The sequence below is a fragment of the Watersipora subatra genome, chromosome 4 (genome assembly GCF_963576615.1).
Source record: "Watersipora subatra chromosome 4, tzWatSuba1.1, whole genome shotgun sequence".
NCBI classification, from domain to species: domain Eukaryota; kingdom Metazoa; phylum Bryozoa; class Gymnolaemata; order Cheilostomatida; family Watersiporidae; genus Watersipora; species Watersipora subatra.
This window is the reverse complement of record NC_088711.1, coordinates 9,447,232-9,719,707: the sequence shown is the minus strand read 5'-3', so window position 1 is coordinate 9,719,707 and position 272,476 is coordinate 9,447,232. Positions and strand designations below refer to the sequence as shown.

At 35.7% G+C, this 272,476-nt stretch overlaps 14 protein-coding genes and 3 non-coding genes across 22 annotated transcripts; 11 read left to right on the top strand and 6 right to left on the bottom strand.

Moving 5' to 3' along the window:
* The first annotated feature begins 4,718 nt into the window (after nt 1-4,718).
* Nucleotides 4,719-10,123, top strand: LOC137392887 (uncharacterized). The gene is made up of 9 exons (XM_068079240.1): nt 4,719-4,786; nt 5,442-5,638; nt 5,824-6,021; nt 6,110-6,295; nt 6,457-6,625; nt 7,252-7,493; nt 8,026-8,167; nt 8,639-8,717; nt 9,877-10,123. Exons 2-9 carry the CDS (start codon nt 5,457-5,459, stop codon nt 10,098-10,100), a joined length of 1,422 nt encoding a protein of 473 aa, XP_067935341.1. The 5' UTR covers nt 4,719-4,786; nt 5,442-5,456; the 3' UTR covers nt 10,101-10,123.
* A 203-nt stretch (nt 10,124-10,326) lies between these two features.
* Nucleotides 10,327-23,260, bottom strand: LOC137392888 (uncharacterized). Its single transcript, XM_068079241.1, has 9 exons — nt 23,118-23,260; nt 21,104-21,187; nt 20,514-20,602; nt 19,187-19,300; nt 18,189-18,395; nt 15,841-15,896; nt 12,824-12,960; nt 12,088-12,215; nt 10,327-10,670 (listed from the first exon to the last, which is right to left on the bottom strand). The coding sequence occupies exons 1-9, from the start codon at nt 23,182-23,184 to the stop codon at nt 10,506-10,508; spliced, it is 1,047 nt and encodes a 348-aa protein (XP_067935342.1). The 5' UTR covers nt 23,185-23,260; the 3' UTR covers nt 10,327-10,505.
* A 9,402-nt stretch (nt 23,261-32,662) lies between these two features.
* LOC137393651 (uncharacterized) lies at nt 32,663-52,057 on the bottom strand. The gene is made up of 4 exons (XM_068080289.1): nt 51,932-52,057; nt 48,017-48,124; nt 47,189-47,248; nt 32,663-32,987 (listed from the first exon to the last, which is right to left on the bottom strand). The coding sequence occupies exons 1-4, from the start codon at nt 51,962-51,964 to the stop codon at nt 32,865-32,867; spliced, it is 324 nt and encodes a 107-aa protein (XP_067936390.1). The 5' UTR covers nt 51,965-52,057; the 3' UTR covers nt 32,663-32,864.
* A 12,168-nt stretch (nt 52,058-64,225) lies between these two features.
* LOC137393362 (GTP:AMP phosphotransferase AK3, mitochondrial-like) lies at nt 64,226-72,081 on the top strand. The gene is made up of 5 exons (XM_068079877.1): nt 64,226-64,487; nt 66,364-66,607; nt 67,505-67,648; nt 68,603-68,703; nt 71,547-72,081. Exons 2-5 carry the CDS (start codon nt 66,367-66,369, stop codon nt 71,742-71,744), a joined length of 684 nt encoding a protein of 227 aa, XP_067935978.1. The 5' UTR covers nt 64,226-64,487; nt 66,364-66,366; the 3' UTR covers nt 71,745-72,081.
* A 3,695-nt stretch (nt 72,082-75,776) lies between these two features.
* Nucleotides 75,777-79,463, top strand: LOC137393192 (membrane protein BRI3-like). Its single transcript, XM_068079638.1, has 3 exons — nt 75,777-75,934; nt 77,951-78,138; nt 79,085-79,463. The coding sequence occupies exons 1-3, from the start codon at nt 75,892-75,894 to the stop codon at nt 79,214-79,216; spliced, it is 363 nt and encodes a 120-aa protein (XP_067935739.1). The 5' UTR covers nt 75,777-75,891; the 3' UTR covers nt 79,217-79,463.
* Nucleotides 79,464-87,806: 8,343 nt separating this feature from the next.
* LOC137392973 (homeobox protein Hox-D4-like) lies at nt 87,807-95,713 on the top strand. Its single transcript, XM_068079348.1, has 4 exons — nt 87,807-88,149; nt 89,038-89,153; nt 93,404-93,523; nt 94,854-95,713. The coding sequence occupies exons 1-4, from the start codon at nt 87,989-87,991 to the stop codon at nt 95,150-95,152; spliced, it is 696 nt and encodes a 231-aa protein (XP_067935449.1). The 5' UTR covers nt 87,807-87,988; the 3' UTR covers nt 95,153-95,713.
* A 7,025-nt stretch (nt 95,714-102,738) lies between these two features.
* LOC137393075 (putative sodium-coupled neutral amino acid transporter 10) lies at nt 102,739-120,748 on the bottom strand. Of its 3 annotated transcripts, XM_068079474.1 has the most exons (19): nt 120,620-120,748; nt 119,468-119,613; nt 119,238-119,355; nt 119,088-119,133; nt 118,634-118,727; nt 118,360-118,500; nt 117,928-118,049; nt 117,124-117,226; nt 115,484-115,666; nt 114,166-114,231; nt 113,230-113,353; nt 112,492-112,610; nt 110,943-111,084; nt 109,851-109,922; nt 107,852-108,003; nt 106,401-106,598; nt 106,160-106,282; nt 103,651-104,905; nt 102,739-103,460 (listed from the first exon to the last, which is right to left on the bottom strand). In XM_068079474.1, exons 2-19 carry the CDS (start codon nt 119,555-119,557, stop codon nt 103,180-103,182), a joined length of 3,429 nt encoding a protein of 1,142 aa, XP_067935575.1. In that variant the 5' UTR covers nt 119,558-119,613; nt 120,620-120,748; the 3' UTR covers nt 102,739-103,179. The 3 variants fall into 3 exon arrangements, with proteins under 3 accessions (XP_067935575.1, XP_067935576.1, XP_067935577.1); XM_068079475.1 differs by lacking the exon at nt 114,166-114,231; XM_068079476.1 differs by lacking the exon at nt 119,468-119,613 and having other exon boundaries at nt 120,620-120,745.
* A 167-nt stretch (nt 120,749-120,915) lies between these two features.
* Nucleotides 120,916-120,988, top strand: Trnaa-agc (transfer RNA alanine (anticodon AGC)). The gene has a single exon. It is a non-coding gene; the product is annotated as a tRNA-Ala (tRNA).
* Nucleotides 120,989-144,916: 23,928 nt separating this feature from the next.
* Nucleotides 144,917-151,340, bottom strand: LOC137393737 (methyltransferase-like protein 27). Its single transcript, XM_068080418.1, has 5 exons — nt 151,041-151,340; nt 150,403-150,505; nt 149,461-149,596; nt 147,658-147,750; nt 144,917-145,589 (listed from the first exon to the last, which is right to left on the bottom strand). Exons 1-5 carry the CDS (start codon nt 151,220-151,222, stop codon nt 145,390-145,392), a joined length of 714 nt encoding a protein of 237 aa, XP_067936519.1. The 5' UTR covers nt 151,223-151,340; the 3' UTR covers nt 144,917-145,389.
* Nucleotides 151,341-155,551: 4,211 nt separating this feature from the next.
* On the top strand, nt 155,552-210,098 carry LOC137394967 (dedicator of cytokinesis protein 1-like). The gene is made up of 45 exons (XM_068081744.1): nt 155,552-155,716; nt 156,977-157,066; nt 159,318-159,414; nt 160,094-160,190; nt 165,149-165,241; nt 165,460-165,515; nt 167,531-167,791; nt 168,611-168,692; nt 168,798-169,021; nt 169,114-169,202; nt 170,086-170,211; nt 170,351-170,472; nt 170,761-170,835; nt 172,756-172,927; nt 174,310-174,407; nt 176,115-176,304; nt 176,630-176,817; nt 178,000-178,100; nt 179,073-179,207; nt 179,363-179,471; nt 179,940-180,123; nt 181,763-181,989; nt 185,047-185,253; nt 185,378-185,538; nt 185,673-185,731; nt 186,529-186,600; nt 186,926-187,032; nt 187,828-187,913; nt 188,476-188,632; nt 188,713-188,844; nt 191,062-191,181; nt 192,376-192,465; nt 195,897-196,143; nt 198,914-199,065; nt 199,641-199,727; nt 199,982-200,155; nt 201,530-201,694; nt 202,422-202,553; nt 202,972-203,063; nt 203,525-203,646; nt 204,319-204,443; nt 204,838-204,867; nt 205,813-206,155; nt 208,562-208,878; nt 209,501-210,098. Exons 1-45 carry the CDS (start codon nt 155,680-155,682, stop codon nt 209,609-209,611), a joined length of 6,141 nt encoding a protein of 2,046 aa, XP_067937845.1. The 5' UTR covers nt 155,552-155,679; the 3' UTR covers nt 209,612-210,098.
* Nucleotides 188,331-188,403, top strand: Trnak-cuu (transfer RNA lysine (anticodon CUU)). Its single transcript has one exon. It is a non-coding gene; the product is annotated as a tRNA-Lys (tRNA).
* On the bottom strand, nt 194,360-194,431 carry Trnag-ucc (transfer RNA glycine (anticodon UCC)). The gene has a single exon. It is a non-coding gene; the product is annotated as a tRNA-Gly (tRNA).
* Nucleotides 210,099-211,869: 1,771 nt separating the features above from the next.
* On the top strand, nt 211,870-215,563 carry LOC137393241 (charged multivesicular body protein 3-like). Its single transcript, XM_068079698.1, has 6 exons — nt 211,870-212,026; nt 212,338-212,398; nt 212,511-212,690; nt 213,134-213,255; nt 214,345-214,462; nt 214,733-215,563. Exons 1-6 carry the CDS (start codon nt 211,982-211,984, stop codon nt 214,864-214,866), a joined length of 660 nt encoding a protein of 219 aa, XP_067935799.1. The 5' UTR covers nt 211,870-211,981; the 3' UTR covers nt 214,867-215,563.
* Nucleotides 215,564-216,075: 512 nt separating this feature from the next.
* LOC137394747 (ADP-ribosylation factor-like protein 1) lies at nt 216,076-220,857 on the top strand. The gene is made up of 6 exons (XM_068081510.1): nt 216,076-216,140; nt 216,565-216,702; nt 217,953-218,034; nt 218,210-218,321; nt 219,189-219,367; nt 220,506-220,857. Exons 1-6 carry the CDS (start codon nt 216,137-216,139, stop codon nt 220,531-220,533), a joined length of 543 nt encoding a protein of 180 aa, XP_067937611.1. The 5' UTR covers nt 216,076-216,136; the 3' UTR covers nt 220,534-220,857.
* Nucleotides 220,858-220,994: 137 nt separating this feature from the next.
* On the bottom strand, nt 220,995-246,115 carry LOC137394746 (sorting nexin-8-like). Of its 2 annotated transcripts, XM_068081508.1 has the most exons (13): nt 246,094-246,115; nt 242,585-242,712; nt 242,223-242,355; nt 240,377-240,570; nt 235,880-235,994; nt 234,633-234,763; nt 233,975-234,055; nt 228,181-228,341; nt 226,967-227,168; nt 225,762-225,872; nt 223,092-223,127; nt 222,164-222,313; nt 220,995-221,535 (listed from the first exon to the last, which is right to left on the bottom strand). In XM_068081508.1, the coding sequence occupies exons 1-13, from the start codon at nt 246,113-246,115 to the stop codon at nt 221,413-221,415; spliced, it is 1,587 nt and encodes a 528-aa protein (XP_067937609.1). In that variant the 3' UTR covers nt 220,995-221,412. The 2 variants fall into 2 exon arrangements, with proteins under 2 accessions (XP_067937609.1, XP_067937610.1); XM_068081509.1 differs by lacking the exons at nt 242,585-242,712; nt 246,094-246,115 and adding an exon at nt 245,912-246,001.
* Nucleotides 246,116-247,922: 1,807 nt separating this feature from the next.
* Nucleotides 247,923-261,471, top strand: LOC137392751 (IQ domain-containing protein E-like). Of its 3 annotated transcripts, none has more exons than XM_068079074.1 (15): nt 247,923-248,102; nt 249,520-249,666; nt 249,814-250,001; nt 251,147-251,268; nt 251,747-251,881; nt 252,599-252,756; nt 254,032-254,178; nt 254,800-254,953; nt 255,032-255,121; nt 256,576-256,801; nt 257,746-257,853; nt 259,756-259,919; nt 260,249-260,377; nt 260,468-260,532; nt 260,956-261,471. In XM_068079074.1, the coding sequence occupies exons 1-15, from the start codon at nt 247,928-247,930 to the stop codon at nt 261,153-261,155; spliced, it is 2,208 nt and encodes a 735-aa protein (XP_067935175.1). In that variant the 5' UTR covers nt 247,923-247,927; the 3' UTR covers nt 261,156-261,471. The 3 variants fall into 3 exon arrangements, with proteins under 3 accessions (XP_067935175.1, XP_067935174.1, XP_067935176.1); XM_068079073.1 differs by having other exon boundaries at nt 252,593-252,756; XM_068079075.1 differs by lacking the exon at nt 257,746-257,853 and having other exon boundaries at nt 252,593-252,756.
* An 887-nt stretch (nt 261,472-262,358) lies between these two features.
* Nucleotides 262,359-272,037, top strand: LOC137392752 (sialin-like). Its single transcript, XM_068079076.1, has 9 exons — nt 262,359-262,518; nt 262,702-262,905; nt 263,104-263,263; nt 265,190-265,302; nt 265,527-265,673; nt 267,340-267,547; nt 270,141-270,288; nt 270,510-270,624; nt 271,541-272,037. The coding sequence occupies exons 2-9, from the start codon at nt 262,714-262,716 to the stop codon at nt 271,694-271,696; spliced, it is 1,239 nt and encodes a 412-aa protein (XP_067935177.1). The 5' UTR covers nt 262,359-262,518; nt 262,702-262,713; the 3' UTR covers nt 271,697-272,037.
* Nucleotides 272,038-272,476: the final 439 nt, after the last annotated feature.

The following is a 272,476-nucleotide window of genomic DNA, read 5'->3' as shown; positions in this document are numbered from 1 at the left end:
GTTTAACACAGGGTAACATATTACACGCCGTGCAAATAGAAAGCTGTGGAAGACTTGAGATCTACAACTGTAGCACCTAGCTACTGCATCATACAAACAAGCGGAATCTGTTCAAATCAAAGAAAAAATAAAATCTGAAAACTGACCAAAAGATTGAAGCGACAGAATAATTTTCATTTTCTTTTTACTTTATGGAGAATTTATAACATGTTTATATGTTATAATTTTATAAGTTCAATTGAGCCAACTCTTGGTAAAAACCCAGCTCTCTCAAAAATATTAGGTGAGCCAATTCACTTAGATTATAATTATTTGTTTTTATCTGATCTGTTTGTCACTTTGTTCCATTGTGTGGTGATATTGTGTTTAGGAATATTTAGCACACACAGTTTAGTGTACAATCTAAAAATATTTTAGCACGAACTTGTTAATAAAGTTTGTTTCTGAAAGTATTAAGAATTTGACAATTTAATGTTTTGTAATGATTGGTAAGAGAACAGTTCTAAAATGAGCTATCCAGCTGTATCAAATGTGATGGTTTCTTTGTTGTCTCATAGGAATGTAGACCAACAAAATTCCATATCTTCGGTGTTATGTGTGTATAACATATTAGTTAAGGCCCATAAAACTAGACCCACAAGAGATACAAAAAATAAATAATTACAATATCTGTAACAAAAAGCTAAGTTTGAGGTTTTAAAAGTTTTAAAAGTTAGTAGCCTCAAATGCTTTAAGCTTATCAAACGAATGTTCCTGGTTAAGCTGCACGCCTGCACGAACACTCTAATGATTTAAGGTTATGTTATGTTTCTGCACAGAAGCAATTAAATAGAGTATTAAATTAGAGAAATGGTTTATTGCACACTCCAGAGACAACTGATTTAATAACAGAGAACCCAAGTATTTATATGTTTGGTCATAGAAAAGCTTTGTAAAAAGCTACAAGCATTATTAATAGCTATAATGAGACAATAATATTAGCTTGTATAAAGCTTTAGCTAATAAGTATAATGTTTGTTTGCAAAGTACCAATAATACTTGGCACTTGCATGACACCTCCTCACTAAGCTAAAGGTTCTTTCTGGTTCTCTTAGACCTTCGGGGTTTGTCTCTGCTATACTCCTCTCCATCAGGTAGACGAGGGTTGCGTGGTCTTCTTCTAGACGGAGGTTGCTCTGTTACAGTTGTAGGGGCTGGTAGTTGCAGTTTTGTCTCCTCTGTTATATCAGGTTTATCTCCAGGGTCTTGATCTTCTTCTGTTGCGTATCTTGGTCTGAGTTGTTCAACATGTCTTCTCCAAGTAGGTCCCTTTGGTACCACTTTGACATTGAGACTACGAGTTCCATATATCTTAGTAACAATGGCTGGAACCCATCTAGGTTGTCTGTTGCGTCTAGGTCCATGATACAAGGCATAGCATGGTGCTCCAAGATTGTAGCTGTGTATCTTGCTAACTGTCTTTTCTGCAGATCGGTTGACTTCTCTGGATTGATGAAACTGTGCTATGTGTGCGGGTGATGGCAATAGGGTGTCAATCTTGCATCTCATCTGTCTTCCATTCAGCAGCTGACTGGGAGAGTATCCTGTAGGAAGTGGTGTCCTTCTATAGTGCATCAGGAACTGTTGTGCGTTGAAGTGTGCTAAGACACTATCAGTTGATAGCATATCTTTCAGTTTGTTGAAGCTCTTTTCTTGTTCAGTGCCCCACTTCCAGGTCTCTCCTTTGCGTGTCAGTTTATGCAATGGTCCTGTGAGTTGTGACAGATTGGGTATGAACTTGCTGTAGAATTGTGTAGCTCCTAAGAAAGATCTTAGCTGAGTTAAGTCTGTTGGGACTGGCATCTGTTGTACTGCATCTGCCTTCTTTCCTTTAGTGATTCCCTTTGCAGTGAGTTTGTGTCCCAGATACTCTACTGTGGGTTGAGCAAAACAGCACTTGTCTTTTCTACATCTGAGCCCTCTTTCTTCTAATCTTTGAAGAAGTCGACGTAAGTTTTGTAGATGGCTCTCTGCATTGGCTCCACTCACTAGTATATCATCTAGGTATACTGCTACTCCTGGGAGGTCTTGTGTCAGTTGCTCCATGATTTCTTGAAAATACCCTGGTGCTGAGCTTATGCCAAAGGGCAACCTCTTCTGTAGTAGTACTCCTCGGTGTGTTGATAGTGCTAGTCGTCGTTGACTTTCTGGTGCCAACAATATTTGGTTGTAGGCATCTGCTAAATCAATCTTTGTGTAGCAATAGCCTCCACCTAGTTTTCTGATTAGATCTTCTGGTAGTGGGATAGGTTTCCTATGTGTTTCTAGCTGATTATTGATAGTTTTGGAGTAGTCTCCACATACTCTGATCTTCCCTGCAGCTTGACCTGTTGTAGATTTGCGTACAGGTACAACTGGTGTTCCATACTGGTTGAATTGAGTTGGTTCCCATATGCCTTTAGCTACACCTGCTTCGTATGCTTGGTTGAGCTCTTCTGTCAAGGCAATAGGAACTGGTCTGGGTCGGCAGAAGACTGGCTTTGTTGAAGGTTTGAAGTTTATCTCTAGTTCAAAGTTCTTGAGACATCCTAGCTCGTCTTTGAATATTTCTGGAAATTCTTTGCACATCTCCTTACACTTGATTTGTAACCTCCCATCTGGCTGGTTCTCTGTGATTGTTGATACAAGGTTCTGTTGTAGCTTGTCATCAATAGAGATGCCTAGTTGCTGTATAGCAGTTCTTCCTAGTAGGTTGAGATCTTGTACAGCACTAATCACAAATGGTAGTCTGACTTCTTTCTGTGCATCCAATTGGGCAGTTAGCTCACATCTGCCAAGCGTCTCTATGAGATGTCCTGAGGCTGATTTGTAGTTAACTGTAGTAGGTTTTAGGTTTGGCTTTCCTAGTTTCTCCCATATTGATTTACAGATGAAGTTGTCACATGCTCCAGTGTCCAGTTCAAGTGTGAAGTTGTCTCCCTCCAGTTTGATGTTTTCAGCAAGTTTCACCGTCTTGGTTGATGTGCATTCTATCATCTTTACTGGTTTTTCTGCTGCAGATGATTTCTTTTTCTTGCATGCTCTTTCTATGTGACCTTGTTTAGAACAAAAGTTGCGCAGGTGGCTGCTTTGAATCTGCAGTCATCCGCTGTATGGTTAGTTCGGTCACATCTGTAGCATAGCTTTCCTTCCTTCTGCTTGTCAGGTGTAGAGTTGTTTTTCTGGATTGGTTTGTATCTTGATTTCTGTTGAGCAACCTTGTTGACTTTAGACGAGTTTCCATAAACTGTCTCTTTGGCAACTTTAGCTGCTTCTTCTGCTTCCTGTGCTACCTGTATAGCTTTGTTGAAGTTGAGTTCATTGTCCTTGACCTTGAAGAGAGATTTGAGAACTGCTTCATTGTTTACAGAGCAGATAAATCTTGTTCTGAGAGCCTCATCTAATGGATCTGTAATGTCTATGAAGGCACATGTAGTTGCATCTTGACGAATTCTGGCAGCTAACTCTTGAATAGTTTCTCCAGGTTTCCTCTGCATGTCACTCCAATACTTGTAACGCTCTCTAACAATGAAGCGCTTAGGGTCATACTGGTCTTTGAGAAATTCCAGTATTTCATCCATGTTGAGGTCGTTGATCTGCTTGGGTGTTGAAAGCTGAGCTGCCATATTACTAAGCTGCTTGTAGAGTGTAGGCTGTTGGTTGGTGAGAAAAGTGCCAGCAATCTTGTCTTGATGAATAGAATTTGCTGCAATGAAGGTGTTGAATCTGTCTATGTAATCTGTTAGTAGCTCTGCTGTTGGGTCAAAACCTGGGAAGGCTGGAACAGCGGTTGCAGCTGTTTCTTGTTTCCGTTGTAGGTTTTGTAGTAGTAGCTCCATCAGTTTCTTATTCTCCTCCATTTTTTCATCTTGCTGACGTCTGTATTCCTCTTGTTGCTGCTTGAACTCCTCATGCTGTTGCTGTCTATGCTCTTCTTGCTGACGTCTGTATTCCTCTTGCTGCTGTTTGAACTCCTCATGCTGCTGTTGTCTATGCTCTTCTTGCTGACGTCTGTATTCCTCTTGCTGCTGTCTCTGGTCCTCCTGCTGCTTCTGCATTAGCTTGATCAGGTCTGCTACTTCTGCCATTGTAGTGGTGCAATTTTGCAATGCAAATCTGAACAAAACTCTTTGTAACTGTTCAAAAGAGAAATCCTTGTTGCCAATTAGCTTCTGTTATGTTTCTGCACAGAAGCAATTAAATAGAGTATTAAATTAGAGAAATGTGGTTTATTGCACACTCCAGAGACAACTGATTTGATAACAGAGAACCCAAGTATTTATATGTTTGGTCATAGAAAAGCTTTGTAAAAAGCTACAAGCATTATTAATAGCTATAATGAGACAATAATATTAGCTTGTATAAAGCTTTAGCTAATAAGTATAATGTTTGTTTGCAAAGTACCAATAATACTTGGCACTTGCATGACAGGTTAATAAAAGAGTGGTCTACAATTCCATTGTGCGTTCTCACAATATTTGAACAAATAAATCTGCATGGATAGATGCACGCACTAACTGGTGTATAGACAGCTGGTCCGCATATCGCATATCGATGTTCAAATGGATATTGGGTGTTGGAGTTGTCTATTGCGGAATTATCGTAAGTGGTTACGAAGGACCAATTACAACATCTGATACGTAAAAGATTTTAATGCAAAATTATGAACTGGAATCGCTACTTGCCGCAAGTTTTTTTTTAAATTTACATAATTGTGGCAGTTGTTCTTATAATGTTATGTTACTTTATGTTACGTTATGTTGTTGATGTACGTTTTAGCACCATTATCTTTTTGTATAATGATTACTAACAATATTTTTTGTACGAATTACTTTTGAAACTAAGTAATAAGACTTCTTAATGTGGCTTTGCATGACAACCCATTTACTTTATACTTACTAATAGTTAGCATACATAAATTGAGTGTCACATTGTCAACGGATGTACTCTTAACTTAAACTTGTTTGGCTCATTACGCTGTTAAGCTATAATTTTTTGTGTGACGATATGCTATGAGCAGTTACAGAGATGATGATCAGGATTATGGCAAATTTGGGTAAAAATTTGAAACATTGTGTTTTAATGCTATATAGAGATTTAGCTGTTTTATTGTTTCTTTTTCTATTTTTAAGTTTGTAGCATGCTTGAAATATTTAGCTTCATATTGACAAACAACGAAAAAGCGTTTTTTCTTCATTTTAAATTAGCTCAAATGCTCGTCGTTAGTTATTTTATGATTGCTAGCAACTATGAGATTTTTTGTAGATGCTGCTAGATTATTTTGTTGCTGCCACTTAGTTACTAAGAATAAAATTTGGCAAACATATTTTGAGTAATGTTAGATTTGCACATAACTTATTAGATAGCTTTACTGTTAGATTTATCGGTAAAGGTTTTTATTGATAACTTCTTCGTTTGTACAGTTTTAGGAGCATAAGATGGATGATAAACTACGTAAAGAAAAAGAACTATTTGTTAGTAATCTTAATGGAACAACTTGGCAAGAGATTGATTGCCTACAGCTCATGCAACCTCTATGTGTCATCCTTCTGTCATCATTTATGAGCTTTATGTGTCAAGGTGTTAAATTTCCAGCTCCACATTTGTGTATCACCACATTGTAAGTAGCTTTCATTTATATGGAGCGCACTAAATTAAAGAGTTTTGCTTATTGAATAAATGTCAAAAGCGTAGATTATTTGAGCAATTTGATCTAAAGCTTTTACTCTCATCTTTGAACTGACTATCTGAATTAATTGCTTTCTGCTGCTGGTTATATTTGAAGTTATGTCTGTATATTTTTAGGAGATATGCTACAGACTTTGCCCTGTCAGTTCTTCCTTTACTGGCTGCTCTAACGGTTTTTGTGGAATACGCTGCAGTGTTTGCTCAGGTTCTCATTGTCTGTGTGATCTTACTGCTAGCAGTGACTTGCAACAACTATAGAAAAGTGTCATGGAAGGACTTATGGAATCGCCAGATGAATTGTGACTATATTAGTTGGTAAAGACTGTATTTCTTCTCTAAGATTTGAGTTACTGACTTCTATCACTGTTAACTCTTAACTGTTATTGAACTGGTTCTATTGCAGGTACCGAGCATATGTCAATCTGTTGACAGCCATCTGTATTTTGGCAGTCGATTTTAAAGTGTATCCAAGGCGACTAGCTAAAACGGAGACCTTTGGCACAGGTCTGATGGACATATTTGTTGGTGCTTTTATAATGTGTAATTCATTAGTATGCAAAGAGGCGAGAGATCCATCTCTGGAGTTCAGGTAGTCATATTTTATTGGTTCTTGCCTTTTTTTCTTCACACTCATACATTCAGTTACATTTACTGACAGTTCAATTCTTTTCTACAATATGGTAGTATTGATTATTGTATCAATATACATGTTGTCCATGTCTCAACTTGCTAATGAATTTGTCTCTGCAGCTGCGCACGAGAGAAGCTGTCTAGCGTAAAGAAAGTGCTTACATCTAGTTTACCTCTGACTATCTTGGGAGTGGCCAGACTAACGGTAACTAAGTCTTCCAACTACCAAGGTCATGTGTCAGAATACGGTGTCCACTGGAACTTCTTCATGACCTTAGCAGCAACTAGGGTAAGCAATGATCTCTATTCACTGACTGTGAATGGAGCAGTACCCTCATTAGTCGATTGTAAATGAAGCAATACACTTATCAAATGACTCTAGATATCACAGTGTTTCAAACATGTTATACGGTATTTTGCCTGAGTTTAAAATATGCATCAAATGTATTTAGTTAAAAGTGTGTCTCATTTGTATACTATTAAAGCAATGAGTAAAAATAAGTAAAATGAGTTCCTGTTGCATATTTCATTGTCATTTAGTTAGCTATTTTAGTATATTCCGGAAATTGTGTGTGTGTTTCTGTTGTCTTATTTTATGCAACTGTTTAAAACTAATCTTTAATGAAATTTTATGAATTCAAAAGAGAGATCAATAAAAATTTAATAATATATCATTAGCCATGACTGTGGAATGCTAGTCTAAAAATAAAAACGGTAAAAAAGTTGTTTTGCTGGTGGAGAGGCGATTAACTTTTCAAATACAATAAACCTTGTGAGATTATTGCACGCTGACTAAAAATGTACCTTCAAGAACTGCCACATTCTATATTGTATGTCATCTATGGGAAGCTTATGTTGTGACGTTAGTTATGAATAGTAGCTCGTAATTAGAGAACTGGTGCAACGCTGTTGCAGATTATATGCACACTCCTCCTCACGCTGCTGAAGCCTTCTAAAGCACTTTTCCTTGGGCTATCCTTTGCAGCCACCTACCAGTACCTACTGTCTGCTGGTCTGCAACGCTACATTTTGAGAGATGGCGGAAGGAATGAAAGCTTTGTCTCTGCTAACAGAGAAGGAATATTCTCCCTATTTGGATACATGTCTCTGTACTTCATCGGCGTCACCATTGGCCAAGTTATCTTTCAGCAAAAAAGGTTAGTTTTGTTTATTCACAATTATTGCATAATTGGTAAAAAGTAAAAAATAGATAATGTTTAATATTAAATACTTTTCATGTCTAATTCAAAACAAAAAACAATTTCAAATACATGTACATGCATTTTCTCTGTTTTGGAGTTGTTGCCTCTTGTGCTTTCTCTATACTTCTTCTATACTCTTGTGCTTCTCTGTACTTAGCTTAGATTTATGATCAGTTGCATATTGCAATGAAGTCGAACACATTTTAACTGCAAATTGACTATAATCCAAGTTCATCTCTGTTTTTGCTTGGTTTGTGCAGTCCTGGTGAATGGAGATCAATATGAAAAGCATACAAGAAGTTTTTACAAATGACCATAAGATCATATGCTTTTCAGTTGTCTCTATATGGGCCATTTGTTAGCAGATTTATTAAATCATTGCATTAAGTCTCTACACTCTGAACCTACTCGTTTATGTAGTCGATTTATTCAAAAGTTTTGCTGAGCAATTATAGCTCTCTTTACTAACCTAGGGCTCACGTTTTAGGTCTAGTGTCAGTGCTCATGTGAGGCTGGGTGTGGTACTGCTCGTCATCAGTGTCGGCTCTCTATTGGCTCAAATGGCAGCTGAGAGTTATGGAATGCACACTTCTAGGAGAGTTGCTAACCTGCCATTTATTCTGTGGACGGTGGGTAGTGTGTAGCAGTGGGTCCTTCATATAAGACTTCAGGCCAGTAAGGCTGGCTGCTGAATATCCCAATTGACAGTTGTCTGTCAATTTATTGCTAAAGTAGGACTTGAAGGCACGCTTAATATTTTAATTATTATTCTTTACTTTCCAAACATCATTTCTATTGCCAAAATGCCAAAAAACACAGTGACCAGCAAAATGTGTTGTTACGCAGAGAATTTACACTTGTGAAAAATCAAAGACAACTTTGGCTCATTTAATTAAATAATAATGCTTTTCTGTATCTGATAGAGCTTCTATTTGATATTTTAGAGTCACTGTTCTGGTTAGTGTTTATCGCTGGTGTGTCTCCTTCAAACAAACTAGTATCAGCTCCATAGTTGTCTCATTGCAAGTGGGGTGTTATCGGGTTTATGAAGTTATGCGTGTCAAGGGTCTGCTTTTGAATAATTATTAGGGCTTTTGTAGGTACACCACAGCTTACTAGTTGTTGCAGCCATGCTTGCTGTTGCAGCTGTTAGTCGCTCACTGGAACTGATGTTTACAGGTTCGTGAACTATTTTATATTTAATTAATTTTACCATCGTTGAGTTTCACCACTCTGTTCTATATACTAGCTATGCATTGTCAGTGTTGGAATGATTGTTTCATTCTGACCTGAAAACAGTTATTGGCAGGAGATGCTGTCAGCAATCGCTGCTGTCACTAAAACTGTTTATTTGCTTGTACGTTGGAGAATGATGTGTCAGTGAAACGGCATGGAAATGTTCTGACAATTTGTAGCTGCAGATTGGTGGTAGATGCTATCTAATTTTTTTAGCATGTGCTCAGCCATAGGTTTGCTAGTTGGCATAAAAGATAATTTCAAGGAAAATTGAAATGTTGCTTCTCAGGTTATAAAATGCCAGAAATTTTGATAGATCAATGGTATACCTTACATACATTTGTGACTATTTATATGACATTCTAGTTATCTGATTGGCTAGTAAAGGCTGGTACACACTATATCGCCGTATGTCGGTGTTAATCCCACAATACTTCGGTAAACGTCTGTAATAACAATGTTAACATTATCACTAACCCATTCGCGGACATCAGCAAAATGTTCCGTAGGCATAGCATTCTCATTACACAATGCAGTTGTGGAAATGCTGACATGCTAGTCCCTCAGCAACTGTCATGAAGGAAAATATGTATCGAACATAAAACTCACTCCTAAAAGCCACTCACTATTGCCGAAGTGGTACACGCTGCGCAGGTTGTTGTGGATCCTTGGCGAACTACACGGTAAAGTTTGAAAGTTTCAAATGTACCCAAAGTATCTGCGTTGTCTCAATGATGCATTCAGTTTACAGACCACGTAATGGACAAAAGATCACTGATAGGGCAACGCCGACAAATGGTGACATAGTGTGAACCAGCCTCTAGGGAGACTTTGCGGACATCTCTCAATGTTTGGGGTCTTCAAATATTCTTGCTGAGAGTTTAACCTGCTTCTTTTAAGATCTGTTGTGCTTGTCAGTTCCAACAGAAAGCTACCAAAAACTCTGCCAGCACCAGTACGCTCATCTAACATCCCATCACACCATTTATCATTATTTATAATCATTTGGCAGTCTAGAGTGCACTTGGTATAAATCCACTTGCTGAAGATTATCTGTCTGGTTTCCAAACAGTGATTTGTAAGTTATGACTTTACGTTGCAGTTAACATATCATCACACAAAAGTGAAATCCTCGAGTCCATCAACTATAATGGACTCCTCTATTTCCTCTTAGCCAACCTGCTGACGGGAGGAGTCAACCTGCTGATCAACACCCTTCAATGCAGCAATGCTCAAGCCTTACTGGTGCTGGCTACTTACCTCCTTGCACTCAATACAGTTATTTACATCTTTTACCTGTTCAGAATCAAAACTAAATTCTGGTAGCATTCCAAGCTTTTTTAATTCAATGAATAATTTATATTAAAGAGTGAGAGGGCAGAATAATGCTTATATGTAGCTATATTAGGATTGTTACTGTGAGATGAGGGCAGTGTGGAGGCATTCTTATAAAACCAGTAACCTGGAATTACAGTATCTGTAATTCTTATATGACAGTTACCTTATAGCCTGTCTGGTACCTTAGTTACTGGTAGCTACTGAAATACTAAGATAGATCTCAACATAAAATATTATTTTTACAAATCTTCACAATATTGACAAGAATATTCAAGGTGCAACAGTAAGTACATGTAGGTTCTGTACAGCTTTATGTACAGTAAATACCATCACGTATAGCAGCATGACTGTCTATTGTACATAATAAAACCTCACATTTTATGACATACACTATTACTGATTCATCTCTTCAAGGACATATCTTAGTTTAGCAACCGCCATCTCTATGTCCTCTGTTGAGTTGTTGATGTGACAGACAAGCCTAACCACTGTCTCGCTAAACGCCAGCGTTTGAACAATTGCTGAGAAACCCAACATTTTTTTCTCTTCATCTGTGACCTGTAAATATTACACTTGTGTTATTTCTTAGTATTTCTGAGTAATTTTCAGTAACAGATGTTGTCAGCTATCACTAAAACTGTTGACATGGAGAGTAATATACCGGTGTGTCATTCAAGCAACATGGAAATGTTCTGCCAATCTTTTTAACTAGGTCAAATAGCAATTACTGCAGTAACAACAAACTTATTGCAAAAAAAGCTATGTAAGGTGCACACAAACAATTTGAAGTTAAAAAAATTGTTTATATTGATCCTAACCTATTAAAACTTGCTTGTATTAATTCCAGCCAATCAAAATGTACTTGTATTAATGCCAGCCAATCAAAATGTACTTGCTTGTAATGGCTTACCAACGTCAAACACTGCTTGGCTTCTCGAACAGAAAATAAAAATATGACAAGCAGTTTACTCAAAATGCTTCTTTGTCGCTGTTGTAAATTATAATTGTCATTTAATTGGCTATCTTGGTGCATTTCTGAAATTCTATGGTTGTTTTTACTGTCATAAATTATTTTATCTGAATACTCATGCAGCTATTTACAACTAGTCTCTTACAACTACAACGAATGATATTTTACAAATTCAAGAAGGTGATAAAAACTTGCATACCAAATTACATTAAATCTCGCTCAATTATAATTTAAAAGCTGAAAACCATTTCATGTTATTATTACTATTTCCGATGATCAGAGAATCAAATTTTTTTATCTTGATAGGCCTTCTTGACTGCACCTCATTTTGAAATGATCAGCTGGTTTACATAGTAATCTTGGGATTGCTATCAATTTATTGGGTTACATAACCTTTAGCTAATGACATCAACAATTGTTAATAGCCAATCTGACCAAAACCAAATCTGACCAAAATCAAATCTGACCAAAACCAAATTTGACCAAAACCAAATCTGACCAAAATCAAATCTGACCAAAATCAAATCTGACCAAAACCAAATCTGACCAAACCAAATCTGACCAAACCAAATTGCAAAACAACAGTAAGTACTAGTAAAACTTAGACATACAGACATACAAGTCTATGAAGCGCTTAGCAGCTAACTTAGCATAACTTTAGAAAATGTTCTGGTATTCAAATTTATCGCTTGTAAATGTCATTTAATAAAATTAATTATGCATTTAAAATATCCACATGTAAGTTGCACATAAATCTTTTAAAGTTTTCTTTTTTTTCAAGTTTGACTTTCTATATTACTGGTGATTATTAAAGGCTAGCTTTTCTAATGAGTCTAGCTGCTTCAAATAGTTATAGCTTAGTATCTAGAAAATTAATAAAATACTTAAATACAATGCTATTTAGTAGAATACATATATAGGAGACACAAAATTTGAAATAATGCTAAGCTGGCTTATTCAGCAAAAAGGAGGTGAAACTTCACATATAGCCCTACACTTGAATACCTGGTTTAGTCTTTCGACCATTTGTGCTGCATTCACAACATCCTTCTTAAGGAGTTTAAAATAAGCAATGTTGGTGTGAACTGTGTCCATGTTAACTTCTGCCATGTGTCCTCCATGTTCTTTTATGGCTGCCAGAGCAAGTAGAAAGAGTCAATTACATTTTTGTACTTGACAATTATGAGGACAGATGTAAATGGCATAATATGACACTAAGAACCATTGAGTAAAAACCTCTAGCTGTGCACCTCTGTCAACAAAGTATCAGACATGTTTGTTAGTTCTTTGTCAATAGAATAAAATATATTATATATGTATTGTATATATATATACCGTGTATATATGTATCGTATATATACATATACGGTATATCATATGTACATGTACATTGTTATATCGTGTGTTTGTGTGTGTATATATGTAGCGAATACTAATAGAGCATATGTATTATAGGTATATATAGTATATATATGTAAATACTGTATATACATATATATTCTTATATAATCATGCACTTACATGTATAACTATATAATCACATTATATAATTATACATATTGCATAACATATATTATATATATTATTATGTATGAAAGTTTTTCATATAATATTATGCTTGTCACATAATAGATGAAATTTTTTTCAAATAAGAATTGTTTTTATTTTGTAACCCGAAAAGGTCTTAGTGGTGCCTCTTATACAACACACTAATAGTAGCAGCAAGTAGATGTGCAGAGACCTTTGGCAAGCTGCTTGGCACGCTGATGGTCATCTTCAAGTCGAACCACATTGTTGTCAAGTGCATACAAAGCTGCCGCTGCCAGTACTCCTACTTGCCTCATCCCTCCACCCAGTGCTTTCCGAACTTTGCGTGCACTACAAAATGTTTTTACAAATCTAGTTACCTCCCGCAAGTAAAGTGACGTAGTCGTTCACTGTAATGTACTAGTAGACATGCTGTAATCTGCAGGTCATAAATATAAAACTCTTATAACTAAATAAGATCCACACAATAGTGTAAAAAATACCAGCTACCGGATCATAACTTATCACAACTTAATAAAGCAGTACAAATAGTGAAATGCGTCGTAACCAATAACATTCTCAACAGAAATCAAAACTCAAAAGAATTTTTTCAAGTAACTAATACGCCACCGCGGTTGAACTATTACTGGCAGCATTGGTATCCTCATGTTGTGAAAACAGGTTTTAAGTATCCTCAGTTTATTAGATTTTTGCAAATGTTTTGAAATTAATAATTTGTTTTAAATAATTATATATAACAGTAGTTTGACTAGAAGCAGTTTATTAATTGGCCTACTGTATACATATTGTATTATTCGTACTCTGGGAAAGATATAAAGATATGTAATAAGTATATGCAGTAATACCTCTTGCAATTGTTGATCTTTTAGCCTCTGCTGCATCAATGGCATGTAAATACACTATATTGCATCATTGTATCAGCATAAGTTTATCCGAATGTTTATAGCTACTGTCGTGTGCAAAAATATTTCATTTTCTACCATAGATTGCGAGAGATTGCATGGGACAAGTTCAAAACTCAACCTCGTGGTCATTTGTACATTTTTTGACAATCTATGCTCTATGACATGGCACATTGTCATCCTGGAAGAGTCATTCATTAGCAAGCTTCTCTCTAGCACATGGCAGCATGACATTTGACATAACATCAATATATTTGTTAGCGTTCATCATTCCTGTGATCTGACCCCAGCTGCAGACGTGCACCACCGCACCATCACGCGATGCTTCATGGTAGGCAGAATACACTGAGGGCTGGATTCTTGAAAATCGTTCCCTAACATAATTGTTTTCAGCATGATTTTGCAGTATAGATGTCAACTCAAAATGTTGCTATGAATGTCGCAAAAAAGAACTCTACCCTTACTGTTCCGAATTCCAGGAACAATAAACATTGACCCATGCTAATCGCTTCTTTTGCCGTTGAACTGGCAGCAGTGTTTTCATTGTGTCTGCACCGTTTCCGGCCATTTTCAATTAATCTTTTCCTTCTGAAAATGATCCTTCTTCAATTGACTCTCTGTTGCCGATAGAAATTGGTGCTGGTTTTCCTTCTCTCGGCGGGGTGCGGTTATCCTTAGTTGAGATTATTGCAAAGACAATAATCTCAACTAAGGAGATTGTAAAGGCACCCTCTGCCTTTACAATCTTTCGTTGAACTGGTATGCTTCCATCTGTTGATTGTACCAAAAGCGCTGCATATCCTTTACGCTTGTTAATAGTGTTTTAAACATCAAGCTCGCTAATAACACTATGCAGTGCTCATATGAAGCCCCAAATGGCTGGCATTATGATGCTTTCTATGCTTACAACCAGCTTTAGCTGAGCTTTCCACACTGATGGCACTTTGAACAACTCAATATAATTGTAAAGTATTACACGGTGTATGGTTAGGGGACTAACTAACATGTCACACACAGTGATTACCTCCTCAATAAAGAAAACAAACTAACATTTTTGCTTTCAGCAAACTTTAGTTGAGCTATGTGCCTGTCAGCATAAAAACTAATCGGTGTGACAAAAAGAGAGCAGGAGAGAAAGAGAGAAAGCAGCTTGAGGTTGTATACCCTTTCTGTTACTACCTTGGCTCTTTCTGCACATCAAATCCAAATCTGCTGTTCTCAAGCCAGGCTTATCAGACTGCCAGACTATAACTGCTCTCAAAAAGGTAACGGATATAAAACAATTTAGCAGTCAATAATTTGCAACTTTGAAAGACCAATATGCTGCTACAGAACGGTAATCCAGCTATAACAAGGCTTGGAAACATTACAAGATTGAGTCAACAATGGCTAATATCCTAACTCAATACATTATATCTGACAGGCTGATAAGCACACAAAACAAAAAATATGAAATATGAGTATGCTGGCAGTCCAGTTCGGCATGAGAGATTATAGCTCAGCGTGTACTAACTATGTGCACAATTAATCCGAAATGTAAGAGGGCTGTCAATTGACGCTAGTGTTAATGCGTTGGTCTGGGAGTTCAATGTAGTCAGATTGAATTCCATATGATGCAATCTTCGTTTCCAGCAGTCAGCCGTGGCTTCAGGCAGATGAATGGACACGGTTCTTATTATAGTAAAGATTGCAAGTTGACTAAGCAGTGTGTTTTTGTGAGACAAATTGATTAAGTTTACCATCTAAAATATTACAACAAATCACTCAGTGCGTGGAAAGAGACGGTGTTATTTTTAATATACTAAGAAAATAACTTCAACATGAATATCAAACAGAGTCAACCAGTAAATGCAAGACTGCATAGAGGTGTGAGAAATCACTCAAGATCAAGTATGATGCTCGCTTAACTTCCTGCAAGAACAGCCTGTGCATTGTTTTTAAGAGCAATGTTGTACAAACAATGGCTCTATAATCTGGGCTGAACATGTCTGAGTCCAGTGGCAAGGAAACCTCGATGACTGGAGACATGACCAGTTGCAGAAAGCTATTTAAGGTTGGATGTCCTTCCTGTCACCACCAGAGCCTTTTTGTGAGAATTGAACTTCGTTATTTATAGGTCGGGCATTTTAGACCACTATGTTAAGACTGCTCTCATAGAGATATGCCAAAAATTAGAGACAGTAACATGGAGCAATAATTTAGTTGGTTGTTACAAGTTGAACCAACATGTCATGTTAAAGAACAAAGTAACCATGCACCTGCAACAAGTGCCAACATAACTTTCTTATAATGTGATCTTTGTACTTACGCACGGCAGAAGTCAGCGGTTCCTGCTATGATTGAGCCAACTGGTGCTCCGAGTCCCTAGAAGTAACACATTACTGCGAGAATACAATATTTATGGGAGAATCATATTTAGTTTATTTAATATTTACTTCAAAGAGTGAATTTCATATCAAGCTAATTTCTAATACTGCAGTAGTAATTGCAACAGGTTTGTTTTAATTGAAGGCAGAGTCAAGAGAGGCAGAGATTCTCTTATAGATTTTAAGCAGACAACTAGATTCAGCCAAATATGATTGTACTACGAGCTGTACTAGCTCTGCTTGTTCATAGATACTTTGTACCTAACTAGTTATAAAATTCACTTTCAAACATAAAAGTTTATTAATGGCAGCAACAGTGAACTTTTCCATTATTGCTGCTTCTAAATTTTCTGTACTTATTTCACAGCAGATTTCAAATATTTCAAATTATTTCAACAGATTTCAACAGTGGTTTGCCATTACCTTCTATTTGGTGCTTTTATTGAAACACCCTCTAGCGAGCTTGGCTCACAGAGAAGCTCCTTCGCACTTTGACAGGTTTTGTTTTTAGTCCTGCAGGGTTGCTAGCCACCCTCCTCACCCACGCTGGAGCACGAGTGGGTGAGGAGGGTTGCTAGCCACCCTCCTCACCCACGCTGGAGCACGAGTGGGTGAGGAGAATTGCTAGCCACCCTCCCCACCCACGCTGGAGCACGAGTGGGTGAGAAGGGTTGCTGGCCACCCTCCTCACCCACGCTGGAGCACGAGTGGGTGAGCAAGTTTAGCCACTGACGGCTCGACTTGGCACAGAAGCAATTGTGGTCGGATGCCCTTTTTAGCACCAACAATGGTGTTTATGTGACTCAAAACACTGACCTTTGACCTTAACCCAGCACCTTAACGTCTGAACAATGGCTACTTTGACAAAATACAGATAAAAATAAGGCCCAACTAGTAAACAAGTTGTTTTGCTGAAACCGTAGCCTCTGTGTTGAACAAAGAAGAGAACATATACAGTAGTTCTGCTGTTCACAAACAATGAAGAGTTAGCTGTTGTTGTGTCCTATGATGATTTACGTTTTATGTAAATGTATATACGGTATACATTACTTTATTGTCAATAGTTGCATTTCAAACGAATTTGTTTTCCAAGTTGCACCATATCAGAATCATAAAACAACAAAAAAGAGGGCAACACTTAAGCCATTAAAATCAAACAAGTGGTTTGACACATAGCGTTTAAAATACCTTTCTCTGCTAAGAGAACGGATATTAGGTAGCCGATCGTTAAAGCAGATGTATAGTACACTCTTGTGACCTGTTAATTGTTGCTTATATGGGATGGACTAAAACTTCAAGCTAAATTTATCAACTATTAGAAACAAAGCATGAACCAGTTGCTGTCAGCCGCTCACTTTATGACACACTCTATGACTCACTCTACGACTCACTCTACGACTCACTTTACGACTCACTCTGTGACTCACTCTGTGACTCACTCTGTGGCTCATTCTGCGACTCACTCTGCGACTCACTCTGTGACTCACTCTATGACTCATTCTATGACTCATTCTATGACTCACTCTATGACTCACTCTATGACTCACACTATGAATCACTCTATGACTCACTCTATGACTCACTCTATGATTCACTCTATGACTCACTGTATGACTCACTCTATGACTCACTCTATGACTCACTCTATGAATCACTCTATGACCCACTCTATGACCTGTTTAACTAGAGTTTAGGAAAAAATGAAATGAGTCCATAATGTATCCATTTATAAACTATAAAAATTGATTATTTCTAGACATGCGCTTCCGAAAAAAGATGAATCCTTGTCTGATATGTTTATATTTTACAAATAAATGCTGTGGCAAATTTGGTTCTCAAGCAAACATCAAAAGAGAGAAAATAAATACCATCTCATTACTTACTTGAACAGCTCTCTCCACTATTCTGCCTTCGGCTGTCTTCAGAGCAGATCATTCTAGCATTCATATAAAGAAGAGGAATTACCCAATGTACATCAACACATTGGGTAATTCCTCGGCCCGATGTTGGGTAGATATTTGAATTGAATATGCAAAACCTTGTAGCTGCATGTATGACATATGCAACAATAATATTTTTCTGGCAAATATGCATTAAGGGTTTTGTCGTAAATAATAGCCCATCTACAAGTTCAGATTAAAGTGTATTGATTGCACTTTGATTTCTAGAATATTAAATAAACCTAATAAACCTAAATAAACCAATTTGTCTAAAAACCTTGCCAAAGTTTTAACATTAACCAGCAGAAACACAACTAAATCTGCTGAATGTAGAGAAATTATGGACTTACCTTTGAGAAGCACATGTTGACACTATCAGTATAGCCAGTGTATGCTTTAGCTGCCACACCTTGGGCTATACAAGCGTTTAGTATTCTTGCTCCATCTAAATGCACAACTAGTCCATGCTCATCTGCCAGTTGGCGTACCTCTTGAAAATGGGACAGCGGTATCACCAGGCCTCCACATCTGTTGTGACTGTTCTCCATACAGATGAGCTGAAATACAGTGATAAAAATCTGTAGACCACCTGCAGATTTATTTTAAGGTATCAAAATTTTACATCAAACTTAAATAACAACGCTTATAATCCTCCTGTGTTTTTTTGGGGCATATTTGAGACATTCTCAGGTCAATGCACATATTGTCTACAACCTTATGATGTTGATCCATGCTTAAGACGGGGTGTAGCTAAAATTTCAGTGTAAATTGAAACATTCTGAATACACTATTCTGCACTCATATTATATCTAGTATTATCATGTCCATGGTAATAGTCTTTCTTCATTTTGATGCATTACCAATAAAAAAAATCTGCCTTGTGCTTTGGATCATAATGATTAGGAAAAATTAAAAACCAGTCAGGTGAGGGAGCGAGAATTGGCAGACACAACCAAAATGGTGTGTGTCCTAAATTGAGTGACGAACTGATGCCAACCATAAGTTCCAAAGCTCCACTACTGGACAACTCAACAAGCTTGACAAAGCGCATTCATCTCCTGCGTGCTGGACACTAGTTCACCATTGTTTGCGTCACTTATTTCATGAGCAATGCTAAGACAGAACTACGCTTAATACTATTTCAGGTAATTTCATGTAGCTCGTTCGTAACATTGATATAGCGCAAGTCAAGATAACTTGAGGATTGCCTGTACTGCAGACCAAAAATGTAATTATGATTGTAAGCTTGGTTTATCTACATAACCCCTTCTATGGTCACATGATATGTCCTTACAACTCCAAAGTTTGACAAGAGAATGTCACACATACACCCCAGTAAATCACTCACTTTAGTTCGTGGCATGTGGTCATCATCTGGATTTCGTATATTTTCTCTTACTTCTGTAATATCAATAGTTCCATCTCCTCTGTTTGTGAGCGTGTTTGTGTGGATTCCTGCTATCTAAAATATGAACTGCGTTTAGACAGCAGCAAGTGCTTATTGTTAGTTATAACTACCTATAGCTAGCCGTAATCAATTAACTATAACTACCTATAATTAGCTGTAGCATGTTAGCTATGAACACCTATAGCTAACTGCAATCAGTTAGCTATAACTACATATAGCAAGCAGTTATAGCAGCTTGCTATAACTGCCTATAGCTAGCTGTAACTGCCTATAGCTAGTTGTAACCAGTTAGCTTTAATCAGATGCAACTAGTAGTAATAGTTACTAATTACAATGCAATGTAATTTAACAGCTGCAAATCTTAATTTCTCTAGAGTTAAATGCAGGAGTTTTAATGCTATAAGTTTACAATTTGTTCTCAATTTATAGTGTGTGTATGATGAACGAATTTGACTAGTGATTTATACTATTCTACAAAAACACAGTATCAAAGCTCAGTTGAAAATACATAAAAAGCTGCTGACTACCATAACAATACACATAGATAGACACATAGAGGTAACATACAGATACCGTTTGTTCTATTACTGTTTAGAACATGGATTCTATTTAGCGATAACAAACTAAAGAAAAATAAGGTTTTACTAACAGACGTATTAGGATATTCTCAGTGGCAACTGCAATCAACTCATTGCTGGTTACTCTACAGTATTTGCTGCTTTGATTTATGCTTCATGGACAATTTGAAGAAACTGTTAAAACAAGCATTGATAATTAAGGATTGTCTACACTTACATTAAATATATATAACTCCTAAAGAGTATGTGGAACTGCCACCAAACAAAGTTACCTAAATATGTTGCAAAGGCTCTTACTCTAAACAAGCTCTTACATGGAGGCATCATAGGTACTTATACATATATTTTATGACAGCTGGTATGTGTATCATCGCTTTTCATTGCTAAATAGGCACTGTAAAGTTTTACACAGCTATTAAGAGAATTTTTATTTGAATTAAATATGTCCCACCAATAGGAAATGAAAAACAATTACTGCTATGCTAGGCTTAGTAAGAGTTTGCCCTTGCTATTTGTTAAACCAGCACTGTTCTTACCAATACGCCCAAGCCCTCGTGTGTGTATGTTTGCCTGATCCAAACATGAAGAAGTAAGACATATCTACCCTTAGCTTGGACTAATAACAATCATACATGGCTACGTACTGTGCACAAATACACACAAATACACATTATGTAATGTTAGCATACCTGAGCTAGGCCACCAACTTCATACAAAAACATATGATTTGATTTGCCCATGATAGCCTCTTGTCCTCTTTCTGTACAATGTGTCATTGCTACAAATAGTTCATAAAACAGTTAAATCAGTTTTAATACAGGTATAATAGTATATCGTAATGCATAATGCATGTAAGTCAATCAGAAAAAGACTGTATATGAAAAAATACTGCAGGCTTCCTTTGTGCTGTATAGAGTTTTGAAAATTTCATGGTTAGTAAAATTTCACTCTAATTTGACTTCGTCTGAGTCAAGACAATTTCTACCTAATTGATTTCCATAGATACATGCTCTAGCTACTGGCACATTTACAGTAAACGTATGTAACCTACTAAAGTATGTTTATATGGCTTGGTGCAGTCAAGTCCGCCCACTGCAAAAAATCAAACTCCTTCTACAAGAGAACATGTACACACACAATTCGTGGTCATATTGTAGATTGGACTACAGTAAAATGATGCAGCTTTACAATATTATGCTATTTCTAATTCCTAGTAACAATATATTTGCCATGTCCTTTTAGCAGATGTCAGATATTAGCTGTCACGAGTTATTCTAACCGCTGACAAGATTTCCCATAGTTCCTGTGGCTATAAATAGTGCATCTTCCTTGTTAAACAGCTCAGCACATCTCCTTTGAAGCTCTGCAATAATTATAACAACAGAAATTATAACAAATTTTTTAAAAGTTAGGAGTTGTCTGCTTATGTTTAGAAAGCTGTACTACTCTGACAGCTTAGCTTAATCATTCCACTGTAATTGGAGTTCCTAGTTGAAAGTTTAGGAAAGATCAGGGGTTTTGATATATTCATCACCTCTTTGAGACACATATTAGATGACAGATCAAACTGGCAATAATGTATGTCTCAACGAGCGCGAAAATATTATTTTCCCATTATTATTGTTTAGTAAATGTTCTAGAATTTATTAAATGTTTAATTAATTATAGAAAATAATGTAGAATAAATATAAAATTTAATATATGGTGCAATGCTCAAGTTAATTAAACATACAATGCCATTTGATCATCTATTTATATGTATAAATCTCAGTGTTGATGTGTTGTCTGTGATTCTGTGATTCGGTCTGTCCAGCTATAGCTATTAAAATCTTGGAATGAAAATCTCGTTTTGTGCTAGATTTGAACTCATGAAGATTGCACCTGCAAGTTTCTAAACATGCATTTAACCACAAGACTACACAGTTATTACGATGCCATCGCTCTTACCATATACCGTATACCCTTTTCCCGATTGCACATGTTAAATGACATATTAATTGATACATTGCATCCACTGGTTACGATGCCTCTGTTATACAATATTTTTTGCCTAACTCTATGAAACATGATGCTTTTTCGTTTTCGCCATACTAGGGCAAATTTGTTTTCTGCCATACAATATCAACAAAAAATTCTCTCAAAATTAAAATCTGGCGATTGTTTTACTGATTATGACGAACTAACAAAAATGTTTATATGGTATTCGTTGAAATACCTCCCACAACTCCAGAAAGAGATAACGTTGCTCCCAATCTCAGCTCAGTGTTATTTGTTATGGTAAAAACAGATTAGCAAACAGATAAGTGATAAAATTTTAGTTCAAAATTTGAAGTTTAATTAAGTAAAAACTAAAACTTTTACTAAAACTTCCTTCAAGTATGTGTTTAGTAAGCTAAATTAATTTAAGTTCAATTCAGTGTTTATGTTACACGTCTGTCTCGAAGGTAAGAACTTCCCAATGGTACGTATTACATGTAGTACATTGTAATGTTACATTTTCTTGCAGACTATAACCACTAAATACACTAAAGTTATTGTAAGTAACTGTAGTTACTAAGATCAACATATTGTTTTGTTATTCAATATTAATGATGATGATTTTGATGATTTTACCAAGAGGTGTTTGCATTAGATAATTACTATGAGTTTCTATACCACTCTATACGTCTATATGATATTTTCACCTTATGATGCCAACACTGAAACAAAATAAAATCATATAATTGTAAACCAAATAATGTTTCATAGTAATCGTAGCAGACTATATTTAGCCATTACTTACTAACAGTTTAACATTTACATTTAAACACTTTTACAGTGTTATTTTTCCTCCTAACTTATTTCAACAAAACATTTCCTTTATGATATGAAATTTAAAAGTTACAGTTCTTTGAAAAAGTTTGAAAACCTTTAGTTGTTTTATTTTTTCGTTCAATTCATTTGAATTGCACAAAATACACTTTTTTATGATATGAAGTTTAAAAGTTAGAATGGTAAATGTTGTATACATGTACAGAAGATCTTTGGCAAAGTCTTTGGACAGAAAATAAATTTTTTGTTCAAAGACTTTTTTTTACTCGGGCAATGCCGGGCATTCAGTTAGTCATTGACATATACCCTTACATGTGATAGGTTCTCATACATGTATCCTTAGGTGTGATAGGTTCTCATATAAGCATCCTTAAGTGTGATAGGTTCTCATACATGTATCCTTACGTGTGATAGGTTGTCATATATGCATCCTTACGTGTGATAGGTACTGATCATCACTACTAGCCGTATGTTTGGCTTACCAAGAACTGTTGGATCTTCAAACATCACATCATCTCCTACTTCAACACCAAGCATAGCCTCAAACATTCCTGGCGAAGGCTTTGTTACCGTATCACTTCTTAAATCGACAGTTTTTGTATCTGTGGAATAACTTGCGATGGTCGGCGACCTGGAGATAAGTATAATGACCAACAATAAAGTTTGTGATATGAAAAGGTTGAAGGATACAATGGCATGCTATGCTTTATTGAACAGATAATTACAAACTTCAGCCATTGTAACATCAATAGCTTGTACCACAAGTTGAATTTGACGGTTAAGCTCTGTGGGATACAGACGTAAATGTGTGATTCGGTCAAACATTTTCATTTGTATCACACATCTGCTATGTTTGCCGCACTACCAACATGACCTTGAGGTTATTGTTGCCTTATTGTTGCCATTGACTGCACACTTTGAGTAAAATTATTTTTAAGTTATTATAATCGTTCCTTCTGGATTGAAGACTGATAAAAAAAACTAGAACACTTTCAAAATTTGTTTTAGCGTTACGCTACCTGATATGGATAGTTATGATCAGCATCTAAATGCCCTTAATACTGGTGAGCTACTGGTGTTATCAGATATCTGTGTTTTAAAATACGTACTCAAATCACATCTCCAATCTGTCTGACCATCCATTACATTCCTACTTCCCCAGGAAAACTACTACACCTTATACCAGACACCAACAGCTTGTCAATCCACATTATAGAGCAGCATTACACAAAAAGAGATTTTTCTTCCAGTCTGCATATTTTTATTTCACTATTTTTTATTATTTTTGTTTCATGGTATAATTCACTTTGAATGACCTTGACCTGTGATAACAAAATTCATATGTATGCAGTTAGTGATCTAGTGTTGGTAAATGGTGGCCAACCTTCAACTAGCATTACAAACAAAGACATTCCTTGCTGCAAATTTTGTGGTCTAATTTAGGTTTGGAGAATTATTTTTAAAACTTGCAAAACTGACATAATTTTGACACCGAGAGTGATGCTAGAAGTGGAATATGAAAACAAAGCAGTACTCAAATAAAAACACATCTATAAAAGGACAGAATGCCAAATGCAGAATGACAGAACTGCCCCGTACAGGCGACTCAGATGAAGCCACTGACTAGCGACTACTGAGGGTAGCACAGCTAAACACAGACAGCTAGTCATCTGACCCCCGGCAGGCTGAAAGCTAAAAGTCTCTCCTCAAACTTTCTTAATACGTAAAACTATGCTGAAGACCGCATTAAACTTTGTACTGGTAGCACCATTGTACACCATTTTAAGAAATTTTAAAATAATATTGATTTTGTATCATAATAGCTGTGTCGGAAACTTTCAAATGAAGAAAATGTTGTTAATTAGCGGACCATATATGGGTGAGGCATTCAGTGCTGGGAATGATTTAATATTTACATTGCAAAGCATATTTGGTACACAGGCTAAATGAACCAATGCGTCAACACACTTTTGTTGTCTGATTTCACGCATCGGCATAACACAAGTTCAAGTGAATAAATATTTAACATCAACAAAAGGATAAGAAGAAGAAAAATGGCTGTTCACAAAATGTATAAACTGTTATACTAACCATTTACAGTGGACGAAATGAGGTTGGGGCATAAAATGAGAATTTTAGCTGATAATATAGAGTTGCTCTTTGCTAGTACATGCAATATATCTTACTTAAATATACTAGCTGACATATATTCATACGTGAATATGACATATATAATTTATGAGCTATATTTAGTGACAATAGTTATGCAATCTGCGACAGACTCAGCTCAGGAGTCCAAACTAAAACATGCGAGAGTTTGAAGAAAGACTTTTAGTGAAGATGAGTCACTATAATATAGAGGAGTAACTTGCTCAGAGGCCCTGTGGTGTTTCTGGTGTAGAGATTCGACGCACAACGTAATCGGTGCTGCCTGGGAAGATCTGTGCTGAACCGCTGCCAGGCATCTTTTTGCTATCTGCACTAGTGCCATAAGGAAAACCTTTCCTTAGTCTTTGAATTTCTGGGAAGACGATTCCCTCTTCACCGTAAAATATATTGACAAGCACAAACAAGTTGGCAAGTGTGCTGCTTCAATGAAACCACAAATGAAGTTATCGCTAAATGCTTTATGAATCAAAATATTGCAATATCTTTTACAACTTTGTGATAACAGTAGACTTCCACCAGAATTAGTTTAAACTTGTAATACCCCGAAGGTCACTAATCCCATCAGGACTGCAGCATAGCAAAGCATTTTGATGGAGAAACATTGCATACTACAATATCACGTTTAAGGAGACTCGTTTGCTGTAAAAAGTGATACTACAAAATCGAAATTCTAAAAAGATTGATCTGAGTCTCATGTTAGCTGCATTTCTGATTGAGACTGCGCAAGCAGCGCTGTTGATGCACCTTCAATGACGTCAGCACACTTAGATGCACCAACAGTACTAACTCAAGCACCTGCACACCCGTGACTCATCAAAGCCTTTAATCAAACGCTTCTCTTGCTGCAGGGATATATGCAGAAGAATGTGATTTATACAAAACACTTCATAATGTCTTTGCATATCTTCTCCGCAGGCATGTACACTTATATACACATAACCATGAACACATATATATGTACACATGTACACATAATTGCTATAAAGTCACAGAAATGTTGGCTTACCTCTCAGGTTTACTTCTCTACACACATGCACAGCCTGCCACTAGTAATGCTCCAGCAGTAGCGATTGGTCAATCACATGGTCTAAACTTGAAACAAACATCCAGGTATGAACAAAGGATTTCTTTTCAGTCCGCTAGCTTAGATGAGTGCAGTGAAGGCACACAAAGCCGCAGTTCAATGGCTGTCAACAATTAATCATAAAATCAAATGCTGTATTTGCATATATGTCAAGCATTTGAATGGGTTTGAGCTTGTATAAAAACTTTCTTGAAAATAGAAATATTATATTTTAACTAGCCAGCAAGTAGCTGTTGTGGAATTAATTTTTTATAGATTGTAAATATGTATAAGAGATAGATAAGATACGATGGTTGCAACTATAAACTAATCGAAAAACTTTTGCTTTTTCCTCAAAGTTTTATAATTAAAATAAAATTTCATTTTTTGCAAAAGTGATTTATAAAGAGCTAAAGAAAGATGGCATGCTAGTTAGGTGTCAGAGTATGCTGCGGTAAACTGATCACAGTCAGTACTGTGTAAAGCCATGATTAGACAACCCCAAAATACTGCTGTTCAGAGCACGACCACAGCTGATACTTTGGTGGAGGCATCAGCTGAATACGCATGGATAACAATGATGTAACTACACATCACTGATATGTGTAAACCATAACTGCCATGTACAACTTTTATAGTTTTTTCTAGGTAAACCAGACACGTTGATTCCGATTTTGTACTCAAAATAAAGATTGATGCACTAACTTTCAGAATAATGAAGGCTTTTTTTAAAGCGTTTCAATATCCGTCTCGCAAACAACGCGATCAGCAGAACAACCTCCGCCCATAGATATGTGACGTAGCCTAGCTATTTAGGAACGGAAGTTGGGAATGTTTAGTTCGATTTAGAATAATAAAGATAAGTGTCTTAAAACCCATTATTATCTAAAATCAGCCTGTAAAATAATCTCAGTCTTTTTTGAAAGGTAGATAAACTATGTAAAAATGCTCATAGCTTGTTACAGGATGTTTATTAGGCAGAACGTCGAGAAAAATAAGTTAAAACATGCGTGATTTTATCACAAGCTATCGTTGTTATCGCGCTTTTTTGAGCTCCTTTTTAAATATGCAATGTTAAATAGCTTATCTACCTTTCAGAAAGGACTGAGATTATTTTGAAGGCTGAATTTAGATAATAATGGGTTTTAAGACACTCATCTCTATCATTCTAAATCAGAATAAACACTCCCAATTTCCGTTCCTAAAAAGCTAGCATACATCACATATTTATGGGCAGAGCTTGTTGTGCCGATCGTGTTGTTCTCGAGACGGATTTTGAAACGCTGTAAAAAAGCCTTCATTACTCTGAAAGTTAATGAGCCAATCTTTATTTTGAGTACATAATTGGAATCAGCGTGTCTGATTTACCTAAAAAAAACGATAAAAGTTGTATGCTGAAGTTATGGTTTAAGTTCTCAAGTTCAAGATATCCACGTTGTGATGATTTTGTTTGTACCAAAAGATGTGCTCAACAATTGTATTGCTAATTATTTTAATCTATTGTCAAAAAAGATCAGATGTGTATTTATACTTAGTAGTTTCAAGTTTTCCTTGTATAAAATTTTGTTTTAGCGTTTATGACATCACATGGCAATAAACTTTTTTATTATTCGATTTTTTATACATTATACATTAATACAAACTCGACAATTTTCACGAAAATTCCATGCAGTTAGTCGAGTCAACTAAGACTGTACTACGGTTTTGACTTCGCGCCAACCTACCATGTCACTTGGTGTTAGCTGTCGTCTGCCAGAAGCTAAGATGAATGTTTCTAAACTTCTTATACTAAGCCGATACAAATGCTAGTCTTGTTATTCAACGAGGTTATTTTGATCATCTCCTTCTATTTTTACTATTAGTAGTAGTGGGCTTCTCTTTTCTAGTAAATTTTTAACACGCTTCTAAAAGTAATTAGCTAATAGAAATCGAGGATGCTGGAGTGCGAGTGCGTCAAGCAAACAATAACATGTTGTAACCACTACTGACCTCATTAGAAGTATGTCTCAAACGTGTATCGCTGCAAAACATTGCCTGGCTGACCATTTCTTCACAACAGCCAGCCTTCCTTTCGGCTTATTTTACAAAGTTAAGTTAGAGTCCGATAGCTATGGGATGATTGGAAACTGTTCAAACAGAACTTATCTGGCAGAAGCTCGAGAGAATGTTGAGTTGATTGCTAAAGGAGGTGCAGGTTAATAATCGCAGTCCAATTGGTAAATAAATATACATATGGTTCTCTCTTTGTTAGTATGTGTTCCATATATTTGCTTGAAGCTGTATGACAATATAAAAATGACCCATATTCTTTGTATAAAAATAATTGACAATAAGATATAAGTTGGACGTTAATAGTAATAGACTGGTAGTTGTAATCTCTTTGCTGGAATGGCCTCTGAAAGACTCAAAATCTTCAGATATTTGACTCAATTCTCTAAACAGTCCTGAAGCAGTCCTTAAACTGAGCTAATGATACTGTGAAATGAATAACTAGTACACAGCGTAGTAAAAACAATGGACAATCTGTGGTAAAAGAGAAAGCTGGCGATAATGCGGCAAGGGCGCGGCGCTGAATATTCTAATTACACTCATCTGGAAACCTTTGGCTAGCTTCCAACCATTCCCATCGCTGACCTTTCCTTGCCAAGTGATATTTTTTTCTGATGATGATGTAATAGTACAGCTAAATATTGGCACCAGTCCAAGCCTCCAGCGGATTATTAAACCAGTAAGGCACGATTGGTAATGAGAAGGGTTTGATGCAAGCAGTACTGTCAGTGATGATACGTTATGTTGGCACGCTTATGTAAGCAGATGCGTTTAGCATTCAGTTTGTTTGTTGGAGCTCAGATCGCGCTGTACGGACTCAATGAATTCTTTTCGCTCTCTCATTCGTTGAGCCACCCGGAATAGAACTGCGCTAGCGATCTGTAATTCCAGCTCCATCTGTAGGAACTCTGTTTTGATTCCAGCATATTTGACGGCTAGCGATTCCTGCACTTCTACGCAGTAGTCTATTGATGTCTTCATTCCTTTACTAAAGTTTAGCGATCTGCGTTTCTTTGACGGCCTCCTCAAACTTTGAGGAATTCGGGCTCCCATTTTGGTTATTCAAGCCTGAAAATGAGTGGAACTTTAACTAGTATAACCATCAACAGTTGTGTCGAAGAGTGATAAACAATTTGGCCTTTTGTACTAATGAGCCATACAGTATTCTATTAAATTGACTAATGGCTATGCATCAACATGTCTCATCTAAACTTGGCACTGACTTCATGCATACATTATGACTAAAACATAGGAATTCCAGGACATATAGCTGACAATACTTGGCAGGTTGCCATAAGTCATGATCCACTCACAGATAGTCATACACTTTCATGATTTTAAACAGTTTTTGATGACATCATCATTAAAAAGTATTACTCAATTTTGTTTGCATTTAATCTACTGCTACACAATCTCCCTTGAACAGCCCTAATTCTTAAAATCACATGGAGTCATCTTCACAATTTTTTCTACCTCCGTTAGAAAATAGAAAGCCAGCATGCCCATTCATTAAACTATAAAATACTTATTACAAAATAAAATTTAATAATCAAGCATTAAAGAAAGAAAAAAACACGCTTAATAGCACTGATGCAATAAAATTATTAGCTAATGATCGTTATGAACGAACTTGAAACTGGATCAATCAAAATAGACCAATCAAAATAGGCCAATCAAAATAGAACAATCAACATAGACCGATCAAAATAATCCAGTCAAAATAGTCCAATCAAGATAGGCCTATTAAAATTGATTATTAAAAATTCTGAATCAATATGATGCATGGTGGTCTGTATTTTTTCGACCTAAAACAATTTTTTTTATAAAATTCAAATCAAACAGGCGACGTGCAGACAGGCTTTAGGCATTGGCCTCAAATCATTGTCTTTGTGCAGCTATTACACATTTAGGCAGGTAAGAGAGTTTTTATAATTACCTGCTGTCTGTGAGAGTTCTAGAGTGTCAATGTGAATGTCTAATGATGTCAAAGTCAGCAAGGTAGTCACAAAGAGGCGATATCGATATCGCTGTCTTTTAAATACATGTGATAGATCCTCTGTGGTCAGCAGCTTGTTGTTATGTAGAGGAACAGCTCTCTACACAGTTGTTATATAATTAGTATTTTCGTCAGCATGGAGGCAGCGATCAGCTGACTCTGAATCTTTCAACTTGGGAATTTTGCCAACTATTTACCTGATTAAAAACAACTGGCTGAGAGTGTATATATTCTGACATCAGCGCGTTACACAAGATAGCTGTGCCTCTCAATACAGATCAGCTGCACGTGTACAAGTAGAATTAATGCCTAGAGCCGGGATGGCTAACTAATATTGGCAATGTTCTACCATAAAAATGTTTGAAAGTCTAAAGACATACTACCGACATGTCAATGATTTACGAACGAATCCAGTAAAACACTTTTAGCATGCATTGAATAGGTTTGTTATAGAACAAGCGTTCAGTGATCACAATTTGAAATCTTTAAAATCTTTACCATAATACCTAAGAGCCAAACCCGTCCATCCGTCTGTTTGAAACCACGGCTAGATTTTCGAAAAAACAATAGCATCATACAGGATTTGAACTCGCGACTTTCAGCTCAGCAGCCCAACAATTTTACACCCGAGCTGATTGTCTGCCTTCCAGTAGTTCAGAATAGTTGTGCGCATACTTACTCTCTGTACCTTATCCACAGACCTGATGAACTCTCACGGCAGACGAGACTGCCAGGGTAGACTTACTAGCATTTATAAAAATCTACCTGACTCACTTATCATGCGCCATTGTGCACCCCAAAATAAAAACCATGACAATTATCTTATAATTGTGATTCTGATTCCCAAATGGATTCCGAATGCCCCGCATATGGGAAATTTGAAAAAACTCTAGATTGTGTTCGAATTTGTGTATTTTTATAAACAAGCTCCCTTTTTTTACCTAAAACTACCTGACAGTTTTGAATGAACAATAATAAAAAATGTACCAGTGCAATAAACTTTGGGAATGATAGACCAAAACTCGAGCTAAAAAATAAGAAGGAATTAAGATAACATGTTTTAAAAATACAACATAAGCATTTGACTCAATTGATCTACAAAAATTTGAACATATTGGCAATTATTTATATCGGGATATTAATATTTATATTAATAATATATTCATATTGGGAATTTATTAAGATTCACCTATCAAGGTCTATTTCAAGACCTGAACAAAAAGTTTTGCAAATAGTCATTTACGAGGGAGTGCAGTAGATTTATAAAACATCTCTTGTAGAACTCGTGACCATCCGATGACAGGAATGAGTAGCTTGAGTAAAAAAGACATCGTAGAGGCTCATTATACTTCTAGGCTTTCAATCATACGTGATAAGCACAGTCACTGTCCTATGGGGAAAAAACTCACAAATGAACCCTTTAACATTACTTTAGTGTTTACCATGCATATTACAAGCAGTCAGCCTAGCCAACAAAACTCTAAACAGATGAAAATTTCAAACCATGTTATATCCAACGTGGTTGTAACCACTATGAACAGTTTCTTTAATTCGTTGCTCACTAGCCTTAGTGGGCCCAAATTATCATATGCTCCACATACAAAGGAAATCTGACAAGATTCTTGAGGTCTTCAACTTGCTGACCACTTTCTGTACAAGTTACTTTCCTGTTGAAGTTCTGGATGATACATAAGTATGTTCACTTTATATGTCAACAAAATGGGTCAAGTTGACACCGTTACAGCCACAACATACTAAACTAGACCAGTTTCCATTTCTAGTGACCAAGGAAGCGTTTTATTGCTTTTAAGCTCACAATCAGTTTAACCTGAAATTATTTGAGCTTTTTGATCTAATTAGTTCATGATTAAAATGCACAGGAACAAACTTACACAAATTTGAGCAGCTTCAAGTACATTCCTGAAGTTGAGAGGTTTGCCAGACATTCGACCATCTTGTACCTCGAAGGTGATTGTTTGACAAAATTTATTGATTGGTACACATGGTCATTCTTAAAATCATATATAAGCCTGTATGAACCACCATTTGTGCTATGACGCACACAATACTGTGGCATGAGCTAGCCTTATAAATGGAAACAGGGTAGGTAAGTTTGCTCCGCTACTCCATTTAATTAGGCTAACCATTTTTGTAACATTTTCAAGTACTCCAGTATTTTAAATTTGATGTTTCTGTGCAAGGCATATGGTCAACACCGCTAGGGAAAAGTGTCTGCGATAGTTAATGGTATTATTGTCACAGAACCAGGGTGAATTTCGCTGCAGCAATTGCCATCGTTCAAAACTGCTCTTTAGCGCGAGGCACCAAACCAGATGCAGGCGTTCATTCTTGCTCTAAGCCAAATCCAATCATGAACACAATGAATAGATATAAACTGCTGCAATAACTGAGACAACTCCATGTATTCTGTAGATATGAGCAAGAATGTTCTAACAAACAAGTTACAAATGTTCCAGTGATTTCTATTTTACCAGCCGACTGCTGTTCATCGTCATAGTAAGCAATACTTCATATCCTTATGTCCTTGGTTCATGTTAGTCAAGGTAAAGAGGTTGCGACTACTGCCCACAATGTCAGAAGATTAGCACAAACTGAAGACGCTATGACAAATCACAAATCTTTGTTGCGGCAAAAAAAGCTACAAGTGTGGAACTTTTACGTGTCCTATGGTGTTTTCCAAATGTTGGCCAAGTTATTTTTGTAACAAATAAGATACTCCCAAAACTGGATCAACGGACAGAGATCATCTATTTTATTATCATCACAACTCTTACCTTGATAGCAACGATACCAAAAGAAAAGATACAGAATCAACTGCTGAAAATATAAATAAAAAGCTATAGAAGAAAAGCCTAATTAGCTCAGTAAAGTACAGAGATTGTACTACAATAGAAAACAGTGGATGACATTGAGCTATGCTGCCACCTAGTGTTACATGCTCATGAGCTTTTCCAGTTCTTTCTCATTGGCACCAACTACCTCTCCAACTTTCTCACCATCTCTGTAAGCGATAAATGTTGGCATCGCAGATACCTTTGCATCGGCAGCAACATCCTACAAAAAGAGCAGATATATAGTACAGCGCCACATCAACAACTGGCTAGCCAATCATTTATCAGTACATGACAAAAGAGGAGAGCTTTGTAAGAGATGCCAATATATCATAATGCTGTTAGCATTATTCCCATAATTGAACAATGTGGGTAGACAACTCTTCATCACTGTTGTTAAAAAGGATTCTGTTAGCGCATGAAGCACCCTAAAAGTCAAGTTGACTATTCAATATTGCTCACTGTGTAAGCTCATGTAACCTAATGACCTCTAGCATCTGCAGCTGATGAAAGCAGACTTAGAGAAAAATCCCGACTAAACTAACACCAACATTTTCAAACAACTACTATTTGACCGAAACTACAGAATCTTGTGCAAAAAGCATTCCTAATGAAGAAACAGCAATAATGGAAATTAGGAACAAAACGGCTTTCACCAATATTTAAACTGGCTAATAAATGCTGCTTTCCCAACATGCAACATTATGCCTGCTTTTTCCTGTTCAATTGTGTTTCCATTATATTTTAGTAAATAAATATTGTGAATAAAATATTATCCAAGCAAACTGAAGCCCAGTTGTGCTTGGACTGAAGCTGTTAGACCTCAACCATTTCCTCTTCAGCAGTTTCACCTCTAAACCGATGCTCTTCAATGTAAAAATAAAGTTGAAAATTGAGAATGTCACATTGGATGGCCAGAGTCTTGCTGTTTCACCCGCTTTGCTTATCTCCTTTGACTGCTAGTACAAAGGAATCTAACGAGGAATGACGAAATAGATGATTTTATAGGTTTATGAGTGAATTTAAAAGTTCATGAGACGCGTGCAAACATTTATACATAGCAAATAAATGGTAAATCAAACCTTGAACTATTTTGAAAACGGTCCTAATAACCAGCATGGAACTGAACTAAAGTTTTATAGCCAAGGTGAGGACCTGGTTACCATTGTGTGTCAGGTGACTAAATATTTTAGTTAAAGTAAAAGAAGATTAACCTGTATTTATCACTTTTCATAGCAGACAGCATGCTATAATAATACCTGCAAGTGCAAGTCTAGCCACAGCTGCTTATCTAATCTATAAATAAACATAAAATTCAACATGTCTTTGGTATGTTAGCCTGCTGAATTTGCTGCCTAATATTGCTGCCTTATGACTGACCAGATATAAAGAAGAAGCCTTACAGCAATTAGTGGCTGTATTCAGCAGTATTTAGTTTTCGGAGGGTTGTTTCCCCACACAGTACAATCTAAAATAAGTTGCCCTTATCCATGAGAACATGACTCCTATAGAATGTACCAGAATTTAACGGATGGGCGAAGTGTAATGAACGCTAGCTGAATCTAGTTACCACAAGCAGTAAGAGTTATAAGCCATACAAAGGACTTTTAAATGAACTCTCTGGGATAGGGAGAGCATTCTTGATGAAATTCAGAAAGTAGTAAACCAAGGAGTAAGAAAAATGTTAGAAAACAGATTCTTTTTGCTAACTCAAACTTGGCTGTTAAGTGAATGCATGAAGAAATATATGCATGATGACAGCGGACAGTGACAAAGCGTTGTAAACTTGCATGGAACTTGCGTGTTGCATGGAACATCCGCAGACACTAATCAGCATCACTTTGGCTGAGCCAATAATTAGGAGGCGCTTGCGCCATGCTGAGTCACTATTAGAACTATTAAATTTTAAATAGCCTCATGAATGACCAAGCCATTGTTGCTGTAAATGATTGGTAATGCAGGCGATATGAATAAGGTGAAGGAGACAAACAGCGAAATAACTGGCATTACAGAGCTTCAGCACCTTCGCATAGCACACTAGAAGGTGAAAAACAAGCGAAATTCCTTTCTTTTCCTTTTATGTACTATCAAGATAAAAAAGGAACGTACACTCCGCAGACTGAATTGACAAGAGTTGAACACTGTTCGGCTTTTTTCAAGCGAGCCACAGACCAAACCTTCTCAAAAAAAAAACTGAATGGGTGGAAATTGGCCCAGGCTTGCAGGCAAGCATCGTGGGAGATAAGGGAACTATGCTTAACATTGCGTTTCCTTTTAGGATACGCAAATAATGGTGTAGGTCAGCCAGTCAGTTAGGCTGCTAGGCAGCAGCGTGGTCATGGAGGATCAGAGTTGAACCGAGTGTTAATAGGATTCCTTTCATAGGTTTGACATTGGCTCATGAGCACCGGCACAAATGTGCTCCCTATGATTGTTAAACGAGAAGAAATAGTGGAGTTATTGTAGTCTGAATAATGGAGGCTTTTAAGTGATCATATGTGCAGCTGGTCAGTTATGTTTAGCTGGTTGGTTTACGTTGTCAAAATAAAGCTAAATCAAATATTTGTTCCGAGTCTATATGGCTATACAAAGTTTATCTGCATCAATATCTATTACTACCCGCATGTACAGCTGTGGTCTATAACAAATTTCTTTCATAACATTTACAGCACAAATTTTACATTTTAATCTGCCCTATTAACTATTTTGTGTATCAACCAATTTTATTCTCAATTTTATATACGACACTCCGGTACGCTGAGTTTTCAAAAGAAGTATCAAGTACAGTGCACCCTCAAGATACGATTACCCCGATATGCGATTTTTTCACCTTAAGAAGTGGAACATGATGATTTTTTCACCTCACCATACGAATCTTTTTCACCATACAAATTCAACAAAATTTTCGCCCGGGTTCAAATTTGGCAGTCGGTGTGCTTATTACGTACGCCAAAATAAAAAAGACACCAAAATGCTGTTAGCCGAAAATATTTTCACAACACCCGAAAGAGACACGATGACCAATTTCTTTGAGTTTAGCAATTTTTGTGCGTAAAACGGTAATATTTTCCCTTCAAAACAGTAGAAAAGTTGGAGTTGCGATCTTTTCAAACGGAAGACGAGTGGTCAGACAACTTCTCTTAACCTGCTAACAAAAATCTACTTCGTTACGAGAACAGTATCATTTGGGCTTTCATGTCGAATTAGGTGGAGGTGGAAAAAAGTTTAGTTTTAACAGGTCCACTAAAAGTTATAGTGAAAGCGAAGGCAGAAACTGTTATGTGATAAAACTTTAGTGATAAAAAGTTAAAATTCAGTAAAATACATGTAGTTCAAAATACATACTAAATCTTAGCTTCAAGTGTGTGTGTGTTTAGTAAGCTAAACTTATTTGAGGCGAACTCAAAATTTATGTTATATGAACGGCTGTCTCGAAAGTAAGAACTCACTCCAGTACATTATAATGTTACATTTTATTGCAGACCATAGCCACTAAATGCACTAAATACAATAAAGTTACTGTTGGTAACTATAATTACTAAGGTTAACATACTATTTTGTTGCCAATTTTTAATATGTATAGGCAGTATAGCACTTACATAAAATTTTCATGATTTTTACCAGGGGATGTTTTGCATTATATAATTACTATGGTTTCTATACCCCTACATACGATTTTTTCACTAAACGATGACAACCCTGGTATGGATCAAAACCGCATCATGAGGGTGCACTGTACTCCTAATATATTGAGATTCATCACCATTTACCGCTAGCATTAAAGCTCTCGAATTCACACAAACACTCCATCCATATGCTTCTATCATTAGCCGCCTTTTAACTCTATCACAACCGCGTTAAATTTGTTATTCTGACCAAATTAATTCGAACAGACTTTCGAAAAATTGATATACCGCTAGTATTTAAGCAATATTTCGAGAATCAGAACAGATATTGTTTTACTGTAAAATGCATTTTATTCAGACCAAAATTCTCTGCAAGTACAAAATTATTTAGAGAATCCCACTTTCACAAAATTTCTGACGCTGATTGATCTAGCTAATATGTGGGCTTTGTAATCGAAAGAAAAGTGAAACCCTATTGATAAGCTGATACATCGTGTTTCGTAATACCATAAGCCGATACATCGGCTTATGGTCTGTACGTCTATTACCGCGAAAGCTGATACATCGGCTTACAGTGGCGAAAGAGCATCAAAGAAATGAGCATCATGAGCACAAAGAAAAAATTGACGTTGGCAATTCTAAAATTTCCAATGTATCACATTTTATGCGAGTAGTGTGAGTAACAGAATTGCTACTATTGTGAACTTAGAGCGCTGCTGGCTGATCGACCTTGGCTTGTTCTCTAGCGCAATAACATCTTGTAGCTAGTTTTACTTTTTCGTTTCAGATATTCGGTTTATTGATCATGAGTATGAATGAAAATGTCACACGATCATCGACGATACTGTCTGGTAAACATGCTAAAGAACCGCAGCAGACAAGCACTTATTTTTCTCACAAAGAGCGATGTACTAGTGATACAGTCGGAAGAGAGACAGATGATGACTGACTCGAAGAGTGTTCCTTGAATCTTCCCATGGCAGACTTGGTGACTCCATTAAGTAGTGGTCATTGTAACAACAGCAACCTATATCTATTCTATATATATATATTTCTCAAAGTATGTGTGTATGTCCTTCCAGCTATAGCTATCATTAGAATAGCTGTAGCTGGACAACGCTGACGCAACGTTATGACACGTCATTAGAAGCCTAGCGCGTATTAACTAGCTTACTGGAATTTTCCATTGGCAATGTGCCAGGCTAAAAGCAAGTGGCGGGCTACTCCCATTACTTTTCATTGTTTATAAGCTGATTTTAATACAATTTTCATTGACAATGTGCCAGGCTAATAGCAAGTGGTAGGAAACTCTCCTCACTTCACATTGTTTATAAGCCGATTTTTGATGCTCGGGCAACGCCGAGAAGTACAGCTAGTATATATATATTTCTCAAAGATTGTCCGTTTTTTGAATATCTGTCCCTCTGTAGCTATTAAAATTCCGTATTCTGCTGGACTTGAACTCAAGATGATTGCAACTGCCGGTTTCAAATCCTCGCGCTCTACCACTGACCTATACAAGGCATATACATCAAAGACAATCATATACCATATGCACACGCTAAATGACATATTATTTGGAACTCTATGAATTCTATTAACTCTATGAAACACGATGCTTTTTCGTGATTTCTTGAACTTTTATTTTCGGTTTTTCGTAAGATTCAATTGCTATATATATCACAGTCAAGGCTAATTCTTTTTACGCAGACAATTGTATTATCTCCATAGGACGAGCCTCGACATCCTCTCTTTGTTCGGTCAGACAAGACAGTACGATATCTCATTTTTTCATTTGTACCAATATCAGAGGTACCAGTATCGCGGTATTCAAAATTTTGATGGATAACTTCTGCTGGAACAGTAACCTTTTACATACACACACACGCACGCAAAGTCGCAAACACACCCAAGCAACTGAAGTGAACTGAACAGTAATGAAGTAAGCTGCTGTTAATAGATGCTAGCCAACTGCCGGAAAGATGCTGACAGTAGGAAGAAAATATCATTGCTATTCTTCATGAGCACTTCTTTTAATTAAACAATGTCTATCTATATATATAAATCCAAGTGTTTGTTGGTCTTTTGTTCATCTGTTGTGGTTATGTCCAGTTACAGCGATAAAGTTTTAGGAACAAAAAATCTGCAAAGGATCTGATCTAGGAACCTTCATGTCTGCAGACCAGCTGTTTAATTCACTACACTATCATGTCCAACAGACTGTAGCCATGAATGACTGTGGTGACATTCATTACATCAGTTAAAATACTCACACTTAAAATACTCACACTTGGGGTTATTAACTAGCATGATTGATCTTTACCAATAGCGATTATTAGGCTGGCTTCAAACACAGCTATTGTTTTAGTAAAGATTTAGACTACTAGCTTACCAGGTAAGTTACTCAAACTCATTCACTATGTTTCCATGGTGCGCAGTACTGCGAAGCAGCCCCCTCCGAAGTCGAGGGGATTGTACGTTTCCATGCTGCGCAGTGGTTTTCAGCAAATACCGCAAATTAGCCAGAGAAGAAAAATTGTATAAATCGAATCGCCTGATGGAGAAATAGAATCGATCACGGATACCGAAAGTCATAAACGGTCTTTTTATGATTCTGTCGTCATTATACTTTTATTTACAATACATATTCACAAGGTTTTATAAACCTTAACACACTTTTTACATAGTATTATATTTTTAATAAATATTTTTAAGTAATATATTACTTAAACGTTAATTTAGGATTTGCCACCTATTTTTCGAAAAGTGTTGGCAACGATAACAAAGTCCAGGAAAGTAATCACCTCATCATCCTCGTGAATGCAGACCATAATTAAATTTAGGTGAAAGAAGATCGGAAGAATAATAAAAAAACAAGATTAGCAGGACACCCTTTGTACTAGTTTATGGCCCTCGAAGAATCCGTCTCCACGGCAGGAGAGCTATGCGCAGCCACTGCGCAGTCGCTGTTTCCTTGCTGCGAATTTGCACTGGCTTTGCACTGATCAGTGCGCAGTGATTTCAGTGCGAAGACGCCGTTTCCATGATTCGGAGATAGCGCAACTCCGAAGCACTGCGCATCATGGAAACATAGTGATTGGGTAACTATTTTATTACTCGTTCTGCTAATATATTTAGAAAACTCTGATTCTCTTGTAACCTTGCTTGAATCCATTGCATTGAAGAAGTAATATAGGAGTAATTGAAGTGCTTCATGAAAGATCGCTAAGTACGGGACTCGAACTTGTGACATTCAGCTTAGGAGACGGACACTACTAACTGCACTAACCCAGCCACCTTGTGAATTAGCAAAGTAATCTTTACTATGATAAGAACGGTGTTCTCTGACATTAAGAGAAGAGTTATAAGAACAGACTACTACAGCTCCATGCGTTACCTGCGGTTATTTAAGGTGAAAAAGCAGGACTGCTTCAAACAATGCCAGGCTCAATTGACAATCTTAAAACTTTGAACAATTGCGCTGAATGGACGCATTCATTGATTGTTGTAATAAAAGCGAAGTAGGAATTTTCATTAAATGTGAAAGAAATCCTGAGTAATGCCGGTCTTGTTACTGGTAGCTTATAGACAGCAATAAAGTAACAGGCACTCGATTGCTGTGAATAATGCGCAACATTGCAAATCTCACAAAATATTTTCTTTGACTTTACCACAACTAGTGCATCGAAGCCTGACATAGTGGCCGAATGGAAATGGCTACTGTCGTAACAGCGACATTGCAGCATGCCAGACCACTGCTGCACATGGTCATTAGTAATACATATTGATGCGGGTTAACTTTGTATAGCCGTATAGACTGTGAACAAATATTTGATTACGTATTATTTTGACAACGCAAACCTACCAGCTAAACATGATCGACCAGCTACAAATCGTGTGCAATTCACCTATTATCGACTGATGGGCAATAATAACTCAACCATATGTTCTCTCTCAACAACGGTTAGACTATGTTTGTGCTGGTGCTCATGAACCATTGTCAAACCTATAAAAGGAATCGTACTAATGCTTAGTTGAATTCTCTATCCTCTATGTCAGTCTATGACCACGCTGCCTAGCCTTAAATGATCACACAGCTAGTCATTTAGGCTGCCTAACCTAAATGACTAGCTGACTTGTCATCCTAAAAGAAAAGATTTTGTTAAATGTGGTTCCCATATCATCTATGATATACCAGTGGCAATCTCATATTGACCTTGACCTGATCAGTGCCTTCTGCAAATGGTAGTATTCGAAGTGTAGTTTCTCTTTTCATTGCAATAATACGACAAATTATATATATACATAAATATATATACATTACCAAATATATATATAAATATAAAATTACATAAGATAAAATTTTAAGTCAAGTTTAAAACTATTTTATTACTAGTAGTTTCATAATCTAAACTCTAAAGCAATAACCATCAGTACAATCAGCAATAAGTATCATTAGCAACAATCATCATACATATGAATACGCTGTTCCTGTTTTACAGTTTTTTTTTGCCTTAAGACATCAATAAATTGTCTCTCGAAACTCAAATTTGTCAGTCGGTGTGCTAAATACAGTCAAACATGGATAACTCGTCCACGGATAGCTCGAACACATGGTTAATTCGAACATTTCCTTTGGTCCGTTCCCACGTAATGATAAATTGCTATAGATAACTCGAACTCAACACTGTTAATTCGAACTGTTTTTTTGCCCAACAGCTACCAAAACGGTTGTTTTCGCTTTAGAAAATCACTTTATTCAAAGCCATAGAGGTAAACTTCATCTTTTCGTAATTCATAAGCGTCGTTATTACCACCATCGGCAAAATATTTTTGTCAACGACTTTTTTAAAAGTTTAGTGAAATTTGATTTATACTGCGATACGATGAATAGCACGGGCTAGCCGGGTCACGCGCGCAAGAATTTTCGCCACTCACATACAAAACAAAAATCGCATGTTGTTTTGTATGTGCGTGGCGAAAATCCTTGAGTGCGTGACTCGGCTAGCCCGTGATGAATAGTTTTCCGACGTTGATTCCGTGTTGAATCAACGTCGGAATGTTGAATGTTTAAAACGTCTTAAAAAATGTTGTAATTAAACGTATACGTTGTCTGAGCTACAAAAAACTATTCATCGTTTGACCTAAACACAGAATACGTGTGTACATTCAATAAGTATCTATTAAAAAAGCGTGAGTGATATAGAATGTACCGTAAAACCTCGTAAAACTTCTAATTGAACTGCCTCGGAGTGTTGCTCTTAACGAATCCCAGGTAAAGTAAGGTAATCTTCATAAACTTCAAGAAAAAACGGCAAAATAGATCGTAGGTAAAACCCCAAAAGAAAAAAATGTCTTTTCTTTTGAGCATTTCAACAACGATCAAGTTTTGCCAATGTCAATCTGAAAAACGTCCTGGCAATAACATCACCTCAAACAACAAACCAATCTCAAGTGATAAAAAAATCTCTATACTTTTTCATGAAAACGTTTTAAACTTTACATTAGAAGCATTTAATTTGAAACAAGCCATTTGTGCTTTTGATTTATATTATAGTTTGTATATGTACATGTATCTACTAATAAATAAGTAAATATATGGACTTGTGACAGTGCTCTGATAACTTGAACGCTCTGATAATTCGAACACTTTTGCTCGGTCCCTTGAAGTTCGAGTTATCCATGTTTGACTGTACGTCGGAATCACAAAGATGCCGACATGTTATTTGCTAAAATACTTTAATTTATTATAAGTATATAACTACATCTATAACTTTAATTCGTTAGCCTTGGGTCCTAAGTTTGACAAGGACGTTAAAGGATGAAGGAAATGATCCCCATTGCAACGAAGCTAGAGTTACTAGGTTAACTATAAGTTAACTAAAGTTACTAAGGCTAATATACTATTTTGCAACAAATCTTTAATAAGTACAGACATATATAAAACTTCAACGTTTTTTACCAGGGGTTGCTGGCATTACATAATTACTATGGGTTTCTATACCCTACTATCCTTTATTTTTTTCGTGACGTCATTCTATCGTTGTCTGCCATCTTTATGGACAATTTTTATCGTTAAAACGCGAAGCTTCTGCAATTAATTATTGCAAACAATGCTTTTGTTTGCAAATTTTTTATTCTAGTATTAAAACAACACCAAAAAATACTATTAATCAAGAGAATGACGATTGCTTTCTACAGAAATGGCGGCTTTTTCATGGACGAGCGCATGTGCAAACAGGGTGATGACGTCAGAAAAAAACGATGGATACGACATTTACGCCTTATGATGCCAACATCGGAATGAATCAATGTCGTATGGCGAGGTCCATAATATATATATATATATAATATATGGGAGCCAGCCTTTAGCAAGTCTTGAAGGGTTTCAATATCGACTGCTAGAACCCAGCAGCAACCTTGAGAACCAGAGCGCGCTGCCACAAAAAGCTCAAGGGCGTACATTCACAAAAGCTGCGTGGCCAGTGTTCACACTGCCAAGCAGCAACGAAAAGCCAAGCTCATTTAGATAACGGCTATTCTCAACAACAGCAGAAAGACATCAAGCGTAGTTCCCATATTCTCAGCAGCGATCATGTGGGAATTTTTACCTTTACAATGCATTGTAGGAAGGTTTTTGTCTGCTTGCATAAATTGAACAGTAGTGAACCTTTGCGCTGACTGCTGGCAGCTACCTGCAATACTCAGAACATGGATTCTTATTTCATTGCGATGATCCGACAAGCCTGTCACCAACGGTTGAGGCTTTACACTCACTATTTAAAAACCCGACACGAATAAACTAGCAGTTAGCTACTCAGCTACCGACCAAGTGTTGTTTTTTAGTCAGATAGAAGCAATTGTCGGTCATACTGCGAAACCCCTGCAGCTTACATGTGCAACATTTATTGAAGGCAATCGAAAATTGTCAAATTGCTCAGATGGTTAGAAGTCATAGTTTTGAAACAGTCCCAACCAGGAACCACAGAAGTTATCAGGCCAGGAACCACAGAAGTTTTTAGACCAGGAACTACAGAAGTTTTTAGATCAGGAACTACAGGCGTTTTCAGACCAGGAACTACCAGAGAGTTTTAGGATGGGAGTGCTGAGATAACCGAGTTATAATGGAGTACTCCATCTCAACTAGGGACAGACTTATGGATGTTTCAAGTGACCAGTCATGCAGAGATTCAGTCAATATCTAATTATTCTGAGAGTCAGTTGAATAAACCATTTAGAAATTACCTACTGTGGCAGACCTACCATCACCAATTTAAAATCTATTAGCAATCAGTAATACCTTATGTCTCATTAAATACTCGCCTGTAAATAATGCAGGCATATAAATGATAATAATAAGACTAATGCAAAAATAAAAAAAGAACATAACCTGGGGAGGTAGCAAAGGCCAAGGAGTAACGTTTAGCACATATGCTAAGGCTACACGGAGTAGAATGTTCTTCAATATTAGTTATGGTAATTCGGAAGTTTTAGAGCTATTGTATGCCCTTAAATTACAAGCTATTGTGTATGCAAACAAAAATGGGATACTTTCCACTGGTGCATCTGCGCTGAATTGGTTTATCACAATCAATCGACCAATTATAACAGGGTTATTACTTCATAATGATTACAGCATTTTTATAAAACCATTTTTGAGATTTAGCAATTATGTCTTGCCTGCTAAAATGCCTAGTCATTGTTAAGTACTTAGCGATGATGTCAGAAATCTTTTTATATGCTGGAATGACTAGCTTAGCATTTGATAAATTCTATAGATTATGTTGTAATTGAATGTGATCCCGACGATAAAGCATGAGTGTAATATCTACACACAAATTATAAGCATTGGTTAAAGGTTTAATCTACGGCGTTTCTGTGATGGCTGCGATTAACTTTTAGAGCTTTTAAGAGCTTGTAATCACATTTCCACATATTTTGCACCTACAACACAGCAGAGTAAGACATGGTGAATCTTTTGATACCAAATAACTGTAATGTGAATTTTGTTGCAAGTCAACCTTTAAAGAAAGAACCTCTCTGCATGACCACCATAAATGAAAGCTAAAACACCCTCTATTATTCAAGCTAAACACTGACTGGAGACACAAGCAATTTTGTCGGTCCAACTAGTTGATACCACTTTCTATCTAATTCTAAGAGATGTTGGCAGTTTTCTAACATCTAGTCATATATACCAAGTCATATTGCTAATCGCACTTATACACTTTTCCATTTATCGTCGCATTAGATAACTATTACCAACCACACGTGTGTTTACGCTGTGGTTATTATACAGTGTACATGTGTATATAATAAAATCTTAAAGACAGGGTTTCATTTTTCTTCATAAACTAAAATTGGTAACTCTACTTACTGTTCTGTGTAATTTTTTCAGTTTTTTAAGAACATAATCCCACATAAACCTAGCAGACTCTAATATTGTCCCATTAATGCAATTTTCAACTCTAATTATTACACTCTGTAAAATCTCATCATAACTTGTTTTTACAGATAAGGTTCTACATAGATACCAGGCAGACAGCCTTTCGTGTACATGGTGTCTAAAGCGAGTAAATCAAGCCTCATTCTGACGCGCAACACACAGCTGCATCCGAATGTGTTCATGACATATTATTCCACAATGGTACTTGGAGACTGCATGCATAGTCGTTTTGCCTCGACAGGGAGCTAGTTTAACACTTTCCACTCATTTATTATTCCACACTTTATAGCGCCATAAATGATAATTATTGAACTTATAAAAATAAAACTTTAGTAACTCAGAGGTTTTTGAGTTATTTTATGTTCTCCAAGCACAAGCTATTGTGTAAGCAGATAGAAATAGAATACTTGCCAGTAAACTGTCGGTCTTGATTTATCACAATCAATCGACCAATTATAACAGGATTACTACTTCATAATGATAAAGCATTTTTATAAAACCATTTTAGAGATTTAGCAATTATGTCTTGTCTGCTAAAATGCCTAGTAATTGTTAAGTAGTTAATGACAGGATATAAGCTTTTTTTATACACTGGAATAACTAGCTAGGCATTTTACAAATTCTATAGATTATGTTGTAATTCGAAGGTGATTGGACACTTTTACAGAGTCTATGTGTGCACACAGACTCTGTAACAAAATTAAACATTTAAACTTAGTTTATTAGGCCAGGATTATTCGTACAAAAAAGCCTGTTTCTCGCGCGACTTGCTCATGGTCTTCAATAACCAGTGTCAGTAGGAAAGTTTCATTGTTCGAACGCTTTTGGAAATGTAGTTGTTTTTATTTTTGAAGGCTAAGATAGTGTCTTATACGTATTCAAGCATAAACTCAAATGCTTGCAAAACCCACATTCTATAAATGTTAAGCCTTAGTTCCTGTAACTTAACTAAAGCAAGTCCTCTCTATACCAAAATCACATATAATAGTTTTAAGTTTTCTCAAATTACTCAGATGATGAACAGAGGAGAAGAGTTGTGTGGCTGAATTTTGTATATCTGTTAGTTAATTTGAAGTCAAGCAGGGTATTGATTTTAAATGCATGGCCGATACTACTACCTGATTACTTTTATCAAACAGGAAAAGTACAAAGTAGAACGTAGATAACACGAACTCACGGCACAGTGGAACGATGTCAAGCTTATCGGCAAAGGCATAATCTATGTAATTGCAGTAGTAAGGAGTTAGTCAGCACAGACACGAATGATGAGCGTAGACCAATGGCTCAAAATTAGCCATCGAGATGAACTATATTCCTTGCAATTTATATTAATTCATAACACATATTATAATTCATAACCCTTCACTGCACATGAGAGAGAAACTGTGATCCTTCAACTACATTCAACCAAAGAAAGGTGGCCCTTATTAGTAGATGACTGTCTGATTAATAGAGCATATTACACAGACCATATGTATTATCAATTGGGTATAGATGTCTATGCTAGACAGAATCAACATTTAGTACAGCAAGGTGCATTACTGACAACTTCTAAAAACTTTAACAGTCAACCGGTTCTACAATAAAAACAATAAGTTCCTGTTGCTTCATATGGATGAATTTTTGTTGTTGAAACAACCTTGACATAGCGCCCTATGAATACATAACTGGCACGCCCAGGTGTCGCTACACTATCGCTGTATATAACTTGATAAATGAAAAATAGGTCAATGAGAAGGTGACAGTACTGGCCTGGTGGACTGTCACAGACCACAGATGCGCTTGGCACTAGTTGACTCATGCCAGCTATGAAATCCCTGACTGAGTCAGCTAATTTTAAGTTTACATCTTATCTTATATATAGAACAATTTGAAGAGAGACACCTGAATGACAAGTATATTCTACAAGAGAGGGTTAGGTGCTGCTGAGATAGCATGTTGTATAACAAATTATTTGTGTTATTATATTATTAGTTCTTTCGACAACCAAGCTAGTTCATCTCGCGATATCAAATGAAAACGATCACGCAAGCATCCACAACTGATCCTATAATCTAAAGAGCAACAGTGTGCTGTATTTTTATTTCTCACAAGGGTGAAGTGAGTCAACCATAACTGGCCTGTTCTCGTGTGGACCAAGATCATTCCAGAAAATATTTTCTCACATGAAATGCTCAAGTGGCACCATGATGGCACACCCTGGCCCGTACCAAATAACAATGGTATATACGTGTCACATACAGCTGTTTCCTTGCAATGGCCTAATGCCCCTTCCCTCAACTACTGGTAACTTGTATTATATTATCTATCATATTTATATATATAGTATCAGCAATTTCTGTTAGTACTTACTTCTAACTCATCGACATCGACTTTCACTCCAACGATGGTCTCAGAAGCGTCTAGTAACGACTACAAACAGCAACTGTAGGTAAGGACATGTCGATCAAATAGCTCATTTCTGACAAACATTTTATAACTAATCTCGAGCAGTCCAGGACTCTCCTTATATACTACAAGAACTAGTAATGTCAGGGTACTCAGTCTACATAGCAGCTCATCATGATCATTGCAAGACTTATACATTTAACTCATACAACTAGTACAGTCAAACCGAACAAACAATTGTCTTCCAGTGACACTCAGGCATAAGAGACTTTACCAGCAATAGAGTGCGATTTCATTTCATCATAAACAATGATCAGTTGCATTTTAAATACCCCATGACAATACCTCCAATACTAGTAACCTGTTGGACCGTAAAATAGTTACAAAAAGTTGTGCAAGGATTGTTAAATGATCATTAGAAAGCACTACGGCGAATTACATCTCTTTTAACAGTTGTTAAATTCCATCTGGTTCTTATGAATATAATAGAAAAAAGATACCAGTTTAGACTGATTGAACAACTCTTCACTTAGAGGGCTACAAAAGTACATCAAATATTCGAGCTCTGAAACAGCGTCACCGGTTTTGATAGTGAACCCAGCGTAAATACCTAACCAAATAATTAAAAGAGAACAAGACCTGTTCAAGTCAGACAACCATTTTGTAATATAACCTGTTAGTTAGACTAGAAATGAATAATAGGTAGTCTGAGTACAAATGAGGACTTTATACAACATTTTTACATAATATCGGCTTTTAAAAAATTTCTTTCTATACAGCAACCATTCTTACCTGAAATTTAGGAGCTATCATTTTACATGGTCCACACCAAGTAGCATGGAAGTCCACGACTACTAGCATCCCAGCACTATCTTTGTTGATGATAGCATCATACTCTTCCTATAACAATATGAAACCGTTAAACTGTCAACCAAGTTACTGATGAAATAAAAAGAAATTTTCATACATTTTCCTGCTCTGTAGCATTATTTGGTGGACAAAAATGATCAAAACTATTTGACTTTTTAAAATATACTAAAAAACCTTTATTTGAACGCTATGGCGCTCTATTTTTCAACCCTAATCCTACAGTAGAGCTTTATTAGAGGTGACTTTCAAATAAAGGGTGGCGTTGTATTTTTAAACCGTGCTCTTATAGTGGTGGCGTTCAAATAGAGGTGGCGTTCAAATAAAGGTGGCGATCAAATACAGATTTTACGTTATTCAATTTGAAATCTAGAGGGTATATTCTAAGTGCTATTAAATTAAACTGCAATTTAATATTATTTTAAATTTCAATTAAATGCTAAAAAGGTAAAAAAAATTACTATTAAGTTTTAAATAAACGTAACTTGAAAAAACGAAATTGCTAACAATGAAAATCGCTAATGACAAGCAACTAAAATAAAGTGATAACCATAAACAAATCTACTCTGGTTTCTGCATGACAACTAACTAGATTTTTAAAAAGATGGTTACATACAATCTTCACTATCTGCCATTATGTCTTTAAAAGAATAACGACTACTACGAAGAATATCTGCCAAGTGTAAAAATGCAGCGACTACTTTCCATCATGAACTCCTACAACTTTTACAAACACTTCTGCACATCTACACGAAATGAAAGGTGCGCTTTGATACACAGTCTCCGGTGATAGTCGTGATTCCATTTTAGATGGCGATACAAGTAGTTTACTAAAATTTAATACAAGCCCATGTGATTTTTTAATTACAGGATCTGTTATAAAATATTAAGAGGAAGAAGCTCATGTCAATTTATCTATAGTTCTAGTGATAAACTGACAAGATGCTCAAGAGACAAGACGTTTTATTGCAACATCTCAAATTTGATTAAAAATTTAAACTCTAAATTAAATGGAATAAAATGAAGACAAAACTTGTTACAATGTTGCTTTGCGCTGCAGCATGCTAACTATGATGTTACTAATCACCTGTCATGGTATAAATTCTTATACTAGGATAGATAGTTCATTACCCTTCCTATGGGTGAGGATTGCCAATGTAATAAATACACAATTACTACTTTATTAACAAAACTATCAAGCATTGGAACAACGACAATTGGAGCTGTCGAACATTAAAAAGCTGTATTGAGGAATATTTTCATTAAAATGGTCTTAGATCTCGAGTAGGCTTTCAAAACAATGTTCAAATCATGGTACACAAACATCATTTTTTTTAAATAAGTTCAATGATCTAAAAATTCCTCTCAAAAACACGATTTGTATACTGAAGTTATATTGGAATTTCTGAAAGGTTAGTTCTAGGTTCGATGGATTTGTGTTAAAAAAAGGTTTATGTTTTGCCTTGATACTTTGTTTAAAACTTATAGTCACTATCTTCTTTATAGAACCTATGCATAATAATTAAACAAGCAATACTATCTCAGCATTTCATTTACACGTAAGTCACTTTATTTCTCCTACAATACGACGAAAAGCTCGTAGCATTGAGTTTTTTATTACTACTAGTACTCTGGCAGTGCTGTGAGAGAGACTGGTGTGCCATGCAAGCAAAGCGAACAACTATCTCCACAACTATTTTAATCAGCGAGTTCGAATGCAGTTGAAAGCATTTTATTTTCCTAACCTCTACGACAGGCATGGCTCTTATTGTTGTAAAGATTACAATTTGTAAAATTGAATAGCTATGAAATTGAATTATTCCCACAAGCATGCAATAATTAATAACGTTTTGAATAACATATTAATTTCATTTTCATTAATCACTTAAGACACAGAATATTTTCAAAGCAAAATAGGTATAATTCTTAAAACAGCCATACCTATACAAGCGGAGGATTGTTGCACCTACATGCAACTGTACACTTATCTATAAGTATTGATTTCATTAATAACAAAGTGATCTACCACAATAATCAAGTTACGAGATGATAACTTATGGTATCCTATGGTATAGGAAACGTCCACACAGGCTATGTAATAACATTTATCGTTGTGAATTTCTCTGCTATGTATTTCTCTGACTTGATCACAAGTCTATGTGTAGAGATCCTCACATTGAACCTGCTCTCACATCATTTCCCTTATAAACATATAATGCTGTACCTGTAGCTATTATACACATATTTTGGTTATAGGCCCTTTGTTCGCTACTACTTAGCTGAAAGGAAACCCTTTTTGCGCAGCTCTCACTTTCCATTTCAATTTTATCACCAACAATTTAAGCATTGCCACTAAAATTGATGGTACGGTGTGACGTATATTGAGTACCAAAAATAATCCATAGCCAAGTAGGATTTTTAAAGTTATATTGTTCCATTCATGATTGTACTGCAGGTAAATACTGATAATAGGCATATAAATTGTATCAGTGTGTCCATACATAAAGCAACAAAATTTTGTTTTATTTGATCTACAAACTGGCAACAGATATGTTTGTCATTCAATCTATTACTCTTGTACACCAAAAAATTAGCCATATCTGTTTTTGTGTCTACATGCACACCTACTTGTTATCATGCGATTACATGCACAATAAAATGCTCCAAACATTAGTATACTAAGAATGAAACAACTGTTTGTGGGTAATTTGCTCCGAGATGCAATACGATAGGCCTACGATGAAAACCATTTATAGGAATCATGCAATCGTACAACTACTATTGGATTCCCAAAATGATTTGCCTTGGTTAAAAACCCAGATCTTACATTATATACACAACACATTGTAAACCTGCTCATGATTGTCTAAGTCTTCAAAATATTTACAGCTCATTCGAATGAGCTTGTGTAACCACAGCTCGTGTATATATATAGGGGAATGTGGGGCACATTGCAAGTTGCAACTTGCCCCTCTATTCATATAGAGGGAACAGCTCGAGTAGCATTGAAACTGCTGTTTAAAACAAACCTCAATGACGTAGCTAGAATTTAATCCCCACGATGAACCCCTAAATTTCTGAACAATATTGATATCATGACTGCAAATGCTAATATATATAAAAAGAAAAGTTTGATATTTATATCAACATGTATATATGTTTTGTTTTACTGAGGAAGTTTGTTTGTCTTGACTGTTGTACACAGTGTTTTGAAGTTCATAGCAAACTCTTTCCAAATTTTTCTTGCTCAGATAATCAGTGGAAATTTCAAATTTGCATTGTTTGGCTGAAAATAAATTCAAGAAAACAATTCTAAAACTAAAATGTACTGTGAAAATCAAGGACGTTTCAACATGCCCTATAGGGTGTTTCAACAACGTACCCTCTACCAGGGCACGTTGACACACCAATTATGCAATTAGTACTTTTGTGATATTTTCCAAAGTATACAACCAGCAGAATTGAAATTTGGCATACATATGTAAAACATATTTCTGCATCCTTTGTGATTATCTACATTATATTCCAATATTTTAGGAAAACACCCAAAAATCATTTTTTTGTTGAAACGTGCCCCAACCCTCCCCTACAATTGAACCTATTCTACTCCATCCCTAATTGGTTGCTTTACATACATAGCATACCCTATTCACTACTCATATCATATACTTAAGTTCTATTTAATTTTTTTCTAGTAGTGGTGAGGTCGACAGAATTTTATATACTCATGCTAACCTCAATAAATATTACATGTATATACAAACAAACAGGTACCAAAAATTAACCTGAGTTTAGTTAGTAAACACTAACAAAACAATTACTTATTATTTAAACAATTACCTTTGTTTTCGGCACTTTTGGAGAATTTGGCATTTTTTAGTTTTTAAAACTAATTTGTAAATATTCGCTTTGCCTCCCGTCGATTGTATAACCAGTACGAATGAATGGCCAGTATGTATGAAGTCGCGATGGAAGCTCACGCATTAACAAAAAAGCGCGGGTGCTAAAAGAGGCGGAGTTACCAGGGTTTAAGAAAAGACAACTTCAAGTTTTTCTCTCATAGCCGTGTACGATTCCGTGATTATAAACAGAATGGAGTCTGTTCGCAGTACCAAAAGTCCAAAATCACTTGTTATCTAACAATTCGACATGATAAGTAGTCGGCTATTATAGCCTACATGTATATCTGATTCAAAGAGCATTTTTCTTTTAGGCTGGTTTTATCAACTAATTATGTTAATGAATTACAAGCCTCATAGCACTTGTTAAGTTGTAAGCCGGGATCTAGACTATCGGGATAGATCCTGCTTTATGATGAGTACCCACCTCACAAATGCATTAAATTACTAGCAAAACTCTTTCATATTTGGATGGAACTGCCAGATTTATTGGTGCTGTCTGAGAGAGAGGAAGAGTGAGAGAGAGAGACAACTCCAGTATTGCAGCTAAGCTGCAATTTGCAATGTGAAGAAGTCACCGAGTTGAGGAGCTTTTCGCATGCCACAAGCAGGCAAGATAAGCCAGTATCTTAGACATAGTGTAGCGGTCGTGTTCATCTTAAGCAGCATAGGCAGGCAATTCTGATTGCTAGAGATTGTGCTAAGTATCTATGTAATATCTTTTACAGCTCTTACAAAGAGCTTATATACCGTAAAACTTTTATTTTAATGCCAACTTTATTTGACCGCTATTTTGACATTCATTGACTTTCACAAACTCATAATAAAAAGTGATCAGTAGAAAAGTGTCCACAACATAGTACTAATAATTAATCGTTTACATCAATAACAATTAATTCTTTTGTTGTTGCTGTAGAGGTTGCCATGGTTTTTGTAATGGTGTACCTGAGAAAATCGATTGACACAATCATCAGAACTACACTCTGATTCAAAGTTACTAAGGTCTAAATCCGATACTTTGTTTTTATATTTATCCATAATGTGGTTTACAATCTGACCCGAAGACTTGAAAGCATTTTGATGAGCGTTAAGAATAATCTTCAAAAACACCAGATGGCATAACAGCCATTGTTATGGCGTATCAGAGTGTATTTTTTTATTCCAAAAGCTTTATGGTTTTTTTTTAACTTTTAAAGCGACAACATCGAAATAATTAATAACTGTATCCGGCTAATATGTTTCACTCAAAGTGGTTCCTTGTTGAACTCAGTCTGATACTTCGACGTATAGAAAAAACGATTTAGCAGAAATGCTGAAGCCAACGGCATTAATATTGCTCTGCCTGAATGGGAATGCAAAATATAGGGACATTAACATCCTTTCTCTCATAAAAGGGTTAAATTTATCTTCCTAAAATTCTGACGAGCTTGTTGAACAATACAGTGCCACCCTCTATTTGAACGCCACCTTTAATAAAATGCCGCTATAGAAGAAGGGTCAAAAAATACAGCGCTATGGCATTCGAATAAAGGTTTTATAGTACCTTGTATCCACTGAAGGAGTTATTCACTCTCCTAAAAACTTACAATGCTGGTCAACTAAAACTGCCAAGGGCAGCATGTGTGTTTATTATCTTTTGGGAATCATTGTGGTGTGCTATGATAAATCGATGATAAGCAATAAACATCTTTACCTTTACCCTGCATGTATACAATATCTAAAATATACTAGCATGAGTGAATCTACTTTGGCTTTGCTGGCAGACTCATCAACAGCACTTCCTGTGTGCCTTTCTGGGTAGAGAAGAGCAATGTCTTTCTGGGTAGAGAAGAGCATGTATGTAATTCAAAAGGTGCAACTCTTTGAAGTACATAACATAGTTGAGCAGTGCACTGCTGCCCTATACGCTATCATGCCTGACCACTTACAAGGGAGTATTTATCAAGGAAGACTGAGACGGTGCTCTTAGGCCCCTTGATATCATTTAGGCATATGAAAGTACTCTACCATCATTCGATAATGGCATGCAACCAAGGCAAAAGGTAAAACATACGATGCGATGCGTGTACAAGATGCCATTGTTGGCTCACCCTTTTACCCAATAGCATTCAGTAGGTACACAGTTAAGTTATACTCTGCAGTTTTATACACTCTGGTGGCTGTCAAAAACTTTGTTCATCTTCAACTAATTTATCTCCATCAGTTGAACTGATCAGCAACTGTGTAATTGCATTACACAGTTGCCAAACAAGTGGATAAGTTTATGCATGTATATGTACGTATAACTTTCTATTGGCTTTGGTCATCATCAACAAAATGATGTTTTTCATTACATGTGATAAAAAAAGAGAAAAAACTGAAAAGACAGAAATCAGGAATTATTAAGTGAGTTGAACAAGTTGGTAATCTAATAGTATTGTAGAAGAGTCAGGATAGTGAACTGAAGGTGGAAATAACACAAAGTTTGTAAGCTGAAGCATAAGATGGTGGATGTAGTATGTTGGTGTCACGAAATCGAAAACGATGTTTATCATATGTGTGGAAAGATAAATACAAATATTCTTGGCATAGTTGGTGCAAGATTTTGAAACCTTCAACGAAAATGGGAAACTGAGCAAGTTTGAGATAATGTTCAAAGATTTTGTGATCTGATAGGTGGAAGTTTGGTAAGCTAGTTACATGCAACTTTTTGCTATCAAAGGCTTTAATTCAAAGCTGTTTGACGAGGGGGGGGGCTGGAGCGCACGTTCCTTTTTATGTTGATGATAGCTTTTAGACACCATCGATTGGTAACACTGTAAGCTAATGGTGTTCCCTTATCATGTTACAACTTTATGAGATGATAAGGTCTACTAGCGGATTACTAAAACAACTGACAAGTGCTTGCTCACAGTCAGTTTTGTACACAATTAGTCATCGGCTTTACCATAGAGTTATTCAAAGCTATCATCACCATGACTCTATAGTTATTTTAACATAGATAGTATATAGCCTTAGTGTATGCATAGTGATCATCAGTATTACAAATGTTTGCATGAAACCAGGGGTGGATATTACAACGAGAGAGATTAATGGGGATAAGGGTGTATTATAGCATTGTACAAGCACTAAAATACATGATTGCATATATACATTAAACTTTAATCATAAATTATGTATGAGGTTTGATATTGTTGTTATTGCTGGAAAGATGCGATGAGACAATCTTATATAAACCTAGTCTGATAAAATGAACTAGCAAAACAGATATGTCTTTATATTCCTTTGTACCTATCAGTATCCATACTGGGCCTTTCTTCTGGAAATGTACGACCTTTGAGATCTTGGTTTATTTTCAGCAGCTTATAACGCTCATGCTGCTTGACCTCGTTCCAAGGCTCCGGATTTTTATCTCTGTTCCAAGTCACATCAGGACTCTTCAAGGCAGCCCGCGAAAGAGAGAAGACGGCGCCAGTTAAAACAACACATACAGCGGTGCCAATAATGACAACATCTGGCTGCCTTTTAGACAATGCTTGTATTTGCTCTCTGATGAATTTGGACATCTGCAACAGCAAAACTAAATTGGTTAAATTACTCACTATTACCAAAAATAATGAAAAGGTTTTAACAATAATAGTAAGTCATTTTAATTCAAGGGCAGACATTAAAAAATAGCAAAGCTAGCCCACCCATAGCCACCTCACCAATAGCTAGTCATCTCATAGCCTGTCCATCAACATCTAGCCCACTCAGAGCAAATTCACCCACAACCAGTCCACCTACAGCCAGTCCATCCACAGCCAGTCTACTCATAACCGCCCACCCACAGCCAGTTCATCCATAGCCAGTCCAACCATAGCCAGTTCACCCACAACCAGCCAACCCATAACCAGTCCACCCATAACCAGCCCACCCATAACCAGCCCACCCATAACCAGCCCACCCATAACCATCCCATCCATAACCAATCCTCCAATAACCAGCCCACCCATAACCAGCTCACCCATAACCAGTTCACCCATAACAAGCCCACTCAAGCAAGTCTACCTATAGCAGTCAGTTGTACTCATTCCTAACTAAAGAATAGCAGTTGCTATATTCAGAGATGTTAGTTATGAAGTACTTCTTATGACTTCGAAATGATGGCTGATTTTTCTCACCCTTCTCAAATTCAAAGCAGCCTATAATGCCAAAGAAATCTAGAATTCAGGTTTCGCTGTGTTGTATCTAGCTAGTTACATCATTCAAGGTTGAAATCCAAATTATAATGCTTTCTTGTAACTACCAATTAATGCGGCTGGCTACTTACTTCACGTAATTTCTGATGCAGTACGGGCGTGCAGATAGGAAGGACTAGGCTCCAGATGTTCCTGTTAGAAAACTTGTCTCATGAAGAGGGTGTTGGAGCTATGCGTATGATCGTCAGGCATAGCGTAACGTAAGCATATTTTTGAAATAAAATTTATCTGAACTGATGTGAGCATAACTGTAGCCTTTAAAAACATTTGAACAACAAATTTAAAGGGCGTTATCACCACATGCCCATGCATGCACACATCTATGGTCTTAGAGTATGTACCTTAAACAGCGGTAGCTGCAAGAAATGTGAGAGTACAGCGAATACATGGTACACGAGAAATGTTCAAGTTTTTGCTCCTTATGAGTTATTCAATTCAAATATTTGCAAGTGTTTTATTTTATGATAAAAGAAACTGTAACAAGAAAACAACAAATAGGGTCTAACAACATTTTTTACTTTGCAAACAATAATAAAAATGATAGTATGACAAATAATTTCTGAGTTTTAATTTTGTGCAATACATTCCTTTTAAGAAGATTGATGCTACTATCCACGCATACATGTAAGTAACCAGAACAGGTAAGTCTTTTGATAATATTTGAAGTTATTCGACCTTGTGTAGGCAATTCCGCAGACAATTGCAGTGACTAAATTTTATTGTCTGTTTGGCATACAGTAAAATATTGACTTTTTAGACAATATTGAGTCAGCCATACGTGAATTACATAATGGTCTAATTTAATTTTTCACCTGCTTTCAATTGTTAATGCGTAATAATTTGTGAATCAGTTTGTTAGACCACTTTGATATGAGCATTGTAAATTGCAAGACAGCTTAGCTTTTTCTTCAAATATAAAAGTTTTGAAATTATAGGCCTATTATTATGTACCATCGTTTATCTAAGTGGGGATATCGGTAGAGTGATCTCTTCACAGCTGACACGCCAAAGTTGCAGTCCAGAAATATTTGGCTATTAAAATTAGGACAACGTTATTAGAGTAGAAGTTGTGGGGGAAAACAAAAGACTACCAAGCGTGATGTGCTATGTCCAGATACCTTGGGCTTTCTCGAGTGTTATAGCATTATAGTGTTATGGTGGCATTTCACGCAGGTGTGCTGGTGTAGGCAAATGCGACTGGTAGATAATGAGATGCCAGCTCTCAGGCTTACTCCGGACTTTATCCATACTCGCATGCGTTGCTCATTATGGACAAAGGCAGACTTTGACACCTATCTGTATGATTTGCAGAAACTTATATGAAGCCTGACTGGCCCACCACTCTGACAATCCTTCGAATATAAAAGCTCAACATTGTTGAACAACTTGAACTTCTCCTCTCCACTTTTATTGGCAACCCTCAACATTTCTGTCTTCTCATGTTTTTGGCATGCAACGACAAACATCACTCTGTTGATGATTACTAAAGCCAATGCCATATTATGCATACATACGTACATACATATACGACTTTGTCGATAGTAAAATAGCAGCTTTACTATCAACATGTATGCATATGTTCCCTTACTTTTTTGCTTTTTCAACTCGTCTGCTTCTCTTTTAGGCAATCATGCTGCCTCTATCATTGGCAGCACTATTAGCTTGTCAAAACTAATTTACTGCTTTTGCAATCACTCTTATAACATTCTGTTGTGATAGTTTTCAGTTCAAAGAAGAATGCCTTTGGCTACGCATTCATCATTAATACCCTATTACAAGTAGGAAGAAACTTTCCTCCATACAATAGAGAGTTTATAATGGAGAAACGATATGAGTACTGCTTATTCTCCTTCTTTAATCGCTGTGCATTGCGAGCAAGGGAGAAAGCAAACATACTGACTCTTACTTCCTCCTGATGGCCTTGAGTCTCTCGTTAGTAGCATTCCAACTAGATTGCGTCTCAATTGTCAAGGGAGCTCAAGTCTTTCTCTCTGATATATGATTATATATAGCCAGAGCCGATGTCTGCCGTCAGCCAACATCAACAGCGCTGGCACTTTTAGAGATGACAACCTTTTCTTTTTAGCTAGCAAAAATGTTAAATAACAACTCATTCATTTGATAAAAGCTAAAATAGTCATATTCAAAACATGACTAACAGAACCTGAGTAGTGCCCTTTCAGACAATGTGGTATGAAAAGGTGAAAAATACACCTTTTTGTACCATATTTCTATATCCTTTTTATACCTCATCTAGCAAAGATGAGAAAAATTTACACCTATTTTAGAGCTGACCACACAGCGATATTCACCATTCTTTGTGAGTGCTACAACTTTGAACAGTTGTTAATTAGAGCAGATCAATGCTGCCGGAGAAGAAACTGCATACATTACGGAGTAGAGAGTTTCTGAAGGGTTATTTCGAGATGCTCTCATGAGAGCCTGTATATAAGCAGGTATGACAAGCATTAATTGCAAACTAGACAACAGTTGACAGTGGCTGATCAAAGGCGCTGATGGCAGGGGCTGATGGCAGACGCTAATGGAGAGCACTATTCGTAGGTGCTGATGGCAAGAAATACTGAAGTAGACACACTGTACATGATGAAAACCACAATATGGCTCCAAAGCTTACATTGTCAAAGAACTAAAGCTATACAAGGAGTTATATTTTTGGCTCTTTTTATAAATTCTCACACAAAAATAATGAATCACAGATGAACCTTTGAAATTATCTTCTCTTTATACAAAATACAAAACTTGTAGACAATCACATTAACCACTTTTCCTTATAAGTTGCTGTTCTCTGTTGAACATGATATAAGCAAAGATCATGTTAACCCTTCACCTCTGCCCGGTGCAGATGCACCTTACCGGTGCACCGGGCTTAGGTAGGTATTGAAGCGAAGCAATAAAGTGTCCTTATCAAGGCCTGTATACTGTGTTAACAGGACTAGCACAGGCTACTTATGGCTCGTAAAGATAAAATTAGTCACAGCCAGCCATTGTCGAGGAAAAATATTTAACATTCACAGCTGTCATCCTGTCCTAGCTCTAACAAAAAATTCCTTAATCTTTTAGCCTTCTATTCTCTTCCATAGTAAAAAATATCGACTTTTAGCCAAAAATACCAAACAATACTACATGTTTTACAATAGTAATCAAACTGCTTTACGGGGTATAATATCAGACGGAACAGCTAGTTACACCTTGAAAACAATGCTCAATCTTGACCATATTTACAACTAACGATAGTTAAATACTTCATTCCGTAATTATATGCCTTTGTAGTTTTCATTGTCCATAACTGGTCTTTCGGCGGGAAACTTGTGACCTGCAAGGTCTTGATTGATTTTCATCAATTTATATCGCTGGTCTTGTTTCATTTTGTTCCATGGCTCTGGATTCTGATTTCTGGCCACGCTGACATCAGGGTTCTTCATGGCTGTTCGTATGCCAAAAAGGACGCCACCACTCGCAGCACAGCTTACTAATGTCACAAGAATAAGAGCATCTGGTTGCTTCTGAAAAACTTTCCATTGCGCTCGAAAGAAACTCGCCATTCTTGTTGGTCTCGAAAGAGTTCTACAACAATTCGTCCAGGTTAGATAAAAGGTGACCAAGAGATACGATAGGAAAATTCCCTAAATTATCGTGTCCTGTTATTGATCACATCGCAGCGAGGAGCAATTGTCTTCCTGCTTTATAAGTTCATTAAAAAAATTGCCAAAACTACGGCTCGCTTGAAATATCTACATATGAGCCAAAAACTTGAGTCATGGTGATTCAAATAAGACAACTTCTTCTACAAAGCGTTATTTGGCCTCGCACCATTCTGCATGTTCGCTACTAGAATGATTACAGATTATTACAACTTTTTACAAAATTATTTAACTTTTTTGTTAAATGCTCTCTTTAACAGAAAACATAATTCACAAATATTTATATGTAAATACAGCCATCATCAATTGAAATTATACTGAGCGAATAACATCACAAATGCACAGTTAATGTGACTAGGCCTGGTTAGTGCCTGGATTTGATGTATGTATACAATACAACATCCTAACTACACACATACTACACCTACTCAAGACCTAATTGCATCTTCCTCATCAGTTCATTGCTAATTATTTCTATCTACAAACCTTGTATCCGCCTTACCTCCAAATATATTTGTAATTTTTTTCAGCTCCTGGTTACGTGAATGTACCAACCTGTCTCTAAGACACCTTATCTAAAACTGTGCAGGAAATATCTTTATCTCTATATATGTGCGTCGGCGATGTTAATGGGAGAGCCTTATATTGATTATAGACAAACCCTTGATTGCATCATGCGCTGACTGCACTGTTTACAACGGATTGTATATCCTTCTGCTAGTTCTGTCCTACTTCCTGATACTTAGTCGATTATTAATGCTTTCTCTATAGTAATTGTTTATTTTCTATGAGCATGCATGCCGGAAAATCTGTTAGTCACGTACAACTGAATTGCTTCATCCCTTTTGTGTTTAATTTTCACGATTTTTTGGTTTAGTTTTTAATTTATAATCATGGATTTCTTCCTATTGCAGAGCAAGCGAATGGTCTATAAATCACAGAATAGGTATTTAGTGCGTACGTGACTGGAGGACTAAAGTTTACGGAGCGGAGCGTTGCGTTATCTAGTCGAGTCATGCATAGGGCTAGCTAAGCAGCCAAAATGTCCGGTAGCCATTCGTAGTTGGTGTGTGGTGAGAAAAATAGGCTGCGCCCTGGTAAATGCCACAGCTGCGCTATCTCTATGAGCCTTTCATACTGTTTGCCAGGCAATAGAGATAAGCAATCAACTTGCCCTTCTGCAGTCAACACGCTCTATCCAAATGTCATTCCTTAATGTTAAGTTTGCCTCGTCACACTGTATCTTGAGGTAGTTTATGTTCAGCACACTGCTTGTATTTACTAACATTTTAAAGGAGAAGTTGTTGCCTGGTGGGCTAGTTCGCTTGACCTACCAACAGGAGTTTGGAATTAAATTTGGAGAAAAAGGCCCTTGGTGTAGACAAGAATGGCATCCAACCTTACATTGCTCCATACAAGGAGGCATAACTCCAGTCATTGAGGTTCCCCTTCCACCAGACTTGAACATGTCCAGCGAAGATCATAGAGACAGTGTTTGTGTAACAATGCACTTAAAGACAAGAACATTGTCTGCTTACAGTATGTAAAGCAGATATCGTACTTGACCTTCGAGAAATTACCCACACAGACTACGCTTCAAGAGTGCGTTTAAAGTGGTATTGAGGAGGTCGTCTATGCAGGGAAAAATAACTCTTTTATTTCAATATTAAAAAAACTAACAGAGGAAGTCAGCCAATCGTGCCTCAAGAGCCAAACTAACAAGGACGCAGCTTAACACGTCTGCTAAGTTGAATACTAGAGGTATTTAGATCGTGAATAGATTAAGAGTAGACACTAATGTGTTAAATGAGGCAGATATTAGTATAAGTTGGGCAAATCCCAAAAAGCTTGTTTGTGGCCATCATCATCTCTTCATCTTAGGAACTGATTTGAAAAACTGTTTATGTACTAATACTACTACAAAGTTTTCTGAAGTTTTAAGGGAAGCAAAAACCTTTGTTGGGTCTGAAAACGTAAAATACGATAGCTTGTCATTGTTTCATCTGTGTTTGAACCTGGAATAAGAAGCGAGGTGTATAGAATGGTCGTATTTTGAAATAAAGTTCTTTGTCAGTTTTGATCCGGACTTAACAAATCCAATTTATAATATGCAACAAAAACTACCCATTCCTGCAATCTGGTGTTGCTCATTTTGTAAGTTAGGTTACAGTTTCTCTCTAGGATTATAAATTCTTAACACGCCATCAGCGTTTTCTAGAATGATGTTTATCAACAAAACGGCGTAGAGCAATCTCTAAAATGAAACTGCACAAGACTATTAAGCGAGCCACAAACTAGATTTGAGTTTAACGTCGCGCTAGGCATGTAGCAGAACTAATTTGGTCAACGCCATAAAATGGTTTGTATAGCTATAAATCTTTAAAGATCAAACTTTCCTTTGTTATTTCTATGGAAGCTCATGTAGATATTCTGTCATTTGAGATCAGCGATCACATTGATAGCTAAAATTAGTAACAAAGGAATGAGGAAAAGTTGAATCCGGTCATGTCAATATGTTTATCATGTGACACATTTTATTGCGCTACGGCGTCTGGCTTGTCCTAGTCTTGGCAAATAATATATAAACAGTTGTAATTGATCCAAATAATTTTAATGTATGCGATGCCAGTAGCAGAAGCTTTCCTCCCTTTGTTTATATGAACAACATGATCGGGACAGACAGTTTTTTGTAATGGCTCTATAGACTTGGAGGCTTATGTCACTTGACTTAACACTAATATGTAGTAACACCTGCCTCAAACATGTCCAAGGGAAAGCTGGCAAAGCATTATTGATTATTCTATTCTATGAAATACTATGCAAGAGTAGAAATACGCAACTCAAGTTTAGAATAAATAGCCGTTGTAATAAGTAAGTCTGCTTTAGCTAAATATGCTTTGATATCATCAACTCTTATAAACTGATTCAGTTCTATGGAATGCGGTATTGTTCTAGAGTTGACAGGATTTTGGGTGGGATCAACTAGACTTGTCATACTACAAATATGTTGGCACAGATACAATCATATTCAGCGTACAGCAATTTAATCACATTAAACCCTTTTAGGCAGCAGGTTGTTATTAAGATATAAAAAAACTACGAATCTAACTTCAAAACTGCCAATTTGTACAATTTGTAGTAAAATGAGTGTCTCAATATTTTTCATTCGTATCAGCTTTTTATGTATAATTCTGACCTTACGGTTTTATATGGAAACTATTCATGACATAATGAGATGTCGCCGAACCTGACTATAAGAGCGCCTTGATGACTAGAGAGGTAGAATTAAATGCCATTGATAGCTAAATATAATGCTTTCCTATAGACTGAGAATCTTCGAGTTTTGAACTGTTGGTCTCCCAAATGTTTTATCTATTCTAGCCCGCTATCAATATCAGTTAGTCAGCAATGACAGATTCAAGATAAGGTTAGGAATGGCCTAAAATAAAGACTGTTTTAGCACCAGCGTTTCCTACAAACATCCCTGTAACTTTTTTACCTTAACTCTCTAAAACTCAGTCAGCTAGGGTTTGGCATCCCGGGGTTGATACTCTGAAAGAAACACCCATCTGACTAGGCTCAGATTTGGATATTGTACCCCCAATCACCTGGTTGGTAAATTTGAAATATACCCCCTAAACACCGGGAGTTCCCGAGGGGGCGCCCAGGTTCCACGCCCCGCTAAACATCCAATATGATTCAGAAGCTATAAAAATAATTTTCTGCTAGTGAATTTAACTTGTTTTTGACCTCAAAATCAGCTTTGAACAGTGTGAAGAAAGCGATGAGAAACATGGGCCCTTTCACTGGCTTGGCTGTGGAAACCCCCCTAAAGTAGCAAATTCACTGACAGTGCCCCATGGTCTTAAACCCCCCCTAAAACGTGATTTTGGGCTGAGCCTAATGGGCCTTTTGGGGAAGTATCAACCCTGGATTTTGAATTATGAACACATATCAGTAAGTTGGACATATCTAAAAACATACAGTCATTGATGGAGTTGTCTAAACATGGTAAGCAACTTCTGCGCTACTATCTGTGCAATTAGGTAAGCGTTATAATATCAATGTTAGATGTACGCAAAAACTTTTAAGCTAGTTTTGATAGTTTTAACGTATTAGTGCTAAAAAATGACTCCATGAAACAAGTAGAAAATCGGGTTTTGAAAGCTTTAATAGTTATGTACTGCCTGTACTGTATATCACATGTACCCTAAACGCGTTTAGTCTTCAAGTTGTTTTCTCTTAAACTAGTAAGCAATTAATTTTATGGATAGATCGGTACAATGAACGCAGCAACGCTCAACTCAGCCATCCCATTAAGTCGCTTTGTGATGTGTTGCAAGAAGCCGAACCCAGAGTGTAAACGATTATTTAACGAGCTGAAGGATGAACCAGGCTGAACGATTATTTTGTTAATGCGTCATTTAAATTTAACGTTAATTATTTAATATTAGAGAAATTTGTTTTTTTCTACTTGTATTATTTTAATATCAAGTCATGCTTTTGATTTTTTTTATAATCGTCATCAATTATATAACCAAGTTTGAAATGATGGTTCAAGCAAGCCATTATTGATATCTGCAGACGGAACAAACCTGCATTCGAATAATTATTTGTATGTATATATTAGGTCTTTGATGCCGTTTCTAGGTTATGCTTAAAATATAGCAATGCTTTTGTTATAGCCATCTAGTTTTGCCGAGATCTAAGCGGCAACATCAAATGAGAGTGAGAAAAACAATAAAATACTCTACACACTCAGCAGTTTTTCTACCATGTGAACATTTGTGCACAAGGTTTTTCACAAGTACCAAATTATGCATGGGTTCCTATTTAATTTTGCACATATATATATATCATGCAAACTACCATGACTATATTCTTAACTAAGCACATTCCTCTTTTGTCCACAAAACTATCTATGATTATACTTAATATACTAACTTATATAAATTTTTTACTGTTTCCCTGTAATATTTGATGTGTACACTTACCAGTATTGCAGCAGGACAGCTAATATTACAACAACATTCTTAGACTTATTAGCCTTTATTAGCTTGTGATAGCCAAAATTGAAAGCATCTAGCTTTTAAGGATTAGCTTATTCTTCTATTACAGAGCTTCAGATGAAAAGTATTTGCTGGATAAGCATAGAGTATAATGATAAAGATGTAAGAACATTGCAAGTAACAATGTTGGTTGAACAGATAGTCAGCAAAATTGATAACTAGATGTAAAAGATAGTATGCCATTTATGCTCTTTTACTAATACGATTTTAATATTAATAAAATAATTGTAACTGTGAGCAAAAACTCAAATTGCCAAAACCTCATAAGGGTCACACAAAAAAGTATGAAAGGCTATGCTAAAAATGTTCAGTTATGGCACTTTTAAAACGGAATTACGCTACCGGTGTATTTAAAAATAACTGATAGATATAGTTTGTTTTTTGCACCTAATGCTTGTGTCTCAATTACTGCTTTATATGCATATCTTTATTACTTCCTAAAACTGTGTTTCACTCACTACCTAATGTACTTGTATCATTTACTATGAATAAGACAGGTGTTAACAAACATAAATTTCAACGGCAGAATCTATTGAGAATATATTGCCAATATACAACCCAACCTGCCTTTAATGACTTGACAACACCCAAGCGTGAAATGTTTAGTATATGTTTTATTTAGGCTTTAATAAATTTCTCTTATTGTTGCAAATTGTTTCAAAGTTGGTTTCATAATACCTAGAAATGATAATTACTATCCCAAAGGTATTGAAATTCTCTCAAGCTCGCCTATTTGTGTACAGTCCTTTAAAATTAAATAATTATATTTTATGACATATGATTACGTCAAATCATAACAAATATGCACCATTTTTTTAATGAAGAACGATTTTTTACTATAAGAACAATGAAATACACTGATGCACCAGTCGAATGCCATGGACTGGAATATAGTTAAAGTATACATCCATTGTGAGTGTCTGCATTCAAACACTTATATTGCATTTAAAACAAAATTACTGTATGAGAAATGTGTAATGGTATTTCCTTTCAATTGTTTTTATGCCATTATGACTAATAGTGTGCTGTTTTGGTGTTCTTATATGTTGTTTATGATCTTATTACAAACTTAAAATGTTACTATTTAGAAACAAAGTATTTAGTTACGTATGCTTAATACATATAGTAGCCCAGTTACGAACAACATGTAGAATAGTGTATGTATAGTAATTATTATTCACTGAAGAATGTACATGTAGTAGTGTGTGTAAAACTAATGAATTCGTCGGTACATTAGCCTAGAAATAAACAAAATAACTTACTGCCAGCATAGTACATTCTGTGATAACTTACTCCTCTTGCATATCAATTATATTTGCCGAAAGAGGAATGGAACAGCCTGTCATATGACAGCAGTAACTTATTTTGCCATGAATTCTTGCCATGGCGGGGATAAAAAATGTTGATCCGTATATGTCATAGCAGATGGCTGCTGCTAGAACACTCCTAAAGGCTGTTATTATGGGACCCCCGGGCTCAGGGAAGGGCACGATAGCAGAGAGAATAGTTAAAGACTTTGGGCTGAAGCATTTGGCGAGTGGTGATTTATTGAGGAGTCAGGTAATGAGCAAAACAGATGTAGGAATGCTGGCTGACAAGTACATCACTCGAGGAGATCTTGTGCCCGATGATGTTATGCTGAAGCTAATTCTGAATGAGCTGCAAGGTTGGTTGAGGGGGCTGTTTACTTTCAGTAGGATAGTAAGTCAGTAAGGTTGAACCCTGGAGCAGGCAGCGCCAAGCTCATGAACGCTCACAATTAGTTTGTAACATTTAAAGCAACAATTGTGAAATATCATTATTTTACAATTTGACTTGTTTGGGTGGTTAGCCTAATTAAATCACTGGTTTACCAATCTCTAGCTAAAATTTATCAGTATCAAATTATACAAAATTATTTCTCTTTGTTACCTAACGGGAAAGGCTAAGCTTTTTTATTGTGCTCACATGAAAAATATTTGTAATTTAAGGACAGCTCAAAGTAGTAGATGATAGTATGAAAATGCTATTTAGATAATTCAGAGGCAAATAAGCAGATAGGCAAATGCATGTATAATCAACGCTCATTGAAGAGTTATGCTTTCTTGAATTATTCAGCCTTGATAAAAGACAACTCCAAAATGTAGTTGCAAATACTTTTGCTTTGTTTTAATTGAGTTTTATCAGAATTTGATTTGACGCTTTTAAAATGTCATTATAACCATAAATCATGTTTTGCCACATACTATTACAATTCTCAAGCTATGAACTTCCTGACAAACATGTCTCTTTTTGGCAGTACTGGGTCTCTCTCTTGCAGTCAGCCATTTCGACAATGGCTGTCTTATGCTTTAGGCTTTTCAAAAACGAGGTTTATGGAAGCAGCACATATATGTGTATGTCATTGGAACTTAGTTGTTAAGCCTTATGAAATACTTGATTGCTTCTATCTGTTTGTGACCTCTCCGTACAATTGTTTTTCCATGTGCTGGACATGTGCCATCTTTAATTCATTGCATGATATTAGCATAATATCTAGTAATGTTTTGAAGAGACTCATGAGTTATTTGCCTGCGTAATGTAGGAGAGCAACTGAGGAGCGCTAAATGGCTCTTGGACGGATTTCCTCGTACGATTCCGCAATGCGAAGGCCTGCTCAACACCATTCAGCTCGATGTCGTTATCAACTTGGACGTCCCATTTGATGAGATCATTAATAGGGTTAAAGGTAATTTCAAAGTGATCTTTGCATCTGAATTCGACAAAAAAGTCTCTGTTTTGCTCTAGTTGCTCATTGATTTTTAAGGAAGGCTTTGCGTGTACCTTTGCCAACTCTATTTTGAGTTATTATTGGCCATCAATAAAAATGCATATTTTGATTTGAAAATTAATTGTAAAAGTCGAGTGCTATTAGACCGTTATTTTTAAGATGGTGTAATTATTTTTTCAGTAAAATTAATCCAAATAAAAACCTTGGCAGGCAAGTGAGTGCCATTCTCTCCGACTTTTCACTCAGCACTGTAGACAAAAACAGATTGTACCATATTTGATGTATAATGTTCCTAGGTAATATAGCTTTGTGTAAATTTAGATTGGCAGAGGCTTCATTACCTGTTGAGCACACCGTTTGCTCAATTTGTATGATACACTAGTTAGTTGTTTGGACTAATCTGCATTGCTAGTGTGTTGCAGCAATTCACATGTCCCCTTGTATCACCATTAGAGGGAGTCGATCAACATCAGCTCTAGCCTCTAAAGCTGTAACAAGCCTGTAGGCACAATCTTATCAGTCACTCTACTTGCGCAATAGATATTGAAACAACTTGACGACCATGAAATTATTTTATCGTCGATCCATATCTTATACAAACAAGCCTGGCCTACTTTGATGATGTGATAAAACAGTCCTTGAACTCTGTGCTTCCCCTAGTAGCGGCCAGACACCTCACAATCCTGATTATTTCATGCCAAAAATGATGAGCCGGAATACTCTTGTGCAAATTATTGTGAACTTATAGTTATCTCCACTTGTTTTTAAACTGATCCTTCCTCCTTACCTCGGGTGTGCACCTTTGCAGCTGCTCATAACGCGTCTCACTCGCGCCCGCACTCGCGTTAAGAAATAGACCGAGTTGTGAGGCTTTGATGAACTTAACTTCCTTTATGTCCCTGTTTTCTACAGATCGGTACATTCACGAGTCAAGTGGTCGCATATACAACCTCGTATTCAATCCTCCTAAGGTTGCCGGACAAGATGACATCACGGGGGAACCATTAATACAGGTCAGGGACTTGTCTACGTGTCTCCAAGGTTGTTTTTAGATTTTTGTGTCTAGAAGGTGCCCTTTTCCTTTGCATTCCTGGGCCATTTGACTATCTCCATATATTGTGCAAGTCAGTGAGGGTGCTTTTAGATTCTGTATGGGAGCTTCAAAGGGGTAGACATGACAAATATCTAAAAGTACCCATCAACAAATGAAGGCATGTGATTCATTCGTTCACACGTATTCATTTACTGATTTTACTCTGAGCTATTTTCAGCATGTGGCTTTCATCAATTTGTTATTGACAGTAGCCATTTATCAATCGGAGGATGACCTGCAGAGGATCCAATAAAAAGCTTTTTAGCGCTCACTGAATGTATTTGTAATACAACAAGTATTCAGTTATCAAACTTACAAACATTAGGTATTCCTTAAGATCTCAGCCTACAGTTTTTGATGATGCCCCAAAACTCACCCGCAATCTATCGACATCAAAGCCTACTTGAGTCAGTTACCTTGGAGCCTCGTGTTCACCAACTATGATAAAAGCTGCCCTAGTTATTCTGCAAGGAGGAAGGGTATGCAATTAGAATCCAAGTGTCATTGGTACATTCCATTTGCTTAGGTGTGAGGACTTAAAAGTGCCCATAATAGATTTCTGTTGTTTTTGAAGCTGCGCATTATAGAGAAAGAGTATTCTGTAAAGAGCAGATGAAGCGCATGAAATTATAGGTTTAGGAATGCATGCCTTTATATGAGAAAATCATTTTTTGATATTTTACGATAACACAAGGAAGAATATTTAAGTTTGTTATATCACTAAAAAGTTGCTGCAATTGCGTTTATTTCACTCCAAGCAGATGGATATCTGCAAAAGTTAATCCTGAGACCACACACACCTGCTTTGCATGAATCACAACAAACATTAAGCAACTTAGAAAATGAGAGTCAGGAATTAGGGAGCGAGCGTATTCTATGTGATGCTTAGCTGACTAGCCTGTAGCCTGTGTTACTGCTATTTTATCTAAGTTTCTACCCCTACTAGTGGTTTATAATACATGTTTGAGGTTAAACCAGGAGACTGCCTAGATTTCACATAACCGTCTTGCACCAGATACTGCTCCCAAGTTATCGCTGGTGCCAACAGACCTTTAAGTGATTTTTGGTGATAGCAAGTGACAACTGGTGGTCGCTATGTGGAATCTTTTAGTTTTTATTTTGTTTCACATTGTTTCCTTGTAATTGTATAGAATGTTTTGTTATATTTAATATTTATAGTCTAATCTGTTTAACGTAGCATAGCAAATATCGTCATGGGAAGAGACACGTGGCTCACAATCTTACATTAAATGAACTGCGTATCTCAATGAGATAGCGCATCACAACGCGGGATGAGTTTCTATATAGATGTATGTTTTCACCTAACTACCTGCCTGTACTTGAGGATACGCACAGGCACGAAGCTATCTAATTATTCTGGCTTTTATCAAACCAAACTTGCCTTTATTTCCCCAGTGTGACATACAAATAGTTTTATTAGACTTTTAGATTCATGAAACACAAAACTGCGTTTCATATCGACACAATCAGTTTTTTCAAAACAGTCAAACATGCAATTTTTAAGGTTTATTGCTTGTCTTGATCAGAGCTTTTCATACGAGTCGTCAACTAGTCTTTGGAGGGTGTAACACAACTACAATGTAGATTAGTATTTGTGCAGGAATGGTCCAACCTGGTGTGTAGGTACCTCTATCTTGTATGACTTTCCAGCATTACATGTAGTCATGCATTGCAAGGAGTTTTCTTACCTCTATTATAGATGTATTTGAGGGAAAATTGATTATAAAGAAAAGCTGTGAAATGTATGCTGTTGATTGTGAGCTAGCCAGCTAAAAAAAGGAAACAGTCTTTGTCAATGCCTAATAACAATCTCCTGAACTCAATGGAATGTGTTTATAGCTCATTAGTGTTACATATTTTGCACTCACAGTGTTAGTTTGTCTGTATGGATGTGTAACAATAACAGCGTTGGCCGTACCAATTCATGTCACCTATCGCTATGACACAGTTCACTTAGCTATAAATTATATATAGACAATGGATTTATTACAGACTGTGGTCTAAGTTACTCAGTTTGCTGCCACTGATGGACAGCCTTAAAGGGTCATACCAAATTTTAAAATATCTTACCCTTAAGTATAGAAATTGTTCTATGATTTGAGGTTTCGTTTGTTGTTTTAAACTTTTAGGTAATCTGACTGCCAGGAGGTTTCTAGATTTAAATGGACATAACTAGATTCAGTTAAAACGCTCAGAAGAAAAAAATGTGCCCAAACTTCTCCAAAAATGAGGTTAATAATTGTTCATATTGTTTATAAGAGATCAATATATGGTCTCATGAGCATCGGGGTGCTCAAATGGTTACACTGCATTTATAGAAAAACAATGGGACAATTTGTAACCAACCCGTCTTCAAATCACTTGAACATCTATGGCAATGTATCTCAGGCTATATTTGAAGTTTTATTCCACCAATCATGAGCAAATACAAAATGAAATATATGTCAATAGAGTTGCGTAGCACTGCAACTTGAATGCCATAGCTGATGTCATCGCGAAAAGGACAAACAGGAACTGTGGCTATTGACCTCGTATTGACCTCATATTTGGAGAAATCTTTTTTCTCAGCGTTTAAACTGCGATCAAGTTTTGTCAATTTTTATCTTGAAGCATGCTGTCAGTCAATCACCTAAAATTACAAACAAATCTCAAATAATAGAAAAATTTCTATACTTTCTGATAAAATTCTTTAAAATTTTATGTGAATGACTCTATAATTCCACTGCCATATGGTGCTTGTAGAGGCATGATGACAAAGCAGAAACGGTCGCTGCCAGACTAGACAATTACAAGAAGAAGACAGAGCCTGTCCTTGACTATTTCTCTAAACGTGAACTCCTCATCAACTTTCCAGGTCGCTTTTCTAATGAAATATGGCCACGGGTGCACACGGAGTTATCTCGCTACGTTCAACCACTTCAGTACACCGAATACAAGTAGTAGTGTGTCATTCGCTTAGCTCTTTTAGGCTTAAAAAAGTTATTGTGGCTCTTGAAATCTTTCATATGTGATTATAACACTTAAATCGGTAGAGTAGATATTATTCCCACGGCTTACGTTGTGTAGTTCGTACCAAATGAAGTCTTATAGGTGCTAGTTTGCAATTTATTATTTTGCACAAGCGGTCAGCAAATTTATGCTAGTCAATTTTCAATACTTATGCTGCTGGAACCGAGACTTTCACATATTTTCATTCAGCAAATTATTTTTAATTGTTTGAATATATAACCGTACAATGAAGTCCAGTTTCTTATCAATAAATGTCCATGACCATCTACAGTAACAGAAGTGTTAAGGGTTTGCTGTTATGTAGTATGTTTCAAATATATTTTTGTTACTATAACACCTCGCAGCACAATTTTTCCTAAATGTACATTTTTAAGCATTTTCTTTCATGCCGTTACAATTGGCTATGTAAGTATTTTTAACAACGGTGAAAGCGATGTGAAACTTTCAAAAAGTTTTGAGCTAATAAAGATCGGCTCCTGTCAGGATGATAATGATTGTTATGTTGCTCGCACTGTTAGTCAGTAACTTATAGCAAACCATTCTATGGTTTGTGTATTGCCTATTGCTATGAATTATGCATCTGCTTCATCTGTAATTTTATTAACCTTTTTGCTTATTAGTATTTGAGCATAAATCAATGTTATATCATGAATTACACTATATCAATGTATCAATGTCGGTGCTTATAACTGCTTGTAAGATAATTACAGCAAGTACAAAGTACTAGCTAATGTAGAGCCTCTCTTATAATTTTCCCATGACCAAACACGAGCAAAGCGAGTGTTCGGGAGCTTTATGATAAATACATATGTGTACACAACTCCCGAAAATTATTCATCAATGGCCATAACCAAACCCTTGTACCGAAATCCCATCAAAAAATTTAATCATTTTTGTGTGGAGTCGTTTAAGTATAATAATGATACAAAACACATATAAACCTATTTAAATATGTTACCAAGTCTTTGAAAAGTGTCGACAATATTCTAAAACTTACTCATCTGATCGGAGTATACATAACTAGAAAGATTAATTTGACCTAAAATCGCCATTATAACCTGACAAGCCTTTTTAATTAAAATTAAGACTGGCCAACAAAACGCCCATAAAGCCGTGCGACAAATAGTAGAACCATAAAGCCGTGCGCATTTCACGAGAAAAGCGTGCACATTTCACCAGTCTATGGCATTGTCCAAATGCTGAAGGTTTCTGCAATAAACGTAGACCGTTTGAGGCATAGACCGTAGACCGATTTACAGGTACGAAAATGTGGTACACAGTTTATCAGCCTATGTTTTTTTGTCCAATTCCCGAATGTTCCATTAAATTATCTAGAACATTAGCCAAATTACTTGACATCTTATTTACAAGCTCGGGCCAAACTACAATGCCCCTTTATGACAAGAACATTTCTTTATTTTGCTCCAGTTTGCAGAAAACTTCCAGACACACATGCTAATGCTTGCTTTCTGTTACAGATCGCTGTCAAAACCATTCTACATTCAACACAACCAGCTTTCAAACTGTGTATATTACACAGCAGCTTGCCATTTTACTTCTAATATTGCATTTCTCCTTTTGCAGGGGAGAGATATAAACATACAGTCAAACATGGATAACTCGCCCTCGGATAGCTCGAACATATGGTTAACTCGAACGGTTTGGTTTGGTCCGTTCCCACGATAAATTGCTTTAGATAACTCGACCTCAACTTCGTTAACTCGAACAGTTTTTTGCCCAACGGCTACCGAGACGGTTGTTATCAATTTAGAATATCACTTTATTCCAAGCCATAGAGGTAAACCTCAACTTTTAGTTCGTAGGCTTCGTTATTACCATCATCAGCAAAATATTTTTGTCAACGAATTTTCTAAAGGTTTGGTGAAATTTGAATTTCACCAAACCTTTAGAATGGTCCTTCGAAGGCAAGGAAAAGCGAGGTAATCTTCGCATAAACTTCAAGAAAAATCGGCAAAATTGATCTTGGTTAAAACACTCAAAAGAAAAAGATGTATTTTCTTCTGAGCATTTCAACAGCGAACAAGTTTTGCCAATTTTAATCTGAAAGCGTCCTGGCAGTCACATCACATAAAACAACAAACAAGTCTCAAGTAATAGGAAAATCTCTATACTTTCTGATAAAAAAATTTTAAACTTTACTTTTGAAGCATTAAATTTGAAACAAGCCATTCATCCTTTTGATTTATACAGTATTACAATTTGTATACGTACATGTATCTACTAATAAATAAATGGACTTATGACAGTGCTCTGATAACTTGAATGTTCTAATAACTCGAACACTTTCACTTGGTCCCGTGAATTTTGAGTTATCAATGTTTGACTGTATAATCTTCTCCTTTCATTATGGCTGTTTGCTGTACATAATAACACCCAATACATTACAGCTTCCATTGCAGCTACCATTTCAGTTCTCCTATTGCACTGCAGTGCTATTTGACTGCTAATATTGCATTTCTCAACCAGCAGTACCCTTTCTTTTTTCCATTATCACTTTAGTCGTGGGCTGTATAACAGGGGAATTTCTAGTTAGATTTAACTCTTAAGGGTTTAAATCTAGAAACTATAAGATTAGATCCTACTACTTGTATTGTCTCTGCAGTATTCATGAGAGGATTTACTCTTTATTCTAGAGTTAACCTTGATGGACACACTGAACCCCAGTCAGTTTCAAATGCACCTTCACTGACTCATTTATTGAAAATTAAATATATTATATTTCCACATTCGAGACATACCTAGTTGTATCTTTTCCTAGTGTATAAAATGAACATTACTGTGTTCAATGAACAAAACCAATAGAATGCCTGAACACACAAATAAACACATATCTTTTTATAAAGACATGACCTTGCAAATTCGCATGACCTCTGCTGTTGCTTTTGAGAGACCTATACCAAACCCCTGAGACTGACCCACCGAATACCCCTGTGGTTCGATGGCACCCAGGCTACGAACCACCTACTTAAGGTCTGTTTGAACCTCATTGGACAGTTTATTATAGCATTTGGAACAACTAAGGTTGTCATGATAATAACAAATGTCAGAGTAGACAAATGCCCACATGACATTTACCAGTTTATACACTAGTAGCTGGGGTTTAGCATTACCCATGTTAGGAGGAAACAACTCTCGTACAAGTATTAGAATATTCTAATAATGCCTGCAGCACCAGGATTTCTTAGGAACTAGCTCAATTGCAGGTAGTTGACATACGCCACTCTTGGTTGAGTGATAAGTACCTGACAAGTAAGCGCGTTACATGCATGCCACGTTAGCATTCCACTATCTAGCTTCTAATTGGGTTAGTGAACTTGCTCTTTTTTAACAGGAATGTATTACATATTTCCTTCAGCTAAAAGCAAGCAACTTTAACCATATACTGAATGTAACTTGCTAAGAACTATTTACCAATGCTTTTCTTCCAGAATAATAGGCGAATGACCAAGGTACTACATTAAACCAGCCATAGTGAGTGTTCAGTTCTGCTCTGACTTTTCATCATTGAGCGTTTAAACCCAATGCAAAAGGGGAGCACTTTAGAACATGTCACACGCTGCAACTAAGACCATCAGTGTGTTATTTATTTGGCACCATACAAGTTCACCTTAGAGGAAACTTGAATAAATGCTCCCTTTCTACTTATAACGGTGATAAGCCAGTGACTGATTGGCTTACGATTACCGTTTTTTATTCGGCCGCAGTATGTCGTGAACTAGGTTACAGCAATGATATACAGTCCCCAGTCTGTATACAGTCCCCAGATATACAGTACAGGGGGACTGTATATCATTGGTTACAGTAAATTTGACATGGCCGTTGGCAGGTACATACCGGAACGCTGTATAATAGGCACCGCCTTCGAGCCGATGCTTCGCTTGGCTATGGACTTTAATTTATCACGTGACTAGTGCTTTTTAGTTTGGTATGGGTACGGAGTACCTCCCGTTGAATAGTTAAACATAAAATAACGTTTTATCTCGCTCATTCACGCTCGCCGCAAGGAAGAGTTCGCTGCTCGTCGACTTCAGTTCGTTGATCGCTAAGATTTTAAGCCATGGCTGCCCCTCCTCCATACGGTGCAGATCCTTCGAAGCAAGGTAAGTTATAATACCACTTTTCAAAAACCTGTTTACCATTTATATTATTAATGTGGGCTGTTGATTGACTGGAAGCTCTGACTAATTTTGCTTTCGGTCAAATTAACACAAGCTCTTTGAAGCGTTGCTACGCGCTTAGTCAAAGGGCCTTTCTCATGGTTTAACTGATTATTTGAGCTAACTGATTGATTATATGGGTGACCTGGTTTGGTAATCTTAAGCTCTACTCTAAAAGTGACATCGGCTCACGCTGATCTTCATTGACTCAATATATTATTAAAACTAGCTAAAAAGAGTTCTTTTACCATGATATTCTCTTTGGTTAAATGTGACCGCGTGTTCAATTGGTGATAATGCGATGACGTGTGGACAATTCTTCACAGATCAAGTGCGACGTATGCTTTACTTGATGCGAGCAGAGGTTGTGCGTGTTTTCAAGAGCATTATTGCGGAAACGTTTTCTTTTATGATCTTGGATGGACATGTGTGAGCTCAGTGGCAAGGAAACCTCGATGACCAGAGACATGCCCAATTGCAGATCGTGATTTAAGGTTGGATGCCATTCCTGTCACCACTGGTGGCCTTTTTGGGACTTGAACCCCAACCTGCTGTTCATAGCTCAGGTGTTCTTGATTATTAGGTCATGGAATGTTTTGGTCAGATATGCTTTTCTGAACGCTTGCCTTGAATGGCCAATTTGTCTGTCATTCACTACTTTTCCATTCATTAACAATATTCTCTGGGTAAGTGGTTGTTTCGCAGATGTATCACAGATTGCTTCTACACAGTCCCAAAGATGATCAATGCGTCAGGGAATTTTCAACTTGGCTGTAGGATTGGTCGTATGAAATAATTAGTATTCAGTTGAATACGTTTTAACTTGTAATAGTGTTAAGTTGATTGTATTCAGCTGATACAATTGTTCACCTAAGTGATTAGAGAAAGTATGTTTAAATTCAAACATATGGCTGATTGTAATTGAAATCTTTGAATTTTATGATTTGAATGATTCTTTTATAATCCATTCATCAAAGGGTAAACGCGATGAATGGAAAAGCAGTGAATGACAGACACATTGGCCACACTGCAGCTGTATTAACTGCTGTAAAACACGCAGCAGTTAATACAGCTAATGTTTTCTCTAGTTTTCTCTTGAATACCTTCATTATATGTGTGTAAGTTACAGGCTTACGGCCATCAAGTTGTTATATGTGTGTAAGTTACAGGCTTACGGCCATCAAGTTGTTATATGTGTGTAAGTTACAGGCTTACGGCCATCAAGTTGTTATATGTGTGTAAGTTACAGGCTTACGGCCATCAAGTTGTTATATGTGTGTAAGTTACAGGCTTACGGCCATCAAGTTGTTATATGTGTGTAAGTTACAGGCTTACGACCATCAAGTTGTTATATGTGTGTAAGTTACAGGCTTACGGCCATCAAGTTGTTATATGTGTGTAAGTTACAGGCTTACGGCCATCAAGTTGTTATATGTCTGTAAGTTACAAGCTTAGGGCCATCAAGTTGTTATATGCGTGTAAGTTACAGGCTTACGGCCATCAAGTTGCTATATGTGTGTAAGTTACAGGCTTAGGGCCATCAAGTTGTTATATGTCTGTAAGTTACAGGCTTAGGGCCATCAAGTTTTCTTCAAACTTAACTTTAATGTTAATGTAAATTGATATTATTAAAGTGCAAAAATCCCAGAGATGTTGGCTACCATAGCCAAATTAGTTAATCCTATCCTTCAGGTGTTGTGCTTTGAATAATCGATGAGCCATGGCAGGACTATAGGGGATATCTAATTTTTCCGTAGCCCGATCCAGTGACATCCGTGTAAGTAAGGGGGCGAATGATGCGTATCTAATGATTTGCAGCATTTCGCAATATCTGAGAATGTGCTTTACGTATATGCATCATAGTTACCATTGGTTGAATTAGTTCAGCGTTCCTGTCATACTTGTCAAACTGTCGGATAACTGTTGCCTAGCAATTATCACATTTTTGTTGACTAACAGGCTATCCACCTCAAGGGCCTCCGCCCGCTGGGGCCTACCCACCTCCGGGTGCTTACCCACCCGCGGGTGCTTACCCACAGGGGGGTGCTTACCCACAAGGACAGCCATACGCACAGCCCGCAGTTCAAGTTACAACAGCCGCTCCAGCAGTGACTGTTGTTCAGACTGGGGGATGCCCAAACTGTCGGGTAAGTCTGCGTGAACTCGATTTTATGTGATGCAAACTAAAAGATCTTGAGAGGTTGTTTTGAGTTGAGAGCATTGACCTAGATATGAATAAATTAGGTTTATATCATCTCAGGCTATACTTCATTATTTCGGTATATCAACTGTGTTGAATTTCTTGTACAGTTCAATCTCAATTTGAGATTGCGTCTATATATAAAAGCATATACATACGAGTTTGTCGACATGCAAGCATTTGAACAAACATTTGTCTTCAATATACAGATCCCTTTTCAACATACTACGATGTACATTTAAAGTGTATCCAAACATTGAAGTTTTATAAGTAAACATAAAAAACTGGTAAAATTTAAAAATAAGTTGTAAAAGTATTTGTAAAATATATAAATAAAGTTAAACTTTCTACAGTGTAAGTTATATTGAGTATTTCTGTCACTCACCCTACTACTGGACCTGAGCTTTGAAAAGCCTTTTCCATTCTCGTGTCTCTGTAGTAAAGCCACAGTAAAATCCTCTATTTACTGAGTATTGCTTTATTAATTGAGTTTTCACATGTTTTTGTTTTAATGTTGTATATAGTCACTTGCAGTATTATACAATTGTTTTTAATGTTGTATATAGTCACTTGCAGTATTATACAATTGTTTTTAATGTTGTATATAGTCACTTGCAGTATTATACAATTGTTTTTGATGTTTGAATGAATCGAACAATGTACGCATATAAGAATATTTGCTTTAACAAATGATGATTTTGACGCGTCGCACAAATATTGGATTTGATTATTCTTGTGCATGGAGTTTTAACTGTATTTCTCGCCAGATGAGTTAATTGCCAGATGGCATAGTTACATGTTATCATTCTAGTTATGCCTGGTAGGTTATGAGAACTCTGTGTTTCTTAAACACTCCTTCAAATAATTCAACTTTTATTACTTAACATTTGCAGATGGGTGTCTTCACTGACCACTATGGCTGCTGCGCAATATTTTTGGCCATATTCTTTTTCCCGATTGGAATCCTCTGCTGTCTGGCGATGAGAGAGCGACAGTGCACCAACTGTGGATATACAAGTGGTTAACCGTAGACTGACGATTAAAACTAATACTTAGAGTTTGCGGACCTCATCATTTCTGCATGGTTTTCAGTCTGAGTTGTGCTCATGTTGTTTTAAGTTAATACACCATAAATCATTTTGTTTATATTCTATTGTTCCATATTCTTTTGGTAGAAGTTACAAATTGTCTTCAAAATTTTCACAGAAGTTTCCTACTTTCCAAAGGCTATATTGTTATATATTCTCCTAAATAAAAGCCATTTGTATTATATATTTAATATGTAGATGAAAAATGCTGAAATGGAATTATTGAGGTGTCACCCTGCCTGATCATGGGTGAGCCCTCATTTCTGATTCAGCCTATCTGTGCCCTACAGTCTAAATTTAAACTGGAGCTGGTTTGAGCTAGCTCACTATTGGTCTGTATCTAACTACAAGTGAATAGTCTATTGTGTACTTTCTCTTGTATCCACATCTATCTTCAAACACACAGTTCATAGTAATCAAAGGTTTGATGCTCATACTTGGAGCGTGAATGCCTACTACAATCCAAGACTGCTTTATATACTCTTATAATTTGGAGAAATATTTAGCCCAATGATAGGCTTCATTTTGATGTACAACTGGTAAGTTGCGTGCGTAGGCATATCAAATTGCACCTATTTGACTAAATGATTTGTGCATGCGAACGTCTATTTAATGTTGACGCCTATCTTTAGTGATGGCGCAACTATGTGGCAAGTTTTATACTTTCGCAAGCTGTTGATAAGTCGCTCAAAGCTGGTTGTGCCACTTTGTGTGTCATCGCTCGTGACGGGAAGTTGCACATAATTTCATTATTTATGAATCAACTAACATACACTGCGCATATCAATATCTATAGAACTTGGTGAACACTATAAAGAGAGGAATGGTATTACAACCGATATTGATTGTTCCCTTTAGTTTATCAGTAGCCTTTTGTAGTACCTGTTAGATGTATGTCAACAGTTAAACCATAATTGTGAACGATTATTTATGAATTAATATAAAAATGTCTTCGATCACTATCTAGAAAGTACTATGGCCTAGCTAAATATAGGCCTTGGATAACAATCATTGTATCCTGGCAGGGATAGGCCTATTAGCCATAGACTAGCCCTTGAACTTTGGCATGCATGACCAAATTGAAGGCTACAGTAGCTAAATGAGCGAATAAGGAAATCAAGTGATCAAAACTTCTATAGCATTTACATTTGAGCCAAAATCATTCTCTGTTGGTGATAGTCAGTTACTCATCATAGTTCCTGCCTTCTTAATGCATACATATTTTGGCATATTACCCACATTGAGCTATGTATTAAATTTTGGGAGTTTTCTGCCCCATTTTATTTATACAATAATAATTAATTTAAAACATTTAGAGTGTTTAATTAGCGATTTACCATTAATGTTATATACAGTGGTGTTCAAAATAAACTCAAAAATTAAAATTCTCATTTACAACATTATTACTTATTGTAAAGTTACTCAATAACCGTAAATTCTATAGGCCTAACTAGAAAGTCCCCTGTCATACAGCCCACGACCAAAATGATAATGGAAAAAAGAAAGGGTACTGCTGGTTGAGAAATGCAATATTAGCAGTCACATGGCACTGCAGTGCAATAGGAGAACTGCAATGGTAGCTGTAATGTACTGGGTGTTATTATGTTCAACAAACAGCAATAATGAAAGGAAAAGATTATATGTTTATATCGCTCTCCTGCAATAGAAGAAATGCAATATTAGAAGTAAAATGGCAAGCTGTTGTGTAATATACACAATTTGAAAGCTGTGTTGAATGTAGAATGGTTTTGACAGTGATCTGTAGCAGAAAGCAAGCATTAGCATTTACGTGTGTCTGAAATTTTTTGCAAACTGGAGCAAAATAAAGAAATGGGTCATGTCACAGAAACCATGGTTAAGTCGTGTGTGTGAGATTTAAAGTTATCTACACTAGCAGAAGGAGAAAACTCTCAGTTATTTTGCAAAAAAGTTTCATTCCAGCTTAATTACAGCAGATTTTATGGTCAATAAACTGAATGCATGTTTACCATTAGTGCAAAAACATAGTTCTGAGAAGACTGGTGTTAAGTTTGAGAAACGAAAACCAATGCACAATTTTGTTTACATTTCAAAACGTCATAGCTGTAATAAAAAAGTGGATGATAAGTACGACACTGAGTTTCCACCATTGTCGACGTAGAACAAACCCTTAAAATGGAAATGGTGGCCCTGAGAAGGGCCGAGGTGGTTGGTGGGACTATTGGCACTCAGAAATCGATTTTGACTGGTGAGTCCAGTAGCCCGAGAGGGTCACTATCGTCCCCGATGAAGTCTACCGATGGGCGAACGATCTTGGACTCCACTTCATGCCGTGGAGTAGGGCAAGCATCACGGGCTGGCCTCTAGTACGGCCGTCAGTCCTGCTGTGGCCTTGTGTAGCATTGCCCTCGGTGATGGTGTTGGCGACGGGATGAACGCGTCCTCGGTCTCTGGGGTTCAGTCTGGGTAGACTGTGTTCTTTGGTGCTCAGCAGAGACGTGCGCTTGCAGGAGAGGCTGAGTGGTGAACACCTCATCACAGGAGGAGCAGCGGTGTCTGTGTACACGAGCGTGCCTCTGTAGGTCGCGCTCCTTGTTGCAAGAAAAATCGCAAAAAGTACACGAGTGCTTCATGCTTGTAAAAGTGAATGAACTGTGAATCAGTGTGTACCCGTATTTATAGACAGTCAGCATGCGTAAGAGAGTTGACGTCTTTTCTAAGCCTATAATCCGGCAGCTTCAAATTGCTGACTCAATGGATCTATATTACGTTCGTCGCAATTCAGACAAATTTGAATAGCCATTTATAAGGCGCACGCTTAACACTTGTCCAATGTAGTGTATATGTATGTGTTATACTAGCAATTTTTTTTATGTTAACCATTTATTACCATATTGTTCTAAGATTTTCATGTTACTATACAAACACTAAAAAAATTATTAATGCTCGTATTGCGTGATTAGTTAATGACAAATGTTATCGTTTTTGTATTCGAAATATGTTATTGTGGAATTGGTTGACCTAATTACTGTGCAGCCAATCAATTGTAAACTTTTCCCTGGGATTGCTATATAACCTGTCAGTTTTATCATTGCTGGTGTGTTACTGCTTGGTACTGAGAGATATAACACCAATAAAGATACTGCGTTCTTTACAATAAGCTCTGCTTGATTTTCAAAAGAAAATAGGTTATAAAACTCTTGTCACTGTTTCTGACTTTAGCATTGTGATATTAGCCAGCGTATCATAGCTGCTTTCACTATAAGTGCTATTGACCGAACATCAAGAATTATTGCGCTTGGCTTGCTAGGGTGTAATAGCTGAGAAAAGATACCATCGAGTCTGCTTATCGGCTCACTCTTGAGTCTGTTTATAGGCTCACCCACGAGTCTGTTTATCGGCTCACTATCGAGTCTGTTTATCGGCTCACCCACGAGTCTGTTTATCGGCTCACCATCGAGTCTGTTTATCGGCTCACTATCGAGTCTGTTTATCCGCTCACCATCGAGTCTGTTTATCAGCTCACTCTCGAGTCTGTTTATCGGCTCACCCACGAGTCTGTTTATTGGCTCACCATCGAGTCTGTTTATCGGCTCACTATCGAGTCTGTTTATCCGCTCACCATCGAGTCTGTTTATCAGCTCACTCTCGAGTCTGTTTATCGGCTCACCCACGAGTCTGTTTATTGGCTCACCCACGAGTCTGTTCATCAACTCATCAAGTTTGCGTGAGCTCGATCTTGAGTTGGGAGTTGTCTATCCTTGTCGAGTATAATTTACTTCATAGCAACCAATATCAAAAAATTGTGATATTAATCTAGATTTCTTTATTTATATCCAAAAAATTATGCTGAATTTAAAAATCTAAACAGATTTTAGCTGGTTGTCATAGAAATAGCTGTATATCTATAAGAAAATTTATGCCTATTACGTACTTAATTTTGCAGATATTAAAAACGGCTTGGCAGTACCGCGATATTGGACACAGCCGTAGTATCATCAACAAAATCTTTAGAAAAATAATAACAGTAACATATTGCACACCATCGGTCACTATATATTTCGGTCTTGTAAATTCGAATGATTATTCTTATAACTACATCTTATAATAATCTCATAAAATCAAATAATTATTCTTATAATTAAATATTGTAATAATCTTATAAGAATCGTTAAAAAATATCATCGTTATTTCCTTTACTTTCACTGCTTTGGACATCAGTTGAAATACCAAAGTACTCATTATAAATGTCCAAAATGTCAGAGTTATCTTCAAAATTGGCAAAAAAGAAACGATTACTTTTCAGTACTTCTACGTTTATTACAGAAACCTTCGGCAATTGAACAATGCCATAGACTGGTGAAATGTGCACGTTTTTCTCGTGAAACGCACACGGCTTTATGGTTCTACTATCTGTCACATGACTTTATAGGCGTTTTGTTGGCCAGTCTTAATTTTAATTAAAAAGGCTTGTCAGGTTTTAATGGCGATTTTAGGTCAAATTAATCTTTCTAGTTATGTATACTCCGATGAGATGGGTAAGTTTTAGAATATTGTCAACACTTTTCAAAGGCTTGATAACATATTTAAATAGGTTTATATGTGTTTTGTATCGTTATGACACTTAAACGACTCCACACAAAAATGGTTAAATTTTTTGATAAATTTTCGGTACAAGGGTTTAGGTACAGCCGCTGAAGAATAATTTTCGGGAGTTGTGTGCACATATGCATTTATTATAACGCTCCCAAACACCCGCTTCACATGTTTGGTCGTGGGATAAGTTAATTTTCGATTTGTCCTGATTTCAAAAATGTAAAATAAACAGCTTTAAAATTATTTTTTCAAATGATAATGGAAATTCATAGCAATCCAATTATAATGTTTGTATCTAAAAATCTGTAAAGATACACACCCCATACATTTTTATTTGCTTATTTCAGGTCAGATCCATATACATACACGGTGTCGATCAACAACTTGACATTTTTCATATAAAAAGTATGGTAAAACGGTTAGAATTGTAAAACTAAGTGAGTATCACAAACTATGTACATAATTGTCATTGTAAAAATTTAAAATAACATGAGTGTGCTAATTTAGAGTTTTCTGTCCAAATAGATTGCCATAACGTATGTTTCACTCTACTAGCTTCATGTATATAAACTACCCAGTATATAGAAGTATATAAAATAGCTCTTGTGCAAGTTGTTTATGGATTTATGCTAATTAAATTTTTTTGATTTGTTTTTATGTTTTATCCACTTTGTATGAGTCATGATTTTAGTGCTAACCACCAAGAACACAAAAGTTTACATTTTTGAGATAATATATGTTAAATTTTTATTTAATTTAGAAATAAAATTATTAACCAAGTTTGCCATTTTTTTCAAGTAAACATATATGTCACATTACACGGCATAAAAAATAAGAGCACAATTACTTATATAATAGGAACTGAACATCACTTTTTAGGAGTTGTCTTCTTGTGGTTAAGTTGGTCAAGTAAATCTCAAATTTTTATTGACATCCACAGTTATTAACAATACATTAAGACTAGTTTGGCCATCATGGTATTAATTTGCAAAATCTATGTTATTTTTATTTTTATTTCATCTACAATTACATTGTATTTAAATGTATGACAAAAGTGTGTGGTGTCGTGTACACTCTTTACCCAACAAACTGATTTTTTCCAATTGGCTGTTTCACATTGGGGTTGCCAAACTTCTAATATTGATCGTAAAATTTCCCTTTTGAATCGAATCAGGACAAATAGGTTTAAAATGATCATCCAACTGATTTCCCTACTCAAGTGTTTCATTTTTTTAACTATATATTTCGTAAAGAATCATTCACATCGTTTTCAGTTCACAGCTTCTTAATGTTTATATGCCTAGTTTATAAAGCTACAGAAAGGCACATAATTATTCATGTAATTTTAGACCGCTTGTATAATAGAAGGCCATGCGTGACTGGTTGTATAATAGAAGGCCATGCGTGATTGGTTGTATAATAGAAGGCCATGCGTGATTGGTTGTATAATAGAAGGCCATGCGTGACTGGTTGTATAATAGAAGGCCATGCGTGATTGGTTGTATAATAGAAGGCCATGCGTGACTGGTTGTCATGGTTCATAATGAGTAATTACGAATTAAAATTAATCTACAATTAAAATTCTGTAATTTTTCTTTTGAGTCATTAAAGTTATAAACAATTTAAAAATTGTGTATTTAAAACTCAAAAACTTAGGTTTAGGTAGTTAAAAATGTGGATTTTATGTCAGTCACCCGATTTGGTTAGAGTATTGCTAAGTGTGTTTCATGTACGATGCCTGTAATAGCAATAAAGCCAAAAGGGAAGTGAGAGTTCAGAGGTGACACAGCCTGGTGGTGCTAATAGTGATTGCTTGGCCAGGGAGGTTGAGTTTAAATTTGATTAAATAAGCACTTTATAGACTGCTGATGAACTTGAGCCTTCTCCTAAATAAATTGTTAAAACTGGTTTCAAATTGCTAAAACAAGTAAAACCAGTTCAATTGATCAGTGACATGATGTGCCCACAGCTGGTTTACAAAGATATACAGCATAATAAAATTGTCACACGTACATTCTATGAATTAGTAATATAGATTTGAAAATAGACAAAACCGATGAGAGATCAGCGATGTAATTGATGTGCAAGGCAAACTGCACATTTTATATCAAATCGTCTATGCAATAAAAAGATTTATGATAAAACTTTTGCAGACCATAGAACGATATCTAGGAAAGAAACATTAGGTACGCTCATTTCCTGTTAATCAATCTTTGCTATTTCTTTTGTAATTGCCATTAACAGAGATGAAGTCAATAAAAATCATTCATTAACGATTTTAATGTTTTAGTTAATTGGTAAAAATACTGTTCCACGATAGGCTGAGTAATTGGTGGAAACTATAAGTTTAATAAAGTGTCGAAATTTATAACCTTCAATCTTTCATCTTTTTTGACTTGATCAGTGAATCAGTGATCAGCACACAAACCAAACATTCTTAATTAACCTGGTTTTCATTTTAGGTATTTCTACGCAGTAAGTATTTAGGACTCAGTAGGTATCTAGGACGCAGAATTTAGGACACAGTAAGTACCTCGGACAAAATAAGTATCTCAGTCACAGTAAGCATCCAGTACAAAGTAAGTATTTAGGAAAGAGAGTATTTAGTACACAATAAGTATCTAGGACACAGTAAGTATCTAGGACACAGTAAGTATCTAGGACACAGTAAGTATCTAGGACACAGTAAGTATTTAGGGCACAGTAAGTATCTAAAACACAGTAAGTATTTAGGGCACAGTAAGTATCTAAAACACAGTAAGTATTTAGGACACAGTAAGTATTTAGGACACAGTAATAATAAAAAATTGATCTTGCCGAGATAACAGCCAAAGTTTCAGTATGACGATTGGTAGAGCATTTTTATTGCTTTATGAAAGTGCGATTCAACATAATTCCTATTAAAATCAGATCTTTTATGTTGCAAGCGAGGCGACAGTTGCATTACTGCACTTACTAGAAGTTAAGCCATACAATGTATACCAGTACGAAGTGATATCAACTTTTCTAGTTAGAGTAACAACACACGATCAATTACCATTCTCTGAGAATTACATGTAGGCTTTCTTGAATTTCAGTTTTTGAAATAATTCAATTACTTTATGTAAATAATATTATATCAACTGAGATATTAGCCTAAACACCAAGAGCAGAATACAATCAATGGCTAAAATTACACGAGGAATCTAGCAGTTTATATGCTTAAAAATGGCTGTGGCTGGTGTGTGGTTGAAAACGCATTTCACTGAGTAATAGCTTTGTGACTCACTACTGATGAGAGACAACACTGTTGCCCATATTAGCAACACAGTTGCTTGTATTGGCAATGTGCCAACCACAACTTATAACAAAAACAAGTAAGATCATAGCGTACTCACACTAGCGACTGCTTCCTGTACTAGTGGCTAGTACATGGAATCAAAATTGTTTCTTCGTCAAGTAGGAACAACTTCACCCAAATTCACTTCAAATTTTTGACAATATTCTATTAATTTAAATAATACTTGTATAAATATTTTAGCAATAAAGTAATATACCACATAGCATGTTAGACTAACACGCTGGTGGCAGCAGTTTTATGCTCAATCAGAGCTGTTCGCAACTTCAAACATTAATAATTCATTCCATCAGAGAGAGTTACAGTATTATGATAGCTGCTTCATTCATTCTAGACACGCATAAATCACGCTAGTACAATACCAATTCAGATGAATTAATTAGAAATATTTTGACGACTTGGTTTGATAAGTGCACAATTTCATTAATATTCAGAGATGCTTGGAAGCTGTAAACAACATTGCCAGCTCAGAGTGATACGATTGCCCTCTCGCCAAGAAGTGGCCAACTACCCGTGTAGATCAAGCATCAGGCACTACTGTATGAAATACTGGACAGCTTTGTCTGCAGTCGTTGCCACGGCAACCGCATGGAGTATTAAACAGAGGAGCTCTCACTCCTGAATCCTATTGCGAGCGAGATTTGGCAACAAAAAGCGATTTGTCATTGGAATTAGTTTCAGATTAGGTTTGAGTTCAGAGCCAGTAAGCTGATTGTTGGCTATTATTATTCTCCACATAACTAATATATATGGTCATATAAAACTCTGTCTAATTATTTACTCCAGTGACACATTTTATGGTAATAAAGATGAGCACTTTTGTTATGGGACAGCCTTTTTATGGAAGTAATGCCGATGGTGCAGTGGATTACACCAACCCTTACCTAGCAAGAAGTACAGATTATTACAGAAATCCTTACACTGTATATTCCGCAGCGACATCTGAAACAGACAGAAGGTTAGTTCGCGTGTTTTCTGTTCATTTCTCGCTTCTTAACTCTTGACTGTTTTTTTTAGCTGTTCAACGTTTTCAAACTCATACTGATGAGCAGCTTTAATAGAATTGATTTCATGTCGACTTCAAGGCTCGCGATGAGGCAAACATATAAAAGAGTTACGAACAGTTACACACGAGCTTAAGTTGTTAGTACTAAAGAATGAAGAGATGAAGTTGTGTAAATGATGAGTTTGAAATGTGAATTTAAGTATGTGAGAGGATAGTTTTGGATGAAAGATTCCTTGAACAGTATTTTAATAGATTATAAAAAGTGTTATATGCGTAATTTATGTTTTTACCATACATGTTTTGAATTTCTGCTTTTAATTTTGTCAGCTAAAGAAAATAAGTTATTGAATACGGTGATGCACGTATTGCCCTGTTGACTAGCGTGTTACTTGGTTGAAGAAACGGTAACATAATGAGCTACTAAAACCAGGAACCAACACTATCGATATAGCCTACTTCACACAAAAAATGTTGAACGCATATTAAACATTTTTTGGTTTCAGGATCCACCTATCAATTGCTGAGTGAGATTATACCAGAAATATAATTGGTGTCCTTAAGCAGACATGAGATTTAATAAATGTGTTTATTCTACTAGAAGCATGTTGATGTGTGCCTCAAGCTCAGGCTGTTTGTTCGTTGTTTTTAGAAGTGTTGCACATAGATAAATCCATAAAAACGTTCAATGTCACCGCCTTCGATGGCTCATCATCACTATTTTTTGTCAAATTTCGGAAAAAACTTTTCATGTAGTTATGATAAGCATCGACCTATATGGTGTACACAAAATTGACAGGTATATGGCATTGTATACAAATTTTAATTCAATGTTTGTGGTAGATTCGATGGAGAGTTGCCGAGTGGCTACCCTCCTGCTAGCTCAGTGCCCTCCAGCTACCCAATGGCTTACCCAAGTGTTAGCTCAGCGCACTCCACAGTATCTCCATCCAACAACGGTAAGGACAAGAACAAACAACAGAATCAAAAAATAATATTTTATTCGAGTTAGTTCAGTGGACAATGGATGCTGTCAAGTGCCATTAGAACTTTGTAATAAAAATTCAATTCATCATTGTAAATACACCAGATTTATCAGCGGAGAAAAGGGTTGTACAGATCACTGTGTGACACAATGAACCCTGCCAGAGGCAATAGTTTTATAATCAGTTTGGCAAGAGCAAGAGGCACATTTAACAGGCGTACGTCACTGCAATACAGCCATAATTCATAATGTATAGCTATCAGTTTTACAACAATAACCTCTATGACAGTTTCTTAGAAATGAGCTCTTACTCAAGGGGATAATGCGATAAATTTAGCTTGAGAGATTTTGTTAGCTATTTGAGTATGAGGGAGTGTTCTCAGCCAAGTTAGAAAACTGTCAGATTAAATGGACTAGCAGCGAGTTGTTGATGAGACCAGTTGGTTCATTTAGATGAGCGAACAATCACCAACAATCACACATTCTTCATTATAAAATAGCCAGCATCCATATTTCACCAGATGTCAACTAATAAGGTACGAGAGGCTTCCTGAGTTTAACCCAGCACTTCTCTGCTAAATCAAATGACTGGAAACTAAACTGTGACCAAAAACTCACTAGTGTATTTTTATTTGTTAACAAAATCCCAACATTTGATTAAATTGACTAACTGTAGCCCATTTCTATAATTTTTGTATGACATAATTTACAGAAGAATTTCTGTTTTAATTTAAATTATTGCCATTAAGGTAATAAAAACGTATTGAATAGTTAAAGTAAATGCTTCCATTGATACCATTATAATAGAACTGACAAGCCAATGCAAGATGAGTCGAGAACTGTAAGAGACCAACTTTATCATCCGATTTCTTTTTAGGTTGTCTAATTTTATATTAAATACACTTTTAATACAAAAATCTACTGAACATAAGTTTACAACAAACAGGCATATGATAGTTTAACATTGTAGGATGGTCATCACATTAGTCTAGTTGCTACTTGCTGAGATCTATGTACAGTAAGTAGCCTTAGGTCTATGTACAGTAGCCTTGGGTATATGTACAGTAGATAGAGCTTATGTACCATAGATATGTACAATGCAAACGTCAAAAGCCAAATGTGATGAAAAACAAATAAAGCTGTGATATTACAGCCATTACATAGTTGATATGAAAAGTAGTGAACCAAAGATCTACGTAATTCTACTTACTTCTATGAATGCCTCTAAAACAGTATATATCAGGTAGCAGAAGTGCTCTATTGTTTATGCATACTCCAGTCAAAACATTATAGAACATTGGGTAATCATGAGAGATAATTCACTTAGACTAAGTACCTGAGCTCTATGGCTTAGCTCTATGGTTTAGCGCTATGGTTTAGCTAGTGATTGACATCTACGAGAGCAGAGGTCAGAACTGAACCACGCTTTTTCTGTAAGCCCTTGTAATCTCGAACTCTTGCGCCTTTGAACGCACTATGTTTAAATAATGTTTTTTAAAATTTTGTAAAACTACACCTTTTGGTTAAAAAAATGTAAAGTAATAGTTTTCATCAAACTTTCAACTATTCAAAAGGAGTTAAGAATATTTGGGTTTAAATTTTTGGCTTTTTTTTTTAATTCGTAATATTCGTAGATTTGCACAACAGCTACGAACAAGCATTATTCACACCATCGTTGTTACTTGTGTTATACAAATTGTCAGCTAACTTATCGCTCCCTATCACATGAGAATAAGTCAACACAAAGTGAGAATAAGTCATAACACAAACAATATGCATCTGGAGAAGTTCGTAGGCTGAGATGTCGTACCCAAACTAATTCCTAATCAATCACTGGCTACGGTATGCATGACTCTCGCTTATGGGCAATTGGACAAGAACTAGAGAGCCGGTGTAAATTGAAGAAATTGAACATTTATTGCTTGAATCAAAAAGTATAAACAATTATGTATTACATCCTGTAGGCCTACAAGTTATTTCATCTAAGGTGCTCCTCGTTGTAGTATCAACATGTTCGATGACTCATATCATTACGAAGTCTTACAAAATGGTCAATATTTGTAACTTTCATATTAGTATCAAGTGCGTGTAAAGTAAAGCAATAATTCATTGTTATATTTGCTTAGGCTATATTTGTTCACAAAGCGTTCTTTTATTCGATTGTGTCAAATGTTCTTCTGGGAGCCAACGTTGATTAAGTAGCTGGTGTGAAGTGGCTATACTCCATGCAGATAAACTGCTGTTACGATTTTTCTTTGAAAATTTTTGAAGTGCAAATTAGACGGTGTAAACATTCATAGCGTCTGTAGCTATGTATACGCTTGAGTTTGATTATAGTCGTTTATAGGGCGCGGTCAAATGTAGCCAATGGTGACATTTTGCAATTAATCGTCGAAAATACCTCCAACACTGATCTGTGATATTTTCAAACTATAACAGGGTTCTTGAGAAAAGCTATTTTCAAAAAGTGTTTAAAAATGTTTGTGAACTGTACTTTTTGGGTGAAAAAAAAAATTGTGAGGGCATTAATCAAACTTTTAAGTATTTCAATGGAATTACGAATATTTGTTCTTAAGTTTTCAGCTTTTAAAATAATTATTTTAGGATTTGGTAAAACTCACAAGTCTACACAGCAGCTACTAACTGGGTGTGTGAACTTCTCTAACAAGAATTACCTACACAGTCTTTGTTACTAGAGTTTTACAAATCTCATCAGCTAACCTTTTGCTCCCCTTTTATCTTTTTATCACAAATTTTATAAATAAATTATCATTGTTTAAAATTTTATAGATTTTCAGCAAAAACGTCAGCAAACCATAGATGACATTCTGTATACATGATCATATGGCTGGACGGAGCCTTTGCACAAACTCTGCTCATTGATAGACACAACAGTCTGTTAAACTAACAATCACAACTTTTTTATCAAAAACTTTTTCTATTAAAAGTTCCTGACAATTGAGTATCATCGGGTGTCTTGAGAAACAGTGACCCATAATTGCTTGTGGTTTAAAATGGGCTGAAAATGAATATATTTATTTTGGTTCAGATTAATTTGCATGACCTCCCATCAAATGGTACCGCGGTTATCGTAGCAGCTACTTTGCGTATAGCAATTAAATTTTTGATTTTTGGGAGGCACCCAATTAGCAGCTTGTATGTATTCAGCAGTTTAAAATAACTTTATTGTACTCATGAAAAGTACAACTAACCAACTGACTTCACTAACAATTGTGATAACAAATTCTCCGTTTCTTGTAAACGATAAACGGAAAATGTGTTTTCATTTTATATATATAAAACTCGTTAGCCTCAGTCACTAAATAAACTTGAAGTTTAGTAAAAAACTTCTCTTGAGTTAGATAGATTTCTAAAAATAAAATGGTTTTTGCCAATTACCACCTCTGTTGCAAGATGTCAAATTTTACCAGCTGGTTTTAGCAGCGTTCACACCCTACCATACAAACTTATATCAATCAGAAGCCATAAATCAAACTCGCTTGCCAATGTTATAACTCACACTTGGCACAGCTTGAAGCTGCGCCACCACATATTTATGCCAAACAGATATCAGAAAATCTCTGTGCAATTTCATATATAAACTGTATATCCTGCTGAGACTTTGTCACACTGAAAACAAAATATCATCTTAATTATAAAGGCTATAACAGTGTAAAGCTGAGATAAGTTTTGCTTGAAAAGACTGCAGCCTAATATTAAAATCATTTCTCCCTCACTCAGTACTTCTTATGATGGTGTTGAGATACACAAACATGCTAGTCTAAATATTATTATAAAAATAATGGTAATGCAGAAATGCCATCTATTCTTTAAATTTACAGTTTTATGTTTATGTTCTGTAAATTTTTATTTTAATGAAAAAACTGGCAATGATCCAATAAACATTATTATTATTCTTTCAGCTGCAAACCACGGCTGCTTTGCATAAAATCCAAAATTGTGAGTTTTTCAATAAAAATAAACTAGTGATAATATTTGTAAAACTTTCAGTATCATCGATAACTTTAACAAAATAACGTTTTTTTAAACAAACAGCAATCAATAATGTTAAATGTTTTGCCATTCTGCTAGAGCATTGGCATTGTCAGAATAATTCAGTTGTTATTTAGTAAGTCACAGTACTACTGAAATCTTCTCAGATATAGATGCTAATCCTCTGGTCTCGCGATAGTTGGTTAATAATTTATTCTCATGCTCGTTCAGGTCTTCAAAGAGAAGCGACTCCTAGCACACCTACAAATGAAGCCTTTAGTCCAACATCAGCTAACTCGGGCAATTTACCAGCAGTTATCTACCCCTGGATGAGGCGAATGCAAGCTCCAGGTAATTCAACTTTCTTAGTTTGTATGAGCAACTTTGCAATGCTATATAGATCAAATGGTATTTAGGCAAAACTGAGTGCCTCTATTTTGAGTTAGTCATACCCTTAGCGATAAGAATAATAACTATAATCTAGTAAACAAACTTATAGCGTAGAGATGAATACTAGACACTACAGAAACTACTCACAAGGAAATAGATTTTTTTTTAGTAAAGTTTGTTTTAGTAAAGCCTAAAAAACTGAAAGCTTTTAAACTTGAATATTAGTCTTCATTCATAATATATATTTTTTGATACATTAAAATAATAATAATAATTATTATTATAATAATAATAATTATTATTATTATTTCACAGCAATACTAGAGGGTAAAAGTTGTTGTTACCAAATAATAGGCTGCTATTTTTCCATTAGTTTTTTCTTTTTTAAGAAAAAGCAACTCAAGTTTCTGATTGCCCACTGAATTATATTAAATATAGCGGAACAGATTTGCAGCCACTAATGTCCTTAGGCTTACACATATGTTTGACACGGATAAAGAATTGGTCAATCTGTTTCAATAAAGGCATGTACGAAATGATTCATAATGACATATTTTCCAGTCATTGCAAAATACTTTTTGGGTCCGCAATTATGTAACTCAGCAAACCTGATGATAAATGAGTGTACATCAAACGAAAATTTACATAAATTGCAAATAACATTACGATGAGTTAACAGATATCTTTTAACTTCTTGTAGCTTCCAATAATTTATGCCAAATAATAACGACTATACCAGAATAATTAAACTTTGTGAGACTCGGATGATTTATATAGCCAAATCTTCATTCTGTAAAATTAATAGCCAGACAACTGTGTAATCCTACACACACAGTACTTCAAGAAAAAGAATAATTATATCGCTATTGTTTTGAGAACTGTATATTTCCAAATAAAATACCCTTAGAATTTAAGTACTATGAGATGGTTTCCATGCACCCATTAAATTAAAGCAATCAAACATGATTGCAAAAGGTTTAAAGAGGAAAAAATTCATACTTCATATTGTTTTATGTTATTATACCTCGACGACCAACAAACAAATTAAACGCTGCTGAAGAAAGAAGATATTCTGATGTCAGTATGTATCACCATAACGAATGTATCAATTTTTTATGATACTTGGAAAAAACACCGATCAATTTCCTTTTAGCTACTGCCGCAGTAGACACAATTTGCTTTTATTTCAGAATAATGCCGGCATTTGCCATGTTGGATTATGCAAATTTGTGCCTTTAATAGATCACAGACCAGACTAAGATTGTATAGATGCCGTTATGATTGCTTGTAGCCAGTGGATTTGATGGAGACAATAAGAGAACAAGGACAGCATATACAAGGCATCAAGTCTTAGAACTAGAGAAAGAGTTTCACTATAACAGATACTTGACGAGGCGGCGACGAATCGAAATAGCTCACACACTCAGCCTTAGCGAGAGACAAATAAAAATCTGGTTCCAAAATCGGCGAATGAAATGGAAAAAGGATCATAAAATGTCGAGCTCTAAGGGACGACTACCAGAAATTAAAAGCCAAAGCTCGACTGGTACAGAAATAGACAACGACGAATCTGAGGATTCGTTAGAATAAAATTTAGATTGTAGAGAAAGTGTGCGAACATTCTAGAATACTAGAGACGCAAAACTGCTGTTCTAAGTGATACAATGGGAGGACTAGAAGGAAGGTGGAGATCGTGTCACGCGTTTGATGCAAAAACCTTTGTAAAAATCTATATGACGTTTTGTTTGACAAATTAAAATGATGAGTGCTTGAATATGTAAATACAATTAATGTTAGATAGCGATGACAAAAGTGCGTGTATGTCAGCCTAAATCAGGGATTATCTTATTTTTTATTTAAATGAAGAGTTCATTGGTCCAACGTAGAATTATTGTTGATTCTAAAATCAAACCTTGCTCATCAAATATTGCTATTGATTCTGCCAAAGAGATCATAATTCTGCAGTAATACAATGAGTCCATTACGAGTCTTTGAATCACATTCAAGTCAATTTTGTAAATAATTATTACGATTTTTATGGCGCGCTAGTCGTTGATGACATCAACCAAGTTTGATGTGACATTATCATGTCTTCATATACTCAAACATATTTTAACAATAAAGAAAGATTAAGGCTTTTGCCTTTCGAAATTTCATTCTGCATGTCACTAGGGGCAAAACCGATGGCAAAACATAAAAAATGTATAGTTGTGGTAAATAGGCAAGATAAGAGATCTAAAAATAACAGTTGAGTTGTGAGCCCCACCGGAACCATAGTAATGGCCAATGTGCGCTAGTCGCTCAAATAGAATAGGTTGCCATAGACTTCATTCAGCAAAAATAACACAGCCCACTCATCCCCCATTCTACCATTCATCTCAATTCAATTATTGAAATTCGTAACAGAAATCTTGTCACGCTTTGGAAACTGAATAAATTTGGCAATAACAACTACACTTTAGCGTTTAGTTGCTTGGAACAACGAAATCAGGCCTTTGAACTATTTTCACAGAAAGGATTTCGCCTGTCAATATTCAGGTGATGCTGCTGGCTTCAAATGGTACACGCCTTAAAACCGTGTTGTGTAGCCAACAGTTATGTGCTGTTGCTATCTTATCAAACACAATCTCCAAAAACCTGCTACACTTTATACCTAGACTTTAAAGTACCTTACACACCTGTCTGTACTTGACAGTCGGTTGAACTCTTCCAAATAGTTTATAAAATTTGACACATATGTCTCTAGAACAACAAAGCTTTGCATGGGCTATAGGCCTCCCACATATATACCTATAGGCCTCCCACATATATATCTATAGGCCTCCCACATATATATCTATAGGCCTCCCACATATATATCTATAGGCCTCCCACATATATATCTATAGCCCTCCCACAATCTATTGATCCTCATCTTTTTTAAAAGACGTTTGCGTAAACATGAGATCAGTTATTAAAATTATTTTTGAGACAATGTAGAAGTAGAAATCAATGATATTAAAAAAACGCATGCTTATTGAAGAAGACGCTTAGCGGTAAAGAACTGCATGAATAATTTATATAACCTACTAGTGTTCAGTCAAGGCCCTGAACCCTGCAACCTTTTAGTGTCTAGCAAGGCCTGGGACCATGTCACCTACCAATGTTCAGCTATGGCCTAGGACATTGAACCTACAGGTGTTTAGCGATGGTCTGGGGCCATTCAACCTATTAGCAGTACTACTCAACCTGCTACATACTGTGATGGGAAGTTTGACAGTAATAGTAAGACAACTGACAGTCTTATTTCATGTTTAAAAAGACAAGAGGTTGGCATTGTTTTAAAAAGGTAATACCTACTCGAATATTGCGCTATGTAAAAGCTGATGGACCATATGCAGTATGGAGTGGCATGAAAATACAGAAGGTAACTTCTTACCCTCATAATCTTGATATAAACTATAAACCCAACTCTACATAAGAGTAAAGTTTATGACCAGACACGGTGGCAACAATACATACTAAGATTTCACATTTCATCTTTGTTTTTCACTCAATGTCGAATCATCATTGCGTCTCCACACTCCATTTTAGTCACTCCAATTCACCCTTTCATGGCATGGTTGTACAATATGGTCTTTGATTATCAGACTGTGTTTGACAGGATGTCAGTTATTAAAATGCTAATTTAATCATATGCAGTCACCATATTTGCGTAATAACAGAAAATATTCTCTCATGCACAGCTCAGTTGTTAAACAGCTTTCTGGCATCTATAAATCTAAAACCATGTTTATTTTTAGAGATCGTTTTGTGCAGATGTATGGAAGTGTGTTACCATATCAGTATGTATTCGACAACAGGTTATGAACTTGAAATATTTCAGAGTGGTAAGTTTAAAATCAGTGAATAACTTAAACTTTGGTGACTCACAGCTATTCGGTCATAGAGATATTCAGCACCTGAATAGCGCTAACTAACGACTTTCTATTGTTTGGGTTTTCCACGGAATCCGTGAGTTAAATAGATCTAGCTGAAGCATGACAAGAAGGATATGTAAACTCTAAGGACAGTCTTTAGATTAATGCGATGACATCAATCTGTTTAGTCATACTCAATTAATTTAACTCATCTATGGTTAAGATGGAATGTAGGATAGAAATGATGGGGGGACAAAAGCAATACAATGAACGAACCACAAAGGGCCGTGTTGATCAAACATTACCAACAATTACACTTTATCAGTAATAACACTGGTTCTGGTGATACCAAAGCCAAATAGACTCTAACTGCATGGCAAGACTGACTCTTCTGCTGAACAGTAGCAGTTCTAGTCACAGTGATAATGATAACATATGAATCTTTGCATTTGACAATCTAAATCCGATACAGATACAGTGACAAATGAACAAGATAACGGAGCTGAGGATCTGGCAAAAACTCACTTGACTTGTTTGGAAAACCATCAAACAGAACCAGCACTCAAAATGTGGTAAATCTCAAGTACTTTAAAAGTCAGGGAGCAAAGACATAGTTTATCAATTGTAATATATCAATTAAGATTATTGTATTAATTGTAATGTTTAACAATAGTACAGATGTTGTTAGATTATCTATAGAACTGCGCAGCTGCCCAATTAGCATGAAAAAGCTTGATTTAGTGGCGGTATAATTAATAAATCTTCGAGATAGGGTACTTATGATCTAAGACTGGTTTTTGTACGAATCATTGTATAAAAAACTTGGTTCACGTATTATATAAGCATTAAAATGAGAGAGCCCGAAGAGGTGTTTGACTGATGGCTGTTAAGATTATAAATATCACGCATGTGGAACACCATTAACAAACCGTCATACTCCGCCGTGCCAAACACAAGAGATTGTCCACCACAAGCTGAACTTTATTGTACCACCTTCACAGACTACTTAGTCATTGCGATTTATACCCGTTGTCATGGATACGGCGTGTCATTAATCTTTCTTAAACTACGTAAGCCTCTCTCCTATGACAGACTATTCCTCATCAGAATGCCAACCGCAAAGCTAAAAATTTCCTATCAAGTGACTTTAGTAAATTGACAGAGACCGCAAGTCTGATTGATGGTGATTCAATTCTTTGCAACTGCTTCGCACATCTCAGCGATGTTGGCAAGAGCCATGTCCGCCTAATATGTGAGGCTCACAGAGGCCATCAAATCTACTGCCAATTGACTGGCTCAATGCTTTGATGTCAATTACCAAAAAAATATTGACACTGCTAAACTTTTAAATTTTCTATATGGTGTTTTTGTAACGCATGAGGTTTCATTACGGGAAAAAAGAGGAAATAAAAAAAGTGTCCAAGTCGGTTGATGACTCAAAAATGAGAAAAGTCAAAACTTTAAGAATGGCTTGTGTTAAGCCTAACAAAGCCTACCAAAACTTCGACTAAAATTGGAAAATCAAACAATTGGCAAAGAAAATTATACATTCAGTTATTATATTGATTTGTTATTTATTATTAATCTGTTGCCTATTTGACAGTTTTGAAATATATCACCCTCCAGGCCACTAATGATGACAGTTTGACCAAAAGACAATATTTATGTCTTATGTTACATCTATTCCAAGATTTTTTTGTTTGGATTCTGAACAAGATTGGACGAACTTCATGCGCTTCAAAAACTTGACCATTACTCAACAATTAGTCATCTTGCTCAGCTGGTAAGACTCTAATCTTATTCGAGCCGCAGCAACTCTACACCTGTAACAGTTCCTATAACAACATAATTTTTTAGTTCTTTTATAAACATGCCTAAAACAAACTACATTGTGAAAACCTTCATTTGTAGTTATCTTGTAAACTTCCCTAAAACATGCTGCATTGTCAAAATACTATTTTGGGATCATCTTGTAGACATGCCTAAAACATACTGTATGGTCAAAATATTATTTTGTGATCATCTTGTAAACATATCTAAAACATGCTGCACTGTCAAAATATTCTTTTGGGATCATCTTGTAGACATGCCTAAAACAAACTGCACGGTCAAAATATTGTTTTGTGATCATCTTGTAGACATGCTTAAAACACGCTTTGCAGTAAAAATTTACTTGGTAGTTCTTTTGCAAGCAGGCCTTTAACATGATGTGACTCGTTTGCCCTTAATAATGGCATTGAAAGGAATTTAACTATTAACAAATGCAACATGAAATCAATGGTAGTTTGGGCTCAAACAGTTCTACCAGGCTACTATAATGGCATCAGCAGAAGGCCTCTAGAGAGTTGATGAAAGCTGGATGAACTATGAGTTTATTCTTAAGCTGCCAGCAAGAAATCTGAGACCAATGCAATCATTTCTCTATTACTACAATACCCTTCTCCTTTCAACACGTTGTTAGTTTATGGACTATTTATTAACGTCGTTAGTAGTGGTTATATTAGACAAGACACCCAACCTATTATGTTTATCATCATTCCTTTCATCTGAAATAAACAGATTAACCCTTTAATCTGCCAGTTGGTTCACTATGCTAAGTGTTTAGACAGCCTAAATATCACACGCCCCACACGCTTTTCGCATTACTCACTAAACTTGGCTTATGAAAAGCAACAGCTCAGAAATTGCAGCCGAGACTAAGCTATAAGCTACAGGTCAACATCGAGTAAGGTTTTTAGAGTGTTTATGGTTCATTAAAAATGCCACCCAACATGGAACCAAGGGCAATTCGCTGACCTTTGCTGTTTCTGTATAATGAGGACATCCAATTTATCTTCGTTAATATCTGTGGTTAGAACCGTGCAGACAACACCTCAACATCCAACGAACCAGTTGGGTGGTGCTAGATCCTAGGTGTTGTCTTGCAGATACTGGTGGACAGAATTTTTGCATAATATCCAGACTTGCTAAGATAATTAATTACGAAGTACAAGAATTGCATAAATTTTATTCCCTTGTCACAGTTCTGTCTGCAAAATGACATAACATGACAACTTCACAAAAGACAAAAATTTGTTCAATGAAATATCTTTTAAATTGCTTAATGGTTGCCAACTCATAAATATCCTAAAAATTGGCTGATCTGTTTTAATCAATGACTTTCGGTAAAAGCAGTTTGCTCATTTTATGTGTACTTGCAAAAATATTCGGCAATATCCGGGTCGCTTCTGTGAAATTAAATTCGCATATGTTCGCATTTTAAACTTTATTCATCAATCACATTATATTTTACAATTTCTAATACAATCAACAATTTAATCTGACTGTGAAATCATAAATTCTAATGGCATAACACTATTAGAGATAGCATTTCAAAATGTGGATCTAAGAGAGTATTGACAGTATTCTTTGTTTTTTTTTTCTGGTGCATAAATGAATAGAGTATTTAGATTTCTGACTCTCAGGCATATGACAGAGATAAAATATATAATGATGCTGTTTTGTTCTCTAGAACTATATAATCTAAACTCATTTCTGGACTCGAAGAGGGTGCACTTTGAAAGTTTGGTCCAAATTTGTTCACTGGTTTCAGAATGCATGGAAGGCAAACATACAAAGAGACAAAGACAAATTATATATAGATATGAATGTGTAATGATGCCTCCTTCGAATACAGCTCTCTATGAATGAAGAGCAAACCAAATTGATTATATGAGCAAGAATAATTTTTAAAGAAGAATCTGCACAATACTGTAGGAGTCTTGATTGCATCTGTGTTGGCACCTAGACTGAGTGAGTAAAAACCCTTTTATCTAAGAGTACAGGCTAAACGTAGAAGGTTTTTTAAACACTGGAAGAATTTGCCTAAACAAAAAAGTGCTGCAAAAAAAATTGATTGGTTAGTTCTATCTTTTTTTTTGATAAATAAAAATAATGACTTTTCATACAATAACTGAAAAAAAGATGGTTTATTCAAAGCCCTATTAGATTGATGCATAGAAATACACAATAGATATAATGAAAAGGTTATATAAACATTTTAATTGCTGGTCTACTGAATGTTATTCACCATCACTTTTCCTCCGCGACTAAAGACTACCATAAATAGACATTATTTCAACATAAGCATGATTTCTAATAAACTGCTTTTGATCATGTGACGTGTGTAAAATGCACAATTATAAGTAAACTAAGAGATCGAGCTAGATTAATCCAAGTGCAGAATTTCAACAACGTATAAAACCATTTACTAATCAGAACTCAGGAAATTTGCTATTATAAAACCTCATTTGCACGGACAGTCTCCACATCAAGACAGATTAGACATTTCTGTTAGAATAATGTGTCTGAGAAAACACAACTGCTTGAAAACTTTTCCGTACATTGTCATCTTTTCCTTGACTTGTATTAATAAAAATGGACATTTTTGGTTAAAATATGAAAAACAACAAAATTGCTTCTTTAGTAATCGAGTTCTTTACCGTTCTCATATAATAATTATGGCGTTTCTTTGTTTTTGTCACACGAGCGTGTAAACATGCTACATATATAAATGGCAATGCTCGCAACCAAATAATTTTCAAGCTGGATGTGGTCTCGACACCAATAAAATAATATGTATATCTATAATGGCTGTTAAAAATATCATGCAAATCAATTTAATGTGGACAGTTTTTGCCAACATTTCGTCATATGAACGATAAACTGTCTGCATGAATGTCTTTGTAAGAATTATGCTAGCTCTCCAAAATAGACTATCATTTAGCGTATTCGCTTCAAATTGTGAGAAACACCAAGCCAATCTTTGCCAGCTTACTTAATAAAAACAAGAATACCCACTTTTGAAACTTCCAATTTTTTGGAGGTTTTCACATCATTTAGGAAAAATAACGAATATATGTAAGGCAATTTACGCATAATAGCTGAGTGCAGAACTTTGCGAATAAGTATTATAAATATTTAACTGCAGATTATTTTGGCCTGTAACGTTCTATTCACACCATTGGTTACATAATCATTGGTAATAAGTTATTGATTATTTACAAAGTCAAGTATCTCCAGGTGTTCTCTCCCTGATATGTCATCAGACATTGATAAACCAGAATCAAAGATGTTAGGATAGCATAGTCATGGTAAGCTTATCAATGTAAAATCCACAGGTCTGTAAAAACAAAATGATAGCGCATGATATATCTGTCTATACCCGCATTACATAATCTATTAATAAGTGATAGAGCACTTGTCAGTAGCTCTGCTCAAATTAAATAGTTATAAAAATACTTTGTTACAAGCAGGCCAAAAGCCAAACTTGTGCGCAAGCAAATTTGTATTCTTTTAAAAAACTTGCTTTTTCATGAGTAAATAATAATTTTACAATATATGAAAATTACATACATTTCAGGCTTTGTTAAACAAGACCAACGAATAGCCAACAGAGTTAAACTCTGTTGTCAAAAATGGGATGAAATTCACAAGTGTAGAAATCAGTAGAAATAGAATAATCTAGTCATTTTCATTCACAGATTTTTAAAGGACTGAAAAAGCTCGCCTGTTCGCACAAAAAGCACCAATGGCAAACAGTAGAGATTGAAATTCTGCCCTCGGTGAAACTAGTGGCACCAAGTCTAAATGTGATCATTAAAACTTGTATTAAACAAGGCCAGTGATAAGGTAACAGAACGTTATTTATTAAAAGAATACTGTTACATGCTGTACACATTAAACCTCCTCTTTGGCGTTGCCAGAAACAGTTTTTTTAGTAGTCTGAGGTAAATCCTTGTCTAAAATGCTGTCCTTCTGGTGCTGTGCTATATTATTTTTCTCAACTAGCGTTTTTTCATCCGATTTCTTCGGAGTATCCGATTCAATTACATGACCATCAACCTTGTCAGCGTTGTCAGCATTGGCGATATCATCAGGAATGTCTCTCTTTTTTTTATTGTTTTCACTTTCTCCTTTTTCAATTATTTCCTTCAAAGACTTTTTTATTTCCTGGTTACCTAAAAGAAAAACTAGCTTATTTTGGGTTCAGCCATGATAAAAAATCTTTCAGTTAAAACCATCAAAGTAAACGAGTAAGCAAATAGCAAAGAATATCTGCATTCTTCCAACAAGATTTCCATTACGTGCAGCTCATTTCATGTACCCAACCAAGAGAATAAATGCATGAAACAGTAATTATAAAGGCACCTTCAACAACTTCTCGTTGTTTGTCTTCAGTCTCAGCAAGTTTGACTTCATAATTTTCAATGAACTGGTCATAATTTACCACCTTTTCCTCCATCTTTTGCTTTCTTTTATCGTGCGGTTCGGGCAAAGTTTGATGCTTGTGCTGTGTTTGAACAGGCTGCTGCGCTTGTTGTTGTACTGCTAACTGTGCTTGTTGTTGTACTGGTAACTGTACTTGTTGCACTGGTAACTGTGCTTGTTGTTGTGCCGGTAACTGTGCTTGTTGTTGTACTGGTAGCTGTCCTTGTTGTTGTACTGGTAACTGCGCTTGTTGTTGTGCCGGTAACTGCGCTTGTTGTTGTACCGGTAACTGTCCTTGTTGTTGTACTGGTAACTGCGCTTGTTGTTGTACTGGTAACTGCGCTTGTTGTTGTACCGGTAACTGCGCTTTTTGTTGTACCGGTAACTGTCCTTGTTGTTGTACTGGTAACTGCGCTTGTTGTTGTACTGGTAACTGCGCTTGTTGTTGTACCGGTAACTGCGCTTGTTGTTGTGCTAGTAACTGCGCTTGCTGTTGAGCTGGTAACTGCCCTTGTTGTTGTGCTGGTAACTGAGCTTGTTGTTGTGCCGGTAACTGGGCTTGTTGTTGTGCTGGTAACTGTCCTTGTTGTTGTACTGGTAACTGCGCTTGTTGTTGTACCGGTAACTGCGCTTGTTGTTGTACCGGTAACTGTCCTTGTTGCTGTACTGGTAACTGCGCTTGTTGTTGTACTGGTAACTGCGCTTGTTGTTGTACCGGTAACTGCGCTTGTTGTTGTGCTGGTAACTGCGCTTGCTGTTGAGCTGGTAACTGCACTTGTTGTTGTGCTGGTAACTGAGCTTGTTGTTGTGCCGGTAACTGGGCTTGTTGTTGTGCTGGTAATTGTCCTTGTTGTTGTACTGGTAACTGCGCTTGTTGTTGTATTGGTAACTGCGCTTGTTGTTGTGCTGGTAACTGCACTTGTTGTTGTGCTGGTAACTGCACTTGTTGTTGTGCCGGTAACTGGGCTTGTTGTTGTGCTGGTAACTGTCCTTGTTGTTGTACAGGTAACTGAGCTTGTTGTTGTGCTGGTAGCTGAGCTTGTTGCTGTACTGGTAATTGTGTTTGCTGTTGCACAGGTAAATGAACTGGTGCCTGTGCTGGTTGTTGTCCTTGCTGTGCCACTAATGGTGCTTGGCCACCAGGTAATACTGGTATCTGCACTTTATTGATGCCAACTTCTCCCTCCAAAGATTCCTGTACAATAATTAAAAAACAAAATATGGTCATTACTAGTTTAATGTATGCATTATGGGGGGCTCCTTGTATCGGCCTGAAGCAATATCTTGTAAGTTTGGTCAATGGAATGGATTTGTCTCAGTGAGGTTGACTAAAGTGATAACTCCTTACAAATTTAAAAAACAGTTCAAAAGTTGGTCAATGATAATCAGTAAAATCCAACTTGATGGAGCTGCTCTCAAACATAAAAACTTGTAACATCTTTGGGCAGTGTGTTTTACTTAGGTAGTTTCACTTTCATTTGTTTTGATTGTAGTGAACTCTAGTCATTTTGTTGTAGTTAACTTTGATGGGTTCAATTAAAAAGTTTGTAAACACCATTTTCCTTATCACATTATCCTTCAGCATAGCAAACCATTATGTGTTAAGTAAATGAATCAAAGAAGATAACCATTCGGTAGGCGCTGCCCTCCCCGAAACAGCAGAATGGTACACCATTGTGAACCATTGCAAAACGATATTTATCATTCCAGAATGTTTGTCAGGTAAGCTAGGCTCATTGCAATTCTGCTACTAACATTGATCCTTTTAAAGTTGTGAGATGGCAACAAAATAGAACGATTTACAAAATTTTGTCAAAAACATGAGCGGACAATTCTTCAAAATCAATATTTTAACGAATGGAAACTAGTTTGTACTAGCTTTTTCAGGCAAACTAACCTTGCACAATATTTTTTCAAACCTATTTATGGGATGAACATCATTGCTTGTCAACACATGTGTTACAAAAAAAAAACAGCCATCTTAAACTAGCACAAATTCTGAACAGCATCCTGACAATTCGTTATTTATCCCAAATTAGATCACATTATGCTTAGTCCCTCTGTTTTTCACCAGTTTATCGTTGATGGGCAATTCCTTAACTAATAGCTCCCCAATTAAGCCTGCATATTAGATGTTATGATCTGATGTACAAACAGAAAAAGTTAGACTCAGAATACTCTTGACACTTCACGGCAAAAAGTATTTCTATGTCTATTCGCTTTATCTGTCAACACAACTGCAGACAACATCTAAAAACTCTGAACCAATAAATGCTATGTGAAGGCACTGACTGTAATATCATCAAAACATTAGCACACTGATAATCTTATGCTTGTTTTCCCCGTTGCCTGGTAGATGAAATAACAAAACATAAATAATATAATTATATATATAAAAGCACTCTTGCAACCAGAGATAAACAAGATATGAAAATAGAGGCATGCATACTTTCTCCTTCTTAATTTCCTTGAAGCCTTCAAGGAGTGCTTGGTTTTGTTGCAGGAGATCTTTATTCATTTCTGCTTGCGTATCCAATCTTTTGATTAGCTTTTTTATAGATTTATTTGTCTCCTAAAACAATCCAATCAATTTGGTTGAAGCCAGAATACATGTCACAGGCATGAAGATATATTGGAATATTCATACGGTCAATTTATCCTATGCTAAAGAATAAATAGCAGATGTTTACCTCATTGTCTGCATCTCTCTTGGATTTCTCATCTGTTTTGTTATCAGCATTATTCAATGGTTCGTCTTCGATCTTAACAACACCATCCTTTGGTTGCGCAGTGTGATCAACATCACCTTTGTGAGTCTTTTTATGGTGTCCTTCTCCTTTCTTCGAATGTTTGCTTTTTTCAACAACCATTTTCTCTGCACTATCATTCTGGCAATAGAATCAACAGGCCAACTTGCGTGTTATCTGACAATAAACATCATTCAAACAAACCCAGAATATGTGAGTAGGCTGATCCTGAACAAGCTATAGGATGTAAACAAAACAAAAGGAACATCTCCCGGTTATATGTTAATACGGAGACAATTGTGATGGAACAGGAAATAAATGTAGTACAAAAAACTTTTGTTATAAAAAGACAAATTTAAAGACGAATCCTGTTTGAAATTGCTGATTCCGCTTGCTAAGTGCATTACGATAGTTCCAAGATCAACCGACTGACGCTTTAACTATGGAATTTCAGCTAATAAAATGCAGCCTAAAACAATAACTTTTCAAGTTTCAGTGCAGACATCCAATAGAAAAGTAACAATGCAGTATGGTCTGCAGTAAGATTGACTGACGAAACATTTTTGCTAGATGAAAAGATCAAACAGAAGAGCGGAGAGGAGAAGGAAGATGAGAAGACATATAAAAGTGGCAAGTAATGAGAGATAGATACTGCTATTATAGATATATTTATCTCATTTATTCTTATAGCCGCTGCACAATATATCACAATTAGTTTCATAGACCCTTGACAGTTTATGGACAAAGTTTTCCGGCTAAGGACAAAGGGCGATGACTTACAACATCTAATGCTCTCGATAACAGTATCTGGTACAAAAACATTTCCTTCGACGCTTTCTTGTATAACTCACTAAATATAACAATATTCAATTACATCTTCAGTGCAAATATAACTACTTAAAAGAAATGACACAAAGTAGTAGACTCATTGATGGCTACCATCATCACCATGGCAACAGGGCATTAATATTTCCTGGTCCAGCATTGCTTATCACGCAATACATTGAAGTTGAAATGAATTGGTTATAAATCTCTAATACACTTGTTACAATGAAATATGATGAACGATAGTAAGAGTATGGAGACGAGGTGACCTGGCTAACTACTTGCTCACAATTAGCATATCACTATAATGGTCAACCATGAGAGATGATTCAAATGAGGAATCATACCCTCCTACACAAATTAGCACATCTCAGAGGCTAAGTTGCTACCACAAAACCCTGAGACATCATAAGTTCAAATGTAAAACATTCATTTTCATCACAAATAAAGTTTCAACATTTTAAAAAGCAAACCTGGACAAGCGTACAAGAAGTTTACAGCAAAGATTACCAGCTGAGCTCGATTAAGAAATGTAATATCCATTGAGAAATGGTGTTCTGCAACAATACCTTATCATCTCGGTTTGGAGGCTCCTTTTTACTCTCCTCTTCTTGTTCATCGTCATCACTATTAGGAGGTTGCGGGTTCGGTGGTTCCTTGCGTGTCATTCCTTCTTCTTTTGCTGCCTCTTTCGCTGCCTCCTTTGCTTCTGCAGCTTCTTCTGCAACAGCAGTACATAACAAACTGAAAATTAAGATGAACACAAATGAACAAGGTATTGATAAACATGTGGCCTTGTAAACCACAGTTCATAGTGACATACTTATATCAATGAAAAATACTAGAAATAATCAATTGTATTTTTAAAAGCATTGCGATAAACCTACCTTCTTGTATCTGAATATTTGAACAAAACCTTCATGTAAGAGCAGTAATTATGTAATCTTTCAGTGTTAAAAGGTTTGTCAACAAATGAGAGCCGGAGGACAATGGCTTACATGTTGGCAAGAGCAGACAAATACTCATAATACAATGTTGACGTGATATTATTGATAGCCGCCTCTACAACATAGTGAAAATCCTTGGATAGGTTTTGCAATAACACTTGCTTTTCACTCGCTGTCTTTTCACCAAATATACCGGTCTTTGATTAGCCTCTGCACACAGAATCCTTAATGTAACTAGGCAAGTTATGAATGACAATGACTAGTGGATAAATTTTCTTGAGTTTTTCTGTTGAGAGCAGAGTAAGCAGCAAAGAGAAGCTAAATCCCAATGAGGGTTCTGAAGGTTTTAGACTAGTTTGATGTGTAGTAATTTCATATCCATATTGTAATAATATGCGCAACAACTCAATGCTTTTCAATATCAGCTCTGAATAGCTATAACTATAGCTTCAACAACTATTTTGTTGCACAAAGTGTCTGTAATTTAGCGCAACTTTACTAGATCTTACATGGCAGCGTGACAAATAAGTTTAAAGTAAAACAAGATGAAAATTAAGATGTGGTCCAATAAAACTTATTGAGAGCTGACAGTTCCGGTCTCAAGAACATGAACTTGAAATAGCAATGTTTGCAGCATAGATGAATAATATCTATCGCAGTATCCGAACAGTACGTAGGATGAGCTCATGGGTCATTAAGTATGACTAAACAGAAAACAACTAAAGTGTTGTGGTCACCTTTTCTAAAATTTCCTCTTGTGTTTCTTTTCACATGGTTGCTATGAATCACATGTAAGATTGACCAGCTAATAGCTTTGATCAAGAAAAGTTTTTAAGTTAGTACAGTAAACCACCAAACGAGACATGAGTACAATAAACCACCAAACAAGACATGAGTACAGTAAACCACCAAACAAGACATGAGTACAGTAAACCACCAAACAAGACATGAGTACAGTCAACCACCAAACAAGACATGGGTACAGTCAAACCACTCCTTAGGATCACTTCAACATACGATGTAAAATTTAATAAAAAATCTGACACTATACTTAATAGATAGACGGTTTCCAAAGTTTTCCACAACATGAGTTTCATATAAAAATTAAGAGACCGGTGAACACTACAAATAAAACCAAAAAGTGAAATATAAAGGAACCAATATAAGCTAATAGAATTTATACTTTACCTGGTCTAAGCAAGACTAAACTATACAGTTATATACACATACAGTTATATACATGAACAGTTATATACATATACAGTTATATACAGTTATATACAGTTATACCAAGCTATTTCCGAACCTACATGTTGCCAAACCTAAACTTCTGCTCGCGTGTCCTAAAGTAAAAGTAGCAAGACAAACTCATCTCACCGAATATCACTTAAATCAAGTTTTTACATAGTTTCATGTATTGTTTTTGTTTTAAATCTAGGTGCAACTACTTAAAGTATTTATTAAAACGTCATCATTGGTTTCCGGGCCATACACCATGAGTTACTACGATTACAGTGTATTCTTATAGGAATAATCCTGCTTAAAGACAGCTTAACATACAAAGGAACGTTCAGAATGGACTAACTTAGCATGTAGAGGTATATACATTACAGCTACATACCGGGAGCTTCCTGCTGTTCGGGTTGTAGATCATTAGCGAGATGCTTTTCCTCAGGCTTCTTTGGTTCGACCTCTGCAATAGCGATCTAAGCACTGGTAGGTAGCCCAACTAACTAGTATATCCGCATAGCTTTATATATACTAGTATACACAGCGAATATAAGATGAAACTACAATAGCCAAACACTTTACTAGCGTGTAACTATAGAATTGTCTGACCATGAGGTGCATAAAACTATGTAAAATTCAACTTACTCATAGCTCACACCAACCAATCATCGTACACAATGATTAAGTATGCTACGAATTAATTTGGTTTTGTTCTGCCAATTACAAAACTGTTTATTGGTTTTAAAATTAACTTTATTTTGTTAAATAATCATGAGGGTAAAACAAGCAGAATCCCTAGCAAAGGATATTCGACTGTGCTGATATGTTCACACTCAACAATGTGGAGCCTGCATACCATGATTAAAAACCATATTTTGATGAACAGGACAGAAAGCCATGACCATATGACCGAGCCACCTAGAAAACTTTCTGAGTAAAATAAAAGTTAGGTAATTATTATATATGCTATTCCAGAGCTACAAACCCTCTAGCGACGACAGCTCTCTTTTCAACTTGGTTTCCATCCAAGTGGGTAAATAAAATTTGTTTTAGGTGCAGCAATAGATGCAACGTTATAGTATTTCTATACAACTAACAACTTCCAATTCCGGTTGGCCATAGGAGATACATCTAGATTTGATGTAGTAGTTGGCGCTTCAAACAAAGACAGCCTCCAACATTCAATAGCTGGGTTTTTAGCTAATGCAATAATGTTGAAAACTAAAAGCACACCAAATATTTTGAATTCAGATTCATGATCTTCCGCACATATACTTCTTGGGAATTAAAAAATGTAGAATGGACAGGCGATACTTTCTTTGATTCATAAGTTGCTAATGTGGGCAAATCTCAAAAGCTGTAGAAGAAGACACACAGCCTTTAATATCCTAATCGTGGAGGTTGAATGCAAGTTTTTAAATACAAATTATAAAGAAAGCAGCCAGGTGATTGGAACCGCTGCTAATTGCTGTTGTGAACTCACCAAGTTCTCGGATTGGAATTAGTGTAGCCAGACCAACAGTGTGATCAGGCTGAGCGGGATGGAATTCTGTTGCTCTCTCTGCATTTTGTATAGTAGAGTAGGTACTGAGACACAGGGTTAATATCCCCACCAACAAGACCACCTGTCAATAATACATACAATTTAGATGGAGTGCCTTCTTATTTTTCTAACAGTATCTTATTATTAGAGACTGGGAGAAGACAACTCACAGAAATATTTGTAGTGTAAAGGAAATAACAAGTCGCTGCAGCATTAGTGACACCAAAGTAGAGGTAGGTTTACACATCTGTAACGACTATTATGATTGGCAGTGATAAACCTTAGCATGTTCAGTTCTTTTTGGTAGAATTTAAGTTAATTTGTCTTGACTATAAACTGTTTAGTGTATATCTTGGCACCGCTACTACCTACACAAACCAAGGAAATTGAGATATGATGATGCAACCTAGATGTAATGATGTGCACTTTACAGACTGATACACACTGCTAGGCAGTGATGCGCACGGTACACAGCAGTGATACATACTGATATCTACAGATACGTACTGCCATATACTGATATGTACAGATATGCACTGATCTGTAATGATAGACACTAACAAATACTGGTGTACATTGCCATACACTGATGGAAAATTTGCCATGCACTGCCATACACCGATAGACACTGATATGTACTGATGAACACTGACATACACTAATTAATACCAACTGATATGTAATGACATGCAGTGACATGTACTAATATGTATCGATACAGGTCCACGTACTTCAACTAGTTTGCAAGCGATATATGTTGGATACTGATGCAAACATGCAATAGGCAAAAAAAACAAACATGAGCAGCCAATCTGCTTAACCAAGTAGCTTTATCTCCCTCCCATGCCACTCCTTCCCATGCCACTCCTTCCCATGCCACTCCTTCCCATGCCACTCCTTCCCATGCCACTCCTTCCCATGCCACTCCTTCCCATGCCACTCCTTCCCATGCCACCCCTTCCCATGCCACCCCTTCCCATGCCATCCCTTCCCATGCCACCCCTTCCCATGCCACCTCTTCCCATGCCACCCCTTCCCATGCCACCCCTTCCCATGCCACCCCTTCCCATGCCACCCCTTCCCATGCCACCCCTTCCAATGCCACCTCTTCCCATGCAATCCCTTCCCATGCCACCACTTCCCATGCCACCTCTTTCCATGCCACCTTTTCCCATGCCACCCCTTCCCCTCCATCATAGTTCATGGTTTGGGTTAATAGCAATGTAACAGAACTGTACAACTCATCGTTTCCAGCTCACAATAATCTCAAAAGGAAAAAAGGATCCTTCCTCTCAGTAATGGGGAGAAATGCAGGTATTTAAGGTCAGCTGCCCTTCCTCAACACCCCTACCCCTTTGTGACTTTAACATCGCTAGGTTAATTGGAAGCCAAGCTCTCTAGCATTTTATGACATCTACATATGATAGTATGAAAAGTAATTGGTACATGATATCTACTATATCTACTATATCTACTAAGCGAGGCTCACCTTTGCTTTAAATGCTCCTTCTCCTTTAAAATCGACAATTTTAAGAAACATGACAGCTGGAAATATGAAACTGATGAGACAGCCGACAGTAGATCCATTCAGGCCGATAACGAACTCAACTGTAACAGACGGTTGAGATAGTAGTTGGAAATAGTTTTTAAATATGTAAGAGATATAATATATTATACCTAGATATATATAATATACATAATATATAGAGCATTTTTCTCTTATTATACCTATATATTATATATAATATTCATATTATACATGTATTTTAAATACAATACATCTAATATATTTTATATATACTTAATATATAATATATAAAATATATTATATATTTTTATATGATATATTAATTACCATATTATATATAATATGTAAAATATATTATATATATATCATATATACATGTATAATATACCTATTTTACATGTTAGACAATATATTACATATTTTATAATATACAAAATATATAAAAAATATATAAACCAATATTATATATAATATATAAATTTAATAAGAGAAAAATTAACAAATTTAATCAAACTTGTCATCAGAGTAGACAAGATATTAATTAAAACGAAAGTATTCATGAGTTCCCTCCCACTGTTATCAGTTCCTGTAGGCCAAAAGGATCAGGTACCTGCTTTCAGCATATATTTCCTTGCAGAAAGATTGATCAAAAGCTTCCATCATGGAGAAGAGGTTAATGGATTACCAACACAGACTCACCATTAGGGAAATTAATGCCAATGCAGAGAGTACCCAATATAATCAGAGCTGTGAGACTATTGAACTTGTTTGAAGACATGGGAGCCTGACCAGTGAACCCAGCATGCCTCTGCAATGACTCATTCTGCAAGTAAACATCTGTTTAACTCATTAACTATCCATAAATGCTTACCGATGAGCTGACGTGTTCCTGAAAGTGGTAAATGGTGGTGAATGCCCCAAATTTCCAGATAGACAACCCCAGCAATAACACTGCATTATGACACACTTAATGTGAGACAGGTTTCTTTAAGCCCCATGAAATGCTCTTCAAACCAGCATAGTTGGTTGTTTAAACAAGATGCAAGAGTTCAGAGTACGAAGAATTCTACATGCAATGAGCTCCGCAGAGTTGCACCAGAACAATAGAAAATAAGAAGATGACACACAGAAGGAAATACAAAAGTTAACAAAAGCATGTACTTAGAATGCATGTAAACTGACTAGTTGAGCTAGAGCCTGCTGACCACCCTACTATCTAAACTGCAACGAGAAAAATATGAACACATGGGTACACTTCTTCAAGGTTGAAAAAGGGTCAATCAATGACTAGATGGTATCGAAGTTTTTCGATACTAATGCGACTCTCAGCAGTCGACAGTTCACTGACAAGTCAAGTCGTGCTACAAAATTCATGTGAGCGTAACAACTTAGCATTATTTCAACTAAGCGAAATAACAAGTTTTCAAAAGATGTTAGTATATAGCTCTAATATACGGATTAGCTCATCACTCGGTGCTGCAAGCTATAGGCGCGTAGATCAAATTAGAAAAAGACGCACTGAAGGTTAACCGAAGGTTAACTGGCTTGCTTAACTACATTTATTTTTGACTAGAGAAAAATTAAATCGAGCCAAAGCCTGAGCGGTTAGGAGAGCAATGGTGAAAGCTGGAGTACCTTTGAGCTTGTCGGAGAACGCTGATATCGGTTTAATGGAATCAAGTTATCAGTTTCTGGTGTGAACTGACAGATACAACGGGATAACATTAGTTACTGATGTAGTACAGCAATTCATACATTAGACAGGTTATATATATATTAGTAGGTATCCCATCTACTGTAACACTGCTTAAGCCATGCTATGATATTGACAATGAGCTCTACAAGAGTATGGTTATGGTAGATACAATAATTCTTCGCTGCTTCATGGTTTACCTTTTGTGACTTCAGTATTCCGGGGGTAAAAAATTCCCAAATTGAGAAAAGTAATGAAAATAAAAAACCAAACTACATCAAATATATAAATCTCTCTCTCGCATACTCCGACCCTCTCTCTCTCGCATACTCCGACCCTCTCTCTCTCGCATACTCCGACCCTCTCTCTCTCGCATACTCCGACCCTCTCTCTCTCGCATACTCCGACCCTCTCTCTCTCGCATACTCCGACCCTCTCTCTCTCGCATACTCCGACCCTCTCTCTCTCGCATACTCCGACCCTCTCTCTCTCGCATACTCCGACCCTCTCTCTCTCGCATACTCCGACCCTCTCTCTCTCGCATACTCCGACCCTCTCTCTCTCGCATACTCCGACCCAGTGAGATTCCTCTCCTAGCGTTATCGTTATAACACTCGTCGTGGTCCCCAGTTTTGTAAAATTCCTTGAGACATCCTTCATCATGCCTCTTAAACACCCTCGACTCTCAAATCGTCTAATGAACCAACGAAAAAGAGAAATATGATTTGGATTGATAGGAAATTGATAACATTTAGTTAGAAGTTCATCAGTTTCTATTTCATGTATTTTCACTTTTTGCGAGGCTGCCGGATCCGATTAAGTGCTGCCAGATTCAATTAAGTGTTGCCAGATTCGATTAGGCATGAAAAAAGAGGAATTACTGTTTAATAATAAAGAAATACATAATGACGGTCCCAAATAAACTAATACAGAGCAGCATACCTAGTCAGTACTCATACATGCTTCGGCTATCATTCTTTACAATAGTAAATTCTTTAAATAGTAATTTAGAAATCATTCAACTTTAACATTAAATTTAAATGATTTTATTATCATTTAAATTTAATGTTTAAATGGTTAACAAATTTAAATTATTATCATTTAAATTTAATGTTTAAATGATTAACAAATTTAAATTATTATCATTTAAATTTAACATTTAAGTGGTAATAATGAGGCATTTATCGAACTATAGTCATAAATCTGTCAGACATAAAATTTCTATCTCGCTCACAGCTGATAGTAAGAGAGGAAACCTACCGTAGAAAAGAGGAGTGTATTCAAGCTCTGTCGACATGGGAAGACCATAAGAGGAAAACTAAAAGCGACAGAGATGACAAAACCAAACTTAAGAAGGTCTGCTCCAAATGATGGCGGAAAGCTTAATAGGATGTCCCCTCCAATCTCTTTATCATAGAATGCGATGTAGCCAAAGAACCCAGTCTACAACAAAAGAGCATATTCACACAAAACCACAGAGTGCCTGTTTTTAGCAAATAAAGCATTTCACTCAGCCTTCAACACGACTTCAAAACGAATTACTGAGCATTCAGTTATACAGTCATGTACAAAAGCATAAGACCAGCTAATAATTTTCATGCAGTTGAACTATAGGGATCAGTTACTGTAAACACAATATAGTAAACTAAAAATACAAAACTCAATGTTTGTCTGTCTGTTTGTCTGTCCGCGTGTCCAGTTACAGAAACAAAATTTTTGAAATGAAAAATCCGCCGCGCGCTAAATTTGAACTTCCAACCTTTAGTTCTACAGACAGGCATTTATACAATACTCTACGCTGTCCAACTATGGAATAAATTAGGCACATGCTTATTACACATGACAATCTTTCATGGCTTCACAACCAACATTTCAGCTAGTGTTAGACGTGAAGCCATACCAGAAAAAAAAAACTAGTGCCCATAGGTGAAGAACAATGCTTAAACTCACATGACCAACAAAACTATCGAAATCAGTATAGATGTGTAGTAGGAACTGCAGCTGAAACAGTATGAATTACTCAGAAATAAACACGCTGTTAGTATGAATAAACACAGTATACAAAAATAAACAAAACACGATCATTAAAAAGTTAAAATGGTAAATGTTGTATATGTTGATTAAAAATACATTTTCTGCGCAAAAACCTTTTTATTATTCATGCAAAATCGGGCATTCACCTACGTAGTAGTAAGCTAAAACAGAGTTCTATAATATTTTAATCTTGAAAATTTGCACTTTTTTGTAAAGTTATTTTTATTGTTTGCGAGTCAAAATTTATTCGTCTTAATTACATAATACTTTTACATGATAAGATGTGCTCTGTATTAATGAAACATAAGCAAAAGTTAATAGGTGGTCATTCTTTCTTTCAAGCTATCGTGTCAAGTTTTCTCAAATGGTTAATATTTTTTCTTTCCCATCAGTGTCGATTCAGTCATTTTGGACATTTTAAGCACTCCTGTCTCAAACTGGCATATAATAAAAAAATATTTTTACTTACCAATTTCTGTATTTTTGTCTTTTTTAAGACAAATTACAACTGGTTATATTTCAGAAATACTGGATTATTGTAGGCGACTCCATACTTTTGCATATGACTTTAATTATGACCTCAGAGAAAGGTTTCTTGTACATCACAGTTGCTAGCATTATAATTACAATCTGCCGATCTGGCATAAATATTCCTTATTAACAGGAGTTCGTATAAATATTTTTTTTTTTTTAAAAACACATCAAGTAGTAACATAGCGCTAAACAAAAAAAACAATAAAGAAGAAACTTTCATTTTATTTTAAAATTTGTTTTATCAAGAGCTAGAGTTCATCAGAAATGTATAATAGCTGAAACATGGCAGTATGACAAACTTACCACGAGATAGACACTCATGACAAACTTACCACTAGATATACAATCATGCAAAGGTTCACGCCATTTCTAGTTATATAATTAAGAGCTGATTGGGATGGTTCCGGAAGTGCGTCGTACAGTATGAACATCTGACTGAAACAGAAAATAGCATCCCAGCAGACCTAAAGACCATCACAGAACAATTCATCATGATTATGACATGGGAATGAACCTCTCACAACCGGCAAAACAGTACATGATCTTAATAGTTTTAAATCTACTGACAGCTGATAGATATGGCAGAGGAGATTGTTTTAACAGTTGAAACCTACCAAAAGTTATGGTTATAAGAAGTGGGGAGAACCATGATCGCCTACATCCTCACAGGACATGATACTTAAAGAGAAGATAATGACCTTCCGGCGATTAAAAAAATACTATACAATACTAATGAGATGCTTTGCCACATATTTTGTACACACAATGTGACATTGCTGATGAAAAAAATCATTTGATACAAGATAACAACATCACTAGCTATCATGACATCCCTATGATCCGGTCTTCACAGTTTTTTGTTGAGATTAAGGTGAGATGCTAGGATACCGATTGGTGACAACCGGTCATAAAACGAATGAGAGCGAGTCACTCTAACTCCATTGTTGTTAGACTAATCAGAATATGTGTAAAGACAGCAGTTGGACGACTGCTTCCTTAAACTGATGGCTGATAAAAAAGGCAGCGAGAGAGCTAAGGCTTAAGATTTTTAACTATTCATCAGTTACCAAATAGGTTATAGTTCAGTGAGTCGCCCACTATGAATAGCGACTGTAAGAAATGATTCTATAACATACGTTTGGCAGCCGAATGCCATTGCAAATATAGGTAAACACTGAAATATATTTTTAGTATTCCAGAAATCAACTTCTTGCGTCCACCGACCTCGCCTAAGATTGTGCCAGGATGTGCAGAAAATCTGCAAGAGAATAAAAATCAATTGAGACTGGTAATAATAACCATCTACACTACTGTTTCATTCAGGAATGTGCTAACTACAAGTAAAAATCACATTCAGCTCGACAAACCGTAGAATGGTTTAGTTTGTAAAACATAGTTATGATTCAGATATGAAACATAAAAGCATGGTTTGGATAACAGATAAAACATAATAAATGGTAGATCAGTAGATAGAAAGTCTTCAGACTAAAACAAAGGCCAGAATAACCAACATGTGATATTGTATTCTGAAATGATTTCAAGGAATATTGATTATGCCTGGTACTTACGCTTAGCACCACAACAAAATAGAAACATATAGACAGCACTGATAACTTTGTTATACTCTCTATATTTCTCATCAGACTCAAAGGTAGCGACACAGTCAGCGCTGACACAACCATCAGAGTCATTCGAAGCGTTGCTGTGTTCTGAAAATATCAAGGGACGTACTTACGGAGCACATAATGATCAATGAGAGTAAAAAATATGTTAAAGCGGTACAAATAGGTGAATGTAAAGAAAGCAAATGAGATGTATTAACACTGACATCTTTAAACAAACCTCCATGCCAGACCATTTTGAGAATAAAGATGGCCCAAGGTCTCCAACAATCACGTGAAATGCTATGCAAATCCCTAACTGCACACCAGCGATCCTAAAAAATATAGAGGCCATAAATTCTTCGCCATAAAATTTACCAACAGTTTGAAATACGATTCAATCACTTGGAAAATTGGGTGTCAAAATAAAGATGTTGATTGTCTGCAATTAATCGTTTTCTCTAAAAATGTTTCAACCTTATTGAAAATGTTGTCATCATACCGAATAGACCGTTGTAGAAAATGTGATACCTTATTCAATAATCTAGCCAGAACTTATAAATGATTCCCACATTTTATTGCTTTAATACTGTGGTGTTGAGTATTTTGCAGCACAGAAATGTTACATAGTCATTTAGCTAAAATGTAACAATAATAATTACAGTTGAGGAAAGTGGGGCCCAAACTCTACTCACCCTACCTCCACTGCCAGTTTACCTGAAGCTCCAAATAAATCGTAGGCTACAATGAAGAAACAAATGAAAATGAATCAAGGATAACTAAAATTAATAACTTAGCAGTTTTGTATGGAGAAATCAAGTCAGAACTTTGTAGTGACTGCTCACCCAAAAACTCGTACGATCTCCGCTTGGACATAATACCAGCCTTGACTAGTAGACCGCAAGTAATGGTAGTTAACATTGTGCTTATCAGCAGTAATACTGTGCCCAGTAAAATCCCACACTAAAATAAAAAGGTTGAGTTCGACCAAAGCTGATTGTTCTTTTAAAACACAACCAAGGAGCATCCAAAAACATTTCATTTTGACAGAGCATGCAAAGCAAGTACTTCTTACCCGCATAAAGCAGAAGGGCATTGCTAAAAGGCTAACACCCATTATGCTATTAGCGAGGTTTAGGATATATGGAAGTTCCCTCCCCATCATCTTTTGTTCTGCGCACTGCTCAGATCACAGGCGAGAATTTTTCACACTTCACATTGCTATAAAAAAATTTTGACAAAATTTATTGGGTCATAATGGAAAGGCAGCAATGAGATCGTACTTTGCAGAGCTACATAAGTTGTCTGAAGCTTGCTGAAAGCGCGGAAAAAAAACTATATCTTTGCGTTTTTGAAAAAACTGATTTAAACACCCTCATTAATAAAATAAATTGAACAAAATTGATAAAACAACTATTAGAATATAATTTTTGATGTCATAAAGAGCAGCACCATCACGTAGTCGCTCAAGCCGCACTAGTAAGTGCAACTTTTTGTTTTATATATGTATTCAAATCTTTCCAATATGCCCAAAGTGATTACATAGACCTAAAATTAAAAACGTTGAAAATGAGTAACTAATATTGTCTTATAGGTTAAAAGTAGTAGCAACAGACCTGCCAACCCAAGAGTGGGGCAATGCGTGAAATTTGGTTTTGGGGCAATTGATGTATCAATGATAGTATATATAAAATTGTGGAAATTGGGGCAAAAATCTCACGAATTTTCATTTTTTGGGGTGATTGCGTGAGTCTCACGCCCAATGCGTGAGAGTTGGCAGGTATGAGTAGCAATCTCTGGACGTGAAATGTTTGGTACCATTCTATTATCAAATGTGTATTTGTATTGATCTATTCTAAAAGATGGGTTCAGTATGCCAGTACGAGTCTGGTAGGAAGGATATATAGTAAAAGAGGTCTAACGCATGTAGACAAAATTTTATTCTCTTTAAAAACTTTAAATCTAACTGCTCAACAAACGTATTTCCTATATATACTTCAAAGAGTGACATAACCGTAACAAAAGAGCAAAACATTAGAGCAAAAAGTAACTTCATTGTAATGACTTATTAATCATACTGCTAAAATATTAGCAGGCTATGGTCTGTCACAAACAAAACACCTCAGATGAGGTAGAACACTCTTTGCCACCTCTTGGGTAGTGAAAATGTTATTGCTGCTAAAACTGCAATAAATTATTAACACTGAAATAAAGAATCGCGACTGACCGTTCACGCCATAATACATCTTTTGAAGGAGTAATTGCCTTTCGCTTTGGCCAATTGTCCCAACTTATTAATCAATTGTAGTGCTTTATAATAAAATGCTTAAAAATACGTCGACATTTGATAAGGAATAGTCAGGGAATGCGTGCAACATGTTTAAAATCACAGACGTCGAAAAAGATTTCCGATGGTGGGATGTATTGTAGTAAACAAAATTTGCGTGCTCGTTACCATAAATTATTTGCTAATATAACTGATAGATAGATATATAGTACGCTAAAATTTTTGGAAGCGGACATGGGGGCGTAGCTCAAATGGTAGAGCGCTCGCTTAGCATGCGAGAGGTACCGGGATCGATACCCGGCGCCTCCAAAGATTTTTAATTGAAGAGCTTAGTACCAAAAGTAGTGCTAGTGTCCAATTTTGGCCAACTGCCGTTTTCACTGTAGAATGTTAAAGCATAATAAACCTAAATCAAACAACACAAAAATAAGCATGAAAAAGTATTTAAGTCCTGTATTAATTACAAAAGTAAACAAAAATTTTCTATACTGATGCACTAAAAGTACTGAAGTCCTCGAGCAGCCAATCAGATTGAGGCTATTGGGTCATGCGATCACACGGCTCTGTTCAGAGGGCCGAGTATAACTGGAGTGGCTCAGAACCTGGTCACTTGACGGGGAATTTTCTGTTTTTGTCACATGTCTTGCACATGCCCAGTTGCATTTAATCATGTATCATGATTAATATTAGACACTGGCCACAATGCTGTATTCTATCACAGCAATATTGCAGTAACCCACCACTAATAACCCAATTCTGTTAAGAAATATAAGATAAGATATTATGCAAAAATGTGCATAAATAGTTGCAGAATCTTGCATAAGATTATTGTACACAGAGAGGTATTTGGAAAATGTATAGAAAAATAGAGAAATGTATAAAAATATATAAATCTTGAAAAAATTGGTAAGATCTGGCATGAGATATTAAATATTAGACAAAAACAAAAAATTCCCTTGCACGTGACCAGGTTCTGAGCCACTCCAGTTATACTCGTCCTGTTCAGAGCACTCAACAATAGCTGAGCAAGTAGATGAAGCTGCTATTCCTGAACTTCTAACTTCAAGTGCTAAATAAGGGCTAAAAAAGGGCAGGAAAGTGTTTTTGTTTTGGAAACGATGCTGCATTATTTATATATAATATACTCATACTTTGTTGCAACTACAACATACAAATTACAACACGCATGTATAATTCTACAAACCATCATTTTGTAAAAACTAAAATATTCTTGTTACTAGAGGCTGGCCATAGGGTAGCCAGAGTATTACTACCTCTACTCTGAAAGTAAATAATTCACAAAGTGTTTTGCTAGCAGGTATATAAGAGTATCATGTTAATCATTCGTGTGGCAGTTTTTCAAGTCCCGTTGCCATAATCTTTATTTCTTTAGTCAAATTTGATCAAATAAGACTTTAGCTAATTTTAAATACTCACTCAAGGAATTGCTGTATTATCCACTCGTTGCATACAAGTTGATGAATGCAGAGATATTTCTATAATCCTATTTGTTATAACAAAGAATGAACGACTTCATTAAATTTATATCATGAATTTACGCTAATTGCTTCTATTTAATATTTAAACTTACACTTTTTTGTTACTGTAAAGGTAACTTATTAAATTTTAGGAGAAACTTGTTTTTTTAATTGAAATACTTTGAAATGGAAATACTAGTTTTTTATTTGAATGCAATTTCCAATAAAGCTTCAAAACAGCCCGTTTAAAAACTGTATCAGTGATAAAAGGCTGAGTGTCTAAAGCAAAAATACATTAAGAGAAAAAATACTAGAAGTATCCTAAGTAATAAATTCGTCGATATTTTCCTTTGTTTCATAGAATCGTGAAACATGCAAACCAGATATTGTCGCATTTAGCGTCTTCTTAACAAATCAAAATGTATATCATTAAACTCTACTTTTCATTAAAAATGAATATATTTTATGTACCTTAAATTACTTGTAAGATTTACAGAATATCCAGAATGCAGTAGTGTCTAAAAATTATAAAACAATATAAAACCTGGACAATAAAAATATATTACCGTATAAGATGCTATTTGTTATTTGGACTTATGATATTACATTTTTTATTAATATCATTTACTAAATAGAATGATAAAGAGATACTATGATATGTAATATCATAGTATCTCTTACTTCCAATATCACAGATCTGAGTGTATGGAGTTATCAGCTCAACATAATGGAGAAAATAAATCATAAGTCGTTGTGCATATACTAGCAACACTTCAGATGTTAAACTGGTTTCAGCATGAAAGCAGTTACTCTTGTTCATCTTTTCTTTTATATCATATATAGCCTTTGGTAGTAATCTTTGCTAACTAGAAAAATGTAATTGATGAAAAACTATTCTGTTTGCAATTGTACCTAATACATTTAAACGCAATTAAATTCTGTTTTTGCATTATTCTCCTTTGGTTTAGTTTTTTGTAACTTTGTTCTCAATGTTGCTACCTATGTGATAGATATTGTACGCTAATCGGTGAACCAGTTTGTTATACAGGCTCTGCTGTTGCCATAGTAGGAAGTGATAGGAAGAAATATGGTCAGCCCTGCTTATTATACTTCCATCTATCTCCTTACGAACTTCTCAACAATACAACTGTCAGATTTTAGACTGAGTTAAGCCAGTTCGGCTGGGAGTTTGCTGGAGATTGCTTTGAATATGTCAGGCATGCATTTTGATGAAGGTAATTGACATACAAGTTTGTTTGGTCATATATACTAAACCATCAATAGATTATCACATTTCACAAAATCACACCTGTGATATCATTACTCTACAGTCTCATCAAAGTATTAAAACTGACTCAGAATTAGCTGGTCTACATTTTACATACACATGAGAAACAAACAAGATCATTGTACTTTTGTCACTATTCTTATTTCAAACTGGCAGGAAACATCACCTCAAATCTTTGGCAGCCAGCCAGTCCAACAGAACGAAGCCAGCACCATTACACCATTACACATTCTTATGATTGTTACTCGTAGAGCTCCTATTGGTTAATAACTATTTCTCTCTAATGATCTATGATGTGATTTTAAAACTGATTTTATGTGTATTTGTTTATTCCAACTACAAAATAACTTTAAATGTTGTATTTCGGTTAGTGCGCTTTGACATATCAAAAGCTTAGAAAAAAAAATCCTAAACATAGTCATTAATCATTGGCTGATTCTACCAAACTCTTGATGTCACAGATCACCTGAGATACCAACAATATGGTGACTTTACATACATCGTTAGATAGTCAGAAAAATTTCTGAGTTTTTTTAAAAATAATTCAATCATCAAATTTTATGGGTCAACAGGAAAATTATCATTATGTCTTGTTGTTACTGTGTGTACATAGCTTATCTATGTGTTTGATAAATAGAAAAAATAGAAAATAAAACTACAGAATGAAATAATTGGGTGTAACTATTTAGCGTCCATGTTATATCCTAGAGATGAAATACTTATTTTTTAGTTTCCTTTGAGAAGTTACTTATTAAATATTAGGTCTTACGTTAATAATTGCAGAGAGAAGATGATTCCTCAACTAATTGCATTGATTTATGTAATGAAATACTTAGCATTTGTGTATCTTGCCGATCAATGCAGGGCGGGTGCCCTTGAAACTAATGTTACAAATATTTTTCCATTCACAAACTTCTCTTCTGAAGGCTATTATTTTATACTTTGTGTTATTTTTTCAATTCTCATTCTTGTTGATTCTAAATTAATCGTTATCGTACATGTATGTAAGAGGTGAGCATTAACTTAAGCTCTCCTATTGTAGATTTGATATTTAATACACTTGCTGATCATTTAAGTACTTCAACTGTGCATACTGTTCAAATTTATAAACCTTGGTTCGATTTCCAATTAAGTTTAACGAAAAAGAATATGGGAGAATATTGTTCATAATGTTAAACGTAAATCTTGAAGCTTTTCATTAAAAGGTTTTATGTCTAGTGTGTTTCTTTATATTTTAATTCACATATTGAAAAAAAAAACTTCAACTCATAAATAGCATGCTTTCTCAGACAGATTGTTCTTGTTCAGCAACCTACGCAGTTACGTAAATATTCTTGCATCAATTTAGATTAACCATAACAGAAATATATTCTGTAGGATGTTGTCTAGAGTTTGGGTAAAAGTTTTACATGCAGTTGTTGCTAAAATCTATCAATTATTCGCTAATATTTGTATTGGACTTTGTATATTTCCGTGAATCTAGTGATATAAATATAAATTCTAACATACAATGTGATACAATGTTGATACCGTTTTACTTTTCAAACTTACCAACAATCAAAAGTGTTCCCTTAAATTCAAGTGATTGAGCTGATGTTCATAAGATGTGACTAACAATCCTGAATTGAACTAAAACTCTCCATATCAATTGAAGTCGTTTATTGGTTCAAATTATAATGCCAGAATAATTTAGTTAGCGTTAGAGACTAGGTCTAAAACCTATATGGTCGTTCAATATTTTGTCAATGGAGTACCAGTAAAAAAACTATTTACCAAATCTAAATACTGTTGTCTAATCATATAAAAAGTGTTAAATTATCAATATAACAGATGCTACCCAAGATGATATGTTATGAGATGAAGATGACTATATTTCCTTATCATCAGTAGAAGATGACAATAATACAGTAAAAGATCATTATAAACTTTATTTATTTAAAATTGGCTTATTTTAAAAAGCTGAAACGTTTCAAAGATTTTATTTATGCAAAGAAAGTACTAACTATCAAGTTGTTTAACTCATATAGTCATGAAATAAACTTTATATAATACCATCAAAAGTTTATATAATATTTATATAGATTACAACTCATGTATAAACTATTATAACACTAATATATAGATCCAAAGATTAATATAGAATTATTTAAATAGACTTTTGTAGTTCATAATGTCACAGACATATGAAACGAAGGACAGTCTATATAATTAATCGACAAGTTCTTTAGCCTTGACTTTTTGCTGTCGCCTTATGGCCACAACAGTGCCAAGGTGACGAGTGTTCTTATCACGAAATCTTTTGTTGCATAACCATTTGCTGATTTTTTTAGCGGGCCAGCCAGTAGCTTTGACAAGGTTAGATAATTCTTGAGATGTCGGATATGGAGTGGTATGATTCTCCCTATACCACTTCTCTAAAATGTCTATGGCAGCAGACTTGTCACTAGCAGCTTGAGTGGACAACTCGGTAGACTTTATTGATGTCTGCAAATATACTGAAGTTAGAAAGGATGCGATCATACCCACTGATGAGGGAGTCTAGTTAGCCAAGAAGTTATTAAAACTTGCAACCTAAAATCTACGATTTCTTGCTTCCTGGTGAGATAGTTGTAATTCATTAAATGTCTACTGTTTAGTAATCATCTATTAATAACACGCTTGCATTCAGGTGGCCAACGCAGTTGAGGTCTGTTACCATGTCAATTATGGCTGTATCGCAGTTAGAGTTGAGAGTGACAATGTAACTATATACTTCTGACATAGCCCGAGTGCAGTTTGAACTGAATACATTTTTAACACAAATGTCATGAAAGTTTGAACTAAAATCCTTCTTATGAGATGATAATGTGTGAATAGCTAGATCAATAGCCCTTCATCCAAACACTGATTCACTCTGATAAAATATATGTAAGTATTTAAACAGTTTTAAAGATAGCAGTCATGAGAAGAACCAAATAAGTCTAAAATGGGAAAAAACCACTTACATGAACAACTTGAGTTTCAGGGTTATTTTCTGTCTGTAAAGTTCTGAGATTTGTAACTGCCTAAAAATAGCATATTATCATATTAACAAAAAATATATACAAAGTACACATATATACAAACTACACAAGTACACAAACTGCGCGGATATACAAACGACGCAGATATACAAACTACACAGGTATACAAATTACACAGATATACAAACTACACAGAAATAAAAACTACACAGATACACAAACTGCTCAGATATACAAACTACACAGATATACAAACTACACAGGTATACAAACTACGCAGATATACAAACTACACAGATATACAAACTACACAGGTATACAAACTATGCAGATATACAAATGACGCAGATATACCAACTACACAGATATTCAAACTACACAGATGTACAAACTACACAGGTATACAAACTACACAGATATACAAACTGCTCAGATATCCAAACTACACAGATATACAAGCTACCCAGATATACAAACTACACAGATATACAAACTACGCAAATATATAAACTACACAGATATACAAACTACACAGATATACAAACTACACAGATATACAAACTACACAGATATACAAACTGCTCAGATATCCAAACTACACAGATATACAAGCTACCCAGATATACAAACTACACAGATATACAAACTACGCAAATATACAAACTACACAGATATACAAACTACACAGATATACAAACTACACAGATATACAAACTACACAGATATACAAACTGCTCAGATATACAAACTACACAGGTATACAAACTACACAGATATACAAACTACACAGATATACAAACTCCACAGGTGTGTCAAATATTGTAACGCAGTGTTGCAAGTCAAGTCTTTACTATACTAAGAGTAGTGTTCATCTGTCTGAAGCCTTGCGAAGGGCATTAGGAAAAAAATCGTCCCCGCATGAAAATTTAAACTGGGAATCAGATTCAAAACGCTGCACACTATCATCATATCTCTCCATCTCCTTACCAATTCAAGGGATAATTATGGATGTAGTGATTACTCATAACAATCTCTCACACTGCATGAGAGTGGTAAGTGTACTAGTTGTAGTAATGGTACAAACTGATATTCAGTCAAGTTAAAGTGAGTCTACAGGACGTCTCAATACTAATCATTAGATACCAGAGCTCACTGCAGATTATCTAACATCACTTCTGCTTACCTTTTGAATTCTTTGCTTTTTAATAAAATTAATATGTTAGATATTGTTTATTTCAAATTATTCTTTAATTGATCACTTCTAACAGTCAGGGATTAATATATAATTATAATGTAATAACTTACTTTTTGAATAGAGCTAGCAGAAGTCCATTGAAAATCATCATTTGCTGATTTCAGCAGATTAACAGCAATGCTGCCAATCGTGTGATTTCTGTTATTTATTGTCAGGTTGTTTTCTTCAGGTAAATGCGACTCATATGTGTCTGTGCATGGATCATAAATGATCGTTGGTATGAGAGATGGTTTGACTTTTATTTCTTCTTCTAAATAGCCCGAGACAACAGCACAGGAATGGTAGGAAATGGGAGATGGAAAGCTAGCATATTGTGTGACAACATCTCTGACAGTCGGTGTAAACTCCTGAACCTGTAGGTTTAGTTCCTACAAAGACAATGATCAGTTTTGGTGCAGAGTTTTAGAAAATAGCAAAGAGTTTCCACTTTTAGAGTAGGTTACAGAAAGGGAAACCCTGTTTCGTGAAATTTCGTGAGCTGTTCGTTCGCTTTAACTCACAATAACTAACAAAGTGCAAGCAAATAGTTTCAAGAGTCTGAATGAAGCTCTAACCAGTGTAAGTATTATCAACAGAAAAAAGTAAACTTATTGTTGCCAGCTTACAAAAGGCCAATATATATTTTACTGATGAATTTTTAAATTTTGTGTTAACGCGTTTATCTTTGGTTAATACTATATAAACTGTGCTAAAAGGTAACACTGTTAAGTAGAAAACTGTATGTAACAGCGTGTTGTTTAATTTACAACTATAATGCAAAACTCACTAAAATCTGTCAAACATTAGTATTCTTATCTTCCTTATCTAAATCTATTTGAGTGAAATTTGGACTGATCTTTTTTAATGCAATGCTTTACAAACTTTAAAATTTAGACATTAGGTAAAGTTCTGCAAACTATTTAACATAGAACATAGTTATTATATATTTAAAACTGTCAGAGATAGCGTCAACCTTTCAGGAAAAGCTTGGTCTTATATGTTTTTTGAACAAAAGTTATTATGCAAGTAGCAATATTCACTTACAGATTTGTTATCCAGACTGTCTTTAGTTGTATCCATTTTAAGTTATGGAGTTCCCGTGGTTGTCTAATATTAATTGAGATAGCCTCAACTTCTCACTCCTGTCTTTACCAAGCAAATGCAGAAATCTTTCCAGCAACCATATTTTATATCACAACTAACTTGGTAATTATGGGATAATAATTTCATGTTCTCATTTAACTTCAACATCAAAGTTTTATCAATGGTAGACAACTTTTAGAGTTGCTTCTGGTAAAGCGACTAGATTCCTTTTATGGAAGATTTAAAAGCAGCTCCCATTTCTCAAAGTGTTAGATGTTGTTCTCATCTTTTGTTATTCTATGTAATTCCTCCAGTTATCTTATTTGAAATAGATGATAATAATAATCACTAGATTATTACTATAGAAATTACATCAAGTATAGTATTATTAATTAGTATAACAATAGAATAAAAGAACTGATTGATCTTATGAGTTTCATCTCTTTAACTTTAATTCAACTGGTTAGTTTAGTCTGAATCAAAGGGAATCTGAAAACCAAAACCATCTGGTCTCATTCAATAGTGTCAAACCATTGCTAGTCAGGGCCCAAAGTTATAACTAGCAATGCTACTGCATATGTGGTACCTCGTTGCCTTTTATTTTTCTACTTTTTCTCACTGTCATGTTTTCTTTTCAATACAATAAAACAAACAAACTATAAACATCTGTTCTAATTAAAGCTATGAAAATCTAAGCAACTTGAGTAGCCCTATTTCGGCTTCATACTTATATTTTTAGAAGCACAGGATGTTTTTAGCGAATAATACTAGAACATTGTAACTGAAGACGTAATGTTTTAAATCAAATTTATATATTGATGCTTCCTGCAAATTTTTTTTAGGACATCACTAATTCTACCCCTCTTTTTATGCCTATAAATGAGAAATGACATTGTCTGATATTTGAAGGTAGAGCAAACCCGGATATTATTTAGCAAAACTGACTCGACGGATGTTAAAATCAATTTAAATTTTAGTTCTATAGCTCATGACGTACCTTTTCAATTTATTGAATATTTAAAAATTTTATTGACCGTTAAATAACTCAGTTCCTCTAATTTGTCTGATAATTTAACTTTTTGCAAATTTTTTTTCACTGATTTCCAACTTTTATACTAATGGTTTGCTGACAGCCTTATAAACTTACTATTAAGATAGAGCTAGTAAAAGTCCAATCAGAACCATCACTTGCTGACTTCAGTAGACTCACAGTCACACTACTAGTTATTGTTACTCTCACTCTTCTTTAGTAAACAGAGTCTTCTTTAGAGAAATAAGATGTGTAAGAATCAGTGTGTGTATCACGAGCAGTGTAAAACTGGCTTCACTTTCATCTACGGAGAGTTTAGGGTTACAGAATTATAATTGTAGACTGAAAATTGGTGAAAGCTATGTCTGTTCTTAAATGGAAGAGTTGTAGACTCAACTCTTCAAACTAATGGAAAAAGAGACAAGAATGGTTAGCCTTCAAGATAATAAAAAGGCATTAGGATTTATAGCAGTAGTAACTAAGCATATGTTTTACACAAGTTCATTAGTCTGTCAGCTAAATTTTTACAAAGCAAAGAGCTAAAGACGTCTCATCGAGGCGAGTTTGAACCGATAGTGGAAATTTTTGCCAGTTTTATTGTCAGGGTCAGACAACTTTAGCTGATATAGCTTTAGTCAAGCTTTGAAATTTTCTGGCTATTTTTTTTGAAGTTTACTCTAGACGCTTCTAGCAAGTTTACCGATTACATGTATTTGCACTGGCCAGTGTATCAGTAATAACGAATAACTATATGGAGGATGATATTTTACCAACAACATTTGCTTTAATTATTACAGTAATAGTATCATTAATCAACAGAAACAGAAGAAAGAACAGGCCTAAAGCACTAGGCAGTGTTTGGGTATCTACTGTCCTTGCTAACAGGGATTCTAGAGGAGCTTAGGGTGGCATTGTTTCTGATTTGTAGCTTCTATCTGGTACAAGAGTGAGAGAAACTTTTGAAAACTACTTTAGAGTGAATGAACATTGTTTCGAAGAATCACTTCCTTTTTTTATTTGATATGATACAGCGACACTGCAAGCAATCGTTTCACAGCAGAAACTAGCAGTGACCTTTCGATATCTAGCCACAGGTTGTAGCTACACAGAATGATATTAACATTTTAGAATATTAGTTTTGCTGTAAAGCGATCTCATTCCTGAAACATGTTAAGCGCTCCACTAGGCTTTCGAATATGTGATGACTCTTGCAAGTGAGGAGAAATGGAAAGTAATCAGTGATAAACTCTCTCACAAACATAATGTTCCTAACGCTCTTAGAGCACTTGATAAAAAGCACATTGTGATGAACAAGCTGTGGCTATTGATGTGACTTCCAACATGTTCCAGATGAACATGCTGAATGTTACAACCACAACTACAAAGGCACTAAAAGCATTGTACTGATGGCGGAATTCTATGCTGATTATCAGTAGGCATAAATAGGTCTAATTAAAATTAATAAATTGTTCAAATAAAAAGTTTCAAAAATTAACTTTTTGTTATTTTCAAAGTCAATTTTTTCCGGTAGTTGCTACCATTTTAAGCGTATGTAGAAAAAGCGAACCTAGAAGAAGAAAACACTTTCAATATACCTCCACTATCTCTTGTTCCAACAACCTAAATAGTTTCGCTGCACTTCCTCTAAACAAATAAAGTATTCTCTCTCAAATCATATCTTATAAAATCATAGTAACAGATAGAGCTCAACCATGACGAAAGGGAAAATATGACATAGTCCCAGTTTATAGTATTTTATTGCTCGGTCTCACTTTGTTTAGCAGGAATTCACTTAGCTGTTCAAGTTGTATCATTTCTTCCCTTTTCATTTTTTTTTTTTGTAGATATTTAACTACCATTTACCTCAAATGCGGAAACTCACTGAACATGCCTTTAGAATTATGTCAGCAACATGGCGAGTCTCAAAATAGCATTACAACCGGGCAAAGTAGACAAAGTAGCGATGGTCGCTTGTACATTGCAAAGTTTTCTATTAGACCACCAGGTATCAACAATCATCGCACACTGACTATGAGCCATGGAACTGGCATAACCTCCTAACCATGATATTGGAGAGTTGAACAATGTTGCCAGATGGGCCCCTGACAGTATGAGGTCAATCAAGAGTGAGTATCAACGGTACTTTAACAAAGGGCACTGTACGCGACCGTTTGCTCCTACACTCACATAAGTAAAATGAAAAACAAATAGTACATTACCTTTGGTAAAACAATTTGAAAATGATTGTTATAATTTAAATGGAAGATTTTAGCATTTTAATTACGCTTAAAATGGTAATAGCTACCGAAAATAATTGACTTTAAAAATAACAAACAGTTAGTTTTTGTAACATTTTATTTGAACAATTTACCACTTTTAATTAGATTTACGTATGCCTATCGATAATCAGCGTAGCATTCAGCCATCAGTACAATGCTTTTAGAGCCTTTGTAGCTGTGGTTGTAACTTTCAGTATGTTCATCTGGAACATGTTGGAAGTCACATCAATAGCCACAGCTTGTTAATTACAATATGCTTTTTATCAAGTGCTCTAAGAGCATTAGGGACGTTACATGAGTGAGAAAGCTTATCAATGATTACTTTCTATTTCTCCTCACTTACAAGGGTCATCATATATTCGAAAGCCTAGTGGATCACTTCCCATGTTTCAGTATTGAGGTCACTTAACAGAGAAACAGATACAGGTTTGAGATTTTAATACAGTTTTGAGTAGCTACAACCTGAAAGCATCAGTGTTTAAAAATTATAAAACAAAATAAAACCAGGACAATAAAAATATAATATAAGATGCTATTTTCATAATTAAACATAAATCTTAAAAACAATTCTTTTCACTAGCTTTGGTACTAAAATCTCTCCTATCGAGAAATACTGTAGAATATCTCTTCATCATTCTATTTAGTAAATGATACTAATAAACAATGTAATATCATAGTTCCAAAGATCTATTGCAGCTCTGGGTGTCTGGAGTTATCAGCTCAACACAATGGAGAAAATAAATCATAAGTCGTTGTGCATATACTAACAACACTTCAGATGTTAATCTGATTTCTGCATGAAAGCGGTTACTCTTGTTCATCTTTTCTTTTATATATTTATAGCTTTTGGTAGTAATCTTTGCTAAATACCAAAATATAACTGATGAAAAGCAATTCTGTTTGCAATTGTACCTAATACATTTAAACTCTCTAAAATTCTGTTTTCGCATTATCTTCCTTTGGTTTAGTTTTTTTGTAACTTCGTTCTCAAAATTACTACCTATGTGATAGATATTGTAACCTAATCGGTGAACCATTTTGTTATACAGGCTCTGCTGTTGTTATAGTCGGAAGTAATGGGGAGAAATATGGTCAGCCCTGTTTATTGTACTTCCATCTACCTCCTTGCAAACATCTCAACAATACAACTGTCAGATTTTTGACTGATTTAAGCCAGTTCGGCTGAGAGTTTGCTGGAGATTGCTTTGAATATGTCAGGCATGCATTTTGATGAAGGTAATTGACATACAAGTTTGTTTGGTCATGTATACTAAACCATCAATAGATCATCACATTTCACAAAATCACACTTAGGATATAATTACTCTACAGTCTTATCAAAGTATTAAAACTGACTCAAAGTTAGCTGGTCTACATTTTACATACACATGAGAAACAAACAAGATCATTGTACTTTTGTCACTATTCTTATTTCAAACTGGCAGGAAACATCACCTCAAATCTTTGGCAGCCAGCCAGTCCAACAGAACGAAGCCAGCACCATTGCACCATTACACATTCTTACGATTGTTACTCGTAGAGCTCCTATTGGTTAATAACTATTTCTCTCTAATGATCCATGCTGTGATTTTAAAACTGATTTTATGTGTATTTGTTTATTCCAACTACAAAATAACTTTAAAATATTGTATTTCGGTTAGTCCGCTTTGACACATCAGAAGCGTTGAAAAAAATCCGAAACATAGTCATTAATCATCTGCTGATTCTACCAAACTCTTGATGTCACAGATCACCAGAGATGCCAACAATATGGCGTCTTTACATACATCGTTAGATAGTCGGAAAAAGTTCTGATTTTTAAAAAAAATAATTCAATCATCAAATTCTATGAGTCAAAAAGAATTTTATCCTTATGTCTTGTTGTTACTGTGTGTACGTAGCTTATCGATGTGTTTGAAAAATAGAAAAAATGTATAGAAAATAAAACTACAGCATGAAATAATTGGGTGTAACTATTCAGCGTCGATTTTATATCCTGGAGATGAGATACCTATTTTTTAGTTTCCTTTGAGAAGTTACTTATTCAATATTAGGTCTTACAATAATAATTGCAGAGAGAAGATGATTCCTCAACTAGCTGCATTGATTTATGTAATGAAATACTTAGCATTTGTGTATCTTGCCGATCAATGCAGGTCGGGTGCCCTTGAAACTAATGTTACAAATATTTTTACATTCACAAACTTCTCTTCTGAAGGCTATTATTTTATACTTTTTGTTATTTTTTCAATTCTCATTCTGGTAAATTCTAAATTAATCGTTATCTACATGTATGTAACAGGTGAGCACTAACTTAAGCTCTCCTATTGTAGATTTGATATTTAATACACTTGCTGATCTTTAAAGTACTTCAACTGTTCATACTGTTCAAATTTATAAACCTTGGTTCAATTTCCAATTAAATTTAACAGAAAAAACTATGGGAGAAAATTGTTAATAACTTTAAACGTAAATCTTCAAGCTTTTCATTAAAAGGTTTTTTGTCTACTGTGTTACTTTATATTTTAATTGACAATTTAAAATAAAAGAATTTTTAAATCATAAATAGTGTTTTCTTTGATGGATTGTTTTTGTTAAGTAATATACGCGATTATTCTTGTTGTCTAGAGTTTGGGTAAAAGTTTTATATACATTTGTTGCTCAAATCTATCAATTATTTGCTAATACTTTTATTGGACTTTGTATATTTGCGTAAATCTAGTGATATAAACATAAATATACAATATACAATATAATATTCTAATATACAATTCTAATATACAATGTGACAAAATGTTGATACCGTTTTGCTTTTCAAACTTACCAACAATCAAAAGTGCTCCCTTAAACTCAAGTGATTGAGCTGATGTTCATAAAATGTGACTAACAATCCTGAATTGAACTAAAACTCTCCATATCCAATTGAAGTTGTTTATTGGTTCAAATTATAATGACAAAATAATTTAGTGAGCGTTAAAGACTAGGTCTAAAACCTATATGGTCATCCAATATTTTGTCAATGGAGTACCAGTAAATTAACTATTTTCCAAATGAATATACTGTTGTCTAATCAAGTAAAAAGTGTTAAATTATCAATATAACACGAGTATATTTCCTCACCATCAGTAGAAGATGACATTATTACAGTAAAAGATCATTATAAACTTTATTTATTTAAAATGGCTTATTTTAAAAAGCTGAAAGGTTTCAAAGATTTTATTTATGCAAAGAAAATACTAACTATCAAGTTGTTTAACTCATATAGCCATGAAATACACCTTATATAATACCATCAAAAGTTTAGTTATTGTATAATAGCTATATAAGTTATTAATTTTTATATAAATTACAACTCATGTATAAACTATTATAACACTAATATATAGATCCAAAGATTAATATAGAATTATTTAAATAGACTTTTGTAGTTCATAATGTCACAGACATATGAAATGAAGGACAGTCTATACGTATAATTAATCGGCAAGTTCTTTAGCCTTGACTTTTTGTTGTCGCCTTAAGGCCACAACAGTGCCAAGGTGACGAGTGTTCTTATCACGAAATCTTTTGTTGCATAACCATTTGCTGATTTTTTTAGCGGGCCAGCCAGTAGCTTTGACAAGGTTAGATAATTCTTGAGATGTCGGATATGGAGTGGCATGATTCTCCCTATACCATTTCTCTAAAATATCTATGGCAGCAGACTTGTCACTAGCAGCTTGAGTGGACAACTCGATAGACTTTATTGATGTCTGCAAATATACATGAAGCTAGAAAGGATGCGATCATACTCACTGATGAGGGAGTCTAGTTAGCCATGAAGTTATTAAAACTTGCAACCTAAAAGTTACAACTTCTTGCTTCCTGGTGAGATAGTTGTAATTCATTAAATGTCTATTGTTTAGTAATCATCTATTAATAACATGCTTGAATGTACTCATTCAGGTGGCCAATGCAGTTGCAGTCTGCTACTATGTCAATTATGGCTGTATCACAGTTAGAGTTGAGAGTGACAATGTAACTATATACTTATGACATAGCACGAGGGCAGTTTGAACTGAATACAATTTTAACACAAATGTAATGAAAGTTTGAACTAAAATCCTTCTTATGAGATGGTAATGTGCCAATAGCCAGATCAATAGCTCTTCATCCAAACACTGATTCACTCTGATAAAATATATGTAAGTATTTAAACAGTTTTAAAGATAGCAGTCATGAGAAGAACCAAATAAGTCAAAATGGGAAAAAACCACTTACATGAACAACTTGAGTTTCAGGGTTGTTTTCCTTTTCTAAAGTTCTGAGATTTGTAACAGCCTAAAAATAGCATACTACCATATTAACAAAAAATATATACAAAGTACACATATATACAAACTACACAGGTACACAAACTACACAGATATACAAACTACACAGGTATACAAACTACACAGATATACAAACTACACAGGTATACAAACCACACAGATATACAAATTACACAGGTATACAAACTACACTGATATACAAACTACACAGGTATACAAACCACACAGATATACAAATTACACAGGTATACAAACTACACAGATATACAAACTACACAAGTGTACAAACTACACAGATATACAAACTACACAGATATACAAACTACGCAAATATACAAACTACAAAGATATACAAACAACACAGATATACAAACTACACAGATATACAAACTACACAGGTATACAAACCACACAGATATACAAATTACACAGGTATACAAACTACACAGATATACAAACTACACAGGTATACAAACTACACAGATATACAAACTACACAGATATACAAACTACACAGATATGCAAACTACACAGATATACAAACAACACAGATATACAAACTACACAGATAAACAAGCTACACAGATATACAAACTACACAGATATACAAACTACGCAGATATACAAACTACAAAAATATACAAACAACACAGATATACAAACTGCTCAGATATACAAACTACACAAATATACAAACTACACAGATATACAAACTACACAGGTATACAAACCACACAGATATACAAATTACACAGGTATACAAACTACACAGTTATACAAACTACACAGATATACAAACTACACAGATATGCAAACTACACAGATATACAAACTACACTGGTATACAAGCTACACAGATATACAGTTTACACAGATATACAAACTACACAGATATACAAACTACACGGATATACCAACTACATAAATATACAAACTACACAAATATACAAACTACACAGATATACAAACTACATAGACATACAAACTACACAAATATACAAACTACACAATTATACAAACTACACAGATATACAAACTACACAGATATACAAACTACACAGATATACAAACTAAACAGATATACAAACTACCCAGATATACAAACTACACAGATAAACAAGCTACACAGATATACAAACTACACAGATATACAAACTACACTGCTATACAAACTACACAGATATACAATTTACACAGATATACAAACTACACAGATATACGAACTACACGGATATACCAACTACATAGATATACAAACTACACAAATATACAAACTACACAGATATACAAACTACATAGATATATAAACTACACAAATATACAAACTACACAGGTATACAAACTACAAAGATATACAAACTACACAAATATACAAACAACACAGATATACAAACTACACAGATATATAAACTACACAGATATACAAACTACACAGGTATACAAACTACACAGATATACAAATTACACAGATATACAAACTACACAGATATACAAACTACGCAGATATACAAACTACGCAGATATGCAAACTACACAGATATACATACTACACATATATACAAACTACACAGATATACAAACTCCACAGGTGTGTCAAATATTGTAACGCAGTGTTGCAAGTCAAGTCTTTACTATACTAAGAGCGGTGTCCATCTGTCTGAAGCCTTGCGAAGGGCATTAGGAAAAAAATCGTCCCCGCATGAAAATTTAAACTGGGAATCAGATTCAAAAGGCTGCACATTATCATCATATCTCTCCATCACCTTACCAATTCAAGGGATAATTATGCATGTACTGATTACTCATAACAATTTCTCACACTGCATGAGAGTGGTAAGTATACTAGTTGTAGTAATGGTACAAACTGATATTCACAGTCAGGTTAAAGTGAGTCTATAGAATGTCTCAATACTAGTCATTAGATACAAGAGCCCACCGCAGATTATCTAACATCGCTTCTGCTTACCTTTCGAATTCTTTGTTTTTCAATAAAATTAATATGTTAGATATTGTTTATTTCAAGTTTTTCTCTAATTGATCACTTCTAACAGTCAGGGAGTAATATATAATTATAATGCAATAACTTACTTTTTGAATAGAGCTAGCAGAAGTCCATTGAAAATCATCATTTGCTGATTTCAGCAGATTAACAGCAATGCTGCCAATCGTGTGATTTCTGTTATTTATTGTCAGGTTGTTTTCTTCAGGTAAATGCGACTCATATGTGTTTGTGCTTGGATCATAAATGATCGTAGGTATGAGAGATGGTTTGACTTTTATTTCTTCTTCTAAATAGCCCGAGGCGACAGCACAGGAATGGTAGGAAATGGGAGATGGAAAGCTAGCGTATTGTGTGACAACATCTCTGACAGTCGGTGTAAACTCCTGAGCCTGTGGGTTTTGTTTCTACAAAGACAATGATCAGTTTTGACACAGAGTTTTAGAAAATAGCAAAGAATTTCCACTTTTAGAGTTGGTTACAGAAAGGGAAAGCCTGTTCAATTTCGTGAGCCGTTCATCCGCTTTAACTCACAATAACTAACAAAGTGCAAGCAAATAGTTTCATCAAGAAACTTATTAAAGCTCTAACCAGTGCAAGTGTTATCAACAGGAAAAAGTAAACTTATTGTTGCCAGCTTACAAAAGACCAATATATATTTTACTGATGAATTTTTAAATTTTGTGTTCATGCGTTTATCTTTGGTTAACACTATATAAACTGTGCTAAAAGGTAACACTGTTAAGTAGAAAACTGTATGTAACAGTGTGTTGTTTAATTTACAACTATAATACAAAACTCACTAAAATCAATCAAACATTAGTATTCTTATCTTCCTTATCTAAATCTATTTGAGTGAAAGTCGGACTGATCTTTTTTAATGGAAAACTTTACAATCTTTAAAATTTAGATATTAGGTGAAGTTCTGCAAACGGTTAAACATAGAACATAGTTATTATATATTTAAAACTCTCAGAGATAGCGTCAACCTTTCAGGAAAAGCTTGGTCTTATATGTTTTTTTAAACGAAAGTTATTACGAAAGTAGCAATATTTACTTACTGATTTGTTATCCAGACTGTCTTTAGTTGTATCCATTTTAAGTTATGGAGTTCCCGTGGTGGTCTAATATTAATTGAGATAGCCTCAACTTCTCACTCCTGTTTTTACCAAGCAAATGCAGCAATCTTTCCAGCAACCATATTTTATATCACAACTAACTTGGTAATTATGGGATAATAATTTCATGTTCTCATTTAACTTCAACATCAAAGTTTTATCAATGGTAGACAACTTTTAGAGTTGCTTTTGGTAAAGCTACTAGATTCCTTTTATGGAAGATTTAAAAGCAGCTCCCATTTCTCAAAGTGTTAGATATTGTTCTCATCTTTGGTTATGCTAAGCGTTAGATGTTGTTTATATCTTTTGTTATTCTATGTAATTCCTCCAGTTATCTTATTTAAATTATATGATAATAATAATCACTAGATTATTACTATAGAAATTATATCAAGTATAGTATTATTAATTAGTATAACAATAGAATAAAAGAACTGATTGATCTTATGAGTTTCATCTCTTTAACTTTAATTCAACTGGTTAGTTTAGTCTGAATCAAAGGGAATCTGAAAACCAAAACCATCAGGTCTCATTCAATAGTGTCAAACCATTGCTAGTCAGGGCCCAAAGCTATAACTAGCAATGCTACTGCACATGTGGTACCTCGTTGCCTTTTATTTTTCTACTTTTTCTCACTGTCATGTTTTCTTTTCAATACAATAAAACAAACAAACTATAAACATCTGTTCTAATTAAAGCTATGAGAATCTATGCAACTTAAGTAGCCCTATTTCGGCTTTATACTTATATTTTAGAACCACATGATGTTTTTTGCGAACAATACTAGAACATTGTAGCTGAAGACGTAATGTTTTAAATCAAATTTATATATTGATGCTTCATGCAAATTTTTTTTCAGGAAGTCACTAATTCTACCCCTCTTTTTATGCCTATAAATGAAAAATGACATTGTCTGATATTCGAAGGTAGAGCAAACCCGGATATTATTTAGTAAAGCTGACTCGACGGATGTTAAAATAAATTTAAATTTTAGTTCTATAGCTCATGACGTATCTTTTCAATTTATTGAATATTAAAAAATTTTATTGACCGTTAAATAACTCAGTTACTCTAATTTGTCTGTCAATTGAGTTTCTTGGAAGTTTTCATTCATCAATTTCCAACTTTTATACTAGTGGGATTGCTGACAGCTTTATAAACTTACTATTAAGGTAGAACTAGTAAAAGTCCAGTCAGAACCATCACTTGTTGACTTCAGTAGACTCACAGTCACACTATTAGTTATTGTTACTCTCACTCTTCTTTAGTAAACAGAGTCTTCTTTAGAGAAATAAGATGTGTAGGAATCAGTGCGTGTCACGAGCAGTGAAAAACTGGCTTCACTTTCATCTACGGAGAGCTTAGGGTTACAGAATTATAATTGTAGATTGAAAATTAAAACAAACTATGTCTGTGCTTATAGTTTGCAACAGTTATAGAACAGAGTTGTAGACTCAACTTTTTGAACTTATGGACAGACAGGTAAGAGTGGTTAGCCTTCAAGATAATAAAAAGGCATCAGGATTCATAGCAGTAGCAACTAGGCATAGGTTTTACACAAGTTTTGTTTTACTATTGTTGTATGGCCTAATTTGAAAAAACATGTATATATATACATATATACATATTTATATATAAATATATATAAATAAATATATATATATATAAGTTCATAAATCTGTCAGCTAAATTTCTACAGAGCAAAGAGCTAAAGACGTCCTATCGAGGCGAGTTTGAACCGATAGTGGACATTTTTGCCGGTTTTTATTGGCAGGGTCAGATAACTTTTGCTGATATAATTTTACTCAAGCTTTGAATTTGTTTGGCTATTTTCTTTGAAGTTTTCTCTAGATGCTTTCAGCATGTTTACCGATTACATGTATTTTGCACTGGCCAGTTTATCAGTAATAACGAATAACTATATGGGGGATGATGTTTTACTAGCAGCATCTGTTTTAATTATTAAAGTAATGGTATCATTAATAAACAGAAACAGAAGAAAGAATAGGCCTAAAGCACTAGAAAGTGTTTGGCTGGAAGAGGTAATGGTGGAGGTATATTGAAACTGTTTTCTTCTTCTAGGTTCGCTTTTTCTATATATGCTTAAAATGGTAATAACTACCGGAAAACATTGTTTTTGAAAATAACATAAAGTTAGTTTTTGAAACTTTTTATTTGAACAATTTATTACTTTTAATTAGACTTATGTATGCCTACTGATAATCAGCATAGCATTCAGCCATCAGTACAATGCTTTTAGTGCCTTTGTAGTTGTGGTTGTAATTTTCAGCATGTTCATCTGGAACATGTTGGATGTCACATCAATAGCCACAGCTTGTTCATCACAATATGCTTTTTATCAAGTGCTCTAAGAGCATCAGGGACGGTACATAAGTGAGAAAGTTTATCACTGATTGCTTTCTCTTTCTCCTCACTTGAAAAAGTTTTCAGATATTCAAAAACCAGTGGAGCGCTTAACATGTTTCAAGAATGAGATCGCTTTACAGAAAAACTGATATTCTAAAATGTTAATATCGTTCTGTGTAGCTACAACCTGTGGCTAGATATCGAAAGATCACTGCTAGTTTCTGCTGTGAAACGATTGCTTGCAGTGTCGCTGTATCATATCAAATAAAAAAAGGAAGTGATCCTTCGAAACAATGTTCATTCACTCTAAAGTAGTTTTCAAAAGTTTGTCTCACTCTGGCACCAGATAGAGGCTACAAATCAGAAACAATGCAACCCTAAGCTCCTCTAGAATCCCTGTTAGCAAGGACAGTAGATACCCAAACACTTCCTAGTGCTTTAGGCCTGTTCCTGTTCTTTCTTCTGTTTCTGTTTATTAATGATACCATTACTGTAATAGTTACAGCAGATGTTGTTAGTGAAACATCATTCTCCATATAGTTATTTGTTGTTACTGATACACTGGCCAGTGCAAATACATGTAATCGGTAAACTTGCTAGAAGCGTCTAGAGAAAACTTCAAAAAAAATAGCCAAACAAATTCAAAGCTTGAGTAAAACTATATCAGCTAAAGTTGTCTGACCCTGCCAATAAAAACTGACAAAAATGTCCACTATCGGTTCAAACTCGCCTCGATGGGACGTCTTTAGCTCTTTGCTCAGTAGAAATTTAGCTGACAGATTAATGAATTTGCGTAAATCATTTGCCTAGTTGCTACTGCTATAAATCATAATGCTTTTTTATTATTTTGAACTAGTAGTGTGACTGTGAGTCTACAAATTAATACAAAGTTCTAAAAATATTAGAATAAAGCCAAAGTATGGCTACTCAAGTTGCAGAGATCCTCATAGCTTTAATGAGACCAGAATTTTATGGTTTGTTTTATTGTACTGAAAAGAAAACATGACAGTGAGAAATAGTAGAAAAATAAAAGGCAACGAGGACCCACATATGCAGGAGCTTTGCTAGTTATGGCTTTAGGCCCTGATTAGCAATGGTTTGACACTATTGAATGAGACCTGATGGTTTTGGTTTTCAGATTCCCTTTGATTCAGACTAAACTAACTAGTTGAATTAAAGTTAAAGAGATGAAACTCATAAGATCAATCAGTTCTTTTATTCTATTGTTATACTAATTAATAATACTATACCAGATGCAATTTCTATAGTAATAATCTAGTGATTATTATTATCATCTATTTCAAATAAGATAACTGGAGGAATTACATAGAATAACAAAAGATATAAACAACATCTAACACTTAGCATAACCAAAGATGACAACAATATCTAACACTTTGAAAAATAGTAGCTGCTTTCAAATCTTCCATAAAAGGAATGTAGTAGCTTTACCAAAAGCAACTCTAGAAGTTGTCTACCATTGATAAAACTTTGATGTTGAAGTTAAATGAGAACATGACATAATTTCCCATAATTAACAAGTTAGTTGTGATATACAATACAGTTGCTGGAAAGATCAGTGGATTTGTTTGGTAAAGGCAGAAGTAAGAAGCTTAGGTTTTCTCAATTAATATTAGACAACCACAGGAACTTCATAACCTAAAATGGATACAACTAAAGACAGTCTGGATAACAAATCAGTAAGTAAATATGGCTACTTTCATAATAACTTTTGTTTAAAAAACATATAAGACAGTCTTTCCTGAAAAGTTAGCGCTATCTCTGAGAGTTTTAAATATATAATAACTATGTTCTATGTTAAACCTTTTTCCATGCTTGATGTAACTTTTATATTTTAATTGTTCTAACGTTTTTGCATAAGAAAAAGATCAGTCCAAATTTTATTCAAATAGATTTAGATAAGGAAGATAAGAATACCAAAGTTTGAAAGATTTTAGTGAGTTTTGTATTATAGTTGTAAATTAAACAACACGCTGTTACATACAGTTTTCTACTTAACAGTGTTACCTTTTAACACAGTTTAAATAGTATTAACCAAAAATAAACGCATGAACACAAAAGTTTAAATTTCATCGGTAAAAATATATATTGGTCTTTTGTAGCTGGAAACAGTAAGTTTACTTTTTTCTGTTGATAGTACTTACACTGGTTAGTGCTTCATTCAGTTTCTTGAAACTATTTACTTGCACTTTGTTAGTTATTGTGAGTTAAAACGAAACAGCTTACGAAATTGAACAGCGTTTCCCTTTCTGTAACCTACTCTAAAAGTGGAAATTCTTTGTTATTATCTAACAGTCTGTGTCAAAACCGCTCATAGTCTTTGTAGGAATTAAACCTGCAGGTTCAGGAGTTTACACCGACTGTCAGAGATGTTGTCACACAATATGCTAGCTTTCCATCACTCAACTCCTACCATTCCTGTGCTGTAGCCTCAGGCTATTTAGAAGAGATAAAAATCAAACCATCTCTCATACCTACGATCATCTATGACCCATACACGGACGCATTTACCTGAAGAAGACAACCTAATGATCAATGAGAGAAGTCACATGATTGGCAGCATTGCTGTTAGTCTGCTAAAGTCAGCAAATGATGATTTTCACTGGACTTCTGCTAGCTCTATTCAAAAAGTAAGTTATTACATTATAATTATATATTACTCACTGACTGTTAGAGCTGATCAATTAGAGAATAACTTGAGATAAACAATATCTAACATATTAGTTTTATTAACCATCCAGGAATTCAGAAGGTAAGCAGAAATGATGTTAGATATTTTGCAGTGAGCTCAGAACTTTAACTTTGCTTTTCTGCAGTAGGCCATTTTGTGACTTAAGAGCTTTTAGCACCGGGCTCTTCAATTGTTCAAATTTCATTCTATTGAAACAGCGAATGACATTAAATGAAATTGACATGGAGTTAAATGAAATGACATGAAATTACATGGAGTTCACCAGAGACTTCGTGACTATTTCAAAAGCCGACCCAACCTTTCAACCCATTTAAAAGAACAGTAGTTTTGTACTTCAACGATTGTATTAAGGGACTTTGAATAGAAGCACATCTAATTAATAAGAGGAACCATGCTAGAACGCATTAGATCTAGACAATACGCTGCAATACTTTATAAAATACAACTTTAATAACATAATTAATAGCAACTAGCAAATAAAGCGTATGTTATTCCCCTTACATGTAGATATAATAAGTCTAAAGTTATGTAACTTTTATATGTGTACTTTTATAGAAATTTGCGTTGAGATTACAGCACCATAGTAAAAACGCTCTGAGCAGACACCTTCAAGATGAAGATAATGGCACCATTCAGCAGTAAAAGCTACAAATCTAAATATAAAAGCTTCCATTAAAAAACTATTTGGGCAATCATTCTAACAATTTGAAAAAAAGAAGCAAATAACCTTTTTTAAAAGATTACTAATACATACAAGGATATGTACCAAGGATACCTAAAGTAGGCTAAACTCAAGTAGGCTACTGTTAGTCTTTATGAAAAACAAAGAGATGTCCATCAATTCCCTGGCCATCCTTGCCATAACACCAATTCGGGAAGCGTTGATCTTTAACGACTTTCCATTTGTTTTCACTAGTAAGCTGGTTAATGGTAGGCCTCATATTCTGCTTGTATTCATCGACCGTTTCTAAATGCTCGTGTCTCATCGTGACAACTATGTATCCACCTGGTAATACAACAAGAGAGTAGACAACTTCTTTGCATACATGTTTAAACAAAGTGTAACTCCATGACAGATGTAGAGGCTAAGAAATCATGTTCGCCCCATTCTAAGCATAAATACCATTGTCTAAATCTTATACAGAATTCTAAACACAAATGCCTATGTCTAAATCTTATACATAATTCTAAACATAAATACCATTGACTAAACCTTATACATAATTCTAAACATAAAAGCCTGTCTAAATCTTATACTTACTCTGCTACAAGAATAGCAGATACAATTGTTGAAGGTCCATAGCAAATTTTATGATTCACGAAGGACTGAAACTGACTGATTTTAAAGCAGAGTCATCTGTGTAAGCACAGAGCACTGTCACAAAGTGTTAATTTTTAATTAATGCTTTTGAAAATTGTTACAGTTTTCTAGCTGATAAGGAAAAGCCAGATATAGCTTTCTAGCAAAGCTTTCCAGCTTATGCACAAATGTGCTTTTTATTACTAACAAAATATTCTGTAACTCATGCAAGCTTCTTTAGTCATGCCGTGTATATAAGGGTCATATCTAGGAAATGAGTGGCAGTATGTTTTTGTGCAATAAACCAGGAAGGTTAAAACATAACGACATGCAAACAAACCGCAAGAAATTTTGTAAGTGATAAGAGAAGATAAGTTGCAGAGGAGATTAATGCTGGCAGTAAAAACTAGTAGGAATATAAAATCAGATTAACTGAATCATGGAAAAAAACAAAAGTTTCATGTAACAAGATGAATCAATGGCACAGTAAGTTGTTTTTGCAAGTACATCCTGCAAGTCTGAAGAAATGCTGTTCAATGTGAGGCCCGTGAGTATATTTCAAACTATTTTTTCATAAAATCATGCTCTAAATATAAGTCATTTTGGCCACAAGTCATTTTGGTCATGAGTATGTAATTTGGGTCATAAGTAAGTAATTTGGGTCATAAGTAAGTAATTTGGGTCATAAGTAAGTCATTTGGGTTATAAGTAAGTAGTTTGGGTCATAAGTAATTTGGGTCATAAGTAAGTAATTTGGGTCATAAGTAAGTCATTTGGGTCATAAGTCATTTGGGTAAATGCTGATGCAGCTAGCACAGTTGTGTTTGCTAACCTTTTCATCGTCAGCATCATGAATTTTCATACCCTTTGAAAATACTAACTTGACCTTTATTTGGCCAACTAAAAACGAACTCAAAATGAAGATTTGTTTTCAAGTACCATCGACAACCGCGTACAGTACCCGTGAGGCAAACCGTATGATTGAAATAATTGCGCAAAAGTCTTTGCACCAACTTGTGATTCAGTTTTTGGAATACGTCCCAAACAACTATATCGTGGCCCGTTACTTGGAGTGTCGTACCTAAGGTGACCAATGAAGCATGTCCTCGTTGGCATTATTACATTGATTAGTGACACTTGCTACTGTTCAATAATGATATTGTGCTTGTTTATAACATGAGAGTTGAATTGTTTAAGCAAGAAAACAAGATCAGTCAGAAAAGTGACATCGCATAAGTCAATCAAAATTTCCCTCACAAGAAACGAAACTACTTGAAACTACTGTTGAATTGGTGATGTGTTAGCAAGGAGTGTGAGCAAACTGCTGAGCGAGCTTAAACGTTTTACACCTCTTGCTTCCATCGATGTCATTGCAAAAACCATGTGATAACTTTCCATGTAAATCCTCTAAAGCCTATGAAAAAACTATGAAAAAACATAGTTTATAAGGATTTGTTGTGAAAAAAGTACATTCCAAAAGCTAAATCTAAAAATCAGACATGAAAGATCTAGCCATAGCCGTTCTATAACACCAATGACGAACAATGTCCGCAGAGTCAACAAAGGAAACGCGAGTCCGTGGCAGAGGAGCGAGCTAACTAGGTTCATCCCGATTCTAACTCAAACCTTGCAGAATTCATTACACTTTGAATATTATATATTTATGCCAAATCCTGTCATAAGTTAATATATAACTGCAATGACATATATGACCAGCGTGTTGACTACTATTGCATCCAAGTAAACAAGCATTTGTAGAATGAACAGTGCGTACCTGACTTCGTGGCATTACACAGCTCTATCAGACAGTCGGATTTCATATGGCCTGCCACGAATGTACCGGAAGATACGATGGCATCATATGTACCTAGTGTTACAAAAGAAATCAATCTAAATATCATCAGGGTGACTAAAAGAGAAGTTAGGCAATGTTACAATGAGTTGTGGATGAAATACAACGATAAAATACAAAGGGTTCAATCTTTAATGAAAGCAAAGCAACAACATAATTGATTAAAATATTTTATAAGAAACAAGACTCTGATTGGGCTAAAGAAACACAAGTAAAAGGATACAACTAAACGTTAACAGACAGCAAAAAGTATTATTGCATCAACAGTATTAGATAATGCTATATATGTGAATAATATTTTTGTGTTATTTCGACCAAATACCGGGTATTATTAACATTTTTTAGTTTGCGATATTTGCAAGATATCGAATAGAAACGGCTGCATATAGAAAAATAGAATAGCAAATAACTACATAGAAACACTGCATAATTATATTAAAACCGTTTTTTTATCATTTAATGTTTATTTGATGCATAAAATAATTTAAAAATTGTCCATTCAAACTCCTGAAAGTAGCGCATGGGCTGATAGGTTTTAAACAAATGACGTTCGAGAATAGCTCATTTCTATGAACAGTTAAAAAATTTTTTCCATTTGTGCAAAGGAAGAACTTCTTGCTAGCACACTCCACAAAATGATACGCGCTACCCGATTGGTGCAACTCCATAACCGCCATTCATAAATTAATACAGGATGTATAAATACAGCGACGACGTTTTCGGTATTTGTGGAATCTGATTCAACCTTGCGTTATAATCATTTGCCATGTTGGGTAACAATAACAATTATTGTTATTGTTTAACAATAATTGTTAACTGTAAACTATATCAGTAAACCAAAGGCTGTTAATAAAATAATATTTAGAAAGCTGATTGAATCTATCACAGACTGTTTTATTTATAGTGTGGCGACTAGATAAGAGAGGGGGGAGGAGAATGTAGAAAAATGATGCCCATAAGAAGTGCGTTTGTCTCATGTTCACGCAATGGTTAAGGTTTTTGTTGTTCTAACATTAAAATCAATGCTAAAAAATGAAATATCATGATTATATTGTCATAAATAGATGTTATTTTAAAATGCTGTTGGTTAACCTTTAAGCCTGTTTTGTGTTCTTATAGGTCAATACAAATATCAAACCTATCATGCATAATAAAATAGCTCCAATTTATTTTAAATAAAAGCTCAAGTTATCCAAATTGAACTACTGAAGCCTTGAGTAGACAGCCAAACCGCTCTATGATAATGAATACTTTCAGTGAATTAAGCTAATGGTGAACAAGCATAAGCTGAAACTACTGTTTCACCATTAAACAACACGGCAGTGCTATAAATACACACAAGATACAAAGAGGTGACAAAGCGACCTTGAATACAAAGGTCACACAGTAAAATTGTAAATAGGTATCAATGACCGAGAACAGCTCGAGGCAAAAGATCATGGCAGCACATACTTCCTCAAATGAGAAACACTTATTGTAGGATATTTAGTATAAAAACTGACTAAACGTCAGTCAATTCTGGTTTCAATTGCTGGCCATAGGAAAATCTAAATGAAGGAAGTGCCTTGAAAAGTATTAGCATATAAGAGTAGGCGTACAGCTGCATCCTGATATCGGGAAAAAAGATTCTATTTTTTATCTACTGTGTTTATCCCAAATGTAAAGATTCCAAAAATATCAAGTGCAATCAGCCAGGGATCACACAGCAATAGTGTTGAATGTTACCTTGTTCAAGTCCAGATCCTAAACATAGATACTGGCACATTGTGTTTTTATAGAGACCCTTTTGTCGAGCGACTTCAAGCATCCCCTCGGCAGCCTCCAAGCCATCTATATTGCTGTACGGTCCCAACTTTAATAACTGTGAATAATACACACTCTCCCGTCAAGTAAAAATAATGTTGAGCCCACTAAACACTAGCATGGCGTTCGCTAATAGCTGCATACAATTGACGTTCCAACTCAACAAAAGAAAAATATTTTGTTTGAACCAGTAACTTCATAGATCTAGGCTGGTCAATATAATGAACAGGCAACAGCAGTAGTACATAGTACAACAAACTGGACGCACTTAGTTTATCTAACAAATTTCTTAAACTTATTTATAATTTGTTCCCGTAATTATAATTGTAGTTCCCATCTTTGTTATAGTAAAAAACAAATTATATACGACTGGATCCAAAATCTTGTCAAGATTCGGAATATCCCATCAAATAATGTGTAGGATGCACCCAAATCAGATTAGATAAAGTTTCTTGAACCCGTGTAATAAAAATGATTGGATTACATATCACCAAGTTTCACAAGATGAATTGTTTCTAAAATTTATACATATAAATTATTTTTTTCAAAAATCTAGTGATGTAGGCTAAAAAAAAATAAATAAATAAAAAATGAATGTATGTGATCATATCTGTGCAGATTGTTATCTTCAACCACTAAAAAAATGAATTGTTCAGAATTTAGCCTACATAATCATTCAAATACATAATTTTACAGCGGTATAGTCTACATATTTGAAATCAGAACAAAATGTAGATTAATTTAATATATAATTTATGGCTACTGACTAAATTCACAATGAACAACAATGCCGTAAATGAGAATTTCAGTTTTTCAACAAAGGGGCCCAGTTTATTTCGTATACCCCTGTATTTCTTTACTAACCAACTCAGCGACTCGTCCTGTGCCGCAACCAACATCCAGTATCTTGGCATCATATTCACCATTGAGTACCTGGTGCAGCGCATCGGCAGCAACATCCGGTCCACTGTAACATTTAGATCTCAATTTGAGTCATAAAAAGGAAATCAATCAAACTTCAATTTTCAAATTGTTTTAGCAGATTACAAACAACTAAAATGTAACACGAGGTGTGTGATAGCAGATGAAGAATATGTAACAAATTAAAAAGAAAGACTTATTATGCAGAAGAAATGATTTACAATCTGAACCTTGCCCAGAGACATTTTTGCTACCAAACTTGCCAATAGAAACAAATGAAGCCAAATTAACAATAAAACTGTATATGGGATGGTTCTTCCCATAGATCTATTAACTATATAGTTAGTATAGTTAATAGGTCTATGGTTCTTCAAATGAAGCCAAATTAACAATAAAACTGTATATGTGATGGTTCTTCCCATAGACCTATTAACTATATAGTTATATAGTTAGTATAGTTAATAGGTCTATGGTTCTTCCTATCACCAAATAAGCCTACTCACATAAGATGACATGCTAGTTTTATTTAAAGAAAGCACAATAAAATATTAATGATAGAACTTTCTCGATTGAGCACTCACGTAAAAGAATATTTAGCCATGTCTTGGTCATAATTCTTCGCATGATCGCTGTAAAACTGTATTCTGTCAGTAGATGTAAACTTCTGGTTTTCAAGTTCCTTCTCTGATAGAGGTGCCAGAACATTGCCTGACCAATCAGAAGAGGCCCCAACAGTCTCCGGGGCAGCTGTAAACTCTGCCATTTTTCTGAAACACGATATTAGCTACAAAAATGTATTTCAGCAACATTGTCACCATAAACTTCACAAAAAAGTCAGCTTTTAATAATATCACTGATAGCTAAATTCCCTATTTGAAAGTAAAATCAATCCTTTAACCCTTTCGCGGGCAGTGCGACGTTTTTGTCGCTTTGCGATACGGCTGCTAATGGGCAGTGCGACGTTTTTGTCGTTTCGGTAACGTATTTTATTATTGCCGTTTCTGGTTAGCTAAATGCCGTTTTTTGTTTACTTTTTTTACCAATAGCAAGCTACGATATAGTAGTTTAGGTTAGCCTCAAAATTTGACTTCAAGGTTGAAAAAAAACGATCGTTTTTAGCAGTGATGAATAAATAAACTTTCGAAAAAAATTAGAAAATTGTTCTAAATAATTTATCCACTTTTATTTTTCTTGCTTCGGTTTTAGCTTTTATTTACCGAATTTTTTGAGAGTTTGACTTTAGTTTACCGTCATGGCGACTTTTAAAAGAACCTCCCGAGATTATTCTAATAAAGCAAGTACTAGTACCGAAATTACTAAGAGATTCAGAGCTGACAGTGACTTTTTAGATTTAGTAGCAAGAGATGACAGTGAATCAGGTTTGAATTGTGATTGTAATGACTTTAAATCTGGAAGTGACAGTGATAAAAAGGCTGGTAGCAGTAATGATGAGGATGTGAGTAGGAGTGATGCCAGTGCCTGGCAGAATATAACCAACATAAACAGAAATAAATCTCCTACAATTCAGCAGTTTATAGCAGTGAAAGGCCCAGTATTTACTCTAGTAGATGCTCAAACAGTAGAGTATTTTGAAAGGTTTTTTGAGCCTGTCAATCCAGGAAGTACATTTTTGTGGGAGCTCTTTGTTACACAAACAAGTACATGGTGCAAAGACTGTGATGTGGGCCTTTGTAAAGGAGAATGCTTTTGAAAATATCATTCGTAAATAGACAGTTATTATGAAAAGCATATATTTTATGTTATACATTTTTATTTGTTTATAATATATATATGCCTATGGACATATACATGTATACATATGCACCTTTAAACATAGATGTATGCACATAATAGCACACAGAAAAGTGTATGAACCTTTTAAAAAAATAGATTTTTTGGAAAATTAATTCGCCCCTGGGAGTCTGATTTAGTTTTGAAAATTCGCCCGCGAAAGGGTTAAGGTTCAATGTTCAAATATGGATGAACATAGCCATAAACAGAAAAACAAGCAATTTGAGGAAATGTTTCTAAACATAGTTACAGACTTAATATACTAGAAAAGTTAAATTTGATATGTACTTATGAAATATCATCACCTAGTTGACTTCACATATTTCATCTTTCATACTAGGTTGCCCATGTTACATGCTTCTTATTATAGGTTTTATAATAATTTAGACTGTTACTTTTCATCTTTACTGTTTTTGTTTGTTTTATTTTTAGAATTCTAACTCATTGAATGTTAATTCAACTCACAGTACATTAACATAAAATGATGTTATTAACCTTATTGTTAAGTTGCGCATGATAACCATTTCCGGTCATCACTTTTTGTTCCCTAAAACATTTTTGAAATCACTTTAATTACTTTTTTTATTAATTTTCACACATTTTAGCCTTAAACGCCTCAGATCGTTATCTTTTTAATGAATTTCAATGAGGCAAAAACACCTATGTACATATTTTTAATCCCGCTTAGGTAATTGCTAGTGATGCTAGGTTCAATCCATCACAGAAGTTTGAATTTAAATGTGAGAAACTACTGGTACTGTCTTGTATGAGGACAAGGCATATATAATCACATCTGACTAAGTAAGACTCCGAATTAGTAGCTATTTATACTGAGTTGGTAAAAAATTTTAATCAATATTTGCTGGTACTATTCGCTATTACTTTACAATGGATAAGACTAACAACTATGATGAGGTTGCTGAAACATTCACCAGTAATTCGTCTAAATAGAATCAGCAGACTCACAGCTTTGTAGACACCGAACTGAACATACATGTTAAACATGGTGATATACAATATATATACAGTAGCCAATATACATTATTAATCTTAAATCTAAGCGCTACAATAGTAGAAGAAGAACAAAGAGGTAAACCGGCCGAGCACAATATATTTAAAAAAATGTGATTTCTGCTTTTCACACTTAGTTGTCAGCCACATCAAAAAATCTACAGACCTGTGAGACTTTTATATCGTGAAATGCTATGTTATGCGTATACAAATACTTTTTCATGCTATCTTCCCTTGTAAACTATATCAGTAAACCAAAGGCTGTTAATAAAATAATATTTAGAAAGCTGATTGAATCTATCACAGACTGTTTTATTTATTGTAATAATACATATGTATTATTTTACTAATACGAGGAATGACTTAATTGTATTACATGCGCTTAAATAAAATTAACAGGCATTTAGCTATAAAAAGCTGTTTCATCCTTCAACTAATCAGAACTTAGATGAATATTACTTAGCGCTTGATATCAGATTTGCAGATTATTTGGAAATTATTATATACTATTATTATTATATATTATTATTGGGAGATTATTATTATCAACTGCACAATTCAGCTATTCATTTTAGATCCTACTCATTCTAATCTTATCAATCAGAGTGCTTCAGAACACTCCATTATTTGAAACATAGTCTGCTCTGGTTGTTTATGAGTAACTCTTGTTTTATAACTTCACAACTGCGCAGTTTCCTTGCCAATAGAAGCAAATCAAAGCATTGCTCCACAAGGGTTTTGTTGAGCAATGTTCTACATATAGCGTTAACAAAAGGTTTCTACTTCTCAAATGGACTGTGACTGGTTGAAGCATTCAGGAACTTTAACTAGCATTGTGCAAACAATAATAAGCAATTCACTTCCTATGCTACCAAATCATTAGTAGAAACTGTAGCCGTTTTTTAAGCCATGGCCAAATATGAAAATATACTTTTTAGCCAAATACTAAAACACTGAGGTTTCAAACAACCTAAAATTTTGTGTTTTTACATGGCGCTTAACAGCATGGTGTTAGCGAGTTGTTCACCTAAGAATAGTTCGAACAAAAACCTTTAACAAACCAAAAATATTTAAGGTAGAATATTCAAACATTTTTTACACCTCCAGTCACACTAGATTGAAAACTTCTAGCTTAATCACTACAAATATTTTTGCAACATTTTCAGGGGAGGCCTCTTATTCCTTTATTGTTCTCCACCTATTACATACAAAACTACTTGCTGAAATGAAAACAAATCTTAAACTATTTTTGGTAAAAATGCAGTGTGCTTTTTTGTTGTTTGCATTGCGCTTGCAGTTCATGAAACCAGTGACAATGGCGAACTGAACAGCAGCTGAGTTATGTACTAGTAATGCATAATGAAGCTAGCATATTAGTATAGTTTAAGTAGTAAAGCTAGCACTTTAGAAGTGATTAGATTAAGCTAGTACATTAGTAGTAATCGCATAAAGCTAGTGGTTAAGTACTTAACCACCGTGCAACAAAAGGAGTGTTCTAGAACTAGCTATAACATTTCTTTCCTGTTTTCCAATAGTATCTAAAATTACTACATCTTACATCTTTTTCATAGAACGTACTAGAGCCGGTTGCGGCAAGCCTCATATGTTGAGCAGTTGTTAACACTAGATAATATTGTAATTTATTGCCATATTAGCAAATAATTGTTTATTGTTGATGTGATGTACAGTTTTTTAATTTCACGAACAGTCTTTGGTAAAAAGCTGTTGTGATAAACAGACGTTCTTGCATATATAGTAGGAGGATCGCCTCTTCCAGCAGCTCATGTAATTAATTACTAAATTAATTACTAGAAGCCTTTTTTAAAATACAACGCATAAGTGCCATGTTAAGAGTATTTGATGAACAAAGACTTTTGCATGTTTCACAGAGAAAACTAATTTTACTATTTCTGCAACAAACTACCCATCATGCCTGAAAGCATGATGGGTACTTCCTGCAAAAATATAATGAGAAAATGAAGCACAATTAATATTCTGTCTCAAACATGAAAATACTCATTAATGTCTGTGAAACACAAATCGTGAAAAAAGTTAATTATTTTTTCTTTTACTTCCTTGTTGCAAAGATACATAATGCTATAGAATCAAAAAGACACCGGACCTTTCGCGGCTTCGCGAAAGACAAGAACTGCCTTGGGTGCCATAACCTTAATCTAGTCTCAAGATTGCGACGCTCTCTCAATTGCAAACTAAACAAAAGTATAGGATCTTAGGTTTTTATTTTATTACCTTGACACCAAAGGAGCTTCCGGACATAGAACTAAAAAGATCTCGATTTGTTGCGCTGCATAGTCTGATAATCAGTTAAACAACTAAAATACTCCGCATGATCGGTTTTTCGGCGATCATGTTTTTCTCTCAAAAGTTGTAGGGTTAATGATGCAGACTTCCTAGATAATGGTTGTGTGGAGAGAATGCAAGCAGCTTGGAATTGGTATGATGATATCCTGACTTCAAAACTTCGGTTGCTTTAGTTACATCGACGAGTGGATGTTTCATAATTTATTGACTGAAAACTATCTTAGTTTATTTATAAAGAGTCACAAAATATTCTATGAATAAAAAGTAAAAGCAGAAAGTTTTTTTTCTATTTGTGAACGTTGTTTTTTGTTGCTTCCTATAATTATTTTGGCCTACTACTCGAATGCTCGGTGTGGCTTTGATGGTTTCTGTCCTCTTTTTTGTATCATATTGTAATAAAAAGATTGCGTGTTTTTATTAGCTGCTCAACAGAAAAAGACCAGGTTTTCACCTCTAACAGCACGTACTTATTTGTTATTCTTTAAGATTGGTCAACTGCAAACATGATGGTGGTTATGTTTGAAAACAAACAAGTTTTTTATTACAAGTTATCTTAAATGCTTGATTAAACAACACATCTGGATGTTTTAGTCACAACCCGGTAAGTCCTACCGACGACATCGTTTCCACAATATTTTTAGGAAATGTTAGTGGTTAGTTTTTAAAGTTGGCTTTATATAAGGCATTTTAACATTCTAAACTGAATCCCTATATAGGTTCGCAGTGACCATTTTGGGCTTCATAGGTGTATTCTAAAACCTGTCAGATAAAGCATCAGTAACCGGCTTATACCAAAATGTAACAAAAATTTTAGATTCATTGAAAAAGTAAAAAGGATGCAGTAGTACCACCGAAAGAAAGAATTATTCAGAAATGCAGAAACTTGCCCACAAGATAACTTCATCGAGTAATATCAAAATAGTTTTTTACCCATCACTATTCTCATTTTAATTATAGGACAGGTTAATAATATATGTTTGAACAGATAAATGCCAGAATTATTAGTATTAAAAGTATTGGTATTATTAATATGTTATCAAAAACTCAATTTTATACTTACATGTAGCTTTTAAGATGGTCTCAATTAGTCTAATATCTGAATCGCTGTCTACATTTATACGCAAATCATCTGAAGTAATAATTTGCTCGTTTAACCTAATCAATGGAGTGTGCAGACACCTAAACTCCTGCTGTTTTTACTTTAGATAGTCAGCGAAAAGTTAACCCCACTTTGCTAATAAATCATTTCTAGCAAGATAATTTAACTGCCAACTTCATAGGTCGTTACAAACTAAACTAGCTGTTCCCCTTTTCATGCTAGTATCTGTATTTATTATTCTCACTTTGTGGTCAGTCATTTCAATGGATATAACACACCATCACCTATTTACAGCGGTATGTCACTACCGACCCGGTGAAAAAGAAACTTACCACATGCCGGTATGTGTGGGGGATACTATCTACCTGTTAGAAGAAGATGGAGGTTTGTTTGCTTACTATAATTAGCCACAAACTATTTACTACTAGTATGCTGGCAGTCTCATGCGCCATGAGAGACTGTCAGATGTAATAACTATGTGCACAATTATTCTTCAATATAGCAATGTGATGGAATGGTGCAGATAGTAGCATGCCTGGTTACAAAATGGAATAGCTGAGTTCGATTTCTGGGTTAGGCAATCTTTTTCCTAATGCTGTAGGCCTAAGTGTCGCTTCGGGTGGACGGACACGTACCTTATTATAGTAAAGATTATAATAAAGATTAAATTCTGATAATGCTAGTTGATAGTCGATAAACTTTCAATATTTTGCATGTTATTTTTTGCTCACTATGTTTTTGTTATTTTGGTGTATTTAGATAGGAACAGTTAAGGAAGTTTGTTTTTATTATTAACCCAGTTAATTCATCGTGATCAATACATGAGGCGTGGAAATGGACAAATTAAAACCTTGCGCGTAAGACTCTCTATGCTTCTAGTGAACACGAGCAAGCGATCGTGACCATTGATACCGTCATTCTTTGTCCGTGAAATGAGTATAAATTGTTGGTTGATTATTAAGCGCTGTAGGAAATAGATTTTCATGAGCCGTGCATGCCTCAGTGACACAGACAATGCGTACTAGCAGACCTGTCCCATTGTCTACTTGATCCACGTTGCTAGGTTGTGAGATTCCTGCAGCCATACTTTGTTTGTTTCCATGAGACCTTGCACTCTTTCTGTATCGCCATGATGTAACAAATTTCAGATGTTTTCAAAATACCACAAAAATGTTTCACATTTCAGAAAATGATTACCCTTTACAACACCTATGTTAATCCTGCTAGTTTTACTTCTAATGAAATTGTATCAGTAATTATTTATTAGTCATAGTGCACTGTTGGCTGTTCCTTTTAAAGCCTGTGAATATTCATGAATGCTCGGATGCTAGTGGGAATTAGCAGCAAAGTCATGTAAAATATATTGGTAAAATCAAATTTTGCTTTTCAGATTTGCAGCCGTGTCTGGCCCTAGGCCTAGCGTAATCTGATCCATAAATAGTGGAGGCCCGAGTACAATATACTGGCTCAATCATCGGTAATGAGACTGCCTCACAATGCTAATGTTGACTGACTTTCAATGCCAGAGCGTATGAATAAGCTACAGGTTGCAAAATCGTTATAGCCGCTATTGAAGACTTTACAGGCCGCGTATTATGGTTAGACAATGGTCTCCTGCCAGTTGAATCGGCTCGCAATAGCTTTGTATTGTGTCAATCTTTAAAAATCGCCACAAAAACTAGGCGTTTTGTACAAATACCCATAACCATTTGCCATATTTATGTCATAAGCTGCCATCAAATGGAAATTGTTATAGATTAAACTGTTTATGTCATTAAACAGCCTGTGGCATTCTAACCTCTTAGGGTTATAAACGAACTATGGCCTCTTAGATTCATCTCACAGTTATGATATAGCACTGAAATGTATTTGTCAACTCCAATTATTATATATGCCTAGGTTTTCTGCGTAATCATCTCAAATTGTGGGAGAATGTCTGATAGTGTCACGAAGGTCTCACTTTATTGGTCTATGGACATTTGCGGTAAAGCCAGTGGTTTGATCTCAGCGGAAATCTATGCTGTACTTATAATGAGTATTATATAATGTTTCGGAGGTCTTGTCTAGCCATGGGTATAAACAGTGACGTGAAAGATATTCTTGCACAAGTGTAAAAAATGAATTTGATAGTTTGAAAATAGCTTGTTGAAGTTGAATGTCATGAATGCATTCTTTTTTATGAAGCATAAAAAACATTAGTGCAAATCGTCTCTCTCATATTTTGCTATTAAAAATGCTGAATGTTGGCTGCTACAACTACAAAGTTTCCATACAGTAGTGAGACTTGGGTACGTCAAAGCGCAACGCTGGGCTAAAAAGCAGAGCATGTTTCCATAGGACGCTATAAGTAGAGCGATGGTTGCACGATGCTTTACATCAGGGTTGTATCTTTGAGAAGTCAAGGACAAATGAAGCTATGAAGCAATAGAAAAACAAGACATATGGCAAAAAGATGGCGCATCACATGGGTGTTTTGCTTTCGCCACAGAGCCACCACAGAATGAGATCGATACAGCTGTTTCCATGATGGCATTGCAGCGCCACACGGGGGTGTGTCGCTACCATATCGCTATATGGAAACTTAGTAAAAACTCATCGCATATCTGGGGCTGATGTACAGTATTCACTGTTATAGAATGGTACCGAGGCTACTTGATAAATGACAGACAAGTGAAAGGAATTGTACCCAAGAAGTATGTGCATATTAAAGAAAGTACTCCAATCAGAATTGGGTATGTGTTGCACGCTCTTTCTTTGTTCCTTATAACCACATTGAATGACAATAATTTAGTGCAAACATGCAAGTATGATGGAAGTTAACCAGTCACAAACTCAGATAGTGAAATTTGTTAAGAAGAATGAGCCTTTACTTGAAACTATATCAAAGCTGTGGCTTGCTGCTATGCCAGAGAGTGTTGAGGTTTTAACTATATTTTAGGCTAGGACTGGGCTTATTGATAGCTTCAAGATTTCGAGTAGAAATCCGTGAAATTCATAGTTTTCATAAAATCTTTGTTTTGTATGTTTAGTTTTTCAACATCATTTACTCATATAATTAAAGTTATGCAATCTCTGTACTCTGTAGGTCATTCTTGCTTCAAAACAAGCAGTTATGTCTATTTGCAATTATGCAGTCTCTTTTGTTCATTCTATGATTATTATTGATATTTGTATCTTTGAGGGATTTTGTAACCCGTTTTAGATAACAAATCTGAAACACTTTAATTTAGTGGTTTATAGCTTAACCACCCCCCCCCCCCCCCCCCCCCCCCCCCCCCCGCTTAACTAATCACTTTTGTAATTTTAGAAGACAGCTAGTTGATTTGAATGTTGGTAGAAAAAAAACATTAACCATTTATCTCTGTAATAAAAATGTTCTGTAGTTGAAATTTATTTACGATGTTCCTGCAGCAACTATGAGTCGCTGTCTCCCCAAGAGCCTCTGATTGTCCAAGAAATAACCGCAGTTCTCAGAGAATGGGGTGCGCTTGTCCGGTTGCTGTTTGTGGTAAGGCTATAACATTGTCCACATAATACCATTGTTACAAGAATTTGTCAGGGTGAGTCTGATTGGAGTGCAACACGGAGGGTTGGTCTGGAATAGTCTGCTGTAGACAGCTCCCTTTATGATATTCTTCAATTATGTGGATTAGACATTCCACAAGTTTTCTTGAGAGTCACTCAGTTGGTTTCCCATTGCATGCCTCAGGTTTTTTGTTAGGGTTGTCTTCCCTGTACAGGAGCAGTTTAATACTGTATGCTCTTCCTAGATCATGTAACAGGGTTTGTACTACTGATTGCCGGAGTACTCCATAAGCTAGCCAGCTTCTAGCATACCACTAGTTGGCCGCTCCATCTGATCTAACAAACGAGTGGTGAACACTAAACACTACTAGTCTTTGGTTTATGTGGTAATCTTTTTGCTAAAAATAAATAGCTGAAGATATCTCTCCAATTGGTTATTTTATTTAGTTACTAGCTGTGCTACCCGGCGTTGCCGGGGTAATAAAAAGGTCTGGACAGAAAATTGATTTGTATTTAACATATAACAACATTTCCCATTCTAACTTTCAAACTACATATCATGAGAGAAACGTTTTGTGTATTTAAAATAAATTGAGAGAAAAATAAAAACAACGGTAAAGGTTTTAAAACTTTGTCAAACAGCTGTAACTTTCAAGCTATTAGCCTGGCACATTGCCAATGGAAAATTCCATTAAACTGCTAGGCTTCTAATTACTGTAGGCCTACTCCATGACATTGCGTCAGCATTGTTGTCTAGCTACGGTTGTTCTTATAATAGCTATAGCTGGAATGCAGACAGACATACGACATACATAAAACATACTTTGAGAAATATATATATATATAGAAGAAAGATAAAATAAAAGATAAATACAACAAATTTCATGTTGTTGCTAATGTCATACATCGACCTTTGATGAAAGCTCACAGCAAAATTTCTACTGATATGAAATGAAGTTCCAAAAAATTTAGTAACTCGGCACAAACCTATTTATTTTACTAAAAAGTTAGTATTCGTTTGTGGATGCTTACCTACACTCAACAGAATTTTATTATTAAATTCGGCATAAAACATTAAAATTTTAATCAATTTGAATGCAGGATAGAAGTTTGCATTTAACGTTGAAAAATTAAATGATTCTCTAAAGACTCGGTCATCTGTAAATACATGATTCCTTCGTTAGGATACATAATCAACATTTGTTGTAATTGTGACAGTCAAGTGAAGTCTGAAAAAATTAAAAATTTTAACCAATTTTATAATCATGAATGAAAATTAGTGTAGCAAAGAACACCGCACGGAACCTTGTTGCGAGGAGGTACGGGAACCTTGAGCAACAAAAATGTCAATAGCTCAGTGCAAAGCGTCTCATATAACTAAAAAAAAATGTATTCCCTTTTTTAAATAAATATACTTGTATACCTAATAATATACTTTTTTTAAATAGATGTACTTGAATGACACTGGGCGTATGTTTTACTGTCAGACTCTATACAAAATGTCACCAAGTTGAATCATTTTGAGACTTCATAATTGGGGAAGTTACGTGGTGTGTAACAAACTATGAAAATAGTAGCACTGCCTTAGCTTTTATTAGCTCACAAAAGTTAGTCACAAAACTCACAACCTCCAGTATTTAGGGTGGTAGTAGTTTTATTACAAAATGTATGGACAACTCCCGTCTTTCATTCGTGCGAAGGCCTGTGTAAGAAATTAATAATTTAGTGATCTGTCGAGAGCTGATGTTTGGCAAACCTTTCAGCAGCCTATGTAAAAATCATGCAATTGGGTTTCTACAGAGCGCATTGCCAAACAGATTGCAATTTGCTTGCAAATTCAGTTTGCCAAGTTTTTTTTTATTAAAGCCTTAATTAAAAAAAGAAGTTAAAGAAACGAATTATACAAATGAAACAATCTGCTTATCTGAGATAACTGAAATTATAAACAAATTAAATAGTGAAAATAAAAACCAGTCTTTAGTACAATTTAATAATATCTATGAAGTTAGTATGTGTAGCATTACTTTGACTATCTGTATGAAGTTAGTGTGTGTAGCATTACTGTGACTATCTGTATGAAGTTAGTGTGTGTAGCATTACTGTGACTATCTGTATGAAGTTAGTGTGTGTAGCATTACTGTGACTATCTGTATGAAGTTAATGTGTGTAGCATTACTGTGACTATCTGTATGAAGTTAATGTGTGTAGCATTACTGTGACTATCTGTATGAAGTTAATGTGTGTAGCATTACTGTGACTATCTGTATGAAGTTAGTGTGTGTAGCATTACTGTGACTATCTGTATGAAGTTAGTGTGTGTAGCATTACTGTGACTATCTGTATGAAGTTAGTGTGTGTAGCATTACTGTGACTATCTGTATGAAGTTAGTGTGTGTAGCATTACTGTGACTATCTGTATGAAGTTAGTGTGTGTAGCATTACTGTGACTATCTGTATGAAGTTAGTGTGTGTAGCATTACTGTGACTATCTGTATGAAGTTAGTGTGTGTAGCATTACTGTGACTATCTATATGAAGTTAATGTGTGTAGCATTACTGTGACTATCTGTATGAAGTTAATGTGTGTAGCATTACTGTGACTATCTATATGAAGTTAATGTGTGTAGCATTACTGTGACTATCTGTATGAAGTTAGTGTGTGTAGCATTACTGTGACTATCTATATAAAGTTAGTGTGTGTAGCATTACTGTGACTATCTGTATAAAGTTAATGTGTGTAGCATTACTGTGACTATCTGTATGAAGTTAGTATGTGTAGCGTTACTGTGACTATCTGTATGAAGTTAGTGTGTGTAGCATTACTGTGACTATCTGTATGAAGTTAGTGTGTGTAGCATTACTGTGACTATCTGTATGAAGTTAGTTTGTGTAGCATTACTGTGACTATCTGTATGAAGTTAGTGTGTATAGCATTACTGTGACTATCTGTATGAAGTTAGTGTGTGTAGCGTTACTGTGACTATCTGTATGAAGTTAGTGTGTGTTGCATTACTGTGACTATCTGTATAAAGTTAATGTGTGTAGCATTACTGTGTACCATTACCATAGTGGGAGGTTCCTTAGTGTAAGGCTCCTTAGTGTGAGGCTCCTTAATATAAGGTCCCTTAGATTAGGGATAGTCTAAGGGACCCTAAGCCTAATTAGACTTTGCTATTGTAGTTCCCATATTTGATTCAATCATTTATATAGTTTTGGTGAGTATTTTAATAAGTAAACAAGTGTGACCCAAGAACATAACAATTGGAGAGTTCATTGATTGAGTGACAGGCCTGGCTACTGCAGCCTATATCTATTGTCATGTCTACTGTTTCTTGTCGTCTATTGTAGCCTTTTGACTTCCCTCAAAACAAGGAAGCAACTTGAACTGTAATACGCATAGCTCCTTTGAGAGATTTAAAACATCCCTGCGGATAATGCTCTTGTGCAAGTCACCCGTTTCTTTTCTCCGGTCTTTGTGTTTAGGTTTAACTTGTAAGGGCAAAGGGTAATTACGAAGTCTTTTTGTTGAAAAGCTTGAAAGCAAAATTTACTAATAGGCATAAAAGGGTGGGAATTTCCTTATTCAGCGAAGTTTGATGAATATCATGTAAGCTAAAGTAGTGGGGATACAGTACATATCTTCTGATTACCAAATATGTGTTCTATCTAACATCAGATGCTCACTGCCGGTTATATTCCTAGAGAGTTCTGTATTTAACGTTAAGATTCTGATAGACGTGTATATTAAAGACGCACTCTCTGCTACATAACACTGTATGTTGAAGTTTGAATTTATGACATTTCTCTTGCAGTATCAGAGTATGGGTTGATCACTTTGGTTACCACTTTACAGTTGATGTAATTGGAATAACGATTATAAGACTTCAATACTGCACGGGCTATTGAGCTGTAATAACTGTTCATTATTGAAAATACTTTCTCTAGAAGCTATAACACTCTGTTCAGTGTTGAAATTACTTTCCCTGAATGTTATACTGTACTGTTCAGTGTTGAAATTATCTTCCCTATTGAAATTACTTTCCCTGAATGTTATACTGTACTGGTCAGTGTTGAAATTACCTTCCCTGTTGAAATTACCTTCCCTAAATGTTATACTGTACTATTTAGTTTTGAAATTACCTTCCCTGAATGTTATACTGTACTGTTCAGTGTTGAAATTACCTTCCCTGAATGTTATACTGTACTGTTCAGTGTTGAAATTACCTTCCCTGAATGTTATACTGTACTGTTCAGTGTTGAAATTACCTTCCCTGTTGAAATTACCTTCCCTAAATGTTATACTGTACTATTTAGTTTTGAAATTACCTTCCCTGAATGTTATACTGTACTGTTCAGTGTTGAAATTACCTTCCCTGAATGTTATACTGTACTGTTCAGTGTTGAAATTACCTTCCCTGAATGTTATACTGTACTGTTCAGTGTTGGAATTACCTTCCCTGAATGTTATACTGTACTGTTCAGTGTTGAAATTACCTTCCCTGAATGTTATACTGTACTGTTCAGTGTTGGAATTACCTTCCCTGAATGTTATACTGTACTGTTCAGTGTTGGAATTACCTTCCCTGAATGTTATACTGTACTGTTCAGTGTTGGAATTACCTTCCCTGAATGTTATACTGTACTGTTCAGTGTTGGAATTACCTTCCCTGAATGTTATACTGTACTGTTCAGTGTTGGAATTACCTTCCCTGAATGTTATACTGTACTGTTCAGTGTTGGAATTACCTTCCCTGAATGTTATACTGTACTGTTCAGTGTTGGAATTACCTTCCCTGAATGTTATACTGTACTGTTCAGTGTTGGAATTACCTTCCCTGAATGTTATACTGTACTGTTCAGTGTTGAAATTACCTTCCCTGAATGTTATACTGTACTGTTCAGGGTGCACATTACTTAACCTTGTTAGTATTGTTGTTTACAGAACAACAAGCAGAAAGATTACAAACTAATCAGGGAAATGATGAAGCAGCTGATGACTCTGAGAAGAGAGTTGATGTCCAAAAAGCTTACAAAGGTGTGCTACACATCGCTCACAGTTGGCGTGTTTGTTAGTCATTGTCATAACTGGACAAGTGTACAAGTACACACGCAGTGTACCAAAATCTGTTTGTTTGTTTTTCACTCTCTATTTGTCACTCTGTCAGATGTTCATATTAGATCATTATAACTTAAGGTGACACTGTAATTATAACACTAGATTGAGCTGATGTCAGTTGTAAACAATGTTGACAGGATGACTTTGGACAGAAACAGCTGGAAGCGACGGCCAAGATAGATTATGGCAACATGTATGTAATTATATTGCTTATTTGGAGACAGGGGTTTAAACGTGGTTCCCATATCTTGTCACTTTGTGAGCTTGTCACTGCCGTGACAAGCTCACAAAAGTATTGCTATGAAATCAGACTTAATGTGTTGGATGCTGATGGTCATTGTCGAGTTTAGTTGTTTGACTGTCATGAGAAGTTGCAGACAAAACCTTTATAATAAAATGTATTGCATTGCTGAAGATATGCTTTTCTGCTGCCTAAGATTGCTGCCGGGATTGTGCAACTAATTTTGAAACCACGCTTTATCACTTGCAAACCTCAAATTTTCAGCAGAAGTCACAAGTATTGCAATATCATGTATTGTCTGTCTCTATATAACACACAAGTGATGCAATTGTGGCTTTAATTCATAGACCTATTAACTATACTAGACCTATCAACTATTAAGTATAGTTGACCTATTAACTATTAAGTATAGTTGACCTATTAAGTATAGTTAATAGGTCAATGCTTTAATTTCGTAAACAATGGAAAATGTCTCATGTAGCTTTGACATGTTTTTACAAACACCATTTGGTTTAATTTTCAAGTTTTACATTCAACATCCATTAAATCATTCCTGAGTTGAGCCACATAATTTGTACACACTAATTTTTATATATAAATTATTCATTAGATGACTCAGTTTTGACACATGCCATCGTGTGGAGCATACACTACTGTATGAAGCATCTAGATTGCATGAGAGGGACTAAAGTGCCATTTGATTGCTAGCTCCTTGGTGATTAGTTACGAGAAACTTTAGTGGTCTTAGAGCCCTTAGTTCATACTTGAACAAGTGGCATCCACTAGCCTAATCTGTATGGAAAAGGGAAGTGGTGTGCATCACTTTTTCTACAGTTCAAAAGGCTATGTTGATGATCGACTGTACAGTTTATAAGGCTATGTTGATGATCGACTGTACAGTTTATAAGGCTATGTTGATGATCGACTGTACAGTTTATAAGGCTATGTTGATGATCGACTGTACAGTTTATAAGGCTATGTTGATGATCGACTGTACAGTTTATAAGGCTATGTTGATGATCGACTGTACAGTTTATAAGGCTATGTTGATGACCGACTGTACAGTTTATAAGGCTATGTTTCTGATCGACTGTACAGTTTATAAGGCTATGTTTCTGATCGACTGTACAGTTTATAAGGCTGTGTTTCTGATCGACTGTACAGTTTATAAGGCTATGTTGATGATTGACTGTACAGTTTATAAGGCTATGTTGATGATTGACTGCTATTATCATGTGTAAACATGATTAAAAGAGGAAATCTTTGGTAGCCAAAAAAGCGGTAAGAGTGAAGATCTTGCATTACTCGTAAGGAAAAGAGGTCATTTGAAATAGTAATAATTCTATGTTTCTCATACACCTCACTTTAAATTTATTAGTGACTTGTGCCTTTGTAAGCTTCTCCTAAGTATTGGCTCAGCCATCGATCTGCCTCTATTATGTCTTGCTACAACGGTACTTACTCATTTACCCTGACTATCCACGGTAGTTGTGTCCCCCTCGCTGTATGCCATGGGCACTATTTAGTCTCAACTTCTTGCAATAAGCTAGTAGAGATCAGTCAAAAGAGGTCTTGCTGACGTAGCTGTATCAAAGATATGTAAAAAACCATCACTTGCGGAAACTTAAAAAGCTCTGAAAGTTTTTCCCAAAGGTGCATTTGTGGAACTGACAGAATTAGCAACCCTTTGAAAGCATTTTCTGACATTGCTAATAATGCACTTGTTTAGTAAGTTGGAGTAGGTTTTTCTGAAAAACTGAGGCCATATCACTGTGTGTAATCGTTTTCAAAGCATCACATTTGAGTGTTTTTTCGTTAATCCCACTTGAAACAAGGAAAGATTAGTCTTGCAACAGACAGCTTCTGTCGAGGTAGTCGATGAGTTTTTGCTGATTCCTGATCATTTTTATTCAAGCAGCGATGTGCGCTTCTAAATATGTTGCTAGCTAGATCTCACCTATTCACAGGCTTCTTGGTCTGGACCTGACAGTAAGAGATGCTGAAGGCGGGGTGATAAACTCGGAAAACATTGGTGTCATAGAACTATTCAACAACCACAGAGAAACGGTGAAACGTAATGCCCAGCGGCGCCGGCAACCTGACAGCAGAGCAACCCAGAAGCACAGTTTAAACCTTTTCATTACTATCTGCAATGTTATCTGTCGTGTTGGTGATGAGGCTGATGTTATTATGGCACTCTATGACCCAAAACAGGCAAAGTTCTTCAGGTTGGTGTGTTATTGGCGGTTCTGTCTTCCGATTTTCAACACATCTCTGCTATCACAGCAATAGTTTGTTTGTAACAGGCGTCGCCTAAATACGTTTCTGTAGAACATCATACCAGTAGGCTGAAAGATAAACTTGCACACACGTTTAGTCGATTTTATCAGAAAGTATCGGTATTTTTCTATCACTCGAGAATGTTTTTGATGTTTGAGGTGATCTGACTGCCAGGATGTTTCAAGATTAAATTCAACAAAATTTAATCATGGCTAAAACACTCAGATCGAGCGAAAGTGCGATTATGACATCTATTATAGTTGCAAAGAGACCGGCAAAATAGAGGCGCGAAATACTGCAACTTGAACGCAATAGCCGATATCAACTACAGCAACTCATTTTGCATGTATTTTTCTTCTGAGTGTTTTAACCGCGATCAAGTTTAGTCAATTTTAATCATTAAACCTTATGGATGTCAGAACAATCGCAAATGTTAAAATAATATCGGTTCCTAATAGGATCTACTAAAGTGTCGTGCGAGTTCATCTTCAGTCATACCAGGCTCATTATTTCTCTCGCTCATGTACACCGTCATAAAATATGGATCTTTTTTCTATGTTATCGCTTACGAGTGCATATAGTAAAAACACAAGGTATGTATACTTTTTTGCATGAATAGAACAAAACACATATGTGATTAAAAATTTTTAGGTTGTCTTCCATAAACAGTGGCACAGGGTAAACAACAAATGAGGTGCTGCTGTTTTTCTTCACTGATGGTTTTACAAAAGCACATTTCATCCTACATTTCATGTTTTTATTTCCAGTGAGAATTACATCATACGCTGGAGTCAAAAAGGAATGCCTAAGGATTTGGACCTGCTCAATAACCTCAAGGTTCTATTCTCTGTGAGTTTTTTAACGCAGCACTAAGTAGTATATTTCACCGCATTAATAGCTAGTATACTGTTGTGAGTGTCAGTGAAGCGCTTAGTCCCCACTTTGTAATTGTAGGACTTGGGCAGCAAGGATTTGAGTTCAGTCAGGGAAAAAGTATATCTCGTCTGCCAAGTCGTGCGGCTCGGAGGTATGGCACCACCTGAAAATGAAGGCAAACCTGTCAAAGTGAAAAACATCTTGCGGCGGCCATTCGGTGTTGCTGCCCTTGATGTGACGAGCATACTAAATGGGGATATTTGCCCCGATGAGGATAAACAGCATTTTGTCCCCATTGTTCCGTGAGTTCTTATTGACTTCTGGATAGCATCAACATCCCTTACAGCTGTTTGTGATGTCTGCTCAATCGTTCGTTTTTGTATTCTTTAAACAGGTGCCAAGGGAAGAATGACTTTATGGAAACGGTGATTAAAGAAGCAGTGAAAGCGGAAGAAATAACGCAGAGGATACACAAAGGTCAAGGTAGATATATTGAACCTACAACAGTTCTCAGACAATGTTACCGCTAGCAATTTTCTATTTTAAAGATTAATTTTCTTAGAATTGGCAAGTAGCTTTTTATACAATAACATATTTTTGTTTATGGTTAGTCTGAATTAATAGGAGGAAAAATGATTTTAAAGAATTAATTAGTTGCTTACTTAAAATAAGACATAATTAACCATTATTAAAGACTTATTAAAGTAGAAATGGTGATGAATGTTATATTTTACACTAATTACATCGTGTCTGCCATTTACTCCATTGTTTAATATACATTGGTTTTTTTATTTTGTAATTTACTTGCTAAAATATTATAATATTTTAGTATTGTTTATGAAATGCTATTTACAGATAACCTCCATCACCATAAACTGCTAGCTATATATTTGAAAGGCCATTATACAGGTATTCTATTTTCAGGAACATTTTAAATCATATTTGTTGCTAGAGTTGTCCCGCCTCAGCGATCTTAGGTAAAAATATCAACGGAAACATCAGGGATGTCTGTGTACATAGTATATTTGCTGCAGGTGCACAGTTTGGCAAGTTCCTGGCGACCAGCCATAACTAACCCTGACTTACTGCTGAGTAACGTGTTTAAATGTAGTCGGCTTATGTTTACTCGAGGTTTACAAATGTCCTCGATACAAGCTCTTTATAAGAGTGTTTTTAGATTGAGTTTTTCATTGTATATATTTCGTGATCTGAAACCAGGACAATGGTCATTAAGGACATTGGCAATTTTTACTTTCGGAAGCCACAGAATTTCAAGGTCAGCCTTTTCGCTAGCTACCTTTTGGACACCACTGATCTGCATTTTGGTCTATTTGTGATGCAAGTTGATTGTAGTTCTTCTTGGTAGGTATATGGGTATCGGTGCGGCTCCTCGATGGTGACATAAAGCAGGTTAGGGAAGCTTATCCGCATCTTATAGTTGGACCTACTATTGTTGCAAGGAAGATGGGCTTCCCTGAAGTTATTATGCCGTGTAAGTAAACGTATGCCCCCTTCACTATCATCTGTACTTTGTCGATGTCATCTTTCTGTGTTTGTCTGTTTAGCCTGCATAGAACTTTGCTGCTTGTCGTTGCGTATGCTGTCATGGCGGTGTCTTTGTCATTCCTCAGCTGATGTCCGCAATGACTTCTATGTTACCATAAACCTTGGAGATTTTGGACAGGGTCGACTAGCTGATAGAAATGTTCAGATATCAATGCAAGTGTGCAGCCGAGATGGCAAACCTCTTGCGGTGAGAATCTCTTCACACAGTGCACTGTTATAAGAGTTTTTAACGGAATATTTTATTATATAATATTGTGCATGAATTACCACACGTGTGTGCTTGCAAAGTGTGTATTCTGGGTAGGGCAAAAGGTTGTAGTCGGCTTATAATGTTGGTTGGTTTATCCTATGTAGCACCTCACCTGTTTGGTAGCGAGTCATCGTGTGAACAGTAATTAGCCATGTGTTTGTTAAATCTATGCTTTGGTCAAGTTAGTTGAGAGTTGCCTTATGTTTGCTTCTCTCCAACCGCCAGATACGTAAAGACAGTCTCAACTTCGGCAGACAGTCTCTGTTTGAGACGTCTGTTGAAGACTCTGAAATAACTGAGGTAAGCATATCTAACATCACCAGGCACTTCCTTTCTTCAACAGTGCTCACACTCGCCGTCTCCTTCCTTCTCTAAAACATATTATGGTATCGCTGTTGATAGATGCCTATAAGGCCAATAATTCAGTCCCGGAATATTCCAGGAAGACTGACGCAAAGTTCCTTTTCTAAATCTAATAAAAACCCATTACTCGCTTCAGGTGACAAATTAGTTGATCAACTAACTTGTCACCTGAAGCGAGTAATGACAATCCGTAGACTTAATGGAATGTGAAGCTTAGTCAGTTGGTGTTGTTCTCTCATCTCGGCAAAGGCACCATAATTACCTCAGTTTGTACTTGACTACTAGATACATGCCAAATAGTGTTCAAATGTTTATTGCTATGCAAAAAGTTGTTTTTTTCTAAATTAATCAATTGAAAAAGTTTAGGTAATAGCTATTAAATTGTTCAAATGAGGCAAGTATGGAGTGTGAGCACTGCATCTTTTTCTCACCATGACACGTGACTAACCTACACGATAACTTCTCATACACCCTGGTATCTTTATCAGATCTTTGGTCGGGTTGTCGCTGTTTTACATTTTCTGCCATTTTTTTTCTAAATGTTGTCTTTTATAACTTTGATTATCTCACATCTTGTTTATGCTTTTGCATTATTAACAATAGTTTATTGTTAGCTAACCGTAGCTAGTGTTTTCTTGCACCAAACTTTTCCTTACAGTCACGTGTTATCCACTGCATGTTGATGATTATGTTATTGCAAGTATGAATCATACACAGACTGGTGTATGCTAGCAGGTTATAGGTATAAAAAAGTAGAAGGGAAGTAAGATGGTTATTCTTCAATAATAAAAAGAAGATTATGAATGTCATATATTAGTGTAGATGAACAATTTAATTTAAAACCATAAAAAGCTCAAGATGCTACCACACTCGGCATCATTGGTTTATTGCCAAGAATTGAGCAGCGTGTCCTTCTTGCTTTAAATAATAATTAAACAAAGTAGATGTAACAGGTGACAGGGAGTAACAGGTGACGAAGGGGGGTAACGGGTGACGAAGGGGGGTAACGGGTGATGGAGGGGGGTAACAGGTGACAGGGGGTAACAGGTGACGAAGGGGGGTAATAGGTGATGGAGGGGGGTAACAGGTGACTGAGGTGGGTAACAGGTGACGGAGGGGGGTAACAGGTGACGGAGGGGGTAACAGGTGACAGAGGGGGTAACAGGTGATGCAGTTTACCCTATTAATTTACTTTGTTGGTTTCATATATGTCAACTAGTAACAATGTATCCAGAAGTTATGTTTACACTTAGTTTGGTGTCATTATGGAGTCAAGCTAGCAAAGTAATTTAGTAGCTGCAATGTATTACTGGTGGCAAGAGATACTGCTTGCTGTGGCTCAGGTCCATTGATCCTTGCTCAAAGGAATCTTTACTTCATCTCTTTGAGAGGGAAATATTTTGTAATTGTGCATGGCCGGCTTTTGGGAGACTGTTTATTCCTTTTCGCTAACATCAACAAGGTGTTATCTTCCCATGTTTATTAGTCTCAAAGCATAGCATGCTTGGAGTACAGAGATATTCTGACATTGATTAGAAAGCTAGGTAGCCAGACATGAAATGTTGTCTTTTTGTCATTTGATTTTTTATGTTTGCTTTAACATACATGTAAATTAATTGCCTTGGTATTGTTCAGTTCATAGATAACCCAATCTATATAATTATGTTTGTTAATATTTTTCCAATTTGAGCTGCTTATATTAATCTTGACATTATTGCTGCTTTAATGGTGCGCGTCAGCGGGTTAGTCTTAATATTCAAATAGTTTTCTTATTCAACTTATTTCTTTCTGCTGACTAACGATTATTGTTGTAAAAACATTGCTATGCGCAAAGGCAGTCCATGCACCTGGTTACAGAATGTAATATCTATGGGTGGTGGTGCGGAGCTCCAATCTGTATACAAGTCAGTTGTCTACAAGCATCAAGACTCTCCTCGGTGGTACGAGACATTCAAGATAGCAGTACCTATTGAGGAGTTCTACAATTGTCACCTCAAGTTTACCTTCAAGCACATCAGCGGCAGCGAAGGTAGCCATTACTCTATCTAAGAAGTTTTGTGTGTTACTCATTGTTTATCAGTGTCTTGATAACCCACTAGTTCACTGTGTCTGATAAGGTTTGTATAATTAATTTCACCTGACGAGCGACACTGCGAAACAGATTTGTAGTGAAGAAAAATTTGACTTTTCAGATACATTTTAGTCTATATATATATATATATATATATATATATATATATATATATATATAAAATGGAAAGTCAAATAGTTTACTTATCTTTCAGCTACTGTCAGTTTCCTGCTGGCGCATTCTTCAGGTTGTAAGCTTCAACTGGGCAAGATGGTGACACCAGGTCACCATCTTGCCCAGTTGAAGCTTACAGCCTGAAGAATGCGCCAGCAGGAAACTGACAGTAGCTGAAAGATAAGTAAACTATTTGACTTTCCATTTTATACTGCTCCATCCTATGTTGAGCACTCTGATTTTAGTTTCAAGTAGGATACATTTGAATATATATATATATATATATATCAATCTATTTATGGATAAATTCTTTTAACAATAATCTTTCACAATCGTTGTATTTGTACATATATACTGTATATAGTAGATTTATATCATTATATAAATCTCAATGTTTGTCCTTTTGTTAAACCGTGTGTCCAGTTATAGCAATTAAAATCTAACAATGAAATATCCACGCTGCACTGGATTTCCTCTTGGCACCTCCAGATCTAGAGGCAGCAAACTTAACCATTAAGCTACATGGAAAAAATGTATTAATTGGGCAAGTAGTCATTGCATTGGTTAAGATACTCACTGTGTCACTACTCAGTATTTGTCTGTCTGTCCGCATGTTCAATTGCGCACTCGATTTGAACATCGGACCTCCAGTTCTGTAGGTAAGCGTTTATCCAATACAATACACTACGCTGTCCAACTGGCTAAACTGTGGAATAAATTGTGCACATACTTATTACACATGCCAACCTTTCATGGCTTCAGGCTTAACATTTCAGCTTGCATTATGCGTGAAGCCAAACCCGAAGAAGAACATGTGCCCATACGTGAAAAAAAATGCTTAAGCTCGTATGGCCAACAAGACTGTTGCAATCAGTATAGAGCTGTAGCAGGCACTGCAGCCGGTACAGTATAAATTACACAGCTATAAACACAGTACACAGAAATAAACAAACACCTTCATTTAAAAGTTAAAATGGTAAATGTAGTATGCGTTGATTAAAAGTAAAATTTCGGAGCAAAAACATTTGTTTTCACCTGTGCAATGCTGTGCATTCAGATATACATATATATATATATATATGTATATGTATATGTAATGATAACAGCGATATGTCTACAATGATTGTGGACCATTTTGCACCAGCATAATGGTATGTGTGTTACAGCTAAAGATGGCAAGCCCTTTGCAATATCCCATGTATCATTCATCAGTGCAGACCAGACCACTCTAGCTGATGGAGACCACAACCTTCTTGTCTATTCGGTAATTACCCAGGATGCTCTACAGGCATCAAAATACTGCGATACTGTATTTCTTATAATATCTAAATGATGCTTAAAGTTGAACTGCACAAAATTGTAGTAGATTTTATCTTTTTCTATCATTTGTGATTGTTTTTGATGTTTGAGGTTTTCTGCCTGCCAGGATGGTTCAAGATTAAAATCGACAAATCTTGATCGCGATAATGATGTCTATAGTTGCAAAGAGACCGACAGAATAGAGACATGTAATGTTGCGACTTGAACGCAATATCAATTATAGCAACAGTAGCGACTAGTGACATCATTTGGCACATATTTTTCTTACGAGTGTTTTAACCACGATCAAGTTTTGACAATTTTACTTTTGAAACAAATACAAGCAACCTGGCAGTCAGATCACTTCAAACATTAAAAACAAACACAATTGATGGAAAAATATTGATACTTTCTAATAAAATCTAGTAAAAAGGTGTGCAAGTTCATCTTTGCCAGGAATTATTGTGCAGCACTAGGCAAGGCCTTTGATATAATTGTGTTACTCACCAGTCTGCGATCCATGTTTCTCGTTGGAGTCATCAAGTCACCAGTAGAACTGGTTTTATGGATCTGTGTTGAATTTACATTGCTTACATGTTAAACAATATATTTTAGTTCAATTTTTTACAAATTTGATTTGTAATTAAACGGATGGGGAAGCAATAGAAAAAATGATCAGTGCATTCTGTATTACATCCTCAATACTTGCTGTACTGACAGCACCTTTATGTCTCTTAATATGAAATGCCGACGAGTTCATTTTGAACTCTTAACAGCCTGAGACTCCTAATCATGTATGACACCATTTTTCACCCTCACCTTCTATGGTCAGCAGGCCAATCCTATTTTAGTGCGGCACAAGTTTGCAGTCTGCAAAGCTGGTTTGATAATCTTGTGTCTCCTCACTCTTCTGCATTTTTTTGCTATCAACAAAATGAGCTTGGATGAAGCTGGTGTTTGATTCCACAATCATTTGTTGTCATTGCTGAACATGTTTCTGCAGTATTCAAGTTTATCACAGGCTTTCATTATCTCGAATGTCTGAAGTTGTGAGCCTACCGGATGTTCACAAATATCTTTTGGTAGTGGTGCTTAATGTTGTTTTTTTAGAGAGTTCTTGGTAGCATTGCAAACCAAGCATTACTTTTGGTTTTTCTCAATGGAAAATCGTCAGTTCTCTCTTCTTTATGGAATTCTCTGCAGCGTTTAGCCTTTCTTTGAGTCATTTTCTATGATCACAAAAAGGACTTTCAATGTTACAAAATAAGTCAAAATAAATTTTGACAAAACGTTCTAAAGGGCATACGCTAATCAGTAAAGGAATGAATACAAATCATGTGCTTTCCAAAATTCGCATTGAGTCCTCACCCACAGGCTGTAGTTTGAAGCACCAAATGTTGTAAGTTCAATACAGATCTCAGATATATCCATATTAGCTTGACATTTCAAACAAAAATAATTGTCTTGGGATTTTAAGAGGGGCTTACGGGCCACAAGAAATTGCTTCGCGTAACACAGGTTGAGAACCCCTGATATAGAGAAAGATTTGATCATCTGCACATGTATACTTGCAATGACTAAATACATTAAAGCATGTTCTCTCTGTGATTTTTTAAACTAACGTGTTATACGGAGCTAGAACATTTTTACTTATGTCATCTCTCTATTGTAGATGGATACCAAAAAATCTAGTGATGCCCTCGCTTACCTCAGTCTGCCTTCCATGGTATCAGAGATAGACCGGGATAGGGGCGAGAAAGATAAAAGTTCTAAGCTGATTGGTCAAGGGCCATACACCTTGGCCAAAAATAACTCATTTCAAATAACCACTCTTGCCTGTTCGACAAAACTCACTCATAATGGTGAGTAATTGTTTTAAACTGTGTCTTCTGCTAGGCACTGATAGCGGGAAGTCTACTTGTCAGGCAAGGCTGTGAACTGCTGCTGCCTCTGGTCAGCGGAACTTACATGCTACTGTTTAATAGTTGATTATTTTAAAGTATTATTGATTTTAAATTACTTTTCGAGCTGTCGAGTTTTTTTATTAGTAGTGTGTAGCAGGCCAAATGTGTCATTTTCATGTGCTATGTTGAGCTAGCCCTCATTTCATTCATGCTTGATGGTTTTATGCCAAGTTTTTGAGGACATTGCCGGAAGTTTTTACTCTTAATTTGCTCTCTTATGCAGTCGACCTGCTCAGCCTCCTCAACTGGAAAGCCAAGCCCGATGCCTTGCCAGTTCACCTCAGAAACCTCATGAAGGTTGACGGTGAAGAGATTGTCAAGTTTCTCCAGCATACCTTAGACGCTCTCTTCGCTATTCTCATGCAAAACTCAGAGTCTGGCACCTATGACAACATGGTCTTTGATGCTCTGGTAAGCTTCTGCTATTTACTATTTGGTAGAGCGCTGTGAGTTTCTAAGTTGTCTTTGTGGACTGTCGACATGTTTAGATTTTATGTGGTTTGTTTATGACTTCATTATCGTTCGACTTTCGTCCATCGACTTAACAGAGTTAAATGTTGTCGAAAAAGCTTTATGCTACATACAGCGATGTTTTTAAGAATGGAGCTCCACAAAATAGGATCAAGGTCAGACATTCTGACATAAAAAAGCGTTTACAGTAGCCGTTAAAAATTAACAGTTAACGGTTCATGTAAAAATTAGAACACTACAGAGTAGCTCTTTGCATGTTATTGAAAAAATCTTTCTAGAACAAATTATATATTGATTAATGATTATTAATAGTTCAAATTTAATGATTTTCGAGCATACCATTAGGTAAGACTCCATGGCGTATATAATATACAAAATATTTCCCTCATATATATGATCTTTTTTTGCGAATGGCAGTTGTTTGCGCTATTTTATTTTAAAACAGAAAAAAAATTCTTAACACATTTTTTAGAAAACAAAATAATATTTGAATTAAAGGTTTGTAATAGATTTACACACAATCTTCTATCATCACAACTGGTTCATTTTCTGGTCGGCACAACCAAAGCAGACAGAAAGAATCTAACAAACAATTCAACTCAAACACATGTTGTATCTATATATTTTTGTGTGTGTGTCCAGCTGTAGCTATTAAAATCTTGGAATGAAGAATCCGTATCGAAGAAGACTTAATCTCAGACCTTCCCGTTCACAAATCCAATCCCTTACCAATTAAGCCACACGAGTTTAATGGATTCACTAGGCGATATATGTCGTTATATGTGTGCGTTATATGGGTGAGCATACACTACGGCTCAGCATAATGGCGCTCTTATTAGTAAGCTTACTCAAATTAGCCATTGGCAATGTGCCAGTCTAATAGCAAGTGGCAGGGAGCTACATTACCTCTCAATGTTTATAAGCTGATTTTTAACACCCGTGCAATGCCGTGCATTCTGCTTGTAGTATTATGCCGTATATTGTTAAATATTGTCATATAAGAATAATATAGTGCGCATATCCTGAGGCCTAATCCTTTACTTGCTGCAATACTGATAAGTGCATGTTTGACTGACCCTGATAGTGTCCTGTCTCTCTGAGACTGTTTCTATCATATTGCAGATATTTGTGATTGGATTAATTGGGGATCGCAAGTATCTCCAGTTCCAGTCTGTCTTAGAACTCTATATAAAAGAGAATTTCCACGCTACCCTTGCGTACACGTAAGTGCTCACTCCCTTCTATCTATCGCTCAAAAAAAAATATCTGTATTGATATATTAATTTTTTTCTTGTAGTAATTTCTTTATCATGTAACAGTTTTCCTGTAATACACCACACGATCTCTTGAACAAATTCTGCATTGCAGCATCGTCTACAAGTAATATTAATATTATTTGAGATTATGCTATTAATGATGATGAATATTAACATATTACTGCCTAATATATTAATATTACGCAGTTTAATATTTCATTTAAAAAATTTTAAATTTAATTAAAATTAAATTAATTAATTTAATTTCAAAATTAAATTAAAATCGATTCAATTAATTTTAATTCAAAATTTAATATACGCAGTTTAATATTTTGCGTAGTGAGCTATGACAGTCCAATAAGAATAGCTGTTTAAACATATAAAAGTTTGTATGTATGAGTAAGTCACTAATAATAAATAATACTCACATCTCCTTTTCTTTTGGTAATAGGTTATCATAACACTTCTATTGCGTCAAATCATGGACACTCAACTGGTCTCAGCTATGAATAGCTATCAGGAGGTAGTTGTTATGGTTCACTGTTGGTTGTCTTACGTAATTTCTGTTAAAATTCCTCATTTAAAATACTTTAAATAAAGGCTTCTGGGTATCTTTCAAGTCAAATGTGGTGTCATTTTTATTATAAGAGGATAGTTTTGTAAAGTTGAGTTGAGGTATTATAAGGAATAAACCACAAATTCACAAATTGTACATTTTAACTAACAAATTCTTCTTTCCTGTTGCTACATCATTATAATCTTCTGCTGCTTCGATCTTACGATATAACAATTTTTTCCGACAAAGGACACTGCATTCGCTTGTGAGAATTTCTAAGTTGCACCATGCTATTCTGCACAGGAAGTCTCACTCATACATAATACAGCCAGGGGGCAGGAAGCTGTAATATTGTATGTATCAAATAGTTGTGCTTATTTCAGCAAGCTGACGATGGTGTTAAAACATTATGTCGATGATGTCGACATTCCTGATTCCCATGACACCTTGTATCGGAGTTTCAAGTCTATAGTCTACCTTATGAAGATCATCATTCGATCTTGGCTCCTCTTCGCCAAGTAAGCCTTAAAAAGCTTTTGTCTGTTTTGAAGTTGTGCCCTCATAGCACAAGGCCGTCTTAATAATCTGAGCCACTGGCCTGCTGTAGCTATAATTTCCTGTTAAGCTTCATATTTCTTTATTTTTATTAATATTATTTTCTCTTTCATGTAAGGTTGAATGACAACAAAGGATCAGTGCAGTTTCAAGTGTCTATCAAGCAACTATTCACGTCTATAGCAGACCTCATGAAACTCAACACTGCTCACACCCTGAAAATACAGGTACAGAGAGTTTAGTTTTCTTGTTTACTATGTTTAGATTCTGAATCACATTATTCAACAAATTCTTTTATAGTTTCAGTTACGTTATTTTGAAAGAGATCTGTTTTCCATTATTGCTACTCGTCGCTTTAAACAGGCTTGGAAGAGCATTCAAGTTACTGAGTAGACTCTCCTTACCACCAGTTGATCTGCAATGATTTCTTGATGTTTTGTAGGTCTTCAGTGTAACATTGGTTTCAAGCTGGTGCGAGGTGACTCTCATGCAACAAATTGTTGTAAAATCATAACTTTAACTTATAGTTGATGATAGTTGAAAAGCGAAACCTTTGGAATGTGAATTTTGTGTCATCACTATCAGCTATGTTGCGTACTATTCATCACTTACTAATATAAAAATGTGAAAAAAAATTTTCTGTTAACATTTTAGTAGAAGTATTATTAAGCCCCTATTTTTGTTTGCCTCGGCAGGGGGCTGCATTGAAGTTCATGCCAGGAATCATCCCTGATATGGTTAATGAGAAAGCAATGGACAGAACGGAGCTAGCAGGTTTTTTCATACTCATGATCCAGAACATTCCACAAGAGAGACTTTCTAAACAGAAGTTAGTCTGCATTCTTGACATCGTCAACAGTCCACTCTTCAAGTTCACAGGTAAGTTTCACTTGAGTAAGTTGTAGGAGTGCGTATTGTAAGTCATGTCAGCAGGTTCTGTAAGGAATTATAGTATGTGACGTAAATCTAGTCGGTATGTATGTCACATTTGTATGTAACTTTTATTTATCACTAGCAGTAAGTCTGGCGATGCTCGAGATTTTTATCATTATCAATCAGATAGTCTGCAGGTGGGTGTCTAATAACTACTACCTCAAATTAAAAACTAACCGCTAAGCAGAGTTAATAAACATAGCTGAGTTCCAAACTCTTTTAAAATCATCGCCGTGGCTTTGAGTTAAGCCCATTGCCAATGCATCACACTTCTTTACAAAATTATTTAATGTTGTCACAAGTTATTTGGAATTCAGCACGGCGTCATCTTCGCAAAAAAAATTTTTGCAGTTCTTTACGTTGAAAAAACTCTTAACTTGCCACAAGTTGTCGGTTCACCAAAGGCCTCCAAATTGATGAATATTTATGAAGGCCTCTGGATGCAGCCAAAAATTTATAGCTTAGCTATGCTAGCCGCTTTCACGGATTAATTTATTCGCGAATGTGTTCATTCACGAATAATGTAGTCCACGAATATGCCATGAAAAGACATTTCTCGTGAAATTTAACTCCGCGAATAATTTCATCCTGTAGGGTATGTACAGTACTGTTCACAGTACTGTATAGTTCAGTTCATTTAGTAGATTTACAGCGCTGTAAATCACTGATTCACAAATACTGATTTACAGTACTATCGTAACAGTATGTATTGTAAACCACCTTAGTACGTACAATGATTTCATGGTACTTCACCGCTATCTCTACTGTCTACCTCAATGACACAGAGGGAGAGGGCGGATTAACATAAATTTAACAGTGCTTTAGACAAAAAACGAGTCTGATAGATTGACAAATAAATATTGCTAAACTAGCTTGGCCTTTATCAAAGGCCACGTAAGCAAAGATTGTTTGCAATAATCACTTCAGCCACAGGATTTTCCTTACCATTAGGAATGTGAACCAGCAAGTTAGTTTAGTTATTAGGTACCCATTATTCTTAGTTAAAACAACTCGATAAACCAAATACATTAATTATAGTCTGTGTTTGTTTTTACACAAACTGGCTCGAAGTAAATAAACCATAGTTGTAACGGAAGATTGATGTTACTTTGCAGTTTTTTAGTTTTTGTGATCGGTTCTGAACCTTATCAACTGTGATAAGTGGGGAATCATTATATGTACTCACTGTCGGTCATGTTAGTATGTAATGGAAGTTATGTTAGTATGTAATGGAAGTTATGTTAGTATGTAATGGAAGTTATGTTAGTCTGTAATGGAAGTTATGTTAGTCTGTAATGAAAGTTATGTTAGTCTGTAATGGAAGTTATATTAGTCTGTAATGGAAACCGTGTTAGTAGGCAATGGAAGTCATATTAGTATGTAATGAAAGCTATGCTAGTAAAACAAGCCTCATATTTCTCAAGACCAGGTACCTTATTGGTTGATCTAAAAAGCTGAGCCGTTTCCATTCTCGGTGAAGTTTTATTGTAGTTGTCGAGGGTCATAAATCTCATTAAATCTTTGGTTGCTGCTTGTTTTTGTTTGTTCTCTTTGGATACATTAGTTGTTATGATCTTTATGTCAGAGCCAAGGCAAAAGCTCATGGAGATGATGGTTGAGCACATCAATGATGAAATTTCCAGCTCAACCAAAGATCCTGATATCTGTGCAAAGATTATAGCGGATATGGTGCACCAGACGTACACAATTAACTCAGCGAGAGAAGATCTCAAGCTATTATTCAGGCCTAAAGACCTGCTCAGAACAATCATCCAAAGTGTCATTACCATGGACCGGAAGAATGAACTGGCGGTAAGGCAAAGCATTGGATTTTACGGGATACTGGAATAGTAGTTAGTTATACCGTAGACTCGATTCTTAGGGTGACGTTACAGCGGTAATGAATTTTTACTGTCTGTGAAAAGACTCATTTCGAACATTTGATTGTTATTATCTATTTTATTACTTGGCATTTGTTGGAACCAAGTAGTATGCTTAACTAACTGTGCCACCCGGCGTTGCCCGGGTAATAGAAAAGTCTTATATAATAACAATTGCCATTCTAACTTTCAAATTACATATCATGAGAAAAGTGTTACTTGAAATAAATTAATGGAAAATAAAGACAATTTTTAAGGTTTTCAAACGTTGTCAAACAACTTTTAAACTCATATTTCCTCATATCATGAGGAAAATGTTTCGTTCAGGTCAAATAAATTACAAAAATGAAACGGCTATAAATAGGTGTAGATGTAAATGAGAAATAATTAGCAAGTAATAGCTAAACCAAGTCGGTTTTGCTGTGGCAATGATACAATTAATACGAACTGAGAAAACAATATGAAAATCCTGAATATGTATAATTAATAATAACAATTCTTGCTTAGAAGTGCGCATATATAACAAAGGTTACTATTCCACCAGAAGCTATCCATCAAAACTTTTAATACAGAGACACTCCTACTCTATGGAGACTCTTTCCACGGAGACGATGTAATTGTCCACGCGAGAAGAATTGGCCTTGACCCCAAATATAGTAATTGAACCTTACGAAAAATATCTCTTAACAGGGGCCGCACCAGTAAAATAATCAGCGTGCGCTATATCTATAGCTGAACGTGAACGCGCCCACCAACACTTGAAAATATATATATATATATATATACGAGGGGCGATCGTAAAGTTCCAGGAATTGTCTCAGTACACGAAAACCGTTAATCGTAATTACCTAATTTAAACTATCCCCTTCAAAGTGATCACCTGAGCTTGCAATGCACTTGTCTCATCTGTGTTTCCACTGATCCATGCAATGCTGGAAATCACTTTCCGTGAGGCTTCGGAGTTGTCTCGTCACATTTTCTTGAATAGTTGGTATGTCGTCAAATCTTTCACCTTTCATTGTCAATTTGATTTTGGGGAATAGGTAGAAGTCACATGGTGCTAAATCAGGTGAATGGTTAAGCACAGTCGCCTTATTTTTTGCCAAATACTGACGTACCATCAATGAGGTGTGAGCCGGAGCATTGTCATGGTGTAGGTACCAGTCACCTGAGAGCCATCATCGTAGATGATGCATTTGCGATATTTGTAAAGGATGTCATGTTGGAAGGGTTCTTCTTCATTAGTTGATTTCAGACCACTTATGTTAAGATACACTCGTTTACATATGAGCTTATTCTAAGTGGTTAGTTACACCGATTGCGCTTGCAATAATACACAGTCATTCATCTACATAGAGTTAGAACCATAGTCAACAATGATTTGTTTTAGACTTTTAGCAAGTACACTTTTTGATTATTGCTGCATTGTTAATTAATAGTTGCATGGCCTTTTCACTTTGTTGTAATTTATTTTGTAGCTCAAACATATGGCCAACATTGATTTGCATTACCATTAGCTGTTTCATTTTACATCACCACAAGTAAACAAATCGCACATTACTAATCACTTGCATTAACAGGTAAATTGTTTGCTAATCACCGTAGAAATTATATTCATAGATTTTATTCAATAAGTTGCTTTCAGACTTTCAAATGGTCTACTATACATATGCGGGTTTAAGTGAACTAGTGAGTTCCACATGGTCTACAGGAGCAGGTGTAGTTGTGCAACTCTAGATTCATACGTCTATATAAAACTAATGTTTCATAATTAAATTCTGATTGTAACCTTTCACAGTCACAAGGCTGTTGTAGTCTTCAAACTTGTCACACATTAGTAAAAAGATAATTAAGTAATAAAACAAGGCCTTTAGACATGGAGTTATAAATGAGTAAACGACTCCTCATAGGCTATTTTCTGTATCAAATTATCTGTATCAAACTTCTGTATCTTCTGTAAACATAATTATCATGAGTAAACGACTCTTCATCTGCCCCTCATAAACTATCTTCTGTATCAAATGATTATTAGAGGATTTACACTAGGTGCTCAATGATTGATTGACTTTTTCGATCTGCTGATGTCATAAACTTCAAATTATAAAAATACACTGATCTAATTTAGAAAACATTTAAAGACATAATAGTCTAATAATACAAAGAAACACCGTAAATGCTTTAGTAAATTTATTATACTGGTTGACAAGGTACAAACCATCATTATTTGTATGTATCACAGTTTGTTGGCGTTAGATTTTAAGTTTATTTAATTCTTTCGCTATCGTAAGTCGATGTATCGGCTTTCGCGGTATTAGAAGTACAGACCGTAAGCCGATGTATCGGTTTATCAATAGGGTTTCACTTTTCTTTTTATTACGAAGTCTACACCTTAGCTAGACCAATCAAATTTTGTTTTCAACGAAACAACCTTGTTGTCAATCACATGCAACCAATTTAAAATCTTTTGGCTCAGCAATTCCATTTCTAATTATTTTTCAAAACGGGAAAACCAGATCGCTATCGTCATGGCAATAAGAAACTCACCGCGTTTGTTCAACGCAAAGAATGCGTCAAAAGTTTTGCAAAAGTGGGATTCACTAAACATTTGTATACCTATCTTGTAGAGAATTTTGTTCTGAATAAGATGCATTTTACAGTAAAATTATATCTGTATTGATTCTTGAGATATTGCCCAAATGCTAGCGGAATATCGATGTTTCGAAAATACGTTGGAATTAATTTTGTCAGAATAACCATTTTAGCGCAGTAGTGAAAGAGTTGAGCAGTGGGAGGTCTCTGGTCAATTTTTACTGCTTGGTGATTGGCTAAGAGAGAAACTGCTTATTTTTGTCTAACGACAGAGTGCCTGATCGCTCAGTAAATCGAATTGATATCGTCGGTGAGTAGCTTGTGGCTTGGTATTAATATTTGCTGTTAATGATCAGCTGCAACAACAAGTGTGTTCTCAAGAGATTATTGTTGGTTGCAGCAAGACTACACGGCCATCATGATTGCAATACTCAGACAAATGACAGATGCTCACTACACTCTCTACTTACAAGGAATTCCTGACCATCAGAACCTCTTTGAATTTCTCGCTGAAATTATTATGGTCTTTCAAGATCTCATCAAAGAATGCGTTTTTCCATCTGACTGGAACGAAATGATCATGGTTCAGAATCAGGTCTTTTTAAAGGTACAATATTTGTTTTTTTTTAGTCGTCGTTGTTTCTGTCATTTATCGTTACTACTGCTAATTTTACACCCAGTGATGTCAGATGTTTCTTTGAGCCATCATTCAATAGATATATTTTTTATAGGCTTTGCGCTGTTTCTCTCATACAATAAAGGAGAAGTTTTCAACGCCGTTTAAACAACAGCTCTGGAACAACTTCTTTCACTGCGCCATTTCCTTCCTTACCCAAGATGCACTTCAACTAGAAAATTTCTCTTCATGCAAAAGACGAAAAATTATCGCAAGGTTGGCAAGTGCTGTGCATAACTATTTTTAATGTTCATGTGTTTAGTTAAACAGAAACCAGTAAGATGGCTGTCTACTTGGCTTGTTGAAACTTTATACAGCGGTAATTTCTGTGGATGTTTCTATGCTTTCAGGTATGCTGATATGAGGAGAGCAATGGGATTTGAGATCCGTGCGATGTGGCTCAACTTGGGTATGTGTCTGCTTCTTCAACCTCTCTCTTCTGTTTTAGTTCATTACTAACCCTCCAGGCGGTTTTCACTAGCTCGAAAAGGTGAACAACGTCGATCTGTCATTAGAATATACATGTAACTAAGTTTCATTACGTATATAATATCTCGGGAGAATATTAAGTGACCTGATTGAATAACCTCTGAGATAGGATTGATTCTTACTACAGAACAATAAACAAGAATAAAACTTCTTGAAAATTCCTGAATGTACAAGCATATTTCATATTAATTGCGCAATCATGAGAAATGCATGATGAGTCATACAGTGATCATGTACAGAGAATAATAAAATAAACTCTGCAGGGTCACAGCAAACCACCCTATATATCCATAAACATTACAAAGTTTTCGCCACCCAATAAAATTATCAGAAACAAAAGCAAGGGGAAATAATGATTGAACCACATGTGCATGTCCCAAACTGTACAGATGAGTCCAGAATTTGTGATAACGGTAATGTTCAACATTTGAATGCAAATTATTTGTTGTTTTGTCTCGGGTTATGCTACTCCCAATTTTTTCTTCCTTTAAAATGAGAGGCCCGCTGCACCGAGTGAGACCACGACCTTCGTTTGACACTACGACCTTCGTTTGACACTACGTTTTCTGGAATTTATTATTATTTTATGACCATAGCATTGAAATGCAGTTTGTCTATTTCAAAATATGCTCAAAGGTTAGTAGTAAATCAAGCAGTATTTTGTGCCTGCCGCTAGGCCATGATAGGCCATGATAATGCTGCCTCACATTGTTTTAGGTCAGCACAAGATTCGGTTTATACCAGAACTGGTTGGACCTATTTTAGAGATGACCCTATTGCCCGAAATTGGTAAGTGTAATCCTAGGGCTATTGTTATGCAGCTTGTGGTCCTTAAGTATTGATATACGGAGAACAATTACAATAATATGTGCTTATTAACAGTCGCTAATCGATTATTTTAGTGAAATTATTATTATGTGTATTGTGAAAAAAAAATGGTATCAACATAAAGCTTTTGTTTTTGTTTTGTCTTGATGGCGAATGCTGTAGCTCGTCTCCTTGAACATGTTCTGCTACAATTAATAGAATATGTTCACATTGCTTGAGTCTCAAGTCACCTCTTGTCATTGAAGGCATACCACTGCGTCACAAAAGCATTTGTTTTTTAATACAGAACTGAGGAAGGCTACCCTGCCTATATTTTTCGATATGATGCAGTGCGAGTACTATCAGATGGTTCATCGGTCTCAAGGGGCTGTAATGAATGGAAACTTTCACCAGGTACAGTTTCTATAGCTTACTGTTGCCGACATGAAATCTTTCTACAGAAATGGTGGAATTATCTTCTCACTCTCTTCTCCATTTGTTCCAATTATCTGTCTTTTTTATTAGTCTAGTTGGGATATTTGAAGAAAAATGTATTCAAAATCTAAAAAATTGGGCTGTGTACAGTAGAATTTTTTAGTTGAATGTAAGTCTTCATAGATAGTAGGTTTTTAAATGATGCATATTGGTTGGTGCGGTTGAAAGATCATGCGAACACGAGTTTTCTGGCTGAAAGCTTTCAACTATGATTGTAAAAAGGCATTGTTCTGATTATTTGGGGCACTATTTATGAGCTAAAGCTGTGCTTACCAAACTGCTCAAACTTCTCTATGGTGGATATTTAAACTTACCAAGTGGAAAATAATTGTGTTGACACCAATTAAAAACCTCTTTTTTATGTTTGAAAGAAGGAAAGCCGGTTTCAAACAGGACACTGATGCTTTCTCTTGTCTATTATTCAAAATTCTCTTCAGTGTCAACTTTCTCACAAATTCATTCTGAAGTAGAACTCTTTGTATTTACTGTAACATTATTTTTGTGCATTTTATAAGTATCAACTAACAAAGTAGTGTGAATGCGTTCAACTGCTTTTGGCTCATTTGTATAATGGGGAAGTTTGAATGCTTGAACTGCTTACTGGGGGAGATGATAAAAACTGTCAGGCAACCCCAGAGGCTCTGTGAAGGTCTGTACATGTGCTAACCTCCGTTGCTGGGCGATACCAAGGCTACTCAAAGCCCTCTGTTGTAGTTTGAGAATGAGCTGATCACGCAGATGGATGTGCAGGTAGAAGGAGGCCACGGGGATGAGCAGTATATCGAGCTTTTCTACGTTGCGTGAGTTCAACCGCATTGCTTTTTGCAGCTAACTTACGAAGACGTTTTGCTTTAAAAACTGCTTTCATAACTATACATAGGATATATCTACTTTCATAACTTTCAATAGCCAAGTCTGTAAGCATGTCTCTGATTACGTAACATTCTTTGTAGCTCATTTAATTACAGAGTTATACAATTTTTGTAAATATGGTCATTGAGAAACTTCTTGTTGGGAACTCGTGTTCACATTGACTAGTAAAAATGCCATTATTTTTACGAATGCAACGGGTAACGCGGAACGCGCCAAGTGATTATATGACGCTCTAGCGGTAAAATGTTATTATCGTGATGCTTCGCAGCAATGACACTTTGATGGCAGGGTTATCAAGTAAACGTTACAATTTTGTATACTTTTACGCGCCGCTTCATCAAGCAGCCCGGGTAGCTCAGTCGGTAGAGCATGGGACTCTTAATCCCAGGGTCGTGGGTTCGAGCCCCACCTCGGGCGCATCTTTTACCATTGGTTTGTTTGGGTTCTTAATGTAATTTTGCTAGAATAGATCGCCATTATTATTTGCAGCATTCATCAGCGCTGTGCTTCACACCAAGTAATGCGTGATCTTGGAATTCGATTTGTGGAAGTTATAAAGAAGCTTCTCATGAGACTTCTTGAATATCGCACGATAATTCATGATGAAAACAAGGACAATCGGATGAACTGCATCGTCAATCTGTTGGTAAGTTGACAATTGGTTATGGCTTTAATTTCAGTTCTTCAATATATTTTTTACGAACATATTATAATCATATATTGTAGAACTTTTATAAAGATATAGAAAGACAAGAGTTATATATCCGCTATCTCCATAAGCTCTGCGATCTGCACTTGGAATGTCAAAATTATACTGAGGCAGCCTGCACATTGATGCTCTACACAAAATTGCTTCGTGTAAGTTGTGGCTTTCTTTGGTTGCCAGCAAATGTTAGTTATTTCCTTACTAAACTGATATGTACAGATTTTGTTGTCAAGCAAGTTATTAAAGTGCATTTTCAAAGAAATATTAAAGATGAATTTACACAAAATTTTAGTAGATTTCTTCAGAAAAAATTGGCATTTTTCTATCATTTGTTTTTGTTGTTAATGTTTGAGGTGATCTAATTGCCATGATGTTTATATATATATATATATATATATATATATATATATATATATATATATATATATATATATATACAGTCAAACATGGATAACTCGGCCACGGATAGCTCGAAAACATGGTTAATTCGAACAGTTTCTTTGGTCCGTTCCCACGTAATGATAAATTGCTATAGATAACTCGAACTCAACACTGTTAATTCGAACTGTTTTTTTGCCTAACGGCTATCGAAACGGTTGTTATCGCTTTAGAAAATCACTTTAATCAAAGCCATAGAGGTAAACCTCATATTTTCGTAATTCATAAGCGTTGTTATTACCACCATCGGCAAAATAATTTTGTCAACGACTTTTCTAAAGGTTTGGTCAAAATTGATTTACACTGCTATACGATTAATAGCACGGGCTTGCCGGGTCACGCGCGCAAGGATTTTCGCCACGCACATACAAAACAAAAACAGCATGTTGTTTTGCATGTGCGTGGCGAAAATCCTTGAGTGCGTGACCCGGCTAGCCCGTGACGAATAGTTTTCCGACGTTGAATCCGTGTTGAATCAACGTCGGAATGTTGAATGTTTAAAACGTCTTAAAATTGTTTTTACTAAACGTATACGTTGTCTTAGCTAAAAAAAACTTTTCATCGTTTGACCTAAACACAGAATACGTGTGTACATTCAATAAGTATCCATTCAAAAAGCGTGAGTGATATACAATGTACCGTTAAACCTCGTGAAACTTTTAATTGAACTGCCTCGGAGTGTTGCTCTTAACGAATCCCAGGTAAAGTAAGGGATTTTTCTTTGGTAACTTTTTCTTGAAGTTGCATAAACTTCAATAAAAGTCGGCAAAATTGATCGTGGGTAAAACGCTCAAAAGAAAAAGATGTCTTTTCTTTTGAGCATTTCAACAACGATCAAGTTTTGCCAATGTCAATCTAAAAAAACGTCCTGGCAATAACATCACCTCAAACAACAAACCAATCTCAAGTGATAGAAAAATCTCTATACTTTTTGATAAAAACGTTTTAAACTTTACATTAGAAGCATTTAATTTGAAACTAGCCATTTGTGCTTTTGATTTATATTATAGTTTGCATATGTACATGTATCTACTAATAAATAAGTAAATACATGGACTTGTGACAGTGCTCTGATAACTTGAACGCTCTGATAATTCGAACACTTTTGCTCGGTCCCTTGAAGTTCGAGTTATCCATGTTTGACTGTATATATATATATATAATTACAACTAAAGTTTTACTATATTGTAAGTTAATAGCGTAAAGTAATACTAAAATAAAAGAGCTCAACTAGAAATTGGAGCAAATAGTACTAATTATGGAAAATAGTTCTTATCTTGGCAGCTACTGGCAGTTTCATGACCTCTCCTGTCGATCATTAGGCTGCTACTCTGATGATCGACAGGAGAGGTCATGAAACTGCCAGTAGCTGCAAAAATGAGTACAACTATTTTCCATAACTAGTATATATATATAACATTATTATTAGAAATAGAATTATTGTCAATAAAGTATATATAAGTCAATATATATATATATATTACTTTATTGGCAATAATTTAAATACAAATAGTAATGTTTTTAAAATTATGCCATACAAAAAATTATGTCATACATATGTTTCAAGATTAAAATTGACAAAGCTTGGTTGTGTTTAAAATGCTCAGAAGAAAAATATGTGTCGAAATGATGTCACTAGTTGCTATGGTTGTGATAGTTAATATCGGCTATTACGTTCAGGTTGCAGGTGCATTACTCTATTCTGTCGGTCTCTTTGCAACTATAAATATCATAATCGTACTTTCGCTTGATCCGAGGGTTTTAACCACGATGAAGCTTTTTAAAAATTTTAATCATGAAACATCCTGACAGTCAGATCACTTTAAACATCACACAATTGCAAATGATGGAAAAATGCTGATACTTTCTGATAAAATCTAGTAGAATTTTCTGTAAATTCATCTTGAAAGAATATCAATGCTGTGTTTTAGTGGTCAGATGATCACCTGGAATCCTTGCTACGCAGTGATAACTTTCCAAGCGCTCAAACACACAGGGAACTCAAGGAGCTACTCTATCTTCGTGTTATAGATCATCTTGATCAGGGAAAGGTATGTGGTATAGATTACCTTGATCAGGGAAAGGTATGTGGTATAGATTACCTTGATCAGGGAAAGGTATGTGGTATAGATTACCTTGATCAGGGAAAGGTATGTGGTATAGATTACCTTGATCAGGGAAAGGTATGTGGTATAGATTACCTTGATCAGGGAAAGGTATGTGGTATAGATTACCTTGATCAGGGAAAGGTATGTGGTATAGATTACCTTGACCAGGGAAAGGTATGTGGTATAGATTACCTTGATCAGGGAAAGGTATGTGGTATAGATTACCTTGATCAGGGAAAGGTATGTGGTATAGATCACCTTGATCAGGGAAAGGTATGTGGTATAGATTACCTTGATCAGGGAAAGGTATGTGGTATAGATTACCTTGATCAGGGAAAGGTATGTGGTATAGATTACCTTGACCAGGGAAAGGTATGTGGTATAGATTACCTTGATCAGGGAAAGGTATGTGGTATAGATTACCTTGATCAGGGAAAGGTATGTGGTATAGATTACCTTGACCAGGGAAAGGTATGTGGTATAGATTACCTTGATCAGGGAAAGGTATGTGGTATAGATTACCTTGATCAGGGAAAGGTATGTGGTATAGATCACCTTGATCAGGGAAAGGTATGTGGTATAGATTACCTTGATCAGGGAAAGGTATGTGGTATAGATTACCTTGATCAGGGAAAGGTATGTGGTATAGATTACCTTGACCAGGGAAAGGTATGTGGTATAGATTACCTTGATCAGGGAAAGGTATGTGGTATAGATTACCTTGATCAGGGAAAGGTATGTGGTATAGATTACCTTGACCAGGGAAAGGTATGTGGTATAGATTACCTTGATCAGGGAAAGGTATGTGGTATAGATTACCTTGATCAGGGAAAGGTATGTGGTATAGATTACCTTGATCAGGGAAAGGTGTGTGGTATAGATTACCTTGATCAGGGAAAGGTATGTGGTATAGATTACCTTGATCAGGGAAAGGTATGTGGTATAGATTACCTTGATCAGGGAAAGGTATGTGGTATAGATTACCTTGATCAGGGAAAGGTATATGCGTTTGTTATAAATCATTATAACCAGGGAAAGGCATGCGAGAGCTGATGACCGTTTTTATTAAACTGAGCAGAACGTTTCACTCAAGTATAATTTAGTCATAGCAATTACAATCATGTCCCGTCCTAACAGATGTGGGAGAAAGGAATAGAGCTGTGTAAGGAACTCATCGCTGAGTACGAGTACGAAGTGTTTGACTATCAGAAGTTAACAGCTATGTTGGTAAGTGAAATAAAGTTTGTTTTCCATGTGCATCCCCCAAATGCCGCAAAACCTTGCAACGTGAAGTTAATCTGCTCCAATATTTGCTTTGTGTGCTTTGCCCTCGTACATTAAAGATGATTCTTATAAGCAAATATGGTATTTCACAGTTTATCAAACTGGCTTTTTCAATTATCGAACTCAGGCGATTGATTGCTTGTCACGATGCAATCTGATCTGAATATTCGATTCAGCAGAGAGAGTGATTAAGGTTAGGTGCCTTTCTTGCCATCACCAGTAACCCTTTTTGGTTATTTAATTTTTTTTAGCATTATTTTGTTTTCATAAGGGTGAGAGAAGTTTAATATTATGCTACTACAAAAATAACATCAGCTAGTACATTTCTAACCCCAAACACGATCTCGTGTGTTGGGGGTTTGAAGATCGAGTGTGATGTCTGCTTTACTTAGTGCAAGCAGATGCTGTGCGTGTTTGTAAGAATATTGTTGGACAAACAATATCTCTGTGGTCTTGGCTGGACATGTCTAAGTCCAGTGACAAGGGAACCTCAACAACTGGCGACCCAGTTGCAGAGAAAAATTTAAGCAGATGTAATCTGCAAATTAGCATGACTTTTACATATGTATATATATATATATATATATATATATATATACAGTCAAACATGGATAACTCGAACTTCACGGGACCGAGAGAAAGTGTTCGAATTATCAGAGCGTTCAAGTTATCAGAGCACTGCCACAAGTCCATGTATTTAATTATTTATTAGTAGATACATGTACATATACAAACTATGATATAAATCAAAAGCACAAATGGCTTGTTTCAAATTAAACGCTTCTAATGTAAAGTTTAAAACGTTTTTATCAAAAAGTATAGAGATTTTTCTATCACTTGAGATTGGTTTGTTGTTTGAGGTGATGTTATTGCCAAGACGTTTTTCAGATTGACATTGGCAAAACTTGATCGTTGTTGAAATGCTCAAAAATAAAGACATCTTTTTCTTTTGAGTGTTTTACCCATGATCAATTTTGCCGATTTTTCTTGAAGTTTATGCAAAGATTACCTCACTTTACCTCGCTTCCAAAGGGCGATCGCTAAGCGGATGTTTGGTATAAATCAAATTTCACCAAACCTTTAGAAAAGTCGTTGACAAAAATATTTTGCCCATGGTGGTAATAACGACGCTTATGAATTACGAAAAGTTGAGGTTTACCTCTATGGCTTGGAATAAAGTGATTTTCTAAAGCGATAACAACCGTTTCGGTAGCCGTTGGGCAAAAAACAGTTCGAGTTAACAGTGTTGAGTTCGAGTTATCTATAGTAATTTATCATTACGTGGGAACTGACCAAAGAAACCGTTCGAGTTAACCATGTGTTCGAGCTATCCGTGGGCGAGTTATCCATGTTTGACTGTATATATATATAGAGTGTGTGTTTTTATATATACTGTTTTTTTAATATATCCTTATTTAGGTTGGCTAGCCTCTGCACTTTCGCTAGTTTCTGACTTTCTTTTCATCACTTTTACTTTCTTTGTCAGCTGGAAGATGCAAAAGAAAGTAAAGTTTTTTGTAAAGAATTATTCTTATGTTGTTTGATCATATTTTTTATCATTTGAAGTTCTAAGCGAAGCATTGCCGTCCTCCTTTTTCACAACCCCTCCACTTGTGCTAACTACTTTACTAGTCTTCTTGAGATCTGCGTTTTCAAAACCGGTTTTTCAAGTGCTCGATGAACTTTTACAGAATTTCCATTTATTTTGAGTAATTTAAAACGTGTGCAGAAAATTAGAGAGAGCTGATATATATTTAAAATTATAGATACTTGATACATCTGCTCGAAGTTGCATATACTGTAAAAAAAACGACGTAAATGAACAATTAAAAAGATGTGCGTCGGCCGGGAATCGAACCCGGATCTATTGCTTGGAAGGCAACAATGCTAACCTTTACACCACCGACGCCGCTGTTGAATGAGATGCTGTTATCGGCGTTCAAGTAGGTAATCTCAATGTAATAGAGCTGAGCCGTAGATTACTCTATATTCTCGCATATAAGCTGATTATTGGACGGGACGCAAAACAAGTTACCGATCTGACGGCTCCAGCTTATACATGTATATGTATATTCCAGCTTGTATACGCACATACCTTTGATTGAAAGCAAATGACATTATGCTGACTTATTTTCAACAACTACAACTCAACTATGCTAAGCGTGTGGCTTGTAGTCTTTTACTTACAGTTTGTTTTATACAATAGCGATGGCTCACACTTGAAGTAAAGTTGCATGTGAAGATTCATTGATAAAAAAATGAAACAAAACTGGCGCATTTAGCCTTCTTCTACCCAGCTTTTGTTCTCACAGTAAGAGCGTGCACACCCACATGAAGCAGCTCATGTTTGATAATAGTATGCTATGACAGCAATAACAGTCTGTGGTTCGTTGGTCATACACATGATCGCTTGCGTTTTACGCGCATCACATGCAATTGCATTAATAGTACCGCTAGTATATACAGTTACAAGATGTTACCGAATTGTATCTTTAAAAGGAATCAAATGTCTTCCATTGCTTCTTTTAAACTAAAAGCAGTTCTGGTATAACAATTACAATGATTTAATACTAATATTAAAAAAGTTAATATCATTAACTCTTTGTTACCAAATAATTTTTTTACGAGACAATAAAATATTTGTCAAAACAAAATGTGTGACATTCGCGCATTTAAATTGTTTTAACAGTTGACCAAATTAATTAGCGTAAAATCGTACATAATCTGATTCCATAACAAAACTCCATTTTTCCAATAAAATTCCATTTTTTGTCCTCGTCATACTATCATGGTGGAGATGTTCCGAGTCAGATGAGTTTATTACTATTACTATAGCTTACGGAATTCTAAAATTGCTAAATTCTTTGGATAGTAAGTAACGCATTTACGCTTTACGATTACAACATTCGCATGAATCAGCAACGAAGCAGACATTGTGTGTCACTTCTATATCTCTTGCAATTAGTGTGTAAACCAAACATAACATAGATGTTATTTGACTAGGTAAGTCCTGCTGGTCAGGCATGTTCCATGAGTTTCAAGAGAGATGACAACGAAGGCTTCGTTTGTTTTGTTTGCATCTATATTCTTACTGTGTACTAGTTTCCATGATGTCCCTCATGCTTCCACATCTGCAGTTACCTCAGACACATGACAATCCGCTATGGTAGAGGTGTCTTAATCCAATTGCATTATGGTCCCTACTTTCTGTGGTCATGTTTGGTTCACCATGGGAAATTTTTGACTACATATACAATATGTTTATATAGTTATAACAAGTCCTTCTATGTATTATATGTGGTTAATCTGTATGTTTTGTCCTGTGCCGCTGTGATGCAATTGTCACTGTTAGGTCTAATGCCTTTCCTTCTCAGAGAAAACAGGCCGAGTTCTACAATAAGATACAGAATGAAACTCGACATCCTCCTGCGTACTATAGAGTCAGTTACTATGGCAACGGCTTTCCGTCATTTCTGAGTAACAAGACATTTGTACACCGAGGCAGAGAGTTTGAGATGTTAGCAGACTTCTCAGTGCGTGTCAGGGAACCCTACCCTGATGCTAAAGTGCTGACAACACTGAACAATCCCAACCATGAGATCTTAGAGTCAGCGGGGCAATGTATCCTTTATATGAATTGTTGTTGTTGTGCAAGTTCAGAAGCCTGTCTTACATAGTAGTAGTACGTGTAGAGTACATAGTAGTAGTTCGTGTAGAGTACATAGTAGTAGTATGTGTACAGTACATAGTAGTAGTACGTGTACAGTACATAGTAGTAGTAAGTGTAGAGTACATAGTAGTAGTACGTGTAGAGTGCATAGTAGTAGTACGTGTACAGTACATAGTAGTAGTATGTGTACAGTACATAGTAGTAGTACGTGTAGTGTACATAGTAGTAGTATGTGTAGTGTACATAGTAGTAGTACGTGTAGTGTACATAGTAGTAGTACGTGTAGTGTACATAGTAGTAGTACGTGTACAGTACATAGTAGTAGTACGTGTACAGTACATAGTAGTAATATGTGTACAGTACATAGTAGTAGTACGTGTAGAGTGCATAGTAGTAGTACGTGTACAGTACATAGTAGTAGTACGTGTAGTGTACATAGTAGTGGTACGTGTACAGTACATAGTAGTAGCACGTGTAGAGTGCATAGTAGTAGTACGTGTAGAGTACATAGTAGTAGTGCGTGTACAGTACATAGTAGTAATATGTGTACAGTACATAGTAGTAGTACGTGTAGAGTGCATAGTAGTAGTAAGTGTAGAGTACATAGTAGTAGTACGTGTACAGTACATAGTAGTAGTACGTGTAGTGTACATAGTAGTAGTACGTGTACAGTACATAGTAGTAGTACGTGTACAGTACATAGTAGTAGTACGTGTAGAGTACATAGTAGTAGTACTTGTAGAGTACATAGTAGTAGTACGTGTACAGTACATAGTAGTAGTACGTGTAGTGTACATAGTAGTAGTACGTGTACAGTACATAGTAGTAGCACGTGTAGAGTGCATAGTAGTAGTAAGTGTAGAGTACATAGTAGTAGTGCGTGTACAGTACATAGTAGTAGTACGTGTAGTGTACATAGTAGTAGTACGTGTACAGTACATAGTAATAGTACGTGTACAGTACATAGTAGTAGTACGTGTAGTGTACATAGTAGTGGTACGTGTACAGTACATAGTAGTAGCACGTGTAGAGTGCATAGTAGTAGTACGTGTAGAGTACATAGTAGTAGTACGTGTACAGTACATAGTAGTAGTGCGTGTACAGTACATAGTAGTAGTACGTGTACAGTACATAGTAGTAGCACGTGTAGAGTGCATAGTAGTAGTAAGTGTAGAGTACATAGTAGTAGTGCGTGTACAGTACATAGTAGTAGTACGTGTAGTGTACATAGTAGTAGTACGTGTACAGTACATAGTAATAGTACGTGTACAGTACATAGTAGTAGTACGTGTAGTGTACATAGTAGTGGTACGTGTACAGTACATAGTAGTAGCACGTGTAGAGTACATAGTAGTAGTACTTGTAGAGTACATAGTAGTAGTACGTGTACAGTACATAGTAGTAGTACGTGTAGTGTACATAGTAGTAGTACGTGTACAGTACATAGTAGTAGCACGTGTAGAGTGCATAGTAGTAGTAAGTGTAGAGTACATAGTAGTAGTGCGTGTACAGTACATAGTAGTAGTACGTGTAGTGTACATAGTAGTAGTACGTGTACAGTACATAGTAATAGTACGTGTAGTGTACATAGTAGTGGTACGTGTACAGTACATAGTAGTAGTACGTGTACAGTACATAGTAGTAGTACGTGTAGAGTACATAGTAGTAGTACTTGTAGAGTACATAGTAGTAGTACGTGTACAGTACATAGTAGTAGTACGTGTAGTGTACATAGTAGTAGTACGTGTACAGTACATAGTAGTAGCACGTGTAGAGTGCATAGTAGTAGTAAGTGTAGAGTACATAGTAGTAGTGCGTGTACAGTACATAGTAGTAGTACGTGTAGTGTACATAGTAGTAGTACGTGTACAGTACATAGTAATAGTACGTGTACAGTACAAAGTAGTAGTATGTGTACAGTACGTAGTAGTGGTACGTATACAGTATATAGTAGTAGTACGTGTACAGTACATAGTAGATTCGCTGACTTTTTATTTTAGAGCTGCTCTAAAATTGGACATAACAAAGGATGTACATGTAGATCATCATTGTTATTTCATTTCGCATTCGTCCCTGACATTAGCAAGGTTCTATGGATGATAGTTTGTGACGTTTCTTCAAATTTCTTCGAGCAAAGATGATTGAGATAACAGTTTTATTATCAAGGGCGTATTCTGAAGTTTGGCCTATTCTCCAGAAAAGCAACCATTATTAATGGAGTAAATAGTAATATCTTCAGCATGAAACCATATATGTATCTGCTATCGATAAGACTTGGTTAAAATACAAAAGCAACATTATTGCATACAAACAGGATACATCAAACAACACAGTCCTACTACAGTTCTTAGTCAAAAGACCTGTAGCTCATGGGCGAGTCATTCTTTGGCACATTCAGCCATTTCTACATGTTGCCAAACCAATTTTTCACAGTAACAACTTCTTATGAAAATGTAGTAATTAGCACATCTAAGATTTCATTGAGATCTTTATGAGTATAGAACTGTATTAATGAAATTGTTATTACAGCGTTGCTATAAAAATGTTTTTGTAGCTTGCGTTGTTTTTTATTAATAAAATGCGTAGCCTACATTCTGAAAGAGTACATTCTTCTGCACACAGTGGTACATGAATAAATATTTTTTTAAATTTAAAAAAATCATTAATTTTGGCCTCTCCATCATTTTCGACATATATGGTTGCGCACTTTAACCAAGGCAGTCCTTCAAATGAATGCTGTTAACCCGGTGTTTGAGCCGCTGCAGCAGTTTGTTGGGAAGAATGTGAGTGAACAGATCCTCAAGTACTGGAAGTTCAACGAGGTGGACAGGTTCACTTACTCGCGGCCTCTTAAGAAGACTGATGACATTGCGGTAAGTTTTCCTCAAAAGGCGTGTACAGTTTCCTCTAATTTTTAGTACTCGCAATGGCTTTACAACTTGTAGATTTTTTGCAAAAGACCACAAATTTAAATTTAACTGCTTTTATAAAGTTTTTTCTTTTGTCTTTTAATTGGTTTTGGTATATTTTAGTTAATTTTAAAGTCTTATTCAACACATATCTTTATTATTTGTTACTACTAATAAATATTGTTATATTAATAACAATAAATAAAACTATCGTTACTACTATAATATAAAAAATTAACGGTTATATTTGTTTGTGAGAAATTAAAAAAATTAGTCTCAAATATCAATGCTTCTTTTTATTCTGTTAAAATAACAAGTATTTAGGTATTATTATTATTATGTAGGTTTTACGGATTTGTTTGTCTAGCATGTGTGACAACCTTTAACAATCTTGAACGAATGATATGCCAGCCAGTTTAGCAATCATTTGGTTTGTAGCCTCCTAAATCACGCATTAATTTTAAACTAAGCAAACTGAATCCTACTGAGGTTTAAACTAAAATATATTCTGAGGTCTATTAGTTTTGCTTGTTCGGCAGGATATGTGGCTGGAGAGGACAGATCTGACTACTGAGTCACCACTTCCTGGGATACTTCGCTGGTTTCCTGTAAAGAACCACCGAACGGTAAAAATGGAGTAGTTAAATCTAAGCTTCACATTTGATGAACGAGATTATGATAAGTATAGGTTGTTGCACGTTCATATGAAGGTTGTCAACGCTTGGAGATCTAATGCACTGATACACTGTTGTATCGATTATATGGAATTCTCTGTGCTTGTTGGTCTACAAATCAAAGTGATATTCTAGATGTGTGTAGTTAGTATTTGTCATTCACTATTGCATGCTAGTAGAAATGACTTTTACTACCATATTGCTAGTCGAAGGTGAGCCCCCTGGAGAATGCAATAGAGAGCATGGACACAACTAACTCTAAGTTACAGATCATGATCGAGGAGCATGATAGGCAAAAAGACTTACAAATCAATCCGCTCAGCATGCTGCTCAACGGTATTTGCGATGCAGCAGTTAATGGTGGCCTGTCCAACTACAAGGTAGATTACAAAAGTTTTCTAACATCTTCTAAGAATGTTTAATCACTAAATAACATGTTGCTGTCTAAGGTATCTCTCCCCTTTATGTTCAGCAGCTTGTCTGTAGATGACTTCACTGAGTTCGTGTACATACATTATGTAGAACTAGTACTAGTGAGATGACCTAGTAGGTCCTATATATGCAGTCGACGCCCCTACAGCGTAAATAATCTATTCCCAGAACACTCTCAATATAGGGACTTTATGTTATTTGAACAGTAAAATAGTAAAACACATGTACAATGCTTAATCCATTCCAAGATCTTCCCAAACTCACCCCTTTGGTTCTTTACAAAGAAAAAAGCTACACTTAATTGTTTAATTTAATGACTGTACAGTAACTGGGGTATTATTGGTTTGTATCGACAAATTGCTCTCTTTTCTTATCACTTTCACTTGGTTTTGGGCCCATAAATATGGTAATTTTACATTAAGTTAAGAGAAGCACCCACCTTCAATATTAATTTAAATTTATAGGATTGTCTTCACTATAATAAGTGCGGTGTGTATGTGTGTCCATCTGTTCAAAGCCAGGGTTAAAGGTTAGGGTGAAATATTGCTTTCAACGAGACTCCAACTCATGACATTCAGCTTGGTAGACCGACACTCTAATACCGGCACCAGTCGACTGCCTTTATGTATTTCTCAATAATTGTGCACATACTTGTTTCCTGCGCTTTATCGGCACACCTGACAATCTCTCACAAGACACTAGACTACCAGGATACTAGGATGTATCAGTAGATATACCTCTATATGTCATGTTCTCTCCCAAATGCGGCGAGAAAGAGAAAACATTTTTTAAGGCTGGCTATGAGATTCTTGAGATTCTGGTTATTCAAATCAGATTTGAGAACCTGCACCAACTTGACATTTCACATTATATGGAATTTTTTTACGTAGTGTGAAGCGAAAACTACATGTTTTCTACATTAAATGTAATGTAATTTATGTAAAAGTAGGTTTACATTATAGGAGCGTCTACTGTATAATAGTCCTACGACCTTTTCTCTGTGACACAAAGCGTTTATATTCTTTCATAAGGAGTAACTATGTCGTGCCTTCATCACTGGCCTTATATGAGTACTGTACTTACATACACTGGTCGAGGCTAATATTTGTGTTGGAACATTGTCATTTGCTATGTATCTACTAGTAGTTTCTAGTTGCGTTTGATACGTGCATTTACAGGCCTGTTATAGACATGGAGACTGCGTTCCTTTTATTGTTGAGATATCGTAGATTAATATTTGCTTGTTACTAGCATCGTATGTCACTAGTAATCATCTTACAGCTGAAGCGTATTTTCCATGATGTTTTTGTGTATTCAAATAGCCTTTCTTCTCACCTGATTATAACGACCGATCAGAAAGCCAGCCTGATTCACCCTCTAGTCATGTGGAACAGACAGGAGGAGCCTATGGATACCAGGAGTTGCAGAGAATTAAAAAGGAGCGGACTGAACTTGTATACAAACTCAAAAATCTCATCACTCAACAAGTTTGTGCTTTTGGTTTGTTCATGTGACAGGTTGGGGCTGTTAGCCGTAGTCAGGTAACAGGTAGCTACTTTCAGTGTAGTCAGGTAATAGGTTTGTTCTCTCAGTGTAATCAGGTAACAGGTTTGTACTCTCAGTGTAATCAGGTAACAGGTTTGTTCTCTCAGTGTAATCAGGTAACAGGCTTGTACTCTCTGTGTAATCAGGTAACAGGTTTGTTCTCTCAGTGTAATCAGGTAACAGGTTTGTTATCTCAGTGTAATCAGGTAACAGGTTTGTTCTCTCAGTGTAGTCAGGTGGCAGGTTTGTACTCTCAGTGTAGTCAGGTAACAGGTTTGTTCTCTCAGTGTAGTCAGGTAGCAGGTTTGTACTCTCAGTGTAGTCAGGTAACAGGTTTGTGCTCTCAGTGTAATCAGGTAACAGGTTTGTACTCTCAGTGTAGTCAGGTAACAGATTTGTACTCTCAGTGTAGTCAGGTAACAGGTAGGTACTCTCAGTGTAATCAGGTAACAGGTAGGTACTCTCAGTGTAGTCAGGTAACAGGTAGGTACTCTCAGTGTAGTCAGGTATGCCAACATTTGCAAGACACAACTTATCCCATTTCAACATGATAATTGATAACTACAATATGTTTTGCTTTATTTTCTAGGAGATTAAAATACGGAGAAGTTCTATCAGATGACATTATAAGTTTCTGAAGGATATTAATAAGGCATGAACATGTTTTAGCTGGTGCTGCTAGCACAGGGTCTAACAATTCATGATGATAAGTGCCCGGAGTCGTTGAGACCTTTTCATGACAACATGATTGAGCAGTACAACAAACTGAGTGACTATGTGCAGTCTGAGTACAAGATAGCGGTAAGCACTTCTTCCTTGCTTCCAAGATTCATAGACATTGTTATAGTTTGTGTGGTTGGGATTTGAGAGACCTGCAGGAGCTGTCATTGGTTTCAACCAAAGGTCTGACACCGTGTATATGGTTTATATTGTTTTAAGTGCAGAGATTGGCTGCAAACTCAAGAGACGGACTAAAAATTATCATACACAGATTCCTTTAGGTGTATTGTGCTACAAATAAAAGCAACAATGGGATGATTTTGCAGTTTGTATTTTTTTGTACAAATGTCTAAACACAAATGATACATAATAAAATTTATTTTTCGTTCAATCACTTTGACATTTGTCTTATTAGAATTAGAAAATTTGACAGATAGAGAGTTGCATTGCTGTTACGAATACTTGCAATATTTAACCATTTCCATCCGCTGTTGTTTAGCCACCTCAAGGAGTCATCAACCTTCGAAGGCAAAAGTCAAATGCCCTTCAGTTTTCTACCCCCAAGTCTGGTTCATTCAGCAACTTTGGACAGTAAGTCTATTTTATTTGAGCCTGCAGGTTCTACTCCCTTCAGTCAGTCGTTGTTATAATCTAGTCCTATCCGTAACCTAGCTCCCTGTTCAAGTCTATTATACTCAGTTTCTGGGAGTTATGCCCTCTCTTTATAGGATTTCTATCGAATCAATTCATTCATCGTCAATTTTTTGTGAGAACCAATATTCATGTATGGTTTAAAAGCGTTAACTATTTAGGCATTATAAAGTGTTTATTTGTTTTTTCATTGCAATAGCTACCCATAAACAAATATGCAGATCATATGGACACACCGCTAAGGTCAACAAACTGAGGGCATCTTCATATATGCCTTCCATATACATACTCAAAGTAATTTATACAAAAAGTAGTATATAACGAAATTTTCCTGGTATTAATTGTGCACCCATGAAAGAAAAAATGCTCACCTATGTCAAGGTTATTCTATGGTACCATAGAGCGGGTGAGGCAGTGGTCACTAGGAAAAGTAGTACTCCAGACAAGCTCTCCAGGACTCCCTCAGTTGGGACCCCTAACCCCAAGTCTGTCATGAGACAAAGCAACTCATCTCCTGGTAAAGGTGGGAATCATCTCCTCTCTTTTTCTTGTTGACTTTACTCTTGCACACTGTTGATCTGATATAATTTGTGAAGGCTTTGTTTCGTGAAAAGACAATGGTTCGATTGGCATGCCGTGCAGATTATATGCCTTGATTATCATTGATACCACATTTGCTGAATCATTAGATACCTTCTCTATGACTATATCAAACCTATGTAGAAGCCAGACACCTATGACTATATCAAACCTATGTAGAAGCCAGACACATATCTCTACCTATTATCTAGTACAGACACATATCTCTACCTACTATTTAGTCTAGACACCTGTTTCTACATGCTATCTAGACATACACATGTCTCTACCTGCTACCTTGTCCAGACACTTGTTTCTACATGCTATCAAGCCATACACATGTCTCTAATTGCTATCTAGTACAGACACATGTCTCTACCTGCTAATTAGTACAGACTCTAGTCTCTACCTTCTATCTAGTATAGAATTATGCTTTATCTGCTATACAGCGCAGATTCGTGTCTCTACTTGCTGTTCAATGCAGACACGTGTCACCGCCGGTTATCTTGTATAGACACATTCAGTATCTACCTACTATCCAGTACTGATGCATAACCTTTATCCACTATTCAGCATAGACACGTGTCAGCTATTTTATCAACACTTACTGTTACAGTCGGCCATGCAAAGTCTAGTAGGGGAAGCGCTCGTGTAGCCAGCAATTACAGCACCGACAGCAAAGACAGTGGCGACAGCGCTGAGAAGAAGGCAGAAGGTCCAGTCATTGAATTGAATCAAACGGTAATGGAAGCGCTTATCATTTCTTGTGTCTAGTTTGCTCTCACTTTTCCTTCACTTGACCTTCACTTGACCTCCTGCTGCTTGTTAGCTGAGTGCAACTTTGTCTTGGGTTAATGGGAATTTTATTAAGTATTTTTCTGTTTATTTGCTAAATGTTGTTGTAACAATAGTGCTCCCTCTTTCTGGTTGCTTTCAAGGAATGACTGCACTATTGGATATTTAAATAACTTTGGGCATCATCTTTCGAGTTTGAATGGGGACAGCAAAATAATTTTTGAGATGAAGTTCTTTAGGTCATGGGACTGTTACTTAGCCTTTCAGGATAAACTCATGTTTTACTCTGGCAGCTGGTCACCCGTTTGCCAATCTCCTCACCTGCTGCACTTGTTTACAGGCCAAGACCTCCAACCGCTTGGTGCAATGGGTAATAAATGAAATTATGTCAAGCATCTTAGGACAAGTCATATTCATATGTTATCAAGAACATCCCAATCCTGCTAATAGACCCCATAATCCTGTTCTTTCTCTGATTCTATGGTTCATCAGTCTATCTCTCCAGACGTCATGCATGTTTGCTATTCAGTATGCTTCTTATATTACATGAGCACGTCATGTGCTAACTCGATTCTCTATTATTTCTTATGTTAACGCTTTATTTATAAAATCCACGCCAAGACTTCGTTGACAAGCTGTTTGGCAAGCTAGTCAAAAATTAATTTGCATAGATGCGTGGTACTCGAAATGACATGTCGGGAAATGGTAGGTTATAGGTGGGTATGCGCAGAGGTCTATGCTCTGCTATCACTCTCACACAGCATGGTCGGCCAGGATTCACTCTGCATGATAAGCCTCGGTATGGGCAACATCATTGTAATATAATTTGCTAACCCAACAGTGCTTTTATTCCCCAGCACTCTACGCTAGCTTTACATCGACGAAGGAGGCTCGGCGTGACAGTTTATGGGATGTAACTAACTGCAGTCGCTTACTCTTCTGCTGGCTGCATTTATCTTATGTCAGGCTATTTTTACATATGCACTCACATGTATTTCTATGTTAGCACCAAAATTAAATCATAATCACTTCTCCCACTTACCAAGTTAGTTTACATTAGATAAAGCAGAGCAAAATAGTGTGGAGTGAGAACATTAATGTCTTGCTTCGGTAGGTGGCGTATTCACGAACACCTTTGTTATGAACAGCTTGGCTGTTGGAGTTGTCTGTCTTTAGGTAAATGTTAGTAAATCTAGCTTGTCGCTCTATGCGTTGATCAGTTACTAATTAATGAATAGAGGTTTGGTGCCTTAGCTGAGAACACGCAGTGTTATGATATCATCACTCTTAATATTGCTCCCAACTGTTCTTTTAGCTCACGTCAGCTCGACCACCGAGGCCAGAATCAAAGTCAGCGAGTAAAAGTCGTCCATCCAGTGGTAACTCTAAGTCTGCACTTCAGGCTCAAATTTCTCTTCCTACTTTCTTGAATGGTGCTAATAATCAGGCGCCCTGTTCGGCTGCCTCGGCTTCTCATACTTCCCTCAACATCACCACTAATGTCTATATAGAGTCGCCTTTGGCTCGACCCGCTTCTCAAAGCTCAGGCAGGGTAGCGCAATCACCACCCTTCCACAGCGGTGTGGAACCTGAGGCGGGTAGCGGGCAGTTCTTTCGCAGCTCTATATCTTCTAACGATCGGCCAGCAATCTCGCTAGGTTAGTCTTAACAATACCTGGTGTTTGCTTTCTCTAATTCAGCTTGTCTTTGGGGCAGACTAATAGTCTTTCTCTCTTAGGTTATCTTAGAGGTGTAGCTGATGGTGAACTAACAGGGTGAATGTTGTCTGCCTGACTTTGTAAGTGTAAACAATAAACATTCGTAGCTAGCATCATCGTGGGAGCGTAGTTATCAGGTTTCACCTACAAAAAGTTTCAGATTTTGGAGAACAATTGTTTGGAAACCTCTGATGGAAAACCTTGTGGTAAAGGCAGTTCAATTCAAGGTCAATTTTGAGAGTTTTTAAATTAATACTTTGATGTCCAGTTAATTCAAGCCTTCTCTGTCTCTATGCTGATCATTTGATGATGGCCTTTGTAACTCACACAGTTTCCATCTGTATGACTTGATTTGTCAAACTATGCAAACTATTTTTATATGGTTATGCTACACTATAACCATAAGTATTAATAAATTCCAGAAGGATGGTTAATAAATTCAATAGGTGTTAAAGTTATTCGTTTATTTATTTGTGTTTCAATATTTACTGAAATTTTAATGCTGTCCTTTACTTGAATGTTCTTATACCGTTGTTGTAAATAGCTAATGTAACTAATTTGTACAAGCTTTAAGGAAAATATGAAGCCCGGAAAAAAATCAGCAGAAATTGTTTTTTTTTAAATTTTAATGCCGCTCTAAGATATATGTTGAATTCTGGATAAAACTAAATGTTAACATAGGTTCCTAAATAAAAATGAATCCAAATGTTCTATTATTCTTTAGTAGTCAAAGATTGAAAATAAGGAGTCAGGAAGAAGGTAGGGTCAAAAATTTATATAATTTTGCCTAGATCTACAGACTGGCCAAGTTTTGCAGCTATGTTGCCTCCACTTAGAGGTAAATACACCAGCCCTCTCTTATAATCACCATAAGGCTAAGTCTAATACCAAATGTTGCGGCTATGGTGCCTCCACCGAGATGTCAATACACCAGCCCTCTCTTATAATCACCATAGGCTAAGTCTAATACCAAATGTTGCAGCTATGGTGCCTCCACCGAGAGGTCAATACACCAGCCCTCTCTTATAATCACCATAGGCTAAATCTAATAAACTTGGCAAGATTTTAATCATCTTTCTGACATTGTATAATTTGTGCTCATCCTTACATAGATAAACCAGCTCTGGTGTAGGACTTGGGTGTGATATTTTAGTGGGTACGGGTTATTGTATTGATAGCATATATAAATTAGCTCGAGTACAGAAAATGAGTGTAATATTGTATTGGTTATGGGCTATTGTATCGATAGTATATATGTATATATATTTGCTCTGGTGCAGGAAACGAGTGCAACATCGTATTGGTTATGGGCTATTGTACTGCCATTACTATTGCTAGCAAATTCTTGTCCCTAGCACTTTATCTTGAAAAATGTAATATGTACATTGATTGAGGTCTACGGTCACAATGATATTTTTTGCTTAGTAATCTGATTGTTGTTAGATCAAAAGAACATGATTTTGTTGCGTAGCAACACTTATCTGATCATTTCTGAGTGATTTTTGTAGCCAAAATTATTGGTTTATTTTTATAAGTGAAATTTACTATGTATATTGTGTGATTCTGTTTGATTACTCCATTCTCTTTCTTACTTCCATCTTATCCAAGGCTTTTAAGTACAGTATAGACTAGGAGGGTCGTGTTAGGTCACCGAACTATTTTAATCAGAAGTCAATATTTAGGTAGCCTCTTTTGACAAAGGAGGTGTGCCTTATATCCAGTCAACAAACCGTGGTAGGAAATTGAAGTTACTAAGATACAGCATGCATTTAACAATGAATAGGCTTGCCTCCTGGCTTGAACATAGCATGTGGTGCCTTTGTTTTCATAACTCTAAATATTTGCTGCTAATGGTATACCATAAACCTATTAACTATACTATTAACTATATTAAGTATAGTAAATATGTCTATGCGGTATACCAATTGTATTAGGGTATCTGCCACAATGGTACACACCAGTTGTTTTAGAATATCTTATGCAGCGGTATACTAGTTCTAGAATATTTGCTGTAGTGGTACACTAGTTGTACATACTAGGATGTCTGGTACAGTGGTACACCCATTGTGCTAGAATATCTGCTGCAATGGTACACTAGTCGTAGAATATATGTTGCAGCGGTTCACTAGTTTCACTAGGATATTTGTTGCAAAACCAAATGATTCCAAGAACCTTAAGTAGACAGTATATTAATGTATCAGGTCTTTAGCTAATTACAGCAATTTAAGGAAAAATGAGGTAGCCATCTAGTTGTGTCAAGGGTTCCTGCCAGTCTTGGGCATGTATTATGTAGATTTTTCATATCGAGAATTTTCCCAGATGGCATAGAATTACATGTATACGTAGGGTACAACAGTGTGAGATGGGAAAGTAGTGGTAGTCTACCAACAATGGATAGCTTTGATGATGCATCGGATCGAAGCTCGACGCTGCAGGCGAATAGTCGTCTCTCAGGGCTCTCAGGTCTTTCCTCGGCCTCAGAGCAAGTCAGCACCAACAAAGAGCGGCTTCGAGTTGTGTCTGCGCAAGTTAACGCCGTGATGGAGAGCAGCTCAACTCCCCCACCACTGCCTCGAAAACAGAGTCAGATAGATTGCAATGCAGACAACATGTATGCTGCTCCTCATAGTGTGAAGATGCGACACCATTCGCATAAAGGAAAGGTTAGTTATCTTTAGACAGAATGATCTGTATCTTTTTGCTAGAGGACGGTTTGTAAAGAGTTCTGTTTGTAACTGCTGCAAATAACAGAAATTTTAGAGTAGGTGGGTCTTTTTGACCTATTTGAGTAGTTTTATGTACACTAGTACCCTGACAGTCCGGTGCGCAGTGAGAGATCGTCAGGTGTAATAACTGTGTGCATATTTATTCCATCATATGGGAAAGTGTTTGATTGGCGCAGGTAGTAGAGTGTCGGTCTACAAAGGTGAAAGTGGTGAGTTTGAATCCTGATGAAGGTGATCTTTTTACTTCACCTCTTAGTTTGGCCTCAGACGGGCGCCGCTCTTATTATAGTAAATATTTACAGCTTGAAGTTTATAAAAGGGTTTGGCTTTTCATAAAGTTATATGAAAGCTAATTTTTTCAACATATTTTCTTGACATGAAGACCATGTTTAGCGTTTTTAAATAGTCTCCCGTGGGGAACTAAAAACTTTGGCAGCCTGTTAGGAAATTGACTAAATGCAATCATGGTTAACTAGAAGGCTAAGAACACACCAAATTATTGATGTTATGCTTTGGTGGTCCCACAGTGCTAGTGCATTGTTTGATTTATCATTTGCAGCCTCCTCCAGCCTTGCCTCCGGTAAAGCCTGGTAACCAGGAAGGTGATGTCCCGCCAGCTCTACCAGATAAAAGGACATCATTGGGATCCAGATCTAACACTAGCAACTAAACGGATTTGAAAACTTTATATTGTTCAATATAGAAAAGAATAGATATTAACACAATTTTCATAATTAGGCGCATCTCCAAACTCTATTGTACAGTTGTTGTTACTACAGCAACAGTTTTCCAAGCATAGTTAGTGAATGTGCAATATATTGCACACTCATATTGTAATAGTATATTTATCTATGTCTATGTATGAAGGTATTTAGCAGAGGTGCTATTTTACATTTCTAATTATCTATAGTCAACTAGCCATTGCTATATAGCATGGTTGTCATGCAATGTTGACATCTTCCAAGCACACGAGCATGATATATTTTCTAGTCACTATTCATTTGGAGCACATAAATGTGACAATATTCGTATATTTGTATACCTTGCGATAAGTGATATGGCTTCTACTTTAATGCTTTCATGTATTTTTATGTATATATCAAAGCGGCGCTCATCAGATCAACAGTAGTGTAATAATATATATAATGCCTGGAGGATTTATCTCCATGTTCTTGAACTGCAATAGATGTCTCAACCAAAAAGGAATTATGATCGAGGTGTGCATTCATCTTTTGTTTGTTGTGATTGAGAAAAGATCGTTAGATTACTCCATATCATAAATGTTGTCAGACACCTTAGTCAGTTGGCAGCAAGTGGAAACGGGTAGTAAAGAACAATAAGGCGCTGTTGCTCACAATTACATGACATGGTAGGACGCAGTCCGAGTTGTACATACAATTTATGTTAAATCAAATTAAAATAGGATTTCTTGCATATCTATGAGGCATTTTTGCTTTAGGTTGCAAGCAAAAATGTTGGTTCTTTCACGACTGTCTACCAAGAACTGGCTCAAGGAGTGTATAAATAACTGTCTTTGAATACAAGAGACGATGTTATTTTTCACTGCTTTTGTAAATAGCTATTATAGCACATTTGTACAAGTTTTCATGAAATTTATTAAACATTACCAGAAAAACTAACCAAAAAAATTGTAATATACCATTGGTGTTGTAAAATCATGAATTCTGTTCAGATTAAATTCGGTGGGAAATGAGGACAGGATTCGTTTACCTTTCCTTTGTTTTTTTGAAGTTTCTAAAAACTCGTGTTTGCAAAAGTGAATGATCTCTTATTAGAGTTGATTGAATTCATGTTCATGCACAAGGCGCTAATTCAAGGCATTAGAAACATGGTGAAAGTTCAACCAGAAATGTCATACCTTAGTTCAAAACTTCTAATTTATCGAGTGAGAGCTAAAAATGTAACCAACCATTTCCTCATGGCAATCCATTAGTTTCTATTGATTGGTAATTGGCAAGTTTAACTTACGGGTCCAATATGAGTTGCTACCAAACCAATTGCACAGATCTCCATACCTAGAAGTGAACTCAAACAACAGATTTTGCTACTTAGAGCACTTGAATTGGCCTTAAAATATGCTGTTTTGTGAAATTTCGGTTACCTATATCAATGATATACAATATACCTATATCAATGATATACAAAACAACAGATTTTGCTACTTAGAGCACTTGAATTGGCCTTAAAATATGCTGTTTTGTGAAATTTCGGTTACCTATATCAATGATATACAGCCCCCATGGGGGCTGTATATCATTGCCTACATTTAGGCACATTCTCAAGCATTTTGGGCTGTGTGATCACTATGTTGAATATTAGATATGCAAACAACACATATATAAAACTTTCAATAAAAAATAAATCTTTTCTACAAAAGTATTTCTCAATGGAGTAGGTAAGAGTGTTTTAGAGAACTAGACTGGTGAATGAAGCACTACTAATTTTTGTATTGCATGTATATTTTTTTGTATATGGAACTGTAATTCTTATCTTAGGCATTTTAGAGCTAAAAAGATTAGCCATTTTTATTGCGACTTCTGTTGATCCATTACATCCATTAAAGCAATTTGCCAAAAAATTTATTTTGGTATTGTAACACAAAACCTGCATTGCTTTATGCATTAGCACAGCGTATTTATAAAATTTTTGGTTTTCTCACTGTGATTTTAAACATATCTTTCATCATCATAAAAGATTCATTACCATTAATGGCCATTAATTATTCTTGCTTTTATGTTAGTTGTAATGTCTTGAACGCCCCTTCAACGATTTCACCTATCAAGACAACATCTAACACTAGACTCAAAGAATTAGTCTTTATAAGAGTTTTCTGCTCATGAATTATCATCTTAGCTCTCGTACACGTCCTGTTTTCCAGAACTCGGGCTCTTCCAAACCTATGGAGATGATTTTATGGTTTATGTAGTCGCTATCGAAAGCGGAAACCAGAATATTCATTTAACTGTAAGATGATCTTTGCCTAAAATATACCATTAAGGAGGTTCGCTTATCGTTCAAGATGGGACTATTTGGAAAAACAAAAGCGCCAGATCCCAAGGAATCTGTAAGTCCAAAGATCTTACATATACGCAGTGTGTGAATATTCCAACAATTTTGGTATTTACAAATTGACATATTACAATTTTCAGACGTTTTATTTTGTACAGACTATTTAAAGTTTCAAGTAAGTTTTACATCTAAATGATGAGTGCATTGCAGCCAACTTGAAAACACTTACTGTAGTAAAGTTAGGCAAAGTTTCAGTCCATGATCAAATTGGCGAGAGAGCCAAAGAAGATCAGGACCGTTTTCTGAAACCATGTCTTATGTTATTCTAATATATTTAACCTAATTTGCTTGTATTCGCTGTTTTAGGTTCAAAAGTGGACATCAGCTATTCGAAAAGAGAGCTATAAATTAGACAGAAATATCAACAGTGCGTCGTAACACATTAATATTTAATGTAATTGAGGGTTAGCTCATCATTGTTATTGTTAGGGTGCGCATAAATAAATAGCAAGCCTGATAATTTTTGTGTTTCGTTTTAGCTATAAAACGTGAAGAACAGAAGGTGACACGATCATTAAAAGATGCAGCTAAGAAAGGACAAACTGATGTATGTAAGGTTTTGGCCAAAGAAGTGGTAAATTCCAGAAAGGCACAGGGCAAGCTTTTTGCTGCTAAAGCCCATATGAACAGTGTTCAAATGCAAATGAAAAATCAATTGGGTAAGCACTTGGGTATGAATATACATATCAATACTATTATCTCGTGCATTTAATTTTACTGTAAGCGTTTGGTTGTTTTTTCGGCTTGCACACAAATTATATCTATTTTTACCTTGTTGTTTATACCAAGTTGACGAATGAGAACATTATTGCTAAGAAATGGTTGTCATCGAATATCTCTCATTTAATTGAAGAACTGTTGCAGTAATTTGAGCAATTTTGGTATGATTGAAAAGGGGTGTACAGATTGGTAAATTGTCGCTCTTACTCTATCATAGTATTTTTGAGTTGGTTTGGTTCAATTAGTATATATGTCTATCACAATACTTCAATTTGTAGCGGAATCTTTCAAACAAGTGCAACAGTTTTGCTGACATTTTTTGTTAATTACGTTAATTTGTGACTTTATTACGTTGATTTCTTTTTATTTTCATGCCTGCCAGCGGTTTTGCGTATTTCGGGAGCCTTAGAGTCTAGTACAGAAGTTATGCAGTCTATGCAACAGTTATTGAATGTGCAGGACATCGGAGCAACCATGAGAGAGTTATCTCAAGAAATGATGAAGGTACTCCTGTTTACCCTTAATTCACTCTATTTTATGGATATTAGCTATATCTATATGACAGCCTTGGTCAACTCGAACTTAATAGTAGTAAGGAAGTAATTTAAGTTGTTTGTCAGTGGCGTATCAGCTAGATGTAAACACTTGAATACTTCAAATGCTGTTCAGAATGACGCTAGCTAAGTACAAGTAATTGAATACATATGGAGATGTTTGGTGACAAAGTGTGCGGTTGGTATAGCCTATAGCTTTGAATGGAGGTGTGATGGGTTCAAGCCTCTTTTTAACAAATGCTTTCAATGGACTGTTAGCTGGTTCTGTATGGGTCTAATTGTAAAATATTAGGTAAAACCGTTTCGATACTTTGTGTACTTTCACAGTAAAGAGTAAAAGATTTTCTTGTATACAAATGGATTGTTCAGCTCTATATATGGAGCACAAGTTCTTTGCTGCTGTACTATACTCTCTTGGACTGTAAAACCCTCAATCTATGCTGCTGCCTTGGCTTGATTTGTTTATGTAGAAAAACTTTCTCTGTAAGTGCGTTGAAAGATTTGCCACAACTGCTCATTTGGAGAAATAGTCGTTGGATAGTTTGTATGTGAAATATTAGCCAGCATGGCAGAATTGCATTAACAAACTACAGTCTTGTGTCAGTTTGGAAAGTAGTTCTTGATTGACTGTTTGGTCTAACTCATGAAGGTTGGGCTGGCTCTTCACTCCTCAGCAAGCCTCACAATAATTAGGATCACTGGACATATGGAGTTGTCTATCGTGTTTTTGCTAGTACTTCAAACTACTAAAACAAACAAAGTTTCTTATATTCCAACCAGAACAAATTAAAACGGTAGCTCATTACGGGAGATTTCACACTTGTGAACTTCTTACTAACAGTGTAATCTCTCCTCAACTATAGTGTGAGAGTTCAACCTAATCTTTGCCTATCCCGTATTTCATCATAACGACGGCATTGTTATGTTCAGGTAATGTCAATATTTTGGAATGTTGTAACATCTGAACTCGCTCAATGAATAGGCAACGCCATTAAGGAATTAATAACGTAAAATCTAACAGACCGTGTATTTGTTGTAGGCAGGAGTGATAGAGGAGATGGTAGAGGACACCTTGGAGGATGCATTGGGTGATGATGATGAATTAGATGAGGATGTACAGGAGGAAGTTGACAAGGTGCTCTCTGAACTCACTGCTGGTAGGTTATGTTACTTTCTGATCTCACTGCTGGTAGGTTATGTTACTCTCTGATCTCACTGCTGGTAGGTTGTGTTACTCTCTGATCTCACTACTAGTAGGTTATGTTACTCTTTGATCTCACTACTGGTAGGTTATGTTACTCTTTGATCTCATTACTAGTAGGTTATGGTGTGTTATGTTTTCTCTGAATGTTTTATGCACGGTATCAGACAGACTAAATCATCAGCTCGATCACAAAACTTTCAGCGGTTGCGTCTTCTACTTGCAGGGCAAATAGGAAAGGCCCCTCCCGTTCACACTGGTTCACTGCCTGTACCCCAAACACCAGATGTTCCCGAGTCAGATGAAGAAGAGGAAGACATGAATGATATGCGAGAGCGTCTTCAGGCTCTTAGGAGCTGAGTCACTGCATATGGCGCCCTACAATGTCATTTATCTCCTGTATCACTGTCTATATAATAGCCAGGCATTTTGGATGTTTTATTTAAACATATACGTTGCCGCAGTCCTGTTTATATGTCACATAACACACAGCATCAACTGAATCAAGGGATAACAATTGCCTACTCTGCATTATCGAAACATGCCAGTCATATGTCTGGTTCATTGCTTACTTGAGATTGGCCATTCATGGTTGCTGACACCTGTTTGTCATAAAAATATGAAAGAACTGAAATCTTAGCAAAGATGTATTAAATTTGTAATTCAATTTTTGCTCTCCGTTTCATGTATTTTACTATCATCAGATAATTTATTAGTTTTGTATTAATCTAAGCTATAGACTAAAAACCAACATGCACTGTCGTATAATTATTTTTAGATGCTTCCTAAAGGTATGTTTAAGTTGATTGATGCCTATCAATTAGGCACTTTCACTAAGGTGTCAACACTTTTACTGTAATGTATTACGCTCTAGAGTTTTTTTTCTTTTCATTCTAGAATACCATTACTTTATTTTGTCTGATGACTGATATCATTTCCAAGGCAAGCAATAAATATTTTCTTATTTCTATAAAAGCGGAAAAAAATTCGCTTCAACTTTGCTGCAAGTTTTTTTGGCTCTCATTACAGATGACAATAAAACATGGGTTTACATAAAGTTGCGCATTAATCTTATGTGATTGATGTTCTGGCTCACTGAGCATAACTTGTAATTTTATTTTGTACAATGTGTATGCCTAATATTTTTGCATGTTTGAAACTTCTGTACATACGCGTGAAAAAAATACCACATGATATTGCCAGTTTTTTGTCAAGTTTGTGTATAAAAAAGGTAGATTAGTTGTAAGAGCAGATTAAAAAATGAAAACATTACAACTTAGGTTTCAACTGGTTGAAGTTTCCACAAGCTGACAACCTCTACAAGTTAGTAAATAGAAACGATGTTGTTACAGGAGTTATCGTCACTTGAAAACTTAATTTTATAAACACCTCAAAGCGTACGACAGCATTTCACCTGCATACTAAAACTGATTAAAGCATAAACTATATATTTATGTGTGTATTTATCGATCTATATAAGTGTGTGACAAACACGCAATGCGTGTAAAAACATTTAGTACAATTTGCGAAAATGATTTTTATAATTCGGAGTCGCATTTTTATCAGTTGGAACTTCCTGTTGAATGCCGACGCGTCCTTAGTATTTTCATTGAAACTAAGATCCTGAATCATGGGTGAGTTGTACTATGATCTATTTAAAATACACTGCACATCAACTAACTGTTTGATCTTTTTAAATTCAATATTTGCAGCACTGATTTAATGAACCACGTTCCACGACAAGGCACTGTTAAAATTGTATGTGAAATGCCTATGCTAGAACTGATATGCTATGGCATATGGCTGTACAACTTTATACAGATTATTTTTGATGATTAAGTTCTAATCAACAAACAATGTTCAACTTTGCCTGATTACGATAAGCTTTAGTCGTCAAGTAGTTAAAAGCCATACTGCATGCACATGCAAAAAAGCGTTCCTTTATTGTAATGTAAATTATTTTTTAAAGATGACGTTGCCTTTATGTTACGACACGTTGTAGATGTTTTACATAATTTGTATTTTGTCATTACACGTGTGTTGCTTTTAACTTTGCAGGAGGATTTTTTTCTCGAATTTTCTCGGCATTGGTTGGACAGAAAGAGAGAAGGATATTAATTCTCGGTTTGGACGGGGCTGGTAAAACAACCATATTATACAGACTTCAAGTTGGAGAAGTTGTTACAACTATACCAAGTAAGTTGTAACATATATTAACGTGTATGCAAGGAACTTATAAATTTGTACCTGTTAGGTAGATATCTTGTTCGGCAGGTTTCTCGTGTGGAAGCTTGGTAGTTGTTAAGTAAAACATCAATAACCAAACGAAATTAACTTTGGAGACATTCAAGTCACAGAAATTGATAATCTTTCAAGTGCACTCAATTCAATACAGAAGCAACTGCAAAACTTGAGGAAGCTTAGCAATATTTTTAGACCGTGAGCTGGTAGATTAATGGTGCATCCTACAGTGCAACCTAATGCTTAGCATTTAGCAAACAAGGAATGCCAGTTGAATACACCTAGTAAAACATTTCAAGTTTGTTTTTACTCATCTAAATCGCATTATTTCCTCTTGTTCAATGAAATTCACTGCATTAATGTTTTATGTTAAACTTGTTTTCAATGGCTACATTCAGACTTGTTTACTGAGTAAGTTACTGTGGATACTAGTTGGCAATTGCTGCTGACTCTTATCAGCAGCTCCCATGCACCCATGTATTTACCTTAATCTTGTTAGAAAAGTTCTAGTTTATTAGATGAAAGAGATCTTCTTATTTAACCAGCTTAAATGATCATATTAACCCGCATGTTTCTTTCTGTATGAAATCTAAAATCATCTTCAACCTGGTATGCATGTTTTTATTTAAGTTGTCCTGATGGCTATATCATTTTTTCAACATTGTGAGAGTTATTCATAGTAGTTACAATCATTTCTTAACTGCAGTGCCTCATTTTTGGTATCACAAATTCTGAGCTTACCTGTACAGTTTGAGGCATGTAGGCCTACATGCCCGCTTTTGTCTTTGTTTTTGATCATTTTATTGAGTGGCTGGCGATTTGTGTTGTTTATGGATATAATATAGCAGTTTGCTGTGACTGCTGCAAACCAGTACATGTAGTTTATTTAATATGCTTTGTATATTGCCACTGCATGACTCATCATGAATTTCTCATGATTGTGCAATTGATGTTTATTCACCAATTTTCTTGAAGTTTTTTTGTTTATAAGCAGGCAGTGTGCTGCAGTAAGAATCAATTCTATTTCCCAAGTTACTTAAAATTTTGCGGAAATACTATACGTAAATAAATTTAGTGATATTCCAACGACAGATCGACCTTGATCACCTTATCGACCTCGTGACATCTGGTATTTTTTATGTTGTTAGTTGTTACAGCATAGCTGCGGCGAACTTGTCAGTTATTTGTATGAATTTGTTTTTTAGCAATCGGCTTCAATGTAGAAACAGTGACCTACAAAAACCTAAAGTTTCAAGTTTGGGACCTTGGAGGACAAACTAGCATCAGGTAATTGTTCTATTATACTTTATTCTCTTCTCCCGAATAATTTGATCTCTGCTACTCTTGGTTTATTGTTACATTTATTAAGATGTCTATGGCTACGTGGCTTTAGTTTTTGAAAGCTGCGTAAGGTGGTGACATTTTATTGCTTTGTATCCATTTATTTTGTTCTTGTTCACAGGCCATACTGGAGGTGCTACTACTCAAATACCGATGCTATAATCTACGTAGTAGACAGCAGAGACCGAGACAGGATCGCCATTTCTCAACAGGAGTTAATGAGCATGTTAGAGGTAAGTTGCTTTATTGCTATTTATTGCCAACTGATAGAGAAAAAAAATTTTTTCTTTTAAGATCAACTCCAATTTGACGCAACCACATCTTTAATTACTTTATCTGATGCATCGCTAAAGATGTAGTACTCAAATAAGTGTACAAGCAAACCTCAACTTACGACCTTCTCTGTATACCATTTTTTCGACTTACGATATAAAATTCTAGCAAATGTTTGTCTCGACATGCGAAGTAATTCTTAACATACATAATAAAATAATAATATAATACATATATAATTCTTAACATACAATGTTGAAAGGTTCTCAAATCATTACATATATGTCTCTGAAAGTAAGAAATGTAATCTAATTTGAAAAATATTAAAAATCTATAACTTAGCTAGTTTAAACTGTAGTGAGTAGATTAGGTTAGTGTAAGTTACACTGCATATTTCTATCACTCTACTACTGAACATACCTATTGCCTACACCTATGTTCGTTTATCTCTACGATAAAGTAACAATAAAAATGTTTTACTGATCTTCATTTATTTATTTATCTTTCAATATTCGTATAATTTTAGTTCTAATATTTATTTATCACATACATGTAGTTTCAAATAAAGCACCTATTTTGATGCTACATGTAATTGTTCGAAGAATTTATCACTGATTTCAGCTATAAAATGAATTAAACATTATAAAGTAACTTTTGATTTAAGTCTGGATAGTATTGTTTATTTATGTAGATCATGATCAGCATTCTTTATACTTAAATACGTATACTTTTGGTACAACTGTGGGATAGCCAGAAGTTGTAGGTTAGTTTAGTTACTTCATTCACTACACCGCTGTTAGGTCAGTATGCGTGTTGTGTTCATGCAGGAGGAAGAACTGGGAGGGGCTGTCTTGGTGGTACTAGCCAATAAACAAGATATAGAGGGTTCTATGACCCCGGCAGAAGTTGCCAATTCTCTCGGGCTTTCGAGTATAAAAAATAGAAAGTACCAAATATTCAAGACCTCAGCAACAAAGGGCATTGGTTTAGATGAAGCAATGGAATGGTCAGTATATTCATTGTTCTAGTTTGTAAATCAAATCATGAAATACTGCTAATTCTCTGCTCATTTTAAAAAATCAAAGCCATTTTAACCCACATCAATCTTGAGGCTTGCTGATGATAGTCTACGATGGACGGGGAGATTTGAATTAATTAATAGAAACAACCAGTTGATAGAAAAACTTAATTCATGTGGGTAATGTCTGTCACACAAATAAAGTAGGAAAAATGAGACAAACTATGGATTTTACTGGGTGAATTGTGTTACAAAGGGTCAAAATCAGAAAAGTTTAATGCTGTTAATGCTAAGGTAGCATAGACTTTGTTCCTTTAGCCAAAGCCTGGTGTTATTTTTAGAATGGCCCCATCCATATTCATTGTAAAAATGTTATCAATGCATTTGAGTATTAATGTTCACGAGGTTGAAAAAGTGTTCTTTGTAGAGTTTTCTTTTCATGTAGAAATGCTGTAGTCAGTAGTTTTGAGTTCAGCAACATTAGTAACTGCCAACTAGCCAACCGTCTGTCATTTTTTGACATTTCACTTAAACTAAATATTGAATGTTGTTGCCGCTGGGGACTATTAAAATTCACATTAGTCAGGGTATAAGTCAACGTCTGCTCATTTGCTGAGCTGCCTCCAAGCAGGGGCTTTGGATCACATTTTTCAATATTGTTAAGCAGAAGTTTTTGAGTCTGTACGGCTTGCAATTCAATCGTATTTTTTTCTTTTTCATTCACATTTGTTTAACAACTTGCAAGCAATCATGTTTAGATATGAAAAAGTTTATGAAGTTATAAGGTTTATAAAGCTCCTTGGTGCTTTCATCTGCAAAATTGATGCACTGAGTGTATGGATATGCAACTCATAGTTTACTAATGTTGCTAATCTACGATAGTCTAAGCAACATCAGCACAGCTCCGCTCTTCTATATGCCAGTTGATTAACTTACCTGCAGGAGACGAGTTTGCTTGAGGTGCAGAACTCATGGATCTGCTATTTTAACCCACCTTTCAACTAGAACAATTATTGTATATTTGTATTCTTTCACTACCGTATTATTCTACTAGTCATCGGCAAAACCATGAAAGCTGTTTGATATGAGAGTGTTAACTTGTGTTTTGCACCATTCTCTTGTCTAGGCTGACGAATACTTTAACAAATGCGTGACATGGTTACCTAGACCGATTTTGAGTCATTCCCAAGCCGGATGCACCTCCAGCTAGTCGACTGATTGGTCAATCAATCTTTCTACATTGTGTACACAGCTTCAAGAACAGTTCATCTGCTAATCTCTTTCACCGGAGTACAAAATGAGGTCAAGATATTGTCTATATTTACACACATAACTTATTTATACCCGCTGTCATCTTGACTTACGTTTTAGGATTGCTGTGTCAGTAGGCAGCTAACTTATTAGATAATCCCCTTCCTGTATAAGCCAATTGTATAGACATTTATGGAGTGTTGGCAATAAAATGTATTATGTTATTATCACTAAATAATATTAATCAAATAGGTGTCATCTGATAAAAAAAATGCATAGAACAGTACCTGTGGAAAGAACAGTAGATAAACGAAATCACAATCTCATCACTGAAGACAAAATATAATTTCAATATAATTATGTAATTTTATCAAATGTGTACAGAGTTAGCACCGCGGATATTATTTCTGCCATAATGTATATAAATACTAGCTCTGTTATGTCAAGACAGCAATGTTGGTCAGTATACGTGATTCATCATCAATTTTGAGCAAAAGTAAAGAATAAAACTTGAATAAACACAGGCTTCAGGTAGACTAGTCAAGTAATCATAAAGGAAACATTACACACATCCCTCGTATTTCCATAAACTGATTTGAAGCCACAAAAATTATACAGTAAACAATTACCAAAATCTAGATCCAGTACATCTACAGAGCCTGAGTAATTATAGAATCAGATTGATTGACAGAAACTCATTGCCAATGACAGCAGCTATTACTGGCAAATATAGTAGTGGGCCAAGGACTGAGCTATGTAACATAGGATGTGACTCATCGTTCCTACAAAGTAATACCTGGAGAGCTTAATGATCGACTCGGACTGGTTGGTGGGCTAGTCTGGCCATTCTGGGAAGGCATGACTCTTTCCACTAATTGCAGAAGATTCTGCCAGCACTGTGACAACTAAAAAAGCAATAATTAGCACAACTAGTTAACCCGAATATTCTGTTATTCATTTTATCGTTTGCACCAACATTACCCACCATTCGTGTTTCATTTTAAACTCTGTGTGTATAGAAACCTTTCTAAGATTGTACAATAAATACTGTATGAAAATAACTGCTTTACTAAACAGATGCTCCAATCAAACACAAGCAGATTTGCTGCATTATCAGACAAATCATAAATCATTTCTTATGGAACCTGTCATCTCCTGTCATATACCGTTTATCTCTATCCAATCTCACAGCTATTGAAGAAGCTTATTAATGCTCATTAGCTTACCTGTGTCATATCATATAAACGAATACAGCAAATGCTGTACGGTTTTACAGCTGTTGGCAAAAGTAAAAAGTTGTCAGATTTTAATCTAACGTTATATGTAATTCTATTTTATTGTAAATTACAGGAAATAACAAACACCAAAAATACATACGAATAAAAACACAAAATAGGGAAAATTGAACGATTGCTAACATCTAACAAAGAAAGTTTTTAGAAGTTATTCAAAAAGACTTTGTCTCAAGTGACATCTTTGTTAATGCCCATTTTTGCATTTACTGTATATTTTCCAAATGTCCTTAGTACCGACCTCAGAATAGCCAGCTGACTCGACACCTGCCATCTCCCGGAAAGCATTGGATAACATCATCATATTTGAGTGTATCAATTGCGTCTCCATCTGTATGCAGTGGAGCGAGAAATAATTCCGATTTTCCATGTTTGTGATGGCACTCTCTTGCTATTAGAAAAACAAAATGAGTAATGCTTCTATCAGAGGTTGCCTACTCTTAACAATTAGGAAAATGAGGTCACAGACATTAATAAGTTGATGGAGAAGCTAAGCTCATATAATAATATATGTGAAGAAGTCTATAGATCAGGGATTCCAACCAGGGAGGAATTCCTTTAGGGGGGAATTTTGAATATACAAGGGGAAACAGCGAGGTGTCTGATTTGATAAATTTTTGTCCTGCAGTGCCGTGTGAGTTTGGGTTTCATCATTTAAGATTTTGGTTTTACCAATAACACTATTTGCTAATAATGAGCTACTAGTCAAAACCCAGATATATGTGAACACATCCATCCAGATTTTGCTTGAATAGTAAGTTAACCTAATCATGAACCAATTCACCGCCATGCCAGAGGTCATGTATTGTTGTGTGTTGTATATGTACTGCATAAAAGTTTATATTATGTTGTTATATGTTTAGATATATACAATAAAATGGGATTATAATTTGTATTGGTTGTTTTTAGTCATGAGTTAAAAGTGCGGGGAGAATCAAATTTATGAAAAAGCATAAGGGGGGAACTGAATGAAAAAGGTTGGAAACCTCTGCTATAGATGTTCATAATATCATGCCTGTAGCTTATTTCCGCAATTGCTCTATAAACAATTACAACATTCAGGTCATGTTAATTGGCAGCATTTCTTTAATGAACAGGAAGAGCAAAGCCTGTACAAGAAGCTCCTTAATATGGTGACATTTATTATATAAATGGTAAACTGTACTTACAGCAAGAATACGACTTTCAAAGTTCTCACCAGCTCCCTAAACAAAATTTAGAAATCACTTATCACTACATGTACATACATAGTCCTGAGTATACAACTCCTAAAAGTAATTGAAATATCTAAAATTGCATGAGCAGACAACTTAGTCTTTGCAATCAAATTTTGCCGAGAGTATGTAATTCACAGAGATTTGTATGAAACCAATTTTATCCACCCTTTTATTTATCATTTCCGTTGTTTAACAGACTTGCTACTCATCAAATGAATTCTGTACAACACACACATGTTCAACTGCTGAGAACCATAAGAAAATAGTTCTTTATTATAAAGTATTTTTACGTTATTGTGTTCAAGTGAAAAAGCTGCAACAAGGCTAATAATAACGGGATTGTAAGGTACACAAAGTCTACGAATCAAAACTGAAAACCCAGCACAAAGTGACTAATATGCTTTCAACAAAGACTTATAATAATAAATGTTAACTATAATTTTGACATACAGCGATGCCGTCATTACAGTTGAGACACTACATACGAAGTTAATTTATTCCAAGATATGTTTCGTTTGTTGAAACTTCTGTATGTTGAAGTGAATATTTTTCTATGAATTCATTGTAATTTTTTGAATTAGTTCCACCGTCTAAAACCCTCAGATAGCTCCTTCATAAATACTGCAGACAATTACACAATCAATATTTTGTATAAAATTATATAAAAAATAAATGCAAAAGTTAATTACGGTATATGTAAACTACAGTGGAACCTCGGTTCTCGAATGTTTCTGTTCTTGACCAATTCGGTTTTTGACAAAAAAATTGAGATTTGTTCGTCTCGGACCTAGAACATAAATTCGGTTTTTGACCAAACCGGAGCATGCGCATTAAAATTAACATTCGGAACTGCTCCGGAAACCGCATGGAAACATTCGTTAACAAAGGGAGAAGCATGTTCCCTTCATTAATTATTTACAAAAAAGAAGGAGCCATCTAGGACGACATCCCTCTACCGAAGAGATTTGCTAGAGAGAACTCCTCCAGCCGAGTTACCCTAAATTGTTTTGGATGAGGGTTCTCCTTCAGAGATGTGAAGTAAACGTGCTATTGCTGTTTATATTTTCTTTTTCACACGATTTTTGATGTAACTGATCTGTTGTATTTTTCGCTGTTTCGCTATCAATTTCTGCAATTTCTCGTATTGTATCTTAACATAGAATGTTTTTGATGTTTTAAGAGCAAAACATACAGAATGTTTACTTTTTGTTTTCTGTTTTCATCATCATAGATAAAAAATATTTTATTAAAAATAAACACCATCTATATCTACCCGCTTTTATTTATAGTATGTAGTATACAGTACAGTTTTTGGTGTAAAATGTTGAAAAAATACTTTACCAAAATTGTTATCTCGGCTTGGAATAGATGAAAATTTACATATATTAATTCTAATGGGAATAATTGTTTCGAGTCTCGAACAACTCGGTTTTCGAACAACTTTTTGGAACGGATTATTTTTGAGAACTGAGGCTCCATTGTAGATTAATAAAGTAATAATCAATGAAGAAAGGTTTTTAATGTTATCTTAGAGACATGTGAACATAAATTTAGGCTCAGCGATAAGCAGGTAGAAGTTATCATCATAGAGATATGCATTATAACTTAACCTAATTTAGGTTGGGAAATGTTGAAACTTACTTAGCTTTCACAGTTTGAACAACTTTGTATTTCTTTACATTTTATTTGTAATTTGCTGCTTCACTCTCACTTTTGGAATAGCAATGCTTCGAGAAAATTAGAACATCATACGCTATGAAGTATTTCAGGTGTTAATTCGAATATGTGCTCAAATTCTGAGTCGTCTGCGAGAAAATTTCTATGTTAAGCAATCGTAAACAGAGGTTGAACTATACGTCGTACCTCCACATACGAGTGCCCCAACATAAGAGAAAATCAAGATACGAACAGCATTTCAAGCAAGTTTTGCTTTGAGATTCGAGTAATCTTTCAGATACGAGCATACGACCGGCTTCTCGATGGCCACTATATGGCCAAGTATGAGACAGGCCGCTTTCAAGGACAGAATCGCTCGACCTCTTTTCTTTAATCAGTTTAAAAATGTTTTAAAAGGTTAGCTAAAAGTTATAGTGAACACGAGGCAGAGCACAAAACCAGAAACAGATTATAACAGATTAAGATGACAAAATTAAAGGAAGTTTAGTAAAAGATTAAAACTTAGCTTTAAGTATGTATCTAGTAAACTAAATTAACCTAAGTTAAATTTAAAGTTTTTGTTACGTAGCATCACAAAAGTTTAGTGTACCAGACTCGTTGCTGTCAGGTCTCTCTCCGACCGCTGTTAGCCACTATGTCTGTCTCGAACGTAAATGCTTACGACAATGTACATAGTAATGTCTTTACACCTTAACATCGTGTTTTATGTGTTCTTTTCATGAAAATGGTAACGGATTAATTTGTATTTAGTTATTTCAAATAGGAAATACATGTAGTGCTTTAAAGCGCGAGCAAATTGACATACAAGCTCAGTCTCAGAACGTGTGAAGCTCGTATGTCGAGGTATAACTAAAATAATACTTTACCGATAACAGTGAAAAAGCAATCACAAGACAAACTAGTGAGTCTATAACAGTCCATAGGATTGCCAGTGAACAGACTTACATCAGAGCCTCTCACAGTTGCATGCATCTGTTTCTTCTTGATGCTGCCCATCTTATTAAGCGCCCTCTGGTGGTCATTCAGCACACCCTTCTGATGCCGGTCACAAAGGTCCTGCCAGAAAAGAGAGAGAGAGGGAAATTATATACTGAGCATTACTCTATGAAACCTGAGACACAATGAACAAACTGTTAGGGTATTTGAGCACTTTCATCATGGGAACGGTATTTACTGCTACTGAAGGTCCAGACTTCAACTTGAAAGGTTTGCTAGATTTATAGATGGTTCCAGTCACTTCAACTCTTTGCTTATTTAAATTACATGACTGATTAGATACTTAATTACTGTAATTCTAATTATTTGAAAAATTTAGTACATGTACTTGCTGATTGACTCACATGAACAAATATCCATTTAAATTTGCCTCTAATTTGGATAATTTAAAAATGATTTTTTAAACAAATTCATTTCAGAGCATGCAAACTTACCACATAATTGTTAACAGAATGTTGAGTAAAAAATTTAGTAATGTCAGTTTCAAATCATTTAAAATCTGCAGGTTTTTTTCATAATCTGCTATAGTATTATACAAAAGAGTTTGTACTTAATTGTTTGTTATTTGCTATGCACAATTGATTGTAACTTTAGATAAATCCGAATGCCTATCGGTATGAGTTTAACTTGCATGTCATCAGATTCATCATGATGTCACAGAGATGGCTGGGTGATTCAACTCGAATCGAAAACTCTGATTTGAGATATCTTGAAATCATTCATTGAATACTTTGGTTTGAGCTATTCATGATTTCTCAAATTACAATAAGCTTAAGTAACACACCATCACATATCTCAAGTAACACACCATTACATATCTCAAGTAACACACCATCACATATCTCAAGTAACACACCATCACATATCTCAAGTAACACACCATCACATATCTCAAGCAACACGCCATTACATATCTCAAGTAACACACCATTACATATCTCAAGTAACACACCATTACATATCTCAAGTAACACACCATTACATACCTCAAGTAACACACCATTACATATCTCAAGTAACACACCATCAAATATCTCAAGTAACACACCATTACATATCTCAAGTAACACACCATCACATATCTTCTATTCTAGCCCCTGTGACAACCTAGCTATAAACATGTACAGAAAGAAACCCTAAAAGCAGCAGCCTACCCGATATGCCATGAGCAGAGCGAGAAATGCTTCTAATTCTTCGAGAATACGCAGCTCCTCATTAGCTGCCTTTCTAGTCGCCTTCTCCGAAAGGGTCGAGTACTCTACTGACAAGTGCTTGAAGCCCTTTTGCAGGTGATCCCAGCTATCTGATGGCCCCGTTGCCCAGGAAGTCACTACCGATGAACTGCTAGTCATTGTGCTGTCATATAAAGAATACAATTGCAATTAAATACACACAAATACTTACAAAAGAAAAACTGCATAAAATTATATGAATAATACATAAGGTGCACTTTAGAGGCCTACGATACAGTCTACATAGTTATTGATATTGCAGGTATGTAAACAACCAAATTTTAGTTTATGCAGAATATGCATAAGATGGCAGCGTGATTACATGCAAATACAAATGGTGAATGTCAAATTTTCCAATGAACAAATTAACAAAAAACAAATTGAATGCACTAGCAACAAAAATATGACATGATGTAATGATTATGAACAACACAAGCCTTGCTATTTAGGGTAAATGTACCGAGACACATGGTTAGACCATGCAGCTTTCTCTAAAACCCCAATTGAATTCAGTTGAATACCAAATGTTTGTTAGTAAGATAGGGGCTTCGTGCATGTTCTAAAATTTGTTTGTAAGAATAAGTCTGTTTTGGTTGGAAACGTTTGCTAGCATGTATTTGCCTCATTAATGTAAAGTAAAGTTTGCTCTCCAAATATTCGCACTACCACAGTGATAATCATTATGGCAGATATAATCTTCTCCTGTTTAAGTACATTACTAAATGGCACATGCAGCCCTAAGTCTAGCATACAACAGCAAGGCCGACGTAATTCCAAAGATCACCTGAGCTCTACTACAACAATACCTGAGCTCTACTGCAACAATACCTGAGCTCTACTACAACAATACCTGAGCTCTACTACAACAATACCTGAGCTCTACTACAACAATACCTGAGCTCTACTGCAACAATACCTGAGCTCTACTACAACAATACTTGAGCTCCACTCCAACAATACCTGAGCTCTACTACAACAATACCTGAGTTCTACTGCAACAATACCTGAGCTCTACTACAACAATACCTGAGCTCTACTACAACAATACCTAGGCTCTATTACAACAATACCTGAGCTCTACTACAACAATACCTGAGCTCTGTTGCAACAATACCTGAGCTCTACTACAACAATACCTGAGCTCAACTGCAATCTGTTTCATATCCACTGACAGCTCTAAAGATCTTTTAACAAGACGTTCAGAGATATCCTTGAGTCTGTTAACACTTTGTATGAGAGCTGCTACAAATGTTCGGCTATTTGAATACTGCACTTGTGTGTCCATTGGCACCAGTTCCTGCAAGCAAAATTTCTTATAAGGAAGTGATAGAAGGGCAGTATCAAGTATATGAAGAGAAGCCAAGTGCACAGGAACTACATGTACAGCCCTGCTTAGCTGTTTCTGTCATCGCAATAGAGTCATCATTTATGAGCAGAGTACTGCACGAGTTGAGTACCTGACCTGTTTATTGTTGTCAGATAGCAGCAATGATTAAAGACTACATCCATCATTATTAGAAGGCAGAAGTGGATGGAAGTCACATTAATTACTAATACATGTACAGGGCAGTGGCGGATAGAGACCATAAATATTTCTATCAAAAGGGGTGGTGGATAGAGGTCAGACCTAACAACACTTACAATTGACAATTGCTCAACTGAAGTTCGTGAAATTGAATTTACTCAAGAGCTGCTAATGAGAATGGCTGGTCTATTAGAACAATGTCTAGAACAAATAGACTGCCGAAAGCATGTCTTTCTAATTACTAACAGCTTTGTGATCACTGAGAATATATTACATCATAGAATCCTGCACAGGAGACGCAGCCTTTGGCTATAATAAGCTATGACCACTGCTCTCTAAGTGAGATATGATCAAACAAAAATGTCTAGTGTTTGCAGAGATTAAACCGGACGATTGACTTTGGTTAACTGACCATGCCAGCATGTTTTATGAATCAACAAGTAAAATAGATCTCTTAAACAGAGTAAAATATTACGAGGGCGATTCGATAAGTAGAGAAAGTTTATTGTAAGTCAAGTTGTAGTTTACCCTTTCAGGCCAAATTAAATAACTATTGCACACATCTAGACCAAATTTAATAACTGACTGCTCACAGGTGATAGTGTTACTAAAATGCCCAGATCTCTTTTTTTTAATAATTTTATCTCAATTCTGTTTTTCATTCAAGAAGAAGACATTTCAAGCTCCATTTCTATATTAAAACAATGTAGCTATGTACAAGCAAAGAAACTTTTTAAGAGCAAAATAAAAAAATTGCTTCAAATCAGTAAACGATTAGAAAAACACTAGCTGCTAAAATCAGCTAAAAAAGCATGAAAACCAATCCAACTTGGCAAGCTATAAATTTCGGTTGTTGGCACACCTACCAGGATAAGCAGTGACATAAAATTACCAAGATTCATGCACTACAAGATGAGATAATTGTGATTACATACAACATGGTTGGTCAACTTCTGATTGTATTCAGCTGCTACTGAGTAATTATTATTGTCAATATGCCCAATTTTAGCAGCAAGTAGTAAAGCTGCTTGAAAATAAAATCATGCTACATTAAGGTTAACTCGACTCACAAAAAATTACTATCACAGCTGTCAGATTCAGTCAGATAGTAGCAACTATCGTTATTATTTGATGCCTTCCTTAGCCTTTATTCAAAGTTTAGTACTTACCATAAAACCTCTACATGAACGTAAAGGTTAAAACCTCTAAAACCTCTATTTGAATGCCACCTCTATTTGACTATAGGAGAAGGGTTGAAAAACAGAGCGCCACCCTTTAATTGAACAGCAGCCCCATTTGACCATCACTTTGACTTTCTTTGATCTTTACAAACCCAAAATAGCAAGTAATTAGTAGGGAAGTGTCCACAAAATCGTACTAATAATGACTCGGTTACGTTAATAAAAATTAATTCTTTCGTTGTTTCTGTTCGTATTGAATCCCGTTTTTAAACTCCAGAGAACTTCGGTTTTTTCGTTAAAGCTTAGAAAGCTTAAACGTTAAACTTAAATGAGGTTCACTAGAGTGAACCTAATCTTTTTAAAAGAGTGGCTTAAATCAGCAATTGCTGCAAACTAAAACAGTTTTTATTTCTTGAGTGCATGTATTATGGTGATAGGTCTGTATTTAATTTTACATATTTCACAGCTACATGTACTTCACCCAAAGCCAACAATTTTTATATTTTCAACTGTTCTATTATGGTTTTTGTGTTAGAACATGTCTGCATATGCACGTATATTTTTGGTGCCCTAAAAAAGTTTCCCGCGTAAACCAGACAAAAGTACTACAATTGTTTTTGGTGTATCTCACACCTCCAAAAAATTAAATTAAAAATGTCTATTTTGCAAGCTTTTGTTCTTACAACCCCATCACACCCAAATAATCTACATTATTATAATAAGTATACTTATACCATACTTATAATAAGTATGGTTCGCTTATGTCACTTATTCTTGAATACATGTTTGTAGCATTTGATACATGTAGAGTATTGTTACATAACTTATAAATTTGCAGATTTATAGCATGTTATTTAATAGCACCCTTACAGTTATCTTAACTTGGCTTACAATGGATCCATGCACATAACTCCTCTTCTATTGCACACAAAAAGCCAGTTTTGGCTGCAAACTGTAGCAAACATATCAATGAGTACTATAAGCTTTTATGCAACATTGGTAAATATAAATAAAAATATGTCTTCAAATTTAAAATGAAATAAAAAATTCAAAGCTCTAACAACTTGCAAAGCAGGGCACAGACTATAATATCATCGCAGGTTAATTGCAAGCAATAGATACCAACTGGTAGAGACATTTCTCAGCTTCCCAATGCAAATTTATATAAAGATCTACAAGTTGGAGGTAAGTTAGCAGATTTTATTGCATCCAAAAAGGTTAATGCCGCTCCGCCCGAAGGAGAGTTCAAAATATAGGCGACATTTGCTTCGCCCGTGAAAGAGTTAAATTTATCTTTCCAAAATACTGACGAGCTATTTAAAAAATACAATGCCAGCCTCCATTTGAACGCCACCTCTATTTGACCGCCACTATTAGGAGAAGGGTTGTAAAATAGAGTGCCATGGCGTTCAAATAGAGGTTTTACGGTACCTGTAAGTAAATCTTATAATCATATCAGCTCTTGAGACTTACCTAAAGCTAGTAGTAAAGTAATAAAGCTGTGGAGTTGGATTATAATATTGAAAGTATAATGATGCTATTGAAAAAAAAGATCCTCATATTTTGCCGATATGGTTGATTTTCTTACAACTTGAGAAAAAGCCCTATTGGTCTGTTTTATGAGTTTCAAGAAATAGCAAACTGGTACTCATTTAAAATCTTGGAATGTATACTTTCGAAATATTGCAACAGAATTATGATATTGCAAACGAATTTTGCACAAATTGCTTAAAAAGTCGATCTCAATCAATTTGGGATTCGGCCAAGGGGATAACCATTCCTTCCCAGATATTTTGGGGCTAGGGATGAAAGGATTAAGTGAGATACTTTTTTTAACATAATTGCCAGACAAGTCAACATATTTCTGTTATCTTGGTACTAGTTTCTTGATCCTATCAGCGCAAAATTCTGTAGTTTGTCTTCATAACCAATCGTTTTCACTAGCTTTGACCTCGCCCTGAGTCTCCATATGAATGCCTCTGGTATAGGATTTCAGCGCACCAAAGAGCTGTTAGTCATAAGGTGTGAGATCAGGGCTGTAAGGTGGGTGGCCCAACAGTTCCCAGCCTGGTTGGTTGATAGTCCCAATGATTCGAGTGACAGTGTAGGACCTTGCATTGTCTTGATGGAGAATGACACAAAAAAAATGCATGCCTCTTCTCTTGTCAATGCCCTTTTTGACTTGGTGTAGCAGTTGGCAGTAGTTTTCATTGTTTATTGTGGTTCCCTGCTCAAGAGTCCTTGCTTTAATGGGGCCTCTCACATCTCAAAACACTGTCAACATCCCTTTTTTGCCTCTTATCTGTGCTCTGAACATGTTTGTGACAGGATATGATGGGTGTTTCCACCTCAATGACTGCTGCTTTGGCTCATAGTGTGTCACTATGTTACTAGTCATCACAAGACTATTTAAAAAGGAATCTCCGTCCCTTTGAACCCTGTCCAGATTCTTCTTATACATGTCCAGCTTTGTTGGCGTCTCTGAGCATTTTGGGAACCCACCTCCAGCACACATTTGAGGTCCCAAAATCTTCAAGAATGGAATGTATTGCTCCAATGGAGATGCTCAATGATTTAACAATTTTCTTTTACCCATCTGTTTGCCCTGACAAGCTTGTCCACAGTCTCTAAATTGGCTAGTGTGGCTGCCTGTTTTGGCCTACCTGACCTTGGTCCATTCTCAATAGAGGTCCTTCCTTCCTTAAAACTGTTAGCCCATTTGAAAACTCTGTTTTGGTTTAAACAACAGTCACCATATTGAGCTTTTATTCTCCTGTAAATGTCACTCGGTTTGACTCCTTCACTTGATAAAAAATCTTATTATTGAAGCTTTCGGTTTAACATGTGAGAAGATTTTAAACGGGGCAACTATTTGAAAATTGTCCCCAAAAAATGTATAGCCTCAAAATTATTAAAAAAGTATACCTTGTGAAGACAACACACAAAAGAGCATAGCTCCAAAAAAATTATGTATTTATCACAATAATATTTTAGCTTATAAGGAAATTATATTTATTGAATCGCCCTCGTAGTAAACCCTCTAAGAGCATCTATCATATCTATACATATGAGAACATGACCAGTGCGGTGTGATTATTTGTGGTGTACTACTATAAATCGGAACTTTCCAAGTCAATAACGTGATGTTTACAAGCAAAGCAAAAACAAGCAAACATAAACTTGGTGTTGTTTAGCAAAGCACCAAAACATGATGCAAGAATTCATTTAACTCAGGACATCCTACAAGCAACCTATTTTCTTAGACTTAATTTAAAAAATAGAGTCAGAGTTTTTGATGTTGGAATATGTTCAATTTTTATCGTATAGTCCAACTAAACTCTCTTACAGATGCTCCTGTATAATGATTTAGGTGAGTAGGTGGACATCGTCAGCTTACATGTTTGGATTATTTTAAAATGCTTCAAAATGTTCAATTTTTGAAAACAAACGCCTTCGTATCTGCAAAAAGAAACATTTTTTCAAAAAATTCATATCTTTGCTCTCAAGCTAAAGAAACCATTGATGAGTTTACTAAAAAAAAGGGCTATATCTGACAGTTTATGTGCTAAAGAAGCCTTCTGTTACACTTGCATTACAATTATACGCTTGTAAAAATGTTTGGCATTCGCAAAATGAATTTGTATCATCCTCCATAAAACTTGTACGAACCAACAATAGATGTCAAGTGAGCCGCGTTAATGACTTACGAGCCATTCTTATTATAAATACTCAGCGTAGCAACATATTTTACTGTTTCTTTTAACTACCAGAAATTCTGTCGTTGCATTGTGATTAAAAACAAATATAGTGCATGGCCATCGACAACACTGCCTTATAAGCTAAAGAGCAACAGTCGGAGTGGCCCTCTTGTAGTACACCTTTTAGAGTGAACCATATGATGGCTCACTCCAGAGTGGTCCTTTAGTGGTACACCTTTTAGAGTGTGAACCATACGATGGCTCACTCCAGAGTGGCCCTCTAGTGGTACACCTTTTAGAGTGTTAACCATATGATGGCTCACTCCAGAGTGGCCCTCTAGTGGTACACCTTTTAGAGTGTGAACCATATGATGGCTCACTCCAGAAGCTCCCAAATGTCTCTTCTCACATGGTACACTTGGTGGTTCATGCTAACCTAACTTCCCTTGAACAGGCCTTGTAACAACAGTATATATTTTACACTCAATTCTTCAAGAGAAGTGCTGCCAAAGAGATATGAACCAACCTTTGCTTTGAGAGCCAACTCATTCGTCATAAACTCATCTGGGGCATTACGGAACTGTTCCTTGAGCTTGGACTGACAGTCCTACAAATACACATAGAAGGAGCTCCAGCAGAGATAAAATAGCAACAAAGGGTCAGGCAAGTAGCCAAGTGTAATGTTTTGGTCATATACATAGCCAGCTATTCACAATGATGACACTTCTTTGATATCAGTTTAGTTGTAGCGATAGAGCAGCCAAACAGTAGAATCAACAAAAATTTGTAACATGTGACGTGCAGCAGAAGCAAACTCGGACAATGGCTGTAACAACGCTAATTTTTTGTCTAACAGTTGCACGATTTCATTAGTTGTGTTCTAAATCACGATTGAGTCGAACCCAATAATCGAAGCTACATTCGCTAATAACGCGTTGTCCAATCAAACGTGTCCTCAGTTCAGCCCGGCCATGTCAAAGTAAGCACAAGCACCACTTTTGATTGGTTGCAGATTTTTACACTTGGATTACTTCAAACCGCTGCTTACGCCAATCGGAGTTTCCGATGATGCAAGCTTCACTTCGGTCGTTATATAACCAAGGTTTTCAGCTGTTACCGAGGCGTCCAGATGGCTATGCTGTGTATGGCGAGCAAAGCAGCACACAGAACAAAGACATACGCACCGAACCGGTGAAGGTAAGAAAGAACTTGAGTATACCGAGGCGTCCTTCTGCTATCACCGGGTGCTTCGCTATAATGTTCAAGAACCGCCTCAATGATTTTCTTCTTGACTCTAGGAACTCGGTGGAAATACCTAAAAAATAATGTTGTTAGATGGTAGGTTTTTGACTAACACGCATTGTACATACATTGCACATACATTGCACATATATTGCACATACATTGCACATACATTGTACATACATTGCACATACATTGCACATACATTGTACATACATTGCACATACATTGCACATACATTGCACATATGTTGTACATACGTTGTACATAAAGTGTACATACATTGTACATACATTTTCAAAATGAATGAAAAAAAGTGGTAAGTACAAAATACTTTATGTTCGTAAGTGACCAAATAAAAACCTTTAGGAAGGTGGCGCTATGAAACATGAGTACCTCAACAACTGATATTTTAGCACTAAATTTGTGGTGAAGTTACTGCAAACTAACTCGGCATTAGTAGCACTAAAATACATATCATTCTGCATCGCACAAACAGAGTAAGTATTGAATTGAGTTTTTAAAAACTCATAAGTCGAGTGTGAAAATATATTTGTGTCAAGTATTTTGGTTTGAATGCTATTTTGACAAAGATATCTAGTCAAAACTACTCTATGTGCCACTGTCTGCCACACAAATCTGATCAAGAAAAGGTTCCTGCATCAGAAAATCTATGAAAGTAAAGTCATGGACCAACATCATGACAGCATAGATCGACAAAAATTAGACCGACAGAATTAAATTTATATAACTTGAAATGTTGATCCGGTCAAGAAAATATTACTCATGAATCAGAGTTGGACTCGAAAAATCGGCCAAATTGCCCAAAAGGTGGCCTCTATGCTGCAGTGCATTTATTACAGTCAACAATTTGCAGACACAGATATATGAGACTAAGTCAACTATTGTTGCTACGACCTTGACACACTGTTTGTGTGACTACTAAAGCTATTACTTTGACTTTCAATGCTCAAAATGAGGCATCATGGATTAGACTAAAAAAGATCAACCAACTGACTAACATCGCAACTTCAGTTTACCAAAACCAATCTCGTAGAAGATCAATCAAATGTTGGGCATGGAGAGCATACATTCATCAACTTCCTCATAACATAGATGACGATTGAAGCGTAAAAAAGCAAGTTAAGCAATATATACAGCAGCAGTATCATGTGAAAATAGTGATTACCTCCTATCTTTTTGGGTGGCAGTGAAGGAATGATTCTGTATGGATAACGATGTATAAGGGTCTCGTGTAGGGCATGGAAATCGTTGTACCTCCTACCCACTGTCACCTTGTACCTCTACAATGAGCCAAAAGCATACCACGATACTTCTATGATATCTACGAAAATGATATCTACGTATGATATATATATATATTTAGATGCATAAGGGCACAAGAAAAGCTACATTAGAATCCGCTAGAGCCATTTTTCAGTGAAACGCCATATATCTGCAAACAGTAGTGTCTGGAGTATAATGACAGACTGGCTATACGTATCACAACCAACAAACCCCATAATGCAACAGATCATATGTTGATCAATTTAAACTAAAGCCTGGTTCCCATATCGATTGCGAAACCCCGGCGGTGACTTGTGCAGCAAAACGATTGCGACGCTAGGCTCAGCGGCTTCTGTTCACATAAAAAGCTGCATCGCTAATAATCGCATAAAATGTTCGCTAGCCACGCCGTTTTGATAATGGTGACCTTCACCTGTACAGTGCATCTACAGGTTGAACGCTGTTCAAATTTCGCGAAAAGCCTGCAGCTTTTCGCGAAAGTTGAACAGCATTAAACTCTTGCGTTGACCGCCAGCAATTACCGGTGGTACTCGGTGATACTTGGCGTGTAGGTTCATATTTCACCGCAATAGCCTGCGGTGCTGTTGCCGGTGCTTTGCGTCGTATATGGAAACCAGGCATTACACCTTTCATGTGCAATGAAATAAAAATCAAATGACTAGCTTGTCAATGATGCTGTATTCATTACAGACCCCCTATGCATTAGCCAGTTTAATATCTTATCAATTCTCTCCAATAAATCACACACACGTGCACTAGCCACTGTATGCAATGCAGTTGTCTTATCTGGTGGGCTGATCGTATGACATGACAGCAACTGATAATGTTCACGCGTAGCAAATCACGGATGCAGAGGCATATCCAGAAGTATCAACTAGAGCGGCGTTGTTTGGTCGGTCATCGCTAGGTCATAGTCTGAATATCCTCTTACAAGACGAACATAATACAATAATATAATGAATAGTTTGAGTATCAACATGTTTATTCCAGTCTTCTGATACTGCTACAGACAAGCTTAGTTAATATTGGATGCCCTTTCAATACAAGCGGTTCCTGGGTGCTTTACAGTAACTCTTCGAGGTATCTACTGCAAGGGGTGCTGTGACATGTGTGCTGTATGGTAAGGTAAGGACAGCATTTAGCCCACAGAATGTTCATCTTTCTCTTGGAAGACCAGAGATATGGCATGACTGTTCATACCACAGACGACCTCTTATTGAATACAGAAAAGCATACAAAGCCAAATATCAGTGGCCATTTTGTGGATATAGCTGTAAAAGATGTCAGCTCATTTTGAGTTTATACAATATATTATTAGTCATATGCATTTTATTTTATATAGTATTATTAAATCTTTAAAGAAATAGGTGAGAGTCTGTTGAAAGTCAAGGACAAGTTCAACCAAATTCAACAGCATAAGCATATCATTCTTGGGTGCTAAAGACAGTATTACTGATGGGCTCAGTGTAACGAAAGGGGCAACATTCTACTACGCTACTAGCAAATTTCGATAACTGATGTTCAGACTCAAATCGAATAGGGCAAGAGTCTCCTTGTGGTTGGCAGAAAGTTGAACAACTCAAGTCATTGGAACGCAGAACCACAAAAGAAGCTGGTCACTGCAAGCAACTAAGCTGTTGACCATAATTACAGCACACGATGTGGATACAGCGATCAACTGTAACTCAATTAGCATCAGCAATGAAATTAATGAAAACCACACGCAGTTGACCTAAGTGTCGATGTAAATGTGTGTATCCAATCAATGAAGTTATACTTTCATTGTTGCTCCTGATGATCTGCCCTTGAAACTGCTGTCATACTTGAAAAAGGCCAAACTGCAGCAGACCAATCTCCTCCAAAATCTGCCAGTGCGGATAGCAGACTCTACTCTGACTAGTAAAATGTAGACTGCAAGTGCTTTGACAATTTAGGAGTAAAAACATCTCCAAAAAAATCGGCATGCTCTGTGCATAAGAAGGTGGTATTCCAGTTTCTCTCGAATGGCACACTCCATATTTATATCTTGTACATGTACATGTGCCCCAAGACTTACCTAATGTTTTGTTACAAATGTTGATAGAATTTTTTTGTGGGCGATAATGTGCCACTCTACTGATATACACGTAATTACACTGATCTAGGTGTAGTTGTGCAATTACTGATAATCACAGTGTAATTGTTTATAGATTTAAAGCGTTTGAGAGCAGATACAGAGGATAATCCGATTTTAGTGATAGTAGGAACAGCGTCACCCTTTGAAAACAATGTTGCTAATCCCTGCTGGCACTCTGAACTCAATAGAATAGATTTGCGAATACACGTATTGCGATATTGTAAATATGTGATATTATGAAAGACTTCAAATATGCCTACTATCTTGACCACCACGTCATCCATCTGAATTAAAACTAATTTGACAGTTCTTATAGCAAGTTCAATGGGTTTCCCAATGGCAGTTTGTGTGTCCTGCCAGCCTACTGCATAACATAAACGTGTGAATGACAACGACAATAGAATATGAGGTCAGATGATCGATCACTTTTGTTACACAAAATACAGCTGGTGTGGTGTGGGCAATGCCGTACAAATGTATTTGAATTGCTCTTGGCTATCAGGGTTACACCAGAGGTGGCCAACACCAAAACTAGCCTACACCAGAAATGGCCTACACCAGAAATGGCCTACACCAGAAATGGCCTACACCAGAAATGGCCTACACCAGAAATGGCCTACACCAGAACTAGCCTACACAAGAACTGGACTACACCAGAACTGGACTACACCAGAACTGGACTACACCAGAACTAGCCTACACCAGAACTAGCCTACACCAGAACTAGCCTACACCAGAAATGGCCTACACCAGAACTGGACTACACCAGAAGTGGAAAACACAAAAACTGGACTCCACCAGAAGTGGAAAACACAAGAACTGGCCTACACCAGAACTGGACTACACCAGAAGTGGACAACACCAGAACTAGACTACACCAGAAGTGGACTACACTTGAAGTAGCTTGCTCGGGTGAATTAGAAGTGTCAGACTATCAGCCTATTTTATATTACAAAACCATAGAATGTTGGAACAAATATTCTTAAAGGATATATAGTATGATGTTGAATTTATATCAGAGGATAAATACGATGCTTCAAGTAGATAGATATAGTATCAAGGGAGGTGCATATATAACACTATAGAACTAACTAGATGTAAAAACCTAAATTACATGCATAAACTAAATTAATAAAGTAACAATCAGTAAAATGAGAGTTTTAATGTTAATTTATTCGACATATGAACTAAGGTATTGGCTCGTCAATCTGTGAGGTCATGGGTAAAGTGAGTGATGAAATTATGCGATGCAACTTACTCTAACACTAGATATAGTTTAATTAATCTATTTAATATATTTTCAATTATTTCCATATTATTTTTGCTTTTTACTAACTTTTTATTGTTTTTTACAAAGCTGTAGTATATCAACAAACTTTGTATGTAGTACGATACAATTATTCTCGTGTCAAGTCAAATATTTACTAAAAACTTTCCATCATATGTCAAAAAATCTGTAAGTAGAGGTGATCACAAGTTGAGGTTTGACTGTACTGTCCAACCTTGGCTTTTTTAGGTCTCAAATCATAAACAAATCGAAGTTCAAACAAAAACATTCCATTTATTTAATTTCAGGCTTGAAACGAAAACTAACTTGACACACAAATACTTCAGAGACTTCCTTGCTTTTAGGGAGTCAAGGAACCCAATGCTGCTCAGTTGCCTACTGACGCTCTTTCTCAGTGTTTTTAGTGTTCATCCATTGTGTGCAAATGCTTCCGTTGTGGTTATGACATACTGACTGCATTTTATGTCGTGTATTAGTGCATCATATCATTTTTTTCATTTGATTCGAATAAAATGCATCAGTTATTTTCTATGCTTTTATTTTATACAAACATCTAACATCTAAGGAACTGACACTGGACTACGAGTTGCTACAGGTACAGTAATACATTCCCAGCTACACCAAATCTATAAGTAGAGTATTTATGAGAATTTTAGTACTTTATATATTACCATCTTTTTTAAGATCCATTTGTGGTACAAAATAGGATAAAATGCTTCGATAGTTCTCTAATTGGCTTGGAAACAAATTAAAATTATTTACATTATTTGTAATAGGAAAAGCCGCCTCAAAATTCCTGCAATTTTCTTTTCAAATAACTTCCTTATAATGGATAACGGCCCGCCAACCGAGGTCGGACTATATCACGTGTACAGCTGTAGCTCTATCAGAGGTGCCCAGCCTGTCCAACTATTTTGAGACCAAGAAGGAAGCTCATGGCTAAACCGATATATGAAAGAGAGGAAGAAACTAACCTGACTGGTGACATTATACTCTACATGCTTTATTATCACTCCCTTTTTTTCTGGCACGAGGTCGACCTTGACCGAGTCAAGCTCATTAAGTTCGTGAAAACTGAGGGTCAGCATGCTGTTTTTCTGCTTACGCCTCTGCTCAGTGCTCAACCGTTGAAGCTCACTCAACTCGGCTAGACTTGGCACTGGCAGATCTACAATAGGAAGCTGCCACTGACCTCTTATAAATTCGGTCAGCCCAAACTTTAAGCTGAACAAATGCTGCAATTCAACTTTGCTTTACCTCTGTAAGTTAACGAAATTAGCATATACATGGTTGATCGTGTTCAAATTAGTAAAGCGTATAAAGGCATGGCCGTAGCCACATACTCTAGCAGTCAAAATCAAACCATAAGTACCATATGGTACTTAACATATGGTAGTATAACATAACAATACATAACAATCAACCTGCATGACTTTAAGGATATATGAAATTTACAGTATTTTCCTGGGTTACTCTTGGCAAGCATGGCCATGTATTTTTTAATCAGAATAAGCATGATTGACTCATCCGTTTGGAGTAAGAATATTAAAACAGACCTTTACTCTTTAGATTAAAAGGAGGGCTTGTTGATACCTGCGGCTAGTTTTCATTATTAATCACGATATAAAGCATGGATTTCTCATCACCATAAAAGTTACAGTAAATATTCCTACAATAGAAACATGCTAAGGAGCATAGACTGAACCTCCATGCCCAATGTTCAGCTCGCTCACTTATAATTTATTGTTGGCGCACACCAAACACGATTTCCTTATTTGTGACTCAGACAAAGATTTGCTAGTTTACATCTTCTCATATGTTCATATGTAGCAACGATAGTGAGGGAGGGAAACAGATTCACATAACTTTAAAGGAGGTGTGAGAAGAGTTTTACAGACTTTCAACATAAATAACTATCACATGTAAGTTGATGTAAAAACCATAAGTCTGTAATTCATACAATGGCAAATCTTGATTGCTGCCAAATTTTTTTTTGCATATTTTTAATCCAACAAAAATGGGAAACTTTGCATGCGCTATCTTTTTAACGATTAAACGAGTTTGATAAAAACAAAACTAAAGTTTATGTAATATTAGAGTGCTGATTTTCGTGCTGATCCCAACATTGATATAATATTGTTTGTATTGATGACAGCCCAATAGGCTGGGCTTAAACCTTTACCAATGAGTAGTTAAAAATGAAGCCCCATAACAACACAGCCATGATCATATTGACAGTGAAGTTTGTATTCACAACGAATATTATTGTCAAAGTTCTACAAAAATCTAAAACAAAAGAGAATGACGCAGTAAACTGTTGTCCAAAGCATTAAGTTTTTAACTAGTCAAGTAGATAATAAATGCATGTAGTTCGTACCTTTCAATCAGAAATAATTTCCTCATTAAACAAGTTATACCTTTTTGTACCGTAAAAGTGTAACTTATATATAGTTCTTGTTTATAACTTGCTCTACTTGATGACTAGAACCGAACACAATTGAAAACTTGTGTGTGTAAAATGACTTTCATTTTAAGACAAATTCCACTGGTATAGAGCAAAATTAGAAATCGAAATACAATTGAAATATCTATATAAATAAAAAAAATTCTGTGATGACCGGATTAACCATTTGACAACAGCATCTGGTCTTTTGGCACTGCATATAGTAGAGGATTGACCAGCTTCTACACAGCAGTATTGTTTTCAACTGTTAAGTTTCTTTACTTTTGTGTATGTACATCACCAGACATACGTACTAACCTCGGGTATCTTTCCGTCTTTTAAAGAATCTTAATATTATTAACAAATAAAAGACTTACCTTTGTCTGAAAAACTTTCTAAAATTTTATCGTTGATGGTTTTACCAAGCTGAGCTAATGCACAAAGGGCTAGAGCTTTGTAGAGTCCAGTTCTGTTGAGCTGCCCTTGAGCATTGCTTGCGAGCTCGAATATCTGTAGTAAAAATATAGAGGTGTACGGAGATTGCAATATATGCTCTACAAGTTGGAGACTTGAGACAGCTAATTTTAACCATTGTGATTGTGATAAAAACAGATAACCGGAAGACTGGAACATTAACTCCAATGGAATGACTGAGGGCTTGATAAGATTACACTAGCATTTTTACAAGGTTATGATGTTTACAAAATATGAACTACTCGTTTAGTGTACAAAGATCTACCTGTACTAATGCTCCAGATGTAAGACCGCTAGAAGAACTGAAAATATGGTTAAATGCTTCTTTTGAGAGGCTCTCCTGATTAGGACACACAACTTCATACAATTCACGATAGAAAGACGGCACTGCCCCTGAAACATTGTACAAACAACCACTAGCATATGAGCAGTGTGCCTTTTAGTACCATACTACGTAAATAGATTACGGTACAAAAAAAACAATACTAGGCAACACTAAAATAAGCTATTTAGGTGAATTATCAGCAAAATACTCTTTTAGAGCAACTTTGCAAAATTACAAAGCGTTTAGGTGTTGGCTACCCTAACTTAAGTATGTTAATCATCAAAGAACGAAAAAAAACCAATGTTTTGGTTGACAACCAGGTAACTAGGGTCATAATTTAATGAATGAGTAACCAACACGAAGGTGTAAGAAAAAGGCTGTAAGGTGAGTGATCCAACAGTTCGCAACTTAGTTGGGTAATGGCCTCAATGACTCGAATAGAGTCGGTTCTAACCAACTCATATTTTTCACAAGTTTTCTAAGCTATCAAAATACAATAACACCTTGAGATACAAGCTAAATGCATTCCCGAGACCACAGGTCACGTATCAATTCACTCACATCTCAAATTAATTTTTCCCCATTAAAACAACTAAATACAAATTACCCATTCCCACCCTCTAAAAAAAACACCCAAAAACAGACTATTGCAATGGGAAACCATGTTTTAATTGTTCTAATTCACTACCTATGATCACAAAGTAACAAATACCTATGTAGTGGTTATGGACAGCAATCAAATGTGGCATTGTTATGTAGAGTACTGTATTGAGTTATGACCTTTGAGACCAACGGTAGTGGCTAACGGCAAAACACTACACTTTTGTGACACTACGTAACATAACATAGACTTAAAAAAACTTAATTAAACTTAGCTTACTATACACACAAACTTACAAATGAGTTTTAATCTCATTTTACACAAAACTTTATTCTAATTATGTTTTCATTTTCCCATTTTTCTTCTTCCAGTTCGGTTATTTTTGCCTGACTTTTTGACCCGCTTTCACCTTCACTTTTAGCAAACCTTTTAAAAAGAAATCTATTTAGGGTTGTTTGTCTTAGATAGATTCCTAACAGACAGGTTAGACATAACCTTTTTCGTACAGTCAAACATGGATAACTCGTCCACGGATAGCTCGAACACATGGTTAATTCGAACATTTCCTTTGGTCCGTTCCCACGTAATGATAAATTGCTATAGATAACTCGAACTCAACACTGTTAATTCGAACTGTTTTTTTGCCCAACAGCTACCGAAACGGTTGTTTTCGCTTTAGAAAATCACTTTATTCAAAGCCATAGAGGTAAACTTCATCTTTTCGTAATTCATAAGCGTCGTTATTACCACCATCGGCAAAATATTTTTGTCAACGACTTTTCTAGAAGTTTGGTAAAATTTGATTTATACTGCGATACGATGAATAGCACGGGCTAGCCGGGTCACGCGCGCAAGGATTTTCGCCACGCACATACAAAACAAAAATCGCATGTTGTTTTAAATGTGCGTGGCGAAAATCCTTGAGTGCGTGACTCGGCTAGCCCGTGATGAATAGTTTTCCGACGTTGATTCCGTGTTGAATCAACGTCGGAATGTTGAATGTTTAAAACGTCTTAAAAAATGTTGTAATTAAAAGTATACGTTGTCTGAGCTACAAAAAACTATTCATCGTTTGACCTAAACACAGAATACGTGTGTACATTCAATAAGTATCTATTAAAAAAGCGTGAGTGATATAGAATGTACCGTAAAACCTCGTAAAACTTCTAATTGAACTGCCTCAGAGTGTTGCTCTTAACGAATCCCAGGTAAAGTAAGGTAATCTGCATAAACTTCAAGAAAAAACGGCAAAATTGATCGTGGGTAAAACCCCCCAAAAAAAAGTCTTTTCTTTTGAGCATTTCAACAACGATCAAGTTTTGCCAATGTCAATCTGAAAAACGTCTTGGCAATAACATCACCTCAAACAACAAACCAATCTCAAGTGATAGAAAAATCTCTATACTTTTTCATGAAAACGTTTTAAACTTTACATTAGAAGCATTTAATTTGAAACAAGCCATTTGTGCTTTTGATTTATATTATAGTTTGTATATGTACATGTATCTACTAATAAATAAGTAAATATATGGACTTGTGACAGTGCTCTGATAACTTGAATGCTCTGATAATTCGAACACTTTTGCTCGGTCCCTTGAAGTTCGAGTTATCCATGTTTGACTGTATGTCATTTCAATTGTCTCCCCTATTAGCACTGATTAATGCACACAAAAAACGCAAGATATGCAAATCGCTCCAATGAGAAAGACCAAGTGATGCCGTTCTCACAAGCAGCTTCTCGCATCTTCAGCCACTTAGCGGTCGCATCGGGAACTGACGTGTAGCTCAAAGTTGTCTCATATTTCAGGACAAAATTTTGCTCAGAATTTTTTCCGAATCTCAAATTTCTCATATGTTAGGACACTCATGTGTCAAGGTATTTGGACTGAACCTAATCTTTTTACAATAGTGGCTTAAATCAGCAATTGCTGCAAACTAAAACAGTTTTTATTTCTTGAATGCGTGTACTATGGTGATAGGTCTGTATTTAATTTTACATATTTCACAGCTATATGTACTTCACCCAAAGCCAGCAATATTTATATTTTCAACTGTTCTATTATGGTTTTTTGTGTTAGAACATGTCTGCATATGCACGTATATTTTTGGTGCCCTAGAAAAGTTTCCCACATAAACTAGACAAAAGTACTACAATTGTTTTTTGTGCATCTCACACCTCCGAAAAATTAAAAATGTTTATTTTGCAAGCTTTTGTTCCTACAACCCCATCACACCCAAATAATCTACATTATTAGGGTAAATCAACACCCCATCCACCGGCGTCCTGATCTTCAGTTCAAATCGTATCCACCTTAAAAAGCTGATGCACTTTAAACATTGGTTATCAATCATTAGGCGAAAGTGCGCTGAAAGTTCCCTGAAATTTATAACTATTATCACAACATCTCCCACCAAAACTAAATAGTACTGCGTATAACAACAGATGAGCACAACTTGAAAAATCGTTAGGATATGTCTGTAACTATCAGGCAAAGACCTACTAAAAAGGTTGTTACATGTTAATGCCAGATCGAATTGAAGCTGTTCAAACATTTATTGCATAAAAATAGAATCTAATTTAATTACAAGCCCGAAGATAAGTATTCTGAGAAGCTAGTCAATAACATATAAATATAGTGCTGCACAGCTAAAATAGTGTAATTAACCTTATACGCTGCATGCACACTAACGAAACCTTCCATCCATTTTTGTTAAGCAATTCATTGCGTTGACTGAGGTGGGTAAAATTGATAGCGAATCAAAGTTCATTGCAGGATCAGAGATAAGCGGGACTACTCATATCAGGCTTAACTTCCTATTAAATGTGGGTGTAGAGAAGAAAACTCACCAAACGTCATATCAACGGCCATCTTTTGTTTATAACCGTAAAAGAAGTGGCAAGTTTATTAAACACTTGAATTTAATATAAATTTTAAATTCAATTTTAAATAATTACAAAACGTAATTTGCAACAAAATTATAATATTGAGCAAAAATAACTATACAAGCGCTCTCTGACGGCCGTTGGCATGCACGCTTTGTTTTACTAGTTGAATAGAGTCGCGCATTGCTTTGTTTTTCTTTTAAATTTGCAGAACTAGTCTTCCCGGTCTTTTAATTTTTAGAGAGAAAGTAGCGTATGGCTCACATCAATTTGTTTTGCAGAATTGTTTACAATATCGATATTCTCGATCTTATGTTTTCACTTATAAGTAATTCTAGTTTACGCTACATTTCGTGTTAGACGCATCAATTTAACATCACCTGAGAATTAATTGCAAAATCCGAATAGACATACGAAAAAATTTCTCATTATATTTGTAATCTATCTTGTGTTTTATTTTGTAGGTTAATTTTACCAATTGTATTAAAGTAAGACATTTCGTTCATAAGCAGTTTTCCACTTCGCAAAACTTGTGTTGATAGGTGCTAAATCAGTAGAGTGTGTGACAGGACTAATAACTTGTAAGAGTGTGTAAAATCAAATACTCAAATAATTTTTGGCAAGAAACTTGAAACAGTACTTTTATTTAGACGTCAACTCAGCAGTATCTCTAGTACAGTACTAATTCCAAACCATAAATACCATCACTTCATCTTATACTAAATTTATGTTATGTTGGATTTGCAGCTACAAAAAAACTAAGTCTGCTGATTTTTTGGAGTGCTAAAGAATGAACTGGTAGCTGGACAAGGCTCTAGGATTAAGTATCTCAACGTGTAAACAACTTTTCATTGTTCTTCTTTTCTGGTCATCATACTAAATGAGTAGTAGTAGAGTCATGTAATTTTAATTGGCTGCTCCAACATTGGCTGAGTTTTTCAATCGAGCAGACAATTGTATTTTTGACTTTTTTGTAAAACCCTGTTTCTGTGCTGATGCTTTACATATATTTTTGAAAGAGGTTGAGTTAAACCTATGATTTAACCAAAAACCTCTCTCTAGCTTTAACAATTCACAAACCTGTTTGGTTCTGGTTTTGACATGATTTGCTTTATAGATCGAAAACTGTTGGTAAGTTTATTGCAAAAATTGTTAGATGTCCGACAATATTCTGTAGAGAGTTTGTGTTGAAAATTATATGGCTGTCATTATAAGTCTGTACATAAAACATTGTATGAAGTTGTCTTGTTGAACATTTTTGTCGAAAGAAGAGCTCACTTTAAAGGTTTAATTATTATATTTAATATATTAAATATATATTTAATATATTAAATCTATATTTAATATGTTAGATGTTTATTTGATATATTAAATGTAGATTTAATATGTGCAAATCAAGATTTTGGTGAAACCAAGTTTTCTTGTGAAGATTTTCAATATAAAATAATTGCCAAAGCTTTAATGTAAATTTTTTTTAATTTAGAAAGGAGCAACATGTTTTTGTTATTCTGTTGTTGCAGGAACCTGTTCTTGTTTAACGTTTTCATCTAGCAGTGATGCAATCAAGTTGAATGAAAATAGAAATTTTGAATGTCTTTGATTTTACCTATCGAGCCCTGTGTATTTAATACCGACATTGCTTTGTATTTGCATACTTGAACTTCCAGGCCTTCATGTCTGTCCATATTTTAACCATCATTGAGCTATAACTACATATCTCGCTTCTTAAAATACTTCATTATTTCAGCTGTGAGCAGTAAGTTAGGAGCTCAGCTTCTAAGCTGAGTGGAAAGAGAGAATGCCGGGGGCTAAAAGAGTACCTGCCGCTAAGCAAAATGTATCTGCTAGGGAGATGTGGCTACAAGCAGTCAAGGGCAGGGCAGTACATTCAGGTGACAACAGACGTACTGGTTTGTCTACGACTAAGAAGTCTCCTAGTGAGTACTGGGTCGGTACTCTGAGGCGTAGTCAAGGTAGGCTTTGGTAAACTTTAGTAGGCAATACTAGTTACAGTATATTACAATAGTATAGTACTGTATCTATAGTATATTACTGTAGCTATAGTATAGTACTGTATCTATAGTATAGTACTGTAGCTATAGTATAGTACTGTAGCTATAGTATATTAGAGTAGCTATAGTATAGTACTGTATCTATAATATAGTACTGTATCTATAGTATAGTACTGTAGCTATAGTATAGTACTGTATCTATAGTATAGTACTGTAGCTATAGTATAGTACTGTATCTATAGTATAGTACTGTAGTTATAGTATAGTACTATAGCTATAGTATAATACTAAGTCACTATGTAGTACTAGTTATATGCATCAGTCATAACATGCGTGTTTGGGCCTAGAGCTTGTATCTTTAACTGCGAGGAACTTGGTAGCCGGATAGCGGTGAAGTGTGCAACAATTTTATCACTGAACAGTCAGTAAACATTGAATAACGGCCTTTTTCATTTTCTAAAAGGCATGCTATTCTTATGTTTGCTACCATCATTCAATGTAGAGAAGTTAACATAGTTGTGGAGGGAATATGCTAAATGAACAATGACAATATCTGAGCCAGCATCACTCCGAAGATGGATGCATATCTGAACTATGAGCTAATCTCTTCCATTTCACCTGCTGTGATTATTTCGACAGATCCAATCCCTTTTTAAACTTACAAAATTATTTTGATCCTTTTTGTCACATGCTTGTTGGCGTACATCTCTAGAGTTGTTTGTCACATGCTTGTTGGCGTACATCTCTAGAGTTGTTTGTCACATGCTTGTTGGCGTACATCTCTAGAGTTGTTTGTCACATGCTTGTTGGCGTACATCTCTAGAGTTGTTTGTCACATGCTTGTTGGCGTACATCTCTAGAGTTGTTTGTCACATGCTTGTTGGCGTACATCTCTAGAGTTGTTTGTCACATGCTTGTTGGCGTACATCTCTAGAGTTGTTTGTCACATGCTTGTTGGCGTACATCTCTAGAGTTGTTTGATTTATCCAATTTTTTCGCTGTATTATGAAACTTTTCACCATAGTATCTAATGCCCAGTTTTTTCACTGTAGGACCTATTGACCAACTTTTTTATTATAGTATTTATCATCTCATCTAATTCTCTCACTGTAAGAACAATTATCTAATTTTTTTATTATAAGAAATATTATGTAGGTTTTTTGCAGTAGACTCCATATTATTCCTTTGTACATTGTAGGAGCTGTTCAGTATTCACTTGCATGTTGTGTCCATATCCAACAAAATCTGTTTTATTAAGCTTTATGCCCTCGCTTCTTGATATTCAACAGCAGACAGCATTTTAGGGCACAACTAAACAGTTTTGATTTCTCAATTTTGAAAGTTTCATACACCGAGTGAATGTCTCATCTGTGATCAGGGCTGCAAAGTGAGATCGCCGCGATGGACACATTTGGAAAGGGAGGGCCATCAGGGGAGTCAGTGCCCTACCTCAGCACTAGTCATTATCTGCGTGAACGAGTTGGCACAGAGAAAAGTTCCAAACGTTCATCAAACGGCGTCGACAGTAAGATTAAAATCTGTGTTCGCGTGTCTCTTTTGCTTCATTTTACCTGTCTGATTCTCGCTATGTCATATTGTTATTAGTTGTTTGACAGTCTTTGCAAGATTTCAAAATGTTTAAAGTATTAAAAAAAACATATTTCATTGACAGTGCGAGCTGCTCCGGGCACCCCAGCCTATAAAACACCAGAAGAATATTATGATGAAGTTTTGGAACTCAGGAAACAGATCGGAGTTTTGGATAAAGACAGCAGTTTGCTGCGAGCAAAGCTTCGTCGTGTCGAGGAGGATAATTTGAAAAAAGAGAAAGAAATTGAATCTCTAATGGATCCTACAAAGGTTTAGATTTAACGTTATTTCTTGTAACAGCGGTTAAACTTCTAACTAGCCCATTTGAATGGTTTTTACTTTTTAACGCTCTCAATAATGACAGCATATATCTGTGTACCAGAGTTTACTTTGACTCTTTTTAGTAGAGCTAAAAATTATGGCATGTAGTATCTTGTTGTCATTTGCCATAGATTTTAGCCTCTGATCCAGGAAATACAGATTCGTGTTTGATTCTCACACAAGTAGTGGCAGGAAGGGCACCTAACCTTTAATTGCTTTCTCTCCTCTCGCTTTCTCTCTCGTTCTTTTTTTCTCCCTCCTGCTCTCTTCCTCTATCTCTCTCTCCCTCTATCTCTCTCTCCCTCTATCTCTCTCTCCCTCTATCTCTCTCTCCCTCTATCTCTCTCTCTCCCTCTATCTCTCTCTCTATCTCTCCCTCTATCTCTCTCTCCCTCTATCTCTCTTTCTCTTCTCAAATGAGCAATGCAGATTACTCCACTGTGGCTATCCTGAAAAGAACTTTGCTGAAAGGTGTTCCTTACTATCACATAATCATCTGCACACGAATACAAAAATATCAAATTAAATTTTGGCATTGATATAAAAGTTTTATGTAATTGAAAGACTTTTCATTTTAAAACATATCGGTTGGTTAATCTATTCTATAAGTACCATAGTTTGCCTGAGTTTTGAGCTAGGATTGTATGGTATGCCTATAGTATAGCCATAGCCTTTGAGCGTTTACCTAAGCAAGGAAACTCTGGCAACATTATCTTCCTCATTCTTCAGTTCAGAATTATTCCGTTAAGCAGACAAATGACGCTGATTGTTCCACTACATTACATCCTGAGAGCATAAACACATGAAGTGAATTGCATTTTCGCATTTTTAGTGTTTCTATTTTGAAATTTTTCTTAGCTTCCAGTTATCAAGGCAAAGCTAAACAAAGTTTTAAATAATTATATAAACACCTTTTTGGAGTTGGGTCATCAGTGATACCAGTTCAGCATAACACATCAGTTACCTGTCGGTAGCATCTTCTCTGAGGTATAGATTTTGTACTTGTCAAACTTGTTAGCTTGTACTTGTTAGTGCTCTACACGCATCTTGTGGTATCGGATGAACTAATCATATGTAATGGTTGATTTACATAGAGCGGGGACTTGCGACGGACTTTAACCGACAGGAAGCCCGACTCAAGTGCGGTGGTACACAGTCTCAAGCAGAAGATCATGAGACTTGAACAGCAAGTTAGAGAGAAAGAGCAATCGATTAGGTAACAACCGCCACCTATCAAGATGACCTAGGGCTATACTAAAAATAAGCTTGACTTTATCTATTGCATGTTGAGATGCTTAATTTTACTAATGTAATAAACCTTGAAAGCATCATAAAGTTGTTTGTGTGACACCACAATAGTGCTGGCTGTATGGTGAACCTGTAGTACAGTTGATGTTGATTTTTGGTTAAACTGGAATAGCTTGTCAAACCAGGTAGTATGAAATTCTCTATATTTGGATATTTATGCTATAGGTCTGTACTTCATCATCATGATGCTGGCATTGTAGTGATGCGTTAAGGATAAGAGTCATGGCCTCACTAGTAGAGTGTTGAACCAAATTTTTATCATTTTTGGAATAAACATTCTTTGGTATTCTCATCAGGTTCAGGTACAAAAAAAATGTTTTCAGCACCAACAGATGAAAATTTGCTTTCCATAGTTTAATTAACTCTCTTGATTATGGTCATTTCAGCACTATGAAATCTGATGTGCGTGCGACTAACCTTGAAGAACTTAGGCTAAAAATGGAAATGTTCTACCAGGAAATAATAAGACTTCGATCGATGAAAACCGCAACAACCCCGAGGCAACCTCCAAAGTCAGCCAGGTAGCAATTTAGAGTTCTTGTTCTGGTGACCCGCTATTAAACAGACTCAAAGTGAACTGTCTCTTGCCTTCCTTTTGATATCTCTTTGTTTTCACTTCACATTTTCTAGATTTTCCATTTTCACTTGCTCTCACTTCCTTTGCTCTGTTCTTCTTGTGTTTTACCCATTTATTTTCACCTCCGAAGTTTACTCCTATCATATCATACGTTTAAAAACATCGTTGACATAGTTAAATGCTATAAACCAAAGGTGAAGTATGGTATTTTGAGGTAACACGAGTCTTGTTAGATTTTTAATTAGCCTTTAACCTTTAACCTTCAACCAACCAAGAGGACCACCTTGACTGATGCTCATCTTCTTATAGCTGTTGCTTAGAATTTGCCGTAGAATCAAGGTTTTACCAGCAAATACTATTGGCAAATGAACTGCCAGCTTTATCTTCTACCAGTCAAAGTTGAAACACTAATCAGATGCTAGGGTAGTTGGGCTGGAGTCAGTAACAGGCCCAGACCCAGGTGGATGAGTTAATAGCCTCTACTCTTGATAGATATTTTTTCAGGGTCGCCGCTATGACACCCGATGCTCAAGGATAATTAGATATGTTTTTGTGGCATTTACCATCATGCAGAAGGCCTAGAAACTGCATAATATTGCATGTGTTCTTACAAGTTTTCTCATGAACTTATAAAGAAATTGCGTGTGCTTTACAGGGCTAGCAAGGAAACAAAGGAAACCCCATCTAAGATAAAAGCGCTCAATGATACAATTCTGCGCATGAATGAAAAAAATGTAAGGCTCACCGCAGAAAACAAATCTCTCAAAGAGGACTTGGAGCAACTTATGGCCCAAGTCGCTGACACTAAGGAACGAAAATGTGAGTATCTCGCAAATCATCTTTTCCTGAATCATGTAAAGTTTCAACTACTTGGAACCTCAGCCAGTGTTGGTTGTTTCTTATACGAGCCAACTTTTCAGTATGGTGCTGCAGCCGACACATTTTTATTTGTTATCAAAGTATGTTCTTTCTTTATTCATTTGTAAAACAAGCTTGTATTTATTATTGATCACTTTACTGCAAGTTGTAACATAATATATTGCAGATTAATAAGTCAATATTGTAATACAATGAACTGTAAATAAGCAGACACTATTGTTCTAATAAAATATATATAATAATAAAATATATATAACTTCCAAAATATCATTATTTTTCTTCACAAATTTTACTATGGTTTATTTTAAATCCAAAGTTTATTATTTTTTGTTGTTTAAAGCTATAACTCAGTAATAAATTATTTAATTTGATATAGTAAACATTTGTAAATGAAATATATATAAGTGCTTTATGTTATGTGATGTCAAAGTACAAGCAGTTAAAAGAGTCTATCTTCAAACTCCTTCATTATATTAATTTTCATTGCAATAGAGATCAATACATATAGTGGTCTAGAACCTGCAATCAACAGGTCGGGTTGAATTTTCAAAAAAGACCACTGGTGGTGATAAGAATGACATTAAATCTTAAATTACTGTTACTGGGTGTATCTCCAGACGTCGTCAATCTTTTGCCACTGGACTCAGACATGTCCAGCCAAGCTCACAGTGCCATTGGTTGTGCAACAATATCTCTTAAAAACATCCATAGGCCTCTGTTTGCGCTAAGCTAAGCGGATGTCATACTCGATCTCCACTGGTTGTTCACACATTCATTGTTTCTCACTGGGAATTAACAAGATTTAAAATAAAGTTATAAAACGGATTATAAATGAGGATTATAAACTACTAAGTCTGATACTCCAGAGTTGGTTAAGAATTGACCTTTTCCCTTCACATGATAAATAGTATGAAGGTGAAGAGGAAGAAAAATTAACTTACTGTTATTTTTTATGTCAACTACTGTAACAGTAGCTTTTGATGGCTACCTTACCGAAAACAATATTAAAAATATGTGGTTCAAGTTTAGTGTTGACTATAATTTTTTTTCCACACAGAGTTTCACAAGGCTGGGGGTTTAACTATTGTTTCTTCTCTTATTTCATTGATTCTTCTCTCCGCGTTCACTTTGAGTCATTTTGCTCTACTAGATTTTTCAATATCACCTGAACGTTTCAATTCGGTGTATTCTGCCATGGCAACTCGTACCTTTCAGTGGAATACGAGGACATGAGTAAAAGGGAGCTGGCATCAAAACTCGCTAAGCTAGAAGGAAAGCTGGAGAGTCAGAAGTCAAAGGGTGACAGCGCTTCACTCATCTCGCAAGACACGGGAAGCACTCGCCTTCGTGCTGATACATTAGGTTAGCTGATGTCAGAACAAAAATAATATTACTTATTTATAATAATATTATTATTATATTGTTAAGAAATAATATTATTTGATAGAATATTACTATAACTGTGATATTCTATCAAAACTACTAGGAAAGTAAAGACTATCGATGTAAATGCTTAGTTTTTGAAAGTTAAAGCATATTAGCTACCTTGTTTATTGTTAGAATTCGGGCTGAAATCTTAGACATACAATTTTCCGTGAAATGGACATGTGGACTTATTGTGGTTTATCGATAGCATATTATAATTTAAGTGGGTTTTTATACTCGCTAGTACCTTGTCTAGTGTGATGTGAGATATTATCAGGCGTGCCGATTTTTGTTCATATTTTTCATCATAAAACACAAAGAATAACTATTTGCATAAACATTCTGAGGAGGTAAGAAGGTGTTCTCTTAGCTCAGACTGTCAGTCTACGAAGCTGAAAGTCATGAGTTCAAATCCTATACAAAGCAATCTTTTATACTAACATCGAGCCATAGCTTCAGACAGGTAGACAGAGAGATAAAGTAAAGGGTAAAGGTAAAGGGTATAACACGTAGTATGCAGAGCTTATGAGATGAATGCTGGATTTACTTTAACGGCAGGCAAACTCGAGCTTGACGGAAGTCTGGCTGAACGACTAGAACTTCTAGACAAGCGCGAGACGGAGCTTCTGGAAGAAATAAAGCGGCTGAAATCTACAATGAAAAAAATCAAAGAAGATCGACAGCACTTCCGACAAAAATCAGATGAAAAAAGGTATGAGTTTTCTTTTTGTTTTCGTGCGCTTTAAACGCACCTCCTGTTTTGTTTGCTTATGTTTTATGGTAATTTCAGTAAAGAGATCAAAGGGCTTAAGAAGGAAATAGCTGATCTTTTAGCTGAATTGGAGCATTTGCATGAAAAGGATGTCAAACGCAAAACTAAGTAAGTTCACCACGCTGTGTATCCATTAAAATTGCTTATTTGAATTTTACTAAAGCGTCTTTGATTAGTTTATTGACCCGCTATCTACAGTGACCTTTTATTGACCCGCTATCTACAGTGACCTTTTATTGACCCGCTATCTATAGTGACCTTTTATTGACCCGCTATCTACAGTGACCTTTTATTGGCCCGCTATCTACAGTGACCTTTTATTGACCCGCTATCTACAGTGACCTTTTATTGGCTGTCAGCACCCTCATTCATTGAGCTGCCTTAACTTTGGGTTTTCTAGTTTTCTAACAAAAATATTGCTTTTGTGTGCAAAGTAAATTTACTACTAACAAACACAGTTTGTAGAATTCTAGCTACTTCCACATTCATCTATATATAAATCGCAAAGTCTGTCATCTCTATGTGTGTATGTCCTTCGGTATGTCTGGCTATAGCTATTAAAATTTTGAAATTAAAAGCTTGCATTCTGCTGAGTTTGAACCCTCGTAGAACACAACTGAAGATTAGTAATACAATTGTCTAACTACAAGTGTACGACGTCTCTTATGATTCATAGCTCTTATATACTGTATACACCTTTTCCTTGATTGCACGCGCTAAGTGACGTATTAATTGAAACTCTGTGAAACGCGAAGATTTTCATGTTTTCGCGAACTTCTATTTCCGGTTTTTCGTCAGGTTAAATTGCTAAATCGCGGTCAAGGCTTTTCACAATTGTATTATCTCTAATAGGCATAGCTTCTACATTCTCTCTCTCTTTGTTTGGTCAGACAGAAACAGTCTGATATCTCATTTTTACATTTGTACCAGTATCGAGAGGTACCAGTATTGTCATATTCAAAGTTTTGATTGCTAGCTTCTGGTGGAACAGTAACTTTTTTATACACACACTTCTATGCACGAATTGTTATTAATAATTCAACATATACATGATTTTCGTTTTGTTTTCTCAGTTCACATAAATTGTATCATTGCCAAATCATCTTTTATTGTAATCGTAGCAAAACAGATTTAATTTAGCTATTACTTGTTTATTAACTAATTATTTCACATTTACATTTAAACACTTTTATAGTTGTTCTATTTTGTTTCTTAATTTATTTGACCTGCACAAAACATTTTTTTCAAGGTATGAAGTTTGAAAGTTACAATTGTTTGACAAAGTTTGAAAACCTTTACAGTTGATTTATTTTTTCTCTTAATTTATTTAAACTGCAAAAAACACTTTTCTCATGATATGAAGTTTGAAAGTTAGAATCGTAGCTGTTGTTATATGTTAAATAAAAATAAAATTTTCTTTGCAAAGACTTTTATTATCCGGGCAACGCCAGGAATTCATCTAGTGCTGTTCATCTATCCAGTCGTTTTATATATAAAGGTCGATGTGTTCTTATTCAACGCTTTTGTTAAATACATCTCTAAGCAATGTTGTTCTGTTACAGCTCTCCCCATAGCTCGAGACAAATGTCTCTCAGAGACCGTCCTCCTTCTCCACGAGAGCGACCTGCTTCTCCACGGGATCATTTAACCTCTGCGCGAGATCGGCCAGTATCCTCAAGAGCAAGGGAGAATGAGAGGCGAGACAGGAGGCTCAGGGACATCAGGGAAAACCACGCTGCTAAAACAATCCAAAGAGGCTGGAGACAGCATAAGCATGAAGAGGAGGAAGTAAGCTCGAAAGTTTTTGTTGTTCGTGCTCCATCCTAATCTGTTAGGTTATTAGACTAAATATTCTAGAAGGAAGGGGAAGGTGTTTGTTGTTCTCGCTCTGTTGTAAACTGTTAGGTCATTAGGCTTTCTTTACCAATACCAATGACTGATATCCATCTGATTTAAAGTACTAATTAAATCGGTTTTTTTCGAAACTTTGAGACTGATCAATTATTTTCAGATTTTCTGTTATTTAAATTTAGAATCTCTTTTAGTTAACAAAAAAACAGTATTATATAACAGTCACTTTTAAAAGCGAATTTTAAAGAAACAAAATTTCCATTTATGATGATCAACCAATGACACAGCTGCGCTGGAATAGGTTGTATATGCAGTTACAGTTATATGCTCTGTATTCGTGCTAATCACAAGTAGCATTGCGCTGTTGCACATCCACTTGTATTATTATTACTAGTTCGCTTGCCTGAGTGCTGTAGTGGGAGCCTTACTAGTAAGGCACCTGAGTGGTTTAGTGGTAGCACGCTTGCCTCTGAATCTGATGCCCAAGGTTCAGAGCCCATGCGAGACAATCTTTTTTCCCAACACTCTTAGCGTGACTTCGGAGAGACGGACGGACACTGCTCTTATTATAGTAAAAATTATTTATTTTACGACCTTGGAGGATATTTCTGGAAGATTTTCATGTTACATTTTGTAGGTTTTATTGGTTTGTATATAGTAAAGACAGACAAATAGCTACAAACTTATAAACTGTTATTTGCATGTTGCTATTAGCTAAGGTTTATTTTCTATCCTTCTACTCCGCTTACTAAATTTCACGTTCAGCGCTGTGTATTGTCTCTATCACACGCCTATGCTGTTATTGTCTGGCTTGCTGTAGTTTCACATTTAGCCGCTTTTTCTAGTTTTGTTTATTAGACGTATTTTATTGTTTGTACTAGCTGGCAGAGCATAATGCCAAGGTAGAGCAATTCCGGACAAATAGAGCCGCTAGGCAAATTCAGCACCAGTGGAATAAGCATCGGCATGAGCAGGAGGAACTGAATGATGTATGTAGCATCTTTTCATTCCTATTTATTGTCTGTTGGCCCAGTTGCCTTCGTATACTTTTTCTAAAACTAGCTCGTTTATGACATAATTTCAGTTCCAGCTCAGGGCTAGGTAATGCTGTTTAGTTGTTGAAGCTTACCTTCATACCTACTTATTTTTATTGTAGTCATTTTACATGGATTTCAGTTGTAAAGATAGTGTTATTTTTTTAAAGTTTAACATTAACTGGCTAAAATTCAATTTTGTCCAGCCATCAAACAAAAACCTCATATAAACCAACTCTGGTGCTAGAATGTGATAATAATAGTCATTGTTCCTAGGATTTACCTACATAACCAAAACTAATCTGTTCAAGAAGGTTACTTAGTTACTAGTTCCCATCCACATTAGTCACCACAACGTATAGTCTAGGCTCAGCTGACAATTTTCTTAGCCCTTTCGAGTTGCTACATAGCTCTACAAGGAAGTTGGGAGTTGTGTTCCTTTTTTCATTTACTTTTAAAAATTACATAGTGAGGTTTACTTGGAACTCCGCCATATTATACTTCGTTCTACTCATTACATGACGCATATCAGTTACTGCAAGTTGTAATATAAAATAAAGTCTTTTTTTTACTTACACTCATTTTAAATATTAAATATAAAATAATAAATAAGTGTATTTAAAAGTGTTTAACATCAGCCATTTTAACCACCCAGTGTTTAAACTGTGTAAACAAGAAACAGCTGCAACGCTATATTAAAAGCGCTTAGTTTTTAACATGATTGTCTGAAAATCTTTTATTCAAAATTCTTATTTTTGAAATCAGATCATGTATTAAAAGGTTTTAAATGGATTAGCTAACTGTCACAGAGAATTTTTTTAATTAATTATTTATTTTAAAGAAAATTTCTTGTTACCGCACTCCATAAATGTACATGCAAGCCAGTAGGTGTAATTGTATAATCACCACTCGAAAGTTAATGTGGGGTGTATAAATACAACACGGACTTTTATGGCCTCCACGGAGTTCACTTTGGCCTTGCAGTATAATTATCCATTTTAAACCGAGTGCTTGAACACTCTGTTTGCCTAAATTTGGTTGATCCTGTTTTGTGCACACGTACAAAATCTGCCATAAAGAAATGCTGCATTCAGGGGATAGTATCATATATTTATTGGCGAGTGTTGAGTTACTCGCCGTTAGGCTAGGAAGGTACGAGCTGCTCACCGCAACCGCAAAGTCTTGCTATATATTGTCACACGTTGCATCCTCTTGTATTGTATGGAGTATTAAAGGCCTTAATATGGTCGCCTGACATCGTATAGCTTGAGTTTTTATAAGGGGCAGAGCCACGCACACAGTATTAACTAGCTCGTAGATAGAGGTGAAGATAGTTCTATTTTCTAGCTTATAGATATGATGCACAATTTATCGCTTAAAGCAGTATGGCACACTCTATCTAGTCCCACCTGCACGCTTCAAGCTGTTGATGTTTTTTCTATCAGTGTTTGCTATTTACTTTAATAACCAAACTCTTTAATGGGCTTTTTCTTTAAAACTCTGCTCTGATGTATAACTCTCGGAAAATCTCAGTATAGATATCAATTGTTGGTTTCTGTTTGTTGCATGACATGTTTTAAGATGTATATTTAATTTTAAAACTCACTCACAATAAAATTCGGTATCCTGTCTGGTAAAATTACTATTTATGTGATCTCATTAGAATGTAAACCAGACTAAGGAATCTAGACAGTTTATCCATGAATCTGACTGTATCCATTAAAACCGCTTATTTGACTGCACTATCTTTTGTTAGTTTATTGACCTGCTGTCTGTAGTTTTATTGGCCATCAGTACCTATCATTCATTGACCTGCATTAAAAGGTTCAGCTGTCATCATTGCTCACCTCTTAATAGGCAGCGATGGTCATTCAAAGTGCGGCACGAGGAAACGACGCCCGCAGGCGTCAGCTACGAAGGTACGAGGAAGAAGAGGAAGAAGAGGAGTTAAGCGACGCTGTAGAGCTTCTACAATCTACTGTTAGAGGTCATTGGAGCCGCCAGAAGTATGTGAATACAAGGTATGTAGCCCTAAAACATAATTTAGACTGACAAACTTGGCAATTTTATTTATATTTATATTTTGCAGATGTTTGTAAAAGTTGTTATTTTTTCATATAAACAGTAAACCGCATTACTCAGCATTTTTGGCATCTGTACCAGATATTACAGTGCTATGCCAGCGCTAGTGTTGTTCAGTGTTGGTGCTGCTATGCCACTGGGTAGATAAATACAGCGTGTTTTTTCTAGTTCTTAATTTCTGCCAACAATATAAGAAGCAGTAATTTAAAGAGTTTAAAATTTAAATTTGAAGAATTAGGAACGTAAGCAGCAATTTATTGTTTTTTAGATCACGGCCAAGTTCAGCAGACCGGGATTCAGAGGGCTATGACTCAGATGAAGCAGCCATGCAAATACAATCATCGCTACGGGGGCACAGCGCTCGCAAACACTATCTAAACAATTCTACCTCTTCTAGGTGAGAGTGCAGTGGACTCGCTTTATGTACTCATGTGTTTTACTGTCTGCATATGTTAGGTGAACATAACCCATGCTTCCTGTGTTGTAGACCGCCAAGCGTTCGATCAACTCCACGATCTTCTGTAAACACACAGCGAGCTGCGTCTAGTCCAAGTAAGTCTCATTTGATCGACAATCGTGACTGTATCTATTGGATAACGCACAAGTTGTTAGATGTGGTCCAGTAATAGTGATGCTATCCATTACATAATACACAAATTGCTCAATGTGGTTAAGTAATATTGGTTTTACCTTTTGGATAAATGTAGCTTAGCGATAGTGATTCTATGTAATGAATGACACAAGTTATTCAAGTAGGCTGCACGCTGCAACTTCACACTGGCCTTTATAAGCGGCACGGCAATTCTTACGACTTTTATCATTTTAGGGTTATGTAAACTTCTACCAATCTTCAAAATTTATTTGGATAAAATACCTTTGAAAGTTGATTTTTGTGTTTGTTGGTTCTTTTTGTGACACCATCTTCAATGTTATCAATCGTTATCATTCCAATCAATAACTAATAATTCGCCATAGGGAGAAGGCGGTCATCATTGGATTCAGCAGGAGAGGAAGAAAATATCAGTGATGAGCTGATAACTCCTCGCTCTCGAAGAAACTCAGGGTCTTTGAAGAGATCAACGCCCGTCAAGTATGATCGTCGGCATTCTTCCCGCTCATTGCAGAGAGCTGCTGTAGAGTTGGATGACGAGGATGATGATGACATTATGATGTAAAAATAAGCGGCTATATTTATGTACTGTCTTTTTTACATATCCTCTTTCAGGGTTTATTTTTATAGATTCAGCACATGTTACTGTTATACACTTCATTTTTGGGATCTTAAGTTTAGAAAATACTAAAATTTATGATATTAATTGTTTTTAAGACGATTACTCATTTATCTTTCAAGTTTATTTGTAAAATAGAAAGACATCAAGTGCTGATCAATAAGCATTCTGCATATTTTTAACTAAAGCTTAATTAAATATTTCTGTTTAAAATAAATTCACTGTATCTTCGCCCCTCTTCGTGTATTCAAGGGTAAGGCTGTGTCTACTTATTGCTACCCTAATTCACATGTGCTGTTCTGAAAATATACAGTGTATATGTAGTAAATTGTTGGCTTATCATATCTATTTTTAGAAGTGCCTGTCAGCAGTTCTCATTGCAGCTCATTATATTTAGTAAAACAGGTACTAATGCAAACCGAAATAGATTTTGATGAAAGTGAATGTCAAATTCACCTAAAATGACTGTTGACGATGTTGCGGATGCAACTCGAGATGCTGAAATAAGGACCTGCTGATCTATCATTTGACTAATTAGCTCTAAAGCTAACGACATTCAGTTAAAACATAAAACTCAACATCAAAAAAGTTTGCACAAAAATATACACACAAAGGCATGCCAATATGGTAGGAATTGTAATAAGATTAATACTGTTCCCATGTAGAACAGCAAAATGTGTTTTTGGAATGAAGTATAGTTTTTTAAACAAATTGAGTCTCAAATAAATATGGGTATCAATTCACTAGCAACTGGTTTGTTACATCCGAGAGTAAATTATGTAACTGCAGCAATCTAGCTCGACCCTTTTCTTATATAGTGATAATTATGATTGAATTCAAACACTTGCTAAAAATATGAAACTACTTATGAGTGATGGCATGACAAACATATTGAAACAGAAAAAAATATTTTTATTAAATGTTATTAATAAGCAAAATCGTTGAACAATAAATTAAATATAAGCCAAATTGCAGCAGGGTTCGGTCGAGTTTACTCAACTTTTGGAGTTATCTTCTCTGAAAACATGCCAAACCCTTTTCACTAATTAATAGCTTTATCTTTTTAATACAACTAACATAGGGGTATAGCTTATGGGGCCACGCGTAACATAGGAAACCAGGTATGTTATAATTTCCGTTCCAACGCAGAGTAGTGTGTACCGCTTTTTCCCGTAGTAGTTATTTCCCTCCCAAAAATATACACAGTATAACATACAACAGACATCTCGTACAGAAAGATGCAGCTGTGACAATGAAGAACCAATTGGGTGCAGTTAACTGAGTACCAGTGATTCATCTTACTGTTAAGGTAAACTCTCTTGTACGTTTTATAAGGAACAATGAAAATAATTTAATCGTTGCTAGTTATTTTTACTTTTGTGTCATTTTGCGGCAGTTACCGTTTTAAGATAATTTTTTCGTTGCTTAATATGCTGTTTGGTGAAAGATCAACTTACGTATAACTAGTTGCTGACAGTCTATCGCTTTGTAGAAAATATTGAAGATGCTGAATTCTTATGGATTTAGTCAAGTGAACACTATAGTGGCTCTATGCGCAGCAGCCAATTTTATCAATGCTGCTGATCGGGTCATTATGCCAACAGCTATCATACCCATGTCACAGCAGTTCAAGTGGTCGTTACATGGCCAAGGATGGATTCTCAGTTCATTTTCTGTTGGCTATATGGCTAGTGGTGTAAGTATGTTGCAAGTCGGTTGATACAAATATTTATTTATTTGCAGCAGGTCCTTATTTTAGCACCTCAAGTTTCATTTCCATCAGTCATATTATGAGAATTTGACATATACTTTCATCAGCATACATTTCAGTTTACATTAATGCCTATGTTTTACTATATATAATGAGCTATAAAAAATTTGTTATTTGTTACAGATTCTTGGAGCCAGTGCTGCAAAGCGTTATGGAGGGAAGTTTACTTTACTAGTGGCTGTCCTACTTTGGTCTCTTTCTACATTTATTACTCCTTATTTTGCTGATTCTCTCTGGAAACTTATTGGGCTTCGTGTCTTATTGGGCATCGGCGAGGGCTTAGGTCTGTAAGGCTATGTTGATAATGCTTGTCCATGCAAGGGATACTCTACTGACTCTAGCAATAATTTACGTGATAGAATAGTTTTCATACTTGTGTTTGATGTCTATCTCTAAGTTTGGGCCTTGCTTATGTTTATAGTTTATAGTAACTCTTGGCCTATTTATTATACCTCATAATACTATATTTTATGCAGTTATTTAATATATATTATACATTGTTAAATATTATAAAATGTTCCACTATTAAGTTTTGAAAACTTTCATCATAAAGTCAAACCTAGACTTACAATCATTTCTAAATTTCAAATATACGGCGGTGACTGAAGCATTACCCATTACTTATAGTAAAAAAGCTGATATTGATTCAGCGTAAAATATATATAAATGTAAATATTGAGATAAATAGAACTGTGGTAACTAGTGTGTGTTATTTTTGTCGACATGCAAAGGTATTTTATAATATACAATGTAAGTGTACATGTGTAAGTACAATGTATAATATACAATGTAAGTGTACATGTGTAAGTACAATGTGTAACATACAATGTAAGTGTACGTGTGTAAGTACAATGTGTAAGTACAATGTGTAGCATACAATGTAGGTGTACATGTGTAAGTACAATGTATAATATACAATGTAAGTGTACATGTGTAAGTACAATGTGCAACATACAATGTGAGTGTACATGTGTAAGTACAATGTGTAACATACAGTGTAAGTGTACATGTGTAAGTAATGTGTAACATACAATGTGAGTGTACATGTGTAAGTACAATGTGTAACATACAATGTAAGTGTACATGTGTAAGTACAATGTGTAATATACAATGTAAGTACAAAGTCAATAACTTGTTTAATTAACATAAGTAACCTACAATGTCCAGAGATTGTCGGAAGATCACATATTTGACACTGAAAATAAAAATTTGAAAGTTTTTTTAAAAATCAAATGTAAAAGTCAATGTACATTAACTTTGTTAATGTACATTGTTGTATGTAGTGTACATGTTAGTTAGTGTAAGTTACACTACATATTTCTATCACTCTACCACTGAACATACCTATTGCCTACACCTATGTTCATTTATCTCTAAGATAAAGTAACAATAAAAACATTTTACTGATCTTTAAATATTTAGTTTTTGCATGTAATTTTTATATTTTATAGTTTTTACGTATTTATATGTAATGAGTTGGTTTTAAGTTCGGTACATATGTTATCTCATTATTACAACTATGTATTTATTGTTATTGATTTTGCTTTTGGGTGAGTTAAACAAAATACATGTATTCTTATAGATAGAAGTGTTTGCTCCAATATAGATTTTTACATGCAAAGAGAATTTTTAACTGTATCAATTCTTTATATCAAGATTTAACTGTACCAACAGCTGTACTAGTTTGTTTAACTTAATTGGTCGATAGTCATAGTAGTGTTGGTAGTCATGGTAGTGTTGGTAGTCATGGTAGTACTAGTGGTCATAGCGGTACTCTTAGTGGTCATGGTAGTACTAGTGGTCATGGTAGTACTAGTGGTCATGGTACTCTTAGTGGTCATAATAGTACTAGTGGTCATGGTAGTACTAGTGGTCATGGTGGTACTAGTGGTCATGGTGGTACTAGTGGTCATGGTAGTACTAGTGGTCATGGTAGTACTAGTGGTCATGGTAGTACTAGTGGTCATGGTGGTACTAGTGTTATGGTGGTACTAGTGGTCATGGTAGTACTAGTGGTCATGGTAGTGTTGCATGGTGGTACTAGTGGTCATGGTGGTACTAGTGGTCATGGTAGTACTAGTGGTCATGGTAGTACTAGTGGTCATGGTAGTACTTGTGGTCATGGTAGTGTTGCATGGTGATCTGGTGATCATTATTTTATTTAATAAAACAAGCGTGGATATGTATTGGTCACATATATTGTTCACAGGTCTTCCAACCATATTTCATATATTCTCTCACGCGATTGGAGCTGAGCATCGATCAACAGCCTTTGGATATCTAATAGCATGTGGATCCATCGGACAGACTCTCTCATCTATAGTAAGCATTGTTTGAACTAAAGCTTATTGTCAGCTGAGGCTTGTGCAGATGTTGTCAATTATAATGAGGAGCTACTGCGTGTTTGAACAGTTTTATATGATCCGCCTGCTGAAGATTGAGCTTGTTTCTTCCAATCTAGACTCTCTTCAGCTTCCTGCGCATTTGCGTTAAGTTATGTTCTTCCTTATCACCCTGCAGTAATAATTGAGATACCTTATTTTTAGATTTGTCCTCACTTGGATTGGAAGTGGATGTTCTATGCATTTGGTTCTTTAGGCTTTATTTGGTGTATTCTTTGGCTGCTCTTTTATATCGACATAAATCCAGCATCAATACAGGAGTATGAAGAGCAGTTTGAGGACCCGAGCAAGGTAAACTGATTCTCCTGTTTCTATTGTCAATATCCTGCATTTCTTTTTGCACAAGCAATCGTTAAAAAATAGTCTATGTTTTGTAATCTTGAAAATGCACTTCAAATTTATTTGTGTTAGAGTACAGATGTTCATTGCCCTTTAGTAGATCTTTTCAGGTTGCATATCAGCTATTGCAGGGTATTACAATAGCGTAGGTTAGTGTTGATACCACTCACTGATAAGGGTTTATGCTTTAGCATTGAAAGGTTATAAATTCATTTGGTAGCAACTTGATAAATGTTGCAATTGGCTAGGCATTTCCAAAAATATTATTGCCGATATTGAGGGCATTTCTCCTACTAGGAAACTATATGTTGTTATGTTTGACTAGCTTAAGCTTCGCATCACCTAGATGTTTAAGAGCTATATCGGTATACGTAGCCAGAAGGCTTGTTTGGTGTGGGCTATGATTGGTTAATTTCAAGAAAAACTACTGTGGCATGTGTGATTCTCTTTCCCTTAACCTTCTTGATCGTCAATCGTTTCATCTTATTTTTGTAACAAACTTTTTGCTGATAGCTAGGAAGGAAGTAGTTTTTAATATTGGAAATGTATTTTGTTTGACCAGTATTAGATACATATGTACATATATCCTGTCATTGTATGTGATGAACGCTCTACCATTTGGATTAAAGTTTTAATCATATTTCATGAAACATTGGAATGGGCTCCAATTTCATGATAGTATATTGAGTATTGTTTTTTTCATCTAATATTCACATCTTTCCTATATAGTAGTTCATGGATTTGCTATATGGAGAACATGTTTATAGACTTTCTGTTGTGTGAAAACAATATTGCTTAATTTCATTTCCGGCTAGTCAGTTATGGTTCACTTGTAAATAGCCTAGACAACAAAAAGAGCTTACACTGTTTTTCACATTTTCATATGTAGTTACAGCTCTGTGTTCTGTTCAAGCCTATTTAGCTGACATAGTAATAACATAGACGAGAGAGAGGGGAGGAGGTAGGGAGAGAGGGCGGGAGACACGCACGCACACACACACACACATCTACAGACACCCCTCCTCATTTTAGCTATGAAAAATCTTAAAACCTGAGCCTTCCGCATTCATACGAGTATAGAAGAGGGTTGGCAGCTTGACCGTCCCTCACTTTTTTTTCGGTCTGCTCAGTTATACAAGGGTAGCTAGCTGACACAGAAAACTGATAGCCATGTTGTTATGGCGCACATCGTTCATGAGCAGCTGCAGACTAGGTCGCATTGTCTTCAATTGTTGGCTCTTCTAGTATATAACTTGAATTATATACCTAGTGTTGCCAACTATAATTCACTGCCTAGCAAAGTGTGACATTCTCTCAGTTCAATTGTGCTTAACACCGAATTTGCTGTTCCTGGTTTACGCTTGGATTACCTCGGAGGTACATGGCTATTATTAGGAAAAACCTTTTGTTTGTTTAGTTTGGCCTGTCCCTGCTGTGCTGGCAATTTATCATGGAATAAGTTTGCATTTGTCCGTAATCTAGGCCTGCAGTCACTTGATGTTTGACCAAGACAGTTTTAATTCAATGGTAGCACATATTTTTCTCATATCGACATCTGCTGTATGTATACCTTGTTCACGTCACAGTGATGCTGAGTATGATGCGTGCGCTGTTACAGTCATCTAGTAGTCTGCTGTCTCACTGGAGAGAGTTTGTACAGCACTGGGCTCTCTGGTCCCTCTACATAGCACACTTCACCATGAACTGGAGCAACTATATAGTCATGCACTGGTTGCCCACATATATGAAGGCTTCCCTAAATGCTGAGCACAGAGATATCATGTACACAGCTGCTCCTTATATATTAAACAGCATTACAGGAGTCGGTATGTTGTGCTTTATTATATTTACTGGAATGGAAATATTCGAGGTGAAGGTAGTAGGTGTAACCCAGGTGAAGCATGCAACCTTTTACCAGTGCAAATTAACTAAAGACAGAAAACAAAGTTTTGTTTATTTTGGGGGCTCACATGTTACAAAATATGGGATCATTGCCAAGTGTAGGATAGCACCTGAATAATAGAAATCTCATTTAAATGCAAATAAAGAGTTATATTCTGATAATGGTTTCCGAATAATGTTTTCATTCAGACAGCCTAATATGAACAATAAAATAAATTATCATTCATGTTTAGCTTAGGGATAGCATGATTCGAATATTTCATTATCTGAAAAGTCACTTACAAGGAATCAATTTATAGATGGCCGGCTTTAGTTGATAGTTGTCAAATTCATCTGGTAGACTCATCTTGCGGTATTCAAAGGTCAGTTATGTAGTATATATACTAAACAAGCTTTCTGCCAGTGCAGACAGTTGTGTTGTCTATGTTACCAAATTATGGAACCAATGCTAAGTATTAAAAATCTCTCTGTCCTAATATCCTATTAACATAAGTGCTTGGAAGCCCTATGATTAACAGTACAGTTTTAAAACAACGAGTCTTCGAGCACATTAGACTGGCATTCCATTCAAACCATTGAGGAATCCTTTGATAATATAAAAAGCTTAGTTTTCGGATTAAAAAATTCAAGTGTTGGTTGAATCACTCAATCATAGATCATCCACCCAAAACAGTCATGAAAACTCCAGATGTGTGCAGCGTATTTCAGTTGTCACCTGTCTCACTCACTATTGTACAGTTGTCTCACTCACCATTGTACAGTTGTCTCACTCACCATTGTACAGCTGTCTCACTCACCATTGTACAGCTGTCTCACTCACCATTGTACAGCTGTCTCACTCACCATTGTACAGCTGTCTCACTCACCATTGTACAGCTGTCTCACTCACCATTGTACAGTTGTCTCACTCACCATTGTACAGCTGTCTCACTCACCATTGTACAGCTGTCTCACTCACCATTGTACAGCTGTCTCACTCACCATTGTACAGCTGTCTCACTCACCATTGTACAGCTGTCTCACTCACCATTGTACGGCTGTCTCACTCACCGTTGTACAGCTATCTCATTCACCATTGTACAGCTGTCTCACTCACTATTGTACAGCTGTCTCATTCACTATTGTACAGCTGTCTCACTATTGTACAGCTGACTCATCCACCATTGTACAGCTGTCTCACTCACCATTGTACAGCTGTCTCACTCACCATTGTACAGCTGGTAGCAATGATAGTCACCAGCATTTTTGGTTAACTGGGTTGTAGTCAGTTTGTTCTGTAGTTGTATTGTAGCGAGTGTTTACATCACCTGTAGTTGTACTGTTGTGAGTGTTTGCATCACCTGTAGTTGTACTGTAGTGAGTGTTTGCATCACCTGTAGTTATTCTGTAATGAGTGTTTGCATCACCTGTAGTTGTACTGTAGCGAGTGTTTGCATCACCTGTAGTTATACTGTAGTGAGTATTTGCATCACCTGGAGTTGTACTGTAGTGGGTGTTTGCATCACCTGTAGTTGTACTGTAGCGAGTGTTTGCATCACCTGTAGTTATACTGTGGTGAGTGTTTGCACCACTTGTATTTGTACTGTAGAGAGTGTTTACATCACCTGTAGTTATGCTGTTGTGAGTGTTTGCATCACCTGTAGTTGTACTGTAGCGAGTGTTTGCATCACCTCTTTTGACCTAGATAATAGTGTTATCAAGTTGAGTGAAATGGCATCTCGCGTTTCTGTATCACTTTACTTGCTGTTGGTTTGCAAAATATTTTATTTTCTTTTTACATCGAGCATTTGAGCCGCACTTGGGTAAATTCACACGAGGTGATTGGGATATGTGACTCTTGCATGCATGTGCTTTTTTATGGGATTTGTTTATTATTTTTGTTATCTTTGGCTTCAGCTAATAAAATTCACCGCTAAACCTTCAGGGTTAAGAATGAACATAGGTTTGGTATATTCATCACTTTTATACAAGCTAAAATATTTATTAATAAGTATGGATGCGAATTTAAACTATTATATGAGAACTGTGTAATCACTGAAAATGATACACTACTTGCTACTCATCTGAAATATATTTCTGCAATCTAGCAGAGATGAATAGCTTATGATTTTCACAGCTGTAGCTGATATGACTTGCTCTTTACAATTGTAATTTCTTTGAAAGTCAATGAAAAACTTGTCATCACCCACAAAATTTCTTAGTGTAAAAGTACCTTTAATTCTCTGCAAAAAATTGTTTGTCAATTTTATGCTCTGGTCGCCTTGTTACTCTCACATAATAAAATGCAGCCACAGTTGAACATTTAAACCTGGATAATTGAGTATGGATTTGGAGTTATCTTCTCATGTATCTGTTGGTACTCGCGTCAATACCTAGTCATATACCTGGTGAATGGGATTTTCTTCTCTATATTAGTTTGCTCACAAAACTGTTTGACCACCGCTGCACATCTGTTGGGAGAATAACTCCAAAATTGTGCATTACGATTCGTCTGTCACACAGCTGATTGTCTTACAGCGGCCGGTCATGTAGCTGATAGGCTGATCTCTCAGTACAGGTGGCCAATTCTAAAAGTCAGGCGTCTCATGACGGGGATAGGTCTGATTGGACCTGGGGTGCTCATGCTATGGTTTAGCGTCATCGATAATCTCATGCTAGCATTATTGTGAGTATAAACGATTATTCACTTCATTGTCTGTCTCTTTTGTCTTTTCTCTCTAACCTTTATCGCTTCTTTTTTTGGCATTTTTAGCCCCGATTGTATCTCTACTCTTCAGCCCTCTTTTTTCATATGGTTTGTTTGATTCAGAGTCTGTGAAGTTTGTAGTTACTTCCCATACACATTGTCAGCGCTGACTTTCTACTGCTCCATACGCACTTTTGTAGCTGTGTAACTATTTCAATGGGACTGAGTGCATGCAACTCCGCGGGACATTTGAGTAATCACGCTGATGTAGCTCCCAACTTTGCTGGAACCACCTTCGCTATATCTAATACGCTGGTATGAATCTTCGTTACTTATTACTTTTGTGTGAAACAATTGATTCCTTACTAGCCAATCTCTTTACTGTCAGCATATGTCTCGGGTAACTAGACAGATGTAGACAGAGTTGTTACTGCTTATGGCACAGCAGTCGGGTACAAACCTAGCTCTGTCCACCCTTTTGCTGGAGTTAAGTTAAGCTTGGATTTCATGCATCTCCTAAGGTCTCACATGATTTGTAAGTACATCATGATCATGTCATGCAAGGTTAACGAATAACTCTTCTCATAAATTGCATGTATATGATCTTTTTTTCCTGAGGCAACAAGTTTGGTTTTATCAATTCCCCTTGAATATTGTTTTGTCAGTGAGGCTCATTTGTATTGTCAACAGCAACCAGAATTGTGTAACCTTCACTGACTCATGAGTGAAAGGAAAAAGAAAAATATGTGCTGCATTGTGCAAATTAATTTTGGTTAATCCTAACATGAGGCGTAAGACTAGCAGCACTCAGAGGAAAGGTTTAGTAAATTCAACTTTTCACCAAAAATGGCTGTTTTAGGATTATGTACAAATACAGTGTATCTCATGCAGCAAGCCTGCATGATACCATGTGGAATATCATGCATGATATCATGTGGGATACCATGCGTCATACCTTATCTGATACCATTTGTGATACCATGTACCTTGCCTGATACAATGCATCATACCATGTGTCATACCATTCGTGCAAACCTTATGTCCATGTAGGGTATCACACATGATAACACGTGTGATACCATGCATGATACCACTCACAATACTACATGTGATACCCGTAAGCATAAGGTTTGCACATGCAAGGAGCTAGAAGTTTATTTTTCAATGCTATCACTGTTTCCTAAATGTAATTTTATTCAATTCACTGATTTGTCTATGTTCTCTCTTGTAGGCGACCATCCCAGGAATACTCTGCGGGCCGCTCACCGCAGAACTAGTAACACAGTCTGGCAATCGGTGGTTTCCTGTTTTCATCATAGCCGCTTTCATGAATTTTCTAGGTGGGATTATATATTTAGGGCACAGCTCGGACACTGCAATTCTTTAGTATTTCCTTTCGACTGAGAGTATCTGTTTCGTCCAAATTTGATGTACATAGTGTCACTGTGCTAAACTCTGTATCCCACAAATAAGACATTCATTCTTATGTTATTTAATTCCGTGGTCGTCTAAGTATTCTTGTTACCCTATGACACGTGTTCACACATTTTGAAGGTCATACCGCACATATTGAAACTTTTACTTATTATAATACATTATAATAAATTCAGTTATATTTTTAAGTTCAGACAGAAGCATGTGTTCAAACTCATGTTTTATAATAAGCCACAGACTTGCCATGAAATGAGTGGCTCATGTTTTATAATAAACCACGGACTTGCCATGAAATGAGTGGCTCATGTTTTATAATAAGCCACAGACTTGCCGTGAAATGAGTGACTCATGTTTTATAATAAACCACGGACTTGCCATGAAATGAGTGGCTCATGTTTTATAATAAACCACGGACTTGCCATGAAATGAGTGGCTCATGTTTTATAATAAACCACAGGCTGGTCATAAAATGAGTGACTCACCAGAGACATATTGTAAGTGCTATACAATGCAGTGCTCATACGATTAGTTCTAATACAGAAAGCTTTTCCTGTTCTTGTACCTGACTAGTCCATGTGTGACGGCCTAGTGAAGATCAGCAGCTTAGACTGCTATTGTGAATAAAATAGATCAACTAATGCTCCTAACATCATACTTCATCCAGACACCTCTACCTGGACCAAGATAATTTGGGGAGTTTTTTTCCACCTGATACTATGCCTGATATGCTGCA

Excerpts from the sequence above, each read along its gene's own strand:
- LOC137393241 (XM_068079698.1), top strand. The coding sequence starts at position 211,982 with ATGGGACTATTTGGAAAAACAAAAGCGCCAGATCCCAAGGAATCT. Across the intron at positions 212,691-213,133 it reads GCAAATGAAAAATCAATTGG|CGGTTTTGCGTATTTCGGGA; the intron begins GTAAGCACTTGG and ends CATGCCTGCCAG. Across the intron at positions 214,463-214,732 it reads GCTCTCTGAACTCACTGCTG|GGCAAATAGGAAAGGCCCCT; the intron begins GTAGGTTATGTT and ends TTCTACTTGCAG.
- LOC137394746 (XM_068081508.1), bottom strand. The coding sequence starts at position 246,115 with ATGGCCGTTGATATGACGTTTG. Across the intron at positions 242,356-242,584 it reads CATCTGGAGCATTAGTACAG|ATATTCGAGCTCGCAAGCAA; the intron begins GTAGATCTTTGT and ends TTTTTACTACAG. Across the intron at positions 222,314-223,091 it reads TTGAAAGTCGTATTCTTGCT|CAAGAGAGTGCCATCACAAA; the intron begins GTAAGTACAGTT and ends TTTTTCTAATAG.
- LOC137393651 (XM_068080289.1), bottom strand. The coding sequence starts at position 51,964 with ATGCCAAATTCTCCAAAAGTGCCGAAAACAAAG. Across the intron at positions 47,249-48,016 it reads TGATAGCTCCTAAATTTCAG|TCGTTACTAGACGCTTCTGA; the intron begins GTAAGAATGGTT and ends TGCTGTTTGTAG. Across the intron at positions 32,988-47,188 it reads TCGATGTCGATGAGTTAGAA|GATGTTGCTGCCGATGCAAA; the intron begins GTAAGTACTAAC and ends CTCTTTTTGTAG.
- LOC137393192 (XM_068079638.1), top strand. The coding sequence starts at position 75,892 with ATGGCTGCCCCTCCTCCATACGGTGCAGATCCTTCGAAGCAAG. Across the intron at positions 75,935-77,950 it reads TGCAGATCCTTCGAAGCAAG|GCTATCCACCTCAAGGGCCT; the intron begins GTAAGTTATAAT and ends GTTGACTAACAG. Across the intron at positions 78,139-79,084 it reads GGGGATGCCCAAACTGTCGG|ATGGGTGTCTTCACTGACCA; the intron begins GTAAGTCTGCGT and ends TAACATTTGCAG.
- LOC137392973 (XM_068079348.1), top strand. The coding sequence starts at position 87,989 with ATGGTAATAAAGATGAGCACTTTTGTTATGGGACAGCCTTTTTATGGA. Across the intron at positions 88,150-89,037 it reads ACATCTGAAACAGACAGAAG|ATTCGATGGAGAGTTGCCGA; the intron begins GTTAGTTCGCGT and ends TGTTTGTGGTAG. Across the intron at positions 93,524-94,853 it reads GAGGCGAATGCAAGCTCCAG|CCAGTGGATTTGATGGAGAC; the intron begins GTAATTCAACTT and ends GATTGCTTGTAG.
- LOC137392887 (XM_068079240.1), top strand. The coding sequence starts at position 5,457 with ATGGATGATAAACTACGTAAAGAAAAAGAACTATTTGTTAGTAATCTT. Across the intron at positions 5,639-5,823 it reads CATTTGTGTATCACCACATT|GAGATATGCTACAGACTTTG; the intron begins GTAAGTAGCTTT and ends GTATATTTTTAG. Across the intron at positions 8,168-8,638 it reads TGCCATTTATTCTGTGGACG|GTACACCACAGCTTACTAGT; the intron begins GTGGGTAGTGTG and ends GGGCTTTTGTAG.
- LOC137392888 (XM_068079241.1), bottom strand. The coding sequence starts at position 23,184 with ATGTTTGAGGCTATGCTTGGTGTTGAAGTAGGAGATGATGTGATGTTT. Across the intron at positions 12,961-15,840 it reads ACCGCTGACTTCTGCCGTGC|TGCACGCAAAGTTCGGAAAG; the intron begins GTAAGTACAAAG and ends AACATTTTGTAG. Across the intron at positions 12,216-12,823 it reads TGCCAAGCAGCTTGCCAAAG|CCATAAAAGAACATGGAGGA; the intron begins GTCTCTGCACAT and ends TTGCTCTGGCAG.
- LOC137392751 (XM_068079073.1), top strand. The coding sequence starts at position 247,928 with ATGCCGGGGGCTAAAAGAGTACCTGCCGCTAAGCAAAATGTATCTGCT. Across the intron at positions 250,002-251,146 it reads CTCTAATGGATCCTACAAAG|AGCGGGGACTTGCGACGGAC; the intron begins GTTTAGATTTAA and ends TGATTTACATAG. Across the intron at positions 260,533-260,955 it reads GCGAGCTGCGTCTAGTCCAA|GGAGAAGGCGGTCATCATTG; the intron begins GTAAGTCTCATT and ends AATTCGCCATAG.
- LOC137393362 (XM_068079877.1), top strand. The coding sequence starts at position 66,367 with ATGGCTGCTGCTAGAACACTCCTAAAGGCTGTTATTATGGGACCCCCG. Across the intron at positions 67,649-68,602 it reads GATCATTAATAGGGTTAAAG|ATCGGTACATTCACGAGTCA; the intron begins GTAATTTCAAAG and ends TGTTTTCTACAG. Across the intron at positions 68,704-71,546 it reads CGGGGGAACCATTAATACAG|AGGCATGATGACAAAGCAGA; the intron begins GTCAGGGACTTG and ends TGGTGCTTGTAG.
- LOC137393737 (XM_068080418.1), bottom strand. The coding sequence starts at position 151,222 with ATGGCAGAGTTTACAGCTGCCCCGGAGACTGTTGGGGCCTCTTCTGAT. Across the intron at positions 150,506-151,040 it reads ATGGCTAAATATTCTTTTAC|TGGACCGGATGTTGCTGCCG; the intron begins GTGAGTGCTCAA and ends TAAATGTTACAG. Across the intron at positions 149,597-150,402 it reads CAGGACGAGTCGCTGAGTTG|TTATTAAAGTTGGGACCGTA; the intron begins GTTAGTAAAGAA and ends TATTATTCACAG.
- LOC137394747 (XM_068081510.1), top strand. Across the intron at positions 216,703-217,952 it reads AGTTGTTACAACTATACCAA|CAATCGGCTTCAATGTAGAA; the intron begins GTAAGTTGTAAC and ends TTTGTTTTTTAG. Across the intron at positions 219,368-220,505 it reads TTAGATGAAGCAATGGAATG|GCTGACGAATACTTTAACAA; the intron begins GTCAGTATATTC and ends TCTCTTGTCTAG.
- LOC137392752 (XM_068079076.1), top strand. The coding sequence starts at position 262,714 with ATGCTGAATTCTTATGGATTTAGTCAAGTGAACACTATAGTGGCTCTA. Across the intron at positions 265,674-267,339 it reads AGTTTGAGGACCCGAGCAAG|TCATCTAGTAGTCTGCTGTC; the intron begins GTAAACTGATTC and ends GCGCTGTTACAG. Across the intron at positions 270,289-270,509 it reads AATCTCATGCTAGCATTATT|CTGTGTAACTATTTCAATGG; the intron begins GTGAGTATAAAC and ends GCACTTTTGTAG.
- LOC137393075 (XM_068079474.1), bottom strand. The coding sequence starts at position 119,557 with ATGATGGGGAGGGAACTTCCATATATCCTAAACCTCGCTAATAGCATA. Across the intron at positions 118,728-119,087 it reads AAACTGGCAGTGGAGGTAGG|GATCGCTGGTGTGCAGTTAG; the intron begins GTGAGTAGAGTT and ends TATATTTTTTAG. Across the intron at positions 117,227-117,927 it reads ATGGCATTCGGCTGCCAAAC|TCAGATGTTCATACTGTACG; the intron begins GTATGTTATAGA and ends TTTCTGTTTCAG.
- LOC137394967 (XM_068081744.1), top strand. The coding sequence starts at position 155,680 with ATGGTTGTGTGGAGAGAATGCAAGCAGCTTGGAATTG. Across the intron at positions 165,516-167,530 it reads AAGATAGATTATGGCAACAT|GCTTCTTGGTCTGGACCTGA; the intron begins GTATGTAATTAT and ends ACCTATTCACAG. Across the intron at positions 202,554-202,971 it reads AGTCTGAGTACAAGATAGCG|CCACCTCAAGGAGTCATCAA; the intron begins GTAAGCACTTCT and ends GCTGTTGTTTAG.